Source organism: Salmo salar, chromosome 01 (assembly GCF_965601325.2).
Source record: "Salmo salar chromosome 01, fSalSal1, whole genome shotgun sequence".
In the NCBI taxonomy this organism is placed as follows: Eukaryota; Metazoa; Chordata; class Actinopteri; order Salmoniformes; family Salmonidae; genus Salmo; species Salmo salar.
Genome location: NC_138291.1, coordinates 69,628,547 through 69,913,522, shown reverse-complemented (window position 1 = coordinate 69,913,522; position 284,976 = coordinate 69,628,547). Strand labels below are relative to the sequence as shown.

The 284,976-nt window shown below is 41.3% G+C and overlaps 4 protein-coding genes across 6 annotated transcripts; 2 read left to right on the top strand and 2 right to left on the bottom strand.

The window, feature by feature from the left end:
* Window positions 1–85,458: 85,458 nt before the first annotated feature.
* On the bottom strand, window positions 85,459–89,398 carry bicc1 (BicC family RNA binding protein 1). The gene is given in 2 exon segments (NM_001141226.1): window positions 85,459–86,003; window positions 89,047–89,398. Coding segments are annotated over 2 exon segments (306 nt in total). The 5' UTR covers window positions 89,240–89,398; the 3' UTR covers window positions 85,459–85,890.
* A 13,591-nt stretch (window positions 89,399–102,989) lies between these two features.
* On the bottom strand, window positions 102,990–105,877 carry LOC106607701 (ubiquitin-conjugating enzyme E2 D4). Of its 2 annotated transcripts, none has more exons than XM_014204955.3 (7): window positions 105,677–105,877; window positions 104,946–105,009; window positions 104,709–104,740; window positions 104,276–104,353; window positions 104,056–104,161; window positions 103,756–103,807; window positions 102,990–103,413 (listed from the first exon to the last, which is right to left on the bottom strand). In XM_014204955.3, the coding sequence occupies exons 1-7, from the start codon at window positions 105,848–105,850 to the stop codon at window positions 103,368–103,370; spliced, it is 552 nt and encodes a 183-aa protein (XP_014060430.1). In that variant the 5' UTR covers window positions 105,851–105,877; the 3' UTR covers window positions 102,990–103,367. The 2 variants fall into 2 exon arrangements, with proteins under 2 accessions (XP_014060430.1, XP_014060422.1); XM_014204947.3 differs by having other exon boundaries at window positions 103,756–103,849; window positions 105,677–105,874.
* A 7,996-nt stretch (window positions 105,878–113,873) lies between these two features.
* Window positions 113,874–240,190, top strand: rgs7a (regulator of G protein signaling 7a). Its single transcript, XM_014204935.3, has 18 exons — window positions 113,874–114,072; window positions 114,962–115,077; window positions 187,230–187,326; window positions 210,618–210,668; window positions 213,911–214,017; window positions 214,453–214,504; window positions 215,686–215,750; window positions 218,475–218,551; window positions 218,750–218,831; window positions 220,007–220,081; window positions 220,189–220,287; window positions 220,464–220,525; window positions 220,921–221,031; window positions 221,266–221,391; window positions 222,902–223,088; window positions 223,279–223,368; window positions 239,029–239,065; window positions 239,510–240,190. Exons 2-17 carry the CDS (start codon window positions 115,000–115,002, stop codon window positions 239,047–239,049), a joined length of 1,380 nt encoding a protein of 459 aa, XP_014060410.1. The 5' UTR covers window positions 113,874–114,072; window positions 114,962–114,999; the 3' UTR covers window positions 239,050–239,065; window positions 239,510–240,190.
* A 679-nt stretch (window positions 240,191–240,869) lies between these two features.
* On the top strand, window positions 240,870–248,521 carry LOC106607693 (gremlin-2). Of its 2 annotated transcripts, none has more exons than XM_045721365.2 (2): window positions 240,870–241,687; window positions 247,223–248,521. In XM_045721365.2, the coding sequence occupies exon 2, from the start codon at window positions 247,224–247,226 to the stop codon at window positions 247,776–247,778; it is 555 nt and encodes a 184-aa protein (XP_045577321.1). In that variant the 5' UTR covers window positions 240,870–241,687; window position 247,223; the 3' UTR covers window positions 247,779–248,521. The 2 variants fall into 2 exon arrangements, with proteins under 2 accessions (XP_045577321.1, XP_014060396.1); XM_014204921.3 differs by having other exon boundaries at window positions 241,176–241,755.
* Window positions 248,522–284,976: the final 36,455 nt, after the last annotated feature.

Here is a 284,976-nt window from a genome sequence, read left to right as displayed (position 1 = left end):
GGGAAAAACTAGCTCCGACTAGGATTTTTTTTTTGTACGGTTATCCAACTCGTGATTTCAAGCCACGAACTCAAGCCTCTTTCTAGAGCTCCGACTTTCCGACCTTAAGATCACAGACGTCATGATTTGACCCCGCTGTTTTTCAGAGATCCCAGTTGTTTTGAAATTACATTACAGTTTACCAACACAGTTCATCTCACAGTTCAACTTTTACGCTGCTGCTACTCTTTGTTTATCATATATGCATAGTCACTTTAACTATACATTCATGTACATACTACCTCAATTGGGCCGGCCAACCAGTGCTCCCGCATATTGGCTAACCGGGCTATCTGCATTGTGTCCCGCCACCCACCACCCGCCAACCCCTCTTTTACACTACTGCTACTCTCTGTTCATCATATATGCATAGTCACTTTAACCATATCTACATGTACATACTACCTCAATCAGCCTGACTAACCGGTGTCTGTATGTAGCCTCGCTACTTTTATAGCCCCGCTACTGTATATAGCCTGTCTTTTTACTGTTGTTTTATTTCTTTACTTACCTATTGTTCACCTAATACCTTTTTTGCACTATTGGTAAGTAAGCATTTCACTGTAAGACTACACCTGTTGTATTCGGCGCACGTGACAAATACACTTTGATTTGAATTGGTAATGTGTTTGAGTGTGTGCATGTCTCAGTGAGTGAAATGGAGCTTGCCTTTGATTTGCATTGAACTCGGTCTTTGCTGTTGTTAGATTAATGGCCATGCACAAAGTGAGAGTTACCAGAGCCTGCTCACCAAGACTTGTTCGTTCCATCCAAGTGATGAGTGGAAATCTAATAATTATAATAGATAAATAAGCATAAAAAGACAGTTGCAAGGAAGATTCCATGCTGTTATCACTTAAGTGCTTTGATCACATGAGTGTACAGTATGAGTCATTCACTACCTTGGTGGATGTAATCATGTTCAAGTTCAAGTTTGTTTATTCATCATATACACGATATACAGGAAACTGCCAAAATAAAGGAAACACTTGAGTAAATGAGGGATACAAAGTATATTGAAAGCAGGTGCTTCCCAACAGGTGTGGTTCCTGACTTAATTAAGCAATTAACATCCCATTACACTGCAAAGAAAATCTAGTGGATTCGTCTAATCGTTATTTTGTAACTGATTTCACAGCCTTTTTGTGTTAACTCAACTTTTCAGTCAAAGTTTTACCTGAACGTAACAATTTTAGTTCGCCCAAACTCCAACTTGAGAAAACAATTTGGTTAGGAACACCCACACAAAGTGCTTTTAACAATGTTTTAAACATACATATTTGATACACATTGACATTGTGCATGTATACAGTAATTATTATTCAACTAACTGGGATTTGAACAACCTCTTCGTTCACGGCATTCCGATCTCCCTGCTATGGCACCATGTCTGTGTAAATTATGAGTTAATCTGACTATTCTCTCATCATTCATTTAATTTACTTATTTACTTGTTTTGGGTATTTCCGTTTTAATGTTACTCCTTAAGCACTATGATACATAATAGTTTTTCTTGAGTGCACTGTTAACTGTGCTGTGGTAAACTGTGAAGTGCTAAGTATAGGAATACAGGTGAAATCAGACATGGGATACACTCTGAAAAACAGCGGGGTCAAATCATGACGTCTGTGATCTTAAGGTCGGAAAGTCGGAGCTCTAGAAAGAGCATCTGATCCCGTTAGCGGGATCAAAATCCAGCGAAAAATCATATCGCCAATTAGCATTAAAAAATTAGCATAATTTTTTACAAAAATAAAAAATATATATATTTTTTTTTTTTATAGATACACACAATGCAAATAGTCCGGGTAGCCATTTGATTACCTGTTCAGGAGTCTTATGGCTTGGGGGTAAAAACTGTTGAGAAGCCTTTTTGTCCTAGACTTGGCACTCTGGTACCGCTTGCCATGCGGTAGTAGAGAGAACAGTCTATGACTGGGGTGGCTGGAGTCTTTGACAATTGTTAGAGCCTTCCTCTGACACCGCCTGGTGTAGAGGTCCTGGATGGCAGGCAGCTTAGCCCCAGTGATGTACTGGGCTGTACGCACTACCCTCTGTAGTGCCTTGCGGTCAGAGACCGAGCAATTGCCGTACCAGGCAGTGATGTAACCAGTCAGGATGATCTCGATGTTGCAGCTGTAGAACCTTTTGAGGATCTCAGGACCCATGCCAAATCTTTTAGTTTCCTGAGGGGGAATAGGCTTTGTCGTGCCCTCTTCATGACTGTCTTGGTGTGTTTGGACCATTCTAGTTTGTTGTTGATGTGGACACCAAGGAACTTGAAGCTCTCAACCTGCTCCACTACAGCCACGTCGATGAGAATGGGGGCATGCTCGGTCCTCCTTTTCCTGTAGTCCACAATCATCTCCTTAGTCTTGGTTACTTTGAGGGATAGGTTGTTATTCTGGTACCACTTGGCCAGGTCTCTGACCTCCTCCCTATAGGCTGTCTCGTCGTTGTCGGTGATCAGGCCTACCACTGTTGTGTCGTCTGCAAACTTAATGATGGTGTTGGAGTCGTGCCTGGCCATGCAGTCGTGGGTGAACAGGGAGTACAGGAGGGGACTGAGCACGCACCCCTGTGGAGCTCCAGTGTTGAGGATCAGCGTGGCAGATGTGTTGCTACCTACCCTCACCACCTGGGGGCAGCCCGTCAGGAAGTCCAGGATCCAGTTGCAGAGGGAGGTGTTTAGTTCCAGGATCCTTAGCTTAGTGATGAGCTTTGAGGGTACTATGGTGTTGAACGCTGAGTTGTAGTCAATGAATATCATGACGTGCAGGTACGCGTAATGATGGTGACAGGTGTGCGCCATAACGAGCAGCCTGGTGACCTAGAGGCCGAAGAGGGAGCACATGTGACAGCTGCTAACGATTCAAAATGTAACGAGTACTTTTGGGTGTCAGGGAAAATGTATGGAGTAAGAAGTACATTATTTTTGTTAGGAATGTAGGGAAGTAAAAGTAGTAAAGTAAAGTACAGATACTCAAAGAAATTACTTAAGTAGTAATTTAAAGTACTTCAACGTATGGGTTGGGATTATGGTTAATTGTTTAGCTACATGTCTAAACAAATGACTCAATTTCGCCAGATGATTACATGACCTATCAAGTTAGCCAGGTGTGTCTGGGGGTGATTACGGCCATCTATTGTATTTCATGAACATGTGTACATGTCTAGACAACAGTGACCCATCCACTTAGCTAGATGTGGCTGGGGGTGGTTATAGCATTTCTTTCACATGACCCATCAATTGTGACACATGTGTCTGGCTTAGCGTCATCTAATTATTATAAAATACAAAACATGTTTTTATTAAGAAATTCGTATTTACATTGACGGCCTATCCCGGCCAAACCTGGAAAACGCTGGGCCAATTGTGCGCCGCCCTATGGGACTCCCAATCACAGGCGGATGTGATACAGCCTGGATTCAAACAAGGGACTGTAATGATGCCTCTTGCACTGAGATGTAGTGCCACTCGGCGCTCTCGGGAGCCAAGAACACTGGGTGTCCTTTGGGTGGTGGACCATTCTTGGTACACACGGCAAACTGTTGCGCGTGAAAAACCCAGTAGTGTTGCAGTTCTTGACACAAACCTATGTGCCTGGCACCTACTACCATACCCCGTTCAAAGGCACTTCAATCTTTTGTCTTGCCCATTCACCCTCTGAATGGCACACATACACTTAAAAATCCACCCGTTCATCTACACTGATTTAAGTGGATTTAACAAGTGACATCCATAAGGGATCAAAGCTTTCACCTGCATTCTCCAGGTCAGTCTATATCATGGAAAGAGCAGGTGTTCATAATGTTTTGTTCACTCAGTGTATACAATATTTTTAGTGTAATTACCTGCACCAAAGTCATACCAGGATATGGGCCAAGGACTAGATAAAGTATATTTTGACATTTAGTTTTGCCTTACTGCAGGTTACTACTTTCCCCACTTTTAGTCTTGAAAGTGTTGTTTTTTTACTACACTATCTTACTCACTCTGTTTAGCACATGACCTCACATGTAAATCCTTAAAGAGATGGATGGGGCTAAGGCTTGAGAGGGTGTGAATGATGCTGAATAGGTGTAGAATAAAAAAAAACATGAAAATGTATGGACTCAGTACTGTAAGTTGCACTGGATAAGTGCATCTGTCAAGTGACTAAAATGTAAATGTAGACAAAGAAGAGCTCTCCAGTAGGTGTACCAAAACATTGAAGGTCCTTTTTCTGAAAAGTGGGTTTACAAGTTTATCAACTTTAAAAGCAGAATTACTTTCCCAACTGCAGTGTATGATGTACCATTTTATAGCTCTGAGTCTCTACTTTTATTCAATGTAAAAAACACAATTTCAAATTTTGCAAAATAAGTCTGAATCGAGGTGGTCGGTCACAATTGAACACTTACAGTTAAAGTCGGAAGTTTACATACACTTAGGTTAGAGTCACTAAAACTAGTTTTTCAACCACTCCACAAATTTCTTGTTAATTAACAAACTATAGTTTTGGCAAGTCGGTTAGGACATCTAATTTGTGCATGACACAAGTCATTTTCCAACAATTGTTTACAGACAGATTATTTAACTTAATCACAATTCCAGTGGGTCAGAAGTGTACATACACTAAGTTGACTGTGCCTTTAAACAGATTGGAAAATTCCAGAAAATGATGTCATGGCTTTCGAATCTTCTGATAGGCTAATTGACATGATTTGAGTCAATTGGAGGTGTACCTGTGGATGTATTTCAAGGCCTACCTTCAAACTCAGTGCCTCTTTGCTTGACATCATGGGAAAATCTAAAGAAATCAGCCAAGACCTCAGGAAAAACATTGTAGACGTCCAAAAGTCTGGTTCATCCTTGGGAGCAATTTCCAAATGCCTGAAGCTACCACATTCATCTGTACAAACAATAGTACGCAAGTATAAACACCATGGGACCACGCAGCCGTCATACCACTCAGGAAGGAGACGCGTTCTGTCTCCTAGAGATGAACGTACCTTGGTGCGAAAAGTGCAAATCAATCCCAGAACAACAGCAAAGGACCTTGTGAAGATGCTGGAGGAAACGGGTACAAAAGTATCTATATCCACAGTAAAACAAGTTCTATATCGACATAACCTGATAGGCCGCTCAGCAAGGAAGAAGCCACTGCTTCAAAACCGTCATAAAGAAGCCAGACTACGGTTTGCAACTACACATGAGGACAAAGATCATACTTTTTGGAGAAATGTCCTCTGGTCTGATGAAACAAAAATATAACTGTTTGGCCATAATGACCATCGTTATGTTTGGAGGAAAAAGGGGGAGGAGGCTTGCAAGTCGAAGAACACCATCCCAACCGTGAAGCACGGGGGTGGCAGCATCATGTTGTGGGGGTGCTGCAGGAGGGACTGAATCTGGAAGGAGAGTTTACAGTCTAGCCAGACACCTAGGTATTTGAAGTTGTCCACATATTCTAAGTCAGAACCGTCCAGAGTAGTGATGCTAGGCGGGCGGGCGAGTGTGGGCAGCGAATGGTTGAAGAGCATACATTTAGTTTTACTAGCATTTAAGAGCAGTTGGAGGTCACGGAAGGAGTGTTGTATGGCATTGAAGCTCGTTTGGAGGTTTGTTAACACAGTGTCCAAAGAAGGGCCAGATGTATACAGAATGGTGTCGTCTGCGTAGAGGTGGATCAAGGAATCACCCGCAGCAAGAGTGAAATTGTTGATATATACAGAGAAAAGAGTCGGCCCGAGAATTGAACCCTGTGGTACCCCCATAGAGACTGCCAGAGGTCCGGACAACATGCCCTCCAATTTGACACACTGAACTCGATCTGAGTTGGTGAACCAGGCGAGGCACTCATTTGAGAAACCAAGGCTGTTGAGTCTGCCGATAAGAATACGGTGATTGATAGAGTCGAAAGCCTTGGCCAGGTCGATTAAGATGGCTGCACAGTACTGTCTTTTATCAATGGAGGTTATGATATCGTTTAGTACCTTGAGTGTGGCTGACGTGCACCCGTGACCAGCTCGGAAACCGGATTGCACAGCGGAGAAGGTACGGTGGGATTCGAAATGGTCAGTGATCTGTTTGTTAACTTTGCTTTCAAAGACTTTAGAAAGGCAGGGCAGCATGGATATAGATCTGTAACAGTTTGGGTCTAGAGTGTCACCCCCTTTGAAGAGGGGGATGACCGCGGCAGCTTTCCAATCTTTAGTAATCTCGGACGATACGAAAGAGAGGTTGAACAGACTAGTAATAGAGGTTGCAACAATGGTGGCGGATAATTTTTGAAATAGTGGGTCCAGATTGTCTAGCCCAGCTGATTTGTAGGGGTCCAGATTTTGCCGCTCTTTCAGAACATCAACTATCTGGATTTGGGTGAAGGAGAAGCTGGGGAGGCTTGGGCAAGTAGCTGCGGGGGGTGTGGAGCTGTTGGCCGGGGTGGGGGTAGCCAGGAGGAAAGCATGGCCAGCCGTAGAGAAATGCCTTTTGAAATGTTTGTTTATCGTGGATTTATCTGTGGTGACAGTGTTTCCTAGCCTCAGTGCAGTGGGCAGCTGGGAGGAGGTGCTCTTATTCTCCATGGACTTTACAGTGTCCCAAAACCTTTTGGAGTTAGAGCTACAGGATGCAAATTTATGTTTGAAAAATCTAGCCTTTGCTTTCCTAACTGACTGTGTGTATTGGTTCCTGACTTCCCTGAAAAGTTGCATATCGCGGGGACTATTCGATGCTAGTGCAATACGCCACAGGATGTTTTTGTGCTGGTCGAGGGCAGTCAGGTCTGGAGTGAACCAAGGGCTGTATCTGTTCTACATTTTTTGAAAGGGACATGCTTAAGATGGTGAGGAAATTACTTTAAAGAACAACCAGGCATCCTCTACTGACGGGATGAGGTCAGTATCCTTCTAGGATACCCGGGCCAGGTCGATTAGAAAGGCCTGCTCGCAGAAGTCTTTTAGGGAGCGTTTGACAGTGGTGAGTGGTGGTCGTTTGACCACGGACCCATAATGGATGTAGGCAATGAGGCAGTGATCGCTGAGATCCTTATTGAAAACAGCAGAGGTGTATTTGGAGGGCAAGTTGGTCAGGATAATATCTATGAGGGTGCCCATGTTTACGGATTTAGGGTTGTAGGGTGGGTTCCTTGATAATTTGTGTGAGATTGAGGGCATCTAGCTTAGATTGTAGGACCACCGGGTGTTAAGCATATCCCAGTTTTGGTCACCTAACAGAACAAACTCTGAAGGTAGATGGGGGCAATCAATTCACATATGGTGTCCAGGGTACAGCTGGGAGCTGAGGGGGGTCTATAACAGGCAGCAACAGTGAGAGACATTTCTGGAGAGATTAATTTTTAAAATTAGATTCTCAAACTGTTTGGGCATAGACCTGGAAAGTATGACATAACTTTGCATGCTATCTCTGCAGTAGATTGCAACTCCTCCCCCTTTGGCAGTTCTATCTTGACGAAAAATGTTGAAGTTGGGGATGGAAATTTCAGAATTTTTGGTGGCCTTTCTAAGCCACCAAAAATGGATTCATGGATTTATTTTCCCTGGTTGACACAGACATGCTCAGGAAAGTGATATCATAACTTACGCCTTCTACCTTCCTTCTGGATCCTATCCCCACCACCTTCTTCAAAACAGTTTTTAGAAGAAGTGCAAGCTATTGTTAATCAATGCCTGTTCACAGGCACTTTCCCCACTGCAGAAAAGTCTTCAAGATTCTTCAGGTCCATTTTTGTATTTTTGAAAAATGCTTTTCTTTTTAAATTTCAATCTGGTTTTCGTAACCACCACAGCACAAAGACAGCCTTAGTTAAAGTGGTAAATGATCTTAGAGCCAGCACAGATGCCAAACAGCTCTCTGTCCTTGTACTCTTGGATTTAAGTGCTGCATTTGACACTGTTGACCATGACGTCCTTCTGGATAGACTGGAGAGGTGGGTTGGCCTCCAGTCCAGTTCTAAATTGGTTTAGAACCTATTAACTGGTCAAGAGTTTTTGTCACCCTTGGTGATCATAACTCAGAGAAAATACATATCACATGTGGTGTTCCACAAGGTTAGATTGTTCAGTTTATATATGTTACCCCTTGGCAGTGTTATCAGAAAGCACAACATTGATTTTCACTGATACGCTGACGATATACAACTTTACATTTCTGTGGCAGCAGGTAGCCAGCCTAGCAGCTAAGAGCATTGGGCCAGTAACCAGAAAGCAGCTGGTTCAAATCCCAGAGCCAACAAGGTGAAAATCTGCCGATGTGCCCTAAAGCAAGGAACTTAACCCTCATTGCTCTGGATAAGAGTGTAAATGTGTCATCAAAGGATTTTTAGCTCCACAGATAAATGATTATGCTGTATTAGTGATTTAAATACTTGGATGGCTCAAAACTTCCTCCAGCTAAATAAATCAAGACAAGACTGTGGTACTTATTATTGGAGCCAAAGCACCGAGAGAGAACCCAGCCACACATTTTCAAATCAAACATTAGGAATGTGACCAAAATAGCTTTTTATCACCGTTTCTCTCTCAGGCTGGTACAGAAAGACTCATCCATGCTTTTATTACAAGCAGGGTTGACTACTGTAATGCTCTCCTGTCTGAACTACCCAAGAAAGCCATTGGTTAACTGCAAAACATGCAGAATGCTGCAGCACGGGTACTGACCAAGACCAGAAACTGTGGACATATTTAAAATAGATCTTACACCTTTTTAGCTTTGCTTTTCCTTAGGGTGTTTTTTAGTTCTTCAGTTTGTGTTATTATTTTGTTTTACGTTTGTTGCATAGTAAATATTTCAAGTTTTATTTGTTGTTTATTAGATTTTTCATGTGAACTACATTGCATGTCTGAAATATGCTGTATAAATAAAGCTTGATTTGATTTCAATAGACTTCCAGACACTTTGAAGCTGCTTTGGCAGCTCCTGGTGGCCGAACACCCTATTAAGACACTTTGGCAGTTACCTGTACATGGGGTACACAGCGCAATGAAATGCTTACTTGCAGGATGTCATGTGGGAGTAAACTGAAATGAAAGTATTTCCGATTCACTTAGGCCCAAACATGACTCTGAATCACAAGGACGGTCTTGATTAAACTAAACTAAATGTAGACTAAATAACTGTGACCTTAGACACTGACAGGTTGACTTTGTGAGCCAGAGCTGATGAGGATAGAATCAAAGAAAACACAGTTGCGTAACATACAGTGATTTCACAGTGTTCAGACCTCTGTGAAGTCAAGTGTGTTTGTAATGTTCTGACTAAACATTATCATTGCCAAATCTGATTATCTGCTCTAAGAATTTGGGGAATTATGTAAAAAAATAAATAATAATAATAATAATAATAATAATAATGTTACATTAAAATCCACTGTATAGCCTGCTATACAGACTAGTGTGTATATGATACTTCAAATTAACACCACACAAATGACCATATCCTTTGTCATCCACACCTTCCAGCGATGTTTGCCTGACAGAGTACTGGTCTGTTGTGGGTTTACTGCTGGGGGGGGGGGGGGGGGGGGTCATTGAACTCATGGTTAGTTTGTAATTAAATACCTTTTAGTCTCCATGGTTTATTCTGTGACGCTATTGTAGTACTAGCTGTAGCAGCCTCTCACTTTGGAACAGCACTTAAATTATACATTTTCACACAAATAACATCTGCTGCTCCATTACATTATACTCTATGATTTAATTTTAGATGTACAGTTGAAGTTAGAAGTTTACATACACTTAGGTTGGAGTCATTAAAACTCGTTTTTCAACCACTCAACAAATTTCTTGTTAAAAACTATAGCTTTGGCAAGTCGGTTAGGACATCTACTTTGTGCATGACACAAGTCATTTTTCCAACAATTATTTACAGACAGATTATTTCACTTGTCATTCACTGTATCACAATTCCAGTGGGTCAGAAGTTTATATACACTAAGTTGACTGTGCCTTTAAACAGCTTGGAAAATTCCTGAAAATGATGTCATGGCTTTAGAATCTTCTGATAAGCTAATTGACATAATTTGAGTCAATTGGAGGTGTACCTGTGGATGTATTTCAAGGCCTACCTTCAAACTTTTTTTATTTTTATTTCACCTTTATTTAACCAGGTAGGCTAGTTGAGAACAAGTTCTCATTTACAACTGCGACCTGGCCAAGATAAAGCAAAGCAGTGTGACACAGACAACAACACAGAGTTACACATGGAGTAAACAATAAACAAGCCAATAACACAATAAACAAGTCAATGACACAGTAGGAAAAAAAGAAAGTCTATATACAGTGTGTGCAAAAGGCATGAGGAGGTAGGCAATAAATAGGCCATAGGAACGAATAATTACAATTTAGCAGCTTAACACTGGAGTGATAAATGAGCATATGATGATGTGCAAGTAGAAATACTGCTGTGCAAAAGAGCAGAAAAGTAAAGAAAATAAAAACAGTATGGGGATGAGGTAGGTAGATTGGGTGGGCAATTTACAGATGGACTATGAACAGCTGCAGCGATCGGTTAGCAGCTCAGGTAGCTGATGTTTAAAGTTGGTGAGGGAAATAAGAGTCTCCAACGTCAGCGATTTTTGCAATTCGTTCCAGTCACTGGCAGCAGAGAACTGGAAGGAAAGGCGGCGAAATGAGGTGTTGGCTTTGGGGATGATCAGTGAGATATACCTGCTGGAACGTGTGCTACAGGTGGGTGTTGTTATCGTGACCAGTGAACTGAGATAAGACGGAGCTTTACCTAGCATAGACTTCTAGATGAACTATAAACTCAGTGCCTCTTTGCTTGACATCATGGGAAAATCAAAATAAATCAGCCAAGACCTCAGAAAAAATATTGTAGACCTCCACAAGTCTGGTTCATCCTTGGGAGCAATTTCCAAATGCCTGAAGGTACCACATTCATCTGTACAAACAATAGTACGCAAGTATAAACACCATGGGACCACACAGCCGTCATACCACTCAGGAAGGAGACGCGTTCTGTCTCCTAGAGATGAACGTACTTTGGTGCGAAAAGTGCAAATCAATCCCAGAACAACAGCAAAGGACCTTGTGAAGATGCTGGAGGAAACAGGTACAAAAATATCTATATCCACAGTAAAACGAGTCCTATATCGACATAACCTGATAGGCCACTCAGCAAGGAAGAAGCCACGGCTCCAAAACCACCATAAAAAAGCCAGACTACAGTTTATAACTGTACATGTGGACAAAGATCATACTTTCTGGAGAAATGTCCTCTGGTCTGATGAAACAAAAATATAACTGTTTGGCCATAATGACGATCGTTATGTTTGGAGGAAAAAGGGGGAGGCTTGCAAGCCGAAGAACACCATCCCAACCGTGAAGCACGGGGGTGGCAGCATCATGTTGTGGGGGTGCTTTGCTGCAGGAGGGACTGGTGCACTTCACAAAATAGATGGCATCATGAGGAATGGAAATTATGTGGATATATTGAAGCAACATCTCAAGGCATCAGTCAGGAAGTTAAAGCTTGGTCGCAAATGGGTCTTCCAAATGGACAATGACCTCAAGCATACTTCCAAAGTTGTGGCAAAATGTTTTAAAGGACAACAATGTCAAGGTATTGGAGTGGCCATCACAAAGCCCTGACCTCAATCCTATAGAAAAGTTGTGGGCAGGACTGAAAAGCGTGTGCGAGCAAGGAGGCCTATAAATCTGACTCAGTTACACCAGCACTGTGAGGAGGAATGGGCCAAAATTCACCCAACTTTTAGTGGGAAGCTTGTAGAAGGCTTCCCGAAACATTTTACCCAAGTTAAACAATTTAAAGGTAATGCTACCAAATACTAATTGAGTGTATGTAAACTTCTGACCCACTGGGAAAGTGATGAAAGAAATGAAAGCTGAAATTAATCATTCTCTACTATTATTATTCTGACATTTCACATTCTTAAAATAAAGTAGTGATCCTAACTGACCTAAGACAGGGAATTTTTACTCAGATTAAATGTCAGGAATTGTGAAAAACTGTAAACTTTCGACTTCAACTGTACATTTCATTCATGTGGCAGCTGCCCAAAAGAACAGGCATATGTGTTCTAAAAATGAAACCTCTCAAAAGCAATATACAGTAGAGACCAGGGTCGAAGTCAATTCCAATGCATTTTTTATTTTTTTATTTAACCTTTAGTTAACTAGGCAAGTCAAGAAGTTGAATAGAAAGTACAGAGTACTTCTACAAAATCATACATTAAAACAGTGAAGCTACTAAGGTGACAAGAGGTCAGGTGATGACACTGTCTGGAAAGCCTTTCCTTTCCTGAGGAGAAAATATTTTTGGATGCCATATTTTTAACTGTTATTTTTAGATATCATCACACCGTCTTCGTTGATGTCAAAAGGGCAGCACTGTTTACAGGACAGATCAAACATTTCAAACAGAGTAACAATTCCAGGAGGTATTTCTTCTTCCCACCACATCCATTGGACATGAACTATAGATTCACATAAATGCAGTGTTATGTTGTGTAACATAAACACATTCAGATTTCTCTCCCCAGCATGGCTCCTATTCAGATAATGATGCTCTATGAGATAATGAGGGGAATTATAGTCTACACACTATGCTTTAGAAAACAGTTAAATGAAGTCACCTGTTTCTAGGGTGAAAGGAGAAGATCCATTTGCAATGGATGAAAGATTTCTACATCAGAGACCATAAATCTGCTGTGGGAAAGAGGGCGGCAATGGGCCTCAAATTTCGCAACCTCATAAAATGAACATAATTAAATCATTCTGTAAGCTAAATAAGATATACTATAAATAGGCCTACATGAAACATAGTCCTACATACAAGAATTTGAAATGTTAACACCAGTAAAAAGGATTAACTATTATTTCCTCTTAAAAGCTATTTTCTGTAAAAGACTAATAAATAATTAAAGGAGCATGTTCTGATATTAACCACTAAGGCTGAATTATTACATAAATGCTTTTTTTGTAATTTAGCTCAATATACTGGTAGGCCTAGTGGAGTGTTTTTGTTACTGTACTACCCCCTGGAGGAGATAAACAAACATTCAGTCAATGATGGATTGGATTTACATAGTGTTTTTTCCACCAGGTGCTGATAGGGCTTTACATCGCATGCAGCAGAAACTCCCCACATCCACCACCAATGTGTAGCACCCACCTGGGTAATGCCATGGACGCCATTTTACGCCGGAGAGCTCATCACACATCAGTTGGAGCGAGAGAGAGAAATACAATAGATTGTCAAAGTGAAAAAGGGAATAGCTGTGACCTGAGTGGAAGGATGATGCATTCAGCAGAACACGTCGCTGCCCTCAGTGCACCGCTGACCCTTGTGTCACTATTACACAGGACTGGATTACATCTGCCAGCTGGTGCCTCTCTCCCTCCCTCCTCTCTACAGGTCATCTGAGGGAAGAGAGGGAAATAGAGAGGAGGGGCAGATACAGTGGAAAGATAACAGTACAGCACCCTTGTTCAGTACTGTGTCAATGCAGGCAGGATGGTTGGTATGGGTTAGTGTGGTTCCTCTATGGAGTGGATGGTATGGGTTAGTGTTAATGTGGTTCCTCTATGGAGTGGATGGTATGGGTTAGTGTTAGTGTGGTTCCTCTATGGAGTGGATGGTATGGGTTAGTGTTAGTGTGGTTCATCTATGGAGTGGATGGTATAGGTTAGTGTGGTTCCTCTATGGAGTGGATGGTATGGGTTAATGTGGTTCCTCTATGGAGTGGATGGTATGGGTTAGTGTGGTTCCTCTATGGAGTGGATGGTATGGGTTAATGTTAGTGTGGTTCCTCTATGGAGTGGATGGTATGGGTTAATGTTAGTGTGGTTCCTCTATGGAGTGGATCAATTATCTGTGATTAGATCAAGTAGTGGAAAGCTCTGGAACCAATCGGACATCAAGAACTGATTATCGGAACGTGTGGGTCTCACACACAGGCTTACCTCAGCTATGGTTACCAGAGTTTTCTTTCAATTTCACTCTTCACACTTTTGCACTGAATATTATTCCTCACTGTAATAGTCAAATGTATGTGCTATGAACAAAAACAAAAGGAAACATCTTACTGCATACATTTATTACCTTTGTAATAACACTTCAATGTTTTGAACAAACTTTTTTGCTCATTTGATAACTCTTCAAACACATCTGTACTATATTTACAGATATAACAACATAGCTAAAACAATGTCCTTCTCAACAATCGTATCAACAAGAGCTATAAGCAAAGTTCCTCAATTCTTCTGTCGAACCTTTTTTGAAACAGTACCTTTCTCTCACACAAAACTGGAGATAAATTGCTAACAAGAATGGCTGCACGGGATACAAAAGAGATGCAAAACATACATAAATTCCTTAGTGGTTTACATTCATTATAAATGTTGTACCATTTCATGTAACTCAGTATAAAGTAGACCCTTCAAATGTATCCCTTTGGGAATAACAAGAACTAAACATAAACATTTAAGACATAATACGTGTAGGGACAGGAGGCTGGTGGTAAACTTTGATTGCAAATGACTCATTAAACCAGATAAAAAAGCATCAATAATTCTCACTAACAACATTCACTTGACAGACAACATCTCTATTACCCTCCAAGCACACAAATGACCGCAGGCTTAACTTTACAGAAGAAAAAAAACAAAAAAACAACATTGTCTGGTTTGCAGGGTAGCTACCATGGCTCAACATAACTGCACTGACATAATCAATGCTGAACAACTTCAATATAGTACCATGATAAACGGTTGAACACAACCCATATTTTTGGGTGGAACAAATCCCTTTTAATATCCTGTCTTTTTAAGATTTCAAAGAAAATGACACACTACTGGTCAGAAATGACAACCAAGTCAGGATATCTTATTGATACGATAGTGACATTGGCTCAAATCAGTTAGGAGAAGTGGTATGGCGTAAACACAGGATACAATAGATCTTCACGAGAAAAAGAATGCAAAAAGAGAAACAAGTGACTTCTTTCTCTCTGTGCGTGATTACAGAATGGTTGATGCTAAGACTGTCAGTGATGTTGCTGTTGAGTGGAAACAATGTTTTGGCATGCAAGTTGCTTTGAAATGTTCTCTCTAGATCTGCTTCAGCATTCTGTACCTACTGTCATTTAGCTTCAAGATGTTGTTTTTCCACTTTGGGCTCTACATACAGTTCACTGCATTGTCTGTCAAATACCGTACCATCTACCAACAAACATTCTGCAAATGAAGATGAGTACTTCAAACTAACAGTCTATATGATAGAATGCACAAAGACTAATCAACTTCCAGGCTTAATATGGGGGTTCAATCTAAAACAGTTACAGCAAAAACATTCCAGAGTCAGACAGCATTAACTAAAAGGGTATGAGAATACTGTTTTACATGAACATAATACAGAGATCAGAGTTACTCCATCCTTTGATGATAAGCAGCACCACTGCACACCTAATCCTGTTACTTCATCAAATATAGCTTTACAAGAATCCCAGATATCTGATTGCACAACTGATACCAAAAATGGTATATTTCCACTATTCTTAATTTAAGCTAGAATACATGTTATGAGGACACAATCTTGGTAAATGTAGAAATGTGTCTAGGCTAGGGGCTGTCATGTGAAATAAAGTTGAGTTTACACCTATGGTGTGAGTTCCCTCCTAGGTGAGAGGTAGTGTCAGTCCAAATAGCTACATTCTAATAGAAACAATTCCCTGCTGAGCAGCTTAGAGAGAGAAGTAAAGGCATTCTACACCGTAGTAGTGTGGAGGCATTCTACACCGTAGTAGTGTGGAGGCATTCTACACCGTAGTAGTGTGGAGGCATTCTACACCGTAGTAGTGTGGAGGCATTCTACACCGTAGTAGTGTGGAGGCATTCTACACCGTAGTAGTGTGGAGGCATTCTACACCGTAGTAGTGTGGAGGCATTCTACACCGTAGTAGTGTGGAGGCATTCTACACTGTAGTAGGTTGCTTCTCTGTCCGCAGCGGTTAAAGTGTAAGGAAAGATAAAAGCACACAGTCTTGGAATAATGACATGTCTCCTGAATAGATAGAGGAACAAAGTGGGATTCAACACAGAAAATAGACCACAGAAAGACTAACTGACAAAGACCATTGACATGACTACAGGAGACATAATGACAATGACTAAGAAAACCACAGGAGGCCAACAAACAGAATCAGAGAGAGGGGCCCGCTGTTTTGACAGACTGCTCTCTTTCTCTGCTGCATTCTCATGACACAGCCTGGCGGCACCAAAGATTATGGGGTAAACGTAATTATCAAAGTGACTAATAATGAACTAATTAGAAACCACAGGAACTCATTCGTGAATGTATAAAGTAATGAAAACATAAAAAAATACATGAAACTGATTATTACCCCAGAAAGATAAAAAATAATAATGTGAATACAAAATAATATTTTTCTAAATACATATGACATACAGACTGCAGCCCAACTACAGCAGCTGCTGGTGGATACAACACTGACCTTTGTGGGATGTCAATCAATCAAAACACTGAGGGGTCCAAGGTCAATCCACTAGGTTCTGCGTTTAGTTGTTGATGTCACTTTATTGACTTAATTTCCCCATTTCACTAAGTGCTTACATTTGGCTTGGTACAAATACATCTGTGCTTTGAGTTAATACAAAATGCATAGGTATTCCAATATGAGGAATCAGGCTTTCACAGGCAAAATTGTTAAAGTGCATGTCATTGATAAAACAGCATACTACGAATGCAGTATCAATGTAATTATTTTGTACTAATCATTTGGCCTGTTCCCTTTATCAAAAATGGACAACTACTGGGCAGTTCCTGTCCTTCATAATTAGTAAAATACCCTTCATGCATAGATACTCCACAGAAACATCTAACCACTATGTGGAGTGAACACTGGACTTTCTATACCACAGATGGCTCTTCTCTTTTTTGGCACTTCTGGTTAAACTATGGCTTCTTGTTATGGCCTTAAAAAAAGAAAAAAAAAAGAATTGAATAGTCATTGTTCAGCATAAGCTGGAGGGTGGACCACTGAGACCCAGATAGGCTGGAGACGGGCCTACAGAAGCCCAAAGAGAGGCACTGAAGGCTGGTTCTCTGTCGTGTTAGGTCCTGGCGGAGTGGAGCTCTACCACCGACCGCTGACACTAGCCATGTCAGCGTGGAACTGACGAGACAGACGACCGCTGGCTCCCCCTTCCAGGAAGGAGGATCTGATAGGAGCCTCAAACAGCTTCCTTCGGTTCTTGTTCAGTTCTGGAAAAGATAAAAGAACACAATATTGCATATCAACTGCAATTCTTACAGATATAAATGTTCAATAACATACTATGTTTTTCCAATAAGAAACACAAGTCCGACAAGTCAATTCAAACTGTAATCCATATGAAGGGAAATTCCAGTTTATTGGTGTTCCGATGCAGTCAAGACTTAAATCAACAATGACAGGAAAATGCGCTTCAAATAGCCAATGAAAAATGAGAACAGCTCACACCAACAAGGCCCCTCTTTGTGACCCATGAGTTTGCCGGGCAGATCACCAAACTAATTGGACACAATTCTTTCAAAATGCGTCAATAAAATAGTCCAGCATCCTTTGAATTATTCATTTTATGGCTGAATCATCACCCTCTGTCAGCAAAAACCTGACATATGATAATTGAGACTGGTAGCTTCAAAATTGCTCTTTTTACTGGCAGAAATACAGGAAGTGGACCTTAATGAGTTGGGGTTGCCTTTTGGAAAGAAAGAAGGGGGAACGGGATTGTATTTCTGTTTTGGAGCCCTTAGAGTCCTTCAACAGAGATTAGAGCTGATCTGAGCTTTGCAACGGAGCGCATCAGTGGAACTAACTCACACCTAGAGCCCTCCCTCTCCCAACCTCAATGTGACCCCCTACTGCACCAATAACAGCAAACTGACTTGGATATGATCCCTTCTAGATGTCATCCCTTCACTCTAACAATACCACAAAAGCATGAAATCATAATACATGAGATGAAGGACAAAACATGTTATAAATGTAACATCCCAAAAACTAAAGGAATACATATACACTGAGTGTACAAAACATTAAGAACACTTCCTAATATTGAGTTGCAGACCCTTTTGCTCTCGGAACATTCTCAATTTGGCAGGGCATGGACTCCACAAGGTGTCGAAAGCGTTCCACCGGGATGCGGGCCCATTTTGACTCCAATGCTTCCCACAGTTATGTCAAGTTGGCTGGATGTCCTTTGGGTGGTGGACCATTCTTGATACACACAGGAAACTGTTGAGCTGAAAAACCCAGCAGCGTTGCAGTTCATAACACCAACCGGTGCACCTGGCACCTATTACCATTCCCCGTTCAAAGGTACTTAAATCCTTTGTTTTGCCCATTCACCCTCTGAATGTCATACATACTGTAATTGCTGCAAAAGGTGGCTCTACAAAGTATTGACTTTGGGGGGGTAAATAGTTATGCACGCTCAAGTTCTGTTTTTTGTGTGTCTTATTTCTTGTTTGTTTCGCAATAAAAGGTATTTTGCATTTTCAAAGTGGTAGGCATGTTGTGTAAATCAAATGATACAAACCCCCCAAAAATAAATTTTAATTCCAGGTTGTAAGGCAACAAAATAGGACAAATGCCAAGGGGGTGAATACTTTCGCAAGCCACTGTATGTCATGGAAAGAGCAGGTGATCCTAATGTTTAGTACACTCAGTATATATTCAATCAAAATGCCACCCTTCTGAATCATGTTCACTCCTGGCAGACAAAAGGTATTACTCCTGTAGTCATGCATTTATAAACAAGGATTCGTTCATGGAACAACAAAGATGTCGGGCATTCATTGCCTTGGAACAGTATGAGAGGATCCGAGCTCCTCTCTGTCAGCCAAAAAGAGGAACATGACTTGCACCACAGCCTACTGAAACCAATGGATGGCAGTGAAGATTGTAATTAATGTTCAGCTATGGGTCAGTGGAAGTACGTGGCTATACTCAGGCATGTGGCCAGAAATTAGAAATTTAATGAAAAGCATTGAAGTCCATTTCACACCGTCTCCATCAGGAGAGGTTCTGGCACGCCCAACACACCCCTCAAAACTTCTGACAGACTTCTGACAGGAGCTATTATCAGCACATACAGACCAGCAGGATCAGCCTGATCTCCCACATGTCATTGGAACTGGGTTCACTCAAACACACAAGTACACACAATGTTTGGACATTACCATAGTCATTCACACCAGAGATGGCAAGCAGCATTTTCCTGCGTGCTCCAAATGTGGTGATGCCCAGCTCTTTCAGGTCCTGGTCTGTTAGAGTGAGGAAGGTCTGGAGATCGATCTGAAAAAGTGTGCATGTGCACAGTCAGTATGTTTATTATGTCACTGCACACAATACCATTTTTGGGATAACAAAATAAATTCCCCCTTTGCAACATAAAATAGCTGGGGCCTCATTTATAAACCGTGCGTACGTACAGAATATAGCCCAAAATGTTTGCGCGCCAGTACACACAAAAGTTGTCATTTATAAAAATGTAACTTGATGTGAGAAAGTTCTCACCTCCCTGCAAACTTTAGACCATGTGTACACACATCGGTTAGTAGTTGAACTATTATATTGCAAGCTGGGGTGATATGATGACAAGCTTATTCATAAAAAAACTCAAAACAGGGAAACATTAACAAGAATGCAGAGAGAGAGCAAAAAATCTGTGTTTTATTTTTAGAATCTAAAATAATTAAACATAGGAATCTTTTTCCTTTTTATTTTCTTTTCATAACCATTGCAGATTTAATTCCTCAACTTTTCTGTTCATGATTGGTTCATATTCCTGAAGTAGCCATACAACAAATTACAATGCGCATCTCTCATTTCATAGGACTTAGTAGCCAAGTAAATAGATAGGCTATATGTATTTTAAGTTTTGCAATCCCATAGGCAGCACAGTTTATAATATGCAGTCGAATATAAAAGGTGAACAGTTGATATTTTACATTGAAGTAGGCCTATTTATGCTACTGTTAGTACTGTAATTGCATTTTGGGACATTCGTGTAATCTTTTCTTTTTTTTTCCCTTTAAGAAATCGCTGGCATTCCATCATATTTAGGTTGGGGGAAACGTTGATGCAAAACATTGTTGAATTCAAATGTTCCCTTTCAGAAACGGACACAGTCCTTTTCGGACACCAGATACAGCATAAATTACTGCTAAAGATAAAAAACTATATTTTGAGATTATTATGGATAAAAACTATATTATTTGTATTTGTCAACCAGCAGCCAAGCATCAAATCATCATGTCACCAGAATAAGACCCTCGCTATTTATTTGAAAGGAGCATCAAGCTCATCACTGTGCACTTTCACCACCCTGTGAAGTTCATCATCATTTATTTAATCTGTAGCCTAATAAACTGGCTGCTTTCCCGAGTTGTAGTGGGAGGACCACACAACATATCACGTGACTCCAAGTTTACATCGATATGATGGTTATTCTATTAATATTTGCGCATAAAGGAGTTTCCACTGCATTTCTCGCATAATTACATTTTACAGACACACAAAAAATCCCACCATGTCTAACGAACAAATTCTCTGTCGGCATTTATAAAATTATACCGGGATTTCATGTTTCCATCAGTTCGGTCGTGACGTTTTTCATGCGTCAGTTAATTCATCTGCATGAAATGGTTGGATGGAAACGTGGTTATTGTCACCTTAAAAGGTGAATGGCGAGCATTTCCCAGGAAGAGTTTTAATGCTCGTTCACACTCACACAGTTTTACGACAGGTCTGATTTATAATGGGAAACATGCATATGCATGGCGTGCACCAAGTTTATACATTTTAATATTTTTGTAGGTGCGCAGACTTTTCAGAAATGGAGCACATAGAAATTTAGTGTGAAATTTACAACGGTTATAAATGAGGCCCCTGAAGCCTATCCATTATCAAGTATTTGCAATATGTGTGCTCTGATTTCAATAATAGTAGTTGGATATAAATAGTCTAGTCACTGGACCATGAGGACCACTCCAAAATATGTTGCAAAAAAAGCTTAGTCTAGGTCAAGCGATGGGCAGCTAAAATGGAACTCAAAGCTCCCAGCAAAATGTTTAAATCCATTTATTTCCTGACAATTTCTACCCAAAAAGTTTAATATCAGCATGAAAATCTTAGCCTAAGCACTGATCTATCCATCCGTAAATTCTAGCCTCTCTCTGATATAGTCAGCCAAGCAGGGATGGATGGAGGTGTCTGCTCCCATGTTAATGTGGCTATCCCATGCTACGACAGCTATAGACCAGTACCTCCTGCTGTTGGAACACGTCGGTGTATTTCCCCAGGCCCAGCTTGCTGAACAGCTCCGGCAGGTCCGACCCTTTCAGAGAGGACTGGAGACTGCACCCGTTGCTCCCGGTGATCGAAGAGATACAGTCCATGTAGTTACTGCTGCTCAGATAGTGCTCTGCAGCTGCCAATCAAAATATGTCACAGGAAGACAAGACAAGCAGAAAGTCATCATTAAAGACTTTCATAGAAAGTTATCATTGTAAAAAAGAATGTATGCAACATAAAATAAACCCTGACGTATGTTGCTGCCAAAACATTGTAACTAAATATTTGTATCCAATTAGAGCAAGAGAATGCTTTTTGATTGTTTTTAATATGTGCAATGTAAGCCGACATACTGTGGATAAAATGTGCTTCTCCACAGCATTATAGGTAGTGATCGTCTTTGATAAATAATTGGATACAAGGGTAAAAACAGGTGTCGGAAATGAACAGAAGTATCTGGTCTCTAGTGCAGGCGTGTTGGAGGAATGAACCCATCTCCTCCCACACCCTCTACTGTTTTAATTAATGAGGCAATCTTTACACAGCATCTGCTGTTCAAGGTTAGATGTTTTGAATTATTTATCATCAAAACTTTTAAGAGAGTTTACTTTAATTACATGGGAGTGTGATGATCTAGCATCCTTGCCTTTCAGTCAAAGTTCAGATGGGTATCTGCTGAGTAGCTCACCGGATTTGTTCTGCTTCCTCTTGGGACTGCAAACAGACACTGGGAATTCGGCGTGGCTGGGAAGACCGTTCCCACCCCCATTCCTGTCTCTCCAGTTGTCAGAGTCACTGCCGTTGCCCACCCCCTCTCTGCTGCCGGAGCGGGAAAGGGACAGGGGGGAGCCCTGGGGTCACAGAAAGGGGACATCAGATCATACTGGGCTGTAGTTTTAACTTCTCATTAATGGTTTAGTTCTGTGAATCAGAGTATCAATTTAGTTTAGTTTTCAATTATTTACTTTTTTGCTTTATATATTTACATGTTGGCTTTCATTTTTTAATGCAATCCATGATGATGCTTCATATTACAGTCTTTGCATAAGCTTCATATCAGGAATGTTACTATAAACACGTTCTCTTCAACAGCAGAAAAAACGTGGTCCATTGGTGTTTACCTCATAGTCGGAGTTTACCTCGTAGGTGGTACTCATGGTGGGTTTGTAGGGCACGTGGTTGGCCCTGCGGAGCTCCTTGATGGTCTCTGCTGGCATAGACTTGGAGAAACCCAGACCACTCCACGTGTTAGTGGGGGTCCGCACCTCAGTCACAACAGGCTTCTTCAACATGGCTGGACACACAGACACAGATAAACACCTCTTACCAACTGGTGCGAAAGGTCAGAAGAACGGACACAGTATCCCTTTATTTCTTTAGCCCTTTTCCTCCCCAATTTCATGATATCCAATTGGTAGTTACAGTCTTGTCCCATCGCTGCAACTCCCGTACGGACTCGGGAGAGGCGAAGGTCGAGAGCCGTGCGTCCTCCGAAACACAGCCCAGCCAAGCTGCACTGCTTCTTGACACACTGCTCGCTTAACCCGGAAACCAGCCTCACCAATGTGTCGAAGGAAACATCGTACACCTGGTGACTGTGTCAGCGTGCACTGCACCCGGCCCCGCCACAGGAGTCGCTAGAGCGCCACAGGAGTCGCTAGAGCGCGATGGGACAAGGACATCCCGGCCGGCCCAACCTTCCCCTAACACGGATGACACTGGGCCAATTGTGTGCTCCCTCATGGGTCTCATGGTCACGCCCGGCTGCGGCGCAGCCTGGGATCGAACCCGGATCTGTAGTGATGCCTCTAGTGATGCAGTGCCTTAGACCACTGCGCCACTCGGGAGGAACACAGTATCCCTTGAGACTAGACGGTAATCGCCTGAAAGATTGACACTTACCCTTGGTTGCTAACAGCTTTTTCTGTTCATATTCAAGCGCCTGAAACAGAAATGGAGAGGAAGGTCAATGTCAGTTTTAATACTTGTCAAATTCCCATTAGTCATTTATTGATACGTGAGTGCGTGTATGTGAGAGAGAGAAGTGGAGTTGGAATACCTCTAGTTGGCCCTGCATGTTGGCAAAGGAAGAATGTGGTGCCAAGCGGATCCTGTCCCTCTCGTTCTGCTGTGCCGCCCTCTCTGCCGCCCGCTCACTGCCCGGTGCCCTCTTATCTGTCACTGGGCTGTCTGAAGCACTCGACTCTGGGTCTGACAGTAGGCAGTCTGAGCTGTGGGAAGGGCACAAAAGAGAGGAACAACTATATTAAAAAGACAACAAGGTACAAACCCCATCACAACAGAGTAGCCTATAGCACAGAAAAGACATACAGCACAGCTCAACAGGGTATGGCATATTAAGATAAAGCATGACAGAATGCAGTACAACAGCGCAATCCCCTGCTTTGTCTCCAAATAGCACCCCCTCCCCCTCAAACCCATTTCCCCACTGACGTTCCTCTTGGAAAACTAAAGTCCTTTTTACGTCAGCCCTTTTTACATCAGCAGTTGTCACAAAGTGCTACTATTTTCTATTCTATGAATGTATGGGAGTCATACCCACTGAACTAGAATGAGTTCTAGTCCTATGTTCATATCCTTTAGGCATGGGAATGGAAGAGTGAGGACATCTCTGAGATGTAGGTAGTATCTTACTGTAGCTCTGGACAGACATACTGGAGATGGGAGTTCTTGGTCCCCTGGAGGAGCTCCACCGCCTGCCGTTTCCCTGATGTCTTACAGGAAGCCAGCATCTGTTTCAGCTCGTTTCCATTTGCTGAGTGAGATGGGCTTCTGGGCATGCCCACTTCCACAAAGGTGTCAGAGCCTGGTGGAGAGAACGTAAAAGAGCATTTGTGAAGAAACGGTAACGTGGAATATTATATTTCCATCTTCATGATTTAATAATGGCGATCAGTAGGCTATATATCTGGCTGAATGTACTATTATATCCTTTACATGTGACAAATGAGATACAAAAAATTGCTAGATTCTTATAGAATCCCTATGTTTGACAACCAAGTTTTTGTACTTCCATAGCAACCTCTTCTTTAGAGTGCATTATTGCTTAGCTTTCCATTGCCTGTCATGCATATATTACAGTACATTCTTTGCACCTGTAAGTCACTCTGCATGATGGCATGAGCATGACTAAATGTAGCTGCTAAACCTCACAGTTGGCACCTGTGTTAATAAAAAACAGAAGCGGTCTATAATGAAGGGGCTTTTTTCTTCTTCTCCCCCTCTTCCAGGCAGTAACCCAGCCTGCATAACATGATCTGTGTGTGTGTGTATGTGTGTATCTAGGCCTTGACAGCGTAAAATAATAAGATGTCAGTCATCTTAATTAACGTCTCCAAGCTATTATGTTTAGTTGATTCACCCTGGGCTCGATGGTAACGGGGAGCAGAGCCAGTTGGGACAGGTTGGAGAACACAGGAGGTGGTCAGGGAGAGGAAACAGTTACTACTGTCACCAGCCAAGCTGGGGCTGGGGAGTCCACGGAGCTCCAGCTCCAACAACATGGGAACGTGAGGAGTGTGAGAGCAAGGCTACACTCAAACCACACACGCTAGAGATGCAGGAAACTCGGGACCTCAACCACTGGAATACCAGCCATTAAATGTCACCCTGTTGCAACCTAATGAAAGTGGTTTAAGAATGGGGACTTGACCGCATAAAACAAATATATTGTGGTATAAATTAATTTAGCAGTTTACAAGGCCAAATACCTAGGTTTCCTTGTGGGTTCTATAAACCTCTTTAAAGTATATCTACAAGGGCTATACATGTCCATGTTGTCTGTAGGTGCGGTGTGTGTGTGTGGTACCTTCATCTTGGTTGGACTTGCTGGAGCGGGGTTCTGACGGGTTGTGTCCGCTGGCCTCCTGGACCGAGTCACACTGGTTGGGGTTCAGAACCGTGTCTGCCAGTGACGCACTGGACATCCTGCCATAGACAGAGCCAGGATGCTGCATACAAACACAAATGTAGCTCTATACATTATACACACTATAGGCAAGGTAAATATTCAAATTAACAGCTAGTGAGTATATGTCTATGAAAGTCATTCACCGTGACATGTCCATTGATGGTACAGGGGCCTTTGGAGCAGTCTGGGACCCCGTTGGTCTGCTTGTCGATTGGGGCAAGCCCGGGGGGAGGGGAGGGGGTGTTTTGGGTGTACCCCTGGACCCCAGAGAGCAGGATACTGCTCAGAGTGGCCTGGGCTACAGGGTGCATCACCAACTGTGACGAGAAGCCTGGATACACGAGGGACAAAATCCTACACCTTTATCATAACATTTTCATCATATAATCATTTATTACATTATACAGAACAATCTCAAAGTGCATAACTATTTTTTTTAATGGACACAACTAGACAGGGCAACTGACAAAAAAAGCACAGCTGATGCTACAAAGGACACAGCTATTAACAGAAAGCCTTCCTAAAGAGAAAGGTACTTAGGGCCGTTTTAAAGAGCCTAGAGTCTGTGGTGCCTTCAGGTAGTCCGGGAGGGCATTCCAGAGGCTGGGTATCAATCCCTTATAGCTATTTGTGAACAAGGTGCGAAACCTGAAGGTGTGAGACAGAAAGAGATTGTGCACTAGCCGTCTGTACTCACCTTGGGTGCTGGTGAGAGAGCTGGGCCACAGTGAGGAGGAGGGAGACGGGGTGCTGGGGCTGGGGTTCTGCATAGGGCTCATGGAAGAGTTCAGACTGTTGAGAACAGAGTTTGGAGCTGGGGAGCTACTGAGAGAATGGGTCACTGATGTACCTAGAAAGCCTGGAGGAGAGAAAAACACAGTTAAGGCTGTATCTCAATACAGTATCACTCTAAAAAAAAAATCTTCCCACACCAGTGATAGATATTATTGCATACTACCACATCACTCATCAAGTCCTTTCATATCAGTGGTCAGAAAATAAAGAGAGAGACATTTGAGAGAACTGGGTCTTTGACAAAAAATAACTCAACAGTCAATAATTCCATGTTAAACTGCTACTCTATGTTTCAACCAAATGTATCAAAGCAGACTGAAACAGGTTTGTGGGTTTTACAAACAGATCATTTAACTCCAGAAATAAGGCTCGGATTTCCTTGGCAGGCTGAGCTGTAATCTGATGGAGAGGGATGTAGTAATTAACTATAGGCTGAGATGTGGAGGCCCATATCTTACCCATGGGCCTTTGGGTTCATACTGTACACTCCAGGAAGGGACTGTCAATGTGGTCAGTTTCCAGACATAAACCTCCTAACAGTTTATCCCATGATACATAACTCATGATTCATTCCGTTGTAAAGGAGTTTGTCTCATGCTATTTTCAATTGTATTTCTTATTTATTTTCGCAAGATAACAATACAGTTGGATTAAATACAGTATGACACAAGCCTCTTTCTCCAATCACTGGTCTATAAACGTGTGGGAAAAGGCCTAGGGATGACATTTGTAGAAAGACAATAGATTTCCTTTGAGCATTCTCATAATGGTGTAAGAGGTGGATGCAAAGAGAACTCCATTACCCAGACTGCTCAGCCCCAGGCCAGCTGAGGCCAGGATATCCAGGCCGACAGGACAGATGAGGGTGGGGCCGTTGGTGGAGGGGGACATGGCTGATGACACCCCATTGCTCTCCAGACCCAACAGAAACTTCCGGGCCTCGTACATGTTCACTGCATTCCGCTCCACACTCTTTACTATCACAGACTGAGGAAGGGAGAGTGGGAGAAAGAGAGAGATGGAGAGACAGACAAGTGGAACAGAGAAAACATCATGGCAGGTTTTTGTCAGTATGAAAAATGAACATGCACACAAATGTCGTCTTTGGACCTACATTTTCCAAAGAGGGCCCTGCCAAATTGAGTCCAGTCACCATCTTTCTTTCTCCACACCCTTCTTAATGGAGTAGCCGAATAGCCAGAAGCAGAGCAGTGTTTGGAAGGCCATTTGGATTAGTGCTGTGATCTCGTTAAAGTATAGGTCTGGGTAGGGCTGAGTTTACACTGGCACCACACCACTGTTCCCCACTGGCCTGTCTGGGATTTGGCATCATGCCGGGGCACAAGGAGGGAAGGGCACCTGGCTAAAATGTTTAGGTTGGGGCCAAGTAGGTTTGATGTGCCTAATATATTGTTTGGATTTGGCTTATGATGTGCAGTGCTTTACAGTTAAGGCCAGGAGATTTTCCTGACCGTTTGACCTGACCAGGAAACACCTTGGGCCCTAGCTGTACCATTACTCTAGTAAAGTAGCTCTGTATTTGACCACTATGTCTACCATAAGCCATCTCCAAAGTCGTTTTAGAGAATTTGACAGTACGTCCAACTGGCCTCACAACGGCAGACCATGTGTAACCACGCCAGCCCAGGACCTCCACATATAGCTTCTTAACCTGAGGGATCGCCTGAGACCAGCCACCAGGATAGCCGATGAAACTGAGGAGTATTTCTGTCTGTAGTAAAGCCCTGTTGTGGGGAAAAACTAATTCTGATTGGCTGGGACTGGCTATCCCCAGTGGGTGGGCCTGGCGCCCAAGTGGGTGGGCCTATACCCTCCCAGGTCCACCCATGGCTGCGCCCCGCCCAGTCATGTGAAATCCATACATTAGGGCCTAATTCATTCATTTCCTTATATGAACTGTAAATGTGAACTGTAACCTGTAAAATCATTGAAATTGCCGCATGTTGCGATTATATTTTTGTTCAGTATATGCCAATTTATCTTACAATTTCTGCCGATCTGCGTGCCAGTTACGGTTTTCATATGCACATTTTCGTGTAACGGTTTCATTTAAATTTATAATAACGTCTTCGTATCTCAAATTAATTGTTATGTGTTTAATCAAAATTCGATTTAAATCTAAATGAAAATGATACAAACCTAAAAAGTAACTTCTATTGCCATCTCGTACAATGCTGTGTACTAATCCCTTCACAGAACAGATCAAACTGGCTCTATCCAGAATAGAAATAGGAGTGGAAGGCCCCGGTGCACAACTGAGCAAGGGGACAAGTACATTAGAGTGTCTAGTTTGAGAAACAGACGCCTCACTAGTCCTCAACTGGCAGCTTCATTAAATAGTACCCGCAAAACACCAGTCTCAACGTCAACAGTGAAGAGGCAACTCCGGGATGCTGGCCTTTTAGACAGAGTTCCTCTGTCCAATGTCTGTGTTCCTTTGCACATCTTAATCTTTTATTTTTATTGGCCAATCTGAGATATGGCTTTTTCTTTGCAACTCTGCCTAGAAGGCCAGCATGCTGGAGTTGCCTCTTCACTGTTGGTAGGGGGGGAATACAGAAGCCCTATTTGGTAAAAGACCAAGTCCATATTATGGCAAGAACAGCTCAAAGAAGCAAAGAGAAATGACAGTCCATCATTACTTTAAGACATGAAGGTCAGTCAATCTGGAAAATGTCAAGAACATTGAAAGATTCTTCTAGTGCAGTCGCAAAAACCATCAAGCGCTATGATGAAACTGGCTCTCATGAGGACCGCCACAGGAAAGGAAGACCCAGAGTTAGCTCTGCTGCAGAGGAGTTACCAGCCTTAGCAGTTGCAGTGGAAATTGGTGGAAATCTGTCCTTTGGTCTGATGAGTCCAAATTTGAGATTTTTGGTTCCAACCGCCATGTCTTTGTGAGATGCTGAGCAGGTGAATGGATGATCTACACATGTGTATTTCCCACCGTGAAGCATGGAGGAGGTGTTATGGTGTGGAGATGCTTTGCTGGTGACACTGTCTGTGATTTATTTAGAAATTAAGGCACACTTAACCAGTACGGCTACCTCGGCATTATGTAGAGATACGCCATCCTATCTGGTTTGCGCTTCGTGGGACTATCATTTGTTTTTCAACAGAACAATGACCCAACACACCTCCAGGCTGTGTAAGGGCTATTTGACCAAGATGGAGAGTGATGGAGTGCTGCATCAGATGACCTGGCCTCCACATTCACCCGACCTCAACCCAATTGAGATGGCTTGGGATGAGTTGGACCGGAGAGTGAAGGAAAAGCAGGCAACAACTGCTCAGCATATGTGTGAACTCCTTCAAGACTGTTGGAAAAGCCTTCCAGGAGAAGCTGGTTGAGAGAATGCCAAGAGTGTGCAAAGCTGTCATCAAGGCAAAGGGTGGCTACTTTGAACAATCTCAAATATATTCTGATTTGTTAAATACCTTTTTGGTTACTACATGATTCCATATGTGTTATTTCATAGTTCAGATTATTCTACAATGTAGAAAGTAGTAAAAAAAATAAGAAAAACCTAATTGGGGTCAGCCCTAACTAGATGTTCATGTTTAGTGTGGTACCTTGCTGGGCTGCTTTGGTTTGGGCTTGATGCTGATGAAGACATCCAGCTGCTCCATCAGAGCGGTGATACAGTGGGGCTCCACCTCGATGTCCTCTTTAATGTCAAACATCAGCACCAGGGGCAGGCAGCCCTGTGGAACACACATCATCACATCCTATGAAACAGACCCTTGTTATAGAACTCTCACCATGGGGCAGAGTTTTTCCTGACCAGACATTTAAAATTACATGACATTTAAAAGTATCCCCACAACCCGAATAGGTGTTGAAAATAGAAGATTTGGTCACTGATAAGCGCCTAAAGTGGAACGCAGTGGCTGTACAGTTATTAAGATGCTATACATGTTGTCAGAGCTCAGGGTCTCCACTTCACAGCGCTGTATGGGATTCAACTGACTGACGCTAAGAGTGAGCACCAAGCACAACAAGAAGATGCCCCCATAGCAACATTTTTTGTTGTTGTCTGAGAAGGAGGACTATGTTTTCTGAAAGATGAGAAATTGAGGATTATAATAAATACCCCTTTGATGTCATACAAGCAAACCACACACCCTTGAGTCCAAATCTGCGCATCATATTTCCAAATGATAAAGCTCACGTCATTTACAGCATCATCATTTGTGATGGCTATGTTTGATGTACAGCTGCAAGGATGACATGGAGTCATACCCTGGGTTGTTCTGAACAGAATGAGCTTATGTTTGTTGTATTGTGAAAATTAGCTGCGGAACATGCACCTGAATGCACTCCATAATATGCGCATCAATTACAAACCGTTTCCCTAAAGTGCTTCTGAAAGCCTAACACTGTAAGATTGTATTGTATAACTTAGCTAGTCATGTTGGCAATAGAATCAGCTTTCAAATGATGCCCACCTGACCCAGACTGCGATTTATAATGGAATGTTTTTCGATTGCATAAACAACAGTAATTGTGTGATGGTGGGGATGCAGGGCTGTGCTGCAAACAAATTGTGCACACTTTGGAGAGGTTTGTGGCCTCTTGGAGATACCAGCCCTTGACATTTGTTTGTCTTATGTTGCACCTACCACACAATTTCCACTAATATTTTTTATTTTGTTACTAAACGTATCCAGAGTATTTTCTGATTTTGTTATCGAGAAATGCCTACAAAAAGCACAGTAAATGTAAAATGCACAAAAAAATCCAGTGTAATGTTTGGAATCAGTCTTGTGTCAGGTGAACTGTTGTATCCTCTCATTTGGTCTAATCATTTCCCCATAATCTCCAGTGTTCTCCTTTCAATTGCTACCATTGTTATGCATATGCTTCTCATATTTACTCTGTTTGAAACATTTTAATGTGGCCCTATCCATCCATATAGGCCAATTCTCACAAGTGTAAAGGGTTGAGAGAAGGCTCAGTTGAAAAACATTGAAAAACAACACTACTTGGGAAATTCCAAAACAATTGACCAAAACAGCCTGTTTTGCATGATCCCACCACGAACTCCTTCCTACTTTATATTCAGCTGGGCGATAGAGGACTTCCCATCGTGTGTAATTAAATCAGTTTGGGCCAAGCTGGTGGTGACAGGCAGGGTCCGGAGCTGTAATTTACAGTCTGAGAGATGGTCTAAAGATGGCTCTCTGTGGGGGAGGCTCATCTCCTTGTCAAATGCCCAAAGGGGCCTCTTCTTGTGTGTCCCACTTCCAGACAGAGAAAAGTTAAGTTTACAAAAAAACTTCTACATTTTTATACTTTGGTTAAGACTGACGCCACAGACAAAGAACGGCAACACTGGCTAGCATAGCTGCTCTATATTATGGTTAACATTTAAGTAGGATGCCAATAAGTTTTTTTTTATCCAAAAGACAATTAAATGACCAACATTTTACTCATTTGCAACCCACATAGCTGATAAAGTGCCTTGGTCAGAGACAAAACAAAACTGTGGTTTAAATCAACAAAAATCCATATGCAGGGTAATTTTCCAACAGAAACAAGGCAATTATTCTAATCTATACAAACCATGCATGGACACATACCATGAGGTACTGGCGCGCCAGGCAGACAGACTCGATGGTGCCCTGGATGTAGACAGTAGATTTCTTCTGGGGGCTGTTAGGGTCGGGGAAGTGGATCTGGGCTCCTGTTCTCTGGGTGATGTGTTTGATGTTGCTGCCGTTACGGCCCATCATGAAGAGGTGGTGCTGAGGGGCGATGTCCAGGTGGGTACTGACTGAGATGGCACTGGCAAGGCTTCCCGCCAGGTGCTCCAGCAGCAAGGCAGTGCCCCTCTGGGATGAGAAGAAAATCACAAATCTATCAATTCAATCAGTAAATCTGCAGCATATAGTAATATTTTGACTAGGATAAAAAAAGAATCTTACAGTGTGTGGACAAATGCTCGAAGGTGAGTGAGTGAGTGTGTGGATAGCACTTCTACTAAAGTTACCCTCTGGGGCAAGGAAAAAACACAGCTAAAATTAGATTAATTTTGCACATCCAAATGTGGCAGAGGAGCAGGAAGAAAAACCAATGAAAACTGTTTGCTTCTTCCAAGAGCAATATTTATTCGAGCTAGTGAAACAACATTTCAACCATAGTTTCCACCAAAGTAAACCAATGTTTTTCCATTTCACCAGGCAGCCGACCGAATTGTCGGATTCCCTGCCTCCTCTGCCTCTGCAACAACAAAAAAATCACTGGAGGAATTGAAAGGACTTCCAATGGAACTCCAGCCTTCAGCCACTGAGGTCAGCAAAGCAATCCACAGTGGTTTTGGCAGACCCCTTTTACAGAGCAAGATCTCCAACCACATAGCATACATACTCCCACAAAACCCCAGCCACGATCTGGCCAGCATCCCAAGTCAAAATGAACCCTCTACCCATCCACTAACTCAACTCCCCCTAGGCTGGGTTGTACTGAAGGCCATAGTAAGGGTGGGTCAGTGGTAGGTGGGTGGGGGGTCTAGGAATCTTGGATTGAAAGGCTCTAGGCACCAGCCACAGCTCTACGGCCCAGGGTGGAGGGTGTGGGAAGGGGAGAGGAAGAAGGCGCTGCAGACGACTTATATTAGACATTTACTCAGGAGGGAGATTTACTTGCTCATGGGTTAGAGAACAGTGCTTTGCTTTAAAATCAACAGTACTGTAATTCCCACTAGGGAGCTGACCAAGCAACCCTCTGGTCACAGCAGTCCACTTTTCTAACCACAAAGCCCCAACCCCTGATATTCTGTAAGTAGTGTGGTGTGTTGGTGGGTAGATGTGTGGGGTGTGGCCAGGCCTCACCTTGACGGTACTAGAGTTGTTCTGGGAGCCGCGGACCACTCCGGTGGTCCCGTAGAGACGTGTGGGGGGCTTGAAGGATACGGTGAGGTTGTAGGTCTGGGAGATGTGCTGCACTGTGGGGGAGCCTGGGTCAGGCTGCACGATGGCTGGCAACTCAAACGACAAAACTAGAGGGAGCAGCTCCTGAGAGAGATAGATGAATAGACAAAGATAAAGATTGTGAGATAGAGTTACAAAGAGGGAGGTAGAGAGAGAGAGAGAGAGCGCGAGACATGCATACAGTTACTACCATCTTGCCATTACCATCATCATACTATTCTTTTGCGAACTTTACACAAATGCCCTGTAGTAAGTAACAGGGTCCATTTGAATAGTGAAACAGTAAAGACATAAGAGTGAAAACACATGTTGAGAGAGATCTCTTAACATAGGGTAGGCATGTTCACATCTACACAGACATAACGTCCCACTTCAGCTGGGTTGTGGCCAAACACGGCATAGACATGTTTTAACTCAATAAAACCCCTTGGTGTCTATCCCAACGGGTTCAACTGTGCCAATACTCAGTAGGGACCTAACGCGTTACGCCCTTCATCAGGCACATGTTACAGCACACTTCCATTAGGAGCCGATTAAACATACAGTACAATGCTGTAGTAGCAGATCATGTCTGCTCCTAGACGCTCTGTTGATATTCAGACTGTAAATGTTAAGGTGAAGTCTCTAATTCATACATCAAGTCACGCCATCAAAGAGAAGAGACCTGACTAAAAGTGGACCCCATCACTCAAATCACAGCAGTCATTCAAACAGCCTGGAGAGGCCAGATTTTGCTGAAAAGTTCATACATACACTTAAGTCTACTCGTGTATGCGCACGCACACACTTATCCAAACACTCCGTCTTGGGCAGTGCGCCATAGCTTAGGCTGCCAGAGAAGGGCAAACAGCATGAATTACACTGACCAAAGAAATGATCCCATGATTAATCCCATATGTTTCTGGGCCTAGTTTTATATCACATTTCAGGGGTTCCACTGTTAAGGCAGAGATATTTAGGTCAGTGAGAAGGGAAACACAGAGAGGACAAACAGTACGGCCCCGACCAGGCTATGAATGAAGAATGGCTCAGACAGAGCTGACATAAGCTTTTTAAAACAGGTCTTCCTGGCAACTTTAAGCTTCATATTTATTCAATCTGAAGGTGTGCGTGAGTTCTGCAGACAAGGGCAGAAAGGCAAATATTGTATAAAGACTGTATAACGACTACATAAATCACGGACAAAGCTACAGACTAAAACTTTCATCATACACCATCACGTCTTCAAGGGCTGCAGTACAACTCAACTTCAGCCTTCCCTTCAAAACAGCTCTAACAAAGACCTGGCACAAACAAACTATAGCGAAGGTAAAAACCCATCCAATCACTGTTTTGGTCACAGGCAGAGAGGGATGAGGCCACCCAGGACCATTTACTTTTAACCTAAACAGTACAGAGGCAGATCCGGAGCAAACAAACTATGAAAGGTTTATATCGAAGTGGCAACTGACAGCGATTTGTTCCTTTCATTAATTTCTTATGGCCGACATGGATATCAGTGCGAAGCAAAGTAGGGCTTGTATTTGGGTGAAGGGTTGCTGGTGGTTTGGGATGAGGGTCGCTGGGCAGGTGTTAATACTGTATGTGGGGTGGCTGTACAGATGTCATATGGTTGGTGAGTAGTTGTACTAAGTGGTATGAGTAAGAACAGTGTACAGGTTTGGGTAGTGGGCAGTAGCTGGGCTGCTGTTTGAAAAAAGAGGGGTGCTGAGTGATTGGGTGGACTGGTGGAGTATGGCTGCTAGTGTTTGGCTTTGGGAGGAGAGGATTCAAGTCGCTATTACAGCTTATTTTCTAAACCCCTTCCTACAACAATGGTACGCTCAAACATTACTTCTAAATTAAATTGGTTAACTTTTTTTGAATCAAGGAAGTGCATGAACTCGGTTGCTCCCTGTTACCTGTGAAAACACAATCACGTGTGCTCGCACTCTTGCGCTCTACTTTCTTCTCCCTCCTTCTTTCCTCTCTCATTGAGCTTATTTGTCTTGGTCCACTTGGAAAGAAAGCACATGCGTGTGAAGAATTGTGATGGTGGCGAAACACAAGGAAGGTCTGGACAGCAGAGGCTCACACGAGCAGAATGGCCCACCGCCCTCTGAGCTGGAGCTGAATCTGAGGCGAGCCGAGCACACTCTACAAGGCCAGACTGTGTGCTGGGTTTGAACTGTTTCCTATGTGCACTCTGCCACATGGGCTATAGCCAGAGCATTACCTCGGAGTTCACAGGCTCCACAGCTATCACATGCAGTTATAGGACAACGAACGGATGACTGTAGTGACACAGGCTTACAATAACAGCCTGTTCCGAGGTCTATAGTTCAGACTTCAGAGACCTCCATAGAAATGACATCCAACTTACCCTGATTTTGGCGCGAGCTGCCTCTACCCCTCCTGGCTGACCTGCAATGGACACCTGTTCAAATGGAGCGACAGAAGTCATTGTTATAGTTTAGCTATTATGGTTACATCAAAACTGGAATCTAAAACTGGAATCAAAACTGGGGAAAAAATGAAAAAAGCTTAGAGCCAAAGCTCTTCTCTCGTATTTCCATTTGGTCTGGTCATTCTAATTTCCATAGCTTATGTTATGTTTTTATCAAAACCCAATCAGAATAACATCATAAAGAGAAAAATGGTTTGTAGGCTTTTAGCATATTTAAAAACCCCAACCTGTAATTTAAAAAATTGCCTTTCAACACTTCACATCCTGAATGCGTGCCTGCAATTAAAATAATTGCGACAGAAATCTAAAAAGGAGATAAATGCCTTCATTAGATATCCTGCCAGCGGAGCAGTAATCTCTCTCCTCCTCTCTTCCTTTTCAAGCCTTTCATTTGTAAGTCACCATAATGGAATAAGGCAAGCGCTGACCCAAAGAACCATAACTTCTGCCAACTTTAATCAGCACTTCTGAACAAATTAAGCCTCAGTATTTGAGACCAGCTGGTACCATCTAGTTTGGGTCAGCACTGCCTCCTCACACAAACGCATGCACACACACTGGGTTTGAGGTACAAGGTGTTTAAGGTAAGGGATAGCTTGCAAAGTTTGGTGTGTGATTGCATGACACATGCGAAGAGATTGGCAGCTTGCCTCCTCCAGAGGTGTATGTAAATGAAATTACAGCCGCTTCCAACTGCTTGTCTATCCAATCCAGCCCAAACACACTGGCTTCCTACGGCACAGCCAATTACAGCAGCTCTCTGCAACATGGTCATTTCAAGCCACTCTAGCAACTAACAAATTGGACACACTCAAATGAGGACAAACCAGTTTAATATGTGGTTAAAATAGTAAATACAGGTGAATAAAGCCTGTGCAAACCAAGAACCATTGACAGTCCCACACAAATGTGGTTAATGATGGCACAGCACATTAATTCGTATTCAGTCTATCAGATCCTGTGTACATTGTTAATTGTACATATACTGTGATGTATCTCTCCGTACCTGGTTGCTCTTCTCCGCCTGATTGTTGCGGTTGGAGTCGGGGAAGTGGATGTGGCAACCCGTGTCCTCCATCACCTTCTTGATGTTGTTGCCTCCCTTGCCGATGACGTGGGAGTGCTCTGTGTGGGACACGTCCATCTTAAGGGTTACCCTGTTAGTCTGCTGGAGGAGAGGAAGGAGGGGGAGACACTCTTCTTAAGCATGGCCTGCCATTCAATGTACTTAATAATACTTTGTGAATGATATGATAGAAATCTTACATGCATAAATATTAAATTCTATACCACATATATGATTGTAAACCATGGCAATATTGTGAATATTGATACAGCTTGAATCCCCCTCGGCTAATAAGCCGAAGACAAATAGGATGCATCTCTTCCACCAAGACCCTGGCTCTGGTCAGACACCACTGCCAGGCAGATGGGTCCACCATGAGAAGCATGAGGAATATAACCAATCATATCAAACATAAACCCTTTCAGATGGCTAATTACCCAGAGAGCTAAAGCAGATGAGCCAGAAAGTATGTTAAATATTTCAAAAAAGGTTAATTCGACAAACCATTGCTATAAAATGCCGACTAATCATGGTTGTTTCATGTTGAACTCATTGGGGTGCAATATGTGAATACATTCAGTTGGACAACTGACTAGGTATCCCCTTTATGTAGGCAATCATGTGTTGACCGTGTGCAGAGAAAATACTTGTTTAGAGTGTTAGGATAAAACCTGCCCACAGGTGGTGCTATGGTGTGCCCATTTTGGGATGTGGATGTTTGTTGCCATAGAGACAGGACATGCACCATGCCGAGCCAATACACACTCAGGAAATTAAGTACTGGCCATCGTGGTGGCAATTCATATCACACGTCTGAGAAAGCCGCCTGTCATTTGAACTCTGTTGGAGATGGAGTGAGTGAGCCAAATAAGGTGTGAGAGAGAGGGAAAATGGACTGGGAAAGATGTGGAAGGGAGTTATTTTCTAAAATGGTGGACACCTGCCACCTTGGTGAGATCCACAGGGCCCCTTACTCTCCATCCATCTCGCTTTGCCTCCATCACTCCATTTCTCAGTGTGTTACCAAGCCACTCGAATTGAAACGGAACCAATTAGGAAGTAAACCAAGGTTTCCTAGAGCATGAAATGACAGCCAGAGACACTCACGGGATACATCTGTGACTACCATCCCCTAGTTGATAAATTACCGATGTCAGTGTTGGTGTTGCCATGAGAACAAAACAAACACCTTTCCATCATTCATACGCACCTTTGTGTCGAGGACTGACATGATTCGGTCTTTGGCTTCCCTCACGTTGTCTCTCTTTCCACAAACCTTAATGTGCGGATCTGAAGGGAGAGACGTGATGGATAGGTTGAGATACGGAGAGAACAAAAGGAGACAGAAAGAGGTTATGAAGAGATTAGTTTATCACCTTTTCCCAAGACTATACATCAGGTGAATGCATTGATGGCATTCATGATTATGACATCAGACAAAACACCATTGAGGTAAATGCTCATTTCAGATGTGCCAACTCCCATTATGGCCTGTTACACAGCAATGTTGGATCAAATGTGTGATTTCCCCCCGACATTTAGAAAGTTTGCATAGAAAATAGACAACAATTGCCTGCTAGGGTGCGTTTCCATTTAACTATCTTGTGTCGATAAAAACAGCTGGACGTATGCTCAATGCTCATGACTGTAGAGTCCATTTCGCCGTGCGGCGAGCCAGGTCCTAGGAGCCCCCTGTGTTGACTGTATGGAGGGGCAGGAAGTCAGTTAAGCTCCTTCCAGGAATCCCCCTCCCCCACACACCACAAATAGCTCAGATTTACTGTACTCCTACATTAGAAAATATTTAGAGTTTACTTACGGACACTTTTTAACCTATTGATATTTGTTGGGTTTAGAGATTTTAGAGCTGTTGAGCAGTAAAATGTATATAAAAGCCTATACTGTTAAACAGAATAGTACATGGAAATGTAGGTAATCACTGAAAGAAACAGAACAGTGTGTTATACTGCGCTGTATAGGCCTAACACCACAACTCCAATTACACAAACCAAACAGAAACTCTCCATGGAGTTTGGGGCGGCAGGTAGCCTAGTGGTTAGAGCGTTGGACTAGTAACCGAAAGGTTGCAAGATCGAATCCCCGAGCTGACCAGGTAAAAATCTGTTGTTCTGCCCTTGAACAAGGGCAGAACGTTCCTAGGCCATCATTGAAAATAAGAATTTGCTCTTAACTGACTTGCCTAGTTAAATAAAGGTAAACATTTTTTTTTAAAGAGTCACAAAACAAAAAGTGAGAGGAAAGCACATGAACTGGCCCTGATCCTCACTGAGGAGAGATCTGGGTTGGCTTGGCTCTGGAATGCTGCTGCAGGGAAGCGTTTAGGAGCCTCTGTGCTCCACGTTTTACGGGCCTATGGGGGGATTGTGGGAGCAGTGGAAGGCTGTGTGGATCTCGTCAGTGTGACATGGGACCTTCGTGGCCTCAACTCTGAGGTGAGATCACAGAAGGGTGAAAAAAACAGCTGTGAGGCGATATTTTGTTCCTCACAAAAACAACCCAAAAGCCTCTCAAATCCACAATGGGTTACATCATGATAGGAGTGGGTGCCGTCTGAGACAGAAAAACAAAGTAAAAACACAGCAGTATTAGAAGAGACCCTCACAGCTTTGGTATCAGGAAACGTTCCAAACACACAGCTGTGACTAGAGACCAGCAGAGGGTGTTGGCCTTCCGCTCCCCTACCCATCTGGCACTCATTACGTTAGGGGGCTAAATTAGTGTTGCTATGTGTGATGTTAAACACCCCCACATTTTTTAAGTATGACACGTGTACTCTTATGATTGATTGTGGAATAGAAAATGAACACCTTAAGTCTTAATTTGGCACACAAAACACTCAGAAATACATACAATATGACAGCTGAGAAAAAAGGTCTTGGAAGTTGACACTTGACACAAAAGAAACCATTTGACCCCTCTCTGCTTACCATCAACGATAATGACTTTTGCCAGAATGGGCTTACATTATTTAAAGCCAGGCACCACAGGCTAAAATATAATTTTTGCATCTACTTCTCCATTTAGATTTTTTTTGTTGCTATTTTGGTCCATTAATAGGAGTATTTTCAAGAAGAAAAAATAAGTGTCAAAAAGTTAAATATAAATTTATATTTTCATTCGTTTATACTACCGTCATCAAACTTTCATGAATTGTAACCACTTTTAAATGGACATGCATCCATAATTTCATAGAATGTAACAAACTGGACTACATACATTAGTAACTTATTTTGAAGAGATGGTGACTGATTGAGTCTAATAGGTATTTCGCGTTTGGTAGTGTAAATCCATTGTACTTGTCTTTAAAGCAGCAATCACTGCAGCTGAAACAATAAAATATTTTCCCTCACCCTGCTTCGGTGAAAAGCTCTCTTTTGTTGCTGATCATTACCCTGCAGTGCAGGAAATGCAAACTTGTAGTGTATTAGAGGTTTAATAAGGCTTCTACAGTTTGTAATTTCCACTTAAAAATGTCAGACTTGATTTGCCCTGACGAAAAATGTATCAACCCCTACAAAAAAAATGCCCATTAATTATAATCAACATAATAATCCATATTTCCTTACGCTGCAGGATTATTTACCTGCTGTAGCAAACTGGCTCAAATTAAGATCCTACATCTGTAGACAGAGCTATGGATACAAGGACTGGATATACATGATATCAAAATGATAGTTTTTACCATGTTTTAGGTCTATATAGTGTTTGTTTACATTTACTTTGTTTACAAACATTGAAGTAAAACAAGCTTATACTTTGGGCTGTATTGGGGTACGACAGTTGAACTAAGTTCATTAGCCATTTATAGTTTATATTCTTCAAGAATCAATGGGTACATATTGTTCATTTATATGCCCAAAAATGGATGTAGCAACTGCAGATTGCCCCTTTAACTGCCATTTCCCAAAAGTCAGACTCTTCCCACACGCCAAAATATTTTTCTCACCCTCAGAAGCATCTGCATTCACCAAATTCTAAGTGATTATTCTTAGACATATTCTCCAGACTTAAACAAAGGGAATTGTTGATATGCTGTCAAAACACTTTAAGCGATTACATTTTCTTTTTAAAAACGTACCTTTATTATTTTACAGATAGAAAAATGAAAAAAGTATTCATCCACAATCTGCTATGTATAAATTCAGTCCTGGAGTGTCTTAACAAAATAAAACCAAAATATTTAGGCTGAATTCATCTAGTGTCCAGAAAAATGTATTTGGCTCTCCCCTCTAGCTGTTAAGCAGAAAGGGTCACAAATGCATGTCTTTTTTCCTCCAAATGCACAAAAATGCAGTGCATGCACCCATGAGATAACTGGAAGAGATTAGTGGACATGGTTCATACCCCTCCTTTTGGTTTATATAATACTAAAATGCTGATAGCCAACAAATCATAGGGCTGAATATAAATGGACAAACTGTTCTTCCAATTTAAGTTAGTTTTGTGAATGAGATTAAGAGGTCGACTAGGAGTAGAAGAGCTGTTAAAAAGATTTAGGACTGTCCCCGACTCAAAAAAATCTTAGTCAAGCGAGAGTTGTCTGTTCTTTCGACCAATCAATTGGTCAACATTTTAAAAACGTGTATTTTTCAATATATAGATGTAACAGTTTTGCTTCCGCCCCTACCTGGGCTCGAACCAGGGACCCTCTGCAAACAACAACTGCCTCCCACGAAGCATCGTTACCTATCGCTCCACAAAAGCCGTGGCCCTTGCAGAGCAAGGGAAACAACTACTTCAAGGTCTCGAGCAAGTGACTTCACCAATTGAAACGCTATTAGTGCGCACCCCACTAACTAGCTGGCCATTTCACACTGGTTACACTGTGTTTCAATAAAATCAACTATTTGTAGGCTGAGCTTGTCTAATGCTTCAAGTACTGCGATTAAAAATTAAGTCACACATATTACTAAAGAGGGAGGGAGCCGAGATCAATATAGCCTAACCAGAAGAACAAAAACCTGTACCCGACCCTCCTCGTTATGCAATCTTTTCCATTTGGAGTGCCAAGTAATCGTACCATTTCTACATGCCAGTTATGATTTTCATATGCACATTTTCGTGGGACAGTTAACTTTATTAAATGAAATGTTTCATATCTCAAAATCAATGTCATGCGGTTAATAAAAATTAAATCTAAATGAAAACGATACAAATCTAAAATAAACTTCTATTGCCAACATGTAAAAATAGCCTACATAAAGCCAACAAATAAAAACATTGTAGCCAGCAGGTTGAAAATATCCTGATAAGAATAAATACCCATTAAATCACTGTGGCGTTCTGCATTAGCGTCGAACAGCCCTCGTGATATGCAACTTTTCAGGGAAGTTAGAAACCAATATACACAGGAAGTTAGAAACCAATATACACAGGCAGTTAGAAAAGCCAAGGCTAGCTTTTTCAAACAGAAATTTGCTTCCTGCAACACAAACTAAAAAAAGTTCTGGGACACTAAAGTCCATGGAGAATAAGAGCACCTCCTCCCAGCTGCCCACTGCACTGAGGATAGGAAACTCTGTCACCACTGATAAATCCACTATAATTGAGAATTTCAATAAGCATTTTTCTACGGCTGGCCATGCTTTCCACCTGGCTACCCCCACCCCGGCCAACAGTACTGCACCCCCCACAGCTACTCGCCCAAGCCTTCCCCATTTCTCCTTCTCCCAAATCCAGTCAGCTGATGTTCTGAAAGAGCTGCAAAATCTGGACCCCTACAAAATCAGCTGGGCTAGACAATCTGGACCCTCTCTTTCTAAAATTATCTGCCGAAATTGTTGCAACCCCTATTACTAGCCTGTTCAACCTCTCTTTCGTGTCGTCTGAGATTCCCAAAGATTGGAAAGAAGCTGCGGTCATCACCCTCTTCAAACGGGGGGACACTCTTGACCCAAACTGCTACAGACCTATATCTATCCTACCCTGTCTTTCTAAGCTCTTCGAAAGCCAAGTTAACAAACAGATTACCGACCATTTCGAATCCCACCGCACCTTCTCCGCAATGCAATCCGGTTTCAGAGCTGGTCATGGGTGGACCTCAGCCACGCTCAAGGTCCTAAACGATATCTCAACCGGCATCGATAAGAAACAATACTGTGCAGCCATATTCATTGACCTGGCCAAGGCTTTCGACTGTCAATCGCCACATCCTCATCGGCAGACTCAACAGCCTCGGTTTCTCAATTGATTGCCTCGCCTGGTTCACCAACTACTTCTCTGATAGAGTTCAGTGTGTCAAATCGGAGGGCCTGTTGTCTGGGCCTCTGGTAGTCTCTATGGGGGTGCCACAGGATTTAATTCTTGGGCCGACTCTTTTCTCTGTATACATCAATGATGTCGCTCTTGCTGCTGGTGAGTCTCTGATCCACCTCTACGCAGACGACACCATTCTGTATACTTCTGGCCCTTCTTTGGACACTGTGTTAACAACCCTCCAGACGCGCTTCAATGCCATACAACTCTCCTTCCATTGCCTCCAACTGCTCTTAAATGCAAGTAAAACTAAATGCATGCTCTTCAACTGATCGCTGCCTGCACCTGCCCGCATCACTACTCTGGACGGTTCTGACTTAGAATATGTGGACAACTACAAATACCTAGGTGTCTGGTTAGACAGTAAACTCTCCTTCCAGACATCAAAAATCTCCAATCCAAAGTTAAATCTAGAATTGGCTTCCTATTTCGCAATAAAGGATCTTTCACTCATGCTGCCAAACATACCATCGTAAATCTGACCATCCTACTGATCCTCGACTTCGGCGATGTCATTTACAAAATAGCCTCCAATACCCTACTCAATAAATTGGATACAGTCTATCACAGTGCCATCCGTTTTGTCACCAAAGCCCCATATACAACCCACCACTGCGACCTGTACGCTCTCGTTGGCTGGCCCTCGCTTCATACTCGTCGCCAAACCCACTGGCTCCAGGTCATCAACAAGACCCTGCTAGGTAAAGTTCCCCCTTATCTCACTGGTCACCATAGCAGCACCCACCTGTAGCACGCGCTGCAGCAGGTATATCTCTCTGGTCACCCCCAAAGCCAATTCCTCCTTCGGCCGCCTCTCCTTCCAGTTCTCTGCTGCCAATGAATGGAACGAACTACAAAAATCTCTAAAACTGGAAACACTTATCTCCCTCACTAGCTTTAACCTGTTGAGGACAGACGTTCCGCTAGCGGGACCCCTAGCCAACAGCCAATGGGATAGCAGGGCACGAAATACAAAACATCAAAAATCTAATAATTCAAATTTCTCAAACATACGACTATTTTACACCATTTTAAAGATTCACTTCTCCTTAATGCAACCACATTGTCCGATTTCAAAAAGGCTTTACAGCAAAAGCAAAACATTAGATTATGTTAGGACACCACCTAAACACGAAAAGCCACACAGCCATTTTCCTAGCAAGGAGAGGCGTCACAAAAACCAGAAATACAGCTAAAATTAAGCACTAACCTTTCACGATCTTCATCAGATGACACTCATAGGACATCATGCTACACAATACATGTATGCTTTGTTCGATCAAGTTCATATTTATATCCAAAAACAGCATTTTACATTGGCCCGTGATGTTCAGAAAATGTTTGCCTCCCAAAACTTCCGATGAATGTGCACATTAATTTACAGAAATACTCATCATAAACGTTGACAAAATATACAACAATTATTTAAAGAATTATAGATACACTACTTCTTAATGCAACCGCTGTGTAAGATTTCAAAATAGCTTTACGGAGAAAGCACATTGTTCAATATTCTGAGTAGAGAGCTCAGCCATCAATGCAAGCTATACAGCTACCCGCCAAGTCATGGCATCAACAAAACTCTGAATTAGTGTCATAAATCTTTCCTTACCTTTGCTGATCTTCGGCGGAATGCACTCGCAGGACTCCCACAAGAAATGTTCATTTGTTCGATAAAGTCCATAATTTATGTCCAAATACCTCCGTTTTGTTGCCGCGTCCAGAACACTATTCCAAAGGCACGATGCGGGAGCGCAAATCAATAGACGAAAAGCTCAAAAGTTCCATTACCGTTTGTAGAAACATGTCAAACGATGTTTACAATCAATCCTTAGGGTGTTTTTAACATAAATAATCGATAATATTCCAACCGGACAATAGCGTATTCATTACAGAAGAAAAATAAAATGCTAGCCATGCGTGAATGCGCATGAAGTAACTACATGACCTCAGACAGTCCACTGCTTGAACCGGCTGTTATTCCCTCAAAATTCACCATAGAAGCCTCAACCAACTTTCTAAAGACTGTTGACATCTAGTGGAAGCCTTAGGAAGTGCAAAATGACCCCACAGACACTGTAGTTTCAATAGGCAAAGGTTTGAAAGACTACAAGTGTCAGATTTCCCACTTCCTGGTTGGATTTTTATCAGGTTTTTGCCTGCCATATGAGTTCTGTTATACTCACAGACATCATTCAAACAGTTTTAGAAACTTCAGAGTCTTTTCTATCCAAATCTACTACTAAAATGTATATGCATATACTAGTTTCTGGGCCGAGTAGTAGGCAGTTTAATTTGGGTACGTTTTTCATCCGGCCGTGAAAATACTGCCCCCTATACCTTAACAGGTGCACCAGCTGTCAGAGCAGCTCACAGATTACTGCACCTGTACATAGCCCATCTATAATTTAGCCCAAACAACTACCCCTTCCCCTACTGTATTTATTTAGCTCCTTTGCACCCCATTATGTCTATCTTCCACTGCAAATCTACCATTCCAGTGTTTTACTTGCTATATTGTATTTACTTCGCCACCATGGCCTTTTTTGCCTTTACCTCCTTTATCTCACCTCATTTGCTCACTTTGTATATAGACTTATTTTTCTACTATATTATTGACTGTATGTTTGTTTTACTCCATGTGTAACGATGTGTTGTTGTATGTGTCAAACTGCTTTGCTTTATCTTGGCCAGGTCGTAATTGTAAATGAGAACTTGTTCTCAACTTGCCTACCTGGTTAAATAAAGGTGAAATAAATAAAATTAAAATTGGCTAAGCATGGCCTGTCTGCAAGGAACTTGAAACATTGTATCAACAATTGTATTAATTGGTGCAGCCCAAAGCTCATGCTAGCAAACTTGCAGCATTGTATAAAATATGCTGTGCCCTCAGAGTTTCCCTGCCAGTGAGCTCGACAGAGACACAGCTGTAGGCTATTTGCGCAAGGGATAAGAAGTAATCAGGTAGGACTATTTTATGATCTTTCCACCAGATCAGAGCATGAAAACTTTTCAAATAGGCTACATTGTGGAACTTTTGTCATTATCAATGGATATAAAAACAGACTTTGTTGACTTGCTGTTTGAGGCAAAGAAAAAAATACTTTGAAAAGCTCCACAGTGATGGTGAGTTAAGACAAATCAGAAATAGTAACAGATCCCCAAATGGGCACATTTATAGGCCTACATTTGTGAGCAGGCCAGGTAGCCTAGGCCTAGTTATATGTGTAATCAGGTGCGTGTCCTTACTCCAGATGGACAGGAGCGCTCCAAACAAAAAGACAATGAACACAATGACAACTTGTAAATGGAATGAAATAAACCAAAACTTGTAGCCTAGGTTGTGCGCTCTGCAAACAACGTGCCCACTCCTACAGTACAATGACAACGGTAAGACGGTAATGCATTAACAGAAATTACAGTAACCAAACAAACATTGTAGATGAGAAATGATGGGAATGAACGGTAAATGTACTACTGGTGATACTGGTGTGCCATCCCTGCGGCCTTCACAATGGATTAGTCCACAGACAGGCGTGAATTAAAACAGGTGTCTCATGTGCCATCATTTAAACACACACACACAGACACACACACACACACACACACACACACACACACACACTCTCGACTAAAGAAAAATCTTGGTCGGCCAACAGCCTATTGACCAATTAATCGACCAGTCTACTAAATGGGGTCAGCCCTAAAAAGATTCCAGTGTAAACTCATCAACTTCTGGGTCAAGTTCAGGAAGTTGTTTTGGGATTTCACATCTGGCATGAAGATGCACACTGGCATTCCATTGGGGTCAACAAAGGGGGCATGTCGAAACCAACCCCCCTCCCCAAACAAGCTTTAAATAGCAGTAGTATTTTATTGGCAGTGCACTGGAACTTCTCAGACATTACATGCAGATAACTCCTAACTCAACATTCCTCGTACAAACTCACAAATTGGTGCAAATTCTGATCAGAATGGCAAACTCTGAAATGACTGACCAAACAGAAAAGTAGAAGCTTTTATCTTTAAACATAAATATGTTTTTAAAGTGGTGAAACGATGAATGCTGCTGCGACCTTGATATACATATCCCCTCTATAATTACTTCCAGTGGTGTAAAGTACTTAAAAAGTAGTACTCTTAAGTATTTTTACTTAAATAGTATCTGTACTTTACTATTTTTGACAACTTTTACTCCACTACATTCCTAAAGAAAATATGTACTTTTTACTCCCATAAAGTACATTATGCCTGACACCCAAACATACTCATTACATTTCAAATGCTCAGGCAGGACAGTAATATGGTACAATTCATGCACCTATAACTGTTTCATCCCTACTGCCTCTGATCTGGCAGACTCACTAAACACAAATACTGCCTTTGTAAATTATGTCCAAGTGTTGGAGTGTGCCCGTCTGTCCATAAATAAAATTTAAAAAAACAAGACATTTGGTGTATAACTTTTACTCAAGTATGACAATTGAGTACTTTTTCTACCAGTGTACTTAAGTACATTTAAAACCAGATACTTTTACTCAAGTAGTATTTTACTGGGCGACTTTCACTTGAGTCATTTTCTATTAAGGCATCTTTACCTTTACTCAAGTATGACAAAGGAGTACTTTTCCCACCACTGATTACTTCACTAAGCACATTCTTTCAGTTAAAAATAAAACACTGATTCTTCTCGATTATAAAAATGACTTAGGGGGGGTCATTCAGGGCTAAAACTAACAAACCTATGTTGTCATTGCAAATGAACTGATTTATAGTCTTCATGTATAGACATCAGCAAATATCTTCCAAAAACAAAACTAAAGACTTACATCCGGTAATGAAAAAGCAACAGTCAAATGTAGAGCAGTTAACAAGAAGGATGTTCTGTTACTTTTGATATAACCCCAGCTGAGCTGTTGTTGTAGAATCAAAACAGACAACATTCACCTTTTTTGGACTTGGCTCCGATCTTCAATTTGGAAGGCCACGCTATCTGTGTTTTGGTTTCATCCATGACCTGAAACAGATATTGGTCATATTCAATAAAAGGAAAAAGAAAGTGTCATTACATATCTATGTTTAATATACTGAACAAAAATGGAGATCAGGAAAACAATAACACCATAATGCTTCTTCTTGAGACTGCCTATACTGTAGTCCGTTTAAATGACCAATTCTACATGACAGATAACTGCATGGTACACATTGATATATACAAATCTTAACACGTGTCATTTTAAACATAACAGAAATCCAGCCTCACTTCAAATAAACAGTATAAATGAGGACCACGTTCTAGTAAGCACTAGCCAGAAAAATTCACACGTCTGCTGTGTTTATGGCTGATTGAATGTGGCTCGAGGCTTGTCTAAACTTTGGACAATGCCTCATTGCCTCTACTGCCCTACACCTCCTCCACCCTCTTGCCATGCTGACTTTGGAGAGCACCTATGAAGAGAGGCCTACGATCTCCACATTTTGGGGGGTAATCAACCAGAACGGTTGAGAAATGATATGATCCAGCGAAAACATGGCTTTTGATATAAGCTTACTGAAACAAATGTACTCTGTGACAAAAAAAGCCAACATCTCCATATTTTCTGAAAGTGGACTGGGTGTTGTTGGCTTAGGAACACGTGAAAAGTGTCAGCTGCAATCTATGTGAGAGCCCTTTGACAAGCCTACCCATCGTAACCAGGAGCATATGCATGAATGTGAAACAAAAAAATAAAGAGCAAAAGTGCAAGTCCAAGAGGAAAGAGTGTGTTACTCTGAGGTACTACAGGCCTCATCCACACGCTCATGAGGCCGCTCACCGTCACATAACTTCCTGAACATAGACTGGGGATCAAACAGTTCAGCCATGAGAAACATGAACCATCTGCATCGCCTAATGGAGACCTGCTGACTGGTGGTTTACATTAGAAACTAAAATCTCAGAAAACCATCCATCTCCAAAACACAGAGATCTGTCCTTGTCCTTCAATTTCCTTGTTTTCACAAAGGTCCTGTCGTGATTATTTGTTTTAACGCGTACCAGGGGCTCGTGTTTTTAGGTGGAGAAGGAATGAACTCAGACTGGCTTGAACACGTGAGCACCCTATGAATGTTCCCTCATACAGTATGAAGCTGCTCCATGTTCTTCATGGACTCCAGTGGTTATGCAAGGACCTCCAAACCTCACATGGGAACCCATGCAGAGAGAGACAATATGCATAGAGCAGATGTCCATGTCGATAAAAAGTTTGGATGGAAACCTGGTTATGTGAATAAAGTCTAATAAAAAAAATGTCATAACAGACCTGATGGAAACTTAGATTCACGCAATGATATGTTGTGTGGTCCTCTCACTACGACTCAGGAAAGCATGCAGTTTATTAGGCTCAAGATGAAATAAGTTACGATGAACTTCACATGGTGGTAAAAGTATGTTTGGTTTTTGGCATAATGGGGCCCATGTCGTCCAAAGTTTTCCAAAAAGCACCTGGATGATCATCAATGCTTTTGGAAGAATATTCTATGGACAGATGATTCAAAAGTATAACTTGTTGGATAACGTGGGTCCCATTATGCCTGGCGAAAACCAAACTGCATTCCACTGTAAGAACCTCATACCAACAGTCAAGCATGGTGGTTGTAGTGTGATGGTTTGGGGATGCGTTGCTGCCTCAGAACCTGGACGACTTGCCTTAATAGAAGGAACCATGAATTCTACAACGTATCAGAGAATTCTACAGGAGAATGTCAGGTCATCCGTCTGTGAGCTGAAGCGCAGCTGGGTCACGCAGCAAGACAATGATCCAAAACACACAATCAAGTCTACATTAAAATGGCTAAAATGAACACATTTGAAGTTTTGGAATGGCCTAGTCAAAGTCCAGACCTAATCCCAAATGAGACGTTTATGGCAGGACTTGAAACGAGGAGTAACGCTTAAAAACCCACAAATGTCGCTGAGTTACAGCAGTTCTGCATGGAAGAGTGGGAAAAAAATCCTCCACAGCGACGTGAGAGACTGATCAACAACAACAGGAAGCGTTTGGTTTTAGTCATTGCAGCTAAAAGGTGGCACAACCAGTTATTGAGTGTAAGGGGGCAATTACCTTTTCACACAGGGACATTGGGTGTTGCATAATTTTGTTTATGAAATAAGTATGTAATTGTTGTGTTATTTGTTCACTCAGTTTCCCTTTGTCTAATACTAGGTTTTGGTTGAAGATCTGATAACTTTCAGTATCAAAAATATGAGTGGGTAAAATTAGAAAAGGGACAAATACTTTTTCACTTGACTGTATGTGATCGTATACAAATGTAAGTAAGGTTTGAAATGACTATTTTAGTCATATTATATCAGTTTGGGCTTTTTGCCGTCAATTTGCAGTCTACAAATTATTCGTAATAATGTTCCGGCCCCCTGATCAACCGCTCAAGAAAAAGATTGTGGCTGAATCCTAGTTAATGAGCCCAGATTTATGAACAGCAATGCATTTCTATGAAAAATACAAAAAGAAAAGCAACTATTTCAATAAAAAACACAGCCTTCATTCTGCAATTTTCTATCTTAAGCCAGTACATTATTCATAGAGAAAATTCTTCCATATGTTTGGGAAGTGTACACCTGCTTGGCATCCTCCAAACTGACTGACAGATTTTCCAGAGCCAGTCTGAAACACCAGTTGGGCAGTGCTAGTCGAACGTGTGCATTTTCACTCCAGTATGACACTCTTAAAGACCACTGATGGTTGAGTGGATGGCCCTTCAAGCATCACTGAGTTTCTCAAACATACTATAATCAAACACAAATATGGAAAGTGAAGTGGAGCATAAAGAATACTTCACAATCTTACTTTGTCCAACAATATGAAGATTGCAAAATTATTTATCCTAGTTAGAGGGCCCCATGTAAACATGAATAATGATTATATATATTTATAAGCACATTTGACTGCTCTGGTCAATTCAAATTACAAAGATAAGATTTACTGAACCTTTGAAAATGCAGCCTATACAACATAACTCAAATTTCTGGTCAGAGTTAGGCTAAATTATTAATCCCTGTTGTTTACACACCACAGATGGGCTTATGAACTGCCATGTAAGCACATAATTATGCTATGTAGTATCACTGATTGTGGGGCCTATCCACAAACACTCAAACGTAGGTTTTGGGAGAAAAAAAAAAAGACTTATTTTTTATAAAAAAGACTCAATTTAATCCATTTGCTATGTCTCTGCATTCTTCATTGAAACCAATAAAAGAAATCCACTACAGTATTGGCAGCCAAAAAATGCTTCCACGATATAAAACCCATTCCTACAGTATAACAAATGTGTTTAGTTGAGTTGCATTTTTCATTCTCTCACTAAAGACCTTGGCTCATGTTACTGGTCTTGGGTATTATCTTTGTCTAATGGCAAGAAAAGCCCTGCCAAGCTGGAGTTCTCATGAAAGCCCTTGGCTGTGGCACTTCTAACCATTTCACAAGATAATACAAATAAAATAGAGAACCAAGAAGGTCGTGTTTTGGGTGAAGGGAAAAAAATTAATAAAAAAAATAAAAATCGACATATTTTTGGATGGACTTCCTTTCTAACGAACAGAAAAGAGCAGTTTGTTTTCTGAATCGAACAGATACTGATGTACAGGTTTCTAAACTGCTAGGACTTCATGTGGGGGGCGGCAGGTAGCCTAGTGGTTAGAGCGTTGGACTAGTAACCGAAAGGTTGCAAGATCGAATCCCCGAGCTGACAAGGTAAAAATCTGTTGTTCTGCCCCTGAACAAGGCAGTTAACCCACTGTTCCTAGGCCGTCATTGAAAATAAGAATTTGTCCTTAACTGACTTGCCTAGTTAAATAAAAGGTAAAAAAATTAAATGTGGAAACGGTTTTGCTTCCAACTATGAGGACAACATGGTATACAGTTGACCTCCAATAATCTAGGACTCTGTAAATACCATTTTACACTGGGAAATCTAGCCCCAGGGATATCCAAATTCAACATGTATGATAAGTCCCATCTTTACCAATGTTCCACACCAGCACTGCATCAGAGAGACTGTCTTTTTAGCACATTCTCTCCATCATGATACACGTGAGCATATTATCATACATTTATATGAACCACCCCGTAGACTTTCACTCTATAAACAAAACTATGTGCTCTCACTCAACAGCATGACAAACACATCTCTGGAACATTTTGTTCATCATTTCCATCAGGAATTTCGATCTGCGCTCCTCCCCCCTTTGGCTCTTTCCCTCCCCAATTTTATCAGTCTCATGGGCCAATAATGGGGTTTCTGCTTAATTCCACAAAATTATTTTGTCCCGGTGAAGAAACCCAACTCGCCTTTTTATTCTCTATGGTGCTTTGAAATTCTTCAGGTACACCAGAGCAACTACAGTATGCAGATTTATGCATTTCTTCCAAAATATAGACATTTCCAAAACTAGACACATTCCAGGAAAGGCCAGGGAATGGACTATGATATCACATGATACAATGGATACAGGGATTGTATACTGTAGCATAGCAACATGCAATGCAACACAACAGTTATGAGATGACCACTGCCCTTTGTTGCATCCAATCTGGAAATGTATGCCTCAGTAAAGGCCAGGCATGTTTGGAAAGCCAGTTAATACAAATCAGATCAAAACCCTATTAAAGGGATGTCAAATAATTGTGATGAAACTGACAACCGAATGTTTATTGAGATATATGCAATTATATAGATTCCCTAAGTCCAAACTTTACAGCCAATTACATTTTTTTGCCGCCCTCCATTTCTTCTCTATAGGGTCTTGTTCAGGAACTTGCTTCCTCTCCATAGTTGCGGTTCTTGGCAAGGCCATACAGATGGGAGTGATTTCTGACAGACCACACACCATTTTAAGGGTGGATAGCGTTTATTTTTATGAAGGGCCCAGCAAATACCTCTCAAATGGGTCAGCTATTTGCACAAATTAGGTTAACTATACATTTAACGTTCCACTCTTCAGTCTTTCTGCTACTGTACCCTTTTCAAGTAATGCATACATTTAGCATTGTGATCAGTTTCATTACATATTACGCTGATTGGATTTTGCAGGAGGGTCAGATACATACGTAGTGCTATAACCCAAATCGAACAGGATGTCATTTTGAGAATGTCATCAAAAACAGTCACATGTGCTATGTGCACATGAGAGTATACAATGCCTGTAGAAAGTCTACACTCCCCTTGGATTTCTTCACATTTTATTGTGTTACAAAGTGGGATTCAAATTGATTTAGTAATTTTTTGTCAACGATCTACACAAAATACTTGAATGTCAAAGTGGAAGAAAAATTCTCACATTTTTAAAAGATTAAGGAAAAATAAAACCCTAATACGCCTTGATTTGGCAAGTCTTCACCCCCCTTAGTCAATACATGTTAGAATCACCGTTGGCAGCGAATACAGCTGTGATTCTTCTTGGGTAAGTCTCATAAGAGCTTTACACACCTGCATTGTGCAATATGTGTGGAAGCCAGAAGATGATAAATGTATTTATGTTAATTAATGGTCGATTACCGTGAGACCGACAGCTATTTGCTAGACAATCACCGACTGATAACATTTTGTGACCGCCACAGCCCTACTCATACCATGACGCAGCCACCACCATGCTTGAAAATAAGAAGGCAGTTACTCTGTGATGTGTTGTGTTGGATTTGACTCAAACATAGCACTTTGCATTTAGGCCAAAAACGTGTGTTTTTTTTGCTATTTTATTTTAGTGCCTTGTTGCATACATATGCATGTTTTGGAATATTTCTATTCTTCTTTTCACTCTGTCACGTAGGTCATTAAGGTAAAGTCACTACAATGTTGATCCATCCTCAGTTCTCCCATCACAGCCATTGAACTCTGCCATAGCTGTTTAAAAAAATGGCCTCAGGTGACATCCTAAGCAGTTTTGTTCCTGTCCTGCAACTCAATTCAGAAGGACAACTGCATATTTGATGTGCCTGGGTGGTTTAATACATCATCCACAGCATAATTATTAATTTGACCATGCTTGAAGAGATATTTAATGTCTGATTTGTTATTGTTACCCATCACTGCCCTTCTTTGTGAGGCTTTTAAAAATCTCCCTGATCTTTGTAGTTGAAATTCAATACTTGACTGAGGTACCTTACAGATGTTGTATGTACTGTATGGGGCACAGAGGAAGGGGTAGTCATTCAAAATCATGTCAAACACTAGTATTTCACACAGAGAGTCCATATAACTTATTTGTATGTATTATGGATCTTCTGAACTAATTTAGGCTTGCCTAAACAAATGGGGTGAATACTTATGCAATGACTATATTTGAGTTATTTTCTTCTCACTTTGACATCATGGAGTATTTTGTGTAGATCAATGAGAAAAAAATGACAATGAAATCTATTTCAATCCCACTCTGTAATGCAACAAAAAGGTTCAAGGGGGTGTAGACTTTCTGTTGAGTTTTCTATGCGTGTGTGAGGCACGATGGCAATCAACATGGATGGAGTGGACTTACTTCCTGTATCACTGTTGCCGCTGTTGATTCAGCTGTGTGTGTGTGTGTGTGTGTGTGTGTGTGTGTGTGTGTGTGTGTGTGTGTGTGTGTGTGTGTGTGTGTGTGTGTGTGTGTGTGTGTGTGTGTGTGTGTGTGTGTGTGTGTGGTGTGTGTGTGTGTGTGTGTGTGAGAGAGATTGACAGAGGGTTTAGGGGTTAAAGGGATGGGGGTGGGTGTTCTCCTGTTTCAGCTGAGAGTCTTAGTTAGTGATCCATCCACTGTTTTCTTCCCATGGGACTGATCGCATGAATTTAACATGTGCCAACAATCCATGTGCTAACTCTCACGAGCTCCATTATGTTTGGGGAGAAGACCTTTACCTTAAGGTGTTCAACTAATATGTGCATAGTTCAAAAGATGATCCTAAATTAGGAGCAACTGCACAATATCTGCTACTTTTTAAAACATAAGTTTTCAAGTACTTACAGAGGAACCAACCAATTTAGAGGGCTATTGGTTTGCTGTAAAGTCAGCAACTTCACTTAAATAATCATACAATTAATTCCTTCATTGCGATGTGATGATTCATTTTCACCCTTTCTTCCTCTACCTATCCCTCTAGTCTCTACCAAAATAATCAAAAGATTTTCCTTTCTCACCCACTTAGCAGCACAAAACTACAGGGCGGTGTTGTGCTTCTAAAATAATGAAGTAGAATCCTTCTGGCCTCAGATCAGAGTGCATCAGTGCTCGTATATCAAGCTGGCGTTGTTTACAGAACCGCAGCCGAGGGATGACGGAGGGAGGGACTGGCTCAGCACTCAAATAAATTTGACTGAAGCCTCCACTAATGTTCTGTGGTCCATAGTCTACCAGTCCAACTCTTCACAGTCCAATAGCCCACCAATCCAACACGCCAAAAGGTTTAATGGTGTACGATCTACCAGTCAAACTATTCACCGTCCAAACATCGGATGGTCCAACAGCCTGTCGAACTGTTCAATGGTCCATGGTCTTTGAGTTAAATTGTCAAGTAATTTCCACAATACATAATAGTCTACACAAAGTATGTTGTCCAACAGTCAAATACACCAAAAGGTCCATATCACAATACATAACAAATGGTTTAATACACTGATCTGAGTGGGAAACAATGCTTGGACCCAGCATGAGAAGGAGAGACCAAATGGGGATGGATGTGGTTGGGTCTGAGAGCTGGCCTGAACGGAAGACAAACAGACAATGAGTAAGAGAGTGATCTACCACAGGGAAATGCCTGCAAGAGGGTTTTGTTTTTCTCTTACTGACCTCACAAAAACTTGCAGCTCATTTCCAAGGAACTGCTGGGACGCCAACCCTCACTATAAAACTGTATGTGCAGGTGTGTGTGTGTGTGTGTGTGTGTGTGGGGAGGGGGAAATCATTGTGTGCATTTTGTGTGATATATGAGGGACTGCATACGTGTGTTTGGTACATGGGTGTGTTTGAGGGAAGGAAATGGTGTAAGTAAGACTTCCCATTTTCATCGACTTCAACATAGTCCAGACACCCCATACATTTTATTTAGAATAAACCGTTCCAGATGTCTACGATGTTTATTTTTCTGACATTAATTGGGTCTGTGTGGTGGTCATGCTATCGCAGGGAAATTCCAGACCCATTTGAACAGAAATTCTTCAATAAAAACTTCAGTCTGTGTTATTGGCCTTTTCCTATCGCCAAACATAACTACGATTAATGTACAATTTTTGACCTTTTAACTTCTGACCAGCATAGTTTGGAATGGAACATTGGCATAGTAACGATTGCATGTGAAGACAAGGAAGTGGCTTTGGAAAAGCATAATTGGTAAGCCAAGGCACCACCTACAATTATGTCAGATAAGTTTAATTGAATAAGCTACATACAGTGCATTCGGAAAGTATTCAGATCCCTTGACTTTTTCCACATTTTGTTACCTTACAGCCTTATTCTAAAATTGATTAAATACTTTTTTTCTCCTCATCAATCTACACACAATACCCCATAATGAAAAATAAAAACAGGTTTGTAGAAATGTTTGCAAATGTATAATAAAAAAAAAGAACTTAAATAATCACATTTACATAAGTATTCAGACCCAGGTTGGACGGGAAGCGTTGCTGCACAGCTATTGTCAGGCTTCTCCAGAGATGTTTGATCGGGTTCAAGTCCGGGCTCTGGCTGGGCCACTCAAGGACATTCAGAGACTTGTCCCGAAGCCACTCCTGCATTGTCTTGGCTGTGTGCTTAGGGTCATTGTCCTGTTGGAAGGTGAACCTTCGCCTCAGTCTGAGGTCCTGAGAGCTCTGGAGCAGGTTTTCATCAAGGATCCCTCTGTACTTTGCTCTGCTCATCTTTGCCTCTATCCTGACTAGTCTCCCAGTCCCTGGCTCTGAAAAACATCCCCACAGCATGATTCTGCCACTCCCATGCTTCACCGTAGGGATGGTGCCATGTTTCCTCCAGATGTGACACTTGGCATTCAGGCCAAATAGTTCAATCTTGGTTTCATCAGACCAGAATATCTTGTTTCTCATGGTCTGAGAGTTGTTTAGGTGCCTTTTGGCAAACTCCAAGCGGGCTGTCATGTGCCTTTTACTGAAGAGTGGCTTCTGTCTGGCCACTCTACCATAAAGGCCTGATTGGTGGAGTGCTGCAGAGATGGTTGTCCTTCTCCCATATCCACAGAAACACTCTGGAGCTCTGTCAGAGTGACCAAGTTCTTGGTCACCTTACTGACCAAGGCCCTCCTCCCCTGATTGCTCAGTTCGGCCAGCACTAGGAAGAGTTGATGGTTCCAAATGTCTTCCATTTAAGAATGATGAGGCCACTGTGTTCTTTGGGACATTCAATGCTGCAGAAATGTTTTGGTACCCTTCCCCAGATCTGTGCCTTGTCAAAATCCAGTCTCGGAGCTCTACGCACAATTCCTCCAACCTCATGGCTTGGTTTTTGCTCTGACATGCACTGTCAACTGTGGGACCGGTGTGTACCTTTCCAAATCATGTCAAATCAATTGAATTTACCACAGGTGGACTCCAATCAAGTTGTAGAAACATCTCAAAGATGATCAATGGAAACAGGATGCACCTGAGCTCAATTTCCAGTTTCATAGCAAAGCGTCTGAATATTTGTAATACATTTGCTAACATTTCAAAAAACCTGTTTTTGCTTTGTCATTATGGGTTATTGTGTTTAGATTGCTGAGGATTTGTACTTATTTAATCCATTTTAGAATAAGGCTGTAACATAACAAAATGTGGAAAAATTCAAGGGGTCTGAACACTTTCAGAAGGCACTGTATTTCGAGACAAAACACATGTCTAGAATTTATGGTTAAAAAAATAATGGGATGGCGCCCGGTTTGCATTTCTTAGACATGAAATGGCTGTAGGGACAGTTAAATTAAATGACACAGCAGTAAGCATTTTAACTTCCCTCAAAACCAGAGATGGAAAATAAACAAATAAGAATGCTAAAATAAACCAAATGTCCATCACTTAGTTCATTAAAAAGTATATTAACATACTATGGAGGGAGTTCAAACACTTCAGGAAACAGCAATTTAAACAGGAGCAGTGTCTTCAAACACTTTTCCATTTTCTTTCGGGCAATTACTTGGATTCCTATGCAATAACGTAGAGCAGACTAGTACAAACTCAAATGAGTCTTAGAATCTAAAAAAAATATTTGATGGTAACAAAGTATGACAACAAAGCGGAATCATGTGTGTATGAATGTGTTGTATCCATCTCTGTCTGTACATGCTCTATGTCTGGAGAGTGGTCCAACATTGGCCTATCAAATGTGCAGCCTCAACCTGTCAAGCACAAGCCTGACTTGTGCAAGGCCCATGATAGTTTCAGGCGCATTTGTTTCAAGTCAAAATTATACTAACGTATCTGCAATCAGGACCCTATTAAACGAACACAGGACACTTTCATCACCTGAATGCAAGTGCTCTCCTCTGGACTTGAACACAATCCAAACATGATCCAATAATACAGATTAGAGATTTACCTTCTGAAAGAAATCCTCGCCACCATTGACTCGTCCCCCAGCGGCTGCTGTAGAGGAGAGGAAAAAGAAACAATTCATGAAACCATTAACTGTTAAATATACAATACTGTATAACATTCACAGAGCCAAATCACGCTTCGGTTATCCAATGTCCTGGAAATGTGAGGATACCATGACTAAATCCAAAAATATACTTTTCAGTGGATCTCCATTCCTTGGGTATTGTAATTGGCACATCAGTATATCACATTTTGGGATTTAGATAGACGTCAAACTCATTATTGATAATCCTTATAATTAGATACAGCTTCCTTTTAACAAATTGCTGAACTTTGTATAAAAGATCTCAGTGCTATATTACCATTATGGGTGATCCATCTTTTTTGGATATTCACACTTTTGGACAGACAATGTCTCCTCTTGTATTAGTATGGTGCCATAAGACTAGCATGAGGAATGTTAGCTACCAGAGAACTGACTGACAGATACCTGGCAGAGCACACAATTTTGAAAAGATATCTATGAGTATAAGAAATATTATTTGAAAGACTTGCCATGAAAATATACTAAAGACCTCTGCTTCTGGTACTATATAATATGGGCAAGGAACAGTCTCCCAACCACAGTGAATATACAATAATTTGTTTCTGATACAGATCATTCTGAAAGTCCTTTTGTCTGGCCTGTGGCTTTTCTGTTGATGTAAAATACATAGTTGTTCGCTGCAGAGCATTTATACGTCATTTGAGGTGGTTTCTGTATTCACTTGATGGATTTACCACATTTTCTGCGGAATTGGGTCAGGAGCACCACAGAACTGGTGTACAGTGATAAATAATGGCCTTGATGTAATGACAATAATTAAATGTTATGATCAACTTAACCCAATGTTCTGCTTAGTATCACCTCTGGATAGCAATGCATTTTCTTTAGAAAAATTACAGAAAATATCAACATTCTAAATTATTAACTGGCTATAATTGGTCCATGGAAACACACAGTATGTACCTTGGCAAAATACTGTAGGACAACGTCATATGTAGGGTTGCAAAAAAACATAAAAAATCCATCCACTACCCCACAATTTCCAGGTTTTACAGAAATCCCAGTTGGAAGATTCACAGAATAAGCAAAATAACCAAAATACTCCAACCAGGATTTCTTTAAAACTGCATTTTTCTGAAAGTTTCCAAAATTGTGCAACCCTAGTCATATGTCACCATGATTTTCTATTGAAATGCAGTACTTTTGCTTTCCTGATCTCAACATGTAAATAATGGTGTGGAGGGTTTGACAACTTCCCCACTCTGAAACCTGGCCAGTTTCATTAGATTAAAACTTAATATGCAGACATGTGCAAAGGTACCTTCTTAATTATCCAGTCATGATCACCATGTGATCCATAAGGAGTGGTGAAATGCAATACTAGTGGCTTGACATGATTTGAAAGAAAACAAATATTTCACCGTTCATTCTCAATATAACATTTCCTCGGTAAGAAAAAATGTAGGAATAAGATAAATGACCCCAACTGGTGTTTTTTTAGTGTCCTGACAAACTGGCCCTTGGTGATGGAGTAAAGCCTTCATAAAGTACATTGCACACATGCTTCTACTTACTCCCCCGCAAAAACACCTCTGCAGCTATTTCACACGAGGGCCTGCTTCATTCAGAACAATGTGGCCCATAAATTTCACATGAAATACTACTTTTACACTCACAGTCCCTGATTAGTCTGAAAGTGGCAGCTTTCTTACAGGGAACATTTCTTTTAAAAAGAAAGTACCAACAGTTATGAGGGTTTGATATTTTAACAGAAGTAAAGAGCGACTGCCTATCAAAAGCAACAAAACGGCCTATGTGGCATCGATTCCAGTCAGAAACAGTTATTCTAGTATCAAAAATGACTACAAAAGTGTCAATTGGATAATTTGTCATAAAATCAGTGTCGTCTAAAACGGAGTTTGGAACATCCGTGCGTCTCAAAGGGTAAATGAAGGTTGGGTTTTGATTTGACGATGTCCATTTGCCCACTAACATGGGTGAACAGCTGCAGTGATTGCATTCTATCCAATAGTATATACAGCGAGACAGACATGCCCAGCAGCTCCAACTTTGTTTACATAAGACATGTCATACATTTTTTTTTACTTGAGAAATACTGCGCCAATCACCTTAGATGTAAAATTGCGCAACTAAAACATCCTCGGCAAAAACTTCAAAATTAAATACAGATTTATTGAGTCATCCTAGATTCATTCTGGGGATTTTGAGGAAGTGAAATAGGCTTCTGCGTCTACAGTATCTCATGGGGGACATACATCATTAAACAAAAACGCGGAATCGGTCAGAAACACACCTCCAAGACTGGAATCTCGTTTTCCTCATGTCCAACAAACACATGCCAAATCGGTATGTTCAGTGGCTCTAAGGAAATGCTGTTTTAAAAAAGTGTCTAACTGCAGGGAGCCTGGCTAATATACCAGTAAGACACGTCGGCGCTGCCAGTATGCTGTGCATGAATAATAGGCTAAAATCCTCAAATTGGAATTGGAAAAAAGAAGCGCAGGTTGGGGTCAGCATGCCCTGTGGGAGTTGTTGGTCATTGTAGATGAGTGTGGTGAATCACACAGTTGAGAGGAGGTGGGAGTATTACTATTGGAGGTCCAAGGGACTATTGGAGGTCCAAGGGATGAGGTAGATGGCACAGCCTATTAGGGCCACACTAGGAGATGGGATGATACTGGCCTAGCATGTCTGACTTTGGGAAAGATTAAGCCTCTGGTAGTGGGTGGGCCAACATTATTGGAAACATACAGTATCAAATTATAGAATAACACCAACAGAAAGGAACTGTTCAGTAAAAACAATACACACTGATTCATCAAAATACTAACATTGTCTTAGTTCTGTAGGTTATGAGACAATGGAGACATAGCAGCAGGTGTACTGTAGCTTAGCATTTTCAGGTTTTGCCAACAGTTCTTAAAAGACACACAGAAAACTAGACAGAAATAAACCACACAGAACTCCGCTCTGTAAGGCTCTCAAGCAGAAAATGTGTTGATCAAATCTCAATGTCCACAACATAACATTTTTATTAAAGTGGTAGAATGAGAATTTAAACAACAGGGGTCAAAAACCAGGCCCTGGAAGGAAAGCCACTAAATCTCAGTGACTGTAAATTATTTATGGTAATTTCCATGTAAAAGGACCCATGAGCACCAACATGAAGTTCATAGGAGAATGTCAAATTGGGTGTCAAATGAAAGCCTTTTTTTTTTGTAGTGCTGAGCGATTAACTGAGAATCCTGTTATTTTTCGTTTTTTAAACATCTAATTGACCAAAGCCGGTACAATTATTTGAATTCCATTTTGTTCGTTTTTTTCTGAGAGCTCAATGCGCACATTGCAGTTTCTCCAGAAATAAATCAGATCCAGCCTGAACTGCGCAATGTAGTAGGGAGTTTCTAACAGGCCAATATTCTACATCTCTAAGCACATAAAACGTGGTAATTAACTACAGTGACGATAATCCATTGCGCATCTACTTGTCCGGTCTGTGTTTCTTTTAAGCCTGCTACAGAAAAGACAGAAGAATGCTCGATAATGAGGTGATATAGAAAGCAGCTGTTGCTTCGGTAAGTATCTCTACCTGAAAATTCATGACCTAAGTGATTGATAGTTGGTATTCAGCAGTCATAAAAGTATGCCTTATTTACGTTGAAGAACTACAAAAGTGATTGTCAGACAGCAGCTCTATTATTTAATTTCAAGTCATCTATCTATAAAGTCAGAAAAATAAAACAAATGTAATGTACACAACTGAAATATTTAATAAGAGTAAAGTAATGTGAATAAATTATAGTTAAGTGTAAGCAGTAATGGGCAGACACTACCATCAAGGGAGTTTTATTCTGTGTAGTTACAGTATTTAACCCACATAATTCATAGTACATTTAATGTTGAAAAAAATTATTGAACCCAAAAACCATAATTATTTTTTTCATAATCGAACTGAAACAACCTCAAACCAGTAATCGCTCAGCACTATTTTTGATCAATTCAACCATTTTCCATCCTAAAAATGTGGAATAAGCAAAGGCTTTGATTACTTGTCAAACAGATGGAAAGGGGGTCTTAGAAAACATCTACCAATAAAAGTTAAGGTATTACAAATACACCAAAAAACAATAATGTTGAAGTAAAGAACCCTGCCAACTAATATCTAATACACTTATATTTAGTTTAGTCGAATTTGTTCTGCTTTCTGTAAGTTGAAGAATCATTGCCTTGTGTCTTGAAATTCCATTACCAAAAACACACATTCCTTTTAAATATTTTCAAATGTATGTACCTCATGAGGAGAATAATTAAAGTGCACAGAAGTAACAAGGTAGACCTATCAATTAGGTATAGTATTTTTTACAGATACATTTTGTTTATGAATTATTAAGTGGTTAAAACTCAGAATTCTGTTACGAAATCAATAACAAATTTTCAGACAAATTGGTAATGCAATTTCTGCAATCAAATTGGATACAAAGGGAATTCATAGTAGTCACAAACCACAGTTGGGTCACCTGCTACGATCCTCCCTTCCAATGGCATACTGTTATGTTCAGCTGATAACTGTTGTTTTTATTTCCTCTTTCTGTCTTCTGGTCCTTTGTAGCTCAGTTGGTAGAGCATGGCGCTTGTAATGCCAGCGTAGTGGATTTGATTCCCAGGACCACCCCTACGTAAAATGTATGCAAGCATGACTAAAGCCATCAGCATACTTTAGTTCCTCTGGCGCCTAGCCGAACAAGTGTACTCACATACTCTCTCGAAAGACCTGTGGTTGAAAAACGAGAATAAAATAGGCAATAGTACTGTTTGTCCATTATGAGATGCCATAGCCAGTATACACTTCCTCAAAATAGAATGAACCTAAGATAATGTCAAAATAAATGTCAGATTTCTTGAGTTTTTGCGGAGACCATAGTCGCGCAATTTTACAATCTAACTAAGATGTTTGGTGCAGTATTTCTCAATGAGTAAATTTGCATGAAAACAAGTCATCTCTCGTTGAATGACAGACTTTATTGAAGAATTACTACTGTTGACCAATCACAGATGAAGGGGTGTAGACTACAGCTCCGAAACTTCAGCTTGCCTCAAGAAAACACTTAATGTGCCCATACAGTTGAAAAACCTCTTACCGAAAAGTGTGCAAAGCTGTCCGCCACTCTTTGCCTTGATATCTGAAGAATCTCAAATATATTTTGATTTGTTTAACACTTTTTTGGTTACTACATGATTCCATAGTTTTGATGTCTTCACTATTATTCTACAAAAATAGTAAAAATAAAGAAAAACCCTTTAATGAGGTGTTCTACTCATTCAAGGGTTTTGACCAGTAGTGTACATTAACTGTACTGAACTCTACTTTGATGTCCATACTTGTAAAACATAGAAGTCTACGACTCGTTTTTGATTTTGTCCGGTCCACACCAACCATAATAGCCATTATGTAGAATAATACCCCCAAATGCAAACGAGGATATTGCATACTTTTAGCTTTGTGTACCTACTTAAGATATGTCACGACGAAGAGAATGGCATTCATCCATAATTATGCATTTCTGTACAGATCAGGGACCCATTCTTTTGTATTTTAGCCACTTTTTTTCTCCCAATTTTCGATCTTGTCTCATCGCTGCGACTCCCCAAAGGGCTGGGGAGGCAATGGTCGAGTCATGATTCCGTCGAAACATGACCCACCAAACCACTCTTCTTAACACTGGCCCGCTTAACCCGGAAGCCAGCAGCACCAATGTGTCGGAGGACACACTGTTCACCTGACGACCAAGGTCAGCCTGCAGGCGCCCGGCCCGCCACAAAGAGACGCTAGAGTGAGATGAGCCAAGTATAGCCCCCCCCCGGCCAAACCGACCCCTAACCCAGATGACGCTGGGCCAATTGTGCACCGCCCTATGGGACTCCCGATCACGGCCGGTTATGATACAGCCTGGAATCGAACCCGGGTCTTCAGTGACGCCTCTAGCGATGCAGTGCCTAAGACTGCTGCGCCACTCTGGAGGCCGACATATTTTAATCTTAATTCGAAGCAGATATTTAAGAGTTTTTGGAAAACATGGTCACATAAAAAAAACTGAGGAAGATATTGCCAAAATTCTGTTACCAAACTTTGCATCTGAACAGTTCTTCTAGTAAAAACGTTTTTGTAAAATGTTCAGAGTAAATTGTTAAAAGTAGTCCTTGTGCATAGTTGTTAGGTATGTTAAACTTTTAAATAAATGGTTTCTGAAAAATCTGAGTCAGCGCAATTCTGTTACCGTGGAATTGCCCTTAAACAAAAGCACATTCATCTAAGAATGTTCATCCTCCGGCAGACCCCAATTAAAAACAGTCTGAAATAAAACGTGAACTAGATCGAATGATTAAAGTACTAATGACAAACATCCGTAATGCACAAGAAGGACCATCAGACCAAAATACTCCTAATCCAACTATAAATGCCTTTGAATCCCCTACACCGTAAATCCACTAGATCAACAGGCCTGTCACCATGTTTGAAGTTATTGGCCATTGAAATGTACTCCATCCTTCTATTATGAAAAACTGGGAGAAATAAAAAAACATTCTCTGGCATATGATGCAAGACTGTCGTAAAACAGTGTGCAACAACAGTGTTTTCTAAAGATGCTGGCAGGCAAATATAAACAGATTATGATGCTTTGAGATAAAACGCTTACTAATCACACAAGTGGGTATGTGTTGCACTTCATCAACTTAGCCTCAGTGGAGGAATACAAATACAAAGTGTTTTCTAAAATTCCTTATTCCGTAGTCTTTTACACTCATACCCGTATACGGGTTGAAAATGGCAGATTTGGGTAGGCTTGGGCAGTGTACAATATATACCACCGACCGGGGTATTTGGAAATAGCGACAGGATGGTTTTTCAATACTGTCAATATCGTTTAAACTATTTATTTTAAGTTTTTCAATACATTTTCATATTTGTAGCAATTTAAAAAAAGTAAATACCTGCAGTCAACATTTTCAATACATTAGGAGATAAAGCAGATCACGTTCTTTATGTCAGCCGCCACATTATTTTACATTATGAAGCTTACATAGTTCTCCAGAACAGTTGAGCTAGTCATGTATCTGTTTGTAAATAGCACAACGGGAGAAAATGGGAGCAGGTGAGTCCAGCTGTGTATTGACAGGGATCGCATTTTATATTGAAAGTCAGTATTGTTATGCTTCAATAGAGTGACCAGGGACAAGCAACTATAGTTTTTATTCACAGAAAATACATTAGTGCAAGACATTCGGCAGAAAATAGCTTAATTTATCAGATGACAACATAAGCCTTCCCTGTGGCTCAGTTGGTAGAGCATGGTGTTTGCAACGCCAGCATGGTGTGTGCAACGCCAGGGTTGTGGGTTCGATTGCCACGGGGGACCAGTACAAAAAAAAAAAAAAAAAAAAACAATGCATGAAATGAAATGAATGTATTCACTACTGTAAGTCGCTCTGGATAAGAGCGTCTGCTAAATGACTAAAATGTAAAATGTAAAAATAAGTGCTGTGCTATTTCGCTGGCAGCCACACAAGTAAATGAGCTTACAATGAAAAAGCAAGGTGTTTTTTGCAAAAACGATGCATGGTCATCATATTTCAACGTTTAGGCCTATCATAATGTCTCTTGTTCACATTCACTTGTAAATGTCCAAACTCACCAAAAATGACATTCGGTTGCTCCAACCTATATACACACTGTATGTATAATTTGATGAGCTTGATTGCCTGTCTTTGCAAATAGTTTATTTTCATTTCTGCTGGTTAGCATATTTCACATGTGCTAATTGTGTTAGCATTCTGGTAATAGATGCTCAGATGGCTTTTTTTGCGTTTTGTTTTGCGCCACCTTGTGTACAAAGCCGGTAATAACGTAAATCCCGGTGTGAGATAAGGTATGAGAATATGAAAGTCTGGATACCGCCCAACCCTACTAATAAGTGCCTAATTTGGAATGCATTGGCTACTGCAACATGCTACAAATGAAGCTGTTCTGAACTTGAGCACCGCACTCAACAAGAAATTGTACCCATCCTTGCCGCTAAATTGGGCAATTTTTGCAATGTTTTGGTTGTCGGAGTGAGAGAAGTGTTGTAAATTAAGAGGACTCAATGTATGTTCAAAGAATACAGTTGAAGTCGGAAGTTTACACACATCTTAGCCAAATACATTTAAACTCAGTTTTTCACAATTCCTGACATTTAATCCTAGTAGAAATTCCATTTTAGGTCAGTTAGGATCAACACTTTATTTTAAGAATGTGAAATGTCAGAATAATAGTAGAGAGAATGATTTATTTCAGCTTTTATTTCTTTCATCACATTCCCAGTGGGTTTGAAGTTAACATACACTCAATTAGTATTTGGTAGCATTGCCTTTAAATTGTTTAACATGGGTCAAACGTTTCCGGTAGCCTTCCACAAGCTTCCCACAATAAGTTGGGTGAATCTTGGCCCATTCCTCCTGACAGAGCTGGTGTAACTGAGTCAGGTTTATAGGCCTCCTTGCTCGCACATGCTTTTTCAGTTCTGCCCACAAAATGTTCTATATTTTTTTAGATTTTCAAGCAGAGGCACTGAGTTTGAAGGTAGGCGTGGGAATACATCCACAGGTACACCTCCAATTGACTCAAATGATGTCAATTAGCCTATCAGAAGCTTCTAAAACCATGACATAATTTTCTGGAATTTTCCAAGCTGTTTAAAAGGCACTGCCAACTTAGTGTATGTAAACTTCTGACCCACTGGAATTGTGATACAATGAATGATAAGTGAAATAATCTGTTTGTAAACAATTGTTGGAAAAATTACCTTTGTCATGCACAAAGTAGATGTCCTAACCGACTTGCCAAAACTGTAGTTTGTTAACAAGAAATGTATGGAGTGTTTGAAAAACGAGTTTTAATGACTCCAACCTAAGTGTATGTAAACTTCCGACTTCAACTGTAGATGTTGAGGACTATAATGAATATCGCTTTGTCATACAAGCAAGCCAAACAAGTCCAAATGTGCGCTTCACATTTCCATATCATAAAACTCATGTCATAGAGAGTCAACATTTAAGATCACTATGTTTGATCTACAATTACAAGTTGACATGGCATCATACCCTGGGTTGTTCCGAACAGAATGAGACTGTTTTGTCTATTGTGAAGAAAATTTGCTGCAGGACACGCACCTGACTCCTTTCTATGCGCACCAAAATTACGATCGGTTTTCTCTGAATTGCCCTGTGAAATCCAAAAACTGTAAGATCATATTTTATAACTTAGCTAGACATGGAAATAGGACAAGCTTTCAAATGATGGCGGGGATGCAGGGTAAACAACAGTAATTGTGTGATGGCGGGGATGCAGGGTTGTGTTCCAAACAAAACTAAGTGTGCTTGATAAGTTCCTCAACGACACAGCTAGGAGAGCTAAAAAAAAAAAGGCACCTTATAGAAGCTTCCCTGTGGCTCAGTTGGTAGAGCATGGTGTTTGCAACGCCAGGGTTGTGGGTTCGATTCCCACAGGGGGCCAGTACGGAGAAAAAATAAATGATAATAAATGCATGAAATGAAATGTATGCATTCACTACTGTAAGTCGCTCTGGATAAGAGCGTCTGCTAAATGACAAAAAAATAATAATAATAATAAAAAATAAAAAAATATATAAAAAAAAATATAAAAAAAAAAGTCTCTTCCGAGTCATAGAAGTGCATGAACGGGCACACTTTGGAGAGGTGTGTGGCCACTTGAAGACACCAGTTAGTCATCGCACTCAAACCCCTTGCCATTTTTTGTGTTATGTTGCACCTACCCATATTTTTAAGGAATATTGTCATGTTACTGAATGTATCCAAAGTATTTTCTGATTTCGTTATCAGCAAATGCGGTGAAAAGTACAGTAAATGTAAAATGCACAAAATCAACAGTGTAATGTTTGGATTCAGTCTTGTGTCAGGTGAATTGTTGTGTACTCAACTTTGGTCTAATCATTTTCCCATAATCTCCAAACTGTTCCCTTTCGCTTGCTACTATGCATATGCATTCCATATTTCTTCCGTAAGAAACATTTCAATGTAGCCCTATCCATATAGGCCAATTCCCACGAGTGTAAAGGATTAATAACACATGTACTGTATAGGGAACGCAACACAGCATTTCCAGCCAGAGGAGCTGGTGGAGTATGACTGGAGACAGTAGTGTAGTACAGGACATAAGGCTATGCGAGGAGTGAAAAACATCCTGACAGCAGATGCATGGCGTGCAACTGTTTGCAAGCAGGCAAGTGTATCAGAGTGCCTTCTCTATAAAAAACAAAAATGCGTGACTGGGTTAAATGAAGATTAGGTTAAACGAGGACAAGCCATGGACTCATGCTTCCAGTTTCTTAGAGGAATCTATGGGTTTCACCATTCAACATTGAAATGTCTGGGGTGTATGTGAAATATGAATTAAATGTATGATTAGTAATCTCCTATGTCACCATTAAAAAAAAAAAAATCAAAATGATCAAATGAATCATACCCACACACCCATTAGTTTAACATGTGGATATTCTACATTCCAGCTAAACCAAAGCATCATTTCTGTCACTATAAAATAGCTCAAGGGAGCAGTATGACGGATGCACCACGAGCCTGGACAGATTAATTAAGTCTGGTATCCATTATGAGTACAGGGAGTGATATTCTCACTTGTTTTGGAGGGTTGAGGGGTAAGAGGAATGTAACAGTGTTTGAGCTGTAGAATTATGCCATCATTCCACATACAAACTAGGCTTGGGTGGTATACCGTATAGCGGGGTATTTGGAAATAGCCACGGGATGGTTTTTCAATACTGTCAACACCGTTGAAACTATTTTCTTTAATACAGTTGAAGTCGGAAGTTTACATACACTTAGGTTGGAGTCATTAAAACTCATTTTTCATCCACTCCACAAATTTCTTGTTAACAAACTATAGTTTTGGCAAGTCGGTTAGGACATCTACTGTGTGTATGACACATAATTCTTTCAACAATTGATTACAGACAGATTATTTCACTTATAATTCACTGTAATCACAATAGCAGTGGGTCAGAAGTCTACACACACAAAGTTGACTGTGCCTTTAAACAGCTTGGAAATTTACAGAAAATGATGTCATGGCTTTAGAAGCTTCTGATAGGCTAATTGACATGATTTGAGTCAATTGGAGGTGTACCTGTGGATGTATTTCAAGGCCTACCTTCAAACTTAGTGCCTCTTTGCTTGACATCATAGGAAAATCAAAAGAAATCACCCAAGACCTCAGGAAAATAATTGGAGACCTCCACAAGTCTGGTTCATCCTTGGGAGCAATTTCCAAACGCCTGAAGGTACCACGTTCATCTGTACAAACAATAAAGTATAAACACCATGGAACCACACAGCCGTCATACCACTCAGGAAGGAGACGCGTTCTGTCTTCTAGAGATCGTACTTCGCTGCGAGAAGTGCAAATCAATCCCAGAACAACAGCAAAGGACCTTGTGAAGATGCTGGAGGAAACAGGTACAAAAGTATCTATATCCACAGTAAAACGGAGTCCTATATTGACGTAACCTGAAAGGCCGCTCAGCAAGGAAGAAGCCACTGCTCCAAACCGCCATAAAAAAGGCAGACTACGGTTTGCAACTGCACATGGGGACAAAGATCAAACTTTTTGTAGAAATGTCCTTTGGTCTCATGAAACATCAAATCAAAATGTATTTGTCACGTGTGCCGAATAGAACAGGTGTAGACCTTACAGTGAAATGCTTACTTACAGGCTCTAACCAATAGTGCAAAAAAGGTGTTAGGTGAACAATAGGTACGTCAAGACATAAAACAACAGTAAAAAGACAGGCTATATACAGTAGCGAGGCTACATACAGACACCGGTTAGTCAGGCTGATTGAGGTAGTATGTACATGTAGATATGGTTAAAGTGACTATGCATATATGATGAACAGAGTAGCAGTGGCGTAAAAGAGGGGTTGGCGAGTGGTGGGTGGCGGGACACAATGCAGATAGCTCGGTTAGCTAATGTGCAGGAGCACTGGTTGGTCGGCCCAATTGAGGTAGTATGTACATGAATGTATAGTTAACCTGTTGGGGCTAGGGGGCAGTATTTGCAAGGCTGGATAAAAAAATGTACCCGATTTAATCTGGTTACTAATCCTACCCAGTAACTAGAATATGCATATACTTATTATATATGGATAGAAAACACCCTAAAGTTTCTAAAACTGTTTGAATGGTGTCTGTGAGTATAACAGAACTCATTTGGCAGGCAAAACCCTGAGACATTTTCTGACAGGAAGTGGATACCTGATGTGTTGTATTACCTTTAAACCTATGCCATTGAAAAACACAGGGGCTGAGGAATATTTTGGCACTTCCTATTGCTTCCACTAGATGTCACCAGCCTTTACAAAGTGTTTTGAGTCTTCTGGAGGGAGATCTGACCGAACAAGAGCCATGGAACGATGATGGCCCATTAGACACCTGGCGCGCGAGTTCATGTTGGGTACCCTCGTTCCAATACGTTATAAAAGAGAATGCATTCGTCCACCTTGAATATTATTCATGTTCTGGTTAAAAAAGGCCCTAATGATTTATGCTATACAACGTTTGACATGTTTGAACGAACGTAAATATATTTTTTCCCCTCGTTCATGAAGTGAAGTCCGGCGGGCTTAGATCATGTGCTAACAAGACGGAGATTTTTGGACATAAATGATGAGCTTTTTTGAACAAAACTACATTCGTTATGGACCTGTGATACCTGGAAGTGACATCTGATGAAGAGAATCAAAGGTAATGGATTATTTACATAGTATTTTCGATTTTAGATCTCCCCAACATGGCGGCTAGTCTGTATCGCAACGTGTATTTTTCTGGGCGCAGTGCTCAGATTATTGCAAAGTGTGATTTCCCAGTAAGGTTATTTTTAAATCTGGCAAGTTGATTGCGTTCAAGAGATGTAAATCTATAATTCTTTAAATGACAATATAATATTTTACCAATGTTTTCTAATTTTAATTATTTAATTTGTGGTGCTGACTTGAATGCCGGTTATTGGAGGGAAACGATTTCCTGAACATCAACGCCACAGTAAAACGCTGTTTTTGGATATAAATATGAACTTGATAGAACTAAAAATGCATGCATTGTCTAACACAATGTCCTAGGAGTGTCATCTGTTGGAGATTGTAAAAGGTTAGTGAATAATTTTAGCTGATTTATGGTTTTGGTGACGCCTGTCTTTGAATTGGCACAACATTACACACAACTCTTGTAAATGTACTGTCCTAACATACTCTAAATGTATGCTTTCGCCGTAAAACCTTTTTGAAATCGTAAAACGTGGTTAGATTAAGGAGATGTTTATCTTTCAAAGGGTGTAAAATAGTTGTATGTTTGAAAAATTTGAATTTTGACATTTATTTGGATTCAAATTTGCCGCTCTTGAAATGCACCTGCTGTTGATGGAGTGCACCACGGGTGGGACGCTTGCGTCCCACCTAGCCCATAGAGGTTAAAGTGACTATGCATATATGATAAACAGAGAGTAGCAGCAGCGTAGAAAGAGGGGTTGGGGGGGGGGGCACACAATGCAAATAGTCCGAGTAGCCGTTTGATTACCTGTTCAGGAGTCTTATGGCTTGGGGGTAAAAACTGTTGAGAAGCCTTTTTGTCCTAGACTTGGCACTCCAGTACCGCTTGCCATGTGGTAGTAAAGAGAACAGTCTATGGCTGGGGTGGCTGGGGTCTTTGACAATTTTTAGGGCCTTCCTGACACAGCCTGGTGTAGAGGTCCTGGATGGCAGGCAGCTTAGCCCCAGTGGTATACTGGGCCTTATGCACTACCCTCTGTAGTGCCTGGCGGTCAGAGGCCGAGCAATTGCCGTACCAGTCAGTGATGCAACCAGTCAGGATGATCTCGATGTTGCAACTGTAGAACCTTTTGAGGATCTCAGGACCCATGCCAAATCATTTTAGTTTCCTGAGGGGGAATAGGCTTTGTCGTGCCCTCTTCACGACTGTCTTGGCGTGTTTGGACAATTCTAGTTTGTTGTTGATGTGGACACCAAGGAACTTGAAGCTCTCAACCTGCTCCACTACAGCACCGTCGATGAGAATGGGGGAATGCTCGGTCCTCCTTTTCCTGTAGTCCACAATCATCTCCTTAGTCTTGGTTACATTGAGGGATAGGTTGTTATTCTGGCACCACACAGCCAAGTCTCTGACGACCTCCCTATAGGCTGTCTCGTCATTGTCGGTGATCAGGCCTACCACTGTTGTGTCATCTGCAAACTTAATGATAGTGTTGGAGTCGTGCCTGGCCATGCAGTCGTGGGTGAACAGGGAGTACAGGAGGGGACTGAGCACGCACCCCTGTGGAGCTCCAGTGTTGAGGATCAGCGTGGCAGATGTGTTGCTACCTGCCCTCACCACCTGGGGGCGGCCCGTCAGGAAGTCCAGGATCCAGTTGCAGAGGGAGGTGTTTAGTCCCAGGATCCTTAGCTTAGTGATGAGCTTTGAGGGTACTATGGTGTTGAACGCTGAGTTGTAGTCAATGAATAGCATTCTCACATAATTGTTCCTTTTATCCAGGTGGGAAAGGGAAGTGTGGAGTGCAATAGAGATTGCATCATCTGTGTATCTGTTTGGGCGGTATGCAAATTGGAGTGGGTCTAGGGTTTCTGGGATAATGGTATTGATGTGAGCCATGACCAACCTTTCAAAGCACTTCATGGCTATGGATGTGAGTGCTACGGGTCTGTAGTCATTTAGGCAGGTTGCCTTTGTGTTCTTGGGCACAGGGACTATGGTAAACTGTTTGGCCATAATGACCATCGTTATGTTTGGAGGAAAAAGGGGGAGGCTTGCAAGCCGAAGAACACCATTCCAACCGTGAAGCACGGAGGTGGCAGCATCATGTTGTGGGGGTGCTTTGCTACAGGAGGGACTGGTGCACTTCACAAAATAGATGGCAACATGACGGAGGAAAATTATGTGGATATATTGAAGCAACATCAAGACATCAGTCAAGAAGTTAAAGCTTGGTTGCAAATAGGTCTTCCAAATGGACCCCAAGCATACTTCTAAAGTTGTGGCAAAATGGCTTAAGGACAACAAAGTCAAGGTATTGGAGTGGCCATCACAAAGCCCTGACCTCAATCCTATAGAAAATTCGTGGGCAGAACTGAAAAAGCATGTGCGAGCAAGGAGGCCTATAAACCTGACTCAGTTACAACAGCTTTGTCAGGAGGAATGGGCCAAAATTCACCCAACTTATTGTGGGAAGCTTGTGGAAGGCTACCCAAAATGTTTGACCCAAGTTAAACAATTTAAAGGCAATCATACCAAATACTAATTGAGTGTATGTAAACTTCTGACCCACTGGGAATGTGATGAAAGAAATGAAAGCTGAAGGAAAATCATTCTCTCTACTATTATTCTGACATTTCACATTCTTAAAATAAAGTGGTGATCCGAACTGACCTAAAACAGGGAATTTTTACTAGGATAAAATTTCAGGAAATGTGAAACTGAGTTTAAATGTATTTGGCTAAGGTGTATGTAAACTTCCGACTTCAACTGTACATTTCAATATTTGTACCTACGTTTTAAGTAAATATCTGCTGTCAACTTGTGCAATACGTTAGGAGATAAAGATCCTGTTCTTCATTTCACCTGTCACAATTTTTCGTTAAGAAGTTTACCGGTAGTCCCCAGTCACGTGGATTATGAGCTGGGATCTTATCAATAAATAAAAAGCAGAACATTGCTGAGGGTTCACAAGGAGGGCATGTGTTAAGCTGTATTATGTTGCATCACCTTCTGGTATAAAAACCATGGAAAATAAAAACAAAAAACTAAGTGAGAATAGGCATAGGCTTGACATGTCAAAGTGGACAGGGATGAAAAATAAGTGCCATACAGTCACATAAGGCCTTAGCAGTGGAATTATTCAGTTTGGAGCTTTTTGTAGCATGAAAAGTAAGGCACCAGCTAAAACTCTAAATCACGAGGCCTGGTGCGACAAATCCTGATGGGGCAGCAGTAACAGAGTGACTTAAGCACAGATGACATTGGGGTATAGACTAGAAGAGCAAGGCTTTGGTAGCCTACTTAGTGTGTTTATGGACATTAGAACTAAAGCGAAACACATAAAACTATCCTTGCTCTGACACAAATAGTAAAAGAATTCTAAATGACCAGTAATCACTGGCTTAAAAAGAGAAGGACCGTTAATACAAGGTAAATTAATACTTATGGTGGCTTAATTACCAACAGCTAATATATCACAGATACAAGGAAATCAATGTCAGCATATTAAGACTGAGTTGGATCTGCCAAATGCTGGAGCAAACAAATTCTAGTTCTGAACCTCTGAAATTTCAGATTTCCAAAATTTCTGTCCAAACTCTTGTATGTACTTGTGAGCTGTCTGTATGTCCTTAGGCCAAGTCTGAACAAACTACTACCACTCACAGATAGAATGGAGTGGAATATAGAAAGAGCAGGATGTTCTCACCATGATTCTCCACCAACCAGAGGCTCTCAAGCTGAACACTATGAACTTAAGTACCTATCAGCTGATTCAACTTGGACCCGACAAAGTGTGCATAGGGGAGTATTTTTGAAAACACACCTGCATACATGCCTAATTGCGCACTCCCCCACACGCACACACACACTCCGGTTATTGCTTAAGACAAAAATAATTCACCAGTCATTAACGTGCTGCATGCAATACTACGCCGTTTGAATCTTGCCATCCCCATCCATCTCTCTGAGAAATGATATGACAGAGGTTTAAGATGTATCTACATGTAAAGTGATAATAAAGGACCACTGGAATGTTTAGGCAGGACGATAAACAGAAGGATGTGTCACTGACAAGCCTGTTCAAATAAATCTACTCTAAATGAGCAGGATCAAAGACCTGATGTTTTCATCCAGTATACAAGTATCACCTTATAACAGACAGGTTGCTGGCAGCACTTGACTGGGAAAGCAAAATGAAAACAGATACAGAGTACTATTTAGTCTCTTCTGTGGTCCTTAGACAAACCATCACACAGGTTTGCATCCATTCACTAAACTTCAGTTCCCAAGTAGCTCTCAATTCCCACACTATGAACAGAAGTAAGGACAGTAAAGACAGAAGAACCAGGGAAGTAGTAGCAGTGTTTCCCCTATATTTATTTAGCAGCAGCGCACCGCTGCAAGACGCACTTTTAAGATCAGAGTGACAAGTTACAACATCGAATTGCCCGAGAAACCTCCTGTAATCCTGGAAGTGTAGCCAACCCTTTAAATAGATGTACAGTGCATTCAGAAAGTATTCAGACCCCTTGACTTTTTCCACATTTTGTTACATTACAGCCTTATTTTAAAATGTATTAAATAGTTTTTTTCCCCTCATCAATCTACAAACAATACCCCATAATGAAAAAAAAACAGGTTTTTGGAATTTTTTCTCTCTCAAATTTATTACAAATTAAAAATCACATGTACATAAGAATTCATACCCTTTACTCAGTACTTTGTTGAAGCACTTTTGGCAGCGATTACAGCCTCGAGTCTTCTTGGGTATGACGCTACAAGCTGGGCACACCTGTATTTGGGGAGTTTCTCCCATTCTTCTCTGCAGATCTTCTCAAGCTCTGTCAGGATCGTTACAGGTATTTTCAGGTCTTTCCAGAAATGTTCCATCGGGTTCAAGTCCGGGCTCTGGCTGGGCCACTCAAGGACGTTCTTCCATTTAAGAATTATGGAGGCCATTGTGTTCTTGGGGACCTTCAATGCTGCAGACATTTTTTCGTACCCTTCCCCAGATCTGTGCCTCGACACAATCCTGTCTTAGAGCTCTATGGACAATTCCTTCGACCTCATGGCTTGGTTTTTGCTCTCCAAATCATGTCCAATCAATTTAATTTACCACAGGTGGACTACAATCAAGAGACATCAAGGATGAGCTCAATTTTAAGTCTCATAACAAAGGGTCTGAATAGTTGTGTAAATAAGGTATCTGATTTTTATTTTAAAGAAATTAGCAAACATTTCTAAAAACCTGTTTTCTCTTTGTCATTATGGGTATTGTGTGTAGATTGATGAGGGAACATGTTTATTTAATCCATTTTAGAAATAAGGTTGTAACGTAACATTTGGAAAAAGTAAAGGGATCTGAATTCTTTCCGAATGCACTGTATGCCCCAGGAAGACCCAAGCCCTTATTATGTTCCTGTCCAGAACGCAGACTGCTGTCATCTCCAAATGGCTCCTTTCACAGGGAAAAAAAGTATGTGCAGTTGCCAGGCAACTGTGAAATAATAAATACATAAATAAACAAACTCCCAGATGTGTAATGTTGCAGTGGAGTTGACATACTGCCAGTACTGGACTCAGTTACCAAGGTCATCAGGTTGAGAAAATAATATGATGCAGAGGTTACACAACTCAACATCCATAAACACTAGACAGTTTAAGACATCCCACATAAACAGTTAAAAATAAAACACACTGCTAACAAAATTGTTCCTTTTTCCAACTATATATACACAAGTCAAATAAGGGCAATTCCACAGTGACGGAATTACTGACACTGACTTTTCACTTTAAAAAAGGTATGCCAAAAAAAAAAAGATGATTTCAAAAAGTTTAACAAACTATACAACTCTATGCACAATGACAACTTTGAACAATTTACAAAGTAAAAAACAAAAAAAATTACTGTAAAAAATTTGCAGATACGTTTTTCAAACAGAATTACAGTAAAATCTCCCTCAGTTTTATGCACAGTTCTTCCTGTAAATGTGTTTTTGTAAAATCTTCTGTGGAACTTGTTAAAAGCACTCCTTGTCCATAGAGTTGTATGGTTTGTTAAACTTTGAAAATCAATGGTTTTTGTTTGGTATACATTTTAAAGTGAAAATCTGAGTTTCAGCATAATTCCATTACCATGGAATTGCCCATAACAAAAAAATAGGAGACACAAACAATAAACATATCTACAACCACTGACTCAGTCTGTTGGTTTAATTGCTAAGTAAAGGCACGATAATCAGGTGCAGGAATGATGCGTTATCACATCCTGGGTATTTTCCCATTTCACCCCCATGTGTGAATTGTGAGTGAGTTGTTGCAAACTTTCCAGAAACATTCCCCTAGTATCAGGTATGTAGTGTGAGATCTGGCTCCATCAGAGGGGCTGGAGGAGTGTGTCTCACCCCAAACTTCTTGTTTTGCATTTTATAGCAGCCGTAAACCAGACAGAATGTAAATCTGCACTTTGAAGGTGCAGAAGAAAAAGGGCTTTGAGTGAAGTAAAAAAACAAGTATTCATTTCACCTCATTTACAGTTCCAGAAGCAGAGAAATGGGTCAGAGAGCTTGAGTCAGGTTTTATTTTCATGAGTAAAGAAACAGGTTTTTCCACAAGACCAAAGCTAAATTATATTAGAGGATCTTGAAAGCTTCATTATGCTTTGGAGAAAGGAATTCACTGTATAAGAAAAGTTTAATATAATTGTATCACCATTTTTCAGAAAAGGTTGGAAGAGAGGGGAACTACAGTATACAAAGGCACAGATCCAGATAAAATAACAACAGTATGATTAGAAAATAAATTAAATCATTTTCAACCACATACCGTTTTGGCATAATGTATGCTTCCCACGATGTTGAGAAGAACTGCACAGCGTGCTGTTAAAGCTCCAATTATTTTATTCTACTATGGTATATTTAGGTTTACACAACTTTCTTTGAGCTCCCTCATGATCCGTTACAGTAATGTCCACAGTAAACACCACTTAAAACAGCCCATTAATTTAATAGTATATGACATTGGACCCTTTCAATGTCTGACAGTATGTGGTTTTGGAGGTTAAAACAACAGGCCTGTGTTCTCCTGCAGTAGAGAGAGAGCCTGTAGCACATTCCCCACACGACACTCACTTCCTGTCAAAAGCTCTTACTCAGCACCAAGGAGGAAGACAAGAATGGGGGCCTGTATACACACGCACACTCCACACTGTTTCAAAACAGAATGTGGACATGTGCAGCAGAGAGGAGACATACCCTTTTTTGGCATTTTGACCCAGTTTGTGAGTCTGCCTTTTTCCATACAGAATCAGTTTTACATACGAGCTCATCATCAATGTACTCTGTTCCATTTCTATTGGGCGAGAGTGGGTAATGTTGCAGGGCATGGACTACTTGGTGTCACTGTACGGTTAGTTATTGTTACAGGCTTTGTTTTTTCCATTTATGTTTTGAGGTTGGACTTTAGCACGTATAGCTCATTGGCCCGTAGGGCGCACCGATTGGTGTCACCTCGTTGGTCAGTGTGTGTTACACCTGTGCTGGTTGCCATCTCATTGGTGGGAGGGTGTTTCACCTGTGCTGGCCTAGGTGCTGTTTAAGAGTGGCTGGCCCAGTGCTCCAGTTGTCTTGAGAGATGTGGAGGGTCAACATCTTTATTTGGATCTCCCTATTTTGATTTGTAGACAAGCAATCCTTTATCCAAATCCCCTGGTTTCATTTTGCGCCACTTTTTTGTTTTGCTTCCTGTCTTTAACTTTGGTGTGGATTTTTCTTTTGTTTGCCTCTTCTCGGGCAAATTTAGTGGGTGCTCAGTGGACACCCCCAAGAGTGTCTTTCAGAACCCCTCCTGTTTCGTTTTGGTTAGGTGACTCTGTTCCCCTTTCTGTTTGAGCAACATTTTTGGTTCTTGCTGAGGAACATAACAATAATGACATTTGGTTAGCATGAAATTAACAATAAAATGTAAGTCTCCAAATACACATCTGTTTACCTTGCTTGTAACTATGGAAACTACTCATACATGGACATATTCACATTTGTTTTTAGAAATTGAGAGGCAATGCTTTAGGGATTTCACATGACTGGGAAGACAGATATGCATCTGTTGGTCAAAGATACCTTTAAAAAAAGGTATGGGTGTGGATCAGAAAACCAGTCAGTATCTGGTGTGACCACCATTTGCCTCATGCAGCGCTACACATCTCCTTTGCATTGAGGTGATCAGGCTGTTGATTGTGGCCTGTGGAATGTTGTCCCACTCTCAATGGCTGTGCGAAGTTGCTGGATATTGGAAGGAAATGGAACACGCTATCATACACTCGATCCAGAGCATCCTAAACATGCTCAATCTGTGACATGTCTGGTGAGTTTGCAGAACATGGAAGAACTGGGACATTTTCAGCTTGCAGGAATTGTGTACTGATCCTTGCGACATCATCATGCTGAAACATGAGGTGATGGCGGCGGATGAATGGCACGACAATGGGCCTCAGGATCTCATCACGGTATCTCTGTGCATTCAAATTGCCATCGATAAAATGCAATTGTGTTCATTGTCCATAGGTTATGCGTGCCCATACCATAACCCCACCGGCATGGGGGTACTCTTTTTACAAGGTTGACGTCAGCAAACCGCTCGCCCACACGATGCCTTAAATGTGGTCTGCGGTTGTGAGGCCGGTTGGAAGTACTGCCAAATTCTCTAAAACAATGTTGGAGAGACAGCTTATGGTAGAGAAATTAATATTAAATTCTCTGGCAACAGCTTCGGTGAATTCTCTCGTGACATCTGTGGCATTGTGTTGTGTGACAAAACTGCACATTTTAGAGTGGCCTTTTATTGTCCCCAGCACAAGGTGCACCTGTGTAATGACCATGCTGTTTAATCAGCTTCTTGATATGCCACACCTGTCAGGTGGATGGATTATCATGGCAAAAATGCTCACTAATAGGGATGCAAACAAATTTGTGCACAAAATTTGAGACAAAGCTTTTTGTGCTGGAACATTTCTGGGATCTTTTATTTCAGCTCATGAAACATGGGACCAACACTTGTTGTGACCAGTTTGTGACCATAAAAAAAAGAACCTCTACACCACATTCAAGTGTTCTTCCTGCACCAAAGTACTTGAGGTAAGGTGACCAGATTTTGGAAATGAAATACAAAAAAATGAAATAAAAAAATATATATATTATTTGGAACAATATTAAGCTATCCATTTTCACTTTTATTAATTATAGGACAGACATTTACTACCCCTCCACAGTTTTCGTTATCTTATCCTTTCTAGTAATTATAGAATCACCCATGTTTTGTAGCCAATGCTGGGCATGTTGTTCATGTGGTGGTTAAAATGTAGCCCATCACTGAGCAAACATTCTCAGAAGTAGAGGTCGACCGACTATGATTTTTCAACGCCGATACCGATTATTGGAGGACCAAAAAAAGCCGATACCGATTAAATCGGCCAATTTTTATTTATTTATTTGTAATAATGACAATTACAACAATACTGAATGAACACTTATTTTATCTTAATATAATACATCAATAAAATCTATTTAGCCTCAAATAAATAATGAAACGTTCAATTTGGTTTAAATAATGCAAAAACAAAGTGTTGGAGAAGAAAGTAAAAGTGCAATATGTGCCATGTAAGAAAGCTAACGCTTAAGTGCCTTGCTCAGAACATGGGAACATATGAAAGCTGGTGGTTCTTTTAACATGAGTCTTCAATATTCCCAGGTAAGAAGTTTTAGGTTGTAGTTATTATAGGAATTATCGGACTCTCTCTCTCTCTATATGATTTGTATTTCATATACCTTTGACTATTGGATGTTCTTATAGGCACTTTAGTATTGCCAGTGTAACAGTATAGTTTCCGTCCCTCTCCTCGCTCCTACCTGGGCTCGAACCAGGAACACGTCGACAACAGCCACCCTCGAAGCAGCGTTACCCATGTTGAGCAAGGGGAACAACTACTCCAAGTCTCAGAGCGAGTGACGTTTGAAACGCTATTAGCGCGCACCCGCTAACTAGCTAGCCATTTCACATCGGTTACACCAGCCTAATCTTGGAAGTTGACAGGCTTGAAGTCATAAACAGCGCAATGCATTGCAAAGAGCTGCTGGCAAAACGCACAAAAGTGCTGTTTGAATGAATGCCTATGAGCCTGCTGGTGCCTACCACCGCTCAGTCAGACTGCTCTATCAAATCATAGACTTAATTATAATAAACACACAGAAATACGAGCCTTAGGTCATTAATATGTTAGAATCCGGAAACTATCATCTTGAAAACAAAACGTTTTTTTTTTCTTCCTTTCAGTGAAATACGGAACCGGTCCGTATTTTATTTAACGGGTGGCATCCCTAAGTCTAAATATTCCTGTTACATTGCACAACCTTCAATGGTATGTCATAATTACGTAAAATTCTGGCAAATTAGTTCGCAATGAGCCAGGCAATGAACGCAAGAGCAGTGACACAATTTCATGTTAGCAGGCAATATTAACTAAATATACAGGTTTAAAAATATAGACTTGTGTATTGATTTTAAAGAAAGGCATTGATGTTTATGGTTAGGTACATTGGTGCAACGACAGTGCTTTTTTTGCAGTAGGCTGTGATTCGATGAGAAATTAACAGGCACCGCATCGATTATATGCAACGCAGGACACGTTAGATAAACTAGTAATATCATCAACCATGTGTAGTTAACTAGTGATTATGTTAAGAGTGATAGTTTTTTTATAAGATAAGTTTAATGCTAGCTAGCAACTTACCTTTGCTTCTTGCTGCCCTCGCGTAACAGGTAGTCAGCCTTCCATGCAGGCTCCTCGTGGAGTGCAATGTAAGGCAGGTGGTTAGAGCGTTGGACTAATAACCAGAAGGTTGCAAAAACGAATCCCCGAATCCCCCCTGAACAAGGCAGTTAACCCCCGTTCCTAGGCCGTCATTGAAAATAAGAACGTGTTCTTAATCTGACTTGCCTAGTTAAATAAAGGTGTAAAAAAGATGTATATTAATAAATAATTCGGCAAATCGGTGGCCAAAAATACCGATTACCGATTGTTATTAAAACTTGAAATCGGCCCTAATTAAATCGGCCAATTCCAATTAATCGGTCGACCTCTACTCAGAAGGTCTCATAAGGTCTGAGCAAACAAGTTTTGCATGCAAATCTGATTGGACACAGCGTTTGATTATTTAAATATCAGCCTCAATTTAACTTCCAGAGTTGCTTTTTTTCATTCTGAGGGCTAATCACTGACATTTCCGGGGACAGCTCTTACTCGGGACAGGCCACCAAAATCGGGGACTTACCCCGGAAATCAGGTCATCCTAACTTGAGGGCTGCAGACAGTTTGACACCATACAATCATTAACGGATTTAAAACGGGTAATGCCTTGACAGGCAATATGAGGCATTACAATATGACCATGTCATTTTATTTAGAAGTAGGGCACCAAAACAAATTGTAATAATCTGTAACGGAGGTTCTCCACGGTCGGGGGACTTATTACTATTCAGCTCATTATTTCCCCTAATTCTTCGGAAAAAGGATCTGTTCCAAACTGGTAGGAAAAATATGCCACATACCCACTAACGCTGTTTAGGCCTATTTCCTTCTAATGTGGTGATGTACAGTGTAGTCATCATGATGTTTCTGGGTAACTGTTTCTCTCCGACAACAACCCCTACTCTCCTCCAACTTAATCTTACACACTCCCCTCAGCTCAAAAACTCTGATACAGATAGCAGGGGAAACAGACAAAACAGAGGACACTATAAAAACATGTATATCCTCAGCCCCACTTACAGTATACATGTATCAATTCAGTTAGAAGTAATATGCCTCTCATAGTAAAAACAGTCTTGACATACAGTAGATCCATGTGTGTGAACGTGTTGGAGAATATATGCATTTCAACACCTCATGACTATCTGGAAGAACAGATACTGGCTTAATGGATTTTATAGGGAGGATTGGAAATAAGTCACACTGCAATGCAAGCCAAGAGAGGCCTATGTATGGCTATTCAGATAAGATGTCTCACTACTTCACAAAATAAAAACCCACACACATTCCTAAACAGGTGTTTTTTTTACTACTCTAAATGAAGACTTCCAAAACTTCTCAAGACTGGAGGTTGAGATGGGAGGAAATGTTGTTAAGCACCTTTAAAACATTAGCAAGGCTTTATACAGATCCTTCTCCTTTTGCATAGTGCAGGTTACACAAGTTTCAAAGCAAGGGAGTCCAGAGATACGGTCACAGACAATAAAACCTAGAGTAAACATATACTGGAAGTTCCCACACAATGATTTCATTATGGGTCAAACTCTGGGCTGTGTCCACTTCAGGACAGAGTCCCACATCAACAAAGCCCTCTCCTCTAATGAAAACAGAGCCAGATGTTACAATGCTGAAGATAACATGTAAGGACCAATCAGAGCATCTTAAATAGGCTTGGAGGTACATATACAGTGCATTCGAAAAGTATTCAGACCCCTTCCCTTTTCACATTTTGTTACATTACAGCCTTATTCTAAAATGTATTAAATTGTTCCCCCCACCCCCTCAATCTAAACACAATACCCGATAATAACAAAGTGAAAACAGGTTTTTAGAATTTTTGCAAAATTACAAATTTTACACAAATATTCAGACCCTTTGCTATGAGAGTCGAAATTGAGTTCAGGTTTCCATTGATTCTCCTTGAGATGTTTCTACAACTTGATTGGAGCCATGAGGTCTAAGGAATTATCCATAGAGCTCCAAGACAGGATTGTCAAGGTACAGATCTGGGGAAGGCTTGGTCACCTCAGGGAGGTGACCAAGAACCCGATGGTCACTCTGACAGAACTCCAGTTCCTCTGTGGAGGAAGGACAACAATCTCCGCAGCACTCCACCAATCAGGCCTCTATGGTAGAGTGACCAGCGGAAGCCACTCCTCAGTAAAAAGGCACATGACAGCCCACTTGGAGTTTGCCAAAAGGCACCTAAAGGACTCTCAGATTCTCTACTCTGATGAAGCTGAGATTGAACTCTTTGGCCTGAATGTCAAGCGTCACATCTGGAGGAAACCTGGCACCATCCCTACGGTGAAGCATGGGGGTGACAGCGTCATGCTGTGGGAACTGGGAGACTAGTCAGGATTGAGGGTAAGATGAACAGAGCAAAGTACAGAGAGATCCTTGATGAAAACCTGCTCCAGAGCGCTCAAGACCTCAGACTGTGGTGAAGGTTCAACTTCCAACATGACCCTAAGCACACAGCCAAGACAACGCAGGAGTGGCTTCGGGACAAGTCTCTAAATGTCCTTGAGTAGCCCAGCCAGATTCCGGACTTGAACCCGATCTAACTTCTCTGGAAAGACCTGACAATAGCTGTGCCGCGACGCTCCCCATCTAACCTGACAGAGCTTGAGAGAATCTTCCAAGAAGAATGGGAGAAACTCTCCAAATACAGATGTGCCCAGCTTGTAGCATCATACCCAAGACGACTTGAGGCTGTAATCGCTGCCAAAGGTGCTTCAACAAAGTACTGAGTAAAAGGGTCTGATTACTTATGTAAATGTAATATTTCAGTTTTTTATTTAAAAAAAGGTTTTTGCTTTGTCATTATGGGGTATTGTGTGTCGACGAGGGGGGGGGGGAAATGATTTAATCAATTTTAGAATAAGGCAGAAGCATAACAAAATGTGGAAAAAGTCACGGGGTCTGAATACTTCCAAATGCACTGGTTAATTGTGCATTTAAAAAAACACAAGGATACTCTTACTAATGTTGAAGAATGAATGTCTTTAAAAAAAATACAAGCCCCATGGGATCGAGTACATCCTGGAACTCCACCAGATTAGAGGTAGTAGATAAAGGCTATTGCTGTTTCACGGTTGAGATTGTATGACCACTCACCCTGAACCACTTAGAGATTCTCAATTGGATTGCCTTAATTCCTTGCATCCTTTCCTCCCCTCCCTTTTGAAAAAGGTGAAAGGTAAGAGAGGAGGAAACAAATACACTTGTATAAAATGAAAACTATCCTTTTCCACTTGGGCAAATTATGTTTACAGAGGTGGAATCCCCAAATACATGTGTAATGTGGTAAAAAAAGAAATGTAGCTAGTTGTTCTAGACATTTTATTGATAAAACAACAAGTAATGTAAATGTATGCATGCTTTTCTCCTGAGAGTACAACAGCTGTTTCAAGGGGGTGTGGCGGATTTCAAAATTATTCCACCAGAGGCACTTGAGGAGAGGAGCAAACTCCTCCGTTTACCTATTAACGAATTGACACGCTCATACATATGGCGACCATCCCCCAAGAAGGGATGAGTTGAGGAGAATTGACTTCTCCCAATTGAGAAAAGGCCAATGACTGACCAGAGATGGAAACAAAGAGTAATATTCACTTCATGCCATGAGCTAAATGTTAACATGGGGAATTCCTGCCATGGTCATAGAAGCCACTAGAAAACAACATGTTAAAGAGATTGCCTCTGTGCACGCACACACACGCACAACGTTGCATACAGTATGTCCGGCAGACTTGGGTTTAGGGACGGCCTCTTGTTAAGTTGTTTTCCTGGAAAAGGCAGGGATGACATGGAGCTTTAAGGAATGCAGAGCAGCGTAGCAGCAACGGGGCCACAACCAGGTGGAGCTGAGCTGGAAGTGTGTGTGTGTGTGTGTGTGTGTGTGTGTGTGGTGTGTGTGTGTGTGTGTGTGTGTGAGAGAGAGACAGAGAAATGAGGGTTACTTTAAAACCAGCTGCCATAATTCCTGTATACAAAAGACAAACTGCATATTTTCTTTTAACCAAAAAAAGAAATCAAAGCCATTAAATTCAATTAACAAAGAGTGCATCCTCAAAATCCTCAGGCTCTCCTAATTAACCTAAAACTGTTTTTATTTCATCTTCAAAACAGAATTTAAGAGCAGGTTTGATAACTGTGCTCCAATTAAACAATGATTTTTACTATAACGTCCACCCAAACAGATCTGGATTATATTGGGCACACTCATTCACTGAGGAGAGGCTTAGAGCATGAAACAACATTCATCAGAGATTAACTCGTTATAATCAAAAGAGTACTGTAATGAAAAAGAAAATAATCAAGGGAGAGTAGAGCAAACAGAATTCCACTGACTAGATATCTTCATATCCAACAGGATAAGAAAGAACAGTCAAGACAGACTAAGACATGGGTTGTCTTGTGTCAAGCTGAATATGAAACCCCTTGTTTTGTATGATATTATTTGAGCTTTCATGGGTTGTTTTCTTTGGGTTGATTATCTCATATCTTGTTAATGTTCCCCGTACGGTCTCCTTTGGCTGTTTCTCCAGCTGATGGCGACTCACTATCTTCATGTGGGATTGATAAAGAATCTTCTTCAGTTACATAACGCTGGAATCTTCCTCTACAAGATTGTGTGTTGCAATAACGGATGACGATGATCTCATCCTTTACACAGTCCTAGGGATGTCTCAGAGACTGACCAAACAAAACCTGACATCAGTCATTTAACTGTTCACTGACATGACAGTGACAGAGATTGATGATTAGATAGGAGAGTGAAAAATAACAACCACCGCCTGGAAAACGATAACATTGGATGCAGGTCCGCTTTGTATCTCAGCCAGATCTATGATTACAGGTTTGTACAGTACAGCAAATATAGACTATAAACTAAAATGGTCTTCATAGACACTTTTAATGAGGTTTAATAAGCATTTTTTTTTAATTAGGCTTTTACAATGGTGATGCTACCAATGACCAGGAAATATTTTTAGGATAGTTTGATCTCATTAAGGGGTCTTACTGAGAGAAGTGTTTTCGCCAACTATTGAGGAAGGTAAAACTTGAGTCATGACCATAACACACACTTGCTCATAGCGACTCCTATTGGTTGAGTTGTGTGCATGCTCCTTAACTGCTGACCACAGCACAAACATTATTGATGCATGTGTGCTGACCATAGCCGTGGGAAGTAGTTTGGGTGCGGGGTTGCTGCAATCGTTTTGCTGAGGGGGTGGGGTGGGGTAGAGACGTAGAAACATTACTGAAGACGTCTATATCGGTCTGCTAATACAGGACTAGTAAAGGCCAAGTGCACTACTTTTTGGAAAAAAATTTAAACTAAATGTATTCTGAACAAAAATATAAACGCAACATGTAAAGTGTTCCATACACACGAAAAGCTTATTTCTCTAAAATGTTGTGCACTCACAAGTAACCCGGACAACGCTGGGCCAATTGTACGCCGCCCAATGAGTCTCCCAGTTGCGGCCGGCTGCGACAGAGCCTGGACTCGAACCCAGAATCTCTAGTGGCACAGCTAGCACTGCGATGCAGTGCTATAGAATACTGCGACACTCGGGAGGCCCCAGCATTTGTAACTTGGGTCTGATAATTATCTGTACAAAACAGTTAATCTGATAATACTTGTGGAATATACAAATACTTGCTTGATGTTTTCCAGGTTCTTGAAATAATTTGCAAATGCAACTTACTTCTATGTGAAAACTGAAGTGGTCTACTCTTCCTTTTCCATTTTAGTAGATGCTCTTATCCAGAGCAACTTACAGTAGAGTGCATACATTTTCATACTGGTCCCCCATGGTAATCAAACCCACAATCCTAGCATTTCAAGCGCCATGCTCTACCAAATGAGCCACATCATCGTCACAAACCACTTGATGTCTCAATGTATTCAAATATTGTATTGTGCATTGTTATTCTTCATGGTGATGGAAAGTCTATGGGTACAAACCTACATGACCATACAGTAATGTACATTTGCATTAAGTGGTTTGTAAGGATGGTAAATTAATACTGCACGAAAAGTGTTTGTTTGATCAAGAAAAAATATTTAATTTAATGTGGATGTTGTGTCTTTGCCCATAACTTTGCACCTTTTGATGTAAATGTTTGAGGAATTAGTTGTATTCTATCTGAATACCATTAGAATGACAATCGCAGAGAAAGGGACAGGGCAACAACTCTTACAATTCCACCTATTGAATACTGCAAGATATATGCTGAATTATTTTTTGGTCCTGCTACAGACTTCTATATTAGTCTGCTAATACTAATAAAGGCCCAGTGCAATAGTTTTATGAAGAAAAATAATTATATATATATATAAAAATGAACAGGGGGTGTTGCAGCACCCCTACTTCCCGCTGCTTTAGTGGTGACCGTGACCACACGTAACAATGCTAAACTTCAGTCAGAATTAAATAACTAGTATTGCATAAACTACTGTACCGTGTCTATAAAGTTTGTTTTAATGCATGCAATATTGATTGAGGCAACGTTCTATATTAGACTATATGCCCATCCTAGGAAGAAAAAAACTACGATATGACATTGATTATATCTCAATACCATCCCAGCAGAAGCCACAATGTCAAATTGCTTTCTGTGGTCAAAAGAAAGTACAAAGAAATGTTTCAAATGCTGACCCCCCAAAAAATCTGCTGGACAGTCTAACGGCAGGATACGCTACAAAGTAATACATAGGCCTACAAATTACTGGACACGAAAATAAGCAACTGAATGTGAAGGAAAAAACTACAAATACCATATGAAGGGTAAAACATAGTTTTTGGAAGCATACAGTTGGCATCGTTCCCATTCGCAAAACAAAGGAATGTTTTATAATTTTGCAAAACATGTCAAAAATATTTCTGTATTTCTTTCTTTACCTAATAACATGACTTCCAGTTTCTTGCGGTCCACTCGAAATCTTTCCTCCGTCCACTCCGGGTCTGGTAAGGCATGGGGTCCGCTCAAGTCATCCTCGGAGCCGGGGACCGGGGAGTCAGTACTACGCTCGCTATTTGAGCCCTGGTCCGACTGTTGCAAGTATCCGCTCAGAGAGTCGCACTGGGCAGCCATTGCGCTGCACAGCAACGTTTCCAATGGCCACTGCGTTTCGAAAAAAAAATGTACTACCACGTTGTGGATTGTAAAACCTACTTTCCCTTATTTATCTATCACTTTGAGATTTTGTCCAGACTCATTGTTGCGCATTGACTTCTTCCTCGACCGTTTCCTCGATCCCCTCTGTTCTCCCCATTGAGTGGCGGTTCTACTGAGTCTAGAACACAAGTAAAGTTTCAGGTGTCAGACACAACTCGAAGATGTGGGACTCCTCCCAAATGTAGTTTCTTTAGCATGTACTATTCCTTCCTGTCATTTGTCCCAATAAACAGGTTTATTTTCCATTGACCCAGGTTTATCCGACGTTGTTTTTTTGAAAATGTGTAATGAAAACGGAAGACAGGTATAGGAGGAATGTTCTATAGATCGACAACATTTGTATTCGTTCGAGAGGGGTTGATTTTCTTTTGTCTGTAACTTTTTTCATTGCGACAAATTATGATGTAAACGGTGTTTTCGAATAAATTAGGATTGCCGAATAATTTTGAAGGTACGCAGGTCACATGATGTCAACAAGTATACTACCCTAACTATAAAGCTCCTCTCCACATTCCTCCCAATTCTAAGGGATGGCTTGAAATTTACAGAATGGTTACCTGGAGGAAAATGGGGGCGGGTCATGCTTTTTCAATTTCAATCAAGGGGAAGATTTAGTATTTTTTTCAATCTAGTTAAGGGGAGGGTCGTGTAGTTTGTCATTTATTCTCAGTGTTTTAGAATCAGTTGCTAATTAGGCTATAAATTGATGTGTGCTCGATGTTGCCCCTCATCTGTGATTCTCAGCTGGTTCTTCAATATCAAGTGAGCCTATAGGCTATTTTGTGTGTTCTCAATCAAATGATTCATTGCCTATATGCTATAGGCTACGAAGTGCATGCTCAGGAAAAGCACAGAGCAAAATTATATTTCTATTATAGCTGCTGGGATGGTGTAAATGACAAGTCAACTAATATTCCAACTCTAAGCCCTGCTCTGCTCTTGCTGATCAAAAACGATGTGGTGTGCTGCCTAACCAATGGCTGTGCTGTGTAGGACTATGGTGGGAGTTCAGGAGAGTCAAAGGCTTCTTCTGAAAAACATTTTTGATTAAGGGCTAGTACAAAAAATTCACTATCTTGCGTGCGGACTAGCCTATTGCCTAATGTTCTGTTCAGTTTGAGAAGGAGGACCGAAGGTCAACTTTGATAGCTTGTTCCTACTAAAATTTATTTTATTAAAATCAATAGGTTTCTTGCCCATGATGTATTTATCAGCGTTATTGACCTCACAATAAGCCAGATTCGAGTAACTTACATTCTGGTGCTGAAACATGAAGCAGCAGCAGCAGCTGTGCCACAATCAATCTGCCTGTTTGACATTTTCAATTAGGTTATAGGCTGCTATATCCATAGATTTGTCGGTCAATTCCGCCACCCACCATGCACTCTTTAAATACCTGACCTCCATGTCAGTGAAGGGCTGTTAAGTTAAAACCAAGACTCAAATTGATGGGGTAAGAGAGGGTATGTCATAGGCCTACCTTTTATTAAAGAAAATGGCAAAAAGCACACGCCTTTCCCTTGTTAGCTTAAGATTTTGAAGAAAATAAAACGGATCCGATTATACAAAGTGATCTATAACAGTTATTTAGGGTGGCAGGTAGCCTAGTGGTTAGAGTGTTGAGCCAGTAACCGAAAGGTTGCTGGATTGAATCCCTGAGCTGACTAGGTAAAACTCTGTCATTCTGCCCCTGAGCAAGGCAGTTAACAACCCACTGTTCACCGGAATTAAGGCAGCCCCTTGTACTTCTCTGATTCAGAGGGGTTGGGATAAATGTGGAAGTAACATTTCAGTTGAAGGCATTCAGTTGTACAACTGATTAGGTATCCCTTTATTTGGTCCGCGATGCTTTATGCTAGAAACATGTCTATCCATGCTGGCTTTTGCGGGCAACCTGAGACATGAAACAGATAGGTGGAAGGGCATACAGGCTGTAGCCTATTTATTATTGAGCAATTTACCTAAATGGGTAAAGGAACCTTTAACAACTACTTCATTTTTATTCAACAGTGAACATGTTTCCATCCACAGTTTTTATGTGAGGAAAATCATACTGTATAAAAAAAATCATGACAGCTGTGATGGAAACAGGAAGTTTCAGTACAATTTTATAAATGCCGACAAATAATTTGTTAATTCGACATGGTAGGAACTTTTTGTATCGGTAAAATTAACTATACGAGAAATGGTGGTGGAAACACCTTTATGCGCAAATATTGATATAACAACCATCATATCAAAGTAAATTTGGAGTCATGCGATGATATGGTGGTGTGGTCCTCCCACTACGACTCGGGAAACCATACAGTTTATTAGGCTACAGATTAAATAAATGAGGATGAATTTCACAGGGTGGTGAAAGTGCACAGTGATCTTGATGCTCCTTTCAAATAAATATCAACAGGTTTATTCTGGTGACAGGATGATCAATGCTTGACTGCTGTTTGACAAATACAATTATTTTTGGTCTTATCCATAATAATCTCATCATGCAGACTCATCATGCCAACCCGCAGAGCCTACCCGCACTGTATCTGCAAACTGTTTGCTAGAGTGCACGTGCCAAGACCAGAGTAGGCACAATTTGCTATTTAACACAACAGTTTTTGTGACAAATCTATTGGTAGAGAGCGAACAGTCTTGCGACATGCAGGAGACCTGGTTCAAACCCAGTTAGTCACAAGAGCAAGATTAAATAGGGAGGGGAAAGGCTTTCCTTAGGAGGCCTATGACAGGGCTTGTCAAAAAGTATTCAACCCCTTTGTTATGACAAGCCTAAATAAGTTTGGGACTAAAAATGTGCTTAACAAATCGCATAATAAGTTGCATGGACTCATTCCATGTTCAGTAATTGTGGTTAACATGATTTTTGAATGACTACCCCATCTCTGTACCCCACACATACAATTATCTGTAAGGTCCCTTAATTGAGTAGTACATTTCAAGCTTGGATTCAACCACCAAGACCAGGGAGGCTGTTCAATGGCTTGCAAAGAAGGGCACCGATTGGTAGATGTTTTAAAAATAAAAAATCAGACACTGAATATCCCTTTGAGCACAGTGAAGTTTTTAATTACACTTTGTCATTACAAAGATACAGGCATCCTTCCTAACTCAGTTCCCGGAGAGGAAGGAAACTGCTCAAGGATTTTCACCATGAGGCCAATGGTGATTTTAAAACAGTTACATGGTTTAATGGATGAGATATCAGAAAACTGAGGATGGATAAACAACTCCACAGTATTAACATAAATGACAGTAAAAAGAATGAAGCCGGTACAGAATAAAAAATATAAAAAATTGCATCCTGTTTGCAACAAGGCACTTAAGGAAAACTGTAAAAAATGTTGCAAAGAAATTCACTTTTTGCCCTGAATACAAAGCATTATGTTTAGGGAAAATCCAACACATCACTCAGTACCACTCTACATATTTTCTATGGGATTATAATGATGACAGAATTACATGAGTTTTTATTTAGAAATTTGTGGTTGCACATTGAGATTCGTGGTTGCAAGGCATGCCAGTGATTTGCTTATCATGTGAAATATAATGGTACATTTCAGACAAACTCCAGGTCCAGCCATTGCATTGACAGCGACTATTACGTTAGCTAGCTGGCCTCTGACATTTCTCCTAGCTTTACTATCAACTGGCTAGCTTCATCAGGCAGCTTTAGATGCAAGGTGAAAGCAAATATATTTGCTAGTTAGTTACCCATCTGATTGAGGAAGTTGATTATAAATGCCATCAGCTAGCTATATAGCTAAATTTAAACTGCTGGGGGAAAGCTGGCTAGCTATCTAACTCCCGCCATCATCACTGCAGTGTAGCTAATGTTAGCTAGGTTTCTAGAAAATAAAATACAAATATTTGAAGCTATATTTTAAAGACTTACTAACTTTTGAACACTTGTCAAACTACTTCATTCCACTGCCTGTTTATTGATTAATTGGTGACTGAAAAAGTTGTTAAGAAAAATGCCCCTCACAATTTCATTTCAAATAGACTATTAGGTATCATTTTTTTTACATTTTCATTTGAGTCATTTTTATCCAGAGCGACTTACAGTAGTGAATGCATACATTTCATTTCATGCATTTTATTATTATTATTATTTTTTGTACTGGCCCCCCGTGGGAATCGAACCCACAACCCTGGCGTTGCAAACACCATGCTCTACCAGCTGAGCCACAGGGAAGACTGGTAGATGTGCATATTTACATGAGTGTTTAATTAGCCTAGTTAGCCAAGTTACTGACTGACGAGGATTATTGTTATGAATGTTTTTCGTTATTGCATTTCAGGTGGAGATGGAGTAAGATCACTAGAAAGTAGCATGCTGCCAGACCACCAAAGGACCCTAGAGGTATTACAGTAAAATGCTTATGAACTGGATATTGTATTTGAATTGCCCATTTATATTAATGACACTAACAAAATCGTTGGATTGTTCAGCAATGTGCAGTAAATGCTAACGGCTTTGGTGATGAAACATACATAATGTATTTATTGTCATCTCCCTATCAGGCCACTGCATGCTGTGACAAGGGTCTGGATGGTGACACACATCTACGTCAAGCTGCCTGCATACTGGGGCCTTCAGTGGTACTTTCCCTTTGGGCTTGGATGGTAACACACTTCTTCTTACTGTCTTTTGAACACTTGTCAAATTACATTCCACTGACTGCTTATTGATTCATTGGTGACTGAAACAGTTGGCAAGAAAAATGCCCCTCTCAATTTCACTGCAAATAGATTAGCTAGCTAATAGTAAACTGGTGACAACTTGGTCAAACTTATGAATATGTAAAACCTTTTACGAAATGATGGCACATTAAAGGTAGTAAGGGTTCCAGCAGTGAAATTTGAGCAGTGAGGTTAATTTCTTCCCCCTCTCTGCTCTTTTCCTCAGGTTGAAGCACATCCCTAACACCCAGATAGATCTAAAGAACTTGGGAACCTCCCAGCCACCAGAAAAATAATCTTGTTCTTGGAGTTTATTCACAAGGTTAGATAGAAATAGATCCACACATGTTATTCTCTATCATGAAGAATTGTCGCTAAACTTGGGAAGCTCATTCAATAATACAGAAGTGGATGATTTCTGTCACAAGGGACTGAACTTTGTACATTTAAAAAAAATGTAAACTACAATTAGTTGAATGAGGTATTAGTGAAGTGCAGGAACAAAATCCTGTACACTCCTGTATAAAGAACCTATGGCTGTCAGGACTTCAATTTACTAAATACAGTTACCATTTTCTTTTGTTAATCTTTGCAGGTTTGTCATATGATTTCCAGGAGCCTAGTGGAGATGGATACAACCATAATCCAAGGCAGGACATTTCCCTGCATCCAGGTTGAGGCCTGCTACCAGCACGAACATGGAGCACTCCATGTAAGTCATGTCTACTGTATTTTGTATAAATACAGTATAGCTAATACTCCACTCATATGAGTGTGGAGAAGCCCTATGCACCATAAAGCTGTCTACTCCTGGAGTAACTCCTGGTCAGAGAGACTGATTAGAGAGTTTTGCCGAGGCCCTGGCCAATAGGAGGTCAGGGGTGAGGGCTTTTGGGTCAGAGGGAGTGAGAGCAAAGTTACAGACATGAAGATACAACTTGAACCACAGAGTAAAGCTACCTTCAAACCAAAATGCACGAAGCACATGTCCAACACAGTTGTTTGGTGGGGAAAAACACTGTTTTATGTTTTTAAATGATTGGATAGTCTTTGCAACTTTTATCACAACACAAGCCTCCCCCCAACACACTCCTCCTATTGAAAGCCATTGAGTTGCTGCGTCTTTTACTCATCCATTTGACTGATTGGAAGGCAGTCCTCAATCATCAATAATGTAAATGTGAACTCTCTTGCTCGATCTCTGTCAAGCGCATTCAGTACCTCTACCCATTTCGCTACAGGTGCTAGAGACAGAATATTCTCCAGAGCCTTCAGACCAACTACCTGCGATCTCTCCAGAGCACAGAGAAGTAATCTCTGCTGTTGGTAATATACTTTATGTAAACCTCCTTCAATATGGTTGTCTGTGTGATGACATACAGTGAGGGAAAAAAGTATTTGATCCCCTGCTGATTTTGTACGTTTGCCCACTGACAAAGAAATGATCAGTCTATAAGTGTAATGGTAGATTTATTTGAACAGTGAGAGACAGAATAACAACAAAAAAATCCAGAAAAACGCATGTCAAAAATGTTATAAATTGATTTGCATTTTAATGAGGGAAATAAGTATTTGACCCCCTCTCAATCAGAAAGATTTCTGGCTCCCAGGTGTCTTTTATACAGGTAACGAGCTGAGATTAGGAGCACACTCTTAAAGGGAGTGCTCCTAATCTCAGCTTGTTTCCTGTATAAAAGACACATGTCCACAGAAGCAATCAATCAGATTCCAAACTCTCCACCATGGCCAAGACCAAAGAGCTCTCCAAGGATGTCAGGGACAAGATTGTAGACCTACACAAGGCTGGAATGGGCTACAAGACCATCGCCAAGCAGCTTGGTGAGAAGGTGACAACATTTGGTGCGATTATTCGCAGATGGAAGAAACACAAAAGAACTGTAAATATCCCTTGGCCTGGGGCTCCATGCAAGATCTCACCTCGTGGAGTTGCAATGATCATGAGAACGGTGAGGAATCAGCCCAGAACTACACGGTAGGATCTTGTCAATGATCTCAAGGCAGCTGGGACCATAGTCACCAAGAAAACAATTGGTAACACACTACGCTGTGAAGGACTGAAATCCTGCAGCGCCCGCAAGCTCCCCCTGCTCAAGAAAGCACATATACATGCCCGTCTGAAGTTTGCCAATGAACATCTGAATGATTCAGAGGACAACTGGGTGAAAGTGTTGTGGTCAGATGAGACCAAAATGGAGCTCTTTGGCATCAACTCAACTCGCCGTGTTTGGAGGAGGAGGAATGCTGCCTATGACCCCAAGAACACCATCCCCACCGTCAAACATGGAGGTGGAAACATTATGCTTTGGGGGTGTTTTTCTGCTAAGGGGACAGGACAACTTCACCGCATCAAAGGGACGATGGACGGGGCCATGTATCGTCAAATCTTGGGTGAGAACCTCCTTCCCTCAGCCAGGGCATTGAAAATGGGTCGTGGATGGGTATTTCAGCATGACAATGACCCAAAACACACGGCCAAGGCAACAAAGGAGTGGCTCAAGAAGAAGCACATTAAGGTTCTGGAGTGGCCTAGCCAGTCTCCAGACCTTAATCCCATCGAAAATCTTTGGAGGGAGCTGAAGGTTCGAGTTGCCAAACGTCAGCCTCGAAACCTTAATGACTTGGAGAAGATCTGCAAAGAGGAGTGGGACAAAATCCCTCCTGAGATGTGTGCAAACCTGGTGGCCAACTACAAGAAACGTCTGACCTCTGTGATTGCCAACAGGGGTTTTGCCACCAAGTACTAAGTCATGTTTTGCAGAGGGGTCAAATACTTATTTCGCTCATTAAAATGCAAATCAATTTATAACATTTTTGACATGCGTTTTTCTGGATTTTTGTTGTTGTTATTCTGTCTCTCACTGTTCAAATAAACCTACCATTAAAATTATAGACTGATCATTTCTTTGTCAGTGGGCAAACGTACAAAATCAGCAGGGGATCAAATACTTTTTTCCCTCACTGTATTATCCAGGGCCATATTTGCATATTATCCAGGGCCACTGGTTGGATTGGATTTACTGTACTCATTCAAACTCATGTGCTCTCCTCCCACTAAAAGTCTCCCAGACTTCTATAAAAATGAATGTGTCCATCCCTCTATTCCCAGGTGGGTCTGCTGGGCCATGGAACTCTAGATCAGAATATTAAAAAACCTGTCACAATGTTGTCTGCTATCGACAGTTCCTTGAGGAAGGATGCAACTATCAAGGCTTTAAATAGTCAAATTTGGGGGATGAACATCAAATGCAATGAAGTTTTGTATAAGCTACTAGTACATTATTTTAATAGGTTACAAAACAATAACTGTTTCTTAGCCTCTTCTCATTTTTACTATCTACTATGGTAACTTAAACATCTGACAACATGCAGACTTTATCCATCAAGACAACACTTAGAGCTTATGATTCAAAAAAATCTAAAATCAATGCAAGTCTCATATCCAGGGTCAATACATTTTTATTCATGTATAAACACAGGTGTGCCAACTAAATATATAGATGAGACTGAAGAATCCCAGATGAGACTGAAGAATAGGACAAATAGGCTGCGTTTAGTTGGCCATCCAAAGTCTGATATTTTTTTCACAAATTGTTCTTTTGACCAATCAGATCAATCAAAGAGCTGATGTGAAAAGATCTGATGTAATTAGTAGAGAATATATCAGAATTGGGCTGACTGTCTAAAAGCAGCCAGGGACAAGTGAATATAAGTCAGTTTCTATGAATTTGAGTGGTTACATACACTACATGTTAAATTGCTACGAGACAGAGATAAGGAGACTCTTGCTATAATCAAAGGAAAGGTACCACTGAAGGCCCCAGTATGCAGGCAGCTTGACGTAGATGTGTGTCACGATCCAGACCCTTGTCACAGCATGCAGTGGCCTGATAGGGAGATGACAATAAATACATTATGTACGTTTCATCACCAAAGCCGTTAGCATTTACTGCACATTGCTGAACAATCCAATGATTTTGTTAGTGTCATTAATATAAATGGGCAATTCAAATACAATATCCGGTTCATAAGCATTGACTGTAATACCTTTATGGTCCTTTGGTGGTCTGGCAGCATGCTGCTTTCTAGTGATCTTACTCCATCTCCACCTGAAATGCAATAATGAAAACAAATAAATAACAATAATCCTAGTCAGTCAGTAACTTGGCTAACTAGGCTAATTAAAGAACATCAGCCAAATGCTACCCAACCAGCCTAAAAGTCTATTTAAAGTGAAATAGGGAGGGGCATTTTTCTTCCCAACTTTTTTAGTCACTAATTAATCAATAAACAAGCAGTGGAAAGAAGCAGTTTGACAAGTGTTCAAAAGTCAGTAACAAGTCTTTAAAATAAAGCTTCAAATATATATTCTCTACAAATATATTCTCTACAAACCTAGTTAACATTAACTACACTGCAGTGATGATGGCGGGAGTTAGCTAGCTAGCTAGATTTCCCCCAGCAGTTTCAATTTAGCTATCTAGCTAGCTAATGGCATTTATAATCTACTTCAACAATCAGATGGTTAACTAACTAGCAAATATATTTGTTTTCCCCTGGTCTGGAGTTTGTCTGAAATGCACCATTATATTCACATGATCAGCAAACTGCTGTCATGCCTTTTCACACACCAAGAAAAAGATGAACACAGATAAGAGACTATTACATTCAAGTAGATTGTTTTCATTTAATTACCCTCATCCTCTATTGCTCATGTGGGGAGCTACTTCCTGAGATTTGATTGATGGAACAATCCAGCCAATGTTTAGGCGGTTGTAGTTTTGGTAGAGGGAACTGATTGTCAGGAGTAAAAGGTCCTGCACCCAGAGCGCATATCACATTTTCACTTCCAAATATCTTTCTACAATTATACTAAACGTTTTACAAGCTTACGAATCTCTTGGTAATGTGACAACAGTCACAGAACTCAGAGCGTGCACAGATTCAAAATCTGCAAGTGTATTTTTTATTCACAGCTGAATATTCATACTCATAAAATATCTTATACTTGCTAATCTTATTGAATGTATGTATTCAAATGTCAAGTTACAAGTTTAGCAAGTTCCTTGGTGTCCACATCAACAACAAACTAGAATGGTCCAAACACACAAAGCCTATTCCCTCTCAGGAAATGAAAAAGATTTGGCATGGGTCCTGAGATCCTCAGAAGGTTCTACAGCTGCAACATCAAGAGCATCCTGACTGGTTGCATCACTGCCTGGTATGACAATTGCTCGCACTCTGACTGCAAGGCACTACAGAGGATAGCGCGTACGGCCCAGTACATCACTGGGGCTAAGCTGCCTGCCATCCAGGACCTCTACACCAGGCAGTGTCAGGAAGGCCCTAAAAATTGTCAAAGACCCCAGCCACCCCAGTCATAGACTGTTCTCTCTACTACCGCATGGCAAGTGGTACCGGAGTGCCAAGTCTAGGATAAAAAGGCTTCTCAACAGTTTTTACCCCCCAAGCCATAAGACTCCTGAACAGGTAATCAAATAATGGCTACTCGGACTATTTGCATTGTGTGCCCCCCCAACCCCTCTTTTTATGCTGCTGCTACTCTCTGTTTATCATATATGCATAGTCACTTTAACTATACATTCATGTACATACTACCTCAATTGGGCCGACCAACCAGTGCTCCCGCACATCGGCTAACCGGGCTATCTGCATTGTGTTCCACCCACCACCCGCCAACCCCTTTTTTACGCTACTGCTACTCTCTGTTCATCATATATGCATAGTCACTTTAACCATATCTACATGTACATACTACCTCAATCAGCCTGACTAACCGTTGTCTTTTATGTAGCCTCACTACTTTTATAACCTCGCTACTGTATATAGCCTGTCTTTTTTACTGTTGTTTTATTTCTTTACCTACCTATTGTTCACCTGATACATTTTTTGCACTATTGGTTAGAGCCTGTAAGTAAGCATTTCACTGTAAGGTCTACACCTGTTGTATTCAGAGCACGTGACAAATCAACTTTGATTTGAGCAACAGTTGTGAAATCTTTCACACGTCATGATACAAGCTTGCAAAATTAAATTACACATTAGCTAAACGTACTTGCAACCACATCTTAATGTGCGATCACAAAATTCTAAATACAAACTCACCTAGTTCTGTCATCATTATAATCCCATAATTTTCAAGCATGGTGGTGGCTGCATCATGCTGTGGGTGTGCTTGTCATCAGCAAGGACTGGGGAGTTTTTTAGGATAGAAGAAACTGAATACAGCTATAAGCACAGGAAAAATCCTAGAGGAAAACCTGCTTCAGTCTACTTTCCAACAAACACTGGGAGACAAATTCACCTTTCAGCAGGACAATAACCTTAAACACAAGGCCAAATCTACACTGGAGTTGCTTACCAATATGACATTGAATGTTCCTGAGTGGCCTAGTTAGTTTTGACTTAAATCGCCTTGAAAATCTATGACAAGTCTTGAAAATGGCTGTCTAGCAATGATCAAAAAACAACTTGACATAGCTTGAAGAATTGTAAAAAGAATAATGGCCAAATATTGTACAATCCAGGTGTACAAAGCTCTTACCCCAAAAGACTCTCAGCTGTAATCTCCACCAAAGGTTATTCTACAAAGTATTGACTCAGTGGTGTGAATTGATTAAATTGAGATGTAAATTAGATATTTCTGCATTTCATTTTCAATAAATTAGCAAACATTTCTAAAACATGTAATTATGGAGTATTGTGTGTAGATGGGTGAGGAAAAATATGTAATCCATTTTGAATTAAGTCTGTAACACAACAAAATGAGGAATAAGGGGTATGAATACTTTTTGAAGGCACATAAACTGCATAGGATGACATTGGAAGGAATTAGAGGGAAATAAGAGTAGGAAAGGAAAGAAAGGACAATGGGAGAATCTCAATTGCATGGTCCTCGCGTAGTCTCTCCTCACCTCCTTCTCAGAACCATTGGAGAAGAAGCTCAGAGTGGTGGGACCTCTGTCTATCTGATTCAATGGGTTTTGAGGAGGCGGCAAGAAAAGAGAACTCAAGGAGTAGGCCTATGCAATTGGGATTCTCTCAATTACATGTAAGAAAGGGAGGATAGAAAAGAGGCTACATTTATGAAAGTGGACAGCATTTGGGGGGTAATAGAGGTGTTTCAGTATCAATTAAAAGCTGTGCAGACTCCTTTAATTAGATTTTCACCAAGAGCTTGGAATGTCCTCAAATCAATTTGACAAGGACATTGAGAGGGTCTAGTGAAAGGTTGTCATTTTTAAACAGACAGTGTTATCTAATCCTCTACAAAGTCTTATTGACGATTTCACAAGTGCCAGGTAGAGTGGGACACAAATGTATTTCTAATGACAAAAGTGTCCGCTTCATGTACTTAAGTGTGCCACTAACACTGAAAGACACGCTTCAGCAAAAGTAGGGTTATGATGTTTTAGGGGTTGTAGTGTCCACTGAATAATGTCTTGTTTCATTAAAAAAAAAATGTAGATTTTACCTTAATTGAACTAATCACTTGATTTGTGGTAGAGTGATTTATCTACCAAAAAGTGTCCCACCAATGCAGACTTCAGCTTATGTCTTCTATTCATGAAACATTTAGGAAGCAATTCACATTCTAAAGCATCCTGAGGCAGTGGGCCCAAATTACATTCAGCCAAGGCCCCTTTTTTTCTTGAGTGGTATGTCGGGAGGCCAGAACATAAATAATATATATACACTGCAAAATAACCGCAAGAAGCCCAAACAGATATAGTACTTGAAAACAATCATTTCAAACCTTGATTACATTGGGATATGAGCACATATGCCTCTATTTATCCATGGGAATACTTAGGAACAGATTTCCTAAATAAATTAAAATCACAGCCGATTTCCTGGTGATTTTATAGTCCTTTGGCCAACAATGAATATATATTTTTTTTTGCTCAGAAAACTTTGGGGGCCAAATAAAAATCACCCGCAGCCACCTATTGGAACCCTGCAATACAGGAACAAGAGCCTTAATCTTTCAACTGCTTCTGTACAAGTTGATACCGTGAGATAACATGTTCAATACCAGTAAAGATAGTTGAATTACCTCAGAAATTGAATCATTTATGGGCAATTTCATTTAGGCCTACATTTTACAGCTCTATTCCACAGCAATTCATGTAGTGCATAGGCTACATCAAGGGGACTGAACAAACAGTATGCATATTTTATTATAATTCAATGTTTAAGTTCACAATGTCAACGTTTAACCTCACATAGGCCTAGAGAGCCTCTGTAAAGTCAGAATTCCCTGTCAAATAATTAAACCTGAAAGTTGCTGAAGTAAGCAAATGTACCATGCCATTAACTGTGGAGGTATTGATTAGGAAAAACAAGCTAACTGCAATTGAGTGGTGTTATTTGCCATTAAACTGAGCATAGCAGGTAAATGCTGTCATCTAGTGGTGAAGTAAAAAAAAATGGCATGGGGACAATTTCTGGAATCTGCTGCCGACCAGAAAAAGCCTTAGATCTGAAAGAAAAGGACAGGTGTAAAAAGCAATGTGCTAGAAGCCCCAATTTCCCCTCTGATACGCTAAGAGGGTGCTTTTTGATATTGCCATAATGTAGCTTCCTTTTCAATCACTTCAGTTAAAGGGTTGATGCACAATGGGAAAGAAATACTGCACTTCTCTAAACACTAAGGCCCAGAACTGGAAATCACAATACAACTCATCTCTAGTATTACATTTTAGTCATTTAGCAGACGCTCTTATCCAGAGTGACTTACAGTAGTGAATGAATATATTTCATAAATTGTTTTCTCTGTACTGGTCCCCCGCGGGAATCGAACCCACAACCCTGGCGTTGCATTTACATTTACGTAATTTAGCAGACGCTCTTATCCAGAGCGACTTACAAACACCATGCTCTACCAACTGAGCCACAATACAACTCATCTCTAGTATCACAATAAAGACAAGATCCATTCGTTTTACTTTTTAATGCAAAATAATAAAAATAGATTAAGTATAGCTTGATACTATACAATAAAAATATCTAAAAGAAAGAAAAAAAAATATCTATAAGATGAGGGATGGGGACTGGATTCATACATATATATATTTTTAAATCTTTATGGCCATCTCAGCAATAACTGAACAATAATTTATATAACATTGGGAATGTCAAAGAAAATAATGAGTTCAAAGCATAAAAACAGTTAATTTGGGCACAGAAAGTGCTTCCCATATAAAACACTTTCTTGAACCAGTGTGGATGAGGGGTGGCAACAGTACTTTGTTTTCAGAAGTGTCCAGGAAATGAATTTGCTTAATCTTTTTCCGTTGTCTCAAACTTCAGTCCTTTACATTGCATACTTTTGAGTCCAATCTCTTGCTAATCTGTTGTACCTGTAAAAACAAAAGAAAATGAAAACCAGGTTTAACAAAGATTGCGCAATCTACAGCCAAAATGTACATTCAGCCAGTCTTGTTGTTTCAGCAGCTATATCATTATACAGTAGATATCCTGGTACGAGTGTCTACTTTCAGAATATATGTTTATTCTATAATTGACTAGAAGCTGTAAACATGAAAGAAATGCAGTTAACCCACTGTTCCTAGGCCGTCATTGAAAATAAGAATTTGTTCTTAACTGACTTGCCTAGTTAAATAAAAGGTAAAATAAAAAAATATACACACATTTTCCTGCTAAAAGAGGGATGGGGTTTGTATGTGTGAGAGTTAACTTACTTTTCTTTGTCCTGCTTGTAGATGTGTGCTATGTCTGGGACTAGGGGGTCATCTGGGTTTGGGTCACATAGCAAAGAACATATGGACAATAAAACTGGAAGAACAAAAAGGTGAGGATAACCAGGATGAGTTTATTCTGCAATTACACCATCACAATATTGTCAAGGGCAACAGTTGAACAAATTAGGAAAACATTTGAGATGCATTTTGCTTTAATTATTTTATATTGTGCAATTAGGGTAGAAACAAGACAAAAGAAAGTTGGTTTACAAACTGTGAATGTAAGCCAGTTTGTCTTACCTTTCGAAACTGTAAGTGCTGGGGACCACTGTGACCTCAGAATGTCCAGACAGATGCTACCATTACTGTTTATGTTTGGGTGATAGATTTTCGTTGTGAAGGCTACCTATGGAAAGACGATACATGCAGAGAAAAAATGTCAGGCCTAAATATGTGGTTGAGGGTGCTATACACCCAGGGGAATATTGAGTAATAACAGGAGCTGTGAGGTGTTTCTAACCTTTGGTGGTTTGAAGGGATAGTCTGTGGGGAAGTGAATGGTGAGGAAGAACACTCCTCCCTGATATGGGCTGTCAGTCTAAAAGAGGGGTGAAAGGTGAATTGTTAAACCAGTGATGTGAACCATAAAGTAACATCCAATACTCCATATAATGTTAAAGCCCACAGTCAACCTCACTTTATGTGTCATTGTTTACAGCAACAAGAATGTGATGGGGGTTTACTGGAGACGATACACATCCAAGCATATCATGTAAGTAACTCGGTTACAGAAGGCTATACAGTAAGACAAGGAGACACTTGTTCCTTTGGTGGTGCAAAAAGGTTGAGCTTGTAACAAATGGGATCAATGCAGAATAAAGAGCTTCTACCAGCAATCAACATAATGTTGACAATTATACTAGAAAAAAATGTGAATTTAGAAAAGGGCTTACAGGTCCCATGATGGTGGCTTGCCAATGAAACACTAAAATAAAGATGAGACAGAATAAATCATAATTATTGACAATAATACAACGCAAATAGTAATCTAAAAGGAATGAGTTGACCAAGTAAACTCCCCTTCATGTCCTATCAACTGAGTCACATACAAAGTCCGTATTCATCCAATTTTATTTCTGCATTAATATTTGTTTATTTGGGGTGGCCACAACAACTCTACTGGAACTTACAGTCCTCTCCAACTGGTCCGGCTGAGCATTGAGCAGGAGGGTCCCTTTGCAAGTCATGCAACTCCTGTTAAAAAAAAGCAACAAAACAAAGCATGGTTGCACAATGAATTCTGTATAGGGGGGAAATTCCATACATGTACATTGACTACTTAACAATGTTGTTACTTTGAGAAGCCAGTCTTGTGGTCTATGACTTTATACAGATTCAAGGAGGCCTTGCTATAGCTAGCTTATATCTGCAGATTGGAAATGATCCCCATATCAATAACTTACTGCAAAATTTAATGAATGACATAATTTAAGGCGCATTGATGATATGTTATGTTGAAATATACACTGAAAGTTAACCAAGCAGATATACAATAGGCCACTCGTGATGATCGCGGTTCCAGAAGCGTTTTTATTAAGGCCCACATTGCCTACCATAGACAGGAATAACCAGAACAGCGACATAACTACCGAAAGTTAGCTAATTTATCTAGCTAACTAAAGTTACACCGAAAGCTAGTTAATTTAGCCAGTTACTGATTGATCATTAATTAGTTACTGATTGACTGATGCTGGTAGTTAACGTAACTAGCTAGCTAACGTTAACTAGGCTAGCTAGTTGAAGAACAGAGCATACAGACCAATAGCCACTAGCTAACGTTATGCTATCGTTGGATTTTGTCAGGACATCGACCAACCGTTTATTAGCATGACGACGTAAAAACATTTATGGACACACTTACCTTCTGTATTCTTTTCAAAGCCATGTCAGCCCCCTGCTTTAGATGTATGGTGCAACGACTGGACACTGTCAGTTGTATGCCCGTTTCTCGGTTCAGCTCACAAAAATTAGTTTTGAGATATGTATGATTTCTTTTGTTTCCGCTTTTTGTTCGAGGAAGCAAACCGTTGTGCATTCTGGGGATTGGAGTTTTAACTTCTAACATCAGCCTGTTAAAGTGACAGTACACTCTGGACAGCTGCAAGTAACATATTGGGCGCGTCCTCAGCCCAGGCGTTGCTGACGGATGCCAGATATTACAAGGCCTGGGTAGGTATTTGAAGAATCAGCAAACCATGTAATAGTGTACCCAAGAATGCAATGGTAACTGAACTAAATGACTATCGCCCCGTTGCACTCACTTCTCTCCTCATGAAGTGCTTTGAGAGACTAGTCAAGGATCATATCAGCTCCACCTTACCTGTCACCCTAGAGACTCGCTTCAATTTGCTTACTGCCCCAATAGGTCCACAGACGATGCAATCTCCATCACACTGCACACTGCCCTATCCCATCTGGACAAGAGGAATACCTATGTAAGAATGTGGCCCTAGGTCTGAAACCCTCCCTGTGAAACTGTATTCTTTTCTACTGTGTTTTAGTCAATTCCTCTCCGACATTGCTCGTCTGAATATTTATAGTTCTTCATTCCTTTATTTTACTTTTCGATTTGTGTGTATTGTTGTGATTTGTTAGATATTACCCTCACTGTAGGAGCTTGGAATACAAGCATTTCACTGCACCCGCAATAACATCTGCTAAATATGTGTATGTGAAAATTCAATGGAGCGAGACGCGTACAAGGCAAACAGGGTTGAGCTCCGCAAATCCATTAAGGACGGAAAAAGACAATACAAATCCAAACATTAATCGATGTTCGACAACTCAGACTAGCGACGGATGGTTATCACGGAATACAAAGACAAATCCAGCTGTGTTGTGCCCACAAAAGCCTCCCTCCCAGAGGAGCTTAACACATTCTATGCTTGCTTTGAGGCAGACGAGCCTGAGCCATCCAGGAAAGCTCTCGCTGCTCTGGATTACCAGGTGCTTTTTCTCTCCAAGGCTGACATGAGGAAAACTCTGAAAAGAGTGAATATTCACAAAGCCGCACTGACTCTTTACACACTGCTAGCTTAAGCCGGAAGCCAGCCGGACCAATGTGTGTGAGGAAACACTGTACAGCTGGTGAACAAAATCAGCGTGCATGCGCCTGGCCCACCACAAGGAGTCACTAGAGCACGATGAGACAAGGACAGCCCGGCCGGCCAAACCCTCCCCTAACATGGATGACACTGGGCCAATTGTGTGCCACCTCATGGGTCTCCCGGTCGCAGCCGGCTGCGACACAGCCTAGGATCGAACCCGCTTCTGTAGTGACGCCTCTAGCACTACGATACAGTGCCTTAGACCGCTGCACCACTCGGGAGGCCCAGATCATGCTTTTCTACACAGTTAGAAAAACGTTTCTCTCATTGATCTTTCCTGACTGAGCGGACCTACTACATACAGTTGAAGTCGGAAGTTTACATACACCTTAGCCAAATACATTTAAACTCAGTTTTTCACAATTCCTGACATTTAATTCTAATTAAAATTCCCTGTCTTAGGTCAGTTACGATCAACACTTTATTTTAAGAATGTGAAATGTCAGAATAGTAGAGAGTGATTGATTTCAGCTTATATTTCTTTCATCACGTTCCCAGAGGGTCAGAAGTTTACATACACTCAATTAGTATTTGGTAGCATTGCCTTTAAATTGTTTAACTTGGGTCAAACATTTCGGGTAGCCTTCCACAAGCTTCCCACAATAAGTTGGGTGAATTTGGGCCCATTCCTCCTGACAGAGCTGGTGTAACTGAGTCAGGTTTGTAGGCCTCCTTGCTCGCATATGATTTTTCAGTTCTGCCCACAAATTTTCTATGGGATTGAGGGCAGGGCTCTGTGATGGCCCCTCCAATACCTTGACTTTGTTGTCCTTAAGCCATTTTGCCACAACTTTGGAAGTATGCTTGGGGTCATTGTCCATTTGGAAGACCCATTTGTGACCAATCTTTAACTTCCTGACTGATGTCTTGAGATGTTCAATATAGCCACATAATTTTCCTCCGTCATGATGCCATCTATTTTGTGAAGTGCACCAGTCCCTCCTGCAGCAAAGCACCCCCACAACATGATGTTGCTACCCCCGTGCTTCACGGTTGGGATGGTGTTCTTCGGCTTGCAAGCCTCCCCCTTTTTCCTCCAAACATAACGATGGTCATTTACGTCCAAACAGTTCTATTTTTGTTTCATCAGACCAGAGGACATTTCTCCAAAAAGTACAATCTTTGTCCCCATGTGCAGTTGCAAACCGTAGTCTGGCTTTTGTATGGTGGTTTTGGAGCAGTGGCTTCTTCCTTGATGAGTGACCCCATTTCAGGTTATGTCGATATAGGACTCGTTTTACTGTGGATATAGATACTTTTGTACCTGTTTCTTCCAGCATCTTTACAAGGTCCTTTGCTGTTGTTCGGGGATTGATTTGCACTTTTCACACCAATGTACGTTCATCTCTAAGAGACAGAACACGTCTCCTTCCTGAGCGGTATGACGGCTGCATGTTCCCATGGTGTTTATACTTGCATACTACTGTTTGTACAGATGAACGTGGTACCTTCAGGCGTTTGGAAATTTCTCCCAAGGATGAACCAGACTTGTGAAGGTCTACAATTTTTTTTCTGAGGTCTTGGCTGATGTCTTTTGATTTTCCCATGATGTCAAGCAAAGAGGCACTGAGTTTGAAGGTAGGCATGGGAATACATCCACAGGTACACCTCCAATTGACTCAAATGATGTCAATTAGCCTATAAGAAGCTTCTAAAGCCATTACATAATATTCTGGAATTTTCCAAGCTGTTTAAAGGCACAGTCAACTTAGTGTTTTTTATTTTATTTTTCATTTCACTTTTATTTAACCAGGTAGGCTATTTGAGAACAAGTTCTCATTTGCAACTGCGACCTGGCCAAGATAAAGCAAAGCAGTTCGACACATACAACAACACAGAGTTACACATGGATTAAACAAACATACAATCAAAAATACAGTAAAATCTATATGCAGCATGTGCAAATGAGGTAGGATAAGAGAGGTGAGGCAATAAATAGGCCGTGGTGGCGAAGTAATTACAATATAGCAATTAAACACTGGAATGGTAGGATGTGCAGAAGATTTATGTGCAAGTAGAGATACTGGGGTGCAAAGGAGCTAGATAAATAAATAAATACAGTATGGGGATGAGGTAGATTGGATGGGCTAATTACAGATGAGCTATGTACAGGTGCAGTGATCTGTGAGCTGCTCTGACAGCTGGTGCTTAAAGCTAGTGAGGGAGAAATGAGTCTCCAGCTTCAGAGATTTTTGCAGTTCGTTCCAGTCATTGGCTGCAGGGAACTGGAAGGACTGGAAGTGTATGTAAACTTCTGACCCACTGGAATTGTGATACAGTGAATTATAAGTGAAACAATCTGTCTGTAATCAATTGTTGGAAAAATTACTTGTGTCATGCACAAAGTAGATGAACTAACCGACTTGCCAAAACTATAGTTTGTTAACAAGAAATTTGTGGAGTGGTTGAAAAATTAGTTTTAATGACTCCAACCTAAGTGTATGTAAACTTCCGATTTCAACTGTAGATCTAATTGTGTAAAGATAAGTCAAATAAGGCACGTCTGGCATTTTCTAAAACTATGTCTGGCTAGCAGTAATCACTATTCTATTATCATTGCACTTGTTTGGGAAGTGTTCTGTCTTGAACCACCAGATGGCTCTAATGTTCTTTACTGTGTGAATTCCCTGAACTGTGTATGATCCTGTGAAAAAACACAGACATCTGAAATAAAAGAACATAAGCTTAAAGTACATCCTCCATTGTTTGATCAAATATAGAGGAAAAATGTATTGCATTTGTTTTTCTATTGAAAAATGAATAAAAAATAAAACGAAAACAGGGCTTTTTTATAATGAGCAAAGACTTTGTTTTCATCTTGGTCATACGATAAATATTTGCATACATTTTGCAGCGAACAGTGATAGCATCTACCTCCAGAGCTCCATATGGTCCCCCTAGGACTGCTGCACTCAGTTGTAGCTGACTTTTGTGGATAGATCAGTCTTGGCAAGTGGGTAAGAAGGATGCAGGGAATGTGACATATGTTAAACCCACAGGGTTCTCTCACAGGATGGGCTACAATTCTCAGAAGGTACCCAGGTGGCCCAGTTGACCAGGCATGACTCTGTAGTTAATTATACGGAGGTGTTCAATATAGGGAGATCCCTCAGTAACATGCAGTCAATACTGCATAGAGGCAGTGCTTGACTTGGGTAGGAGCTCACCGGAACTGAGTACGGCACCTCGAATAGATATGGAATGATGGGAGAGGGAGAAAGGGTTTTAAAAGACTGTTCTGCTTGATGAAGTGAGAGGCTCCTAGATATGATTGTAGACAAACTGTTGGTGATAGATTTCCAGTTCTAGGCATCCTGGGTTAACTGCATGCACCCTAAACATAATGTCTATGGAAATACAAAGTATCAGTGGATTTATACATGCCAACAAATGTATGATACTGTGCAAGTTGTACTGACAGTCTTCAAGGACCATCTTATTGGATAATTCTGATCCTTTGAAAACATTTTTTAATTACATGACGTTTAGGGGAAATATGAAAGTGAGATGGAGGAACAGGGTGTGGGTTGGGATGAGACACATGAGTCTTGAAGCTCATTTCTGTGAAAATCCTTTGCACTCTGACAGTGGTGTGCCTCCCAGTCAAAGATGCTGCAGCTAAAGAGGTTGTTCATTATTTCTGGATATTCAGGACTGAGAACAATGCATTTATTTGACCGTAGCAGCAAACAGGACTGAAGACAGAAAAAAAGTTAGTACACAGTGTCAGCTAAACCCGAAAACTATACATACTGTGCATGCATAATGAAGTAAATGGAGATGTATTGTAGGCAACCAAGTTCTGGGACACTGAAAAGTCCATGGAGAATATGAGCACCTCCTCCCAGCTGCCCACTGCACTGAGGCTAGGAAACAATGTCACCACCGATAAATCTACGATAATCGAGAATTTCAATAAGCATTTCTCTATGGCTGGTCATGCTTTCCACCTTGCTACCCCTACCCCGGTCAACAGCTCTGGACCCCCCACAGCAACTTGCCCAAGCCTCCCCCATTTCTCCTTCACCCAAATCCAGATAGTTGATGTTCTGAAAGAGCAGAGGATCCCTACAAATCATGCTGGCCTAGACAATCTGGACCCTCTCTTTCTAAAATTATCTGCCGCAATTGTTGCAACCCTATTACTAGCTTGTTCAACCTCTCTTTCGTATCGTCTGAGATCCCTAAAGATTGGAAAGCTGCCGTGGTCATCCCCCTCTTCAAAGGGGAGACACTCTTGAACCAAACTGTTACAGACCTATATCTATCCTACCCTGCCTTTCAAAGGCTTCAAAAGCCAAGTTAACAAACAGACCATTTTGAATCCCACCGTACCTTCTCTGCTATGCAATCTAGTTTCCGAGCTGGTCATGGGTGCACCTCAGCCACACTCAAGGTCCTAAACGATATCATAACCGCCATCGATAAAATAAAATACTGTGGAGCTGTCTTCATCGACCTGGCCAAGGCTTTCGACTCTGTTAATCACGGCATTCTTATTGGCAGACTCAACGGCTTTGGTTTCTCAAATGACTGCCTCGCCTGGTTCACCAACTACTTCTCTGATAGAGTTCAGTGTGTCAAATCGGAGGGCCTGTTGTCCGGACCTCTGGCAGTCTCTTTGGGGGTGCCACAGGGTTTAATTCTCAGGCCGACTCTTTTCTGTGTATAAATCAATGATGTCGCTCTTGCTGCTGGTGACTCTCTGATCCACCTCTATGCAGACGACACCATTCTGTATACCGTAATTTCCAGACTATAAGCCACAACTTTTTTCCCACGCTTTGAACCTCGCGGCTTAAACAATGACGCGGCTAATATATGGATTTTTCCCGCTTTCAATTTTTTTCTCCAAAAAACAAACACATTGTGATGTGCTCAGTTTTTTGGCGGCATGAAGCTTTCATTAGACCAATGAAATTGCCGAACGGGTTAAGGTCAAACAACTTTTTTGTTTACTGTTTAGATTAAATCGAGCGCTCTCAAACTTCCCATCATTCGGATTATGGTAGTCATTTTGTCACCCTGATTCCTGGGGGCACAACAAAATATTTGCAGCCACTCGACATCAGTGTAAATCGTGCATTTAAGGTGGCGCTCCGTGTTCAGTGGGATGCTTGGATGACAAGTGGGGAGAAATCCTTCACTAACATGGGCCGCATGCGAAGAGCAACTTATGGTCAAGTCTGCCAGTGGGTCCTGACAGCATGGAGCATTGTCAAAAAATCCAATATCATCAACGGGTTTCGAAAGGCTGGACTGCTGCGTGTTGAAGAAGGCTCAGCGGGGGATTTGCCTCCGGATGAAAGTGACGAGAGCGACAATGAAAACGATCCAATATCGGATGAAGCAATTCTGAGGCTATTCAACTCCGACACCGAAGGAGATGACTTCAGTGGTTTCAGTGCACAGGAGGAGGAAGATAGTGACCAATGACTTTCTTGGTAGGCTACGGTTTACTGCTAATTTTTTATTTTTTGTTACAAGCCGTGTTTCGTTAAAGCCTATTTATTTTTGTTACTTGCCGTGTTTTGAGCCTATTTATTTTTGTTACAAGCCGTGTTTCGTTAAAGCCTGTGTAAAGTTAATTTGTTTCAATGTACCGGTAGGCACCTGCGGCTCATGTGTGGCTTATTTATGTTCAAAATATATATATTTTTTAAATTCAGTGGGTGCGGCTTATAATCACGTGCGCTTAATAGTCCGGAAATTACGGTACTTCTGGCCCTTCTTTGGACACTGTGTTAACAAACCTCCAGACGAGCTTCAATGCCATACAACACTCCTTCCGTGGCCTCCAACTGTTCTTAAATGATAGTAAAACTAAATGCATGCTCTTCAACCAATCGCTGCCCGCACCCGCCCGCCCGCCTAGCATCACTACTCTGGACAGTTCTAACTTAGAATATGTGGACAACTACAAATACCTAGGTGTCTGGTTAGACTGTAATCTCTCCTTCTAGACTCACATTAAGCATCTCCATTCCAAAATTAAATCTAGAATCGGCTTCCTATTTTGCAACAAAGCCTCCTTCACTCTTGCTACCAAACATACCCTCGTAAAACTGACTATCCTACCGATCCTTGACTTCGGCGATGTCAATTACAAAATAGCCTCCAACACTCTACTCAGCAAATTGGATGCAGTCTATCACAGTGCCATCCGTTTTGTCACCAAAGCCCCATATATAGCTTACCGATCATTGCACCTGTACACAGCCTGTCTGAAAATAGCCCACCCAACTACCTCATCCCCATATTGTTATTTATTTTTTTGCTCCTTTGCACCCCAGTATCTCTACTTGCACATTCATCTTCTGTGCATCGATCACTCCAGTGTTTAATTGCTAAGTTGTAAATATTTCACCACTATGGCCTATTTATTGCCTTACCTCCCTAATCTTAATACATTTGCACACACTGTATATAGATTTTTCTATAGTGTTATTGACTGTATGTTTGTTGATCCCATGTGTAACTCTGTGTTGTTTGTGTCGCACTGCTTTGCTTTATCTTGGCCAGCTCGCAGTTGTAAATGAGAACTTGTTCTCAACTGGCCTACCTGGTTAAATAAAGGTGAAAAAAATGAAAAGAAAAGAGATTTAATGACCTAAATGCTAATCAGATATCTCTAGGCTATGTCAATATGATTAACATTCTAGAAATGTATGCTTAGAAAAGACAAATTAAAATGGCTCTTGAATATGCGAAATGTAACAGTGTGTACAGAAATATAAGCAATACATAAAGTCTACAGGGATACATTTATTTATTGGTTTTGGTCGGGACTCATTACAATAATATATGCAATTTACTAAATGTGTATTCCCAATCATCATCGTTACTGTTTTATAACAACAACATAGCGCTATCCTACTTCAAACTGACGGTCCCCTGTAAATTTACCAGATAGGGGAGTGGATTTCTTGGATCGATGCACGTTCACGTTATTCTGCGCGTCCATGCTTCAGCATCATTGTGGAGAGGAGGGAAGCGGTAAAAGTAACAACCAAGTCTGCATCGTTTGCCTGCCTTTTCCCATTGCCAATGAATTGTCCTCGCATTCCTATGTCTTCCAGTTGACATACTGCACGCACGGCACACCAGTTCTGCAAAGAAACAGGATATTCGCAGGCTGTGCGTTTTTCAGGTAAATCATCAAAGAACGATTTCTTATGTACTTATTTTCATTTTATTCGCCATAGATTAACGGTCGATAAAGGGAGCGGGCATTTTTGCAGTATCTGTCCATGCTCCTGATATCATAGGGGTCTTGTCTTGAAGGAGACATTTCATTGACTATTAGCTATGCGATGATGAGAGCTTTGTCTTTATCGGAAGAATCCTTGAAAGGATGTTGTGGGTATCTTTGGGGGTGACGATAAAGATGCTGAACCTCGAATGCACACAGAATACCCTCGAACATTTCTCACCGTCTGTAATTAAACGGTCTTTTGTATCCTTTATACTTACGTTTTATCTTACAATGACACTAAATGAAATATTTGTGTAACAACTCGGGCCTATTTTCGATTTAGAGCTTGGGTGCACGTTATCTTGCCACGGTGTGTGCTGCCTTCTCGGATCCCCGGCTATTGAATTCTCCAATGTCAATAAGCACTATCCTATAGCAGTCATCTTAGGCTACATATGATAAAGAATACAGAAATCAATAATGTCTTTGTATCAGCTTTCATTTAAGCTAGACATTATGCATTTGTTTAATAAGGTGGAATACTGAAGGAATTAATAATGACAGAAGACAAAAATAATAATGATGACGATCACATCACTGTAATTACTACTAGTTGTACTAAAATGAACCAGCCATAACATGTCGTTAATACATCAATTAGTTGATCACCATTAACATTTCTACCATGTTAGCCTATGATTAAAAACAGACTCACAACTGATAGGTTATTTAAATGTGCATAGCTATGCAAAGGAGAGAGTTGCATTGGGCATTTTGTTTTTTGTGGATTCTTCTATAATGTATCCATGTTATAATGTTCTCCACTGTCCAATCTCTACTTCAGCACCTGATCATTGCTGACACTGTTCACCCTTCTGGATCATGGCACAGACCAACAGCGTGGGGCAGGGGAGCAATGGAGTAGCCGATGAATCGCCGAACATGATTGTATACAGAAAGGTAAGATGTGCAGAACAGTGCTTAACCCTTTACACTCGTGGGAATTGGCCTATATGGATAGGGCAGAACTGAAATGTTTCTTACAGAAGAAGTATGAAATGCATAACCATGGTAGCAGTTGAAAATGAGCAGTTTGTATATTATGGAAAAATTATTAGACCAAAGGTGAGAACACAACAGTTGACATGACCAAGACTGAATCCAAACATTGCACTGTTGATGTTGTGTGCATTTTACATTTATTGTACTTTGTGTTGAATTTGTTGATATCTGAAAATATTCTGGATACATTCAGTAACATGATAAGAATATTCCTGGAAAATAAGGGGTAGGTGCAACAAGACAAAACAATTAAAAGGGTTTGAGTGAGAGGACTAACTGGTGTCTCCAAGTGTGCACCGTTCCTAAGTCATTTCAATGCACTTTTATGACTCAAAGAAGAGTCTTCAACTATAAGGTGCTTTTTTGAGCTATCCTAAAAGTGCTGTTTAGGAACTAGAGGAAGCACACTTGAAGTTGTTTTGTTTGGAACACAACACTGGATCCCCACCATCAAACAATTACTGTTGTTGTTTACGAAGTCCAAAAACAGTCAATTATAAATTGTAATCTGGGTCAGGTGGGCATCATTTGAAAGCTTGTTCTATTGCTAACATGACTAGCTAAATTATACAATTCAATATTGCAGTGTTAGGCTTTCACAATGCAATTCAGGGAAACAAATCATAATTTCTTTGTGCATAGAAAGGAGTCGTTAGTCCAAATTTCTTCACAATAGACAAACATAGGATCATTCTGTTCAGAACAACCCAGTGTATGACGCCATGTCATCTTGTAACTGTATATCAAACATAGTGATAATAAACGTTGACACTCTATATGACATGCATTTTATGCTATGGAAATGTGAAGTGCACATTTGGACTCAAAGGTGTTTGTCTTGCTTGTATGACATCAAAGCTGTATTTATTATAATCCTCAACGTCTCTTCTTCGAAAATACATAGTCCTCTTAATTTACAGTATTTCCCTCACTCAGACAACAAAACATTTGCAAAAGTTGCCTGATTAGGAGAAGGGATAGGGGCAACTTCTTGTTGCACAAGGTGCTCAAGTTCAGAACGGCTGTCAGTCAAAACCCACACAGCGCTGTGAAGCGCAGAGACAGGGCTCTGACATCATGTATAGCTCGTTACTGTACAGCTACTGCATTCCAATATAGGCATGTATCAGTGCCCAAATCAGCCATTTTCAACCTGTATACGGGTACGAGTGTAAAGAGTTAAATTGGGTGAAAACCCATTCAACCTCAGTGCACTTTGGTGTGCTGTACTTTAGTAGTGACACCTTCCCTGTGGCTCAGTTGGTAGAGCATGGTGTTTGCAACGCCAGCATGGTGTGTGCAACGCCAGGGTTGTGGGTTCGATTCCCACGGGGTGCCAGTACAATTATATATATTTTTTAAATGCATGAAATGTATGCATTCACTACTGTAAGTCGCTCTGGATAAGAGCGTCTGCTAAATGACTAAAATGTAAAATGTAAAATGTTATAGGCTGATACAAATTCAATGCTAAAGGCTACACATGTAGAACTAAAAGGCTTTGACTGTACTGGAATTATGTCCATGATTTGGTGTTGTAGCGTGAGCTAGCTATGTGTGCTTCAAATGAGCATGTGACAGGGGTGTCACCGGGTGCACAGTTGCAAATGACTGTCACTGGGTGCACAGTTGCAAACATGCATAGACAGACACTTGTGCTTGCGTGCTGACACACTCAGGTCACATGCTCTGGTTTGCTCTGGTTCTATATGTATGACATTCAGCCATTTTGAACCAATTGAGTTACATATTTTGGAGCAAAAGAAAGGAAATGGCAATAGAATGTCTAGTATGTTGTCAATGCAGTATTTCTTTAGATTCAGCTGTGGAATCTAGTCCATCAATGCAACTCCCCCCTGAGAAAGATACATGTATTGATGTTCTGTCATGATATATTCTTACTGGAATATATTCTTAATTCAAGCTTCAAAATAGCTTGAAAAACATTATGAAAAGTAACGAGCCCTTTCCCAACAATGCAAAGTAAAACATTTAGAAAAATGTGCAAAAAAAATTACAAAAACAAACAGTAACACAATAAAATAACAATAACGAGACTATATACATGGAGTATGTGCAGGGGTACGAGGTAGTTGAGGTAATTGAGGTACTATGTACATGTAGGTAGGGATAAAAGTGACTAGGCAATCAGGATAGATAATAAACAGAGTAGCAGCAGTGTATGTGAAGAGTATGAAAGAGTGTGAAAGTGTGTCTATTTGTGAGTGTGTGTGTGTGGCGTCAATATGCATTTGTGTGTGTGTTTTGTGTGTGTGAGCGTATGTAGTGTGTGGAAGTGTCAGTGTTGTATGTGTGAGTGTGTGGGTAAAGTCTAGTGAGTGTGCATAGAGCCGGTGCAAAGAGTCAATGCAAATAAAAAGGGGGTCAATGCAAATAGTCAGGGTAGCCATTTGAGTAAATGTTGAGCCGTCTTATGGCTTGGGGTAGAAGCTGTTCAAGAGTCTTTTGGTCCCAGACTTGGCACTCTGGTACCGCATGCTGTGGGTAGCAGAGGGAACAGTCTATGACTTGTGTTTAGGGCTGACCCCAATTTGTCAACTGGTCGATTGTTTGGTTGTTAGGCTGTTGGTTGACCGAGATTGTTTTAGTCGAGCAGTAACAAATATACAGTTGAAGTTGGAAGTTTACATACACCTAAGCCAAATACATTTAAACTCAGTTTTTCACAATTCCTGACATTTAATCCTAATAAAAATTCCCTGTCTTAGGTCAGTTGGGATCACCACATTATTTTAAGAATGTGAAATGTCAGAATAATAGTACAGAGAATTATTTATTTCAGCTTTTATTTCTTTCATCACATTCCCAGTGGGTCAGAAGTTTACATACACTCAATTAGTATTTGGTAGCATTGCCTTTAAATTGTTTGACTTGGATCAAACGTTTTGGGTAGACTTCCACAAGCTTCCCACAATAAGTTGGGTGAATTTTGGCCCATTCCTCCTGACAGAGCTGGTGTAACTGAGTTAGGTTCGTAGGCCTCCTTGCTTGCACACACTTTTTCAGTTCTGCCCACAAATTGTCTATGGGATGGAGGTCAGGGCTTTGTGATGGCCACTCCAATAGCTTGACTTTGTTGTCCCTAAGCCATTTTGCCACAACTTTGGAAGCATGATTTGTGTCATTGTCCATTTGGAAGACCCGTTTGTGACCAAGTTTTAACTTCCTGACTGATGTCTTGAGATGTTGCTTCAATATAGCCACATAATTTTCCTCCTCATGATGCCATCTATTTTGTGAAGTGCACCAGTCCCCCCTGCAGCAAAGCACCCCCACAACATGATGCTGCCACCCCCGTGCTTCACTGTTTAGATGGTGTTCTTCAGCTTGCAAGCCTCCCCCTTTTTCCTCCAAACATAACGATGGTCATTATGGCCACATTTCTGTTTGGCCACATTTCTCCAAAAAGTACGATCTTTGTCCTCATGTGTAGTTGCAAACCGTAGTCTGGCTTTTTTATGGCAGTTTTGGAGCAGTGGCTTCTTCCTTGCTGAGTGGCCTTTCAGGTTATGTCGATATAGGACTCGTTTTACTGTGGATAGATACTTTTGTACCTGTTTCTTCCAGCATCTTCACAAGGTCCTTTGCTGTTGTTCTGGGATTGATTTGCACTTTTCGCACCAATGTACGTTCATCTCTAGGAGACAGAACGCGTCTCCTTCCTGAGCGCTATGACGGCTGAGTGGTCCCATTTCAGGTTATATCGATATAGGACTCGTTTTACTGTGGATATAGATACTTTTGTACCCGTTTTCTCCAGCATCTTCACAAGGTCCTTTGCTGTTGTTCTGGGATTGATTTGTACTTTTCGCACCAAAGTACGTTCATCTCTAGGAGACAGAATGCGTCTCCTTCCTGAGCGGTATGACGGTTGTGTGGTACCATTGTGTTTATACTTGCGTACTATTGTTTGTACAGATGAAGGTGGTACCTTCAGGCGTTTGGAAATTGCTCCCAAGGATGAACCAGACTTGTGGAGGTCCGCAATATTTTTTCAGAGATCTTGGCTGATTTCTTTTGATTTTCCCATGATGTCAAGCAAAGAGGTACTGAGTTTGAAGGTAGGCCTTGAAATACATCCACAGGTACACCTCCAATTGACTCAAATGATGTCAATTAGCCTATCAGAAGCTTCTAAAGCCATGACATCATTTTCTGGAATTTTCCAAACTGTTTAAAGGCACAGTCAACTTAGTGTATGTAAACTTCTGACCCACTGGAATTGTAATACATTGAATTATAAGTGAAATAATCTTCTCAGTGAACTAATCCATTGCGGAGGCCTAGACTAATAGCCAAAATGTGGTCAGAGGCTCAATATGGAGGGAGTGATGCAATTGCAGAGCCTCCAGAGGCATGCAGTGGCCAAATCGAGCTCCATACCGCATCATCATGTGCCTCCCAAATGTTTAACAATGCAGAGGGCTCTGTATATCTCCGCATTGACATGATTGGTTGACGGTAGGTGGGGACGGTACATCCTGTAGAAAACACAAAAGTACTTCCTTGACAACAGCTCTGTACTGCTCCTCGAAGTGCAAGAAGTATGAATGCCCTGATTCCTGCTGAGGCCGTATCATCGTAAATGCTGCATGGCCAGTGCAGACATCGGATTGACCATGCGCCCAGATGCACAATGCAGTTCTTTCCAGAATGCCCTCTCTCTCGCCAATTTGTGTACATTCATTGTTTCATAACTTCATTGTATGAATTGTTTGTGTTTGATTGTTGGTGTATGTCAATTCCCCATTACAGTATCAGTAGTACATTTACCGTTAATTCCTATAATTTATAATCTACAATGTTTGTTACTTTGGTTATGTTAATTTCAGTTAATGCATTCAATATTATTGTAGTCTTCCCGTTATCATTGTTGAGTGGACATTGTTTGTAGAGTTCACAACCTATGCTACGCTTGTAAGAAACAAGTTTCAGTTTAAGTCCATTCCATTTTGGAGTTTTGTCAATTTAGTCATTGTCTTTTGTTTGGAGCACTCCTGTCAATGTTTAGGAAGGACATGCACACATAGAAGTAGGCCTATAGGCTCCATGGCCTGCTCGCAAATATAGGCATATCATTGTGCCCATTTGGGGATCTAATAGTATTTCTGATTGGCTTAACACACCACCACTAATGACCTGTGGAGCTTCTCAAAGTAAAATGATTTCTTAACCTCAAACAGCAAGCAAACAAAGTCTGTTTTTACTTCCATTAAGAATTTCAATAGTTCCTCAATGTATTTGAAAAACCTTTCCAGGTCTCTCCCTTTCGATAACCACTCAGCGTGAAAGGGAAAAATGTCAGGCTCTGATCCAGTGGAAACGTCATAAAATAGGCCTACCTGATTACTTCTTATCTTTGCTTGACTTGGACTGAAATATAGAGCATTCGGAAAGTATTCAGACCCCTTGATATTTTCCACATTTTGTTACGTTACAGCCCTTTTCTAAAATTAATGAAATTACTTTTTTTCCTCATCAATCTACACACAATACCCCATAATGACAAAGCGAAAATAGGTTTTTAGAAATTTTTGAAAATGTAATACAAATTTAAAAAAAAGATCTATCTTATTTACATAAGTATTCAAACCATTTGCTATGACACTCGAAATTGAGCTAAAGTGCATTCTGTTTCCATTGATCATCCTTGAGATGTTTCTACAACTTGATTGGCATCAACTTGTGTGTAACGATCATCTGAAGGAGTAGACCAAGGCGCAGCGTGGGTTGAGTTCATCATCCTTTAATTTTGAACGGTGAACCAGTAAAGACCAAAACAAGAAATAACACAACGAACAAACTGTTTCGCAGGCTACACACAGCAATGCAAAAACAACTTCCCACAAAAGACAGGTGGAAAAAGGGCTACCTAAGTATGGCTCCCAATCAGCGACAACGAAGTACAGCTGTCCCTGATTGAGAGCCATACCAGGCCAAAACACAGAAATCCAAAACAAGGATAGGGAACATAGAATAAACATAGAAATATAAAATATAGAACATACATCAAAACTCCAAAACACACAAAACAAACACCCCTTGCCACGCCCTGACCAAACTACTATAACAAATAACCCCTTTTACAGGACGTGACATTGTGGTAAATTCAATTGATTGGACATGATTTGGGAAGGCACACACCTGTCTATATAAGGTCCATAGTTGACAGTGCATGTCAGAGCAAAAACCAAGCCATGAGGTCGAAGGAATTGTCCGTAGAGCTCCGAGACAGGATTGTGTTGAGGCACAGATCTGGGGTAGGGTACCAAAAAATGTCTACAGCATTGAAGGTCCCCAAGAAAACAGATGCTTCCATCCAAACTGAGCCATATGGGGAGAATAGCCTTGGTCAGGGAGGTGACCAAGAACCTGATGGTCACTCACACAGAGCTCCAGAGTTCCTCTGCAGCACTCCACCAATCAGGCCTTTATGGTACAGTGGCAAGATGGAAGTCACTCCTCAGTAAAAGGCATATGACAGCTCCCTTGGAGTTTGCCAAAAGGCACCTAAAGGACTCTCAGAACATGAGAAACAAGATTCTCTGGTCTGATTAAATCAATATTGAACTCTTTGGCCTGAATGTCAAGCGTCACGTCTGGAGGACACATGGCACCATCCCTACGGTGAAGCATGGTGGTGGCCGCATCATGCTGTGGGGATGTTTTTCAGCAGCAGGGACTGGGAGACTAGTCAAGATCGAGGGACAGATGAATGGAGCAAAGTACAGAGAGGTCCTTAATGAAAACCTGCTCCAGAGCACTCAGGACCTCAGACTGGGGCGAAGGTTCATCTTCCAACAGGACAATGACCCTAAGCACACAGCCAAGACAATACAGGAGTGCCTTCGGGACAAGTCTCTAAATGTCCTTGAGTGGCCCAGCCAGTGCCTGGATTTGAACCCCATCGAACATCTCTGGAGAGACCTGAAAATAGCTGTGCAGCAACTCTCTCCATCCAACCTGACAGAGCTTGAGAGGATCTGCAGCGAAGAATGGGAGAAACCCCCCAAATACTGGTGTGCCAAGCTTGAAGCGTCATACCCAAGAAGACTTCAGGCAGTCAAAGGTGCTTCAACAAAGTATTGAGTAAAGGGTCTGAATACTTACATGTAAATGTGATATTTCAGTTGTTTATTTTTATTTATTTTTATTTGCAAAAATGTCTAAAAAACGGTTTTTGCTTGGGGTATTGTGTTTAGATTGATGAGGTGAAAAAAACTATTTAATCAATTTTAGAATAAGGCTGTAACATAACAAAATGTGGAAAAAGTCAAGGGGTCGTAATACTTTCCGAATGCACTGTACATACATATAAATATATTTACATTTACACAAACATATACATACATACAAACACACACACACACATACACACATACATATATATATTTAAAAAAAGATATATATTTTCCTTGATTATTTTCCACTAACCCCACCACTCCTCCCCTAATTGGAGTAAACTAATGAACAACACTTAGGCTTCTACTTCCAGCTTATACACACTATATACATTTTGCGGAGACAATCTATTTTACAATAGTTATATTTTGTTTGTTTTTAGTCCTGTCCTTCCTCTACCTCTACTTATGGGTATTATTTTATTCTATCTTTCCATAGAAACACTTCACTTTTAAAAACTCTCACTTCTGTGAGCTATCAATACAGAGGACTCAATGTGGTGTCGGTGAACCTTTATCATTAATAAACCTGTTCTGAACACATCTAAATTGTGGTGGCTGAACCTTATCCGCTGGCACCTATAGTTCTCTAGTGCCTGTTCTGCATGGTCCTCCTGGATCAGCTGTTTAGTATTTTTCAAAGTGTCTCCTTTCATGCTGTAGCTAGTGAAAAACAATGGTACAGTACTTTATATCCTCCTCCTACAGCAGCCTCCCACTCCACTGGAAGAGAATGGCATTCAACGTTTGACTGTTTGAAAAGTAGGGAAAACATTAAGGGTTGGAGGGGTGGGTGGGTATATTTGAACAGATTTGTTATTCTACATTTGTTTTAGCCGGAGTGTGGGAGGGACATTTTGTTACTTATTTGATTAAACAAAGGAAGCAGTTTGGAGAAACAGTATCAAAGATTCCCAGGCAGAAAACCATAGCATCCTCTAAGAGCATTCCTATTGATTTGTGGTCTTTTTGGCTACTCAATTACACATATGATGTCTCTTCCTTCCTCCGACTATTGATCTCAAACCCTTTTTAATCACTTAATGATTGGTCATGGGATATAATAATGTAAAAATGCAATTCTACAAAATATTTCATCCTGTGCAGTTCTGGCCAATTGTTTAAGTGCAAATCTCTGGTCTCCTTTTTGTCCTTCTATATCAACATTTAGCCCCCACACCTCAGGCTTCCACACATCTCATCCTCACGACTATGAAATTGAACCTTCATTTTTGTCAGGGTAGAAAATTGGTATGGTAATGTATATAAATGAGTAGCGTCTGTAAAATAAATGTCTAAGCAACCTCCTTTCACATGGCTTCGATATCAATGTATTATCAGATCTATTTATGTTCTATGACTGTGATCTTTCCTGATCTCATATACTTTTCCATTCGGTCACTTCTTGACCACATGTGGCCACTGCACAGTCACGAAATACTGGATGAGCCACATCTGAAGACATTTCTAAGAGAGCTAACTCAAATTAAAAAAGTACTGTGGAGTGTGTTTGGGTGAACTGATGACCCAAGTGCTTTCACATGGACATGTATTGGTAGTCTGGCCCTCAATAGGAAGGAATATTTTCAAGTGGCTAAGATGCACTTACTTTCATGTGCAATGACTTTTATGAGTAAGCTTGGTAAGCTCTCCAATGTTGTCAGAGATCCTCAAAGTTCAGAAAACCCAACTAGTCACTATTCTCATAATTCCTTACGTAATCCATTCCTTGCACAATATTTGCACAATCATGCCATTTCTCAGTTCTTTGAATTCCCTTTTTCAAAATGTATTGTAGGTCATCGTCAAATTCCTTTCCTGCAAAGAGTTTCATGAGATATTGGTCTCTGCTCACTAGGCATCAAATAAAGATACACTTTCTGATAGTGAATGGAGGTTTTACAGGGACTCCATTGGGGGTAACACTCCATATCCTCTCTCAGCTCTAGTTGTTTACCTCTAATGAAAATGGATGGAAAAGGGGTAGAGGTGCTGACCTGATTACAGGGGAGCTGTGTGCAGATTTTCCTTCACACACATATGAATAGCATGCAGTGTGATTACCTGATTTATTGACAATACTCTTGGGTGACACTGATGTTAATTGCATAGAATATCCCACATGAAAACAATACTACAGTTTACTATAGAATACTATAGTGCTTACTACAGAATTCTGTAGTAAACTGCAGTATACTTATGGAAAAGGCCCATGGAGTTGGTGGAATCGCCCTTTAATTCATGGCCACTTACGCAGCTGGGCCAGAGCACTTTAATTAAGTCAGGTGGGAATGTCCGACAGATCTCAACTCATTAAAAGGAGGAAAACGCCACCGCCCGACCTTACTGCTTTCTCTCCCTTAACTCCGTCTAATCCAGACATTGTGTGTATCCATGAATCAACTAAATATACCACTTTGTGGTTAAATTAATTTCTGCCTCAGTCTCCTCCATTCCTCTCAGTCACCTGACCCGTGACCATCTGTTCACCTTCACTACTGTCAGTCATCTTACCTGTCTGGCTACACACACACAGATCCCAATAATCGTTCAATACTGTATAATACTATACTACACACTGTATCCCTTGATCATGTCTACTACTTGCTATGGAATTGTGTAGTATATTGTAGAATACACTAAATACTACATTATAAACTGGGTGGTTCGAGCCCTGAATGCTGATTGGGTGACAGCCGTGGTATATCAGACCATGGGTATTACAAAACATGTATTTTTACTGCTCTAATTACGTTGGTAACTAGTTTATAATTGCAATAAGGCACCTCTGGGTTTGTGGTATATGGCCAATATACCACGGCTAAGGGCTGTATCCAAGCACTGCGTTGCGTCGTGCATAAGAACAGCCCTTAACCGCAGTATATTGGCTCCATATACCACACCCCTTCGGGCCTGATTGCTTAAGTATACTACAGACCGCTAAAACACTACAGTAAATACTACAGTAATGTCCACAAAAACACTACAGTCCACAAAAACACTACAGTAATTGTTGCAGTTTATTATACTACAGTATTTCATTTGCATATACCCTGACCATTATCCTCCCCCATATCTCAATTTGTGCCACCCATAAGTGAAAAACCTACAGTCGTGGCCAAAAGTTGAGAGAATGACACAAATATTAATTTTCACAAAGTCTGCTGCCTCAGTTTATATGATGGCAATTTGCATATACTCCAGAATTTATGAAGAGTGATCAGATGAATTGCAATTAATTGCAGAGTCCCTCTTTGCCATGCAAATGAACTGAATCCCCCAAAAACATTTCCATTGCATTTCAGCCCTGCCACAAAAGGACCAGCTGACATCATGAATTTCTTGTTAACACAGGTTTGAGTGTTGATGAGGACAAGGCTGGAGATCACGCTGTCATGCTGATTGAGTTCAAATAACAGACTGGAAGCTTCAAAAGGAGGGTGGTGCTTGGAATCATTGTTCTTCCTCTGTCAACCATGGTTACCTGCAAGGAAACACGTGCCATCATCATTGCTTTGCACAAAAAGGGCTTCACAGGCAAGGATATTGCTGCCAGTAAGATTGCACCTAAATCAACCATTTATCGGATCATCAAGAACATCAAGGAGAGCGGTTCATTTGTTGTGAAGAAGGTACAGGTGTTCTTAGGCAAAATTGTGAGTGAGCCCACTCCCTTGGCTGAGAAGCAACCCCACACATGAATGGTCTCAGGATGCCCAAGAAAGTCCAGCAAGCACCAGGACCGTCTCCTAAAGTTGATTCAGCTGCGGGATTGGGGCACCACCAGTACAGAGCTGGCTCAGGAATGGCAGCAGGCAGGTGTGAGTGCATCTGCACGCACAGTGAGGCGAAGACTTTTGGAGGATTCATCTGAGAAATTATGAATTAAAGTTAAATATGAGCACTTCACACGCCGCGCCTTGATCCCCTTTGTACGACCCACGTTACACTGTCAATCATCACATTAGATACAGAATTGAAATCTCCACCTAAGATAATTTTGATATCCTGAAATACATCTATAACTCTATTAATCTATTCTTGAAATAATATCCTGTTTTGTTTGTTGGATGCAAAAATATTCCTTAATAAAAACATTTCACTGTTGAAATGTACTGTTAAAATTAACCAATGTGGTCTTACTACTGATGTCCTTCCCTTTAAATGCACCTCTTAACTGCTACACCTGCAGAGTGGTTGTTGCCATATGATAACCAGATATCGTTACCCCATTGATTTTTTCCAAAAAGATAGATCGGAAGAACAAGCATGAGTCTCTTGTAAAAAGTAAGTCTGCATTAAACCGTTTGCAATACAGGAAAATAGCCTTACGCTTGAGTAAATTACAAACACCCCTGACATTAATTGAACAAAGAGATAAAGACAAACTTCAACCAACAACCTTGTTATGCTAATATAAGCTTTTCCTAAGGATATGTAACTCAAAAGGATTTCCATACCATTATTAACCTCTCAAAAAAAAAAAAAAAAATCATAAAGCTACCAAAGTATTCTTACTCCCACAAGGGGGAGACATTGTGTAGACTTTACAATAAGCAGTTATTCACCTGTAGTTAGTGTTTAGTTTACCAGTTTTCAGGTAAGCCTTTTCTCATTAAGTGTTTGTGTAAATTTTTTATAATAAAAGGCTGCTTTTCACCTGGCAATCAGTTTTTTGGCCTGACAGTTCTGTCCGAGTTAGACTCTGGCTCTCTCTCAAATGTTTTGATTTGCCATCGATGATCACTCTTGCACCAATTAACCCCCCCCCCCCCCACCCCCCCCCCAAAAATGCAGTTTTCCCTGCCTTTCGAGCTGCAGCCAGCATCGGCCACAGTTTCTCTCTTGTCACTTTGTCTGCTGAGGTCAGATCCTCCGTGAACCTCAATTTTTGCTTGATGAGGAATTCACAATTCTTCGCTCGCCTCCAGAGAAGATCCCGTGTAGATCTGTTGGTGAACCGGATGATGGTTGTCCTCGGTCTCGTCTTGATCCTTGAGTCTTCCCAAACGATGGACGATGTCTACATTTTCCTGAAGTTTGGCTTTTGATTCAGGAATGACAGCTCCACAGATGTCAACAACTCTGCATTTGATGTCCTCACCCACCTGCTCTGGAATTCCATGGAGCCTCAGGTTCCATCTGCGCTGGTATCTCTCCTCCTCATTCACCTTTTGCTCGAGTTCAGCCATCTTCTTTTCATTTTCCTGGCAGATAACTTCCACTTTCTTCATGTCACTTTTGAGGGTTTTCACTTCTCCAAAGATAAAGTCAGATTTTTTAATGGCCTCAATTTTCATTGTATTCTCCCTAACCATGACCTCCAAGCCATTTGCCCTTTCATCTATCTTTGCTGTCAAAAGCATTACAATATTGTTTTGCATCTCCAGAAGTGACATACCCTCTTGGCCTCTCATCTTTTTCCCCTGGGGCTTGACTGGAGTGTCAGGGTCGTAAGGTAATGGCCTGAGTTGGGGACTGGAGGGGCGCAAGTTGTGAGCATTGTTATCCGTGCTCACCACATTTTCATCACCCATTGCAGTATTTCCGCCCACAGTTACATTCTGAAGAGGAGTACCCAAAATCATACCATCTTTTGTGGTTAATTGTCCATCTGACGATCTCTCCATTTCCTTCCTTTTGGTTCTGGTCGTGTAAGTTTCCATGTATGTTCGACAAGCTAGTTTTTGAGCTAGCTAGCTTATCTGGCTATCTAGTGTTGTCGCAAACTTAGTTTTAGAGGTGAATAACTTGCAGAAAGTAATCAATTACTTTGGTAAATAAACTAAACCATATTCATACGGGGTTTTATGACCGTTGAAATTATCCAGTGGTCATAATTGGGTAAGGAAATCCAATAATTCCTTCAGCTACCAAAACAAATGATCTGCACTGACCGCCATCTTGCGCGCCTCCTCCATGCTAGCCAGGCTCCCTGGTTCACGTCTCGCCCAAGCAGCCCAGCTTGGCACAATTCTCTCAGCCATATTAACACTTAAGTTCAAGAACTATCTAGCATACAGGCATGAGCTCAGATAGGCTACAATTGTTCATTTTGTTGCATCAAAACAACCTCTCCATCTTATCTAGCTAGCTAGTTACATTAGCTAATCAAACCAATGCTCAAATTATATACAATAGCATAATGCTGCAACAGTTTCAACAAACAGAAGTAGAATGTTATAACTATGTCTATTCTTACCTTGATCGTCGTTATTTGCTACAATTTGGCCATATCTTCGATCTTACTTGGAGTCTTATCACAAAATCATATACGTGTCCAGGCAATGTTGTTCTGCACTAAGATGGCTGTTGAATGATGTTGCAGTATCTTAACCTGATTTATCCTCTTTTTCTGACAATTGTGTAATTAATAAACAACTTAGCTATTGACATGTAACATCAGGTGATAAGACCAGTTACAGAAAGTAGTACAATACCAAAACATAAAAAACAGTCATAAGTCAACCTTACCAACATGATTGTAATATAGTCATCAGTACTATTTAAATTAACCTACTCCTTAGCACAAACAAACAAGAATATGAACCAAAGATTATTCACTTTACTTTAATGTAATGGTGAATGAATCACACATTGTTAAATGTGGTAGCTGCAAGATGTCTGTGTTTGTCACATTGGCATAAATGGTCGGGAGATAGGCGCAGGAATGCGTAATAGAGGTTTTTATTTTACCCAAATTACGGCGTGCCGTGTAAAGGCACGGGGACGAAGACCAAACAAACACTATACAAAACACAGGGTTGAAACCCAAACAAAAGAGCGAGGAGTACCTCAAATAAATTACACAAGCGCACAATGATTAACACACGAGACGAGACCCGTAATCATCTGCGCAATCCACAATGGCACGAAAGCCAAAACACACATAGAACAGGTACTCACACGAACCAACGGCCATTGTAACAATAATCGACAGGACACTGGTAAACCATGGGCACACTTATACAAGTACTAATCAGTGGGAATAGGGGACAGGTGCGCGTAATGAAAGTTCTGGAGGGATCCGTGACAGTGTATGAATCTCTCAGTCCAATTGCCAAAGATGGCTTTAGTAGAGGGAGAGAGGTTACGAGAGAAAAGGGTGGGGGGACTAGGTGGAGGTTCAGATGTCCTGAAGAGTTACTCTCCTGTAGCTTATCAATCAGCTAGTTATTAGAATCAGATTAGGGATAGAAAAAACCTACAAGACAGTAACTCTCCAGGAATTATGTATCAGATCATGCTGGATCTTGAGTCAAGTCTGTTGATTCCATCTCGATCTGGTTATCCTCATTGGTGTCATACTTTTCCCCCAGCCCCAGCTGACACACCTGATTAAACTAATTGATTTTCCGAGGACGAGAGTTGCCCCTCTCTATGATAGACTGTCGCCATGATCACCTGAAAAACATAAATAGTGTCACAGTTAATTTGTTTTGAAACTGTAGCAACACTGAAACTTTTTAAAAACCAATCAATGCTCTCATATCCAACCTACGTGCATGTGGTCGGCAAAGAAAGGAAACAGTTACACGTTGCAACATTCATTGAAGTATAGTCAATGTGTTCAGTGTTGAATATTGTCTACATAAAATAGCGTGGGAGGTGAGGAGGGGAATGTGATTCGTCTAGATAGAACAGCATTTCTTAATCCTTGTCCTGGGGACCCAAAAGGGTGCACATTTTTGTTTTTGAACTAGCACTACAGAGTCAATTCAAATGACCAACTTATCATCAAGTTGATGATTTCAATCAGGTGTGTACTGCTAATGCACTACACACCTGGGCTCGAACCAGTGATCTTCTACTCGCAAACACTTGTGACTGTCCTCCTTGACAATGTAGCAACGGTTTTCAGCCACCCAAAAGGTCCCAATTGGAGGGCTTCATCCGCACCATTTCAAGTTAGCTGTGGAGTGAGCTTACGGAACTTTCTTAACTCTGTTACACATTTGTATTTGATTATGTGTTAGTGTATGTCTGGGATTCCTCTTGTGACCCACCTGCGCTCGGCACTACTCGGCACTACTCACTACCTCTCTTAGACCATTTTACTATACTTGTACTCCTCAGTATTGCCTTCATCGTTCTTCAGTGAGACGAGGTGGTGGTATTGGGGGGTTGCTGTTGGTCTCATTCATCAGAGGTAGGCCTCCCCGATAGGAACACAGGGGGGAGAGAGGGTTAGATGGGAAGGAGAGTAAATGTACATGGGCTTATCAATAAGGCATACCGGTATAAATACAGGTATTCTGGTTGGAAATGGGGTACTTGTCGAGGCAAATAATGGATTACTAAACCTTCTAAAAAGACATTGAGGAGCCATTGAGGAGTTGAGGGGAGGATACTCACATGTACATGTAGAGCCATAGGAGGAGTTGACTCTGTACATCTCCTAGTTGAACATCTCACTGGCATCCCAGCCATTAGACTAACAGAGAGAGCTTGAAGGGAACAGTGGTTATTGTGTGTCACAGTGTGAGTCTCACTGTGTCTGTCACCAGAGTGTTATACTACGAAGCAAGCTAGATCTACTCAGGGGCTGTGTTTGAATACTAATACTAACCGCACTAGCCATACTATTTGTGACGTAAATTGAGTATATAGTATGCTTATTGGTCGTAGTATGGATATAGTTAGTATGTCAAAAGTTCCCGGATGCTGTACTACATTCACTAAAATACAAATTATACAAGCAGTGGACACTATTTCCGTGCTTTTAGGGCCCATAATGAAGTTCTTCAGAAAATGGGCGTGGCTTCACAATGTTTTCAGATTTGAAGAAAATGGTGGAAAATATGCAGCTGAAGTCCAACAAGAGTGGATACAAATTCATTGCTTTAACTAATTATGACAAATATTAAGAAAATGTTGAGCAATGTAATAAAGTAATGACTTTTCAAATAATTTAGCTAACACATTATGTTGGCTGATGATTTGTTGTCTACGCTGTCCTTACGAACCACATAGCATATCATTACAGTAGTATGTACCAGTGTGTTAGCTAGCTACCTAACGTTAGTTGGCCACTAATACTGTACATTGAACTTGCTAGTATATTAACTATGTGCTATCTAACTAACTACCAACGTGGGTGTTAACCTCTATGGGCTAGGTGGGACGCTAGCGTGCCACCCGTGGTGCACTCCATCAACAGCAGGTGCATTTCAAGAGCGGCAAATTTGAATCCAAATAAATGTCAAAATTCAAATTTTTCAAACATACAACTATTTTACACCCTTTGAAAGATAAACATCTCCTTAATCTAACCACGTTTTACGATTTCAAAAAGGTTTTACGGCGAAAGCATAAATTTAGAGTATGTTAGGACAGTACATTTACAAGAGTTGTGTGTAATGTTTTGTCAATTCAAAGACAGGGTCACCAAAACCATAAAACCAGCTAAAATGATGCACTAACCTTTTACAATCTCCATCAGATGACACTCCTAGGACATTATGTTAGACAATGCATGCATTTTTAGTTCTATCAAGTTCATATTTATATCCAAAAACAGCGTTTTACTATGGCATTGATGTTGAGGAAATCGTTTCCCTCCAATAACCGGCAGTCAAGTCAGCACCACTAATTAAATAATTAAAATTAGAAAACATTGGTAAAATATTATATTGTCATTTAAAGAATTATAGATTTACATCTCTTGAACGCAATCAACTTGCCAGATTTAAAAATAACCTTACTGGGAAATCACACTTTGCAATAATCTGAGCACTGCGCCCAGAAAAATACGCGTTGCGATACAGACTAGACGTCATGTTGGGGAGATCTAAAATCGAAAATACTATGTAAATAATCCATTACCTTTGATTCTCTTCATCAGATGTCACTTCCAGGTATCACAGGTCCATAACGAATGTAGTTTTGTTCAAAAAAGCTCATCATTTATGTCCAAAAATCTCCGTCTTGTTAGCACATGATCTAAGGCAGCCGGACTTCTCGTCATGAACGAGGGGAAAAAATATATTTACGTTCGTTCAAACATGTCAAACGTTGTATAGCATAAATCATTAGGGCCTTTTTTAACCAGAACATGAATAATATTCAAGGTGGACGAATGCATACTCTTTTATAACGTATTGGAACGAGGGTACCCAACATGAACTCGCGCGCCAGGTGTCTAATGGGCCATCATCGTTCCATGGCTCTTGTTCGGTCAGATCTCCCTCCAGAAGACTCAAAACACTTTGTAAAGGCTGGTGACATCTAGTGGAAGCAATAGGAAGTGCCAAAATATTCCTCAGCCCCTGTGTTTTTCAATGGGATAGGTTTAAAGGTAATACAACACATCAGGTATCCACTTCCTGTCAGAAAATGTCTCAGGGTTTTGCCTGCCAAATGAGTTCTGTTATACTCACAGACACCATTCAAACAGTTTTAGAAACTTTAGAGTGTTTTCTATCCATATATAATAAGTATATGCATATTCTAGTTACTGTGTAGGATTAGTAACCAGATTAAATCGGGTACATTTTTTTTATCCAGCCGTGCAAATACTGCCCCCTAGCCCTAACAGGTTAACCTTGGAGTGACCCTGGACAACACCCTGTCGTTCTCTACTAACATCAAGGTGGTGACCCGATTCTGTAGGTTCATGCTCTACAACATTCGCAGAGTACGACCCTGCCTCACACAGGAAGCGGCGCAGGTCCTAATCCAGGCACTTGTCATCTCCCGTCTGCATTACTGCAACTCGCTGTTGGCTGGGCTCCCTGCCTGTGCCATTAAACCCCTACAACTCATCCAGAACGCCGCAGCCCGTCTGGTGTTCAACCTTCCCAAGTTCTCTCACGTCACCCTGCTCCTCCGCTCTCTCCACTGGCTTCCTGTTGAAGCTCGCATCCGCTACAAGACCATGGTGCTTGCCTACGGAGCTGTGAAGGGAACGGCACCTCCGTACCTTCAGGCTCTGATCAGGCCCTACACCCAAACAAGGGCACTGCGTTCATCCACCTCTGGCCTGCTCGCCTCCCTACCTCTGAGGAAGCACAGTTCCCGCTCAGCCCAGTCAAAACTGTTCGCTGCTCTGGCACCCCAATGGTGGAACAAGCTCCCTCACGACGCCAGGACAGCGGAGTCAATCACCACCTTCCGGAGACACCTGAAACCCCACCTCTTTAAGGAATACCTAGGATAGGATAAAGTAATCCTTCTAACCCCCCCCTAAAGATTTAGATGCACTATTGTAAAGTGGTTGTTCCACTGGATATCATAAGGTGAATCCACCAATTTGTAAGTCGCTCTGGTAAGAGCGTCTGCTAAATGACTTAAATGTAAATGTACATGTGTTTCAGGGGAAGGGGGTGAATCTGATCTCAATCACCTAGGACTTGACAATGATTCATCAAATCTCCCCATTTTTGCCCATTTTTGCTCAATTTTGCATGCCTTTTCATACAGCTGCAACTGTATATGAATTCGTATTGGGCTCTGGGATGGAACAGCTGTTGAGCATCTGAGTTCATGATTGTTTGTGGGGGACGCGGTTGAGTGTGTATGTCTGTGTGTGTGTGTGTGTGTGTGTGTGTGTGTGTGAGTGTGTGTGTGTGTGTGTGTGTGTGTGTGTGTGTGTGTGTGTGTGTGTGTGTGTGTGTGTGTGTGTGTGTGTGTGTGTGTGTGTGTGTGTGTGTGTATCCCACAACTGTTGCTAGGGAGTAAAGATGTTAGGGACAATATAGGATGAATCACAATAATTGTTTGCTAAAATAATAATTGCTTGCCAAAATGTAATTTTTGTAACGGCAATCCTGGTAAGAGGTAACAATCATTTGCATGAACTACCTACATTATTACAAATATGAATTGTTAATTATGGAAATTAAGAAAAGCAGGATTTTTTATTTATACATATTTTTTTATAGCTAAATATAATACAAATCGAGGTGAGGGCGATGGAAATGCTTTTGCCGGCTGATCTGCTTCTGTTCTGTGGGAGGCACCGTGCGCTCTTTTCGAAGGATGTGTCCCGGTCTCTTGGGGGCCCTGGGATCCGGGGGGACGAGGGTGGTCTGCCGGTCACTGGGAGGACAACCCAACTCGGGATGGGGAGGGGTTTTAGCGTGTGGAATAGTGGGGACAAATTGGAGGTTTACTTAGTAGCAATGCAAATATCATGGTATATCATGGACACTCAATCACTATAGTACTTTTAATGGTGAGTTTACAAACATATATTATGATATATAGATTTGAAATTTGTATTTCATTATGGTAAATGGTGAAATAACTATAGCCAGTTATAATTGTAATGGCTTAGCAGATAATAAGAAAAGACGGTCAGTATTTACCTAGCTAAAAGAGAAGGAATATAATATATATTGTTTACAGGAAACTCATTCAACAATTTTAGATGAAGTGGGATATTATAATATGGTTTAAATACCTCTACAGACCATAAAGGAAATCACACTACAAACTATCACCATCATGCACTTAAGGAAATCATGAATGTCATGGATATATTGGAATTAGCGGATATATGGAGGCTTAAATACCCTGACTTAGTGAGAAATACATCTTGATTACTTTCTTAAGTCATTCTCTCTGGCACCAAAAGTTTGAAAAAGGTTTTGATAGGGGACAGAATGCAGTCGGACCATCACATAATGGCATCGGAGAAGAAGGCAGACGTTTTACGGGCCCCTAACCGATTGGGTTTTTTGTTTGTTTATTAGCGTTGTTATTTTTTTACTTATTTTGTACATAATGTTGCTGCTACCGTCTCTTATGAACGAAAATAACTTCTGGACATCAGGACTGTGATACTCACCATGGACTGGCAGAATCCTTTTTTTCCTTTAACAAGTCTGACGAGCCCGACGTGAACGATATACTGCTTTCTCGGGAACAGGCCCAGATCCCCGTGATTTGTGTGAAGAGGTGGAGAAAAAGGGTCCGGAGGGCGGACTGCCTTCTGAGAATTTATAGGCGATCAAATAAATCCCCACTTCCTTCCATTCTGCTAGCAAACATACAATCTTTAGACAAAAAAATATATGACCTACGCGGAAAATTAAACTACCAACGGGACATTCAAAACTGTAATATCTTATGCTTCACGGAGTCATAGCTGAACGACAACACAATCAACATACAGCTGGCTGGTTATATGCTGCACCAGCAGGATAGATCAGCGGCGTCTGGTAAGACAAGGGGTGGCGGACTATGTATTTTTGTAAATAACAGCTGGTGCACGATATCTAAGGAAGTCTCGAGCTATTGCTCGCCTGAGGTAGAGTATCTCATGATAAGCTGTAGACCCCACTATCTACCGAGAGAGTGTTCATCTGTATTTTTCATAGCTGTTTACATACCACCACAGTCAGAGGCTGGCACTAAGACAGCATTGAATGAGCTGTATTCCGCAATAAGCAAACAAGAAAACGCTCACCCAGAGGCGGCGCTCCTAGTAGCCGGGGACTTTAATGCAGGGAAACTTAACTCTTTCACAAGTACCATCACAAGTCCCTGAAGCGTACGATCACACCCGTGTGATTAGAACGCTTATTTAGAACGACCGGTTTCGAATGACGCAACAATCAGCATTTGTGCTGGCCACACTTTTTTCAGAAACTATTTATACAAACACAGTCCTTACAAAGTTATGTCCAGAATGTGAGCAGTTTATTTTTGGATGCAATGTTCAGATATTCACATAAGTATCTATAGCATAACACAATCATCCAAACCGGAAAAATGTAGGCTAACTGAGGAAAGATTGACGCAACACAAGCGGTCATATTTTATAACTCTCGGCTGACATAAACTACAATATGAATTAGCTAATAAAAAATACTATTTATAATTAATCACATCCACGGGTGAGCTCACCATTGTCGAAATAATTGAGTAAAACACTTTCAAGAAATCAAAAGTAATCCGACGCTGATTAGTTTCAGCGTGCCGTCATGCTTTTTTCCCTCACAGAAACCAAAGAGAATAAGAGAAGACTAGATGAGTTTGGTCTGTTTATAGTATGCATGTTGAAGGGGTGTGTCATCTACCATCGCTCACATCCCACCATTCACTTCCTGAAGTTCTCAAAAAATGAGTGAACCCTTACTCATCTCATTTTATTTTGTTATAGCATCTTTGGTCTGACAGACAATTACGTGAAACCCAGAATGCATTTTATGTCAACAAACATGGCTCCATACATCATACTCATCATAATCAGTACAACCTTTAAAAAAGTATTTTACACACATAATATATGCCATTACAATCTATGCAAGAATCGGAATGCATGATTTATAACCGGTACTTGAAAAACGTGAATAAAACAGTAAATATATCAATAATTACCACATAAAATATTCTCTGATAGTGATTTATTGATACAAATGGCGCGTGCAGGCAGTCAATCACGTAACCTCTCACTCCCTCTCACTGAGCCATTTAGTGTTGTTGTTTATGTATGTAGCTAGTGAGCTAAGCTGTAGCATTAGCAATGTCTTTCATAAGGAGACAACTCACAAATGCGGAAATTCTGGAGATTTAAAAAAATTCTGACAATGAGTCTGAAAGTCAGGAATCAGATTCTGACAGTGACAGTGAGGAGCTTCCCCCCAGCCATTGAGAACCCTGAGTCTGAGGACCCCTTGTCCACTGACAAAGTCCCAGTTCCCTTTGAAGATGCTGGTGGTGATGGAGGCAGACCGACAGCGGATGAAGTCCAGGAGTTTTGTGGTAGCTGGAAGGCTGCCAGCCATTTCACCCCTTCTGACCCTGCTGTTTGCTTTGATGAGTCCCAGTCTGGAGTGCCATTCCCCTTGCCATTTCCATCTGAGGCAGAGTGCTTCAAGTTGTTTCTGACAGAGGAGCTGGTGGGAGACATAGTGGAGACCAATCGTTATGCCTTGGAGCTACAGGAGAAAAGAGAGCCAGGAGTCCCGGGGACAACCACAATTAGTGAAATGTATACCTTCCTGGTGACAGTCCTTCTAATGGGGATAGTAAAGAAGAAGTCCCTAAGAGAATACTGGAGCACAGATCCTATGTTTGCAACTCCCTTCTTTGCCACCATCATTTCCCAAGACTGCTTCCTAGTTCTGCTGCGATGACTGCATTTCATCAACAATGCTACTGCCATCCTAACTGACCCGTTATACAAAATAAGAAATGTTAACAGCTGGCAGGAAAGTGGCATGATAAATGAGACATCCATGTCCTCTCCACTGTCCATACAGCAACCATGTCGGCCACAGGGAAGGTGGACCACCTGACGGGAGAGAGAAAAATCAAACCAGACTGTGTGCTTGACTGTAACCTCAAAATGGGGACAGTGGATAAGGCAGACATGATAAACAGCTTTGTGGATTTGATTTGAACCTGGGTGTCTGTAGTGGCGCCTCTAGCACTGAGACGCTGTGCCTTAGACAGCTGCGCCACTTGCGAGTCATAAGACCAGGGTAGCTTTAAAGTACAACACATGATAATACTTCTCTGACGCAATTAGCATTGTTTTCCAGAGCTAATAGAAGAATATAGCTAGCTAGCTACCTAAGCATTGAGTATAACACTATAAAGGTTATGAAATTAGTAACGTTACTTCACGTGTCCGCTGTTATAAGGAATATACACAAAAATATTATGCTACAGTAGAAACGTCATAACACGACATGCAGAAACTATTATAACATAATAAGGCACTTACTTTGATAGAAACGCACACATTTCCAAAGTTATTATTTGTAACGAAAACAACTACGACTGTGATGCAGGCAACAGACGGAAAATGTGAACATGTGTGTGCAGGACGAGAGATGAGCAAATTTCTGCAGACTTGAACTGCACAAACAATTGGGAAGTGTTTGGGGATTTTTGTCAGGGTCAGAAATGTCCCAAAAAATAATTGTTCCGCAAAAGTTAAAATTACTACTTTTATGTGAACACACCTCAATTCAAACTGTTCTTAGAAGAAAAAAAACTTGTTCGAAAATTATTTGAAATTGACAAGTTGAAAATAGCCTATAAATAAAAACAGTCTGTGTGCCTTGGGCAGCGCGGATTAAACGTACTGTTGCATACCAATCACATTCTGGAATGGAGAGAACGTTCTAACATCACATGCATAAAAAAACTCACGCTGGGACGACCGTTAGAGATATTTGGAACTCACGCATGAAAGGGTTACATCCGTTTTACCAAATTTCTATCAGCATGTTAAATGTGCAACCAGAGGGAAAAAACTCTGGACCACCTTTACTCCACACACAGAGACGCATATAAAGCTCTCCCTCGCCCTCCATTTGGCAAATCTGACCATAATTCTATCCTCCTGATTCCTGCTTACAAGCAAAAATTAAAGCAGCAAGCACCAGTGACTAGATCAATGAAAAAGTGGTCAGATGAAGCAGATGCTAAGCTACAGGACTGTTTTGAAAGCACAGACTGGAATATGTGCCGAGATTACTCCAATGGCATTAAGAAGTACACCACATCAGTCATTGGCTTCATCAATAAGTACATCAATGACGCCGTCCCCACTGTGACCGTACGTCCATACCCCAACAAGAAGCCATGGATTACAGGCAACATCCACACTGACCTAAAGGGTAGAGCTGCCACTTTCAAGGAAGCTTATAAGAAATCCCGCTATGCCCTCCGACGAACCATCAAACAGACAAAGCGTCAATGCAGGACTAAGATCGAATCATACTACACCAGCTCTGACGCTTGTCGGATGTGGCAGGGCTTGCCAAACATTACAGACTACAAAGGGAAGCACAGCCAAGAGCTGCCCAGTGACATGAGCCTACCAGATGAGCTAAACTACTTCTATGCTCACTTTGAGGCAAATAACACTGAAACATGCATGAGAGCACCAGCTGTTCCCGGAAGACTGTGTGATCACGCTCTCCACAGCCAATGTGATTAAGACCTTTAAACAGGTCAACATTCACAAGGCCGCAGGGCCAGATGGATTACCAGGACGAGCATGCGAGCATGCGCTGACCAACTGTCAAGTGTCTTCACTGACATTTTCAACCTCTCCTTGTCTGAGTCTGTAATACCAACATGTTTTAAGCAGACCACCATAGTGCCTGTGCCCAGGAACACTAAGGTAACCTGCCTAAATGACTACAGACCCGTTGCACTCATGTCTGTAGCCATGAAGTGCTTTGAAAGGCTGTCATGGCTCACATCAACACCATTATCCCATAAATCCTAGGCCCACTCAAATTTGCATACCGCCCCAACAGATCCACAGATGATGCAATCTCTATTGCACTCCACACTGCCCTTTCCCACCTGGACAAAAGGAACACCTATGTGAGAATGCTATTCATTGACTACAGCTCATCGTTCAACACCATAGTGCCCTCAAAGCTCATCAATAAGCTAAGGACCCTGGACTTCCTGACGGGCTGCCCCCAGGTGGTAAGGGTAGGTAACAACACATCCGCCACGCTGATCCTCAACACAGGGGCCCCTCAGGGGTGCGTGCTCAGTCCCCTCCTGTACTCCCTGTTCACTCATTACTGCATGGCCAGGCACGACTCCAACATCATCATTACGTTTGCAGATGACACAACAGTGGTAGGCCTGACTACTGACAGCGACGAGACAGCCTATAGGGAGGAGGTCAGAGACCTGGCCGTGTGGTGCCAGGACAACAACCTCTCCCCTAACGTGATCAAGACAAAGGAGATGATTGTGGACTACAGGAAAAAGAAGACCGTGCACGCCCCCATTCTCATCGACGGGGCTGCAGTGGAGCAGGTTGAGAGCTTCAAGTTCCTTGGTGTCCACATCATCAACAAACTAACATGGTCCAAGCACACCAAGACAGTCGGGAAGAGGGCACGACAAAACCTATTCCCACTACGGAGATTGAAAAGATTTGGCATGGGTCTTCAGATCCTCAAAAGGTTTTACAGCTGCACCATCGATAGCATCCTGACTGGTTGCAACACTGCCCGGTATGACAACTGCTCGGCCTCTGACCACAAGGCACTACAGAGGGTAGTGCGTAAGGCTGAGTACATCACTGGGGCCAAGATTCCTACAATCCAGGACCTCTAAACCAGGCGGTGTCAGAGGAAGGCCCTAAATATTGTCAAAGACTCCAGCCACTCTAGTCATAGACTGTTCTCTCTGCTACCGCACGGCAAGCGGTACCGGAGCGCCAAGTCTAGGTCCAAGAGGCTTGTAAACAGCTTCTACCCCCAAGCCATAAGACTCCTGAACACCTAATCAAATTGCTACCCAGACTATTTGCATTGCCCCCCCCTCTCTCCCCCTCTTTTACACCGCTGCTACTCTCTGTTGTTATCATCTATGCATAGTCACTTTAATAACTCACCTTCATGTACATATTACCCCCCGCACATTGACTCTGTACCAGTACCCCCCTGTATATAGTCTTGCTATTGTTATTTTACTGCTGCTCTTTAATTACTTGTTACTTTTATTTCTTATTCTTATCCGTATTTTTTTAAACTGCATTGTTGGTTAGGGGCTCGTATGTAAGCATTTCACTGTAAGGTCTACACCTATTGATTTTGGCGCATGTGACTAATACCATATGATTTGACTTGATTTTGATCATTGGCATACATATATTACTTTTACAGAATTTCCACTTGGGCGAGGATATTGGAAATTTAATCAAAGTCTATTTGATGATAACTTGTTTTTAACGAGGACAGAAGAATTTATAACAGTTTTTTTCCAACATAACATAGGTACAGCAGATCCCCTTATTGTATGGGATGCTTTTAAATGAGCCTTTAGAGGCCATGCAATTCAGTACTCATCTATAAAACAAAAGCAATTTAGGTCAAATGAGTCCATATTAACAAAGGAAATGGAAGGACTAACAGTACAGATATATAGCAGTAAAAACTGTACCATAGAGGCTCAGAATAAGTTAGAAGAAAAACAAAAGAAAAGGGGGGGAACTTATTCAAGAAAGATCCATTATAATATTTAAGAAAAATAAAGCAAACTGGATAGAATATGGGGAAAAATGCACCAAAAATCGTTTTAATATTCAACATAGAAATGCTACCAAATATAATTTACTGAATCTTGTTACAAATGATGGAGTCACCCATGATTCACCAAACAATATTTTGAAAGAGGAAGTAAAGTACTTTAAGCAAATATTTTCGTTTCAGTCTTCTCCATCTCCACTAACCGAAGCTAATTGTATGGATTTTTTTCCTATTAATAACGTAAAATTAACATCTGTACAGAAAGACTCATGTAAAGGCCAAAATACAGAGGAGAAACTTCTTGATGCAATTAAAGCCTTTAAGGCTGGGAAACCTCCAGGGCTGGATGGTATACCAGTGGAGGTATACCAATCTTTTTTTTGATATTCTCAGAAGACCGTTATTAGCATGTTTTAACCACTCCTATATAAATGGTAGATTATCGGACACTAAACAAGAAGGTCTGATTTCATTATTACTGAAACAGGATCCAAGTGGTAAATATAAAGATCCAGTCCATGAAAAAAATTGCCTCTTACTCTTCAGTGTTGTGATGCAAAAATTCTAGCTAAATGCTTAGTGGATTGAATTAAAAAAGTATTGTCGGATATTATGCATCCTAATCAGACAGGTTTTTTACATGGACGATACATTGGAGATAATATAAGACAAGTACTCGAAACAATAGAACACTATGAAATATTTGGGAAACCAGGCCTGGTATTCATAACGGACTTTGAAAAGGCCTTTGATAAAGTACGACTGGAGTTTAAATGCCTGGAATATTTACATTTTGGAGAATCTCTTATAAAATGGGTTAAAGTTATGTATAGTAACCCTAGGTGTAAAATAGTAAATAATGGCTACATCTCAGAAAGTTATAAACTGTCAAGAGGAGTAAAACAAGGTTGTCAACTATCGGCATACCTATTTATTATTGCCATCGATATGTTAGCTGTTAAAATCAGATCCAACAATAATATTAAGGGATTAGAAATCCAGGGCTTAAAAACAAAGGTGTTCTTGTATGCTGATGATTCATGTTTTCTTTTAAATCTACAATTAGAATCCCTCCACAGCCTCATAGAGGATCTATATACATTATCTCACCTCTCTGGATTAAGGCAAATGATGATGTGTGTATATTACGTATTGGATCACTAAAAAAATACAACTTTTACATTACCATGTAGTTTACCAATAAAATGGTCTGATGGGGATGTGGACATACTCGGTATACATATCCCGAAAGAAAGAAATTATCTCACTCCAATCCATTTTAGCAAAAATAGATGAGATCTTGCTACCATGGAAAGGAAAATACCTGTCTATTTGTGGAAAAATCACCCTGATTAACTCTTTAGTCATATCACAGTTTACCTATTTGATTATGGTTTTGCCTGCACCTAGCGAACAGTTTTTTAAATAATATGAGTAAAAAATATTACATTTTATTTGGAATGGCAAGCGAGACTAAATTAAGAGGACCTATTTATATAATGAATATGAATTTGGAGGGCAGAAATGATTAAATATTAAAGCATTAGACCTCTCACTAAAAGCGTCAGTCATACAAAAGTTATACTGAAATCCGAACTGGTTCTCTAGCAAATTAGTAAGAATGTCTCACCCCATGTTCAAGAATGGCCTTTTTCCCTTTATTCAGATTACAACCGCTCACTTTCGGTTATTTGAAAACGAAATAATCTCCAAAATATCGTTATTTTTTAAACAAGCCGTAGAAAGTTGGTTGCAAATTCAAGTTTAATCCACCAGAATAGACAGAACAAATAATACAACAAATACAGTTGAAGTCAGAAGTTTACATACACTTAGGTTGGAGTCATTTAAACTCGTTTTTCAACCACTCCACACATTTCTTGTTAACAAACTATAGTTTTGGCAAGTCGGTTAGGAAATCTACTTGGTGCATGACGGAAGTAATTTTTCCAACAATTGTTTACAGACAGATTATTTCACTTATAATTCACTGTATTACAATTCCAGTGGGTTAGAAGTTTACATACACTAAGTTGACTGTGCCTTTAAACAGCTTGGAAAATTCCAGAAAAGGATGTCATGGCTTTAGAAGCTTCTGATAGGCTAATTGACATAATTTGAGTCAATTGGAGGTGTACCTGTGGATGTAATTCAAGGTCTACCTTCAAACTCAGTGCCCCTATGCTTGACATCAAGGGACAATCAAAAGAAATCAGCCAAGACCTCAGAAAAATAATTGTAGACCTCCACAAGTCTGGTTCATCCTTGGGAGCAATTTCCAAACGCCTGAAGGTACCATGTTCGTCTGTACAAACAATAGTACGCAAGTATAAACACAATGGTACCACGCAACCGTCATACCGCTCAGGAAGGAGACGCGTTCTGTCTCCTAGAGATGAACGTACTTTGGTGCGAAAAGTACAAATCAATCCCAGAACAACAGCAAAGGACCTTGTGAAGATCCTGGAGGAAACAGGTACAAAATAATCTTTATCCACAGTAAAACGAGTCCTATATCGACATAACCTGAAATGCCGCTCAGCAAGGAAGAAGCCACTGCTCCAAAACCGCCTTAAAAAAGCCAGACTACGGTTTGCAACTGCACATGGGGACAAAGATCGTACTTTTTGGAGAAATGTCCTCTGGTCTGATGAAACAAAAATAGGACTGTTTGGCCATAATGACAATTGTTATGTTTTGAATAAAAAGGGGGAGTGTTGTAAGCTGAAGATCACCATCCCAACCGTGAAGGACGGGGGTGGCAGCATCATGTTGTGGGGGTGCTTTGCTGCAGGAGGGACTGGTGCACTTCACAAAATAGATGGCATCATGAGAGGAAAATTACGTGGATATATTGAAGCAGCAACATCTCAAGACAGTCAGGAAGTTATGGCTTGGTCGCAAATAGGTCTTCCAAATGGACAATGACCCCAAGCATACTTCCAAAGTTGTGGCAAAATGGCTTAAGGACAACAAAGTCAAGGTATTGGAGTGGCCTTCACAAAGCCCTGACCTCAATCCCATAAAAAATGTGTGGGCAGAACTGAAAAAGCAGGTGCAAGCAAGGAGCTGACTCAGTAACATCAACTGTGTCAGGAAGAATGGGCCAAAATTCACCCAATTTATTGTGGGAAGCTTGTGGAAGGCTACTGGAAACGTTTGACCCAAGTTAAACAATTTAAAGGCAATGCTACCAAATACTAATTGAGTGTATGTAAACTTCTGACCCACTGGGAATGTGATGAAAGCGGAAATAAATCATTTTCTCTACTATTCTGACATTTCACATTCTTAAAATAGAGTGGTGATCCTAACTGACCTAAGACAGGGAATTTTTACTAGGATTAAATGTCAGGAATTGTGAAAAACTGAGTTTAAATGTATTTGGCTAAGGTGTATGTAAACATCCGACTTCAACTGTATTGTGGTTAAACTCAAATGTATTTTTCGATAACATAAAAAAAAGGTTTTATCTTTGTAAGTTATATCCTAAATAGAACTGGTGAAGTTATGTCACACATGCAGCTAACACAAATATATGGAAATGTCTGCTCTACCCAAAATTACAACCAACAAATTTCAGCATTACCGTAAAAATAGAAGAGACAAGTGGAAGGGGGAAAAAGTAAGGAACTTGTCTGTCTGCCCTTCATTAAAGACCAAAATTGGTTAAAGAAAATTGTGATAAATAAAAATATATATATCAGTTTCATTTAAGGACCATAATATGTACAGCTGTACCATATAGATTGCAAAATAGTTGGGAAGAGATTTTCGATGTGCTGATTCCATGGCACATGGTTTATGATTGGACACGCAAAACAATGCTGGATTCAAAACGTAGAATTTTTCTATTTAAATTATGATACCAAATTCTTGCAACTAATAGAATGTTAGATATATATATATATATATGCAGATTTTGCTGCGAGAAGGCAGTGTCAAAATATTTTTTTTAGTTGGTACTGTTCATATGTAGCTCGTTTTTGGTCACAGGTCAAGGAATGGCTGAAGAATTGCAACATTTACCTGGAGCTAACGCTAAAGATAGCAATACTGGGTGATTTGAAAAGTCATAGTCTATCGATCAATAATATAATAATACTTTTAGCAAAAATGTTTATCTTTAATTTACAATCTATAGAAACTATGAGAATTGAAAGGTTCAAAACTTTTGTGAAACATCACAGCACAGTGTGAAAAATATATGGCAAATAGAAATCCAATACGGATGGTGTTAAGAGTTAGATGGGAGGGGTTGAATGAAGCTCAAGGGTGGGACTAATAACAACAAGATAACAAATGTAAAGTTTACTGTCTGTTGTCACGTCCTGACCATAGTAAGATGTGATTTTCTATGGTAGAGTAGGTCAGGGCGTGACAGGGGGTGTTTTGTGTTTTTCTATGTTTTCTATTTCTATTTTTAAGTTCTAGTTTTTCTATTTCTATGTTGTTGTTTTTTGGTTGATCTCCAATTGGAGGCAGCTGGTCCTCGTTACCTCTGGAGATCATATTTAAGTAGGGGTTTTTCTTCCTGGGTTTTGTGGGTGATTATATTTTGAGTAGTGTTTGTTTCTCTCTGCGTCACAGTTTGTTGTTTTGTAAAGTTTCACGGATTTAATAAAATGTGGAACTACAACCACGCTGCACTTTGGTCCGATCCTTTCGACAGCCGTGACAGAATCACCCACCACAAAAGGACCAAGCAGTGTACCCAGGAGCAACAGAAATGGACCTGGGAGGAAATTCTGGACGGTAAAGGACCCTGGAGGCAGGCTGGGGAGTATCGCCGTCCGAGGGAGGGGATTGAGGCAGCTAAAGCGGAGCGGCGTCATTATGAGGCGCTGTACCAACAACGAGGCAAGGGCGAGAGACACGGGGAGATTGGCAGAGTCAGGTTGGATACCTGAGCCAACTCCCCGTACTTACTGTGGGGGGGTGAGTGATCGAGCAAGCACCATGTTATGCTGAGATACGCACTGTGTTGCCAGTGCGCAGCTATAGCCCGGTGCGCTCGGTGCAAGCTCCTCACAGGTGCCGTGCTAGAGTTGGCATTGAGCCAGGAAGGAGTATGCCTGCTCAGCATTCCTGGTGTCCGGTGCGTCTTCTCGGTCCAGGTTATCCTGCGCCAGCTCTACGCACGGTAACCCCAGTTCGCCAACACAAACCTGTGCGACCTGTCACAACGCCAGGACGGGTTGTGCCAGCCATAAGCTCCAGACCTCCAGTGTGCCTCCACGGCCCAGTATACCCTGTGCCTGCTCCACGCACCAGGCCTCCAGTGACGTTCCCTAGTCCAGAACTCTGTGACGTTCTCTAGTGCCTCCAGTGATGATCCATGGCCCGGAGCCTGTAGATATGATCCATGGCACGAAGCCTCCAGTGATAATCCATGGCCCGGAGCCTCCAGTGATGATCCATGGCCCGGAGCCTCCAGTGATGATCCATGGCGCGGAACCTGTAGTGATGATCCATGGCACGGAGCCTGCAGCGACAGTCCCAAGTCCGGAGCCTGCAGCGACGGTCCCCAATCCGGAGACTGCAGCGACGCTCCCCAGTCCAGAGCCTGCAGCGACGCTCCCCAGTCCGGAGCCTCCAGTGACGCTCCCCAGTCCGAAACCTCCAGGGACGGCCTGCAGCCCAGAGTCTTCAGCGATGGCCTGCATCCCAGAGCCTCCAGCGACGGCCTGCAGCCCAGAGCCTCCAGCGGCGGCCTGCAGCCCAGAACCTCCAGCGGTGGCCTGCAGCCCAGAGCCTCCAGTGGTGGCCTGCAGCCCAGAACCTCCAGCGGCGGCCTGCAGCCCAGAACCTCCAGCAATGATCTACAGTCCGGTTCTTTCGACGATGATCCACGGTCAGGTGGTAATAAAGCAGAAGGATCAGCGGGTGGAGCGGGGAGTACGCCCCGAACCGGAGCCGCCTCCTCTGCTGGAGGTTAAGGTTATGTGGACTGCATTTGAGCCGCCATAGACAATTGTCACCCTCCCTACCCTCCCTTTTGTTTTGTGGTTTCTTTTGTTTTAGGTGCATTTGGAGTCTGCACCTTTTTTTGGGGGGGGGTACTGTCACGTCCTGACCATAGTAAGATGTGATTTTTCTATGGTAGAGTAGGTCAGGGCGTGACAGGGGGTATTTTGTGTTTTTCTATGTTTTCTATTTCTATGTGTTTTTTTGGGGGGTTGATCTCCAATCGGAGGCAGCTGGTCCTCGTTACCTCTGATTGGAGATCATATTTAAGTAGGGGTTTTTCTTCCTGGGTTTTGTGGGTGATTATATTTTGAGTAGTGTTTGTTTCTCTGCGTCACGGTTTGTTGTTTTCTAAATTCAGTTATTTATGTTTTGCAAAGTTTCACGGATTTAATAAAATGTGGAACTACAACCACGCTGCACTTTGGTCCGATCCTTTCGACAGCCGTGACAGTCTGTAAAATGTACACTACCATAAAGAATTTGGGGTCACTTACAAATGTTTTTGAATGAAAAGCACATTTTTTTGTCCATTAAATTGATCAGAAATACAGTGTAGACATTGTTCATGTTGTAAATGACTATTGTAGCTGGAAACGGCTGATTTTTAATGGAATATTTACGTAGGCGTACAGAGGCCGATTATCAGCAACCATCACTCCTGTGTTCCAATGGCACGTTGTGTTAGCTAATCCAAGTTTATCATTGTAAAAGGCTAATTGATCATTAGAAAACCCTTTTGCAAATATGTTAGCACAGCTGAAAACTGTTGTGCTGTTTAAGGAGCAATAAGACTGGCCTTCTTTAGACTAGTTGAGTATCTGGAGCATCAGCATTTGTGGGCTCGATTACAGGCTCAAAATGGCTAGAAACAATTAACTTTATTCTGAGACTCGTCAGTCTGTTCTTGTTCTGAGAAATGAAGGCTATTCCATGCAAGAAATTGCCAAGAAACTGAAGATATCGTACAACGCTGTGTACTACTCCTTTCTCAAAACAGAGCAAACTGGCTCTAACCAGAATAGAAAGAGGAGTGGGAGCCCCCGGTGCACAACTGAGCAAGAGGACAAGTGCATTAGATTGTCTAGTTTGAGAAAAAGATGCCTCACAAGTCCTCAGCTGGCAGCTTCATTAAATAGTACCCGCAAAACACCAGTCTCAACGTCAACAGTGAAGAGGCGACTCCAAGATGCTGGCCTTCTAGGCAGAGTTGCAAAGAAAACGCCATATCTCAGACTGGCCAATAAAAATACAAGATTAAGATGGGCAAAATAACACAGACACTGGACATAGGAACTCTGCCTAGAAGGCCAGCATCCCGGAGTCGCCTCTTCACTGTTAAATTAGCTAAAGCTATTTACTTTAACTTTGGAAATTTGTGTCTTTTTCAGCTTCAGACAAAAGCTAATATTTGACTTAAAACTATTTTTGTATTAATTAGACCATATATAAAACCCTGTAGGTTATAGAAAAGAGCAAATATTTTCTACCTACAGGTTATGGAACATTTTTTGAATATTTTGTCCAGTAGGTTTCAGGAAGGAGAACGCTACAGTAGCCTATACAACATCTCCTTTATGATGCTTGGCAGATGCACATACAGATAGATGTAGGACCTTCATTTGATCACCCTGTTGCAGGAGAAATTTGAGGTTTAAAAAGGCTTCTGATGTTTGTAATTTCTACTTTGAAATTTCACAATTGATTTTGTATGGAACCCTACAAAAATGTCCATTCATTATAATCCCCATAATAATTTACATTTCCTATTGTTGCAAGATTATTTTCCTGATGTAACAAACTGCTCAAATTAAGATCGGTACTACATTGGTACTTCAATTTGTGGTGTTTCCAGTCACAGTCCAGTCATTGTCTACTCCCTCTGATGTGTTCTTCCAAATCATATATAAAACATATGGCTATATCATATATCAGGGTTGTGAGTGTGGTTCTCTAAGCTTGATCGTTGTATGCTATGATGAATAATGCTCTGCTGTGTTCTGTATCTAGGCCGAATGATGCAGAGAGAGTATTGAATTTTTCATGTGGGCCAAAAACAGCACTGGCTAGGCACTCAGTACAGAGTCACACGGAGGAGAGAACAACATCCTCCTCCAGTAGCCAGAGCCAGGCCACCGCCGTGTGTGTGTGTGTGTGTGTGTGTGTGTGTGTGTGTGTGTGTGTGTGTGTGTGTGTGTGTGTGTGTGTGTGTGTGTGTGTGTGTGTGTGTGTGTGTGTGTGTGTGTGTGTGTGTGTGTGTGTGTGTGTGTGTGTGTGGTGTGTGTGTGTGCGCACGCGCATGCACACAAATCCAAAATAATAAATGCTTTGCAAAATCGAATGCTTCTAACCGAAAGAGTCAACTTACCTTGATACTTAAAACATATATCGATACTGTCATTAACGTGGTTCTTCAATAATTATGCATGATACTTGTTGGATGCGCATTTGATGTTCAGCTGATTAGTTACGCCGTGATATTTTCACACATCTTCAACTGATCCAGGAAGGAATTTTCTAAATGACAGTCAAGTGACGAACAGCTGTTGTGATAACGCATGTGATGCAATAACAGCCCAATTGCTGGAAAAACGGTATTCGCAAGGAATGTCCAGAATATTGTGGGGTCTCATTCATTACGCCGGTGAAGACAGTTGTGCCTGGATCCACGTTGAATAAAATATCCCTAGCGAATTGATGTTGATCATCTGTTGTTGTCTGCTTGATTTGCAGCAGGGCCTCATTAGATTTAACAGAGATGGGCTTTACTTGGCTCATTGCGCTCATTGCACTCTAATGACTACTTGTGGCGGGCCGGGCGCCTGCAGGCTGACTTCGGTAGTCAGTTGAATGGTGTTTCCTCCGACACATTAGTACAGCTGGCTTCCAGGTTAAAAGAGTGGGTGTTAAGAAGCGGGGTTTGACGGGCCATGACTCAACCTTCGCCTCTCCCGAGCCCGTTGGGGAGTTGGAGCGATGAGACAAGATTGTAATTGGATCGCAATTGAATATCTCAAAACTGGGGAGAAAAAGGGGGTATAAAATGATAATGATTTTACTACACAGATCATACACATAACATTAGCTAGTGAGCTAACAGTACGCTTTAACTTGCAATGAAAACAACTTTCTGCCAAAATTAGAAACGTATAATATCTGAAAATGTAGCTAGACTCTTACCCGTATACATGGATGAACGCTTGGTTGCCCTTAATTTGAAGATGTAATCTGGAGAAGGTGTTTTATACAACAGCCTTCTGTGTTCTCTTTTGGACTCTCCACATTTGGTAATCATCTCTGCTTCCAACGTGCAGTCTATTGACTTCAAAACTCGGTAAACTTCTTCCGTGACAACGACACCGTTTCTTCCCCACTACTGTCATCAGAAGACTCTACAATATTTGTTTCAATGAAAATGTTTTTACCTAAATCAGGGATTTCCTCATTGTCTGATTCATTTTTAGAATTAGAGAGTGTCATCATGGGCGATTGTACTCCAGAAAGTAGCCCAGCAAACTTTTTCAGTGACGGTAAAAAGAATTGTCCATACATACAGAGCAGCTCATATTATAGACAGGAGCATGCTACATGGCAGACCAATCCGAACTCATCTCTCGGCATATCCAGCCTGTCCATTATCTCAGCCAATCATGGCTATCGAGAAGGTTCCTGTATTTTTCCGTGGTTAAACCAACTAGGCTCATAATTTAACAATGTAATTTGTATTTACAGATGGCATATACATTTGTTATGAAGGCACATGAAAGTTCACATGTTCCAGAAGGCATTTCTGCCAAAAAACGCGTTTGGATAAACCAACAAAAAAAAATACTTCCAATACCTCTCCTATGAAGTAATGAAATGCTTAGAAGTAGAGAAATAGCATAATTTGTAGATAAATACGTTTTTCAACTGTAGCTATACTGACTCAAGCAAATCCCTTATCTGTTTTGCGGTTTTGCATATTATCCCTAGACTTTATACAATACTTGTAAGTAATGAAACGCCTAGCTTTTTGGAACGGGTCACAATTATGCAATTGTATAACAATGATGTCCTTGAAAATCATGGTCCTACTTTAAATTGTGTGCAGCTTATAAAGCCTTCATAAAGCCTTCATAAAGCCTTCATAAAGCCTCAAACATAAATCAGATTAAATTGAGGCTTCACAAAGCATTTTTAACCTTGTCATGCATCCTGGTAGAGCATTGCAATGCCAGGATAGTGGGTTAGATTGCCGGGACCACCCATACATACAAATGTAAGCAGGCATGACTGTAACATGCTGACCAAACCGGACGTGCGCCCCATCGAGTGCCCCATCGCGTGCATGTTGATTTTGTACCCCCACACCAGACAAGATCAGGATACACAGGTTGAAATATCAAAACAAACTCTGAACCAATTATATTAATTTGGGGACAGGTGAAAAAGCATTAAACATTTATGGCGATTTAGCTAGCTAGCTTGCTGTTGCTAGCTAATTTGTCCTGGGATATAAACATTGGGTTGTACCTGAAATGCACAAGGTCCTCTACTCCGACAATTAATCCACAGATAAAACGGTAAACCGAATTCCTTTCTCATCTCTCGTCCTTCCTCAGACTTCTTTTTTACTTCTTTGGACTTTATATGGTGGTTGGCAACCAACTTTACGGTGCATTACTACAACCGACTGGATTGTGGACGTCATTTCATCTATTAATCACCCACGTGGGTATATGCTCCTAAACACCAATGAGGAGATGGCACGTGGGTATATGCTCAAATTCAAGTCCCTGACAGTCCTTGAATTTGACTTGCCAATGTCTGTATGAACCCTGTCTATACATCCTGAAGGATGTATAGTCCTAGGCTTATGTTGTTGTATAGCTGGAGTTATGGGTCAATTTGCATATATTTATACTTCTATTCCTGTAAGTACACATGTGAAACTGCATGAAAATCCTTTTGTTTAAAACCATTTTGAAATGTTATTCCCAATGTCAGACATTTGCCCCATTATTTATAGAAAGACCCATGTGTTAATTAATTGTACACTATGTTATTGATTTGTTGATTGATGAGGGCATAGTGTGTATGCAGGTCATTATGTAGGAACAAGCATAGGTTTGTCTTTGTCACACTAATACAGCTGTGGAAAATGTATCTTGTCTACAGATACTAGAGTGAATCATCAGCTGGTTATCAGGTCTATTCAGGCCCTTGCAGTTGTACATCCTATGAAACCGAGTGAAGAGCTGTGAAGTGCCAAGCTCCCCAAGCAGCAATCAGTGAGAGGCTCATTAATTGGAAGATCAGAGGAACCTTTGTGTGAAGCCCTTTGTGTGTTATGTAGGCCAGCGGAAATGACTACCAACTGGGCACACCATGTCATTTCAGCGTGGGTAATTGGGTAATATTTGGTTGAGACATCGATTGATGAGATTACAACCTGTATTCACCCACTCAAAAAGGCAGCCAAAAATGTGTTCAATTTCCAATGTGTTATCACTAAGCTTTCAACCATCTAAAAGCACAGCCAAATTCCAATGGAAAAACAATGCCTCATTTTTGGTTTAGTTGTCACTCAAATGTCTATCCCTGTGCTTTGAACCATTTTAAAGCACAGCAAAGTTCAAATGGGAATATAATGTCAGATATTTAGTTTATTTATACGACAGATTAAAGTGTTATCTCTGTGCTTAATCTAATAGCAGAACCAAATGACCTGGATTGCAGTTGAGATTACATTAAATGTACATGGTACAAGTGAAAAATGCTGTTCAACACTCCACAGATTATTCAGCAATTTTAAAGACCTCCACAGGCCTGCAACAACCTATGTATTTTATCTTGAACATGCACACTTTATATGATTACATAAGAAGACATTTATAGTTACGGTAACTTCAAGTTGTGGCCATGGACGTGTTACTCATTTTAAGGTTGAATGTTACATTAGTTTGTAAAATAGCCTTAACTTTAGGCTATTTACTCTATTACAAAATAAATATTGAATTGATTGATTGATAATGCAACCAAATATTAAAAGGAGATGTATCGACTGCTTGGATAGTTTCATCATCATTATAAATAATAAAAGAAAACAGGTATGGAGAGCCTTTACACAGGAAATGAACTCAGCAAAAAAAGAAACGTTCCTATTTCAGGACCCTGTCTTTCAAAGATAATTCGTAAAAATCCAAATAACTTCACAGATCTTCATTGTAAAGGGTTTAAACACTTTTTCCCATGCTTGTTCAATGAACCATAAACAATTAATGAACATGCACGTGTGGATCGGTCGTTAAGACACTAACAGCTTACAGACGATAGGCAATTAAGGTCACAGTTATGAAAACTTAAGACACTAAAGAGGCCTTTCTACTGACTCTGAAAAACACCAAAAGAATGATGCCCAGGGTCCCTGCTCATCTGTGTGAACGTGCCTTAGGCATGCTGCAGGGAGGCATGAGGACTGCAGATGTGGCCAGGGCAATAAATTGCAATGTCCGTACTACGAGACACCTAAGACAGCGCTACAGGGACAGCTGATCGTCCTCACAGTGGCAGATCACGTGTGCACAAACACCTGCACAGGATCGGTACAGCCAAACATCACACCTGCGGGACAGGTACAGGATGGCAACAACAACTGCCCGAGTTACACCAGGAATGCACAATCCCTCCATCAGTGCTCAGACTGTCCACAATAAGTTGAGAGAGGCTGGACTGAGTGCTTGTAGGCCTGTTGTAAGGCAGGTCCTCACCAGACATCACCGGCAACAACGTTGCCTATGGGCACAAACCCACCGTCGCTGGACCAGACAGGACTGGCAAAAAGTGCTCTTCACTGACGATTCGCGGTTTTGTCTCACCAGGGGTGTTGGTCGGATTCGCATTTATCCTCGAAGGAATGAGCGTTACACTGAGGCCTGTACTCTGGAGCGGGATCGATTTGGAGGTGGAGGGTCCGTCATGGTCTTGGGCAGTGTGTCACAGCATCATCGGACTGAGCTTGTTGTCATTGCAGGCAATCTCAACGCTGTGTGTTACAGGGAAGACATCCTCCTCCCTCATGTGGTACCCTTCCTGCAGGCTCATCCTGACATGACCCTGCAGCATGACAATGCCACCAGCCACCAGCTCGTTCTGTGCGGGATTTCCTGCAAGACAGGTATGTCAGTGTTCTGCCATGGCCAGCGAAATGCCCGGATCTCGATCCCATTGAGCACGTCTTGGACCTGTTGGATCGGCGGTTGAGGGCTAAGGCCATTCCCCCCAGAAATGTCCGGGAACTTGCAGGTGCCTTGGTGGAAGAGTGGGGTAACATCTTACAGCAAGAACTGGCAAATTTGGTGCAGTCCATGAGGAGGAGATGTACAGCAGTACTTAATGCAGCTGGTGGCCACACCAGAGACTGACTGTTAATTTTGATTTTGACCCCCCTTTGTTCAGGGACACATTATTCAATTTCTGTTAGTCACATGTCTGTGGAACGTGTTCTGTTTATGCCTCAGTTGTTGAATCTTGTTATGTTCATACAAATATTTACACAAATAAATGCAGTTGACAGTGAGAGGACGTTGCTTGTTTTGCTGAGTTTACGTTGACATACCCTGACCAGGTGAAAGCTGTGATCCCTTATTGATGTCACTTGTTAAATCCACTTCCATCAGTGTAGATGAAGGGGAGGAGACAGGTTAAAGGAGGATTTTTAAGCCTTGAGATAATTGAGCCATGGATTGTGTATGTGTGCCATTCAGATGATGAATGGGCAAGACAAAAGATTTAAGTGCATTTGAATGGGGTATGTGTCAAGAACTGCAATGCTGCTTTGTTTTTCAGTTCAACAGTTTCCTGTGTGGGGGGCGGGGAACTGTGATGACAAAGGTCCATTCATAGTGACCATGTGCTAGGCTAGGCAGGTTTAAACATCTACAAATGGTCTGCATTCCATAATCATTAAAATAGGCTACATGTCCCAAATGATTGCACAACTTGTAATACGTTAGCCTAATATGATCTATTGCTAGCTGCCCTCAGGAATAACCACACGAACGTGACAGAGGAAAGAATGGAATGATGCAACATTTAAGGAAACAAAAACTAAAGTGACAGTTATAAATGTATGTGGGTATAGCTGACGGTGGCTACCGATAGTGGCTAATATTTAACACCATACAAATGATAAAATAATACCCTGAAAAGTCTGGCCATATAATTAAAACATTCAACTTGGTAGGTTGTTGCTACACTGTCATTTGCGCTTGGCCTATAGCGTAGGTCTACAAATTTCATGCCATCCCTAGCCGCGTCCTCAGAGCATGCGCAGACCAGCTGGCTGAAGTGTTTATGGACATATTCAATCTATATCCCAGTCTGTTGTCCCCACATGCTTCAAGATCTCCACCATTGTTCCTTTTCCCAAGAAAGCAAAGGTAACTGAACTAAATGACTATCGCCCCGTGGCACTCACTTCTGTCGTCATGAAGTGCTTTGAGAGACTAGTCAAGGATCATCTCACCTCTACCTTACCTGAAACCCTAGACCAACTTCAATTTGCTTACCGCCCCAACAGATTCACAGATGATGCAATCTCCATCTCACTGCACACTGCTCTATCCCATCTGGACAAGAGGAATACATATGTAAGAATGCTGTTCATTGACCATAACTCAGCATTCAACACCATAGTACCCTCCATGCTCATCATTAACCTGTTGGGTCTAGGGGGCAGCATTTGCACGTCTGGATAAAAAAAATGTACCCGATTTAATCTGGTTACTAATCCTACCCAGTAACTAGAATATGCATATACTTATTATATATGGATAGAAAACACTCTAAAGTTTCTAAAACTGGTTGAATGGTGTCTGTGAGTATAACAGAACTCATTTGGCAGGCAAAACCCTGAGACATTTTCTGACAGGAAGTGGATACCTGATGTGTTGTATTGACTTTAAACCTATCCCATTGAAAAACACAGGGGTTTAGGAATATTTTGGCACTTCGTATTGCTTCCACTAGATGTCACCAGCCTTTACAAAGTGTTTTGAGTCTTCTGGAGGGAGATCTGACCGAACAAGAGCCATGGAACGATGATGTCCCATTAGACACCTGGCGCGCGAGTTCATGTTGGGTACCCTCGTTCCAATACGTTATAAAAGAGTATGCATTCGTCCACCTTGAATATTATTCATGTTCTGGTTAAAAAAGGCCCTAATGATTTATGCTATACAACGTTTGACATGTTTGAACGAACGGAAATATATTTTTTCCCCTCGTTCATGACGAGAAGTCCGGCTGGCTTACATCATGTGCTAACGAGACGGAGATTTTTGGACATAAATGATGAGCTTTTTTGAACAAAACTACATTCGTTATGGACCTGTGATACCTGGAAGTGACATCTGATGAAGAGAATCAAAGGTAATGGATTATTTACATAGTATTTTCGATTTTAGATCTCCCCAACATGACGTCTAGTCTGTATCGCAACGCGTATTTTTCTGGGCGCAGTGCTCAGATTATTGCAAAGTGTGATTTCCCAGTAAGGTTATTTTTAAATCTGGCAAGTTGATTGAGTTCAAGAGATGTAAATCTATAATTCTTTAAATGACAATATAATATTTTACCAATGTTTTCTAATTTTAATTATTTAATTTGTGACGCTGACTTGACTGCCGGTTATTGGAGGGAAACGATTTCCTCAACATCAATGCCATAGTAAAACGCTGTTTTTGGATATAAATATGAACTTGATAGAACTAAAAATGCATGCATTGTCTAACATAATGTCCTAGGAGTGTCATCTGATGGAGATTGTAAAAGGTTAGTGCATCATTTTAGCTGGTTTTATGGTTTTGGTGACCCTGTCTTTGACTTGACAAAACATTACACACAACTCTTGTAAATGTACTGTCCTAACATACTCTAAATTTATGCTTTCGCCGTAAAACCTTTTTGAAATCGTAAAACGTGGTTAGATTAAGGAGATGTTTATCTTTCAAATGGTGTAAAATAGTTGTATTTTTGAAAAATTTGAATTTTGACATTTATTTGGATTCAAATTTGCCGCTCTTGAAATGCACCTGCTGTTGATGGAGTGCACCACGGGTGGCACGCTAGCGTCCCACCTAGCCCCAAGAGGTTAAGCTCGAGGCCCTGGGTCTGAACCCCGCCCTGTGCAACTGGGTCCTGGACTTCCTGACGGGCCGCCCCCGGGTGGTGAAGGTGGGAAACAACCTCCATTTCGCTGATCCTCAACACTGGGGCCCCACAAGGATGCGTGCTCAGCCCCCTCCTGTACTCCCTGTTCACCCATGACTGTGTGGCCACGCAGGCGTCCAACTCAATCATCAAGTTTGCAGATGACACAACAGTTGTAGGCCTGATTACAAAAAATTACGAGACAGCCTACAGGGAGAAGGTGAGGGCCCTGGGAGTATGGTGCCAGGAAAATAACCTCTTACCCAACGTCAACAAAACAAAGGAGCTGATCGTGGACTTCAGGAAAGAGCAGAGGGAACACCCCCCTGTCCAAATCAACGGGACCGCAGTGGAGAAGGTGGAAAGCTTCAAGTTCCTCGGCATACATATCACTGACAAACTGAAATGGTCCACCCACACAGACAGTGTGGTGTAGAAGGCGCAACAGCGCCTCTTCAACCTCAGGAGGCTGAAGAAATTTGGCTTGGCACCTAACACACTCACAAACCTTTACAGATGCACAATTGAGAGCATCCTGTCGGGCTGTATCACCGCCTGGTACGGCAACTGCACCGCCCGCAGCTGCAGGGCTCTCCAGAGGGTGGTGCGGTCTGCCCAATGCATCGTCGGTGGCAAACTACCTGCCCTCCAGGACACCTACACCACCCGATGTCACAGGAAGGCCAATAAGATCATCAAGGACAACAACCACCCGAGCCACTGCCTGTTCACCCCACTATCATCCAGAAGGCAAGGTCAGTACAGGTTCATCAAAGTTGGGACCGAGAGACTGAAAAGCAGCTTCTATCTCAAGGCCATCAGACTGTTAAATAGCCATCACTTGCACATTATAAGCTGCTGCCCTATATTCATAGACTTGAAATCACTGGCCACTAATACTTGGGACATTAGTCCCTTTAATAATGTTTACATATTTTGCATTTCTCACCTCATATGTATATACTGTATTCTGTCCTATTCTACTGTATCTTAGTCTATGCCGCTCTGACATTGCTGGTTGAAATATTTATATGTTCTTAATTCCAATGGAAATACTTACTTTACTTTAGATTGTGTGTATTGTTAGATATTTCTTGTTAGATATTACTGCACCTTTGGAGCTAGAAACACCAGCATTTCACTACACCCACAATAACATCTGCTAAACACGTATATGTGGCAAATAAAATTTGATTTGATTTGAAGTTGAATGTTCATATGCTTCAGTTTACTGCCATATGACAGTTTTCGCTAGCTCTTATCAATATCTCTTATCAATTTGTAAGTAAGAGTGCTTGGAGAATCATGTTATTTCTATCTGGAAAAAAATCAAGTAGATGTTGTTCCACCTGGAACTGACAGGTTGCTCGACCTTATTCATCGCTTCCTCGCGCAAAAACTAGGTGGGATTATGAGGGAATTAAGTCAAGGTCAGAATATGGAGTGTCTGTAGACACACCACTGCTACACTTCCATTTCTGTGATCTCCACCCCAAATAATACTTGGCTGGCACATGTGCTTCCCCATGCTTAAAGAACAACTGAATGTAATAAGCAACTTCTCCTTCTGACCATGGTTCATATGAGTCAGAAGCATTTATTATAGTGTCAAAATTGACTACAAAGTATAAATAGGATTCGATATACAATGATGGCAAAAAACAACATTTGAGAGTGCGCTGACCCTGGTGCTAGATGGGGTACGCAGCTGGTGGTTGAATGTTTGAAGGGGTATGAGACTATAAAATATTTGGGAACCACTGGTGTAGACCAATTAGAGTTTCCAATCTCTCCAAAAGAATGTGGTGATTCATGGTGTCAAAAGCAGCACTATGGTCTTGGAGTATGAGGACAGATGCAGAGCCTTTGTCTGATGCAATTAAAGGTAATTTACCACCAAAACGAGTGCAGTCTCAGTGCTATGATGGGGTATAAAACCAGACTGAACCAGACTGAAGTATTTCGTATACATGATATGCCAACAGCTTTTCCCCAAAAATTTCAGAGGAATGGGAGATTCGAAATAGGACGATAATTTTATAGATTTTCTGGGTCAAGGTTTGGCTTTTTCAAGAGAGGCTTTACTTCTGCCACTTTTAGTGAGTTTGGTACACATCCAGGGGATAGGGAGCCGTTTACTATGTTCAACATAGGAGGGCCAAGCACAGGAAGCAGCTCTTTTAGTTGTTTAGTTGGAATAGGGTCCAGTATGCAGCTTGAAGGTTTAGAGGCCATGACTATTTTCATGAATGTGTCAAGAGAAATATGATAAAAAACTTGAGTGTCTCCATTGATCCTAGGTCCTGGCAGTGTTGTGCAGACTCAGGACAACTGAGCTTTGGAGAAATACGTGTGGCTCAGTTGGTAGAGCATGGTGTTTGCAACGCCAGGGTTGTGGGTTTGATTCCCACGGGGGACCAGTATGAAAATGTATGCATTCACTACTGTAAGTCGCTCTGGATAAGAGCGTCTGCTAAATGACTAAAATGTAAATACGCAGATTCAAAGAGTCTGTAATTTGCTTTCATTTTTTTCAGGAAGTTACTGAATTCATCACTGTTTTTTCACAATGTTTGTACATCATTTTTCAACTACTGTCTCTTATGACCGAAAAGAGCTTCTGGACATCAGGACAGCAATTACTCACCTTGAACTGGATGAAGAATTTGTCTTTAATGAGTCGGACGAGAGGGATTTATTCCAGACACCCAACAAGGCCCTCCTCCCTGTAATTCGCAGGAGAAAGAGACCGAAATATCACGGAAGAAGATCGGGGTGCCTGGTAAGGAGCCAGCGACAAGTGGCTAATCTGCCTTTGCCATCAGTTATATTGGCCAACGTACAATCACTGGATAATAAAGTGGACGAACTACAATATATCCTACAAACGGGACATTAAAAACGGTAATATCTTATGTTTCACGAGTCGTGGCTGAACGACGACATGAATAACATTTAGCTGCCGGGTTATACATTGTATCAGCAGGATAGAACAACAGCCTCTGGTAAGACAACAGCTGGTGCATGATATCTAAGGAAGTCTCAAGGTTTTGCTCGCCTGAGGTAGAGTATCTCATGATAATCAATCAATTGTATTTATAAACCCCTTTTTACATCAGCCGATGTCACAAAGTGCTATACAGAAACCCAGCCTAAAGCCCAAAACAGCAAGAAATGCAGATGTAAAAGCACGGTGGCAAGAAAAATCTCCCTAGAAAGGCAGGAACCTAGGAAGAAACCTAGAGAGGAACCATAAGCTGTAGATCTACCAAGAGAGTTTTCATCTATATTCTTCATAGCTGTCTATTTACCACCACAAACTGATGTTGGCACTAAGGCCACACTCAATAAGCTGTGTACGGCCATAAGCAAACAGGAAAACACTCATCTAGAGGTGGCTCTCCTAGTGGTCGGGGACTTTAATGCAGGGAAACTTAAATCCGTTTTACCTCATTTCAACCAGCATGTTAAATGTGCAACCAGAGGGAAAAAAACTCTAGACCACCTTTACTTCACACACAGAGACGCGAACAAAGCTCTCCCTTGCCCTCCATTTAGCAAATCTGACCATAATTCTATCCTGATTCCTGCTTACAAGCAAAAACTAAAGCAGGAAGCACTAGTGACTCGGTCAATAAAAAAGGGGTCAGATGAAGCAGATGCTAAGCTACAGGGCTGTTTTTCAAGCACAGACTGGAATATGTTCCCGGGATTCTTCCGATGGCATTGAGGAGTACGCCAAATCAGTCACTGGCTTCATCAATAAGTGCATCAATGACGTCGTCCCCTCAGTGACTGTATGTACATACCCCAACCATAAGCATAAGATTACAGTCAACGTCCGCACTGAGCTAAAGGGTAGAGCTGCCGCTTTCAAGGAGCGGGACTCTAACCCAGAAGCTTATAAGAAATCCTGCTATGCCCTCAGATGAACCATCGAACAGGCAAAGCATCAATACAGGACTAAGATCGAATCGTACTACACAGACTCCGACATTCGTCGGACGTGGCAGGGCTTGCAAACTATTACAGACTACAAAGGGAAGCACAGCTGCGAGCTGCCCAGTGACAAGAGCCTACCAGACAAGCTAAATTATTTCTATGTTCGCTTCGAGGCAAGTAATACTGAAACATGCATGAGAGCATCAGCTGTTCCGGACGACTGTGTGAGTAAGACCTTTAAACAGGTCAGCATTCACAAGGCCTTAGGGCCAGACGGATTACCAGGACATGTACTCCCAGCATGTGCTGACCAACTGGCAAGTGTCTTCACTGACATTTTCAACCTCTACCTGTCTGAGTATGTAATATCAATATGTTTCAAGCAGACAACCATAGTTCCTGTGCCCAAGAACACTAAGGTAACCTGACTAAATGACTACCGACCCGTAACACTCACGTGAGGAATAACAATATCCCTATACTCTCTACACCCGCCAGTTTTAGCCTTAGCCAGCATCCTCTTCAGATTAGCCTTTATTTTGGTAGCCCTGCCCTTTGGTAAACAGTGTATGATCGCTGGATGATTATTTTTAAGTCTAATACTGCGGGTAATGGAGTCACCAATGACTAGGGGTTTTCAATTTGTCAGAGCTAATGGTCGGAGGCTTCGTTGGCTCAGACCCTGTAATGGGTGGAGGAGAGACCAGAGAAGGCTTTGCCTCTGACTCATTGCTTAATGGGGAGAACTGGTTGAAAGTTTCTGTCGGCTGAATGAGCGACACCGGTTGAGCATGCCGACAGCATTTCCTTCCAGAAGCCTTAAGAAAATTGTCTGGCTGTGGAGACTGTGAGGGGATTTATACTGCTATCTATACTTACTGGCGGCACAGACGCTGTTTCATCCTTTCCTACACTTAAATTACCATTGCTTAACGATTGCATCTGAAGCTGGGCTTGTAGCATGGCTATCCTCACCATAAGGTGATAGTCTTTCTGTATATTATGAGTACAGCGACTGCAATTAGATGGCATAGTGTTAATGTTACTACTTAGCTTTGGCTGGTGGAGGTCCTGTAGAACCATGTCCAGATTAAGCGTCCCGGGTGAAAAAGTTGAATGAAAAAAGTAGAGCGAGGAAAAAACTTTACGTTGGTAAATGTGTAAAATGTGTAAAACGGTTATAAAAAGTAAAAACCATAAAGTTGGCAGGTAGCCAAGTATCAACAAAGTAGCAACAAACAGCACAGCAGCACGGAGAAGTGAAATAAAAAAGTGAATGCAGCGATCAGGTTGGTTCCACCATGCTAATCATAGCCACCATTGATAATGTAATGAGTACTCTGTGTGTGTGTTTGTGTGTGACCGACCAGTATCTTTGATGAGGGCACAGAAGATGATCTACGCTGCCATGCCCATCAATGGGGTGCTGGCAAAGACCTTACCACCAGCCTCACCTCTTGCCTACTCACCAACGGTCGTCGATGGGGAGACCAGAATTAGGTAGGTTTAGTCTGACCTGTTCAAACATCAATATAGTATATGCTCGTTTGTCAGATATCACCTATCCTAATTGCCATTAGTATTACAACATTGACTGTATATGTGTTCACAGATGCGTCAATGGAGCCAGCACTTGGATACTTGCAAGATGATGTGATGGAGTCCTGACTGACAGACAGGCTTGATGCTGATGTCTCTGAATGGAGAAAGGCCTTGCACTCAACACATCCACAATGTGGGACTGAAGGTGATTACTAATAATACAGTACATCAGAAATGTCCAGTATTTGCAACACCTTTTCCATTCCTTGTGTCACTGATGAACTCTGCCTCAACTCTGCCTATTTTTACAGATGGATAGGGCTGTAGATGCTTTTGCCAGACGCCATCCTCGGTTGTTTGTTGGGGAGACTCATAATTGGATAGGTTTTATCTGACCTGTTCAAACTTCAACATAGTACCTGTTTGTGTGTCAGATATGACCTATACTAACTGCCATTGGTAATAGAACAGTGACTATATGTGTATGTGTTCACAGAAACATGTATGGAACCAGCACATAGAGACTTGATGATGTGATGAAGTCCAGACTGACAGACGGGCTTGATACTGATGTCTGTAAATTGAAAGAGACCTTGCACTTGGCATTAAAATTTTACTAGACACAACTTTTACTTGTATTGTCTTTTTTAAATGATTGAATTGAATGGTATCAGTCAATATGGGGAGGGAGAACCCTGTGCATTCTACACCAGAATCAGGGAACTCCTGTTGTATACAAATGAAATCAAATGGTATTTGTCACATGATTTGTAAACAACAGGTGTAGACTAACAGTGAAATGCTTACTTACAGGCCCTTCCCAACAATGCAGAGAGAAGAAAATAGAAATAACAGAAAAATAGACAAATTATAATAGAATAAATACACAATGAGTAACGATAACTTGGCTATACTAGTACTGAGTGGATGTGCAGGGGTATGAGGTAATTGAGGTAGATATGTACATATAGGTAGGGATAAAGTGACTAGGCTACATAATAGTAACAGTAACAACAGCAAATGTGATGAGTCAAAAGAGTTAGTGCAAAAAGTGTCAATGCAGATAGTTAAATAGTTAACCAATAGCCAATAGCAACCCAGTTTAACTATTTAGCAGTTTTATTTGTTTTATTTATTTAACCAGGAAAAGCCCATTGAGACCCAGAGTCTCTTTTTCAAGGGAGACCTGGCTAAGAAGGCAGCAACAATCAATACATTACATAATTAAAACATACAACAATACAATACAACAACATGATCCAGCCTAAAAAAAAGCATTTACGCTCCTCTGTAACAGAGTCTCCCATCAATATTTTAAATTAATTCAGTGGCACTATCATATCCAGATGAAGCATGTATTGTAGACTATTCCATGCGTCTGGTGCACAAGAAAAGAAGGCAGTCTTGCCTAATACTGTGAATGTCCTGGGGACTTTAAGTAGCAACCACCTAGCAGACCAGGTATGCTAACTGCTGGTGGTGAAGGAGACCAAACTACAGAGGTAAAGAGGGAGTTTACCCAAAAGGGCTTTGTAGATGAACACATACAAATGTATCTTTCTGCGCATATAAAGTGAGGTCCAACCTGTCATTTGGTACAATGTGCAATGGTGGGGGAGTGACTTGGCATTTGTAATGTAGTGCAAGGATGCATGATAAACAGAGTCCAGTCTCTTTAAGACGGAGGAGGTTGCATGCATATACAACAAGTCACCATAATCAATTAGAGAGAAAAGTGGTCTGAACAAGCTTCTTTCTAGCCATAAGCGGGAAGCAAGCCTTATTACGAAAATAAAAACACAATTTCAATATAAGCTTTGTCACAAGATTATCCACATGAACTTTAAAGGACAACTTGCCATCCAACCAAATACCTAGGTATTTGTAGGATGACACTTTTTCAATGGATAAGCCACCAGATGTGACAATGCTAACGTTCTCTGACAGAGTTCTAGCTCTGGTAAAGGTCATGATTTTAGTTTTTTGTACATTGAAGACCATTTTGAGTCCATAAAGGGAGGCCAGCAGTGACTGAAAAACAGTCTGGAGCTCTTCAACAGCCTGAACCAGAGAAGGAGCACATGAAAATATGACTTATAGCTTGGGGATAGAATCGGTTCAGGGTCCTGTTGGTTCTAGATTTAGTGCATTGGTACTGCTTGCCGTGTGGTAGCAGAGAGAACAGTCTATAACTTAGGTGGCTGGAGTCTTTGAACATTTGTAGGGCCTTCCTCTGGACATCTCTTGGTATAGAGGTCCTGGATGGCAGGGAGCTCGGCTCTTCTCCTGAGGGGAAGAAATGTTGTCATGCCCTCTTCTAGACTGTGTTGGTGTGTGTAGATTATGATAATTCCTTAGTGATGTGGACACTCTCGACTTGCTCCACTACAGCCCCGCTGATGTGGGTGGGGGCGTGATCGGCCCGTTTCCTATAGTCCACGATCAGCTCCTTTGCCTTGCTGACGTTGAGGGAGAGGTTGTTTTCCTGGCACCACACTGCCAGGTCTCCAACCTTCTCCCGGTAGGCTGTCTCATCGTCGGTGGTGATCAGGCATACCACCGTCGTGTTGTGGGCAAACTTAATGATGGAGTTGGCATCGTGCCGGCCATGCAGTCATGGGTGAACAGGGAGTACAGGAAGGGACTAAGCATACACCCCTGAGGGGCCCTGTGTTGAGGGTCAGCGTGGCAGATGTGTTGTTGCCTACCCTCACCACCAGGGGTAGCCCGTCAGGAAGTCCAGGATCCAGTTGCAGAGGGAGGTGTTTAATCCCAGGGTCCTTAGCTTAGTGATGAGCTTGGAGGGCACTATGGTGTTGAATGCTGAGCTGTAGTCAATGAACATACTTCTCACGTAGGTGTTCCTTTTGTCTAGGTAGGAAATGGCAGTGTGGAGTGCAATAGAGATTGTTCCATCTGTGGATCTGTTGTGGCGGTATGCGAGTTGGAGTGGGTCCAGGGTGTCTGGGATGATGGTGTTGATGTGAGCCATTGACAGCCTTTCAAAGCATTTCATGGCTACAGATGTGAGTGCTATGGGGCGATAGTCATTTTGACAGGTTACCTTGGCATTCTTGGGCACAGGGTCTATGCTGATCTGCTTAAACATTTTTGGTATTACAGACTGGGTCAAGGGAGGTTGAAAATGTCAGTGAAGACACTTGCCAGCTGGTCAGTGCATGCTCTGAGTATGCGTCCTGGTAATTTATCTGGGGATGCGGCCTTGTGAATGTTTAAAAATATATATATATTTTTATTTCACCTTTATTTAACCAAGTAGGCCAGTTGAGAACAAGTTCTTACCCACATCAGCAATGGAGAGCGTGATCACACAGTTGTCCGGACAGCTGGTGCTCTCATGCATTGTTCAGTGTTGCTAGCCTCGAAGTGAGAATAGAAGGTATTTAGCGGGACACCACACAGGAAGGTATGACCACTCTGAAGATATGACCACAAGGTAGCACCATTAGCAATAGACAAAATGCAGATAGGCACATTATCTGTATCGGCTGGGAATGACAATGAAAGGTGAAAGGTGCATATTGTCATATTAGTAGAAACTGTTTCTATGTTATTATGTAAAGGTTTGTTTATTCTATATGAACTTGTTACTACATTTGAAAGTTATCAAAACACTTGGTTTAGAATACATACATTCAGTAATTCAGTAATCTTATGACTCTGTAGGCTACTGACCTATTCAAAGCTTCCTCCGGCATCTCACTGTACATCTGCCTGTAGTTATTGAACACAACCTGCAGGAGGTTTGTTTGTTGTGATTGAGTGGAAACAGCTGTGGTGGTGTGTGTGTTGGTGGTGGCAAGGACACACCCAAGAAACACCCACATCAAACCACACCCCCGAGCCAACTCACATTTGGCTTCTGTCATGGCCGCCAGCATTTCTCGGGGAGCAAGCCAAAAAAAAGTCAAATCAGCAGGTGCAGTTCCTTTTAAATGGTGAAACTGCCATGTCTGTTTGCAATATTACTACAACAAAGAAGTTACTGCAAACCACAAACATTTTTTTTTTTTACATGAGACAGCATTGCAAGTGCGATGGAACAACAGAATATGTACAGCTTTTTTCTTACAGTGCTCCCCATCTCCGCTCTGCCTCTGCTTTGTCAACAAAACAATAACAATGCCATGAGGCAGACAGTGGCACTGCTTCCCCAACTGCGGATTCCATCTTTAATGAGCTTGTAGATGGTCAGCTCTTAACAACTGCACAGAGTGCGAAAAGCTGACGGATTGGCTTAAAGGGATAGTTCACTGAAATTACAAAATTACACATTGGTTTCCTTACCCTGTAAGCAGTCTATGGACAACGTATGACTGGCACTGTTTTTAAATGCTAACATTTTAGCATTTGTAGCACAAATCCTATTCGAGTCATGGTACCAACATAAGCATTTTTTGTGCATCATGTCCAAATCATCCAAAAGTATCTAAAATTGATTTGTGAATAACATAGTCACTTATAGATGTGGTTTGAACATGATGCATGACAAATGCTAATATCGGTACCATGACTTGATTTTCTTTCTCTCCATCTCTTTCCTTTTATTTCTTTCACTTTCACTCATGCTCCTCTTTCTGGTACCACCTCTCCCCCCCCCCCCCCTCTCTCTCTCTCTCTCTCTCTCTCTCTCTCTCCTTTCTTTCTTTCTTTCATTCTTTCTACCCCCTCTCGCTCTTTTACCCCAGTGTTAAGTCCAGAGAAAGAGAGAGATTGTATTTAGGTGTTGCGTAGCACAATTATTTTCCACCCTATATGAAATGTTGATTCGCTCATGAGTAACAGCTTATTTGGTAGGAACACTAAACTACCTTGTTTGTTGCAGTTTCATCAAAACTGTTATTCCAGAGTCTTACTTCTGTTCTATGATGTATTTTTTGTAACATGTCAGTCCTCCAACCAAAGGGAATAACTAAAATTCAAATTTGAATTAAATACTGTATTGCATCATGCCTATGACAATTATATTACACTGAACAAAAATATAAATGCAACATGTAAAGTGTTGGTCCCATGGATCATGAGCTGAAATTAAAGATCCCAGAAATTTTCCCAAAATATTATTTCTCACAAATGTTGTGCACAAATTTGTTTACATCCATGTTAGTGAGCATTTCTCCTTTGCCAAGATAATCCATCCACCTGACAGGTGTGGCATATCAAGAAGCTGATTAAACAGCATGATCCTTACACAGGTGCACCTTGTGCTGGGGACATTACAATGCCATAGCTGTCTCAAGTTTTGAGGGAGCATGCAATTGGCATGCAGACTGCAGGAATGTCCAGCAGAGCTGATGTGAGAGAATTGAATCTTCATTTCTCTACCAAAAAGCTGCCTCCAAAGTTGTTTTAGAGAATATACATTTACATTTGACCTTTTAGTCATTTAGCAGACGCTCTTATCCAGAGCGACTTACAGTAGTGAATGCATACATTTGCTAAAAAAAAATTTTCTTCTCCGTACTGGTTCCCCGTGGGAATCAAACCCACAACCCTGGCATTGCAAACACCACGCTCTACCAACTGAGCCACACGGGACGATTTGGCAGTACACCCAACCGGTCTCACAACCGCAGACCTTCGTGTATGGCGTCCTGTGTTCGAGCGGTTTGCTGATGTCAACGTTGTAAACAGAGTGCCCCATGGTGGCAGTGGGGTTATGATAAGGGCAGGCATAAGCTACGGACAACAAACACAAATGCATTTTATTGATGCCAATTTTAATGCACAGAAATACCGTGACGAGATCCTGAGACCCATTGTGAGGCCTATTTTTTTTATGGTATCTGTGACCAACAGATGCATATCGGTATTCCCAGTCATGTGACTGATTTCCTGATTGACCGATGAACCATAACTCAGTAAAATCTTTGAAATTGTTGCATGTTGAGTTTGTTTTTGTTCAGTATACTTATTCACCATACAAATTCCAGTGCAGTGTTGAATGCTGGAAAATATTTGAGACCTCAATATGGAAAGTCACATTATTCATGAGCCAGCGGTCACAGCATTTGCAACCCAGCTCACAGATTCATGCCATTAGTTCAGTTTGGCAGCCCTAGCTCACCTCATCTAGCCATTCTCCATCCAAGCTCTCTGCTTTGTCTCTGTTCACCCATAGAATGTCTTCCTGTAATATTATGTGTGTGTTTCGTGTCCGTATATATACCATGGTTTTGATATTGATAATGATGACAATATTATTACTACAAAAGCAAACTACTTTGATAAACTTTCATTTATGTAGGGATTTTCAGTCTCCAGTCTACAGTATATACTCAAATCATGCAAGTCAATTCCTGAATAAATTTGAAGATGCAATCATACTTGCAATGTGATGAAATTAATGTACAACTCTGTTAAAAATGAACCATTATAATTGGAATCAAAATAATTTGTATTTTCATTCAGTTAACATGGTGCAATTAATTACAGCCTCCCTAGTTAAAGTAGATGGTAGTGTGCAACTCTGTATTAATCCCTGGAAATTCTCCTGAAGCTAATGACAGGGGCTCCATTCAGGATGGTTAAACAGTTGTAGAAATGCTCTAGGAAGTTTTCAAGATTTCACAAAATGGAACCACCATAGGAAAATGCAAGTCATTCTTCCATGTGACATACATGCCTTGTCATTATTTGTCTCACAGAGTGTTTCAGTCTCCTTGTCTTGGTTATCTACTAATTGGAAAGTGACATTCCCGTGGACAATACCAGTGTCTGGGAAGTTGTGCTTTTTCACTCTGCTCCACGCTCCACTGGGGTTACTGATGGATAGCGTTCCCATGACTACCAGCACTCAGTCAAACGCTACTATCTCCAACACTTAAACAGGATGTCCAACAGATCCTTGGCTAACTGAGGGAGTGAGGAATGTGTCGGGGTTTGTGTGTGTGAGTGTGTGTGTGTGTTCATTTTGAACTTATTTTCTTTGCATTATTCGAGGTCTGACAACACTGCATCTTTTTTGTTATTTTGACAAGTTGTCATTATCTGCAAATAAATGCTCTAAATGACAATATTTTTATTTGGAGTTTTGGGAGAAATGTTGTCAGTAGTTTAAAGAATAAAAAAAATGTTCATTTTTCCCAAACACATACCTATAAATAGTAAAACCAGAGAAACTGATAATTTTGCGGTGTTCTCTACATTTTTTACAGAGCTGTAAATATGTGTATACGTACACTACATGACCAATAGTATGTGAACACCTGCTCGTCGAACATCTCATTCCACAATCATGGGCATTTTGATTGAAATTGATTTGATTTATTAGGATTCCCATTACCCGACGCCAATGGCGACAGCTAACTGGGGTCCATCGGCATTAATATGGAGTTGGTCCCCCCTTTGCTGCTATAACAGCCTCCACTCCTCTGGGAAGGCTTTCTACTAGATGTTGGAACATTGCTGCGGGGACTTGCTTCCATTCTGCCACAAGAGCATTAGTGAGGTCGGGCGATTAGGCCTGGCTCGTAGACGGTGTTCCAATTCATTCCAAAGATGTTTGATGGTGTTGAGGTCAGGGCTCTGTGCAGGCCAGTCAAGTTCTTCCACACCAATCTCGACAAACCATTTCTGTATGGACCTCAGATTGTGCATGGGGGCATTGTCATGCTGAAACAGGAAACGGCCTTCCCCAAACTGTTGCCACAAAGTCGGAAGCACAGAATCGTCTAGAATGTCATTGTATGCTGTAGCATTAATATTTCCCTTCACTGGAACAAAGGGGCCTAGCCCGAACCATGAAAACAGCCCCAGACCATTATTCCTCCTCCACCAAACTTTATTGGGGCAGGTAGCGTTCTCCTGGTATCTGCCAAACTCAGATTCATCCGTCGGACTGCCAGATGGTGAAGCGTGATTCCTACAGTTTGATTGAAGTGGATTTAACAAGTGACATCAATAAGGGATCACAGCTTTCAACTGGATTCACCTGGTTAGTCTATGTCATGGAATGAGCAGGTGTTCTTAATGTTTTGTATCCTCATTGTAGATGTATCAATAGTATGTATCAAAAAGCTTATGATCTCTATACAGTTGCTTCACAGTTTATGCATTATTTTGCCTGTCAGTATAACGTTAGTGGCTGTGTGTCTGTCCAATCTGACTCTCAGTCCCGTCTCTCTCTCCAGAGACAGGGATGTGGCCTGGAATGCCAATCGGGATCCAGCTGCTTCCAACTCATTGGTATTCGGGAGACAGCGCATTCCCGAGCGTCTGTTGCACGTGTTAAGGAGGTGCTTGGCTGGGCTAGAGATGCTCTTCTCTCTCTTTCTCATGTTATTAGGATCTAAAAATAGAAGCCATCCCCCCTCTCCCTCCAATCCCAATGCATCTCTGTTTTCCTCTACTACTTCCCTCCTTCTCCTTCTCCTTCCTTGTCTGTTTTGTCTCAGTAAACATGGCTGGTGTTCGTTCACAGATAAGACTCTTCACATCTATACCCAGACTATTTAGACTGTAGTTACGCACTTGCCCCAATTTGGGTGAAGCCATGCTCAGCTAGCACAGTGGATCTGGGCTGATTTCGGCTGAGAGTCGGGACACTCGGCTGAGAGTCAGACTCGGCCGACGTCATGTGGCCTGAGTCTGGGCCGTCTTTGGCAGTATTACTTATGACCCAAATGTATTACTTGGGGTTCGAGCCAATTTCGGTGAGATTATCTGGCCCAAATGTATTACTTGGGGCTCGGGCCGATTGGGGCTACTCTCTGGCAGATGATTAAGATTATTTATTTATTGTTTCTGTGATAAAAAAATACAATCAACATTTAAATAAAATTCTTTAAGAGTCCTGTCTAGTATTTTAGTATTTTGATACTTTGTGCAAGGCAATTGATAAGCATTAAAAACTTTGTGGCTAAAACCTAAGGCGCAGCGGTCTAAGGAGCAGTGGTCTAAGACACTGCAGTGCAAACTGCGTTGCAATAGATGCTGGTTTGAGACCCATGCCGGCCGCGACCAGGAGACCCACGAGGCGACCCACAATTGGCCCAGCGTCGTCCAAGTTAGGGGAGGGTTTGGCCGGTCGGGATGTCCTTGTGCCATCGTGCTGTAGCGACTCCTGTGGCGGGCTAGGTGCATGCACGCTGACATGGTCACCAGGTGTATGGAGTTTCCTCCGACACAAAATGTATTTTTGTGGATGGGTATAATTTGTATTTATAAAATGTATAATAGTAATATTTAAAATTACTAAATCGGCTAATTTTGTACACATTTATTTAAATTTGCATCGGGCCGCTTCTGGGGGGATTCTGGTAAGATGCCGGTAAAGTCGGCTGAATTCCGGTAGATGGAAACGGCCCGATGTACTTGGGCTGATTCTGGGCAGTCATTCATTTTGATTCTAGGCTGAGTTCGACACCCGATTCCGGGCCGATTCAATCAGTTCTTGCCCTCCCAGAAGAGGGCCGCTTCTGGGCCGATTCCTCATTGCTAGCTGGGTATTCATTAAAACCCAGTGCTGTGTTACATTTCCTTGTTTCAAATTATCAGCAACTGTTAAAATGCACCATCTCTGAATCTTTAAACTGGGTTTGATGACCCCCCCCCCCAAAAAAACTACCAGTAATTTACCAAAGTTAATATAATTTTCTGTAATTTTGATAATAAACAGGTAATCTAGGTCAATCTATGGTCATTTTAGTAATTTATACTTGAATAACTTAAACAAATGTATTCATATATAGTTTTCATTTTTTATATCTGTGTCCATATTGTCCATGAGTTTCCATTGGATAGACCATATGGTTCAAGAGAAAATAGGCTTATTAATGAAAAAGGCATCTAATCAACAATCACATTCTTTTCAATTAACGCTTTAACTCTTCCAACTATTGACCTTTCTTCACTACTGCCACCAGTTTGGTGCCAAAACATTTACAACAAAGACATATTGACATAGGAAAATAAATAAAAGTATGTAAACAAATATACAAAGGATAATCCATGCTGAAACCCTCATATTAAACACCAATGGTATTCACTAAATTGATGGTTTATATTTAGGATAATGTTTTACAGCTTTGTCATTCATTTTTTTAAATAAATTATATTTGATGATTTTTTTTCCTTTCCAGGTGATAAGGCCACACAGAGGGCCATATATAATTACAGACTCCTGGCACTGGAGGGTAGGGCTGCCGTCTTATCGTCTCTCAACCAATCATGCTATTTTGTTAGTTTTTTCGCGTTGTTCATAACTTGTTTTGTACATAATGTTGCTGCTACCGTCTCTTATGACCGAAAAGAGTTTCTGGACATCAGAACTGGGATTACTCACCTGAAATTGGATGAGGAGTTCTTCTTCAATGAGTCGGACGCCAGGGATATATTGCAGACACCCGACCATGTCCCGATCCCCGTGATTCGCTGGAGATAAAATACCATGAAATCCTTGAAAGTTACCAAAATGCTGGTAGTTTACAGGTATGAAAAGTCAAGGGGTCTGAATACTATCTGAATGCACTGTACATAGCTAATGCCCCATGCTGCTACATCATTAGAAAACTGCTTTTGATGAATTGATTGTGTGCTCATAGAATACATTATAGATGAACACGTACAGTAGCAGCAATAATATAAAATACATTTACAGGACAGGCCAGGGTTTATATTTGTTTTATAAATACCCTTATAAATATGGTCACGGTATGTATTTTCCTTTTCTTGTATTTCTTAATCATCATTATCTCCTGTGGCTGTTTCTTCAACAGTGCAAATCAGCCAGCTTAATTAGTCACTGCAGAAAATGTTGCCTGGATCCCCAAAATATGCAGCTTTTATTTTTACTTTATTTTTAAATTTTCAGCAGGCTGTTTGAGTGATGAAACCACAGTAGGTGGGCAGCGATATATGCTCTCAGTAGAATTTGTTCCAGCACACGACCAACTTTGGCTTAGTAATTTCGCCCACCGTCCGCCCACTAAGAACCACAGCGAGAGAGATAGGCCTTGCCCCAGGATCTCTATCCCACCATCAACCAGGGAGATAGCCATCCAAACAGTAGAAACAACAACAGAGAGCAGAGACCCAGCCAGAGGCATTATACAGACAGCAAGCCAAACAATAGAAAACAACAACACTGAACCTAGACGCAATAATGTACGACAGCGTATAAAGAACAACAGAAAACAATAGAGACAGCATTGGAGGTATAAACAGTGGTTGTAAAGGCAGACTTGGCTATAGAAGCAATTACTATGGTTACAAAAAACAGCATTAGAATCAGCAAAATTGAGTATTGGGACCGTAACTGAAATAGTAGTGTCAGGAAGAGAAACCGCAGAGCCATGATATACCACTGCCAAGTCTGTGGTAACTGCAGAGAGATATCAGTGATAGAATCAGAGATAGCAGCATATTGTTGTTGTCAGACAATTTTTGTTTTGTTTTGGTAAAAAAATATGGCATTTTCTGAAAAATGTACGATAGATAATGTGTTTTTATCCAACAGCGATGATATATATGACTGCAATCTGAGTGAGCCTCCATCTAGGGATGTGTATGAGAATGGTAGGTAGAAAAAAAACCAGCAAAGAGATGAGAAAGCGGCCTGGCATTAAACTCCTGCCAGGCATACAGTGCCTTCAGAACGTATTCACACCCCTTGACTTTTTCCACATTTTGTTGTGTTACAGCCTGAATGTAAAATGTATTGAATAAAAAAAATCATCACTGGCCTACACACAATATCCCATAATGTCAAAGTGGAATAATGTTTTTCGAAATTTTAACTAATTAATTAAAAAAGAAAATCTGAAATATCTTGAGTCGCAGCCCAATCCAGATCCAGAAATCTGGCAGTGGCTTCTGATTAAATTCAATTTTCACAGAACCGCTTGTTACAATTTCGATGAGGCTCTCTTGTTCAGATATCGGTAAGTGGACTGAAGGCAAGGCATGAAAGGGATAACGAATACAGTTGTTTGTGTCATCCGTTTCGGGAATGTACCTGTGTAATTGTGCACCCAGCTCACTCAGGTGCTTGACTATATCACATTTGACGTTGTCCGTAAACTTGAGTTCATTTGCACACAAAGAAATCTTACAATGATGGAAAGACCTGTGTGTTGTCCTGAGAAGAGCTCCAACTTCTTAATCATAGCCTCAATTTTGTCCCACACATTGAAAATAGTTGCGGAGAGTCCCTGTAATCCTAGATTCAGATGATTCAGGCGAGAAAAAACATCACCCAGATAGGCCAGTCGTGTGAGAAACTCGTCATCATGCAAGCAGGTCAGACAAGTGAAAATTATGGTCAGTAAAGAAATGTTTAAGCTCGTCTCTCAATTTAAAAAAATGTGTCAATACTGTATGTTGTAAAAGCATTACATGGTCACTGTCCATATCATTGCATAGTGCAGAAAATACACGACAGTTCAGGGGCCTTGCTTTGACAAAGTTAACCATTTTAACTGTAGTGTCCAAAACGTCTTTGAAACTGTCAGGCAGCAAGAGCCTCTCGGTGGATGCTGCAGTGTACACAAGTGGCGTCGGGAGCAACTGCTTGATGCGCGTTACCACTCCACTATGTCTCCCTGTCATGGCTTTTGTGCCAACAGTATAGATACCAACACACCCTGACCACCAAAGTCCATTTGATGTCACAAAGCTGTCCAATACATAAAAATATAATTTCCTGTTGTCCTGGTTTCCAGTGGTTTGCAGAAGAGGATGTCTTCCTTAATTGACCCCCCATAAACGTAACGGACATATACCAGGAGCTGTGCAAGGCTCGCCACGTCTGTTGACTCATCCAGCTGTAACGCATATAATTCACTGGCTTGTATGCGATGCAGTAATTGTTTCCAAACATCTCCTTCCATGTCACTGATGCGTCGTGAAACAGTGTTGTTTGATGAAGTCATTGTCTGTATAGTTTTTTGGGCCTTTTCCCCCAGCATTGTCCCAGCCATATCCACGACAGCAGGAAGAATTAAGTCCTCTGAAATAGTATGGGGTTTGCCTGTCCTAGCCACTCACCATATAAGGTGCTTCTAGCCACTTCTTATTAATGGTGTCTGTTGCTTTTATACATGTCTTACTACTCGAAAGTCGTCTTAATTCTCGCTCAGAAAACTTGGATGTTTTGTTTCTACATGTCTGCGCAAGAGTGAAGGTTTCATTGAGTTGTGAGATAGTACTTTTGCACATATAACACACTGTGGCTAGGGTAAGGCGCTGCTCCCAATATAAATGAACCCCAAATCAATGTAGTTCTCATCATATTTGGCCTCTTTGATGGTCCAACGTCCCTGTCTGTTGTTCAGTGTTTTCCCGGGTAAGGGGGTAGTAGCTTTTTGGCTGCATCAGATTCACAACTGTCAGTGTACATGCTAGCTGGGCTAACAAATGTAGAATTACTGATGCTAGCATTGGATGTGCTCGTGGAAGCAGAACAACTTGTGTCTTTGACAGGTGCAGGTGTAGTACTGCTGGTAGTAGCAGTACTACCAGTAGAGCTGGTATGTGTCTCTATGGACGCGGGCCTTACTTTTTTTTTAACCATTTATCAATTTTCGAGCAAACGGAATGAGCTACATTTGGCTACATACGGACCGTTAGTGGAGAGTAACGGTTAATATGATTGGATGTTAATTATTTGACTAGGCTACCTGTATTTGACATTGTGTTCTTATTTCGCTAAACACTAGATGGTTTCATTTTATATTTGGCAGTGAAACAAGGGTACTCAAGTGAGAAAAAAACCTCGTGCAAATGTATAGCCCCGTTGGGAAAATATAAATGGACTGTTTGAAAATGTGGAGAACGATTTAAAAAAAAATGTGTGGCATAACCCCGACGGCATTGCGCATACTTTTGGCAATACCTGCTGTAGAGGATGACAATATTCCAAATCCTGCATCCTGTTTGCTATAAGGCACTAAAGTAATACAGCGAAAATGTGGCAAAGCAATTAACTTTTTTTGTCTTGAATACAAAGTGTTATGTTTGGGGAAAAGCCAAAACAAAATCAACAACACATTGCTTAGTACCACTCTTCATATTTTCAAGCATAGTGGTGACTGCATCATGTTATGGGTATGCTTGTAATCGTTAAAGACTGGGGAGTTTTTCAGGATAAAAAATAAATGGAATGGAGCTAAGCACAGGCAAAATCCTAGAAGAAAACCTGGTTCAGTCTGCTTTCCACCAGACACTGGGAGATGAATTCACTTTTCGGCAGGACAATAACCTAAAACACAAGGCCAAATCTACACTGGAGTTGCTTACCAAGAAGACAGTAAATGTTCCTGAGTGGCCGAATAACAGTTTTGACTTAAATCTGGTTGAAAATCTATGGTTGTCTAGCAAGTTTCAAGAATTTTGAAAATAATAATGGGCAAATATTGTACAATCCAGGTATGCAAAGCTCTTTGATACTTACTCAGAAAGACTCACAGCTATAATCGCTGCCAAAGGGGATTCTAACATGTATTAACTCAGGGGTGTTAATACTTATGTAAATTACATTTTCTGTATTTCATTTTCAATAAATTTGCCCAAAAATGTTAAAACTTGTTTTCACTTTGTCATTATGGGGCATTGTGTGTAGATGGGTGATAAAAAAAGTATTTAATACATTTTGAATTCAGGCTGTAACACAACAGAATGTGGAATAAGTCAAGGGGTATGAATACTTTCTGAAGGCAGTGTGTCTCGCCTGTGAACTGTGTTTTTCCAGGCAGCAGGCCTCTCGTCCATGCTCCACAGCTCAGCTTCCAATACAGGAATACCCTGGGGAGGGGTAAGAGAGAATTCAACATTTCCCTGTAGGTATCCAGACATTTGGCTTATTCCCTCTGGACTCCGGGTTAGATCAACTACATCTTGTGAGTTTGTTAGTAGCCCCAGGGAGTTCTCTCTCTCTCTCTCTCTGATGAAAATACAATGGTTTGACAATTCAAAGAGATGGGTGATTGGCTGAGGTGGAGGGTGAACAATCTCTAACAACTTACATCTATCTAAACCTCTACTCACATAAAAAAATAACCCAGCATGGCTAAATACACTGTGTTTGATTAGATCAGTTAAAGTTGCCAACAGATCATCTGTGATACTTCTGGGAAAGCTTCAAAGCCAAATAGGAACGTTGGTCTGTCGTCAACCATCTGGAGCACAAGCTAAATGGAATACAGAAAGTGAGAATGCCATCTGTCAAAACCCTCGTAGAAATCACAACAATATATTATTAACTGTGAACTGGGGTAGAACTTTCAAATCAAAATCAAAGGTTATTGTTTATTGTGGCAGGTGCAGCAAAATGTTTCTAGCTCTCTCACCCTGTTGAACATTTTAGGCCAACTTTTCAGGGTGTTGCGTGAGTTCATGTTGTCAGTTAAAATGTAATTATTTCTCAGCCAGAGGGGAAATGTTGTGTCCAATGAGGGAGAGTTACAAAAAGAGACAAAAAAAGAAAGGAATGAAAGATTATTTTGCAAGGGGAGACTTTCAATGAATGGATGCTCCACTGAATTGCTTTGCCTTATGGGTTGGAAGGTACTACACTACAATACCAAAACTATGTGGACACCTGCTCAAACATCTCATTCCAAAATTATGGACATTAATATGTAGTTTGTCCCCCCTTTGCTACTATAACAGTCTCCACTCTTCTGAGAAGGCTTTCCACTAAATCTTGGAACATTGCTGCTTGGAGTTGCTTCCATTCAGCCATGAGCATTTGTGAGGTCGGCACTGATGTTAGGTCTGGCTTGCAGTCGGCGTTCCAATTCATCCCTCAACCGAATCATGAAAAACAGCCCCATACTATTATTCCTATTCCAACAAAATTTACAGTTGGCATGCATTGGAGCAGGTAGCATTCTCCTGGCATCCGCCAAACCCAGATTCGTCCGTCGGACTCCCAGATGGTGAAGCGTGATTCATCACTCCAGAGTATGCGTTTCCACTGATCCAGAGTCCAATGGCGGCGAGCTTTACACCTTTCCAGCTGATGATTGGCATTGTGTATGGTGATCTTAGGCTTGTTTGGAACTGGGTAGTGAGTGGTGCAACTGAGGACAGATGATTTTTATACGCTTACGCGCATCAGCACTCGGTGGTCCCGTTCTGTGAGCTTGTCTGGCTTACCACTTCGTAGCTGAGCGAAGTGTGGCTGAGCGAAACGGGTATGGCTGAAATAGCCAAATCCACTAATTTGAAGGTGTGTCCACATACTTTTGTATGGTAGTGTATATGTTCATTTAACACTGGACCATTGTTACTCTAACTTCCGGGATGCATACAAGGCCCTCCCTCGTCCTCCTTTCGGCAAATCTGACCACGACTCCATTTTGCTCCCCCCTTCCTATAGGCAGAAACTCAAACAGGAAGCACACGTGTAAAGGACTATTCAATGCTGGTCTGACCAATCAGAACCCACACTTCAAAATTTGATTTATTCACGCAGACTGGGATATGTTCTGGGTAGCTTCTGAGAATAATATGGACGTGTACACCGAGATGGTCACTGAGTTTATCAAGAAGTGTATAGGAGTTCCTCTGTCCAGTGTCTGTGCGCTTCTGCCCTTCTTAATCTATTCTTTTTATTGGCCAGTCTGAGATATAGCTTTTTCTTTGCAACTCTGCCTAGAAGGCCAGCATCCCGGAGTTGCCTCTTCACTGTTGACGTTGAGACTGGTGTTTTGCGGGTACTTTTTAATGAAGCAGCCGGTTGAGGACTTGTAAGTCGTCTGTTTCTCAAACTAGACACTCTAATGTACTTGTCCTCTTGCTCAGTTGTGCACCGGGGTCTCCCACTCCTCATTCTATTCTGATTAGAGCCAGTTTGTGCTGTTCTGTGAAGTGAGTAGTACACAGCGTTGTACCAGATCTTCAGTTTCTTGGCAATTTCTCGCATGGAATAGCCTTTATTTCTCAGAACAAGAATAGACTGACGAGTTTCAAAAGAAAGTTATTTGTTTCTGGCCATTTTGAGCCTGTAATCAATTCCGCAAATGCTGATGCTCTAGATACTCAACTAGTCTAAAGAAGGCCAGTTTCATTGCTTCTTTAACAACAGTTTTCAGCTGTGCTAACATAATTGCAAAAGGGTTTTCTAATGATTAATTAGCCTTTTACAATGATAAACTTGGATTAGCTAACACAATGTGTCATTGGAACACAGGAGTGATGGTTGCCGATAATGGGCCTCTGTACGCCTATGTAGATATTCCATAAAAAATCAGCCAATTCCAGCTGCAATAGTAATTTACAACATTAGCAATGTCTGCACTGTATTTCTGATCAATTTGATGTCATTTTATTGGACAAAAAATGTGCTTTTCTTTCAAATACAAGGACATTTCTAAGTGACCACAAACTTTTGAACGGTAGTGTATATACTGTATTCTATACTATCTATTGCATCTTAGCCTATGTCGCTCTGATGTTGCTCATCCATATATTTAGATATTCTTATACCAATGCTTAGATTACTTAGATTTGTGTGTATTAGGTATTTGTTGTGGAATTGTTAGACATTACTCGTTAGATATTGCTGCATTGTCGAAACTAGAAGCACAAGCATTTCACTGCACTCGCAATAACATCTGCTAACCATGTGTATGTGACCAATACAAATTTGATTTGATTATGACAATATTATTCTTTTATTTAAATATAAACTCAGCAAAAAAAGAAACGTCCTCTCACTGTCAACTGCGTGTATTTTCAGCAAACTTAACATGTGTAAATATTTGTATGAACATAACAAAATTCAACAACTGAGACATAAACTGAACAAGTTCCACAGACATGTGACTAACAGAAATTGAATAATTTGTCCCTGAACAAAGGGGGGGTCAAAATCAAAAGTAACGTTCAGTATCTGGTGTGGCCACCAGCTGCATTAAGTACTACAGTGCATCTCCTCCTCATGGACTGCACCGGATTTTCCAGTTCTTGCTGTGAGATGTTACCCCACTCTTCCACCAAGGCACCTGCAAGTTCCCGGACATTTCTGGGGGGAATGGCCCTAGCCCTCAACCTCCGATCGAACAGGTCCCAGACGTGCTCAATGGGATTTAGATCCGGGCTCTTTGCTGGCCATGGCAGAACACTGACATTCCTGTCTTGCAGGAAATCATGCACAGAATGAGCAGTGTGGCTGGTGGCATTGTCATGCTGCAGGGTCATGTCAGGATGAGCCTGCAGGAAGAGTACCACCTGAGGGAGGAGGATGTCTTCTCTGTAACACACAGCGTTGAGATTGCCTGCAATGACAACAAACTCAGTCCGATGATGCTGTGACACAACCCCCCAGACCATGACGGACCCTCAACCTCCAAATCGATCCCGCTCCAGAGTACAGGCCTCAGTGTAATGCTCATTCCTTCGACAATAAACACAAATCCAACCATCACCCCTGGTGAGACAAAACTGCGACTCGTCAGAGAAGTGCACTTTTTGCCAGTCCTGTCTGGTCCAGCGACGGTGGGTTTGTGCCCATAGGCGACATTGTTGCCGGTGATGTCTGGTGAGGACCTGCCTTACAACAGGCCTAAAGCCCTCAGTCCAGCCTCTCAGCCTATTGCAGACAGTCTGAGCACTGATGGAGGGATTGTGAGTTCCTGGTGTAACTCGGGCAGTTGTTGTTGCCATCCTGTATCTGTCCCGCAGGTGTAATGTTCGGATGTACCGATCCTGTGCAGGTGTTGTTACACGTGGTCTGCCACTGCGAGGACGATCAGCTGTCCGTCCTGTCTCCCTGTAGCACTGTCTTAGGCATCTCACAGTACGGACATTGCAATTTATTGTCCTGGCCACATCTGCAGCCCTCATGCCTCCTTGCAGCATGCCTAAGGCACGTTCACACAGATGACCAGGGACCCTGGGCAACTTTCTTTTGGTGTTTTTTAGAGTCAGTAGAAAGGCCTCTTTAGTGTCCTAAGATTTCATAACTGTGACCTTAATTGCTTATCGTCTGTAAGCTGTTAGTGTCTTAACGACCGATCCACAGGTGCATGTTCATTAATTGTTTATAGTTCATTGAACAAGCATGGGAAACAGTGTTTAAACTCTTTACAATGAAGATCTGTGAAGTTATTGTGATTTTTACAAATTATCTTTGAAAGACTGGGTCCTGAAAAAGGGACTATTCTTTTTTTGCTGAGTTTATAGAATTCATAATTTGGGGTTTAAAATGATGTCTCTCCCCAAAACAGTGAGCTCATACCACTGTCTGACTGTTCTCTCAGAGAAGTACAGCTTCAAGCCTGATATGTTTGAAGGTGAATTATCCTGTTAAAATGAGGAGAAAATGGATGCTTGGTTAAAATGTGGTGGACAGATTCACTTAAACTTTGATGAATTGAAAGATATTTTATGAAAACCAAACAGGCTAATATTGCATGCTTATCATGAAGACTGTTTTAATACTTTAAGCACATCTCTATAACACTGGCTAGTAAATTAATAATTTATTTCTCCATATAATTTACACTATATGAGCTTGAAATGTTATTTTAAAGGGCGCAGTCTTGGATGGATTTAGCTGATATAGCCACCAAATCAGATATTTGATCTATTCATATTTAACTCTATTCTTTAGATCTTTTCATATGGCATGTACATTTGAATGAGGATCACAAACAAGCCTATGTTCTGTTTTGCCAGTGAAGATGTGACTTTCTCATATGCCGTAAGGCAGGGTCCCCCAACTGGCATTCCGTGGGCCCCCCAGATTTTCTGAGCAAAAAAAAATACTTGTTTTATTTGTTTCTTATATTTTTGGGACATTAAAGACTGTAAAAACACCAGAAAATCATCTCCAAGTGATTTTAATTTTGAAAGTATGTTCCAAAGTATTCCCCACGCATAATAGAGAGAGATATGTGACCGTATACAAATGTCAGCAAGGTTTGAAATTATTATGTTTTAGTCAAATAATATATCTGTTTGGGCTTCTTGCGGACAATTTGCAGTCTACAAATTATTTGTAATCCTGTTCCGGCCCCCTGACCATCCGCTCAAGAAGAAAATCGGCCCACGGCTGAAACTAGATGATGATCCCTGCCCTAAGGTGTGGTGAGAATTGTTTTTGGAATGAGTCAATACGCAAATGCATCACACTGTTTAACATTGTGTTTACTATTGCTTGTCAACATACTGTAACTGTGTTCTAAATCAGAACATCACAAATTTGGCCAAAGTATTATGAACAATCCTCTGTTTCTGAATGCAGTGGATGATTTAAAAATGTTACGGGAAGGAGAAGTGTACATGACCAACTCCCACTCAAATCTGCATTAAATCTTCCTGTATGCTCCATAATGTGTGGTGTACTGTGTGGTACTCCAAAATGTTTCTTTTGTATAGTGGTTAAGAAGTCGGTCTCTGTGTGGAGTGTTTGTGGGGTCTCTAGCTGTGTGAAATTCTATACCCCTGTGTACTCAGATAACAGCAGCTGGATAATTCCATTCACCCACCTTTGTTTCAGCATTGCAGTTGGACAATCATCTATCACAGAGTAGGAGAATAATGGAGGAGCTTTTCATTTCATTACAGTGGGCCTGCTGCTAGGGCGTTATTCTCTGTGTAAACCACAAACAGACTTGAACTGCTTATTAGACATTCATAATGGAATTGGATCAATATTTCTTAGAATGTATTATTCTTTCCTTTCTCTGTCTTTTTCCTGGTAGAAAGCAGTTCAAGTGAGTAGATAGATATATGAAGCACTTAGATGACTGAAGCAGAGTAAGAAGTCTAGTAGTCCATTAAAAAGTGAATGTTTGTTCTTTTCTCTCAAATGCTCATTGGGGCTCCCTGAAAATTCTGAGACACATTACGAAGTAGTTGGAATAGCACCATGGAAGCCTTTGTTATATTTGGAGCTTTTGTTGGTCATGCCATATTTGCAGACTTGTGTTTAGTCATGTTTGTAATGAACATGAAGGGAGACAGAGCTGGTTTCAAGCGCAGGGCGCAGTAGGTGTTTATTGAAAAGGACCACAGGAGGAGGCAGGTAGCTGGGTCCAGGGGTAGGCAGAAGGTCATACACAGGGGGGTCCAAATGGGCAACAGTACAGGCAGGGAAAAGGCTAGTCCGGGAGATCAGGCAATAGGTAGATAACAGGAAATCCGATAAAGTACAGGCAGAGAATAGGCAAAAGGCGCCGTTAGTGAGGCAGGCAAAAACTATCATACACGGGAGGAGTAAATCACGGGGAAAGCAGCACTCTGAAAGACGTGTGTCACAAAACCTCACAGTGATGGGGTGCAAAGAACTGAACTAAATAGTGTGTGATAATGAGAAACAGGGGTGTGAACAGGTGATTAGAATTCAGATGATTGGGATCTGGAGAGTGAGCTGCGTTCAAGGGATCTATGTGTTTGAGGGTGTGAGTTGGAAGCAGACGTTACAATATTTAATAAATCACTGTTCAGAAAACAGACCCTTTGATGTAGAAAGGCAGCAGGATGTTGTTATAGTCAGTCTGTATAAGATACAAAAACACTTCTTCTTCATGACATGTACATGGCATGAATATCTTAAATCCAAAATATTCAGGCTGATGGCATTTTACACTGAGTGGGAGAGAGAGACAGTGTGAAGTATCGATCATCACTCTGTTATCCTGCTGGTTAGCTCAGTGAATTACGTAACTAAGTTCTTAAAAGTGTCAGCCTATGTGATGTCAATCTGCCAGCTGTCATTTAGCTATGGCTGATCTATTGGCAATGTGAATACTGGAAGTGGCTGTCTTTGACCCAAGGATATCTGTTTGTCATAGTGACAGTGCTTTGTTAGACTGCTCAAAATGATCTGATGAGAGCTGTCCAGCACGGCCCTCAATCCTCTGTCTGGCACCAATTTCACCTGTTAAGTGGGGAGGACATACATATTTATAAATCTGATCTCATGTTAGATAGGCATCTCTGTAACCCCATACTCTGCCTACAGCTCTTTATGTTCTATGTCTGTGTTCTATCAGTCCATTACAAACCAATTACTCAATAGGTTTTGGCTTCAGTGTACTTGAAATAGGGCAAACACTTTTTGTAAGATGCTGGTCCCATTTTCTAAAAATATTTAATAGATTTTTAGGCCTTGTATGTTTACTTATCTATAGTTGATCATTATTGATTACAGTGGAGTCTGCTCTCCACTGTTCCATATTCAATCTATTTCAGTTGATACATTGGTACATCCTAAATTGCTATGGTACTGTATCTAGCATTTGCAATTCTGTTCTCTTCAGCAAATTCTTAGGACATCAAAATAGTCCATTAGAACTAAAAATAATTTTGCAGTAATTACCTCTATTTTAGACTCTATGGTACAAAGATCCAGGGCTTAGGTAATGGTAACTGAGACTTACATGGCAACTTCAGGTACTCAGGCTAAGAGTACAGCCACAGCATTTTTGCAAATTACCATAGAAAACAGTTTTATAGTTATGTTGCCTACACAATCCCTTCCAGAGCACAGCTGCCATAAGAAAATCTTTACAGAGTGTAGTTGTCAAGATACTGTACAGACTTAGGGGGAAAGTTGATGAGGCACAGGGAAGCCAGTCAAATTAGCAAAATGCATTCTACGAGGATAGAAAATGAGCTTTTGTAACCAACACTAACCAATAAACCTTAATGGTTCCCAATTACTATCCAATATGATACAGTATATGGGCAGTGCATTGTAGTCTATGGAGCAGAAATAGAGCAGCAGGCCTTGCATTGTGTGTGTGTGTGTGTCACATTGTTAGTCTGTATTTATTCATGCCAGAGGGCTGGTTTGGGATATCTCTTGGCATCCATCCGTGAAGGCTGACAAATTCGGGCCACGCTCTGCTCCACTCCGTCCTGTCTGTTCCTGGAAATAGGGCCATCTGCCAGGGCAGCTGAGCCATGGTGCAGAGCAGTGCTCCTGTCCTGGAGAGTTGTAATGCAGATCTGTCTTTCTGTGGCATGTCTGTTTTGAGCCAGGTTGTCATGTCCAAACACACCAACACAGTCGTGAAGAGGGCACGACAAAGCCTATTCCCCCTCAGGAAACTAAAAAGATTTGGCATGGGTCCTCAGATCCTCAAAAGGTTCTACAGATGCATCATCGAGAGCATCCTGACTGGTTGTATCACTGCCTGGTACGGCAACTGCTCGGCCTCCGACCGCAAGGCACTACAGAGGGTAGTGCGTACGGCCCAGTACATCACTGGGGCTAAGCTGCCTGCCATCCAGGACCTCTACACCAGGCGGTGTCAGAGGAAGGCCATAAAATTGTCAAAGACCCCAGCCACACCCAGTCATAGACTGTTCTCTCTTTTACCGCATGGCAAGCGGTACCGGAGTGCCAAGTCTAGGACCAAAAGCCTTCTCGACAGTTTTTACCCCCAAGCCATAAGACTCCTAAACAGGTAATCAAATGGCTACCCAGACGATTTGCATTGTGTGCCCCCCCCAACCCCTCTTTTACGCTGCTGCTACTCTCTGTTTATAATATATGCATAGTCACTTTAACTATACATTCATGTACATACTACCTCAATTAGCCCGACCAACCGGTGCACCCGCACATTGGCTACCCGGACTATCTGCATTGTGTCCCGCCACCCACCACCCACCCGCCAACCCCTCTTTTACGCTACTGCTACTCTCTGTTTATCATATATGCATAGTCACATTAACCATACCTACATGTACATACTACCTCAATCAGCCCGACTAACCGGTGCTGTATTTAGCCTCGCTACTGTTATAGCCTCGCTACTGTTATTTTTCACTGTCTTTTTTAACTGTTGTTTTTATTTCTTTACTTATCTAATACCTTTTTTTTACTTACAAATTGCATTGTTGGTTTGAGCCTGTAAGTAAGCATTTCACTGTAAGGTAGGCAGGCAGCCTTTCTTTTAGGTTTTAGCTCAAAGGTGTTATTTTATTCATCACAGTGTCCTTTTAAATGTATCTGAGATGTATTTTTTTGTGACATTTTGTTCTGTCCTGTTTGTTTTAAGACACGTAGGATGGGGAAACATTAGGCAGAAACTTTGCTGTAAGAGTTGATAAACTCAATTAGCACTAATCCAATAACATAGACTGACATTGATATGAGAAGTGTCTCTGCTGCAAATATCCAACCCAGATCTGTGTCACAGAGGCCATTCAGAACTCAGTAAGACACCACTCCCTCATTTCAGCCTCTTTCCTCAGTCTCTCCTCCAGACAATAATAATCCTATGTTATCTTAAATAATGTCTTCTCTCATTTCTTCCAGATGGAGGACGTAATAGCACGCATGCAGGATGAGAAGAATGGAATTCCTATCCGCACTGTGAAAAGTTTTTTATCCAAGATTCCAAGTGTTTTTTCAGGTAAAAGTCTTGATTTAACTAAAGCTTTTGTGCTAATACACGGAGTATACCAGACATTAGGAACACCTTGAGTTGCATGGTGGACCATTCTTGATACACACGGGAAGCTGTTGAGGTTGAAAAATCCAGCAGCGCTGCAGTTCTTGACACAAACCGGTGCACATGGCACCTATTACCATACCCTGTTCAAGGGCACTTTGATTGTCTTATCTCATTCACCCTCTGAATGGCACACATACACATCCATGTCTCACTTGTCTCAAGGCTTAAAAGTCCTTTAACCTGTCTCCTCCCCGTCATCTACACTGATTGAAGTGGCTTTAACAAGTTACATCAATAAGGGATCATAGCTTTTACCTGGACTCACCTAGTCAGTCGATGTCATAGAAAGAGAAGGTGTTCTTAATGTTTTGTTTACTCAGTGTATATTGAAATGGTAATGACAGGTAATAAGGACTTTTAGATTCTGACTGACTTGGAGAGCCATCGGTGGTTCTGAAAACTAATTCACGCAAACCAGAGAGTAGACAGAATAATGTTGCAGGGAACTGTCCAGAGTTCTGAAAAGAGAACCTAAGGTTGAGCAACAAAAACTCAAAACTGAAAACAATGCTTATGGAAATTTGAAAGGCTAGATAGCATTATAAATATGGCTTGTTCTCTATAACACCTTATACAAAAGTGGTATGCTTATTCCCTTTGCAGGACTGCAAACAACAGATCTAGAATCGGCCAGGGTGTCTCTTAGTTGTCATTATTCATTATACAACGGGTGGGTCTAATCCTGAATGCTGATTGGTTGGAAGCGCATTCCAGCCAGTGTCTATTTCACAAGTTACCACCGGCTAAATCTATGACGTTAAAATGCCTGTTTACTTTGTTCCATCTGACTGCGCAATCCACTGTTTCATCAGCCCAGGCAGGGAAGTTATAAACTTTATCTCCACTATAAAAAGCATCTAGACATTATCTCACATTTCTTTCAGAATAACATTTACTTTTCAACAGCGGAGATTTGTATAAACTTTGTTGTCTGGCTCTCCGATATTTGTAACATTGTTTCAATATTCAAATTCAATCTCCAAGTGTCCCATAGTAATGCACGTGTAGGGGTCGGGAGTCGGGATGAGAGAGAGAAGCAGGCAGTGTTTCTCAGCCAGTCAAAATCATGAATTAGCTGGCATCATTTTTATGGGTATATACAAAGAAATGTCAATTGAAAAAATGTCAAACAAAACATGTGCAGCTAGTTTGCAGTCTTTCCAGCTTCAGTTTGAAGATGGTGTGTTAGCTGTGTTGTTGGCTAGCTCCTCTGAACAACACTGTCCTAATGAGAGAGCACATTTTCTATGCCAGGCGAAATCGTGCCTCATTAGCTCATTGTTATGGATGTATCCAAATAAATGTCACTATAAAACAGCTTAAACAAATGCAGCTACTGTTGTTATTCTGTCTGCACTGTTTGACGTGACTGTAAGTTAGCCGTAGTTGGCTAGCTAGCAAGCAAAGGATAAGACCGTTGCCAGCCAGAATGGCAATGGAACATTTAGAATGAACAACTGAGTCGCGTCCATAGATACAGAACTAAAAAGACTGAACGACTGGGTCGCGTCTCTGACAACCGAACCAATAGAACGAACAACCAGCCGGCTTGGGTAGCAACCCTAGATTTGTTTCGGGACTATATCTTGTGGAAGGATGAAATAGTATGAATAAATTCATCAAAATAGTGTTTTTAATGAAAATCTGTCAATCATTATTTGAATATGTTGGTAACCCGTTGTAACAAGGTGATAATGCCCTTAAAGCCAGCGTTTGGAGGATATATTGGCACGGTTTGGCGGCCCTCGACTTCATCTCAGGCCTAACAACACCGTGCCAATATATCCTCCAAACACCGGCTTCTCGTGCATTATCACCTAAGTACTTTACTAGTGACATTCCCCAGAGTATACAAACAGAACAGTTGATGTAATGCTAGTAGGGTTCCTGGAACAGTAAAGTATTCCGGGGCCAAGATGACTAAATGAATAGCACAGCCACAGGATGAATGGATGAGCTGTTCTGTTCATTCTTATTCAGTGTTGCTCAGCATTCGGTTAAAATGAAATGCCCTCTCTTTAGTAATAGCTGCAGATCAATAGTGTGTTAATTGAGACACACATAAACTCCCCTCCAGATGTATTTGGACAGTGAAGCTACATATTTTAAACATGGCTCTATACTCCAGCATTTTGGATTTAAGTACAGAATGTCACCTTTTATTTGAGGGTATTTTCATACATACGGGTAACTGCCAAAATAAAGGAAATACTTGTGTAAATGAGGGATACAAAGTATGTTGAAAGCAGCTGCTTCCACACAGGTGTGGCTCCTTAGTTAATTAACAATTAACATCCCATCTTGCTTATTGTCATGTATAAAACATCTCAGTTGGCCATTATTTTGGCTACCATGGCCAGAAGAGATATCAGTGACTTTGAAAGAGGGGTCTCAAAGGAGCAAATCAAATCAAATGTTATTTGTCACATGCTTTGTAAACTAACACTGAAATGCTTACTTACAGGTAATTTTCCAACAATACTTACTTACTTACTGACTTTATTGTCCCCATGGGGAAATTTAGTTGCAGTGTCATGTTAAAGTGGCGATTAAATACAAAACAAAATTGATAATACAACTTTCATAACAGTTACATACCAATAAAACATTTATTTTTTTAAAGACTAGCCTGCTGGCCTTACTGAGTCGATAGGAACATTAGCCCGAGCTATTTAGGAGGGATTTCACACCTGGCACAAATTATTGTCTAGTTCTGTTTTTCCTGCTGAGGGGTGCCCTATACCTGCGCCCAGAGGGGTGTAGTTCAAAGTCCGGGTACAGGGGGTGGCTTGGGTCTAATGCAGAGTTCAATATAAAAAACAACAACATTGAAATAGTGACACAAGGAATAAATACAAAATGAATAAAGAGTAACAATAACGAGTCAAAATAACATAGCTACAGTATATACAGGGAGTACCAGTACCAAGTCGATGTACAGGGGTATGAGGTAATTGAGGACGCTATGTATCAATCAAAAGTTTGGACACACCTACTTATTCCAAGGTTTTTCTTTATTTTTACTATTTTCTACATTGTAGAATAATAGACACCAAAACTATTAAATAAAACACATGGTATCATGTAGTAACCAAAAAAGTGTTAAACAAATCGAAATATATTTGATATTTCAGATTCTTTAAAGTATCCACCCTTTGCCTTGATGACGGCTTTGCACACTCTTGGCATTCTGTCAACCAGCTTCATGAGGCAGTCACCTGGAATGCATTTCAATTAACGAGTATGTTAATTATGGCAAAAACAGCTCAAATATGCAAAGAAAAAAGACTTTAAGACATGAAGGTCAGTCAATCAGGAAAATGTCAAGAACTTTGAGCTTCTTTAAGTGCAGTCGCAAAAACCATCAATTGCTATGATGAAACTGGCTCTCATGAGGACCGCCACAGGATAGGAAGACCCAGAGTTACCTTTGCTGCAGAGGATAAGTTCATTAGAGTTAACTGCACCTCAGATAAATGATTTTGGTTCCAGACACAGAGCAGGTGAACAGATTTTCGCCACATGTGTGGTTCCCACCGTGAAGCATCGAGGAGGAGGTGTGATGTTGCTTTGCTGGTGACTGTCGTGATTTATTTAGAATTCAAGGCACACTTAACCAGCATAGCTACCACAGCATTCTGCAGCGATACGCCATCCCATCCGGTTTGCGCTTAGTGGAACAATGACCCAAAACACACCTCCAGGTAAGGGGTATTTGACCAAGAGTGATGGAGTGCTGCATCAGATGACCTAGCCTCCACAATCACCTGACCTAAACCCAATTGAGATGGTTTGGGATGAGTTGGACGGCAGAGTGAAGGAAAAGCAGGCAACAAGTGCTCAGCATATGTGGGAAGTCCTTCAATACTGTTGGAAAACATTCCCCATGAAGCTGGTTGAGAGAATGCCAAGAGTGTGCAAAGCTGTCATCAAGGCAAATGGTGGCTACATTGAAGAATCTAAAGTATAAAATATATTTTGATTTGTATAACACTTTGAACAAGGCATTTAACCCATTGTTCCCCAGTAGGCTGTCATTGTAAATAAGAATTTGTTCTTAATTGACTTGCCGAGTTAAATAAAGGTTACTTCAAAAATCTATGTGGTCTTCTGCAGCCTTTCTCTTTTGCCCTTGCACAGCACTTTCCTTCTTCCTCTTCTCCTGGTCCAGGTGTGCTCTGTATTTTGACCTTGCTGATCCAGCAGATGTCAGCAGCTCCTTGGTGAGAGGGACCTTGACACCCCCCAATGACATAATCACACACCAGTCTCTGGGCGATGACTGGGCCTTCCTGCATGTTACAGGTTTCCACCTCCTTGTTGATGGAGAAGCCTCTCTCGACGGTTGCCTGCCCATGGGAAGCCATGTAGGAACACATCCAGCCTCGTCTCTGTGGGCCGGAAAGAGCTCACTTTTGGCCTCGGGATAAGAAGTTCCCAAACTGTTGGGTAATCACATCACCTGAAACAAAACAGATGAAAGGAAATAAGTGAAAATTTGTCATTATATTACATCAGATAGGCTTCTTTCACTTTCACTTATATAATTGTGTATACATTTGTTAATAATCGGGAACAAAACCTTTTCCAGAATCTTCTGCACAAGACTGCTCATCCTTCCCTGGCTCCAGTCTGGGTCAGAATACATGACAATGGGGTCCAAACCCGCAATCTGTCTTCTGGTGGGGTATTTCAGGGGGCTCTTGTCCTGCACCTTCTTTAGGATGTTTGACATACCCTTCATGCAGTCCCTCCTAAACTCTAGGACCGTAGGCTCTCCTACATTGGCTTTTCTCTGCAGTTCCTGACAGAGGGATAATGGGTCATAAATAGTGCTAAATAACTTAATACAATAGTGAGGATGCAGGCAGCAGATAGTTATCTATCATTTAGGAATGCTTTTCCAACTGTCTTGAAGGAGTTCCCACATATGCTGAGCATTTGTTGACTGCTTTTTCTTCACTCTGCGGTCCAACTCATCCCAAACTATCTCAATTGGGTTGAGGTCGGTCGATTGGGTTGACCAGGCCCATTCTTGGTCAAATAGCCCTTACATAGCCTGGAGATGTTTTGGGTCATTGGCCTGTTGAAAAACAAATGATAGTCCCACTAAGCCCAAACCAGATGGGATGGCGTATCACTGTAGAATGCTGTGGTAGCCATGCTGGTTAAGTGTGCCTTGAATTCTAAATAAATCAGTGTCACCAGCAAAGCACCCCCACACCTTCACACCACCTTCTAAATACTTCACGGTGGGAACCATACATGCGGACATCATCCGTTCACCTATTCTGCATCTCACAAAGACACGGCGGTTGGAACCAAAAATCTCAAATTTGAACTCATCAGACCAAAGGACAGATTTCCCCCGGTTTAATGTCCATTGTGCGTGTTTCTTGGTCCAAGCAAGTCTCTTCTTATTTTTGGTGTCCTTTAGTAGTTGTAAATCTGCATGAAGGCATGATTCACGCAGTCTCCTCTGAACAGTTGATTTTGAGATGTGTCTGTTACTTGAACTCTGTGAAGCATTTATTTGGGCTGCAATCTGAATGAACTTATCTCGAATGAACTTATCCTCTGCAGCAGACGTAACTCTGGGTCTTCCTTTACGGTGGCGGTCGTCATGAGAGCCTGTTTCATCATAACGCTTGATGGATTTTGCGGCTGCACTTGAAGAAACTTTCAAATTACTTAATGTCCCAGATTGACTGACCTTCATATCTTAATGGACTGTAATTTCTCTTTGCTTTTTTGAGCTGTTCTTGCCATAATATGGACTTGGTATTTTACCAAATAGGGCTATCTTCTGTATACCACCCTTACCTTGTCACAACACAACTGATTGGCTCAAACGCGTTAAGGAAAGAAATTCCACAAATGAACTTTTAACAAGGCACACCTGTTAATTGAAATGCATTCCAGGTGACTACCTCATGAAGCTGGTTGAGAGAATGCCAAGAGTGTGCACAGCTGTCAAGGCAAATGGTGGCTACTTGGAAGAATCTCAAATATATTTTGATTTATTTAACACTTTTTTGGTTACTACACGATTCCATAGTTTTGATGTCTTCGCTATTATTCTACAATGTAGAAAATAGTAAAAGTAAAGAAAAACCCTGGAATTAGTAGGTGTGTCCAAACTTTTGACTGGTACTGTTTAATAGTGATGCACCGATATTACATTTTTGGCTGATGCCAATGTCTGATATTTTCCTTGCCAAAAAAGAAAACGATTGTAACAAGTGCGCTGAGAGTCGGGAAGAAAGTACAGGGAGTGAGTGTTTTAATAAATGAACAAAACAATAAACATGAAACACAAACAATGCACCGACATGAAACAGAGTCAATAACACCTGAGGAAAGAACCAAGGGGAGTGACAGATATAGGGAAGATAATCAAGGAGGTTATGGAGTCCAGGTGAGAGTCATGAGGCACTGGTGCGCTTGACAATGGTGACAGGTGTGCGGGATAAGCAGCAGCCTGATGACCTAGAGGTCGGTGGGGGGGTCTACGTGACAGTACCCCCTCCCCAACACACGGCTTCTGCTGCAGGATGCCAACAAAGGGGACGAACCTGGGGATCAGGAGCGGAGTGGACCGGTCACCCCTGCGGAGGTGCGGGAACCTGTCACGTCGGCTGAGGCGCGGGAACCTGTCACGTCGGCTGAGGCGCGGGAACCTGTCACGTCGGCTGAAGCGCGGGAACCTGTCACGTCGGCTGAGGCGCGGGAACCTGTCACGTCGGCTGAGGCGCGGGAACCTGTCACGTCGGCTGAGGCGCGGGAACCTGTCACGTCGGCTGAAGCAGGGGAGCCTGGTGATCCGGCTGAGGCATGAGAGCCTGACGAGCCGGTGGAAGCAGGGGAGCTTGGCGATCCGGCGGAGGCATGAAAGCCCGACAATCTGGCTGAGGAAGTGGAGCCTGACAATCTGGCTGAGGCATGAAAGCCTAACGATCTGGCTGAGGCATGAGAGCCTGTTGCGGCTCCCGGACCCGACGTCATTCACACTGACACAAAAAAACACTTCCTTATGCTTCCCTTAGGTGAGGTGTTATTCTATAACGAGTGCGCTGAGAGTCGGGAAGCAAGGACAGGGAGTGAGTGTTTAAATAAATAAACAAAACAATAAACACGAAACACAAACAACGCACCAACATGAAACTGAGTCAATAACACCTAAGGAAAGAACCAAGGGGAGTGACAGATAATCAAGATAATCAAGGAGGTGATGGAGTCCAGGTGAGTGTCATGAGGCACTGGTGCCCTTGATGATGGTGACAGGTTTGCGGGATAATCAGCAGCCTGATAACCTAATCAAATCAAATCAAATTTATTTTTATATAGCCCTTCGTACATCAGCTGATATTCTCAAAGTGCTGTACAGAAACCCAGCCTAAAACCCCAAACAGCAAGCAAAGCATGTGAAAGAAGCACGGTGGCTAGGAAAAACTCCCTAGGAAAAACTCCCTAGAAAGGCCAAAAACCTAGGAAGAAACCTAGAGAGGAACCAGGCTATGAGGGGTGGCCAGTCCTCTTCTGGCTGTGCAGGGTGGATATTATAACAGAACATACTCAAGATGTTAAAATGTTAAAATGTTCATAAATGACCAGCATGGTCAAATAATAATAATCATAGTAGTTGTCGAGGGTGCAACACGCACGTCCGGTGAACAGGTCAGGGTTCCATAGCCGCAGGCAGAACAGTTGAAACTGGAGCAGCAGCACGGCCAGGTGGACTGGGGACAGCAAGGAGTCATCATACCAGGTAGTCCTGAGGCATGGTCCTAGGGCTCAGGTCCTCCGAGAGAAAGACAGAAAGAGAGAAAGAGAGAATTAGAGAGAGCATATTTAAATACACACAGGACACCGGATAAGACAAGAGAAATACTCCAGATGTAACAGACTGACCCTAGCCCCCCGACACATAAACTACTGCAGCATAAATACTGGAGGCTGAGACAGGAGGGATCAGAAGACACTGTGGCCCCATCCGATGATACCCCCGGACAGGGCCAAACAGGCAGGATATAACCCCACCCACTTTGCCAAAGCACAGCCCCCACACCACTAGAGGGATGTCTCCAACCACCAACTTACCGTCCTAAGACAAGGCCGAGTATAGCCCACAACGATCTCTGCCATGGCACAACCCAAGGGGGGGCGCCAACCCAGACAGGAAGACCACGTCAGTGACTCAACCCACTCAAGTGACGCACCCCTCCCATGGACGGCATGGAAGAACACCAGTAGGCCAGTGACTCAGCCCCTGTAAAAGGGTTAGAGGCAGAGAATCCCAGTGGAAAGAGGGGAACCGGCAAGGCAGAGACAGCAAGGGCGGTTCGTTGCTCCAGCCTTTCCGTTCACCTTCACACTCCTGAGCCAGACTATACTTAATCATAGGACCTACTGAAGAGATAAGTCTTCAGTAAAGACTTAAAGGTTGAGACTGAGTCTGCGTCTCTCACATTGGTAGGCAGACCATTCCATAAAAATGGAGCTCTATAGGAGAAAGCCCTACCTCCAGCCATTTGCTTAGAAATTCTAGGGACAATTAGGAGGCCTGCGTCTTGTGACCGTAGCGTACGTGTAGGTATGTAGGGCAGGACCAAATCGGAAAGATAAGTAGGAGCAAGCCCATGTAATGCTTTGTAGGTTAGCAGTAAAACCTTGAAATCAGCCCTTGCCTTAACAGGAAGCCAGTGTAGGGAGGCTAGCACTGGAGTAATATGATCAAATTTTTTGGTTCTAGTCAGGATTCTAGCAGCCGTATTTAGCACTAACTGAAGTTTATTTAGTGCTTTATCCGGGTAGCCGGAAAGTAGAGCATTGCAGTAGTCCAGCCTAGAAGTAACAAAAGCATGGATTAATTTTTCTGCGTCATTTTTGGACAGAAAATTTCTGATTTTTGCAATGTTACGTAGATGGAAAAAAGCTGTCCTTGAAACAGTCTTGATATGTTCTTCAAAAGAGAGATCAGGGTCCAGAGTAACGCCGAGGTCCTTCACAGTTTTATTTGAGACGACTGTACAACCATCCAGATTAATTGTCAGATTCAACAGAAGATCTCTTTGTTTCTTGGGACCTAGAACAAGCATCTCTGTTTTGTCCGAGTTTAAAAGTAGAAAGTTTGCAGCCATCCACTTCTTTATGTCTGAAACACAGGCTTCTAGCGAGGGCAATTTTGGGGCTTCACCATGTTTCATTGAAATGTACAGCTGTGTGTCGTCCGCATAGCAGTGAAATTTAACATTATGTTTTCGAATGACATCCCCAAGAGGTAAAATATATAGTGAAAACAATAGTGGTCCTAAAACGGAACCTTGAGGAACACCGAAATTTACAATTGATTTGTCAGAAGACAAACCATTCACAGAGACAAACTGATATCTTTCCGACAGATAAGATCTAAACCAGGCCAGAACTTGTCCATGTAGACCAATTTGGGTTTCCAATCTCTCCAAAAGAATGTGGTGATCGATGGTATCAAAAGCGGCACTAAGATCTAGGAGCACGAGGACAGATGCAGAGCCTCGGTCTGACGTCATTAAAAGGTCATTTAGCACCTTCACAAGTGCAGTCTCAGTGCTATGATGGGGTCTAAAACCAGACTGAAGCGTTTCGTATACATTGTTTGTCTTCAGGAAGGCAGTGAGTTGCTGTGCAACAGCTTTTTCTAAAATTTTTGAGAGGAATGGAAGATTCGATATAGGCCGATAGTTTTTTATAATTTCTGGATCAAGATTCGGCTTTTTCAAGAGAGGCTTTATTACTGCCACTTTTAGTGAGCTTGATACACATCCGGTGGATAGAGAGCCGTTTATTATGTTCAACATAGGAGGGCCAAGCACAGGAAGCAGCTCTTTCAGTAGTTTAGTTGGAATAGGGTCCAGTATGCAGCTTGAGGTTTTGGAGGCCATGATTATTTTCATCATTGCGTCAAGAGATATAGTACTAAAACACTTTAGTATCTCCCTTGATCCTAGGTCCTGGCAGAGTTGTGTAGACTCAGGACAATGGAGCTTTGGAGGAATACCCAGATTTAAAGAGGAGTCTGTAATTTGCTTTCTAATGATCATGATCTTTTCCTCAAAGAAGTTCATAAATGTATTACTGCTGAAGTGAAAGCCATCCTCCATTTGCGAAAGCTGCTTTTTAGTTAGCTTTGCGACAGTATCAAAAAGAAATTTCGGATTGTTCTTATTTTCCTCAATTAAGTTGGAAAAATAGGATGATCGAGCAGCAGTAAGGGCTCTTCGATACTGCACGGTACTGTCCTTCCAAGCTAGTCGGAAGACCTCCAGTTTGGTGCGGCGCCATTTCCGTTCCAATTTTCTGGAAGCTTGCTTCAGAGCTCGTGTATTTTCTGTATACCAGGGAGCTAGTTTCTTATGACAGATGTTTTTAGTTTTTAGGGGTGCAACTGCATCTAGGGTATTGCGCAAGGTTAAATTGAGTTCCTCGGTTAGGTGGTTAACTGATTTTTGTCCTCTGACGTCCTTGGGTAGGCAGAGGCAGTCTGGAAGGGCATCAAGGAATCTTTGGGTTGTCTGAGAATTTATAGCACGACTTTTAATGCTCCTTGGTTGGGGTCTGAGCAGATTATTTGTTGCAATTGCAAACGTAATAAAATGGTGGTCCGATAGTCCAGGATTATGAGGAAAAACATTTAGATCCACAACATTTATTCCATGGGACAAAACTAGGTCCAGAGTATGACTGTGGCAGTGAGTAGGTCCAGAGACATGTTGGACAAAACCCACTGAGTCGATGATGGCTCCGAAAGCCTTTTGGAGTGGGTCTGTGGACTTTTCCATGTAAATGTTAAAGTCACCAAAAATTAGAATATTATCTGCTATGACTACAAGATCCGATAAGAATTCAGGGAACTCAGTGAGGAACACTGCATATGGCCCAGGAGGCCTGTAAACAGTAGCTATAAAAAGTGAGTGAGTAGAGGCCGGAGAGGGAGTATACGTGACAACGATACCGATAACCGATATTTAACATTTTTGCGGCCTTTTAAGCATTCTAGTACAGTTAAATAGTTAACACAAACACATGAACACAGTGGTCTAAGGCACTGCCTCTCAGTGCAAGAGGCTTCACTACGGTCCCTGGTTCGAATCCAGGCCTTATCACATCCGGGCGGTGATTGGGAGTCCCATACGGCGGCGCACAATTGGCCCAGAGTCGTCAGGGTTTGGCTGGGATCGGCCGTCATTGTAAATAAGAATTTGTTCTTAACTGACTTGCCTAGTTAAATAAAGGTTACACACACACACACACACACACACACACACACACACACACACACACACACACACATTTACGTAAGTCCCCATTACCAGTAAAACATAATAAAACTCTGTTTCTTGTCTGCATCGAAGTAGCGGTCCTTGTACATAGCATCGAGTGTGGTGGCAAAACAGTAAAGAGAGAATGCCACCGAATCACTTATTCACAGCCTGTGTCGGCAGTTTTGTTGAGCAAGCATTTCAATGCCATGACAGAGGGTATCACGTCTGCTGCAGGCGCAGTTGATGAGCTTATTTCTCGAGTCAGTTGTTTGAATGGAGCTAGCTAGTGTGTTCATGTTTCCAAGTTCATGTTTCCAAATTTTCAGACATGTTCTCAAATGCCATGCACATTCAACCAGCACATTCATGAGCATGCAATACGACTTTTCTCAGTACAAAATCCTTGACGACCCACTGTGCTGTCAGACTCAGCATGCTCATGGGGCTGATATCGCTGGTCCAAATGTTAGTTGTGAAGCTAATAGCAGTGACGCTATTACTGTGTAAGTCAGTAGGGCAACATCTGAAAAATAGCGCACTTGGTAGTGTGTACCGGAGCTCGACCAGTCAGCGAAAGCCAACATCACCCATAACAGAGAACGGTTGATTGTCAAGGGCAATGAATTCCATTATCTTGGCGTTAATGGATTTCGCCTTTGAGTTGTCTCGCTGAAATGTTCTTACTCTTTCAAATGACTGCTTGAGTTGTTGACTGCTTGATCCACACAGCAGACATTGTGGGCTAGGTTAGGAATGCTATGTTGCACGGGTAGCACAACATTTTATGTGGCATCATTACGTCATATACCTACGTTATATAGGTATGCATGTCAGCTTTGACATCGGTTTTGTACATCGGCGTTAAACTAGACATAGGGCCGATGTCGATGTTGGCATTTTTAGCTAATATCGGCCGCTTCCGATATGTTCACCGATATATCGTGCATCCCTACTGTATAACATTTCAAGTAGCCAAGTCTACTGACCAAAACGAGGCAACAAAAGATATGGAATAGCCTAATGCTATTAAATGGCATCTTCGGTAGATTTCCCTATGCTACTGTTGAATAGATCCTGATAAATTTCCATAATTAGCTAATGAGCAAACAATGTGAACGCAACTGTGACAATTAACTAACATTTGCTAATAAATAATATAAATAACATTAACAATAATTAAATCAATTGATTGATTATTTACTTTGAAATGTAGTAAATCCCGAGCTGTTGCATGCCCCATGAACTGTGACCCCAGGTACCTTGACTGAATGCAATCTCCCTCCCAATAGCATACATGCAGGTCCAGTTTTGAACTTTTTGTCCTTTGGTTGAGGCTTTTGTTGGGGAACATCACCTGAAAGACCTCTCCAAATTCCTCATTGGCAATATAGGACTGACGCCTCGCCACGGAGTTTAGACTCCCATAGCACCTCTGCTTTTAGTGTGGGCATAGAGCCAAATGTTGTTCGGGAGATCGCGTGATGCTGCTGTTCCCTGCAACAAGGTTGTTTGAGTGCTAACATGTCTGGCTGTAATTGGGACTGTCGTCTGTGGTACTGTGGTGGAGACGACTGAACAGAACTGAGAAATTCCGGGCGTTTGTTGCCGGCTTTTCACAGTGGTTTGTTGTTTTTCACACTGCATATGGGATTCTACAGCTTTAGTTCCCATAGTGCCAAGTGATTTCAACCACAAAGTAAAGTTGCTGTTCTCCAACCAATTCTTGTTGAATTTGCACTTCCCGATGGTAGCTGCAGACTAACATTAACTGTCTAGCGTAGTTTAGAGTCTACCTTCGTTACCACTTCACCACAGCCAATATTTGCTAGCTAACAGACGAACACACCAGCAGCGTGAGAGAAAAGCAGCCAACAGTCAGGAGTGTCTCGCTGACTTCTGACAGCTGCGGGAAAGTTACTAAGTGTGGTTCCGCTCTGTGCGTGACTCAAGCTTAAATGCGTTCCTTCTATTGAAGTAAATCGGAACGTAATAAAAAGTAGTCTATCTCCCAGTCTACTTTTTTTAAGACCTTTGAAAAATGTGTTGTGGAAAATTTAAGATTTTTATTAAGGCCTTTAATTTAGATAAAGTCATTTAAGACCTTTTAAGGATCCGCAGACACCCTGTATATAACGCAACAGTTTGTGACGAAACCATCAGTAGAGTTGAATATGTGATTTAACTATTTTAAAATGTTTCCGGTAGATGGGAATTTAACTGCAAACGTTATTTGTATGTGCAAAACGTCATCACGCACATCCTTTTATCCGCAAAAAGTCTGTATGCTGGAAACGCACATATTATTATATGCAGATTTTATAACATTTGCATTAAAATCTGTCGCAAATTGGATGGAAACCTAGCTTATGTCTTGGAGTGTGCAGTTATGCGTAAGTATGCTGTTCCTTTCATTCAAGGTTTACAAAATGCCATCTTATTTCCCCATCAATCTCCCAATGCCTATCCACTATTTAAACTTACAGGCTGCAAGTCAGTGAAGGACTGTCTGGTCTAATTGAAGCTATTTAGGAATATCTTCCTGACTATTTTGTAGACTGGTGTTGGGAGGACCACTGGCAGAAGTCTTAAAGCAATGTCACCTTGTGTATCTGGAGAGAAGAATGTTTAGTGAATCACTTAATTGTTTCAGGCTATAAATAAATGAGCATCTGAGACCCCACCAGCAGGGTCATTTCAAACTATACCTGCATTTCAGAGAGAAGATCTTGGGCCTGCTTCTCTCTGGGCTGGCGAAGCAAAGTTTTGTCTTTGAAGACCGCGATCCAGTTAAAATGGGTTTCAAATGTAGAAGTCCTGAGCAATCTGTAGTAAAGCAGAGCATTTTATCCTGAACAAAAATAGAAACGCAACAATTTCAAGGATTTTTCTGAGTTACAGTTCATATACGTTAATCAGTCAATTTAACTAAAATCATTAGGCCCTAATCTGTGGATTTCACATGACTGGGCAGGTGGCGTAGATATAGGGCCAGCTACTGGGGAGCCAGGCCCAGCCAATCAGAATGATTTTTTTCCCCCTGAAAAAGGGCTTTATTACAGACAGAAATACACCTCAGTTTCATCAGCTGTCCAGGTGGCTGATCTCAGATGATCCCGCAAGTGAAGAAGCAGGATGTGTAGGTCCGGTGTTGGCGTGGTTACACGTGGTCTGTGGTTGTGAGGCTGGTTGTACGTACTGACAAATTCTCTGAAACAATGTTGGAAATGATCATAAAAATGTATGGCAACAACTCTGGTGGACATTCCTAAGGTTAGCGTGTCAATTGCACGCTCCTTCAAAACTTGCGACATCTGTGGCATTTTGTTGTGTGACAAAACTGCACAGAGTTTCCTTTTACTGTCCCCAGCACAAGGTACACCAGTTTAATGATCATACTGTTTAATCAGCTTCTTGAAATGCCACACCTGTCAGGTGGATGGATTATCTTGGCAAAGGAGAAATGCTCCCTAACAATGATGTAAACAAATTAGTTCACAACATTTGAGAGAAATAATATTTCTGTGCGTATGGAACATTTCTGGGATCTTTTATTTCACCTCATGAAACGTTGGACCAACACTTTACATGTTGCGTTTATATTTTTGTTCAGTATACTTTTTATGTAATATAGTTTTAGTTTTCTGACAAACAAAAACATACATTGACAAAAACAATAGACAACTTAACATTTACATACATATCCACAAACATTAATGACATCACACTTGCTCAGATTCACATGTTCCCACCGTATCCGCACCCAATGCCTCACCCCTTATGACTTAATATTTTGTTTTGTTGTTCCACTCGTCAGTCACTCAGTTGCACTAGAAATAGAAATAGAATACTTCCAAGTATTCTGGTAGACTTCACGCGCTGGTGGCGGGATAATTAACCCACTGGATGGGTCAAATATCCATAGACCAACCTTAATAACCCAGCACCAATAACCCAACCTTGCTGTATTTACAGAAAACAACCCAACTATTGACCCAATGCCTGCAACCCAGCAATTGGGTCATCCAAACAACCCAACAGTTTTTTTATTCTAATTTACATCTCAAAGCCATGCATGCAAGACGACTTGACCTGTCTGGTGCTCACATATTTCTCTGTCCTTAATTTGATTGAAGGCCTCAAATCTGTATTTTTGCCTTGTAACTGACTCATTCTAGAAAGAGATAAGGAACAACACTTGATCAAGATGAGCTAGCTACTAGTTTAAAGCCATGAAGTATCTAATTTGTTTCAAAGAATGAATGTATGGGCTACATTTATGAGAATAATACATGCATTTGCTTACCTTATCAACCTTGAAGATTGTTGTGACTTTACTTTCATTAATCTGATGACTGTTATTTATCGAATCAACTAACTATGTTTAATTGTTACCTGATTAAATGAATAATGCAACAATTAACTCATTAGGAATTTGGGGCACCACAAAAGTGGTTGTTTAAAGAGTTACCATCTCCTGAATTAAACTCTACAGGACTTTACCTATCACATCCATAAAACTGTCAACGTATTAAATCATAACCTCTTATCATATTATCATTGTGAACAGTCACAACCTCATGCATCTGCTAAAACCCCAGCCTTACTCATGATTCAGTACTATACACGTTTGTTTAATTATTTATTTACTTGCTAACTAAATAATAACACAGAATAAACATACACTTAATACATGAGAAAAAGGCCTCTAACGGACTGACAACATATGTTGTTCACTCTGGAAGATAGCTAGCCAGCCGTGTCGATGGTTCCCATTGGTGATGAGCGTAGTAAGCTACAGTGATTTGAGAAGAGCAGTACAGTAGGATGATTTGAAGAGTAGTAGGATGGTCCCACTTAGATTCACATTTCTAGATATTTGACTTAGAACAGCTGGTCAGTCGTCCCAGTGATTGTCGCCGAGAGGGGAGTTTTCTCCTCTCTCCACCTTGTGTCGATAGTCAGAGTTTGAACCACTTTAAACGCGCAGCTGCAGCCTGGTGATGTTCTGGTCTAGTCTGGGAGGTTAGTTTATCTTCTTCACCTCATGTTGAGATTCAAAGTTCCAACCATTTCAAATGTGTAGCTACCACCTCACGTCTTTCTGGTCTAATGTTAATCTCTTCTACCAAGCCTTTTATGCACTCTGGCCGAAGGGGACGGTTCCATCAGTCTGACACGCTCTCTGACCTCACTCGGGTGCGTGGCTACTTACTGTGCACAGTTTATAGAAGATAGATTCTGTCATGGCTCCTAAAATCACATTCCTTTCTTAACAAAAATACTTTTATCATTTTTCATATTTCAAAATATAATGTTAAGGATGGAAACTTGACAGAAAAAGGGGATATACTTTCCAAGTTACAGTATTTCCTTTATAACCGTTTTAATGACATCACAAAATAAAAACCAATGTGACATTAGTTTTCTATAGATCATCTCCAACCATTCCCCACATTCTTAGGTTAGAAATATTGTTCCAGAATTCACTTGAACATATTAGAGTTTCATCAGGAAGAATCTTTGTAGACAAAGGAACATTCCTTGGTTAATACTGGAGAAGGAGACCCTAGATTCCGTTTCCTTTAATTTACAACAGGGTGTGAGTTGTCAAACCGGCCCAGTTCCCTCCTCCTCTCTTCTGTGGGTGAGAGCGGTCTGGTTATTGTCATCCATTGACCCATTCAGATCCTCACAGGACAGTCAGGACAATATGTTACACTCATTTATCACTCTAAAAATGTTTTATGAGTGAGTGCAACACAAACATATTTCCAGGGTGTTGATGCATCCTCCTCCCAATACAGCCTCTTCCAACATCAAGGGTAGGGGAAGGGTATCCATCTGCAAAAGTAAAGTTTTCCTTTGATTTCAAATCAACTCATATTGTTGCTAGCTAGCTAGCTACCATAGCTGTTGAACAAGCTAACATGCTACTGAACTGTGACACTAGCATATTGACTTGCATCTTGGTATTAAAAGACGGCAATGTATTTGCATACAAATATAAGTGTTTGGTCAAATCATTAGTTAGTATGCTACCTATGACCTGAATTGTGCAAAAATATGATAGCTAACGTTAGCTAGCTAAGTGCTAGCCAGTCAGTCAGTGGCACTGACAGATTGAAACTGTTATCAACTAAATGTGAAATTACATTGTGTGTCTGTCTTTATTGATTTGTCGAAGGCATTTGACACCGTGGACCATGCTGTGTTGGTGCAAAGGTTAAAATGTTGTGGAATGACTGGTCATGCTCTAGATTGGTTTAACAATTATCTATTAAATCATACACAATGTGTATTAGAGTTGTACTCAGGTGTTCCCCAAGGTTCTATTTTTGGCCCAATATATCAACATCATGTGGGATTATATTGAAACAGCGGATGTTCATTTTTATGCAGATGATACTGTTCTTTATTCAAGTGGTGGTAGTTTGGGTAAAACAAAATTAATGTTATTTTCAAATGCCAGGCATGTTACTAATCATGTCATTGCTACATTGGATGGACATACATAGAGCAAGTACAAATATTTGTGACTGTGGGTGGATGACAAGCTGAGCTTGACTGTTCATGTGGAGAACTTGATAAGGAAGCTTGCAGCAACAAATTCATTTTTGTAAGGGACTGGCTCAAATTAAGATCCTACATCTGTAACATTTTGGAGAATTAACGTATGGTTAGGGGAAGTGCTATCTATAATACTACAGTTGTTCCTGACGGTAGTGTTATACACCCACCCATACTCCTTGACCAACCTCCCTACTTTCGTTTCGGTCTTAAAGATGCACTATGCAGAAAGTGCTCTGTCATTTCCTCGTTGCAAAATTTCTAATAGTTCACCTAATTTCAGTGTATGTGACAAAACAAGCAAGTATAGTGTAGAGTATCATTGTACCATCTAAACCGCTGTGAAATATCTTTAACATATCAAATATTATTATATTTTCAGCTGTTTGAAGCTGGTGTACAAAACCAAAAGAAGCAAAAACGAAACTTAAGAACAGGATGCATAGAAATAGCAGACATAGAACAGATCTAATACTTCTTAGACTTAGGTTTTCAATGAGAATGACAGATCTATAACCCACATGTGAATTTGGTCGGGTCACCCAAAAAGTTACATATTGCAACTTTAAGTAACCAGACCATTATTCCATTCGTAACGTAACATGTACTAAATGGAGGTACACAAATTTAAGTAACATATCCTACGTCTGGCTAATGTGGTCAGGATGAAAATAGTGTAGTTTTCAGGTATCAAGGTAAGACCCAGATGCAAACCGTGTCGAAGTAACAATGTTTATTACAGGAACAGGGGCAAAGGTACAGGACGGCAGGCAGGCTCAGGTCAGGCAGAGGTCAGTAATCCAGAGGTGGGGCAACGGTACAGGATGGCAGGCAGGCTCAGGGGCAGGCAGAGTGGTCAGGCGGGTGGGTACAGGGTCAGGACTGGCAAGGGTCAAATACCACCAGGAGGCAGAGAAAAGAGAGACTCGAGAAAAGCAGGATCTGACACAAAAATGCTGGTTGGCTTGACAAACAAGACGAACTAGCAAAAGACAAACAGAGAACCCAGGTATAAATACACAGGGGATAAATGCGAAGATGGGCGACACCTGGAGGGGTGTGGAGACAATCACAAAGACAGGTGAAACAGATCAGGGTGACAGTAGAAGCGATTGTTAACTAACTGTAAACAATTTTATCTGGCATCTTGGATAACTGTGAGGTGAAATAATTCACAAATTTACCATTAATTAGTTAGCGCTAGTCTCCAAAATGGCAAGGTGCCTCCAGCAATGTTTACTTTTTGACTTCCTTTTACATTTCCGCTTTCCAAGCGTATTCTATTCTGTCCAGTTGTTTTAGCCTATCTTAACTTACATATATTGCCCTGTTGTTCTGCAACACTGATGTACTGCAGATAAGATGTCTCATTGAGTGTAGGCGACTCTTCAGCATTACACTATGCACTGAGTATACAAAACATTAAGAACACCTGCTCATTCCATAACCATAGACTGACCAGGTGAAAGCTATGATCCCTTATTGATGTCACTTGTATGTGACAAAATACTTCAATCACTGTAGATGAAGGAGAGGAGACAGGTTAAAGAAGGATTTTTAAGACTTGAGACAATTGAGATATGTATTGTGTATGTGTGCCATTCAGAGGGTGAATGGGCAACACAAAATATTTAAGTGCCTTTGAACAGGGTATTGTAGTAGGTGCCAGGCGCATCGGTTTGTGTCAAGAACTGCAACGCTGCTGGGTTTTTCGAGCTCAACAGTTTCCCGTGCGTATCAAGAATGGTCCACCACCCAAAGGACATCCAGCCAACTTGACACAACTGTGGGAAACATTGGAGTCAACATGGGCCAGCATCCCTCTGGAACGCTTTAGACACCTTGTAGAATCCATCCCCCGACGAATTGAGGTTGTTCTGAGGGCACCCAATATTTGGTATAATCAGTGTATATGTATTAAGGTGTCCTCCTTAGCGTTAGTTAGACAGGTTATGCCATGACTGTTCCAGCCACTCTTATCAGGGGTGTAATTTGTATTAATGGGAACAGAGTTAGGTGGTTTCTAATGAGAAAGCTTGGGACTAAGGTTCTATCTGCAAAAAGCTGATTCTGAGATAATTGGCTTTAACCTCACTAGGGTAGGGGGCAGCATTCGGAATTTTGGATGAAAAGCGTGTCCAAAGTAAACTGCCTGCTACTCAGGTCCAGAAGCTAGGATATGCATATAATGGTAGATGGTAGAATGGTAGATTTGGATAGAAAACACTCTACAGTTTACAAAACTGTTCAAATAATGTCAGTGAGTATAACAGAACTGATATGGCAGGCGAAAACCTGAGGAAAATCCTCCAAGAAGTGCCTTTATTTTGAAATGCCTGTTTTTCCATTGAAAGCCTATCCACCATACAAAGACTAATGACGCAGTTCACGATCTCTATGCCTTCTACAACATGTGGCCAGTCTTTTGGCATTGTTTCAGGCTTTTACTCTGAAAAATTAGGAAGAAACAGCACATTCAATGAGTGGACAGTGGAAATTTCCAGACATGAAGCCAGCGCGCGACCATGAGCGTGCCTTTTGTTGAAATATTATAGATTATTTATGACAAAAACAACTCGAGGACTGATTATAAACATCGTTTGACATGTTTCTACGAACCTTTATGGTACTTTTTGGATTTTTCGTCTGTCTTTTGTGACCGCGCTTTGTTCCAATGGAATACTGAACAAAACGCACCAACAAAACAGAGGTTTTTGGACATAAAGAGGGACATTATCGAACAAAACAAACATTTATTGTGTAACATGGAATCTTCGGAGTGCAACCATATGAAAAAGGTAAGTGATACATTTTAACGCTATTTCTGACTTTTGTTACTTGTCTACTTGGCTGCTGTTTGTAATGATTTGTCTGCTGGGCGCTGTTCTCAGATAATCACATGGTTTGCTTTTGCCGTAAAGCCTTTTTGAAATCTGACACAGTGGTTGGATTAACAATAAGTTTATCTTTAAGCTGGTGTATAACATTTGTATCTTTTATGTATGTTTATTATGAGAATTTCTGTTTTGTTGAGTTTCACGCTCTGCAATTTCACCGGCTGTTGTTTGAGACAGTGTTTTACTGAACAAAACGCGCTAACAAAACAGAGGTTTTTTTTATATAAAGAGGGACTTGATTGAACAAAACAAACATTTATTTGGTAACTGGGAGTTTTGTGAGTGTAACCATATGAAGATAATCAAAGGTAAGTGATTAATTTTATCGCTATTTCTGACTTTGGTTACTCGTCTACTTGGCTTACTGGTGGTAATGATTTGTCTGCTGGGCGCTGTTCTCAGATAATCGCATGGTTTGCTTTCGCCGTAAAGTATTTTTGAAATCTGACACCGTGGTTGGATTAACCTCTTACATCTAGACGTTCCGCTAGCGGAACTCCTGCTCCAATATTCAATGATAGGCGTGGCGCGAATTACAAATTCCTCAAAAATACAAAAACTTCAATTTTTCAAACATATGACTATTTTACAGCATTTTAAAGACAAGACTCTCCTTTATCTAACCACACTGTCCGATTTCAAAAAGGCTTTACAGCGAAAGCAAAACATTAGATTATGTCAGCAGAGTACCCAGCCAGAAATAATCAGACACCCATTTTTCAAGCTAGCATATAATGTCACAAAAAACAAAACCACAGCTAAATGCAGCACTAACCTTTGATGATCTTCATCAGATGACAACCCTAGGACATTATGTTATACAATACATGCATGTTTTGTTCAATGAAGTTCATATTTATATCAAAAACCAGCTTTTTACATTAGCATGTGACGTTCAGAACTAGCATACCCCCCGCAAACCTCCGGTGAATTTACTAAATTACTCACGATAAACGTTCACAAAAAACATAACAATTATTTAAAGAATTATAGATACAGAACTCCTTTGTGCAATCGAGGTGTCCGATTTTAAAATAGCTTTTCGGTGAAAGCACATTTTGCAATATTCTGAGTAGATAGCCCAGCCATCACGGCTAGCTATTTAGACACCCACCAAGTTTAGCCCTGACCAAACTCTGATTTACTATTAGAAAAGTTTGATTACCTTTGGTGTTCTTCGTCAGAATGCACTCCCAGGACTGCTACTTCAATAACAAATGTTGGTTTGGTTCAAAATAATCCATTGTTATATCCAAATAGCGGCGTTTTGTTCGTGCGTTCAAGACACTATCCGAAGTGTAAATAAGGGTCACGAGCACGGCGCATTTCGTGTCAAAAAAAATTCTAAATATTCCATTACCGTACTTCGAAGCATGTCAACCGCTGTTTAAAATCAATTTTTATGCCATTTTTCTCGTGAAAAAGTGATAATATTCCGACCGGGAAAGCGTGTATTCGTACAAAGAGAGAGAAAATAAAAGCATGGGATCCCCTCGTGCACGAGCCTGAGTTTCACAGTACTGTTACCAGCCACTATCCAAACGCGCTACTTTTTTTCAGCCAGAGCCTGCAAAGCCACGATTCAGCTTTTTGCCGCCTTCTGAGAGCCCATGGGAGCCGTAGGAAGTGTCACGTAACAGCAGAGATCCCCTGTATTGGATAGAGATAATCAACAAGGGCAAGAAATGGTCAGACAGGGCACTTCCTGTAAGGAATCTTCTCAGGTTTTGGCCTGCCAAATGAGTTCTGTTATACTCACAGACACCATTCAAACAGTTTTAGAAACTTTGGAGTGTTTTCTATCCGAAGCTAATAATTACATGCATATTCTAGTTTCTGGGCAGGAGTAATAATCAGATTAAAACGGGTACGTTTTTTATCCGGCCGTGAAAATACTGCCCCCTAGCCATAACAGGTTAACAAGAAGTGTATCTTTAAACCCATGTATAACACTTGTATGTTTCATGAATCTTTATAATGAGTATTTCTGTTTTTGAATTTGGCTCTCTGGAATTTCACTGGATGTTGGCCATGTGGGACAGTAGCGTCCCACAGACCCTAGAGAAGTTAACGTTCTGATTTAAATGGTGTCAGCAATTTTTATCTAGTATTCTTTTGAATTTAACAACATGCATTGGGATATTTAGAGTACTATATAGGTAGAGAACATTGGACAGGACAAGGCTATGTCAATAACTACATTTGGACAAAAATGCAGATAAAACCTTATAGTCCCAAGCTCTCGAATTGCTCTAATAAAAGCGTATTTTTTTGGATTGACAATTACCCACTCACAATTGTTCTACCTGAGAGGAATTTGCATGTAATAAAGAGGCCGACTCCATTCTATAATTTACATCACTGTGCTAAAAGGTGCTGTACAGTATGCTTTGGGTGTATTTATGTATATTGTTTTCCATTCCAGGTTCAGACATTGTACAGTGGATGATCAAAAACCTGAACATTGAAGATCAAGGTAATATATGCTCATTAGTGTCCTCTTATGTCTTTACTTATGTGACACTAGACATGTGAAAGAGTGAGTTATTTACAGTTATGTTACATACAACACCCTTATTCTTGAGAAGTTCCTTCCATGTTTAACATGTCAATGGCTAATTAGAATCATTGTAACATTAGTTGAAAAGTAGCCTAAAGTCAGACTTTGTTTCTCTAAAACCTCAATGCATTCGGTAGCAGTACTTTTTTTAAAGCAATTGATTTGATTATATAACCTAGTAGGTGCCATCATGTTAGGTCACGCCACTCGAAGGGAATACCATGTTTCAAAAGGTTGGTCATTATCTCTTTGCCATGGAGTGAGAGGAAGGGGGATGCTTTTCAATGGCGGACAGGCATAACCCCTGTCACTGATTTAGAGGAGAGGGGAAGCCTTTGAGTGCTGGACAGAAAAGAATCGGCCTGTCTTCTCTCCCTCAGGCTCCATACCAGCAAAAGTCTGTTGAGACTCTATTGTATTTCCTCGTCTACCTACCTGTTTTCAAAGCACTCAGTTAACAGCTCCACACAAGGCCTGTTCAATAAGACAAGCACAAAGACCCCTTGCTGTGTGTGTGTGTTTTCCTATGTGTGTACATTCTGGTGCATGCGTTAGTATGGAAGGGTCGATTCACCCGCATTAGTGATTTTATTTTCACTTTTTAAAACAAAGCTGACTCAACAGCACTCCACAAAGTGCGCATGGACCGTGGAGGACTGGAGAACTCTCAAAAGCACTGCAGTCAGGCTGAAATACCTGTGCCTATGCTTCAGCAGAAAACAGGTTCAGACTGAATCTCTGATTCCTTTACTTCAAGAGGAATGATTGAGGAATCTCATTGCACTGTGTCGTCACTCACAAGGTCTGACAAGAGCAGGAAATTGCACAGAAACACATTTAAGCTCGAGAGAATCTTGTTTGAGGTCCCAATGGTCCTGTGATAAAAATTTGATTACAAATGTTATAGAACACAAAAGTCCCAATACGCTCATTAGAACATTCTAGTACAGAAATTACCTCAAATGAATTATAATCTGCAGGCCAGGGTATTCACGAATGACAGTACAGTACATTTTAATGGCTGAGTCATTGTAAAGACGATTACAGGGCATACGAGTGGAGTCGGGGGTCAAAAAGTCAGATAGCTTTACATTAGCTAGGGAATAACAATTTGAGGACACTCCCCAAGCCAGACAACCATTTCTATTTCAGTTTAAGAAAGGATGTTTTTTATTCTCCTGTTCCATCCTTTTTTCCCTCTGGAGTTAAGGATATGAATCCGTTTAGCTTACAAAGCAGCTATGTACCTCTTGGTTCTAGACACTTTTAACCACAGTTGGTGGATATAAATGCATGCTTTAGGACTTAGGGCTATGTGCTAACAATCCATAAAGTTGTTAGAAGTTATTTTGGGGGGTGACTGGATTCGTCTTTAAGCCTGTTTGATATCCACTGTGTCGGAAGCTCTAACCAGACAGTAATATAGATGAATGTGCAAATCCTCTTTCAGAATTCCTGAATATACAGTATGCAATCTGTGTAGCTTCCCAACAGAAGAGAATATCTGTCTCTTTCTTTCTGTAATTGCTTTATCTATAACAATGTTGCTGTTTTGGTTCAAAACACTGTATCCAAATTGCAGACTAAGAATCTCACACAAGCATACAACGCATAACACCTATCACACACATCCACACACAAATACACTGAAAGGGCACTCACATTTATGAGTAAGCTGAACATACACTACATGACCAAAAGTATGTGGACACTTGCTCGTTGAACATGTCATTCCAAAATCATGGGTATTAATATGGAGTTGGTCCTCCCTTTGCTGCTATAATCACTCTTCTGGGAAGGCTTTCCACTATATGTTGGAACATTGCTGCCGGGGACTTGCTTCAATCCAGCCACAAGAGCATTAGTGAGGTCGGGCACCGATGTTGGGCGATTAGGCCTGTCTTGCAGTCGGCATTCCAATTCATCCCAAAGGTGTTCGATGGGGTTGAGGTCAGTGCTCTGTGCAGGCCAGTCAAGTTCTTTCACACGGATCTCAACAAACCATTTCTGTATGGACCGCGCTTTGTGCACGGGGGCATTGTCATGCTGAAACAGGAAAGAGCCTTCCCCAAACCTTTGCCACAAAGTCGGAAGCACAGAATTGTCTAGAATGTCATTGTATGCTGTAGTGTTTAGATTTCCCTTCACTGGAACTAAGGGGCCTAGCCCGAACCATGACAAAAAGCCCCAGACCATTATTCCTCCTCCACCACACTTTACTGTTGGCACTATGCATTGGGGCAGGTAGTGTTTTCCTGGCATCCGCCAAACCCAGATTTGTCCGTCTGACTGCCAGATGGTGAAGCGTGATTCATCGCTCCAGAGTATGCATTTCCACTGCTCCAGAGTCCAGTGGCGGCGAGCTTCACACCATTCCAGCTGACGCTTGGCATTGCACATGGTGATCTTAGGCTTGTGTGCGGCTGCACACTCCCGTGTGCGGCTGCACGCTCCCGCCGAGCAGTTCTTGTGCCGACGTTGCTTCCAGAGGCAGTTTGGAACTCGGTAGTCAGTGTTGCAACCGAGGACAGACTATTTTTACGCACTACACGCTTCAGCACTCTGTGGTCCCGTTCTGTGATCTTGTCTGGCTTACCATTTCGTGACTGAGCCGTTGCTGCTTCTAGACGTTTCCACTTCACAATAACAGCCCTTACAGTTGACCGGGGCAGCTCTAGCAGGGCAGACATTTTATGAACTGACGGTGCCACATTGAAAGTCACTGAGCTCTTCAGTAAGGCCAATTTACTGCCAATGTTTGTCTATGGAGATTGCATGGCTGTGTACTCAGCAACAGCTGTGGCTGAAATAGCAGAATCCACTAATTTGAAAGGGTGTCCATTTTGTATATATAGTGTATCTTTAAACATTAATGAGTGATCATTTATTAATGCATAGCCGAGTCGTACACATTCTAGATAAAGAGAGACAAGGTGGAAATAGTGATAAAAATATAATGTGTTTCATTTTACATTAGGCAGGGTAACGGATATGGTATATGAGGTCAGAATTACCTTTGAGGCCGTCCCTAAAGTTACTATGCTGACCTCATATGCCATACCCCGGTGGAGGAGGGAAGTGGGATGTTTCAAAGGGGACAATGGGAATATTAGGGGTGTTGTTGTGGAAAATTATATGATGTTGTTTGTGTTGTCCAGTGGAGGCCCTTCACCTAGGGACCCTGATGGCTGCCCATGGCTACTTCTTCCCTATCTCAGACCACGTACTCACACTCAAAGACGACGGCACTTTCTACAGGTTTCAGGTACAGTGAATTCATAGGCTGTATGGCTCTTATATGTACTGTAATGTACTCCTTCTTTATCTCATCCAATCCATATCAGACCACACAGGGAGGACTCAATCCATATGTCTTTGTTGAGTGCTATATCTTTTACACTTAATCCATTTATATTGCTAGATGTTTTACCGAGGCAACTAAAGTGCCTCGCTCAAGGGCCTAATGGGAATTTTAGCCAGGCATCTCAGTTCTTAGATCAAGGCGTCTCAATTCTTAGATCAGTTCTTAGATAAAGGTGTCTCAGTTCTTAGATCAGTTCTTAGATAAAGGTGGCTCAGTTCTTAGATCAGTTCTTAAATCAAGGTGTCTCAATTCTTAGATCAGTTCTTAGATCAAGGTGACTCAGTTCTTTAGCTGCCTTGTCCCTCACTCTTTTCTTCTTATAATTGCTCTTCTCAGACCCCCTACTTCTGGCCATCAAACTGCTGGGAGCCAGAAAATACAGACTATGGTAAGAGCCTTAGCAGAAGTGAATAGTATTACACAATGGAAGGCTGTATAGTGCATTGAATGTAACCATATATAGATAAAATAGATTTTGGGCAACTTTCAATCCGTAGCACGGAAGATCCGCCTTAAAGCGTGATTGGAATTAAAATAGTATTTTCGATTGAGCCGTCATATGCAGTGTTTAACATCAATGTACTCAGTCCCCGCAAACACAGGAACATTGCTTTTAAATTTCAATTGCACTATAGCACGGATCTTCAACGCTTTGGATTGAATCGAGGCACACATTTGTATAGCATCTGACATGCTGTACATTGTAGCCCAATGCTCCGGCTTAGCAGAAGAAAACAGAACCATAAATGGTGGTTTAATGGAAAAGATAAGGTTATGTTAATTTGAGTCTTATTTTGTATGTGAGTTGCAAGAACCACACCAGCCATATAGATATCCATTTGCATCCCCAGTGCAGCTCTTTGATTCATCCCTATTGTGTTGTTGAAGTGCTGACTACATGGAGGGAAATGGAGATGGGGGGAAGGGGTTGATCAGGCGAGGGAGATGTTTGATTATGTAAACCGATAAAAGAGGAAATAAAGGTGAGTTTATTAAACACCTGTAGCGCATAGCTAACACCAAGCACATTAATTTCCTCTCCTTTTGTGTTGGGGTAGGAAGGCTAATGAATGAAATGGGAATAGCCGTAGCATTAGGGAACCTCTAATTACTTTGTAGTAGACAACAGACTGGCATGACTGACACTTTCTAATGAATACACATACAGGGGTAATGGAATAATGGAATCTCTACAGATGGTCAGTGTAGAGAGGGATAGAGGGTTGGAGTAATAGTGATGGAATGGGAGGCAAGGTGTTTCCATCCAAGTCCCTGTTCAATTTCACAGACGTGCTATGGTTATTGACCTGTGTAATTTACAGGCTAGTTTAGATTGCCATTGAGTGGTTTCGGTAAACAGGTTAGGACCAGTTAAGGATTTTGTTAAGGCGCATTAACAAGCCACATTGTACTCTGGTCATAGGGAATTACTTTCCCACAGGCATCTCAATGTTGTGGCCTAGTCTGCAGCTGTTGCAGGAAGGGTTTGGCAAGTAACACTTGATCAACAGCCAGCATTGGTCAACAGTAGTTTTCTCTGTTTTCTGATACGTTTGTTCTGTCTCTCAGCTGTTTACCTGTGCAAAAGAACAATGCAAAACAAAGCTCGTCTGGAGCTAGCAGATTATGAGGCGGTAAGAGGTCTTCTCTGTTCATATCGTAATTCTCTCTTTATTATGTTAGCAGTAGAGTAATTAATATTGATATCAGCCTGATTTGTATCCTCACAGCGAATGCCTTTTGTTCTGTTGGTATTATTGTGTTATTGTATTACAGTGCCTTGCAAAAGTATTCATCCCCCTTGGCTTTTTTCCTATTTTGTTGCATCACAACCTGAATTTTAAATAGATTTTTATTTGGATTTCATGTAATGGACATACACAAAATAGTCCAAATTGGTGAAGTGAAATGGAAAAAATAACTTGTTTCAAAAAATTCAAAACAATAAAAAACGGAAAAGTGGTTCGTGCAATGTATTCACCCCCTTTGCTATGAAGCCCCTAAATAAGATCTGCTGCAACTACCTTCAGAATTCACATAATTACTTAGATTGCACACAGGTGGACTTTATTTAAGTGTCACATGATCTGTCTCATGATCTCAGTATGTATAAACATGTTCTGTATGGCCCGAGTGTCTGCAACACCACTAAGCAAGGGGCACCACCAAGCAAGCAGCACCACGATGACCAAGGATCTCTCCAAACAGGTCAAGGACAGTTGTGGAGAAGTACATTATCAGGGTTGGGTTATAAAAAAATATCAGAAACTTTGAACATCTGTCATGGAAAATTGCAAGATTATGTTATAATGCTTGTATTGTATTATAATGGTTGTAATATTTGACAGAATAGAGTATTCTGTTAACTATTGTGTGTGTGTTCTACTGAGGATGGGCCTCTATGAGATAGCACTGACAGAGGAGATTTACGATGTCTTTGGGTAATAAAGCCTAAAAGAGCATTCCAGAGGACATGAGCTAATGGTTCTGTTCTCTACCGTACCAGGGAGAGACGGTTCCAGTTTGGACTAGGAGGACCAGACACTGGTCTATAAAATGAAAACTGTTGACATAGCAGTTGCTGTCTGCTATGTTTTATAGATATATTTCATACAAATCTTAACCTTGTGACCATTTGTCACGATTCCCACCGACGGTGGCGCCCCCTCCTGCTCGGGTGGCGCTCGGCGGTCGTCGTCACCGGCCTATTAGCTACCACTGATTCCCTTTTTTGGTTTTCCCTTCTTTTTGGTTTTGTGCACCTGTGTTAGTTTGGTTAATTAGCGGGGCTATTTATGTTAGCTGGTCCGCTTCCGTGTTGTGCGGGATTATTTCGATAGTGACGGCTCATGTTCGTGTCGGCGCTATTTTACGCCGTGTGTATTTTCTCCCCTGTGTTTGGGAGTATTTGTTTTATGTGTGAGTGTAAATTAAATACGCCATTACCCTGTGCTCGCTGCTTCCTGTGCCTCATTCCTTCACCACGACTGCCAACCCGTTACACCATTCTATGTATCTGTGGTTCGTCATGTACGTTGAGAGGGGTGTATCTTGGCTATAAAAGATCATTGTACTTTTGTGTAGACACTTTTCAATGGTTCATTAGAGATAGCGTATCATTGAAAGTCAAAGTGCTTTTGCAAAAGCTCTTAATTATTAAAGAAATAGTTTAAGTATAACTCTGACTGGTGTGTGAAGTTTGTAACTCTCCTCATTTGGTAATGCAGAAATTAGCCACCACACATCCCACAGAGCACCATTAAATCCATTATTAAAAAAATGGAAAGAATATGGCACCCCAATAAACCTGCCACGAGAGGGCCTCCCACTAAAACTCACGGACCAGGCAAGAAGGGCATTAATCAGAGAGGCAACAAAGAGACCAAAATAACCCTGAAGGAGATTGGAGTATCTGTCCATAGGACCACTTTAAGCCGTACACTCCACAGAGCTGGGCTTTACGGAAGAGTGGCCAGAAATAAGCCATTGTTTAAAGAAAAAATCAAGCAAGCACGTTTGGTGTTCACCAAAAGGCATATGGGAGACTCCCCAAACATATGGAAGAAGATACTCTGGTCAGATGAGACTAAAATTGAGCTTTTTGGCCATCAAGGAAAACGCTATGTCTGGTGCAAACCCTACACCTCTCATCAACCCGAGAATACCATATTTTTCATCGGCAGGGAGTGGGAAACTGGTCAGAATTGAAGGAATGATGGATGGTGCTAAATACAGGGAAATTCTTGAGGGAAACCTGTTTCAGTCTTCCAGAGATTTGAGACTGGGACGGAGGTTCACCTTTCACCTTCCAGCAGGACAATGACCGTTAGCATACTGCTAAAGCAACACTCAAGTGGTTTAAGGGGAAACATTTAAATGTCTTGGAATGGCCTAGTCAAAGCCCCGACCTCAATCCAATTGAGAATCTGTGTACACCAGCGGGACCCATCCAACTTGAAGGAGCTGCAGCAGTTTTGCCTTGAAGAATGGGCAAAAATCCCAGTGGCTAGATGTGCCAAGCTTATAGAGACATACCGCAAGAGACTTGCAGCTGTAATTGCTGCAAAAGGTGGCTCTGCAAAGTATTGACAATGGGGGGGGGGGGTGAATAGTTATGCGCGCACAGGTTTTCAGTTTTTTGATCTTATTTCTTGTTTGTTTCACAATAAATAATATTTTGCATTTTCAAAGTGGTAGGCATGTTGTGTAAATAAAATGATACAAACCCCCCAAAAAATCAATTTTAATTCCAAGTTGTAAGGCAACAAAATAGAAAAAATGCCAAGGGGGTGAATACTTTCGCAAGCTGTATGTCATGGGATAACTGTCTGGATTTTTTATGCTTATTGTTGATTCAGGAGAGCTTAGCGAGGCTACAGAGAGCATTTGCCAGAAAATGGGAGTTCATATTTATGCAAGCAGAAGCACAAGCAAAGTAAGTTTCCAAATGAAACAAATGTAGTACTGTATGCGTTGATATGCCCTCATCTCTAACTACCACTTCTCATCAGTTTCCTAATAACACCACATTTTAGGCCAGGGGAAGTGGCAAAGAAAAAACAGTAATAATTACACAAAATATGTTTATGTAAAATACCAAAAAAGTAATTGCCTGTACTGTGTATCTCCTCAGAGTTGACAAGAAAAGGGATAAGATTGAGAGGAAAATTCTCGATAGTCAAGAAAGAGCATTTTGGGATGTGCACAGACCTGTGGTGAGTTTATTGTGCTTTTAAAATCTCATGCTACAAGAGTCACTTTATATCCATAACATAACATCTAGCTACAGTATTTGGGCAAATTTTCCACTGCAATTTTCAGTTAACTGGAGGCTAAGTGCTCAAATTAAATCCATATCGCTGAAGTTCAGCTTTGTAGCATAATTCAAATTTTAATTTAATTTCCGATTGAGCCGACATATGCAGCGTTTCCTGTGAATGCAGTCTCTGCGAACATGGGAACATTGCCTTTAAATTTAAATCGTGCTATAGCGCTGAACTTCCACGATAGGTATTGAATCGAGTAAACTTAGTATTCCTTTGTGCAATATTGTTGTCGTTTGTCATGCATACATGTTTACAAATATTAATTGTCAAAAACCTAAGTTGTTCTTATCTTAGAAATTGTATTAATTGGCATGGATTTTTTAATTAGATGTTTTTTAGAAAATGACAAAGAACGTAACCTGTGCTTTTTTCAGTCTACAAAGTAATTTCCTTCACCGTTCAGTGTGAATAATGTAATGGATTTGGATAATAGTCACATTTTCAGAGCTTGGTAAAGGCAGAGATTTTTTCTTTCTTCTTTGTCTGCCGTAATATCTAAATGTTATTACTGTACTGTCAATTCCCCCCCCCCCCCCCCCCCCCCCCAAAAAAAAAAAAATGAACGTAGAGCTCTCCAGTGGTCTGTATGACCTCATCATCCATTCAGACACATATCCTTCTTAGCATTAGCTTCCACTCGGGAATGGAGCTGCTTCTCCAGCCATGAGCTTAATTGGAAAATAACAGGATTAATTTATGCATTCTCGGAGCATTATAATCAGGTTCCTTTCTGATTTCACAGCAGCCTCATCAAACCACTTAACCTCCGTGATCCTGGAGGATGCCTTGATTGTACCCTTTGTTTAACCATGCAGGACGTACCGTACCAATCAGTGATACATCGATTGTTTCAAATTTTTGTTAGAATTTTTACATTAATATTTCACAAGACCATGTTTGACTGCGCATGTAGCAAATTGCTATAGAAAAATGTGGCTATGGTTTGCTGGGTTCACTAAACAGTCCTACCTGAGCTGCTAGTGAATCAATAAGAAGAAGCAGAGAATGCTCTCTGAAGGTATTTATTTTATTAATTTATACTGCAAATTTTTGTTGTTCTCCAGCCCGGATGTGTAAACACAACAGAAGTTGACATAAAGAAGTCCTCCAGAATGAAAAACCCCCACAAGACAAGAAAGGTTAGAATGTCTGATAAATCCATTACCTCTGAATAACAGGTCAGCTGAAAACACTGTTGTTCGAGTTTGACTTTGGTGGGTTCTGTTTGATTGTTTCTCTGCCTCAGTCTGTATATGGGCCTCAGAATGATGTGCGCACCCACAGCCCCACCCACACCCCTGCCCCAGAGGCCAAGCCGGCCACAGAGGAGGAGCTACAGGACCAGGTAATGTAGGGAGTGCTGGACTGCCTGGTTGGTTGTCTCTTGCATTGCAAGAATGTATGTTTGGAAGGAAAATGTTCTTTCCAAACATACACTTATGATGGCAAGACTGTTACTGTCTTGTCAGTTTGACCTGTTCCCAGAAATTCACAAAATATTATTTCCCCTTGTTGTTCCAGATCACTTATTGGGGAGGGCAATTAGACAGACATCGACTGAAAATGTCCAAAGTGGCCGAGAGGTGAGCTAAGTTCTCCTTCTCTTCACCCCCCCATTGATCCATTGTTGAACTCTTTAATGTTTATTGTAGCCAGTAATTAAGAGCTTAGACAACCTTGAAAAGGGTTTAGTCCAAACAATAGCCGGATGTGTATCATCAGCACTAAGACTATTTGTCATTTTCTGTGCCGTAACACTGAACAGAGTGTAGATTCCCATCCTTAGTTGCCTGGGTTACTCACTATTGTGTTAGACTAAATATGCTAGATTACTTCACTTCCTGCTATCTTCGAAGGTCAAATACTGTATAGCACTGCTCTTAGTCATATCCTGAGTTCCCCAGGCGGCATGATACATTGTTACCTTTTCTGTCCACTTTACCTGACTGAACTGAATAGTTTGTTTTCTTTCTCCCAGTTTGTTGGCCTATACAGAGCAATATGTGGAATATGACCCCTTCATCACGCCGACCGACCCCTCCAACCCCTGGATCTCAGACGACACCACTGTGTGGGAGCTGGAGGCCAGGTGTGTTTTCTTGGACTGTCTTTTTGACTTTTTAAATTTTTTATCTGTGTTGTTTTACACTGGTACAAGTATAGTGTGTGGTACCAGTAAATGCTTTGTAAGTTGCACTGCTGAAAACCATCTCCTGAGGGATGTCAGGTAATAATATAATGATTTGTATCTGTGTAGTGTGTACTGTTCACTGAGGTTTCCCTCTATACACTGTGATGTCTGACTGCGTGTGTTTCTCCCCAGTAAGGAGCCAGGTCAGCAGAGGGTGAAAAGGTGGGCGTTCGGAATCAATGAGGTTCTCAAGGATCAGGTGGGGAGGGAGCAGTTCCTCAAGTTCCTGGAGTCTGAGTTTAGCTCAGAGAACCTGAGGTAGGGGATGCAGTACATACACATACACATAACACACATGTACGCACGTACGCCCCCACATGCATACACTCACTTTCTTTCTTCCACACAATCATAACGTATCCTAACATAAACATTCACGTTTCCTGTACTCCCTCTGCTGGTACTTCTCTGAACTGTTTTGCCCAGGGGTAATCTTTAGGTCAATCTGGTAATGTAACTAAGTGAGAGTCGATATTATCTAACTGAGGGAGAGTCAGAGGTGAAATTTTACATCTAATCCGTCACATTAATTACCCTATAATTAGATAAATGTGTTATCACCAGCAAAGGACATAACTGAGTACTGAAAATGAATTCAAATATAGTTGAAGTCGGAAGTTTACATACACTTAGGTTGGAGTCATTAAAACTCGTTTTTCATCCACTCCACAAATTTCTTGTACACAAACTATAGTTTTGGCAAGTCAGTTAGAACATCTACTTTGTGCATGACACAAGTCATTTTTCCAACAATTGCTTACAAACAGATTATTTCACTTATAATTCACTGTATCACAATTCCAGCTTCTAAAGCCATGACATCATTTTCTGGAATTTTCGAAGCTGTTTAAAGGCACAATCAACTTAGTGTATGTAAACTTCTGACTCACTGGAATTGTGATACAGTGAATTATAAGTGAAATAATCTGTCTGTAATCAATTTTTGGAAAAATGACTTGTGTCATGCACAAAGTAGATGTCCTAACCGCCTTGGCAAAACTATAGTTTGTTAACAAGAAATGTGTGGAGTGGTTGAAAAACAAATTTTAATGACTCCAACCTAAGTGTATATATGTTTCCGACTTCAACTGTATGTCTGTTACTTGAACTCTGTGAAGCATTTATTTGGCTGCAATTTCTGAGGCTGGTAACTCTAATTAACTTATCCTCTGCAGCAGAGGTAACTCTGGGTCGTCCTTTCCTGTGGCGGTCCTCATGAGCGCCAGTTTCATCATAACGCTTGATGGTTTTTGCAACTGTACTTGAAGAAACTTTCAAAGTTCTTGAAATTTTCCAGATTGACTGACCTTCATGTCTTAAAGTAATGATGTGCTGTCGTTCCTCTTTGCTTATTTGAGCTGTTCTTGCCATAATATGGACTTGGTCTTTTATCAAATAGGGTTATCTTCTGTACACCACTCCTACCTTGTCACAAAACAACTGATTGGCTCAAACGCATTAACAAGGAAAGAAATTCCACAAATGTACTTTTAATGAGACATACCTGTTAATTGAAATGCATTCCAGGTGACTACCTCATGATGCTGGTTGAGAGAATACCAAGAGTGTGCAAAGCTGTCATCAAGGCATACTACATGATTTCATATGTGTTATTTCATAGTGTTTATGTCTTCACTATTATTCTACAATGTAGAAAATAGTAAAAATAAAGAAAAACCCTTGAATGAGTGTCCAAACTTTTGACTGGTACTGTATATAAATTATATATATGTTTTTTACACTCTCACCCGTGTGTTGTGTCTTGCAGGTTCTGGCTAGCGGTCCAGGAGGTGAAGAAGAGGCCAATCCGGGAGGTCCCGACCCGGGTTCAGGAGATCTGGCAGGAGTTCCTGGCCTCTGGAGCTCCCAGTGCCATCAACGTTGATTCTAAGAGCTACGACAAGACCACCCAGAATGTCAAGGACCCTGGACGCTATGCCTTTGAAGACGCACAGGTAACGCTATAATAATATGTCAGTGAACTTTAGGGTAAACATAGGCAAGTTACTGGCGTATGTATCAGCTGGATAAGCTACTGTACTGTTCAGTCCATTCATCAGAACAGAAAGTATTCTGGAACGTTGAATCGTATCAAGGGTTCTTACTACGTGACCTGTGGTTGAACCATTTCCTTGTGGTTGACAGGATCACATCTTCAAGCTGATGAAGAGTGACTCCTATAGCCGCTTCATCCGTTCCAGTGCCTATCAGGAGCTGTTACAGGCCAAGAAGAAGGTAAGGTCTTCAAAGCCTTAACCTGCCAGGCTGTCTGCCCTGCTCTTCTCTGCCTGGGGCCTGGAATAATGACATTGGTGCCTCCAGCAGTGAAGGAATTACTAGCAGCATTTGCACATGCCAAGATAATGCCTCATAAGCCGTTGACCTGTAAGGTTGGTTGTGATGATGGGGAAATTAAAATTATAGTTCCTTCATGATTTTCTATGATTTGCAAAATGTGGCTTATCAACATGGTCTCAGAGCCAAGCATATTATATGTAATAAAAAATCTGTGCCGATCCATGTAGTATGATATGTTACTTTACTTTAGGTTACATAACATTGGCCTACCAATGTAATAGCGGTCATACAATATAATACGAATTGTAGGAAGTATAGCATCCTATGTCTTGACCTGTTTAGTATGATATATTACGTTTGACTGCTTTAGTATGATATATTATGTTAGACTGCTTTAGTATGAAATATTCATTTCGACTGCTTTAGTATTTTATATTACGTTCGACTGCTTTAATATGATATATTACATTTGACTGCCTTAGTATGATGTGCTACGTTAGGTTAGGGGTTAAGGTTCGGGTTAAGAGTTAAGTTAAAGGGTGAGGGTTAGTGGAAGGGTTAGCTAACATGCTAAGTCATTTTAAATAACAAAAAAGTACTAAGTAGTTGCAAAGTTGCTAAAATGCTAAAGTTGTCCGTGATGAGATTTGAACACACAACCTTTAGGTTGCTAGTCGTTTGCATTATATGCCTACCCATCCACCCTGACCAACCACCCTCCTTTTGTTTTTCCTTAAGTAATCTACTGTCAACCCAAAAGTAACAGATCATACCAATTTGAATATCCCAGATTAAGGTAGGCCAATGTAATGTTACCTAACATAACGTAATGTATCATTATAAAATGGAGTGGCACGGATTTCTGTAAAATATTTTGCTCTGAGACCAGTCTGGGCTTATGGTTTGTGTTATGTTAAGTATCATTGTATAATTCTCATCGTAAATACATCAGCATATCCTTATATTTGCTATTATTTTTCAAAGGGACTCTCCTCACAGATTATTTTGTTTCCTTCACTTTTCAGTTTCAGCTCTGTCTTTCTTTTCTGTCTTTCCCTTTATTTTTGTTTCTTTTCTCATAATGTTTTGGTTAAGTAGGGTGGCATTCAGGACCGCAGAACTTCATTTGAGAAATTCACTCAAAATGTGGTAAGAGGACATGAACAGGTCAACCAACGGGCCTGTTCAGATAAAGCTCCCTCCTTCCCTCCTTCACCTCTGGGCCCTGTCATGGACACTGACATGTTGACGTTTCATGACCATCTTTTTCAGGACCTTGTCAATATTTACCTCTCCTTTCCATCCCTTTGTACTTTTATGTTGCAATTATATTGCCAAGTATTTTTTTCTAAGGCCTAGATTCAATCAGGTCCAGCGTTAACCGGCGATAGCCGACACCCGCTTATCTGATGGTTTGGCAAATCGGTGAGCAGCTGCTCTTGATCATTGGCACGAGCCACACACGTTTCACTCACGTTAGAAGTTCATAGTGAGAAAGTGTAAGCTATTTAGAAATAATGATGCTCGGGTCACGTGATGCAGCGAAGCTAGGAAGAAGCGTGACCAAGGGCTCCCGAAAAATCTTTAACAGACTAATCCTAAAACTTGATAACTTCACCCATACTGATTACCACATTGTTGCCATGAGTAGTGATATACCTACGAGACAAAAAAAGGCAACGGAAGAACTGAAACAGACCAAGAAATGATGGAGAAAGAACCTCTGACCATGGCCTTCTCGGAAACCCAAGATGGCACCATGACACCTCAGGAAGAAGCTAGGCTAGCTCACATCCTCAAAGTGATCAAAGAAGGCAATGACTTCCTTACAACACAATATAACTTGAATACGACTGAGTTCAGTTGCTCCATCTCAGCACAGTTGGCTGAAATAAAAAACTCCATCTCAGGTTTGGCAATGACTATCAGCACGCTAGGATCACGAATGGAAGAAGCTGAAGAGTGCATCAGCAATGCTGAGGACAGGCTAGACGGAATGGGGACAGAACTACAGAAACTGCGCAAAAACAACGAATACCTGATGAATAAGGTTGACCATTTGGAAAACTACAGTAGGCGAAGCAACATTAGAATTATCGGCCTCCTTGAGGGCAATGAGGGGACAGACGCCATTGATTTCTCCGCTGCCATTATCCCCACCCTACTGGGCAAAGAACAATTTGCTGATCCCTGGTTGTCGAATGGGCACACAGGTCACTCGCCCATCACCTAATCAGAACCCACGACCCCGCAGACAAACACTTCAAGGAGAAAGGAGTGATGCTGCACAACAAGGAGGCAATTCAATTCTTTCCAGACATGAGTCCCATGATGGTCAAACACAGGAAGGAATTTGACCAGGTGAAAAAATAACTTACCTCCAAGAACATTCCCTTTGCGCTGCTTCAACATGCAACAATGAGAATCATCCATGGCGGGCAGAGAAGATTCTTCAAAACGCCCAAAGAAGTCGCAACATTTCTCTGCGGACTGCAGGCGACCGGCTCAGGACATTGTTGATTGGTTAGCGGACTGGGTTAATTTCACTTCTAGCTGGGCTGTGTCCCACTAGCCTGCCTTATTACTTGCATAACCGGTAGGACTGCTTACTGACAGATCAATGAGCTAAGATCCCAATATCCATGGAAACAAACTATTTGTTTTTACCAGAGTGACATTGTTTTTAAGTTGTTATTTGGGACAGGCATGGTCCTCAGAGGCATCAAAATGATATGTAGACTATTTTATATGGCTAAGCCATGATGTCTTATATATGTATTTTGCATTCTGTCATAGTAGGTGTGTTGCGATCAGAACTCCCGTTATTGGTTTGGTTTTTGACTTGCATCATATAAGGATGGGTGAAGAATTCGCAATTTTTGTTAATTTACTGGGCTCGAGCTCCAGGTTCAAGTTCACGTTTGTCTTCATGTTAGAAATTGAATTTAGGAATAGTGACGCTGGGAGCGTAGCTCCATTACAGTTGGGATTTGGGCAGGGTGTATTCAAGAACAGCACTGGGGGGAGGATGGAAATTGTTTTGTACTGTTTTGTGAGAGACCATCGCTTTATAATATGTGTTTGACTACAGGCCCACCAAAAATAGGCAATAGAATATTTTACACTTACTCCTGACATTTGCATTTTTTTTTGAGTGAACAATATGGTTAAGATAGTAAATCATACATCATTAAATGTTAATGGAATGAACAGACCTGTTAAACGAAAACGAGTCCTTATGTAGTTGAAAAAGCTAAAGACTGATGTTGCATTTCTACAAGAAACACAGCAGGGGGCAGAACATAAAAAGTTAGCTTCATAAAACACAAAGACACGGGGAGTAGCTGTGTTGATTAATAAGAATTTACCCTTCTGTGTAATGAAAACAATTATTGATCCCTGGGACGTTATGTAGCAGACCACCGTAGTCCCTGTGCCCAAGGAAGCGAAGGTAACCTGCCTAAATGATTACCGTCCCGTAGCACTCATGTTGGTAGACATGAAGTGCTTTGAAAGGCTGGTCATGGCTCACATCAACAGCATCCTCCCTGATACCCTAGACCCACTCCAATTCGCATACCACCCCAACAGATCCACAGATGACGCAATCTCAATCACACTCCACACTGCCCTTTCCCACCTGGACAAAAGGAACACCTATCTAACAACGCTGTTCATTGACTACAGCTCAGCGTTCAACACCATAGTGCCCACGAAGCTCATCACTAAGCTAAGGACCCTGGGACTAAACACCTCCCTCTGCAACTGGATCCTGGACTTCCTGACGGGCCGCCCCCAGGTGGTAAGGGTAGGCAACAACATGTCTGCCACGCTGATCCTCAACACTGGGACCCTGAGGGGTGTGTACTTAGTTCACTCCTGTACTCCCTGTTCACTCACGACTGCGTGGCCAAACACGACTCCAACACTATCATTAAGTTTGCTGATGACACAACAGTAGTAGGCCTGATCACCGACAATGATAAGACAGCCTATAAGGAGGAGGTCAGAGAACTGGCAGTTGTGGTGCCAGGACAACAACCTCTCCCTCAATGTGAGCAAGACAATGGAGCTGATCGTGGACTACAGGAAATTGTAGGGCCGAACGGGCCCCATAAACATCAACGGGGCTGTAGTGGAGCGGTTGGGAGATTCAAGTTCCTTTGTGTCCACATCACCAACAAACTATCATGGTCCAAACATACCAAGACAGTCGTGAAGAGGGCACGACAAAACCTTTCCCCCCTCAGGAGACTGAAAATATTTGGCATGGGTCCCCAATTCCTCAAAGTTCTTCAGCTGCTCCATTGAGAGCATCCTGACCGGTTGCATCACCACCTGGTATGGCAACTGCTCGGTATCTGATCGTAAGGCGCTACAGAGGGTAGTACATACAGCCCAGTACATCACTGGGGCCAAGCTTCCTGCCATCCAGGACCTATATAATAGGTGGTGTCAGAGAAAAGCCCATACTATTGTCAGAGTCTCCAGTCACCCAAGTCGTAGACTGTTTTCTCTGCTATCGCACGGCAAGCAGTACCGGAGCACCAAGTCAAGGACTAAAAGGCTCCTTAACAGCTTCTATCCCCAAGCCATAAGACTCAAATGGCCACCAGACTATTACATTGACCCCCCCCCCCCCCCCCATTTATTTTGTACTGTACACTGCTGCTACTCGCTACTCGCTACTGCATAGTCACTTCACCCCTACCTAAATGTACAAATTACCTCAATTAACCTGTGCCCCGGCACACTGACTCGGTACCGGTACCCCTGTATATAGCCTCGTTATTGCTATGTTATTGTGTTACTTTTTATAAATGTTTTATTACATTTTTTACTTTAGTTAATTTGGTAAATATTTTCTTAACTCTTCTTGAACTGTTTGTTAACCTGTTAGGGCTAGGGGGCAGCATTTGCACGTCTGGATAAAAAAAATGTACCCGATTTAATCTGGTTACTAATCCTACCCAGTAACTAGAATATGCATATACTTATTATATATGGATAGAAAACACTCTAAAGTTTCTAAAACTGTTTGAATGGTGTCTGTGAGTATAACAGAACTCATTTGGCAGGCAAAACCCTGAGACATTTTCTGACAGGAAGTGGAAACCTGATGTGTTGTATTGACTTTAAACCTATCCCATTGAAAAACACAGGGGCTGAGGAATATTTTGGCACTTCCTATTGCTTCCACTAGATGTCACCAGCCTTTACAAAGTGTTTTGAGTCTTCTGGAGGGAGATCTGACCGAACAAGAGCCATGGAACGATGATGTCCCATTAGACACCTGGCGCGCGAGTTCATGTTGGGTACCCTCGTTCCAATACGTTATAAAAGAGTATGCATTCGTCCACCTTGAATATTATTCATGTTCTGGTTAAAAAAGGCCCTAATGATTTATGCTATACAACGTTTGACATGTTTGAACGAACGGAAATATATTTTTTCCCCTCGTTCATGACGAGAAGTCCGGCTGGCTTAGATCATGTGCTAACAAGACGGAGATTTTTGGACATAAATGATGAGCTTTTTTGAACAAAACTACATTCGTTATGGACCTGTGATACCTGGAAGTGACATCTGATGAAGAGAATCAAAGGTAATGGATTATTTACATAGTATTTTCGATTTTAGATCTCCCCAACATGACGTCTAGTCTGTATCGCAACGCGTATTTTTCTGGGCGCAGTGCTCAGATTATTGCAAAGTGTGATTTCCCAGTAAGGTTATTTTTAAATCTGGCAAGTTGATTGCGTTCAAGAGATGTAAATCTATAATTCTTTAAATGACAATATAATATTTTACCAATGTTTTCTAATTTTAATTATTTAATTTGTGACGCTGACTTGACTGCCGGTTATTGGAGGGAAACGATTTCCTCAACATCAATGCCATAGTAAAACGCTGTTTTTGGATATAAATATGAACTTGATAGAACTAAAAATGCATGCATTGTCTAACATAATGTCCTAGGAGTGTCATCTGATGGAGATTGTAAAAGGTTAGTGCATCATTTTAGCTGGTTTTATGGTTTTGGTGACCCTGTCTTTGACTTGACAAAACATTACACACAACTCTTGTAAATGTACTGTCCTAACATACTCTAAATTTATGCTTTCGCCGTAAAACCTTTTTGAAATCGTAAAACGTGGTTAGATTAAGGAGATGTTTATCTTTCAAAGGGTGTAAAATAGTTGTATGTTTGAAAAATTTGAATTTTGACATTTATTTGGATTCAAATTTGCCGCTCTTGAAATGCACCTGCTGTTGATGGAGTGCACCACGGGTGGCACGCTAGCGTCCCACTTAGCCCATAGAGGTTAAGTGTTCACTTTATTTAGTAAATAAAGAAGATGATCACTATACCCGCTGCGTTTTGGTCTCCTCAATACGACCGTTATGACAGTATATCTAGATGCTGAAAAGGCCTTCGATAGGCTGGAGTGGCCATACCTATTATGGCCATAGCTATTCAAGGTCCTTGGTAAATTTAACTTTGGTCCTTCGTTTGTTAACTGGGTTAGGACTTTATACCATAAACCGCAAGCTAAGATCACCACTAATGGCATGATGTCAGCCACATTCCCACTCTTTAGAGGTAGTAGACAGGGGTGTTCACTTTCCCCACTCCTTTTTGTGCTAGCCATAGAACCCCTGGCAGAGGCCATAAGAACGGATCCTGGCATAAAGGGCTTTCAGGTAGGCCAGATAACACACAAGATCTCATTGTTCTTAACCCCTGGTCGGGCGTCCCGTATGCGGGACGGACATCCAGCGAAAAATCCTATCGCCATTAACATAACAAAATTGAATATATTTTGCTTTACAGCAAAAGCAAAACATTAGGTTATGTTAGAGGAGTATATCGTAAAAGTAGCCACATAGCCATTTTCCGACCAACCACATGCATCACAAATAACCAAAAAACAGCTAAATGCAGCACTAACCTTTGACAATCTTCATCAGATGACACTCCTAGGACATCATGTTACACAATGCATGCATTCTTTTGTTCGATAAAGTTCATATATATATATAAAAACAGCATTTTATATCGGCGCGTAACGTTGACTAACTATTTTCCCTCAAATGTGTCCGTTGAAACAGCACTACAATTTACTAAATTACTATTCGAAAACATTTTTAAAATGTAATATTGTCATTCTAAGATTTATAGATTAGCATCTCTTGAAAGCACCTGCAATGCCAGATTTAAAAATAACTTTACTGGGTAATCACACTTTGCGATAAAAGGGGATGCGATACTCAGAAAAATAGGCTACCGTTACAGGTCAGCGCCATCTTGGAACAATCGCATATCAAATCTACTCCTGAATACTATTGTCAATAATCCCTTACCTTTGATTATCTCCATCAGAAAGCACTTCCAGGAATCCCAGGTCCACAACAAATGTATTTTCGTTCGAAAAAGTTAATCCTTTACGTCCCAATAGCTTGTTCTTGTTAGCGCGTTCTGAAGGCTGCACCAAAAGTTACGTCGGCCGCGGGCCTTCTCTTTCAATAAAATGCATTTTTTTTTTTTTTTAGGTTCGTTCAAACATATCAAACGTTGTATAACATAAATCTTTAGGGCCTTTTTCAACCAGAGCTCTAATAAGATTCAAGGGGGACGATTGCATTGTCTTTCAAAACGTTTCGAAATGGGAGGGTAGCCAGGGGCGCCGGCGTCATAATGGTGATGGCCCTCCTCATGTGACCACTTTCCACAGCGTCTCATTCAGTCAGTTTTCACAGTAGGAGACTCAAACCACTTTGTAAAGACTGGGGACATCTAGTGGAAGCAATAGGAAGTGCTCAATGAACCATTGCTCATGGTGTGAGTTATAGGCAAAGTGATGAAGTTGAGTCCGCAATTCAGAATTCCACATCCTGTTACGATCTGTCTCGGGGTTTTGACTGCCATATGAGTTCTGTTATACTCACAGACACCATTCAAACAGTTTTAGAAACTTTAGGGTGTTTTCTATCCACAAGTATTAATTATATGCATATCCTAGCTTCTGAGTTTGAGTAGGAGGCCGTTTAAAATGGGCACGAATTTTTTTCAAAAATCGCTGTAGCGCCCCCTATCCTAGGCGACCGTCAAGAGGTTAAACAACATTATTTTGTTCCTCTCTGACCTGACCGGATCCCTCTCAAAACTACAAACGCTTTTGTGTACATACAGCTCTATGTCAGGTTACAAAGTCAACATGGACAAAAGTGAAATACTTCCACTGACTCGCTTTGACTATAGCATCTGTGAGCGAACAGGTCCCTTCAGGTGGTCGCCCCAGTGGTTCAAATATCTAGGAATCACAGTTGATAATTACTTAAGAAATTTGTACAAGCTTAACTATTGTCTTGGGTCAGAAGGTGGTGGATGACTTGAATAGATGGATAGATCTGCCTCTTACATTATTTGGGAGAATTAGTTGAATTAAGATGAACGTTCTGCCTAAGATGAGAAATAACTTCAACATCAAATGTACAGAAATCGCCCTGTCACTGCAAGAAAATATGTTGCATTGACATGGAAATCAGATTCCCCTCTCCCAATTACAAGATGGCTCTCTGAAATGAATAAGAGTATTCCTATGGAGATTACCTATGCTTTAAGAAATAAATTCAACAACTTCCTGAAAATATGACAACCCTTCCTGGACTATATGGAAACACTTCCATTGGGGTTGGTGGATGTGAGCTTGTAGATCAATGTAGCTATTGTCTCTCTGTAATTTACTGTTTGTATTGCTTTGTGTATATGTTGGAATCTCTTGTCATTTGTAATTTTTAGTCATTATTAGTATTATTACTATTCTAATTTAATCTTGTAATTTGTCGCTGGGGGGTGGGGAGAGTTGAATTAGCTTTTGTTGTAGTACTTACTCTTGCTGTATTGATCTGTTGTTTAATAATTGAAGAAAAAAATTCCCCCCCAAAATAATAATAATAATGACGCTCAAATTGAAAATCATTAAACTAAATCATGAGGAATTCTATCAGCCTAATCAAGGTGTAAATTATACCTCACATTCCAGTGTATAATGGCAGGAGCTGCTTGTGGATTTGACAGCTCTAAAGCAGTTCGACCTCCAGCACCATCTAAACATCAGCTATGCGGATGTCGGCTAAAGTGGATCAAATTGAATCCGGCCCTAAGAGATTTGTTCCTTTCAACAGAATTATTGTGTTTCATTTGAGAAAAGTGCCCATATATTTCCTGATTGATAAGACATGTAATAATTTTGCAACAATGTGGTAGTTAGACATTCACCATTACATTTCAAGAGCTAGATGCAATATGAGCACAAGTACACTACCGTTCAAAAGTTTGGGGTCACTTAGAAATGTCCTTGTTTTTGAAAGAAAAGCAAATTTTTTGTCCAATAACATAACATCAAATTGATCAGAAATACAGTTTAGACATGGTTAATGTTGTAAATGACTATTGTAGCTGGATTTTTTTAATGGAATATCTACGTAGACGTACAGAGGCCCATTATCAGCAACCATCACTCCTGTGTTCCAATTCTGGTTAGAGACAGTTTGTGCTGTTCTCTGAAGGGAGTAGTACACAGCGTTGTACGAGATCTTCAGTTTCTTGGCAATTTCTCGCATGAAATAGCCTTCATTTCTCAGAACAAGAATAGATTGACAAACTTCAGAAGAAAGGTCTTTGTTTCTGACCGTTTTGAGCCTATAATCGATGCTCCAGATACTCCACTAGTCTAAAGAAGGACAGTTTCATTGCTTCTTTAATCAGAACAACAGTTTTCAGCTGTGCTAACATATTTGCAAAAGGGTTTTCTAATGATCAATTAGCCTTTTAAAATGATAAACTTGGATTAGCTAACACAACGTGCCATTGGAACACAGGAGTGATGGTTGCCGATAATGGGCCTCTGTACACCTATGTAAATATTCCATAAAAAATCAGCCATTTCCAGCTACAATAGTCATTTACAACATTAACAATGTGTCATGACGTTGGCCTCTTTTGGTACAGGGAGGACAGTTGACCCCCTCCCTTTTGCACCACCACCCAACCTACCTCCCCCACAACCCAGGCCCTGTGTGTAAAGGGTTGTAAAAACTCTAAAATTCCAGGAGAGTCTCTGGCCACATGGCCCATAGAGAGACAAAGGAAATTCTTCCAACTCATAGACTTGGAGAACCGAGCGACATTTTGTGTTCTGGAGAAGGTATGGAAGATTGGTGAAGAATCCAGCTACGAACTGATCCGCTTGGTACAATTTTGTGATACTCAGAAGAGACAATATAGCCATATTACCATAAAACTGTTTATATGATAGACTCAGCTTGAGAATTGCATCATAATGGGTGTATGGAATGTATTAATAAGGATAAAGCTTTTATAATACATTGAGATGCGATGTACTGATGTAATGTGATAGAATTGTATTTCTGTAACCAAATCTAACTCAGTCATAGGCACGCCCCCAGGGACCCATACAGGACCAGGCGTCATTTGACAAGCCTGTTCTATGGGCACCATAAAACACCCCCTGATTTACATTTCTTCAGACCAGGCCTCCACTCGATGGCTAATAGGTTTTACCATCCAATTACTCTACTGAAAGTGAACCATACCACGTGGTTAACTTTTAGACTATTGATACCGACAGAATAAGAACAAGTCTTTGATATTAATTATTAGTCTGCAGCTAAGTAAATTATATCATTGAATGCGAAGACCAACGAAACAACCATTCGATGACGACATTAATGGATGTCGCTTTGAAAGATCCATTCTAACCGAGAGAGAGACTCTCCATCAGAACTACTCTCCAACAAGAATCAGAACGACACACTGAGCGTAAATATATATTGATTGCAATTGTTCCCGAATGAGTGAGCCTTCAATTGTCAATTGTTAACCTGTTATGGCTAGGGGGCAGTATTTTCACGGCTGGATAAAAAACATACCCGATTTAATCTGGTTACCACTCCTACCCAGTAACTAGAATATGCATATACTTATTACATATGGATAGAAAACACCCTAAAATTTCTAAAACTGTTTGAATGGTGTCTGTGAGTATAACAGAACTCAAATGGCAGGTCAAAACCTGAGAGATTCCTTTACAGGAAGTGGCCTGTCTGACCATTTCTTGAACTTCTTTTCCATCTCTATCTTTTACTAAGGATCTCTGCTCTAACGTGACACATATTGGAGCAGGTGTTCCGCTAGCGGAACGTCTAGATGTAAGAGGTTAACCTCTTACATCTAGACGTTCCGCTAGCGGAACACCTGCTCCAATATCCAATGATAGGCGTGGCGCGAATTACAAATTCCTCAAAAATACAAAAACTTCAATTTTTCAAACATATGACTATTTCACAGCATTTTAAAGACAAGACTCTCCTTTATCTAACCACACTGTCCGATTTCAAAAAGGCTTTACAGCGAAAGCAAAACATTAGATTATGTCAGCAGAGTACCAAGCCAGAAATAATCAGACACCCATTTTTCAAGCTAGCATATAATGTCACAAAAAACAAAACCACAGCTAAATGCAGCACTAACCTTTGATGATCTTCATCAGATGACAACCCTAGGACATTATGTTATACAATGCATGCATGTTTTGTTCAATCAAGTTCATATTTATATCAAAAACCAGCTTTTTACATTAGCATGTGACGTTCAGAACTAGCATACCCCCCGCAAACATCCGGTGAATTTACTAAATTACTCACGATAAACGTTCACAAAAAACATAACAATTATTTTAAGAATTATAGATACAGAACTTCTCTATGCACTCGATATGTCCGATTTTAAAATAGCTTTTCGGTGAAAGCACATTTTGCAATATTCTCAGTAGATAGCCCAGCCATCACGGCTAGCCATTTAGACACCGACCAAGTTTAGCCCTGATCAAACTCCGATTTACTATTACAAAAGTTTCATTACCTTTGTTGTCTTCGTCAGAATGCACTCCCAGGACTGCTACTTCAATAACAAATGTTGGTTTGGTCCAAAATAATCCATCGTTATATCCGAATAGCGGCGTTTTGTTCGTGCGTTCCAGACACTATCCGAAATGGTAAAGAAGGGTCGTGCGCATGGCGCAATTCGTGACAAAAAAATTCTAAATATTCCATTACCGTACTTCGAAGCATGTCAACCGCTGTTTAAAATCAATTTTTATGCCATTTTTCTCGTAGAAAAGCGATAATATTCTGACCGGGAATCTCCTTTTCGGCAAACAGAGGAAAAAATTACAAAGACGGGTGCGGCCAGGTCACGCGCCTAAGCCCAGAGTCCCTTGATCGGCCACTTGAGAAAGGCGATAATGTGTTTCAGCCTGGGGCTGGGATGACGACATTCAGGTTTTTCCCGGGCTCTGAGCGCCTATGGACGACGTAGGAAGTGTCACGTTAGAGCAGAGATCCTTAGTAAAAGATAGAGATGGCAAAGAAGTTCCAGAAATGGTCAGACAGGCCACTTCCTGTAAAGGAATCTCTCAGGTTTTGACCTGCCATTTGAGTTCTGTTATACTCACAGACACCATTCAAACAGTTTTAGAAACTTTAGGGTGTTTTCTATCCATATATAATAAGTATATGCATATTCTAGTTACTGGGTAGGATTAGTAACCAGATTAAATCGGGTACGTTTTTTATCCAGCCGTGAAAATACTGCCCCCTAGCCATAAGAGGTTAATATTAATGAACTCTGTAGGTGTGCATTCTCAGCTGACCGTTTATGACCCATTGTTCAACAGGCCGACCTGCCTGTTTAGCCCACAAGGGCACATTCCTCTACCAATCCTTTGTGACGATAATTACTGTTTGTATGTTTTCTGTTAATTACTTAGTGTAGTAAATAAATGATTTTAAGACAATCGATGTATGGATGATTTTAGTAAAGACTGGGTTCGTGCAGATACAACAATTTCCGACGTTTGGAATGAGACTGGACTAAAGGTAAAATACACCATTTAAACCAGAAGATAATCGGCCTATACTATAATAGAATATAATATTATAGTACAGGAAAGTTATATTAGGAAAATTATAGCTTTGTAATCTGAATATTCTCCTTGGTGCCCCGATCTCCTAGTTAATTACAATTAAACGATTAATCAGTTTAATCGCGTGATAATAATTACAGGGAGCTAATTGATAAACATATCTTCAGTTTAATGGTACCCCCAAAGACACGACAAATGTCTACACTGTATTTCTGATCAATTTGATGTTATTTTAATGGACAAGAAATTTGCTTTTCTTTCAAAAACAAGGACATTTCTAAGTGACCCCAAACTTTTGAACGGTAATGTACAGTGCTGTGAAAGTGTATTTGCCCCCGTCCTTATTTCTTATTTCTTTGCACATTTGTCACACTTAAGTGATTGAGATCATCAAACAAATTTAAATATTACACAAAGATAACCCAAGTAAACACAAAATGCAGTTTTTAAGTGATGATTTTATTTATTAAGGGAAAAAGCTATCCAAACCTTCATGGCCCTATGCGAAAAAGTAATTGCCCCCTAAACTTAATGACTGGTTGTGCCACCCTCAGCAGCAACAACTTCAATCAAGCATTTGTGGTAACTGGCAATGAGACTTTCACAATGCTGTGGAGGAATTTTGGCCCACTCTTCTTTGCAGAATTGTTTTAATTCAGCCACATTGGAGGGTTTCCGAGCATGAACCACCTTTTTAAGGTCACGCCACAGCATCTCAATCGGATTCAAGTCCGGACTTTGTCTAGGCCACTCCAAAACCTTCATTGTTTTTAAGCCATTCAGAGGTGGACTTGCTGGTGTGTTTTGGATCATTGTCCTGCTGCAGAACCCAAGTGCGCTTCAGCTTGAGGTCACGAACCGATAGCCGGACGTTCTCCTTAAGGATTTTTTAGTAGAGAGCAGAATTCATGGTTCCATCAATCACAGCAAGTCGTCCAGGTCCTGAAGCAGCAAAGCAGCCCCAGACCATCACACTACCACCACCATATTTGACTGTTGGTATGATGTTCTTTTTCTGGAATGCTGTGTTACTTTTACGCCGGATGTAACGGGAACGCACAATTTCCAAAAAGTTCAACTTTTGACTCGTCAGTCCACAGAATATTTTCCCAAAAGTCTTGGGGATCATCAAGATGTTTTTTTTGCCAAAAGTGAGACGAGCCTTTATGTTCTTTTTGGTCAGCAGTGGTTTTCGCCTTGGAACTCTGCCATGGATGCCATTTTTCCCCAGTCTCTTTCTTATGGTTGAGTCATGAACACTGACCTTAACTGAGGCAAGTGAGGCCTGCAGTTCTTTAGATGTTGTTTTGGGTTCTTTTGTGACCTCTTGGATGAGTCGTTGCTGCGCTCTTGGGGTCATTTTGGTAGGCTGGCCACTCCTGGGAAGGTTCACCACTGTTCCAAATTTTCTCCATTTGTGGATAATGTCTCTCACCATGGTTCGCTGGAGTCCCAAAGCTTTAGAAATGGCTTTGTAACCCTTTCCAGACTGATAGATGTCAATTACTTTGTTTCTCATCTGTTCCTGAATTTCTTTGGATCGCGGCATGATGTCTTGCTTTTTGAGATCTTTTGGCCTACTTCACTTTGTCAGACAGGTTCTATTTAAGTGATTTCTTGATTCATCAGGTCTGGCAGTAATCAGGCCTGGGTGTGGCTAGTGAAATTGAACTCAGCTTTCCAAAAAATTTGATTAACCACAGTAAATGCATGATTTAACAAGGGGGGGCAATTACTTTGTCACATAGGGAAATGAAGGTTCGATAGCTTTTTTCCCTTAATAAATAACATTATCACTTAACTGCATTTTGTGTTTACTTGGGTTATCTTTGTGTGATATTAAAATTTGCTTGATGATCTGAAGCATTTATGTGTGACAAATGTGCAAAAAAATAAGAAATCAGGAAGGGGGCAGATACTTTTTCACAGCATTGTATATTTGGACATGACCTATAAATATAGTTTTTTTATAGACGGGTTGGCTGACAAAGTCACGAAAATGATGCACGCGCATCGCTGTGGCCGGAAGGCGTGCATTGATATGATTCTGAACCGTCAGATAGCTCGAAGAAATTACAAGAAGCTGCCATGTGGGGTATCATAGGTAGCTCGTTTCAGCTCGTATCTTGTTATTGATATCATGTCCTGTTTTAAGGTGTTTTGACTGATGTCATGTCTATGCTAATATGGCAAAAATTCAGAAGCTAACTAACCAACAACTGTAACGATGTATTTGAGAGACAAAAAGTGCTCATTGTGCAAACAAGTGCTCATTTGGAGATTAAACATAGTTTACCTGTTGTCAACAGTCTAAACCAACCCCGTCTGTTTTGCCCTATAGTTGCGCAAATGTCGGTTTTGTGGTGAACAACCAACCCATCTATTCTTGTGAAATCACGTTTTATTAATGTAGTTTGCTACAGAATGCTGCATTTGATGAGTTAACTCTTCTGAGAGTTAGATGAGTCAGTTGAGCTGTTTCAGGACAGAGGCATGTGACCTCTCCTGCATCTCTCACATTTTGGCCTCTGAAACCAACCTGCCAAAATGTCCTCCCTCATTCTGTGTTCTCTCCTTGTCCCCACAGAAAAGTAAGAACTTGTTTTGAAGGATTTTGCTTCCAGGTAATAATGCCAAAGCTCAGTGCCGAGTGTTACAGTAAATTGCATGTGGTTGCTCACCTCACTTACTGTCATCCTGTGTTTTCCCTCACATTAGTGCATTAATAAAGCTCTTGATAGCTCTCGATGTAAACTGTATTAATTGAATGAACTTTACTCAGATTCAGGATCCTACAGCATGTCTGACATCACATAATACAGTATGATGCAATATGAAGTTGTACACTTGATGCCCATAGGATGTCAGTATAACCCAGACATTACCTCACACACACTTCCATATTCCATACTGGTAGAACTCTCACACCCTCTGCTGACATACAGTATGACTTTTCCACACGCTAGATTACAGGATGGTGTCAGGATGGATCTATGATTACATTTTCTACTGTATCTTATCCTCTCTCATTCTCTTTCTCAATCCCTATTCTCCTCTTCTTCTGACAGGGGAAATCCCTCACATCAAAGAGGCTGACCAGTCTTGTGCCATCATGCTAAAACATAGCCACTCTGGGATATAGAGGAGGACCATATCATTTCTATGTCATCGCCGTTTGCTTTCCACTCAGACGATGAGCTGGACAGTACATCAGATGTTGCATGTCCAAGGAGAAGACTTGTTATTTATTTTACCTGATCTATGTCTACTATTGGAAAGGAGAGGCATTTGGAGACTTTTACAAATATTTCGGGGCTGGATAATGCCTTTACAGAAAGTCAGTGTCCAGTTACTTACACCATATCTGATGGACACGTATGTCCCTCTCCAGCTGAGCTAATAATGTCAGAAATAAAAAATGAAGGAAACGTTCACTTAACAGTAAAATCTATTCAAAATATCATCACTATACAGTACTCGATCTGTAATCACAGATACTTTGGTCACACTAAGGGAAGTGTTGTGCGGTATGCATAAATGTAAATTATTATGTTCATTTTGCATTGATTTTATTGCACTACAATAATTAGCACAGTTTTCATTACACTTGTAAAGTCACATTTGAGCTGTAAGAAAATGTGTTTTCTGTCTTATGTAAAACGTAATTCTTTGTTACTCTCTCCTGCATTTATTTTTATACCATATTTAAAGACACTTAAAAATGTATTAAAGTTGTCCCTTTATCTGTTTTTACTGTCCTGGTAATGAATCAATACATTTTGTACTGGCCAGCAAAGAGTAGATGGACATACTGATCTGGGGTCATTGTAATAGATCATTATTAATTTCTCTCTGCTCTGTCATCTGCAGTTTTAGTTGTTACAGCTAGATGGTGGTAGATTTAACAGAGCAGTAGCTCATTTTCTATTATTTTACTATAACCTAATGGAATACGTTTTATGTTTACAGCAAATAATGCTTTGCTTGATTTTGTTCAAATGTGTTATTTGTCAGAAATGTAGACATTTCCTATACTGTACAAAAAGTAAGGCTTAATTCTAATACCATATTCAGAGTTTCATGAATCATAACCTTTAGGCCACTGAGTATATTTTAGGCCACTCAGTATATTTAAGCAATGAGAAACCATGACTAAAGACATTAGTCAAAGTATGGACAAAGACTGAGGCCTGAATTCTGCTGCTGCAGTGTCGTGCCATTCTCTACTGGTATGATGAAATAGTTATTGTTTGACGAGCCTGACGTTTTTTTTTTGTAGACGTTTCAGATCTTTGATGGTGAATGACAGACAGTGTTTTTTGTCTTAGTTCCAGTGGTCAGAAATCAGAACCACACACATAATTGTCTTACTTCTGTATGCCTAAACCAAAGGAATGGGAATGGCAATTTCAAAGGGTCCTGTCGACGTATGAGTAGGCAGGAGTAAGAATGATTTATGGATTATGTGATTTCACACACCCAAAGAGAGCTCTGTATTGAAGGATTTCCAGTGGCACTGGAACACCCCTAATCATTGAACCCACCTCATGTTCAGGTGAGAAGAAAGGTGGATAGATGGAAAGAGAGAGAGCGAGAGAGAGAGATGAGTATGAAAGTGAGGTAGAGACGAAGGGTAAGCCAGAGAGGAAATTGCGTGAAGGGGCGATGGTGGGAGAGCAAGAGGGATTTGGGGTATCAGACTAAGAGAGGGAGTAATAGAGGGAAGAAGGGAACCGGGAGGGAGAGAGCAAAAGACTGACAGGGGATTTCAAGACTGGAGAGTCAGCAGTGAGAATGTTTGTGGAAAGAGGAGGGGGGATAAGTATTGAGAAAAAGAGGTAGGGAAGGGAGAGAGGTGAGGCTTGGTTTGATTCATGTTGTGATCAGAGCCAATAGAAAGCCCCCGTCTATGTCTAGGAGGAAGCAGAAGTGAGAGTCCAAACCCAGCAGGAGACATACAGAGACGCACAGACCTACAGACACAGAACTAGGATACACAGACATAGAAACCCATTGGCATGGAAAGAAAGATTACAGAGAAAGGAGAAAGAGATAATTACATATATTATTAGATAATATATATTTGAGATGGATATGAGATAGACATGGATTATTAATAAACTCAAAAATACAGACTCTGGAGAGAAACAGGACCACAGACCTTGGGATACTCAACTGACAATCCCACCTCAGCAACCACTGCTGTTCCCATGGAAACCAACACCAGGATTCACTCTCCAGGACTGGTAAGGGTGGACAGCTACCCCTAACGGAGACAGGATCACCCCACTGTCCCGGGACACTGTGGCAAGAGGTACAGACACTGACTTTCTCCTTCAGGACATGCAGTGGTCCTTGGTGGCTGGTCAGTTATTCAGGCTGGAGAGAGACAAGTATAGAGGGTGGGATTCAGTCATAAAGCATTTGCCTGAATGTTAAGAGAGCTGTCAGTGAGTTAATGGGTGTGTGGGTGATTGCTTATTTGGCTAATGATTTGATGTGGGTAGGTGTGAGAGGTGTGGTAGCATTAAGGTGAGAATGTAACTTTGTGTCAAAGTGTAAATCCATCAGTGTGCATGTGCCTATTAGACAGAGTGTGAATATGTGAGAGACATTAATTATGTGTGTGACATGAGTGAATGTTGTGTGAGTAGCGAGCATGGCTTCTGATCTGACTCACCGCTCTGGTTATTGCTACACCTTGCATCAAAGACTCTGATTCCCATGTGGCTCAGTTGGTAGAGCATGGTGCTTGCAACACTAGGGTTGTGGGTTTGACTCCCATGGGGGACCAGTGTGAAAATGTATCCACTCACTACTGTAAGTCGTTCTGGATAAGAGCATCTGCTAAATGGCTGAAATGTCAATTCCAAGGAGGATGTTTAGGCAAGACACACATCTTTGTCCTGATATAAACCCTTCCCACACTCTTATTATATCCAATTTAATCCAACAAGCTCTTTGTTAATTAAGCAATAAGGCACAACAGGCAGTGCTGTATCATGAATATAGTCACAGGTAAATGGCGTTTGGCCCGACGCAGTATTCATGATACAGCACAAGCCTTATTGCTTAATTCATTCATGATGCAGCACTGCCTCTCGTGCCTTATTGCTTTTATAAAACTGTTACCAACATATACAAATAACAATGAATTACATATTTTCATTAAAATGTCATTTTGATAAGTAAATTCATATAATTTCATTCTTCCACGAGAAGATATAGTCCAGACAAAAATCTGGTTGTTAGTTATTTTGGTCATGTTGCTACAAATTATTTTTGCATAGTTGCTATGCAAAAGGCCTGGTCATCAGCTCTAAACAAAATGTTTGCTGTGCAGGCTGGATAACGTTATTGTCATGTTTTAGCTAGCAAGCCAACTTCACCTAACTCATTCACGTCAAACATTGAACCTGGAGTCATGAATATAGAGATGATACAAGAGATGATACAAGAGATGATTCAGACAGCAACCTGAACATGATATTCTTATAGAGACGTACACTGACGTTAGCTGTATATTTTGCTTGTTTGAGCTTTTTTTCTATTGGAATTTACTTGGATATATCCATTATAATGACATTGATGCATGATTTCACCTGGTTCATAAGAAGTTGTCTTGTTTAGTCTGGGCACTGTTTACTCTATGTATTGTAGCTACAGAGATAGGAATTCTAAAGAGAAACATTGTTTTCGAGGTTGGATAGGCAGACAGCAAGACTTATATTAACCCCGCTCTACCAAACTAGTGATAAATACAAGAGATGATTCAGACAGCAACCTGAACATGATATTCTTATAGAGATGCAGTGATCATTTTCAGATGGAACTGTTAGCAGCCATAGTGTGACTGTAACTTCCAATACACCATGGTTTGGGAACGCTGCTTGTCCAATCAGTATCCAGGATCCAAACAACCAGATTTAAAATGCATATTAAATATACATTTCCAAACATACTCTCTGTTTGTAATATTTAAACAATGCCTTGCCTTGTTGGAGTAGAGCAATTGATTCTCACTGAATCTCCCAAGTTTAATTTATTCAAATACCACCCTCTCTAGACTAGTAATCAGTATATTTTTTAACACTGTTTTTCTCACTTGCAGTGGAGGCTGCTTAGGGGAGGATGGCTCATAATAATGACTGGAACGGAGCAAATGGAATGGCATCAAAACATGTTTGAGATGTATTTGATTCTATTCCACCTATTCCGCTCCAGCCATTACCACGAACCCATCCTCCTCAATTAAGGTGCCACCAACCTCCTGTGCTCACTTGACAGATTTAAGTTATCCAAACAGACACTGGTAGGGACTGTACAGGCCTGTCATTATGTGTTCAGCTCCAATTTAGGGTTGGTTATGTTATGCCGTGATTAATTCCCTCTAGGTGGGGAACACCCTTTCAATGATATTGTAGCGATCCTCGCTATATGAGCCACATTACAATTCCCACAATGTGGGTTAAGGCCTATTGGTGCAATGCCTCGGGTGGTTTGTCTTTCGCGCCACGCCAGCGACCCGGGTTCACTTCTCTGCCCTGCTGTTCGCTACAATATGTTGTTCTCATTCTGTGTGTTGTGTGTGTGTGTACTGTCCAGAGCAGGGTAAATATCTCCACCAATACTGAGGGTGATGGAGTCCAAAGTGCCTCTCCTAACTGTAATTGACCAGTATAGCATCTCTCAGCTGGTAGAAATTATGAAGATGGATTGTGGTGACAAATGGCTGTCCAAACAGCTCAGGGCCCCCTCATGGCATGTTGGCATTCGACACATTCACCCAAAGTTCTCAAAATGAACGTTTTCACTTTTAATGAGCCGGAAGAGGCCAGTTTTGGGAAATACAAGCCACAAATTAAGATAATGACATGCTTGCCCCTAATGTAATTGCTTTCATGTAAAAACACAGAGTTTTGTTTTCTGTGTGTGAGCTTTGGCCTGTTGAATTGAATACAATAATTGACGTGCGTTATCTGTCTATGAAACTTCCTGGCGCACCTAGCTATAATTATAGTCTGGCTCAGGCTTTGTTTTGGCCTGTCTTTTTAGGCCGGTTCTTGTCATTGGTAGCACTTTATTTCAGGGCCCATGTGTAAGGTACTGCTTTGAACTTATTGACGGAATAATTAGCGGATTGGATTATTGAAGGACCCTTGACCTGACATGGTTGATCTGCTCCAATAAAGGAACTGGGTACTGTGGTGCAGACGGAATGTCCATCCAAGTGTTGCTGCCCACTGGAGTCAGTAAAGCTCAAGTTGCCATTGGCAATTCTTACTCTGGGAGATGGCTATCCCAGTTTTGTTTTTGGAGTCCAGTATTTGTAGACCTGAGGACAGAGACTGTTCATTCAAGCATATAGACCCTAGTATTTGTAATTGTGCAATAATAGCGTGGTCCAGTTTAGCTCTGTCTCACTGATAAAACAAAAGCAATAGTCTCCCTCCGGCTCAGTCTCCATGATGATTAGTAAGAGAGAGAGAGAGTCAGGGGGGTGGATGAGGGAGGCCTCAAGTACTAAAGTCAGGGCTAAAGAGTTTGTTTTGTTTTCCAACAGTCTCTCTGTACACTATCATTAACCCCCCTACTTCCACCCCAACTTCCAAACCACAATTTGTCTAGCTGGGAGAATGATGACGATAGCTGGCAGGGTCGGCTGTATCATACATAGGCAAAGTTTGGAAGTGGGAGAGGGACTGAAGCAGCGACTGTATAACATATGTCATCTGCTGTGTACACAGTCGGGATATCCCTCCAACCCCCAGGGCCTTGTAACTCACCAGACCTGGGATAGTTTTAACTAATGAAGGGGACATAGAGTGACAACACCTTCCAGGACTGAGTTCATACATTATGATCATATTCACTCAACATTTTAGGGCAAATTGCATTTGTTTAACTGGTGAATAAATTACAGAATTATGGATGGGGGTCAAGACAATGAGATGCAGTGGGGACAGAAGGAAAAGTCATGATTAGGTTTGACACTGTGTGGTCGAGTGTGTATGTGTATGTAAGAGGTTTGTCTTCATGCTAGAGTTGAGCCAGACTCAGTCGTGCGTAAATATCTTACTGACATCAACGCATAAATTACGTTAAAAAAAGCATTCTTCTCTGGATGACACTGAAGAGGTGAGGTTCGACTTCCCTTGTCCTTCTCATGACCACCGTTATCCACAATACACCTTTCATTCAGTCTTCTCTAAACCTGCCACTACCATCCTGGTTCCTGGGTATACTGTACCTAGCCCTCCACCAGCCTCATGGTTCCTGGGTATACTGTACCTAGCACTCCACCAGCCTCATGGTTCCTGGGTATACTGTACCTAGCCCTCCACCAGCCTCATGGTTCCTGGGTATACTGTACCTAGCCCTCCTCCAGCCTCATGGTTCCTGGGTATACTGTACCTAGCACTCCACCAGCCTCATGGTTCCTGGGTATACTGTACCTAGCCCTCCACCAGCCTCATGGTTCCTGGTTATACTGTACCTAGCACTCCACCAGCCTCATGGTTCCTGGGTATACTGTACCTAGCCTTCCTCCAGCCTCATGGTTCCTGGGTATACTGTTCCATACTTAATTACTCTCTGGTCAAAGCCCCAGTAGACCCAGCTGCTCAATAGATTACTGTGAACATTAGAACAGTTTCATTGAGACTGAGAGAGCTTAACAGGGTAGAGCGCCATGACCCAGGGTCAAGAGCAGAAACTAAACAGAGACAGAAACCCAAAGTGGATTATGATAAAGTCATTGTCCCCATTCAAAATGTGTGCAAGTCCAGGAAATTGAGAAGGGAAGTAAAAGTCTTATAGGGAATAGGAACGGCCAATGACCTTGGGGCGTTTTGGTCCACATTCAGAATTGTTACTTTATACTATATATGCAATTCAAGAACAACATCTGTTGCAAAGATTCTTGAGTGATTGACAAATTGTACTGGCATTAACACTGACAGTTATGTACAGATACGTACATACCAGTAATCTTCTGAGTCCCAACAAAGATATTCAACTTAAAGCATACTTTTCTCAACACAAATCAGAAAGTCAAATTCTAAAGAACTTTTCAGATGACATTGTGAATTGTGTGTGTGGTTGTGTATGTATGTTTTTTTGTGTGTGTATATGTATGTCTGTGTGTGTGTGTTTACGGAGGGTTTCATCTCAGTCTCACATCTGTCAGTCGGCAGTGTGGAGAGAGACAAGAGACTTGCTAGGTCACTCTCAGTTCATTGTGCTCTATAGGGCTTGGTCATAGAGTGGGGATCTGGACCCACAGGGTACTGTTTCACTCCCCTAATAGCATTAAGATTGGCCTGCTAATGCATGTTTACATATCTGACGCATAGTTTATAACTAGAGTAAGCATCGCCTAATTATTTTATTAATAACGCCTAATTATTTTATCCAGTGTTTATTTTTGGATAAAGTTCTGTAGCTGAGAAGAATGCACATAAAAGTAATGACAAAGAGACATTGACAAATGGAGTTGCAGATGATAGATTGATTTCCTCAATGATGCCTGAAAGGCTAGACTGAAAAGGGCACGTTCACACACATACATAGGCTAAACACCAAAACATACACACACTGACGGAGTGCTATTACACTGGAATAGCTTAAGGATTGATAGATACCTAGTAGACCTAACCTCGCTACATTCTTAAACCAATAGATACTACTCACGGTACATTCACTGCTTATACTGTAAAGGTACAAGGCTCAATCTTGGTTTAGTAGCATTGTTACTAACCTTTCTGTCTTCTCTTTCCCAGAATGTTTTGGAGAATCACTCTTCCAGTCCTACTGGCTGGGGTACTCTGCGTAGCCACAGAAACAAGGAAGCCCCGCCCCCAAGGCTCCATCCCCTCACCTTTCAAGACCAAAGGCAACCTGTCAGATCGTCAGCGCCTGTTGCCGCGGAAACCCGAAGTCCTTTCGTCAAGTCGGGAGGCCCTGGTGGTCACCGAGCGCCGGTACCTCCGACGTGACTGGTGCAAGACGCAACCCCTCCGCCAGACGGTGAGCGAGGAGGGCTGCCGAAGTCGTACGGTGGTCAACCGCTTCTGCTACGGCCAGTGTAACTCCTTCTACATCCCCCACCTCATGGGCCCCAGCTCAAATCGAGGGCCAGGGTCCAGCCGGAAAAACCACAACAAGGTCCAGGAGCCCTTCCAGTCCTGTTCCTTCTGCAGGCCGCACCGCTTTACCCAGCTTACTGTTCAGCTGGACTGTCCGGGCCTGCAACCTACCTTTCGCCATCGCAAGGTACAACGTGTCAAACAGTGTCGCTGTATGTCGGTGGACATGACTGGTAACGGGAAACTGTGAGGAGTTCTTTGGAACCATACCATGACAGTCACCATGGATACTAATGTGACAGTGAAAGTGAACATTAACATGAACATGAATAGCGTAGATATGACAGGGGACAAGGTAGTACTTCTCCCTTATATTGGATTATTCTGCATAATCACATTGATTGGTCACACAAAATGAACCTGACAAGTACTGATAGTACAGAGTGGCCCAGCTATAAGACCGTTGACTATATGGACAGCTATGGTGAAAACTACAATGTGCAGACATAAATGGATGGATGCATAGCACAACACCAACTGAAGCACAGACATGCTTCAGTTCAACACAGTCAATCATATGAAACAACTGGGTCCTTCGACTCTCTATAAGCTCATACAGGTTGTGATATTACCTTACCTAGGGCCATGGACTGATGGCCCCTTTCATCTGGCTGTTGGCTCTAGAAGGAACATACATATACAACCACAAACACAGCACCAAGTTCTAGACTGAAAGGGGAGCTCTTAAGCTGGCTGTGTCATTTTTTACTGGGTTTACCTGGGGGAACTCTCCAGCCAATAATGCTACGGACTGAGAGAAAGCCCCCTAGCCTGTCTAAGTATCTGCCTTTGGATTCAAGAGCCGCCTGTGAAATAATTCAGACAAACATCAAGCTAACCAGTAAAGAAATGATATTATTATATTATGTATAACTGTGGTACTATATAAGTGTATGTCAAAAGATAAGACACTATAAATATATATACAATCTATTTCATGTGAAACATCTGTGTGGTCTGAATGCAAACAATGTGGTGGCATTTAAGGATCTGGTTGACTAATGATGGTTGATAAGAATAGGCTCAACAACTTTACATTTTATTTTTTATTTTCATTTATTTAACTAGGCAAGTCAGTTAAGAACAAATTCTTATTTACCAGAAGGCAAAAGGCCTCCTTTTGCGGGGGCTGGGATAAAAAATAAAATAAAAATATAGGACAAAACACACATCACGACAAGAGAGACACCACAACACTACATGAAGAGAGACCTAAGACAACAACATAGCATGGCAGCAACACATGAAAACAAGATGACAACAACATGGTAGCAACACAACAATTACGTCTTCGTAATCTAGCATGGGTAGGATGGTCATCTGATTCAGGGTTAGTTTGGCAGCTGGGGTGAAAGAGGAGCGATTACGATAGAGGAAACCAAGTCTAGATTTAACCTTAGCCTGCAGCTTTGATATGTGCTGAGAGAAGGACAGTGTATCGTCGAGCCATACTCCCAAGTACTTGTATGAGGTGACTACCTCAAGCTCTAAACCCTCAGAGGTAGTAATCACAATGGTGGGAAGAGGGGCATTCTTCTTACCAAACCACATGACTTTTTTTTGGAGGTCTTCAGAATAAGATTAAGGGCAGAGAAAGCTTGCTGGACGCTGAGAAAGCTTTGTTGCAGAGCGTTTAACACAAAATCCGTGGAGGGGCCAGCTGAGTATAAGACTGTATCATCTCCATATAAATGGATGAGAGAGCTTCCTACTGCTTGAGCTATGTTGCTATGTTGTATTCAGATGAAGACTTTCAAACTGATTTATATTAAATGAATAGTATTTTATCAGGAACCAAGGAGATGTTGGACATGGGGACACAGTCACCAACAGCTCTACAAGGCTCAAACAGAACATAGATCAGGAGAGCAATTCAAACATACAAATCAAACAGGATATGTCACATACAGATTGCATATAATTTTACATGTAACGTAGATACAAAAATTGCTCAATTATTTTACATCAGTATTACTCACTATATAATATTATTTCAATATTTACAGTGCCTTCAGAAAGCCTTTACACCACCTGACTTTTTCCAGATTTTGTTGTGTTACAGCCTTAATTTAAAATGTATTAAACAGAGATTTTTTTCACTGGCCTACACACAACGCTGCATAATGTCAAAGTGGAATTATGTTTTTACAAAATAATTAAAAATGAAAAGCTGAAATGTATTGAGTCAATAAGTAAACAACCCCTTTGTTATGGTAAGCCTAAATAAGTTCAGGAGTAAAAATGTGCTTAACAAGTTCAATAATAAGTAGCATGGATTCACCCTGTGTGCAATAATAGTATTTAACATGATTTTTGAATGATTACCTCTTCTCTGTGCCACACACATACAATTATCTGTAAGGTCCCTCAGTCGAGCAGTGAATTTGAAACAAAGATTCAACCAGAAAGACCAGGGAGGTTTTCCAATGCCTAGCAAAGAAGGGCACTTATTGCTAGATGCCGCAGTGGAGGCAGCTGAGGGGAGAACGGCTCATAATAATGTCTTGAGCGGAGCAAATGGAATGGCATCAAACACCTGGAAACCATGTGTTGGATGAATTTCATACCATTCCACTGATTCCGCTCCAGTCATTACCACGAGCCCGTCCTCCCAAATTAAGGTGCCACCAACCGCCTGTGTTAGATTGGTAAAAAAAAGACATTCAATATCCCTTTGAGCATGGTGAAGTTATTAATGACACTTTGGATGGTGTTTCAATACACACAGTCACTACAAAGATACAGGCGTCCTTCCTAACTCAGTTGCCAGAGAGGAAGAAAAACGCTCAGGGATTTCACCATGAGGCCAATGGTGACTTTAAAACAGTTACAGTTTAATGGCTGTGATAGGAGAAAACTGAGGATGGATCAACAACATTGTAGTTACTACATAATACTAACCTAATTGACAGTGAAAAGAAGGCCTGTACAGAATAAAAGTATTCCAAAACATGCACCCTGTTTGCAACACGGCACTAAAGTAAAACTGCAAAATATGTGGCAAAGCAATTCACTTTTTGTCCTGAATACAAAGTGTTTTATTTGTCCCCAACATAACACATTACTAAGTACCACTCTCTATATTTTCAATCATAGTGGTGGCTGCATCATGTTATGGGTATGCTTGTAATCGTTAAGGACTGGGGTGTTTTTTTAGGATGAAAAAGAAACGGAATGTAGCTAAGCACATGCAAAATTCTAGAGGAAAACCTGGTTCAGTCTGCTTTCCACCAGACACTGGGAGATGAATTCACCTTTCAGCAGGACAATAACCTAAAACACAAGGACAAATCTACACTGGAGTTGCTTACCAAGAAGACAGTGACTCTTCCTGAGTGGCCGAGTTTCAGTATTGACTTAAATCTGCTTGATAATCTATGTCAAGATCTGAAAATGGTTGTCTAGCAATAATCAACAACCAATTTGACAGAGCTTGAAGAATTAAACAAATTATAATGGGCAAATGTTGTACAATCCAGGTGAGGAAAACTCTTAGAAACGTACCCAAAAAGACTCACAGCTGTAATCACTGCCAAAGGTCTATTGACTCAGGGGGGTGAATACTTACCTAATAAAGATATGTGTTTTATTTTTCATTCATATTTTTCAAATGTTCAAAACAAAAAGCCACTTTGACATTACAGAGTATTTTGTGTAGATCATTGACAAAAACATGGCAGTTAAATCCATTTTAATCCCATTCTGTAACACAACTAAATGTAGAAAAAGTGAAGGCGCTGTAGCTAATAAAAAAATAGAGGATGATGAGAAGTCCTGATGACACTAAATACCTTAGCAGCTAAGCTCAAGTCACGGTTCATTTTATGATTTATTTCATAAACCACAACTGTACATCACGTATCATTCTTGAACTATGGTGTATGTTAAACTGATGATTGTCACAATGCAGGTTTTCACTAAGCAGGACTGGTTTCCATACAGTCCATTGGCTCAAATATTCTGACCCAGTTTGGCTTTCTGTGGAACACAAAACAGATGAAAGTGAGTTACAGACATTACAATGGTGCACGTAAATTAATTCATCCGTGCATTTTCAAACAGAAATAATGCGTGTGAGAATCCTATGCACTCAAAGTGGTGACGGGTGGGGGGAAATTTATACAGAGATTTTCAAAATGAGTGAGAACGGGAGAAATATACAAGGAATAAGAAGACAAAAGAAAGACAGAAAGCGGTTAGGACAAAGGCAAAAGAGACAAAAAGAGAACTCACTATTGCAGAAGACTGTTTTGGTTTGATGCTGTACGAGGCCTTCTCTCTGGCTTGATTGAAGACCTCTGCCATTTTCAGTCTGAAAAGACACCAATAGTTTCAGCCATTTAAAATGTATCTTCTCTTAGAAATGGAGATAGGGTATGTTTGCAGTAGTAAAAGGTCAGGCAATTCAGCAATGAGGTTCTCCAGGCAAGATTTGGGTCTGTGCTGTTTACACACAAGAAAGATTTGGGTGACCAGTTTCACTGTTTTAAGAAACCCCTTTCTGATCTACTGTAACGATAGTGCAAGCTCTAAACCATTCAGTGGCACAACATTCCACACTGCACGAGGTAAAAGATACATTCTAGACCAGTGATGGGCAACTTTGATGGGGGTGGGGGCTATAAAAAAATCTAAACTCATCATGGGGGGGGGGTCAGAGTTACTCGCAGTTCTGCGTACCCACATCCTTACCCACACATACAGCCGGCCCTAGCATTTTCGGGGCCCTAAGCGAAATTTAGTTTGTCCGCCCCCATCCATTCTACACATTTTGCCATGGGGCGGAGAGAAGATTTTGCAATTTTATAACTAATTTCCTGCAATTCTACCCATTTTGCCATGGGGCGGAGAGAACTGTTTTTAATATGATATCTGACTGAAAGTGATTAACAAAATCAATGGGGGCCCCCCAGTCGGTAAATCGACCATGATTACCACAAGTTTAGATAGGTGGCTGCTAGACTAACATACAATGTTTGCTGACGTGCTAATTAAGTGACCGTTGGTGACTGACAACAAGAGAAAAACTTCTGATGCACAACCAAATTTTGAAATGACACTCTCAATATACTTTTTTTTGTCTTCAGAAATGTATCCACGGGCCTATAAAAAGGGGGGCCTTGGGCCGCCAGTTGCCCATCCCAATTCTAGACCAGTAAATTCAAATATGTGTGCGTGTTTGTCCAAATTTGGTATGCCTTTGTAGTAAGTCGGGGGGGGGATCATTTTAAAGCTCTTAATTTTAGAGACAGTGGTACACTGTAGGCCAAATAGTTAATGATTACAAATTTGGTTTCATTACTTATCCAGTAAATGAGCAAATACATATCACAATCTAATCTACATCCAGCAGAACAAAACAATTTGCATTTCAAATGCTATCTCTAAACCCATCAAACCACTGGAAGCTAACAGAATCACTCGTGTTCTTTTTATTAGTGGGGTTAAGAAACCGATCTGGGTCATTTCAACCCTTCTCTCTCTCATCTTATCTATGAATTTGAATGACTCTGATAGGATCTAATAGTGAACATGTGATGCATGCTATTGGAAACTCATGTTTTGGGATCATTCCAACACTGAAGATTCAACACTCATCTATGACAACTCCTGACTTTCTGCTTGATATTGACCTAACAGGGTGGGTTTAACTTTTCAGCAATATGAAGCTGGAATCCTTAATTGTGAAACTGCCATATCCGTTGGAGATATTACAACAAATAAGTTACTGCAAACAACAAACACTGTTTTGTTGCTGTACACCTCCACTTCGTCAACAAAATAAAACCATAACAATGGCGGTGGGGTGGACAGTGGCGCTGTTTCCCCTACTGCAGATTCCATCTTTAACTTCTATAGGAAGCAAAATGTTAGTTTATCTTATGCTTCTCCCTGCTACGAAATGATTACATTAAACATCTACTGCATACTGGGATTAATGGTGTTCGGTTGCTACAGCATCCGTGGTTGTTACAACACACACCTTTCACTATTGTTTCAAAGGGAGTTGAAGAGCTCAATGTGTACTACATTTGACCTCAGTCAAGGTGCTTTAATCTACACATTAAGCTGACAGATGACTTCACTTGGCTTGTCAAGGTAATGTGCTTGAAGGTGAATGTGAAACAGTATGTTCATTGTGTTCAAGCGCAGGGGGATATAGTAGTGCAGTAGACATGTCATTTTGACATGTACAGTCATTCTGTGGTAGGTCTCTAGAAGGTCAGAACATACATTGTATAACAATCCCCAAAGAAAGAGTGGCTTTCATTGAATAGGATAGACTCAACACACATGAAAGGACTGCAAAACATATTTTACACCAATCTTTACCGTTCCTGTAACATCAGTTTGTTTTCCTTCTTCCAAAGGTCTTTGAAATCAGTGGAGAACTCATGCCACACCGAGAACAGCGTGTTGGGAGACACTTCCTTCTCACCTGCCTTAGCCTTGACTGAAAAGAACACACTCAACTCCAAGAAACTGAGGATAGACAGAACAAAAACATGAAATCAAACCTAAAATACCAAAATTACAACAGTAGATTACAGAAAGATTAAGTCATTGTGAAACCTGTAGGCTTATAATAAATATGTGCAATGTGAAAGTTAATCTTAAGACCATTTCTTGCATTAAACTTGATATGGAAGTATACTAAATAGAGGCGACTGGCCATTTTGTAATAAAACACCAAAAATATTAGAATGTATTAGCTGCCACAATGGCATAAATCGATAACATAAATATTTTCCCTCCACAGATACAATTCTAGGCGTACAGGTTATAAACCCTTAAAAGGAAATTAATCTTGCTGTGCTCAAGTCTCAAGAGGGACAAACACATAAAGAAAGGGAGAGAGAGAGAGAGAGAGAGAGAGGCAGAAAGGAGAGAAAGATAAATAGAGGAAGAGAGAGCACACGTGAAAGTGACAAATGCCCTGGTGTTGTGCTTGATCAATACTCTGGACAGGTTGGGGACCCTTTGTTTGGAGTTTGGAGGGAACACATTCCTGGCTAGTGTTAACAGAAGCCTGGAGCCAACGCTGTCTACTCTGGCTTTGCTTAGATAAACAACACAGACACTGGAGGCCTTCAGTCTATCATAGGACCCGCATTCAAGGCCATCTAGAGGTAGAGGTTCCATGTAGCCTCGGGATCTAAACATCGACACAGGACCGGTACGTACTGGCATGCAGTAGTAGAGAATAGAAGTGAGTGAACTCAGCTCACCGTATTGAAAATTGTTCTGACACAACATTATCCTTTGAGCCAATGTTATCATACTGTAGCTCGAACATCTTTAAAAAAATCCATATCAGGTTTATTGTTACATCTTATGAGTGTTCTCTAGTTGTGTTTCTTGTGCCTCCAGATCAGTTTTTGCTATAAGAGAAAACATAGTCAGAATATAGGCATACTGTAGATAACAATCCACTCAACAGGACAACATCAGAAAGTTAAGTAGAAGGCTATGTAAAGACAAGTACAGCAGTAATGGATCATTATAGAAACATGTGGCACTCCAACCCATGAGCTAGTTACTAGTTAAGTCATTATGGAAAACATAAAGCTACATTGCGGTGAGGATAACAATGTGGTTACACATAAGGCATAGAACAAGGTTTTATTATCAGTCCTGAATAGATTAAATAATTTCTAATAAAGGCATAATTATTGGTTTTGCATATACATTAATAACACTTGCTGTCATTTTCAGGGTTATTTCATGTAATTGAGTGTTGAAATGATTGTGGTCGCACCACTGATAAGTGAACACCATGGTTTTCTGGGCAAGTATTCTTTGTGTACATTTAGTATTATTGAGTTCAGTAAATTATTGTGAAATGTCCTCAAACTCATCAAAAAAATAACTTGATATGAGAGAGCAGCATCACATTATGCAAAGCCTCAAACAGGCAGAGGAATTCCAGAGAATATCCTTAGCCTTAGGAGGGATTTTTTCATAATTCTCTCTCCTTCCAGCTAACTTCATAGAGATATCGAGGAAGTCTGTGTTACTGTAGCCAAGGTGGTCCGGTGAACCAATTTTGTTTGAGACCTGACTTGCATTAGCTCCCAGAGATAACCTCTTACATCTAGACGTTCCGCTAGCGGAACACCTGCTCCAATATCCAATGATAGGCGTGGCGCGAATTACAAATTCCTCAAAAATACAAAAACTTCAATTTTTCAAACATATGACTATTTTACAGCATTTTAAAGACAAGACTCTCCTTTATCTAACCACACTGTCCGATTTCAAAAAGGCTTTACAGCGAAAGCAAAACATTAGATTATGTCAGCAGAGTACCCAGCCAGAAATAATCAGACACCCATTTTTCAAGCTAGCATATAATGTCACAAAAAACAAAACCACAGCTAAATGCAGCACTAACCTTTGATGATCTTCATCAGATGACACCTAGGACATTATGTTATACAATACATGCATGTTTTGTTCAATGAAGTTCATATTTATATCAAAAACCAGCTTTTTACATTAGCATGTGACGTTCAGAACTAGCATACCCCCCGCAAACCTCCGGTGAATTTACTAAATTACTCACGATAAACGTTCACAAAAAAACACAACAATTATTTTAAGAATTATAGATACAGAACTCCTTTGTGCAATCGGACACGCTTTTCGGTGAAAGCACATTTTGCAATATTCTGAGTAGATAGCCCAGCCATCACGGCTAGCTATTTAGACACCCACCAAGTTTAGCCCTGACCAAACTCCGATTTACTATTAGAAAAGTTTGATTACCTTTGGTGTTCTTCGTCAGAATGCACTCCCAGGACTGCTACTTCAATAACAAATGTTGGTTTGGTTCAAAATAATCCATTGTTATATCCAAATAGCGGCGTTTTGTTCGTGCGTTCAAGACACTATCCGAAGTGTAAATAAGGGTCACGAGCATGGCGCATTTCGTGACATAAGATTTCTAAATATTCCATTACCGTACTTCGAAGCATGTCAACTGCTGTTTAAAATCAATTTTTATGCCATTTTTCTCGTAAAAAAAGCGATAATATTCCGACCGGGAATCTGCGTTTAGGTAAAAAGACGAAAGAAAATAAAGCATGGGGTCGACTCGGGCACGAGCCTGAGTCTCACAGTACTGTGACCAGCCACTATCCAAACGCGCTACTTTTTTTCAGCCAGAGCCTGCAAAGCCACGATTCAGCTTTTTGCCACCTTCTGAGAGCCCATGGGAGCCGTAGGAAGTGTCACGTAACAGCAGAGATCCCCTGTATTGGATAGAGATAATCAAGAAGGGCAAGAAATTGTCAGACAGGGCACTTCCTGCATGGAATCTTCTCAGGTTTTGGCCTGCCAAATGAGTTCTGTTATACTCACAGACACCATTCAAACAGTTTTAGAAACTTTGGAGTGTTTTCTATCCAAAGCTAATAATTATATGCATATTCTAGTTTCTGGGCAGGAGTAATAATCAGATTAAATCGGGTACGTTTTTTATCCGGCCGTGAAAATACTGCCCCCTAGCCATAACAGGATAATGCCTATAGACCAAGGTTTTAGTTTAGCTGGCTAACACAGTCTTGTAGTGTGCAGATGAGCAGAGGAACATTTTAAAGCTAAGGTGAAGTGTAAGAGAGTTGGTTCAGTGAACCACAATGGCGCTTGGGCTAACAAACCAGTATTTTGGTGTGCAGACGACCCGGGTTCAAACCCAGCCTATCGCATGTGCGTGTCTCTCCAGTTATATTGGTTTTGCTTTCACACACAAATCTAAGAAATGTCTTAGCAGCTTTCAAGAGCATATTCCAAATCCATAGCAGCCTAAAAGCATTTATTGGTCTGAAATTACCCATAACCTCTTCATAGACTTCCAAGACATCCACTAAAGCAGACGGTCAGGAATCTTTCCTGGCATGGATCTCTGGCCTGCCTTTATTCAGGGAATATCAAATCGCTGTCTGTAATTGAAGCCAGAGCCACATCTAAGGAACCCTGACATGTCCAATGGGACGATCACTTTTGTCCACGGCTCCCCATACTAAATCATCCTATAACTGATCCCCATTTTTACATCTGCTTTCTATTGCTCATCAATAACCAATCAGAAATCAGAACAGGATGGATGTCATCAGATCAATGCAACAACAGTCAGCAAAGGAGTATGGAATCCATGATGACCACAGAATTTCATACAACATGTACTGTATGCAGTGAATCAATACCGGCCTGATATAGTGACCCATTTGAGTTTTACAGTACTAGTCTAGAGGTTTCAAAATACATTTTGGACAACAATGAATAGTTCTTATCTGACATGATGTTACGTGTAGATTAGGCCTACTCCTGGAGACAACTCTACTAGCCAAGGCAGTAGTCAGTCCCCTGAAGAGAGCATGCAGCCAGTATAACTAATCATTATTTACATCAGAAACAGATTATCACATGGCCAATGTTCTGTTCAGAGGCATAGAGGCTCCATCAAAGGCATCGCACGCATGAGAATCTGTGAAACGAGTGGGGAAAATCGAGCTAGACCAAACAGTGCCGTTCCTACGAGTCCGCTTCCACTGTTATTCTGTGGTTAGTTTCATGGTCAGAAAATAAACAAGAGTGGTCGAAACTGTGGAGCCAGAAACTGTTTAACCCCGGGGTCTGAAATTATAGAAATAACACAAATAAGACATTGCTGTTGTTGCTTTTCTTTTCTGCAGTGGAGGCACCCAGTGAATTTCGTCTGGAGCCTTCCAAGTCACATGTCAGTGTTACATCGAACATTCCTCTCTCTGTGGACAACCTCGTCATTTGCCTCAAGGGAAAACCCAATATTTCTTTCAGAGAGACACTTTTATCCAGGCTTCCTTTAAACTTGGACTCAAGGACAGAGAGCGACATAGCGGAAGAACATGTGTTACAAATTACCAACTCTCATTTGAATACAAAAGCACTTGAGAAGGGGTCAGTGAGCTCAGTCTTACAACAAGAATGGGAACAGTTAGCTAGAAATAGCCTGCCACAAAGCCTATGTAAAACTGCCTAGAAAGACATCCCACATGTTTTAATAGACATGAAAACCAAACCTTACACCTAACTGTTGTGAAACATTCATCAATAAACATTTTAATCTTGACTTTACACAATACTTTGTCTGTTATGATGAGAATAGTTCCATTATTTTAACAGAGTTTTGGAGGCTTTACTTGTTAGTTAAAGGGTCTGATATGCAGGGGCGAAAGGTACCCTTTCACGTGAGGTTGTTGAAAAGGTCTTCATGGGAAGGTGATAACAAACACACTGTGGTCAAATGAAAACAAACATGGCCGATCGCAGAGGGAAGGTGGATTCATCATCAACCCTCGTTCCACTGCTAATTCATCATCCCTGTTTTAACTGCTCCCAGGGTAAACAGCTACCTCCAAGTGTTTATTTGATTTCCTGATATGATAGAGGGAGGAATGGAGATAAACAGAGAGTAAAGAAGTGACGGTGAGAGAGGGGCTTCTTCAGAAGGTAGATAGAGACAGATATTGCTGAGGAAGGAGGATAAAAAAAGAGGTGAAACTGGGGTAGAGGTCAAGGACCGGATAGGGAATAGTAAGAGCAGAGGGAGTGAAAGAGGTGAAGAATGAACAGGAGGAGGAAAACAAAGACAAACCAGGTTGCCATTATGGTTACACTATCTACCTTGAAAAATTAAAGGAGAGCCGCACACTCTAGGAGCTCAGATGCAATAATTGAATAACCTAATATCCAACATTTCGACAGACAAGCTGTCTTCATCAGGGTATAAGAGAGGGCTACAAAAATTGTCAGATTAATACTGCCACTGAGAAAATTCAAAGGAAACCGAGACATTATCTTTTTCAAGGACAGTCTCACAAAAATAAGCATTCTTATGTTCTAACTACTCGCTATTCAAAGTGCTCTGAACAAATTAAGGGAATCGTTCACAAACATTGGCACATTCTAAGATCCAATGACAATGTGTTTTCGGACCTTTCCTTGGTCATATTCTCGCGGGGCAGAAATCTCAGAGATCAATTGGTAAACTCTGATATACCACCACCAAGATATCCCTGCACAACGTCTATTTACACCCCTACTGGATAGAAACTACGAGTGTAATGTCTGTGCTCAATAAAATGGCACTTATAAATGTAGATCCTTCAAACACCCCAAAACAGGGAAACAGATCCCAATTAAAGGTGTTATCACATTCTCCACTAAGGCAGTTATTTATCTTATAACTTGTCCTTGTGATAAAAATGATGTGGGTAAAACAAATTTAAAGTATGAATCATTAGTTGCAAAAACTCAACTTATCCAGGTGCGGCCTACTCGATTTCGTACCTAAGTTATATCGGCATCGAACATGTCACCCTCCCTAGGAGAGGGGGTGACCTCGACAATTTACAAGTTAAAATGAGAGGCTGCCTGGATCTTTAATTTAAAGACCCTTGCTCACTTCGGTCTCAATGCAGACTTTGATCTGATGCCATTCTTCTGATTATTGTGATTTCGCTATTGTAAATGTCTGTAGGCCTATGTAGCCAAATTGTATCTATGATCGTATGCTATCCATTCATGGTATGTTATTTTTTTATATATCGGAGAATTAACCAATGATATCAGGCCAACCCGGCCATGATTACAGACACCTTTGTGTATCCTTTGACACTATATATTGTAAACTAGTCACCCTACAGTGTTTGTCATTATACCCTGATGAAGACAGCTTGTCTGTTGAAACGTTGGATATTAGGATATTACATTATTGCATCTGAGCTCCTAGAGTGTGCGGCTCTCCTTTAATTTTTCAAGTGTTCTACTCTGCAAGCTAGCACCTCGCCTAAATAGGTGTTCGTATCTTTCGCCTCTAGATTACACTATCTACCTTGTCAGGGTCCAATTCTGCCTACAGCCCTCATTATGTGTTCATATGTGGGCTGGATGTACATCATCTATAGTTTGGAAGGATATCAGCTCCTACAAGAGAAGAAAGTATCTGTTTTTTATTCAATAAGTAGCTGTTGGTATTGTCTTGCTAGGGCAATTGAATTTAAGTGCTGTCTCTACCTAGTAGCCTACTTAATCATTGCTGTTTGAAATGTCTGATTGCTCATTATTTGTGACAGTTCCTGTGGACTTAGTTTCAGGCCTATTTGAGTAATCGTCTTGTGTTGTATGGGGTGTTTTCTGTGTTTTCTTCAACTCTACCAGGCAATCAGCAATTAGTGCTGGGAGCTGCATCTTTCACCTCTGCTGGGCAATAAGCGATTAGTGTTAGTGCTTCAGTCTCCAGTGTTTTTTTCAGTGGCAGCTGGTGGTCTTGTCAAGCGGTGGTGTTGTCGCTGAAACAAATACTTTCTGCCAAGCGGTTCGAGGAAGGAAAGAGGAGAAAGGCTCCACATCACTCTCTCACTTGAGTATCTTACCTAGTTATCTTCTGATGATCTCATTTTTCTCTTTTGCAGCTTTGTCAAGTATTTGTGTGTTTCCTATCCCTGTTCGCTTCTCTCCCTGTAGGTTTTACAGACGCTCCCCACCCCTTGGCTACATCCCCTTTTAATTTAGTTTACCCTGCGCGCACAATCCATGCGGAATTCATCTCAGCCTATGTTGCCCTTCAGTCGCTACACTTTTTGGCCCAGACGGAGACATGGATTACCCCAGAGAACACTGCTACTCTAGCTGCTCTCTGGTCATCTGACTATGTGTTCTCTCATAGTCGGAGAGCATCTGGTCATCGCGGTGGTGGCACAAGGCGACTTATTTCTCCTAAGTGGATGTCTAACCACATTTGAATTTGATAGTTTTACTGTCACTTGTCCACTTAAGCTTAACATTGTTGTCATATATCGTCCACCGGGTGCTCTTGGAGAGTTCAATGAGCTCGACACCTTGATAAGCTACTTCATTTATTTCCACTCCTTTCCTCTTTTGACCTCACTCTTGCCCAGTCCCTTCCCACTCACAAGGCGGGCAATATGCTTGACCTAATCTTTACTAGAAGCTGTTCGCCTACCACCTCCTACCCCTTGCTCATCCCTTTGCAGATGACTTTGTCAACCAATTTGAAAAAAAGGTTGACGACATCTGTTCCTCGTTCACTTAGCCTACTGACTCCACTCAACAGAACTACCCTAGACCTTGACCTCTTTCTCCCCTCTCGCTCCAGATAAAATCCTGCAACTAGTGATGTCTGGCAGCCCGACAACCTACCAACTTATCCCCATCCCCTCTTCCCTTCTCTAGACCATCTCTGAAGACCTACCATTCCTCACTTCCCTCATCAACTCATCCCTGACCACTTGCTGCATCCTCTGACTTCAAGATGGCCAGAGTCGCTCCCATCCTCAAGAAACCAACACTTGACCCCTCCAAAGTCAAAAACTACCCCTTCTGTGTTTTAGTTCCAAAACACTTGAGCATGCTGTCTATGACCTACTCTCTCGTTATCGCTCCCAGAACGATCTTCTTAACCCTAACCAGTCAGGCTTCAAGGTGGCTCACTCAAATGAGACCGCTCTCCTCTTATCACGGAGGCTCTCCGCACTGCCAAATCTGACTCTCTCTCCTCTGTTTTCATCCTCCGAGAACTATCTGCTGCCTTCAACACTATGAATCATTAGATCCTCCGCTCCACCCTCTCAAGGTTGTTCATCTCAGGCTCGGCACACTCCTGCCTTGTGTCCTACCTGGCAGGTCGCTCCTACCAGCAGGCGTGGAGAGGATCTTTGTTTGCTCCAACTGCTTCTCACAACTGGGGTCCTTCAGTCCTCGGTTATTTACACCAAGTCACTCGGCTCCATCATATCCTCACATGATCTCTCCTATCATTGCTATATGGATGACACTGAACTACTCCCCCCTTCTGACACCCAGCTGGCGACGCACATCTCTTATTGCCTGACAGACATCTCAGCTTGGATGTCGGCCCACCACCCCAAGCTTAACCTCGACAAGATGTAGCTGCTCTTCCTCCCGGGGAAGGCCTGCCAGCTCCAAGACCTCTCAATCATGGCTGACAACTCCATGTTGTCCCCTTCCCAGAGTGCAAAGAACCTTGGCGTGACCCTGGATAACACGTCATTCTCTGCAAACATCAAAGCATTGACATCCGTAAAGTACGACCTTTCCTCACACATGAAGCGCCGCAGGTACTAATCCATGCACTTGTCATCTCCCGTCTAGACTACTGCAACTCTGTTGGCTGGGCTTCCCGCTTGTGCCATCAAACCCCTGCAACTTATCCAGTACGCCACAGCACGCCTGGTGTTCAACCTTCCCAAGTTCTCCCATGCTACCCTGCTCCTCCGCACACTACACTGGCTTCCAGTCAAAGCTCGCATAATCTTCAATACCTTGGTGTTTGCCTACGGAGCAACAATGTGAAATGCCCCTCCAAAACTTTAGGCTATGGTCAAACCCTATACCCCAACCTGAGCACTCCGTTCTGCCACCTCTGTTCTTTTGCACCACCCACCCCTATGGGATGGCAGCTCCCGCTCAGCCCAGTCAAAGCTCTTTTATTTCCTGGCACCAAATGGTGGAACAAGCTTCCCCTAATGTCAGAACAGCGAAGTCCCTGCCCATCTTCAGAAAATGTTTGAGTCCCTAGATCTTTAAAGAGTATCTTAAATAACCCCCCCACAAAAAAACTACTAACATTCACTTGTCTTTTCCTACTAACACTGACTTTGCAGATAACTACTTTGTTGAGGGAAAATGTACTTGCTAGGATTGTGATACGTTGTTGTCTAATGATGAATTCACTAATGTAAGTCACTCTCGATAAGAACGTCTGCTAAATGACTAAAATGTAGTTCTGCTCTTGAAATATCTTTCAGACAGAGGTCAAAGGCTCAACTACCAAGTGCTGCTGCAACCCATCATAACAGATGGAAAAAGTTGAAACAATAGCCTTGAGTTATTCAATACAGTCTGGGATAAGCAGAGGTCCCCATGGAAACTGCATTGAATGATGGTCTGTACACATCTTCCTTCCAAACACTGTACATTAACCAGGAGAGCAACTGAGACATCAGTCTTGGCAGGACAGATGCAGTGCAGTCTAACCAAGGGTTAGCATGATGATCAACGGCCCATCTCTACGTTCTATTCTATATACAGAGCCAAGATGGCTTCCTCATTTCAGGTATTCTGACACCGAACATAATCCAGGGAGATATCTGAGGCATTAGTCATTGGCCTTCGTCTTTGGGGCAGCTATAGTTTAGCTAACCAAGGATAAGGGGGATCAATGATCCGTCTTGAAGCTTGACTCTCAGTTGAAAAATCAAAATGGCTTCCCTTGTCATTGATCAATGGTCCATTTCCCTCACCCACAACCCAAAATGGCCTCAGTGATTGAGTCATTTGTAAAGTAACCACAACTGGGACACCTTCACTCAGAAATTCCTCCATCTTCTCCTTAAAGGGTTGCAAGTGCTCTTCAGAAGAGATCTGGTTGACCATATCTGTCTCGGCCGAGCATACTGGAGTAGAGGAGGAAGAAAGAAAAACATGCTTTAATGAGTTTTTCTGTCCAAAAAAGAATGAGCTTGTAAATCATAAGACCATTTTTGACATTGCAGTATTACATTCTACCTGTTTATGTAATTAGGGATAATAACCAAACATAATGGAATGGGCTAAGCTAACCAGTCATGATGCATTCCCATTCACCCTACTACTTTTCTCCAAACAATGAGTGATGCCCTTGGAACCTGCAGACCCCTTAATCATCCCTTGGAGCACTCCAGAGTCATGGTCCATCAGCGCCCATGATGAATCCAAAAAGTGCATGTTAGAGTTCCCGAAGCTAATTATTCGACCACATGGCCCCCTCTGTGGAGGTAGCTAGCTAGCTGTTGTCCTGAGGGCCATCCAAGCCCACTGCTATGATACGCCTACTCAACCTAACCCCCAGGCAACTGTCATTGAAGCCCACATCTGTTACAGCACTCAGCTGGTCCCTGTAAAGTGAACCCTATACAGTTTGTGATGAAGCATTTATGTGCACCATCATGGTACTCTGCCATGCATGTTAGTGTATTTCGTCATGAATCTTGTTCTGGAGGCAGCTCTGCAGAGTGGTCACTAGCTGGCACAGGCGCAAAGTCATACAATTTGATTTTAAACCTAACTTTAACCCTAACCACACTGCTAACCCTAATGCCTAACCTTAAATGAAGGTATTTCTTGGCAGCTTGCCTATCTAAGGAGAAATCACTCAGTTCTGCCTCCAGGACAAGATTCATGACAATAAATGTCAACCTGCCTCTGCTATTGGGAATGAGTAAGCAAGTCAGTATCCCAATGGACCTGGTCAACTCGATCTTCACGCACTGCAAATAATGAGAAGCTTCACAAGATTGATTGCAGTGCAGTAAAAAACATAGTTGGCAAAATACAAGCCTTGATTGGTTTAATGGTAAGATACGTGATAGAGAACAGAGGAGATTTGGGTGATTATTCTTGATCGACACATACAAAAAAGTTGTACTCCGTTAGCGTTGTTTCCCCACCTGAACCCTATAATGTGTTAATGAGTTAGAACTGAGTAATGAATGTACGTGTTTCCCCATTCAGTCATTCAATCGGTCTCATAGGGAATTTGTTTAACCATGAGCTTGGCTTTAAATGTTTAATCTGATTTCCACAATTCATCAAGGATTTTTGTTGTTCCCTAATTCCTACTGTTTGACTCATGTTACACTGGGAAAAAAGTTGAAAGACTTTCAGCCTAACCCTAGTCTGATCGAGGTAATTCCCTGTAAACCTCTAACATGTTTATAAATGCTACCTGGACTCATATTATATGGGAAGTGACCTAGTATTTAGTTTGAAGTATTATGAAAAGGATACACAGACTTAAAAATATTCTTAAAAATATTCTGTTCTTGTTCAACTAGATGGCAGTCAAACATTATTGCTACCCATACAGTACACTGATGGTTTTTATTATGGGACCTTCAGATCTTATGGTTTGTAATGTACGTATGCGGGTGCTGCATAAATAAGGCAGCCTCTCCAGGCCCTTGACTCACTCTGAGGGACATGAGCTGGAGCACAGGTAGAAGAAGCACCCTGAACCTTGATTTTTTTTGGAGCTCTGTGTTGTGAGGACAGTAAAAGGGCGCGGAGCAGATTCTAGAGGAGCCTGCTCCTGACTCTCCATCTGGTTCTAGTTTGGGGGTTTGTATGACAAACAGATGCTATCTGTTGACCCTGTTTTGTGATCAAAACATCACTATGTCTCGGCAAACTTTGAAGAATTTTCCGTTATAGAGATACAGGAATGCATTTAAAATAAGTAATACTTTCATAAATCCAACACAACGGTATCATAAACATGATGTGACACCTGTCATAATCAACGTTGATTCAGGTTTACTACCTACTGTTCAACATATATAGCTCAAGGTTTATAAATAGAGCTACAGATGGACCAGAATATATGTGTGGGAGCCAGTCTCACCATTAAGATCTTTCCTTAGCTTGCGTAGGTCTCTCTGAAAGTCGTCAAACTTCATTTGAGAGGCCTGGAAGAGGTCCTGGGGTTCAGGGAGAGGGTAGACACAGGTCTCTCTGCCGGCATCCTGAGCACACACACACACAGTCAAAGGCAATCATCATCAAAGACCAGAGCAGCCCTCTCCAGCATAAATCTCAGGTAAGATTGGGATGGATGTCGCTGCCATTCTTATCAGTAGTCCAAACATTTCCAGTAAGATAATGTTGCATGGTGGTAATGGCCATCAGCTAGAGTGGAGCCATTGTAATCAAAGCATACGTTCGTCATGTCCATCAGTATTACTAGGGAGCCATTAGGAGCCCAGAACCACGTTGTGTATGTTGATTTTGGCAACATACTTTTGGCTGAGTTCATCTCATCTGGCTAACCTAATTATTTACAATAGGCCTCCATTGGATCCTGTGGAAGCTAATGTACTACAGGTCCAGGCGAACTGGGAAAGAGACATTCATTTGTTTTGTAAATGAGGAAAAGGAAAATAAATAATTTGATAAGAAAAGCCACGCTATCCTCGGGCGAGAGAGAAGATGAAAAGGTGGTTGGATAGATATCTAAGTAAATCAGAAAGGGATTCAAATAAACAGGAACCAAAACATACCTCATCAAAGTTCCTTAGATAGTAAGCAACGATGTATGACAAAAGACTCTGAGAGTTATCCTGAAAGAGAGAGGGGGAAAAAAGATCCAAATAAGTAAACCATAAATCCTTTTTGTCATTAATCTAATAATTTCAGAGCAGAATGTTTTGATTGGTATGTAGAACATATCTAAAGAGGACTTAAAAGTTCAGCACCTCAAAGCAATGGATCAAACACAAGTGAAATCTCTCTTGGGGAGAATGTCATAACTTAGAGCCAGTAACTTGTCTTATGTTCTTTATGGGCATCTCTCTAGGATTCCCATACCGTAAACACAGCACACTATGTTCTTACATGACAGCACTGGTCATACACTAAAATCTAATAAACAGTCAGTCACTCACTCATTTGGGGGCAAAAAATTGCCTAAGCACCATAATAGGGCAGTTATGGTCAGAGCTCAACACACACTCACACTGCTCTTGACGTCCTTGAGTTTTGGCAGGATGTCCAGAGTGAAGCCGTCAGCCTGCCCACGCGATCGGTTCCCTCCGTCCATGAAGTTCCCAAAAGCTAAGATGAGGCCTAGCACCTGCAACACACACTGATCACTCTGCAGAGTCTGATACACAGTATGGGGAAAGACATGGAGGTAGAGGAAGGGGAGGGAGAGAGGGAAGAGAAGGAAAAAGGAATGGAGAAAGATGTAGAGAAACGAGGGACAGAATATATAAGAGAGGGGTAGAGAAGACTGAGCGAAAAAATAAGAAGAATAAAAAAGAGAAGAGGAAAGAGAAAGAGGAGACAGCGGTGTAAACAGACAAACAGAAGAAGAGAGAGATAGTTCAGTTCAGTGCCTCTCGTATCAATGAGGCATACTGTATATTTGCCATCTGCAGAGAAAATGGCTCTCATTCCTTATGTACTCAATACTCTCGATGCATGGCTGTACATTACATTGTCCACGACATGCTGTTCTCAGAAATATGTAGAGGAGAGGAGACTTACCGTACACACTCTCTGAAGGATTTCTACTTTCCGGAGGATGGAGGAGATACATTCAACAAAGGTTGATTGAAAGAGGATGCAAAACACCCTTCCTGAGAAATTGGGGATTTGGGACAACTGGAAGAGAAACCTTAGAAAATAGGAAAGAAAAATAACAAAATTATAGTGTTAAAATACTTAAACAGGGCCTATTTAGAAATTGCCATTTTGCTGACCTTTCCTATCACCAACAATTGAGCGAGAAACAAAAACTGGACAGACTTGGCACAGAGGAAAGATTTGCTCTTACAAGTTCAGGCTTGGCCAATGGCTTTGCGTCGTTCTTGCCTTTGGATGATTTGATGTGCTTCTCAATCTTCTCCATCTCATCTTGCTGTGCTCTCTGAAATAAGTAAGGAGTGTGATATTGGGTAAACAGTAAGTGGCACTCAAAATATACCTTGTACTTGAGATATACCATACACGCACACAAACCCTGTTCTTTCACTTTCAGGGGAACTGAATGTTGGCAAATATAGCCATTGTAGATACTTTATAAACACTATAGGGTGAAACCTACAGTATTGTTTCGATTTCCAACATGTTTTCCACTTTCCATACACAAAACCACAGTTTTATACAAAATTAACCAGGCCAGAGATGCCCTCTCATTTCACAAAGACAAAGACAATGACAATAGAGGTTGACAGGCCTGGCGCAGACTGGCAAAACCACAAAACGTCCGACAAAGAGAAATGTAAACTCTGTATGTCTCTCATGAGTTCCGGCTCATCTGAGAAGCAGGTTAGGGGAGCCGACGTTGACTCCAGGGTCTGGCCCAGGAATAACTCAGCAGCAGCACATCAAATATGGGCATCAAACACGGGGCAAATTAGTATTCAACACACTCAGCCTTGGGTCCGCGAGGGCAGGCTCTGGTTCTGGTTTACGCCATGTTTCAATACATCTAACACAAAACATATCCTTTTTCAACGTGTGGGTGTACCAATGTGAGGAGTAATTTAGCAACAAAAAGATATGATGGTGAGATCTGTGAATTGGTGCATTTGTCTTTGGCTATGACAGCATGAAAGAAAGTTGCATGTGGCATTTCAAATACAGAGGAAGGTTCACTGTTGGAAAATGACTTGGACCAAATGTCACCGCAATCCCAACATTTCTGGTCAACTCAGTTTTTTTCTAAACTTCCCATGTATGGCATTAAACTTCAAGTCAATGTTGTTTTCTGATTAATGAGTTTTATGAGAACGTAGCCTGAGTTGCTATTATTGTACCACTGAAATACAGTACCAGTCAAAAGTTTGGACACACCTACTCATTCAATAGTTTTTCTTAATTTTTTGCTCTTTTCTACATTGTAGAATAATAGTGAAGACATCAAAACTATGAAATAACACATATGGAATCATATAGTAACCCAAAAAATATATATTTTTGATTCTTCAAAGTAGCCACCATTAGCCTTGATGACAGCTTTGCACACTCTTGGCATTCTCTTAACCATCTTCATGAGGAATGTTTTTCCAACAGTCTTGAAGGAGTTCCCACATATTGTATATGCTGCGCACTTGTTGGCTGCTTTTCCTTCACTCCAACTCATCCCAAACCATCTCAATTGGGTTGAGTTTGGGTGATTGTGGAGGCCAGGTCATCTGATGCAGCACTCCATCACTCTCCTTGGTCAAATAACTCTTACACAGCCTGGAGGTGTGTTTTGGGTCATTGTCCTGTTGAAAACAAATGATAGTCACACTAAGCGCAAACCAGATGGGATGGCTTATTTCTGCAGAATGCTGTGGGAGCCATGCTGGTTAAGTGTGCCTTGAATTCTAAATAAATCACAGACAGTGTCACCAGGATAGCACCCCCTCACCATCACACCTCCTCCTCTATGCTTCACGGTGGGAACCACACATGTGGAGATCATCCGTTCACCTACTCTGCGTCTCACAAAGACACGGCGGTTGAAAGCAAAAATCGCAAATTTGGACTCATCAGACCAAAGGTCAGATTTCCACCAGTCCAAGCAAGTCTCTTCTTATTATTTGTGTCCTTTAGTAGTGGTTTCTTTGCAGCAATTCGACCATGAAGGCCTGATTCACGCAGTCTCCTCTGAACAGTTGATGTTGAGATGTGTCTGTTACTTGAACTCTGTGAATTATTTATTTGGGCTGCAATTTCTGAGGCTGGTAACTCTAATGAACTTATCCTCTGCAACAGAGGTAACTCTGGGTCTTCCTTTCCTGTGGCGGTCCTCGTGAGAGCCAGTTTCATTATAGTGCTTGATGGTTTTTGCGACTGCACTTAAAGAAACGTTCAAATTTCTTGAAATTTTCCAGATTGAATGACCTTCATGTCTTAAAGTAATGATGTGCTGTCATTTCTCTTTGCTTATTGGAGCTGTTCTTCCCATAATATGGACTTGGTCTTTACAAAATGGGGCTATCTTCTGTATACCACCCCTACCTTGTCTGTCACAACGTCCACGGAAGGTGGCTCCTCTCCCCGGTCGGGCAGTGCTCGGCGGTCGTCATTGCCTGCCTACTAGCTGCCACCGATCTATGTTTCTGTGTCTGTTGGTTTTGTCTGATTAGGTCTGCACCTGTTTTGTGTTAGTCAATTAGTGGGGGTATTTAGTTTGTTTCGTTTGGGATTTGTGCGGGATTGTTCTTTGTCATGTTGTTTGATAGTCGGGAATGTTTGTATGTTTTCCCAGTGATGCTGCTTGTTTAGGCATTAGGGTTGCCGGGCTGCGCCCCGTCCTTGTGGATCTTTGGAGCTGTCCTCCTTCCTATTTGTTTTGCAACCTGCCTTGTTGCGGCATTTTTTCTGTTTTGATTATTAAAACGCACATTTAAACGGATCTCAGTCTCCTGCGCCTGACTTCACCCCTCCTGCTATCAAAGGGATCCGTGACATTGTCACAACACAACTGATTGGCTTAAACACATTAAGAAGCAAATAAAATCGACAAATACATTTTTAACAAGGCACACCTGTTAATTGTAATGCATTCCAGGTGACTACCTCATGAAGCTGGTTGAGCGAATGCCAAGAGTGTGCAAAGCCGTCATCAAGGCAAAGGGTGGCTACTTTGAAGAATCTCAAATATAAAATATATTTTGATTTGTTCAACACTTTTTTTGGTTACTACATGATTCCATATGTGTTATTTCAAAGTTATGATGTATTCACTATTATACTACAATGTAGAAAATAGTAAAATAAAGAAAAACCCTTGAATGAGTAGCTGTGTCCAATCTTTTGACTAGTGCTGTATGTCACTGTCATCAATTCTGTGTTTATCCATACAAAGTGACAGTGTTGTTATAATGTCCCTCAGCCTCTGCAGTCACAGCCTTTGAGTATATTTCATGAGTGTAACTGTTGTGGTTTGTCATGTTGTTGCTTATCATGTGCAAAGTAATCTGGTGTTGGGAGTGGTTCCCTGAACTTCTAAGAGTCGTGTCAGAAGGTTACGACTCCTGATATTTGCGGGGACGGGTACCTCACAGTGACCCCTTCCTGCCTGTGGGTTTGTGTTGTGAGAGCAGAAGTGGTTTTATTGTAAGAGCCCACAGACAGGGTGACTCCATTTCTTACTGTGAAGTGAGGAGTGAACTTCTCCATGGCTCTGTGTTTGTGTGTGTGTTCTAGAACTGTGAGGGTGTAACCATTAGAACCCATCATTCCTAAGTCAGGGTGGCTACGCTGCCAACTGTGGTTAGGGTTTAGAGACCGGGAGACAGGATGGAGTCTCACAATACAAAATAGAAACAATTTGGCTCCACAACTCAATAACATAGCCTCAGGCAGGAGAGAGAAGGGCGCGGGGAGCGGGGTGTGAGAGATGAGGGTGGGTTAAGCAGCTAAAAGACTCTTTTGATCCTCCGTTGTGACACATTTCCTAAAAAATACACCATGTCTCAAGTCACAGTAATTTTAACATGATCAATATTATTAATGTGGCTCTAGCAGTCAAAGGACGGGCCTCTTGTGTTGTCCAGCCAAAAGCTTCTCAGGAATGTCATAGCGTCTTAAAACTGTATCACGGTTGAAATTGAAAAAACATGCCCCTTTTCATGCTCTTGTCTTTATTGACATAACAATGCATCGGGCTCTGAATGTTCTGCTGAAAGAGACAGGTTTAATGTCATGCAGTGCTATTGATGACAATGCTTGGCTGTAGCTATTGGAACCGTCACAACCAGCAGGGTGTACTAGGGAGTCTTATTCTAAAGCGTTTAAATAATAACAAACTTTATGACATTATCCCATTATCTCATTGTACTTTACTAAAAGTGCCCATTATAACAGTGGAGAGGGATACATTAAAATCTGATAGAGATAATACGTCTCTACTCCCCTTGTATGAGGATGCATGTCTTATAAGAGCGGAGACACCTTTCAACCCATAAACTGGGTGGTTCGAGCCCTGAATTTTGATTGGCTGACAGTTGTGATATAAAGGTTAAAGGTTCTTCCTTTAAACTGTATACCACGGGTATGACAAAATGTTTATTTTTATTGCTCTAATTACGTTGGTAACCAGTTTATAATGGCATTAAGGCACCTCGGGGGGTTGTGGTATATGGCCAATATACCATGGCTGATGGATGTATCCAGGCACTCCGCGCTGTGCATGAACAGCCTTTAGCCGTGGTATATTGGCCATATACCACACCCCCTCGTGCCTTATTGCTTAAATAGATTTTAACTAGAGAAATAGTACTGTATATCTCCTTCCAGCAGACATACTGTACAGTTGGGCTGACTCTGTGGCCAAACACCACACATACCAGTAGGGCTTGTGGTTTCCATGTTTGTTTTGGTATTTAATGCACATTTCCTTTAGTTTGCCTTTCAAGTGGACCAGATGGAACATGAACTCCAGATACAGAGTAATGTTCAGAGCAGACGCTGTGGAACTGACAACCAGAACAAATTCATTAAACTGTTAATAACTGAAGATTAAAAGACTGTTTATGAAAAGGCCACCTTCCTACATGTTCCAAGGAAGGACCACTTCATTTATGGGAATTGTGGTTTTTGTTTTGTAGTCCAAATAAATAAAATGAATTACTGACTGATTTTCAACTAGTTGCTAATACTGGGGCTTGACTATTACATATTTCATTATATAAGAAAATAATCGCTTTCTGTAACTACAGTCAGGTCTAAAATTATTGGCTCCCTTGATAAAGATGAGCAGAATTTTTTTCATAAAATAAATCATACAAATACTGAGCTATATTGTACGCTCCCAAAAAATTGAAAATAACTATACTGTACAATTGCTCAGAAAAATATATTTTATTTAACTAGGCAAGTCAGTTAAGAACAAATCCTTACAATGACAGCCTACTGTAGGAACAGTGGCCTACAGTAGGCTGCCTTGTTCAGGGGCAGATTCAATCTAGCAACCTTTTGGTTACTGGCCCAATGCTCTAACCACTAGGCTACCTGCCACCCCATGAGATTGAGAAGTTGAGTTTTTTTCTCAAAAAGATAAATGTCAAAGTGCTTGGCACCCTTCAAGATTCATATAAATAAAACAAAATACAATCTGCATTAACATTCAACTTTTTTTAATGAATCAATTACATAACATTTGATTGGTTGTGTACAAATAATTTGCAGATGATGTTATCGCAGGTGCAGCGAAAGGCTTATGTTTGTCTCCAACAGGGCAGTAATACCGAACAAAACAATACACATAACTCCCAAAAATACTAAGAAAGAAATTAAGAAATATCAGATCGAGCAATGTCAGTGTCCGAAATATGTATATATACACAGTACCAGTCAAAAGTTGACACAACCACTAATTCCAGGGTTTTTCTATATTTGTATTATTTTCTACAATAATAGTGAAGACATCGAAACTATGAAATAACAAAAATTATAAACAAATCAAAATATATTTTATATTTAAGATTCTTCAAAGTAACCACCCTTTGCCTTGATGACCGCTTTGCACACTCTTGGCATTCTCTCAACCAGCTTCATGAGGTAGTCACCTGGAATGCATTTCAATTAACAGGTGTGCCTTGTTAAAAATGTATTTGTGGAATTTCTTTCCTTCTTAATGTGTTTGAGACAATCAGTTGTGTTGTGACAAGGTAGGGGTGGTATACAGAAGATAGCCCTATTTGGTAAAAGACCAAGTCCATATTATCGGAAGAACAGCTCCAATAAGCAAAGAGAAACGACAGTCCATTATTACTTTAAGACATGAAAGGGAAAGGGGGATACCTAGTCAATTGTCCAACTGAATGCATTCATGTCAATTCAATGCGTCTTCCGCATTTAACCTAACCCCTACTGAATCAGAGGTGCGGGGGGCTGCCATAATCAACATCCACCTCTTCGGCGCCCAGGAAACAGTGGGTTAACTGCCTTGCTCAGGGGCAGAACGACAGGTTTTTACATTGTCAGCTCTGGGATTCGAAGGTCATTCAATCCGGAAATATCAACAACTTTGAAAGTTTCTCCAAGTGCAGTTGCAAAAACCATCAAGCGCTGTGATGAAACTGGCTCTCATGAGGACCGCCACAGGAAAGGAAGACCCAGAGTTACCTCTGCAGCAGAGGATAAGTTCATTAGAGGTACCAGCTTCAGAAGTTGCAGCCCAAATAAATGCTTCACAGAGTTCAAGTAACAGACACATCTCAACATCATCTGTTCAGAGGAGACTGCATGAATCAGGCCTTTTTGGTCGAATTGCTGCAAAGAAAACACTACTACAATGAACCAACACACCTCCAGGCTGTGTAAGGGCTATTTGACCAAGAATGAAAGTGATGGAGGGCTGTATCAGATGACCTGGCCTCCACAATCACCTGACCTCAACCCAATTGAGATGTTTTGGAATGAGTTGGACCGCAGAGGGAATGAAAAGCAGCCAGTAAGTGCTCAGCATATTTGGTAACTCCTTCAGTACTTTTGGAAAAGCATTCCAGGTTAAGCTGGTTGAGAGAATGTCAAGAGTGTTCATAAAAAAGTTAAAATATGTCAATCATTATTTGAATATGTTGGTAACCCGTTGTATAAAAGTGATAATGCCCTCGAAGACATCTCGGGCCTAACAACATCCCTGCCAATGTATCCTCTGAACACTGGCTTATCGGGCATTATCACTTCAAGAAGTGATTAACACAGTATGTAATCATTATTAAAGTGACCAGTGTTCAATAACTACATCAAGGATTTGGGGGGGGGGGGGGGGGGGGGCTTAGCTAGCTAGTTTATGTCTTAAGGTTACTCTGCAGCACAGAGAGTGGTAGCTAACTATAGTTAAAGTTATCGTAGCTTTATAAAACGATTTTCAATCCACTTGATGAACTTAGGACTGCTAGAGCATCTAGCTAGCTGACATTTTGGGCTGGTATAGCGTTAGCTTATTAGCTACGATTAGTCACTGTAGCCATGTCAATTTTCAGACAATGAAGAGAACGTCCACGGATATCTCTTCTTTCTTTAAGAAGAAAAATAGTACAGTGAAGACGGAGCCGACAGGGGACGAGCAGCAGAGGATAGGACGTTAGTGAGGATGCAGTCGAAGATGATGTCATTGAGCAAGCCAATGAACAGGCAGAGGCAGTGAGAGAGCATGACAGAACATGACAGCGACGAACAGGCACAGGCAGCATCAGTGACAGAGTACAGTGAAGAACAGACAGCAGCATGGCATGAAAGTGCGGAACAGGCAGCAACAGTCACAGAGGTTGACAACCAAGCGAGGCAGGACTCAGCTAGAGCTATTCAACCTGTTCCTGGACTAGCAGGTGAAGTTATGACGGTGTGACAGTGACCCTGATAATGAAATGGATGGCTAGAGAGTAACATTATCTGGATAAATGTATGGTTACAGTGTGTCTACATTGAGTTATGAGTTATGACATAATCACAAAGCCTTCTATTCATGTTTATTGGTAGTTGAGTTTGAATAGAATTGTCTATAGGCTGATATTACAAATTTAAATCGGTAATTACTATAGAGAGGAGCTAGCTACTCATGTTATTATTATTAATTATTACTTTTATTATTTTTAAATCAAAATAACTGATTTTGCCTCGTTTCATCCTAGATATATCCCAGTCAAGAGCAGAGGGGTCCCCCCTTCAGGGGGATAGAAGACGGGGCTTCATGAAAGAGTGGTACAGTACGCATAAATGGCTGGAATACTCTCAGAGTAAAGACTCTGCCTACTGATATGCCTGCCGGCACTTCATTCTCCCCTCCTCAGGTGATTCAGTGTTTACACCTGAAGAGGGGTTAAAAAATGTGAAAAAAAAACAACTTACAAAGATGGGGGATTTATTAGCCATGCCAAATCAGAATCACATACTAATGCCATCTTAGCATGGGCAGAATATGAAAAGTCGACTGCAAGCAAATGCTCCCTTTCAGCCTCCTTAAATGCAGAATATAATAAATTAGTGAAGGAAAATAGAGAGTACATTAAAACTGTTGGAGAAACGCTGCTTCTCACAGCTACGCAAAACATTGCACAGAAAGCACATGAAGAAACGGAAGATCAGGATAAAGGACATTTCCTTGCTATTATGGAACTGCTAGCCAAGCATGATCACACAGTCTAAAGAAAAGTCAAAGAAATGCAACATACCTTGGGCATAGTACACAAAACAAAATAATTGATTGCCTGGCTGAAATAGTCCGCACCGTAATCATTTGTGAAGTTGCACAAAGTGAGGCTTTCAGCATTATGGTCGACGAGACCAAAGACATTAGCAAGAAAGAACAGATGTCCTTTGTAATTGGATACGAAATTGTACAAATACTGCAGAAGCCTTGACTACAGAAACCACCTAGTAGGGCAAGCATATGATGGTGCATTTGTCATGAGTGGAAAGAACACAGGTGTGCAAGCACACATTAAATCAGAGGCCCAATTAGCTTTTTAGGTTCACTGCAATGCACATTGCTTAAATGTAGTATTAGTTGACAGTGTGAAATGCATCCCTGGAGCCTATTGTTTCTTTTCTCTTTTGCAGAAACTCTGTCTTTGTGTCATGGTCATATGTGCACCAAAGGTGGCTAGAGGTACGAAGGGAGATGTTTCAGCAAGCCCCGAGAGAGCCCCGATAGAGACACGGTGGGCATGTAGGCACAATGCTTGCAAGACAGTGAGGGACAGAGTGCCAGCCATCATACATCTACTGAAATAAATATCTGAAGAGAGAATTGGTGACAGAGCTGTAGAGGCAAGAGGTCTATTAGCCCAAATAGATCTACAGTTTGTTGGCCTCCTTGTAACATTCACCAATGTTTTGGTGAGATAAAACATCTGTCAGATATTTGACAGTCCCCCACAACTCAATTTGAGCACGACTGATACTGTGACCCTTGCCGAGCAATGCAACATCGGTGTTGCACCTCCAGGCCCTCCAGGGCGTCAGGTCACACCAAGCTCTAGGCTTGTAGGGTACTACATTTCTACTCCAGTAGTTCAAAGACAGGTCATCACAGAAAAGGAGTTATTTCGGGCAGGTTCATTCATTCCAATTGTTGATGTGCTTCTCTCTGAGGTGAAGAGAAGATTTTTTGAAGAAAATTATGTCATAATGCAAGGGATACAAGCCTGTAATGTGGTGTTTCCATTTGCCTCACAATACAACTGCAGCACTGAGGATCTAGAATATGAGCTCCCTCAGTTTAAGCAAATTCTTGATAGGAAGCAAACTAGTGGCTTGGAAACACCAACCAGTTTAATAGAGCTCACAGTCTTCCTTGAGCCATATAGGGAGGTGTTCCACGAGATGTTTAAACTTTTCAAAATTTCACTTGCATTACCTGTGAGCACTGTAGCATGTGAGTGCAGTTTCTGTGCTAAAGTTAATCAAGACTGTCTTGAGAAATACAATGAGTGACGAGAGATTGAGCAATTTGGGGGTGTTACGTGTAGAGTCAAGAAGGGCTAGGGCCATAAATGTTGATGACTTTAATGGATGGGTTTGCCAAAAGGTGAATAAAGCTGTATTGAAAAGAATGTAGCCTAATAAAGCAGGGATATGAATAGGTTGTGCGTTGGCTATAGTAAAATGTACAATGATAATGTTTTTTTTCCATTTTGTTTTTCATTTTTGAACATATATAATATTTTAGTTAACAAAAAGACACAGCAACAGCCAAATAAAGCTGTATTGAAAAGAATTGGAAGCCTCTGTGTGGTGTTTTTAAACTTGAGTAGGCTTGATCCCAGTAATTGTTTTGCTCCTTACAATCAATGTACTCCTTCAAATTAAAGCTGTATGTGTCTTTTTAAGGAAAAGGACAACTAGCCTATTTGAAGAACAATGAATCGCCTAACACATGCATATACAGATACATACCACATTAAAACAAGATTGTTGTGGAACTCAAAATGTTAACGGTACCAGTATTAGTCTATGCACATTCAGATAATTAGTAACATTAACTGTAAAATAAGAAACCAAAGTATATCAGTATGTGATTCCTTAACTCTCACATTGACATAGTTTTCAACTAGCCTATATACTACAACAACATAATAGAATTCCTGAAATTCAGTTATGGCTTTTGGTGTGCCACCCCAAGATTTTCACTGGGGTAGAGTACCGGGTGGTAGCCAGCTAGTAACAGTAACTAAGTTCAGGGCAGGGTGCTGGGCAGAGGACAGCTAGTGGTGACTAATTAACTGTCTGACGGCATGGAGGTGGTGAAGGTCTGAAGCGGTTTTTCAGTCCCAGCTTTGATGCACCTGTACTGTCTCCACCTTCTAGATGGTAGCAGGGTGAACAGGCTGTGGCTCGGGTGGCTGAGGTCCTTAATGATCTTCTTGGCCTTCCTGTGATGCTGGGTGCTGTAGATGTCCTGGAGGGCAGGCAGTGTGCTCCCGGTGATGCATTGGGCTGACCGCACCACCCTCTGAAGAGCCCTGCTGTTGCGGATGGTGCAATTGCCTTACCAGGCAGTGAAACAGCCCGACAGGATGCTCTCAATGGTGCATCTGTAGATGTTCATGAGGGTCTTAACGGCCAAGCCAAATTTCTTCAGCCTCCTGAGGTTGAAGAGGCACTGTTGCCCCTTTTTTTTTTAACCACACTGTCTGTGTGGGTGGACCATTTCATGTTGTCAGTGATGTGCACGCCGAGGAACTTGAAGCTTTTCACCCTCTTCACTGAGGTCCTGTTGATGTGAATGGGGGCTTGCTCTCTCTGCTTTCTCCTGAAGTCCACGATCAGCTCCTTCTTTTTTTTGACGTTGAGGTAGAGGTTATTTTCCTGGCACCACTCCGCCAGGACTCCCCCCAACTCCATGTAGGCTTTCTCGACGTTGTTGGTTATCAGGCCTACCACTGATGTGTCGTCTGCAAACTTGGTGATTGAGTTGGAGAAGTTCATGGCCACACAGTCATGGGTTAACAGATGGGGGCTGAGAATGCACCCTTGAGGTGCCCCCGTGTTGAGGATCAGCATAGCGGAGGTGTGTTGCCTACCTTTACCACCTGGGGTCAGCCCTTCAGGAAGTCCAGGATCCAGTTGCACAGGGTGGGGTTGAGCTGAGCTGTAGTCGATGAACAGCATTCTTACATAGGTATTCCACTTGACCAGATGGGATAGGGCAGTGTGCAGTGCAATTGCGATTGCGTCATCCGTGGATCCGTTGGGGCAGTATGCAAATTGTAGTTGGTCTAGGGTGTTGGGTAAGGTGGAGGTGATATGATCCTTAACTAGCCACTCAAAGCACTTCATGATGACAAAAGTGAGTGCTACAGGGTGATAGTAATTTTGTTCAGTTACCTTAGCTTTCTTGGGAACAGGAACAATGTTGGACATCTTGAAGCAAGTGGGGACAGACTGGGATAGGGAAAGATTGGAGTGTTTATTGACATATTCAGCCAACTGGTCTGCACATGCTCTAAGGACGCAGCTTGGGAATTCATCTGGCTGGCAGCCTTGCGAGGGTTAACACGCTTAAATGTCTTACATTGGCAATCTTAACCTGTTAGGGCTAGGGTGCAGTATTGACACGGCTGGATAAAAAACATACCCGATTTAATCTGGTTACCACTCCTACCCAGTAACTAGAATATGCATATACTTATTACATATGGATAGAAAACACCCTACATTTTCTAAAACTGTTTGAATGGTGTCTGTGAGTATAACAGAACTCAAATGGCAGGTCAAAACCTGAGAGATTCCTTTACAGGAAGTGGCCTGTCTGACCATTTCTTGAACTTCTTTTCCATCTCTATCTTTTACTAAGGATCTCTGCTCTAACGTGACACTTCCTACATCGTCCATAGGCGCTCAGAGCCCGGGAAAAAACAGAATGTCGTCATCCCAGCCCCAGGCTGAAACACATTATCGCCTTTCTCAAGTGGCCGATCAAGGGACTCTGGGCTTAGGCGCGTGACCCGACCACCCCCGCCTTTGTGATTTTTTCCTCTGTTTGCCGAAAAGGAGATTCCCTGTCGGAATATTATCGCTTTTCTACGAGAAAAATGGCTTAAAAATTGATTTTAAACAGCGGTTGACATGCTTCGAAGTACGGTAATGGAATATTTAGAATTTTTTTGTCACGAATTGCGCCATGCGCGCGACCCTTCTTTACCATTTCGGATAGTGTCTGGAACGCACGAACAAAACGCCGCTATTCGGATATAACGATGGATTATTTTGGACCAAACCAACATTTGTTATTGAAGTAGCAGTTCTGGGAGTGCATTCTGACGAAGACAACAAAAGGTAATCAAACTTTTATAATAGTAAATATGATTATGGTGAGTGCTAAACTTGCCGGGTGTCTAAATAGCTAGCCCGTGATGCCTGGGCTATGTACTTAGAATATTGCAAAATGTGCTTTCACCAAAAAGCTATTTTAAAATCGGACATACCGAGTGCATAGAGGAGGTCTGTATCTATAATTCTTAAAATAATTGTTATGCTTTTTGTGAACGTTTATCGTGAGCAATTTAGTAAAATGTTAGCGAATTCCCCGGAAGTTTGCGGGGGGTATGCTAGTTCTGAACGTCACATGCTAATGTAAAAAGCTGGTTTTTGATATAAATATGAACTTGATTGAACAAAACATGCATGTATTGTATAACATAATGTCCTAGGGTTGTCATCTGATGAAGATCATCAAAGGTTAGTGCTGCATTTAGCTGTGGTTTTGGTGACATATATGCTTGCTTTGAAAATGGCTGTGTGATTATTTTTGGCAGGGTACTCTGACATAATCTAATGTTTTGTTTTCGTTGTAAAGCCTTTTTGAAATCGGACAATGTGGTTAGATTAACGAGAGTCTTGTCTTTAAAATGGTGTAAAATAGTAATATGTTTGAGAAATTGAATTTATAGCATTTGAGGTATTTGTATTTCGCGCCACGCTCTACCATTGGATATTGGTGAGGCGTTCCGCTAGCGGAACGTCTGTCCCTAACAGGTTTTAAAGAAATGAACACTGAACAAAAGAATGATGAACAACAGTCCTGTAAGGTACATAGACTATACATGGAACAACCACCCACAAACACAAGAGAAAATAAACCTACTTAAATATGGCCTCCAATTAGAAGCAACGACAACCATCTACTTCTAATTGGAGGTCGTTCCCAAAACTAACATAGAAATAGACAAACTAGAAAACCCACATAGAAGTAGAAAACATAGATCAAAAACCCCGAAACACACTTAACAAACACACCCCTGCCACGTCCTGACCAAACTACAATAACAAATAACCCATTTTACTGGTCAGGACGTGGCAGTACCCCCCCAAAGGTGCAGACCCCGGATGCACCTGAAACAAAAACGAACAAAACAATAACCCCAAAATAAAGGGAGGGAAGGGAGGGTGGCCACCGTCACCGACGGTTCCTGTGCTACACCCCTCCTTCCCAAACCTCCCCCCACGGAGGTGGCTCTGGCTCCGGGCTTAATCCCCACTCTAACCTGTCCACCCCTGCTGAAGGCTCTGGGTCGACTCTGGCTGCACCGGACTGGCGGGCCAACTCTGGCTGCGCCGGACTGTGGGAAGTCGCCGGAAGCGCTAGACAGGGCACTGTCGCCGGAAGCTCTAGACGGGGCACTGTCGCCGGAAGCTCTAGACGGGGCACTGTCGCCGGAAGCTCTAGACGGGGCACTGTCGCCGGAAGCTCTAGACGGGGCACTGTCGCCGGAAGCTCTAGACAGGGACAACGCACTGAAGGCCTGACGTGTGGGACTGGCTTTGGAGGCACCAGACTAGTGACACGCACCACAGGGCTAGTGCGAGGAGCAGGAACAGGACGAACTGGACTGGGCAGGCGCACTAAAGGCCTGGTGCGTGGGGCTGGCTTTGGAGGCGCCAGACTAGGGACGCGCACCACAGGGCTAGTGCGAGGAGCAGGAACTGGATACACTGGGCCTTGACTATGCACTGGAGGTCTGGAGCGCACAGCCTGCACAACCCGTCCTGGCTGGATTGTTACTGTAGCCCGGCATGGGCAGAGTGCTGGCACAGGGCGAACTGGACTGTGCTGAGGCAAGATAGCTGCCGTGCATAGAGCAGGCGCAGGGTAGCCTGGGCCCAGGAGACGCACTGGTAGCCAGATGTATTGCGCAGGCATACTTCTCCCTGGCTGGATGCCCACTCTAGCACGGCAGCTGCGGGGGGGCTGGTATCGCTCGCAGCGGACTGTGCGTGCAGATGGGCAAGACCTTCCACATAGAACGGTGCTCTCACTGCCAAACGCTCACCATAATAAGCACGGGGAGTTGGCTCAGGTCTATTGCCTGACCTAGCCAATCTTCCCATGTGCCCCCCCCAACATTTTTTGGGGGCTGCCTCTCAGGCTTCCTTGCCAGCAGTGTTCCCGCATAACATTCCCGGTCCTCTCAAGCCTTCCTCCATGGTCCTTCTCCAGCTAATATCTCCTCCCAGGTCCATGACTCCTTATACTCCTCCTGCTGCTCCTTCCTCCACTGCTTGGTCCTCTTATGGTGGGTGGTTCTGTCATAAGCATCGTAATGATCGGACCAAACTGCAGCGGGGATGTGAATCCTCTTCTTGATTTATTAAAGAAATGAACACTGAACAAAAGCACAACGAACAACAGTCCTGTACGGTACATAGACTATACATGGAACAACCACCCACAAACACAAGAGAAAATAAACCCACTTAAATATGGCCTCCAATTAGAAGCAACGATAACCAGCTGCTTCTAATTGGTGGTCGTTCCCAAAACTAACATAGAAATAGACAAACTAGAAAACCCACATAGAAATAGAAAACATAGAACATAAACCAAAAACCCTGAAACACACTAAACAAATACACCCCTCCCACGTCCTGCCCAAACTACAATAACAAATAACCCCTTTTACTGGTCAGGACGTGACAATTTCTGAACTGATTACAGTCCCATTTCCCTACTAAATACTGATATTAAAATATGTGGAGAAATTGATCCTGGATTTTCTCCATGACAAATATGAGAAACAGACTTTGGCCTGTTGCTGGTAGTACTGAATAATCTACAGTACAAAAACAAATACCCATATCTAAAGTACATTAGGTTTAAGGTTGTTTGTACCAGGGCCATTCTTGCTGACCATCTGATGAGCTGGTGACACCAGTGATAATAAAACGTTAGAAAAAAAAGCTCTTATGAAAAGCCACAATTATTTAAAGAATGGTCAATCTTTTTTGTTATCTAATGTTTTTTCCTCAATGATTCTGGTGTTTTTTATTCTCAAGATCTATTTGCTAAAACTGCATACAAAACCTCAGGACAGGTGTCAGAGTTTGCATGCCTTCATTCCCATCCATTCAAATCGTTGACGCGTGTTACTGACTCCAGTCACTGTTGATGAACAGGGTCAGCATGGGCCTCGCTGCTTTGCCTAGCTTCATTCGTTGCATTGAGCTGATTTCATATTTTGCGCATACGTATTGCCTAAACATGTTGTGTAGGTAAGCCTGGGGTAAGCTCTGCACGTTTGGGCGCGTCTACATCGTTTGGTAATCGCATACCTTGAACTGAATATATCTAGCTAGCTAGAAATAACAACCTGACAAATGGACAATATACTGCACCCCAAATAATTTTCCAGGTTGGATTTTCAAGGCAAACTTGGTATTATTCTGGACGACATGCTGCTTGATGGCCTCTGGATATGATATCTGGCTGTCAAAGGCATCAACCGTCTTCCTGCTGATGGTCTATTGGGAGATTTTCAGGTAAACTGATGCACTCTTTCGTGTTATGCAGAATAAAATAATGGAATGGGGTTCTGCTGTGCACTTACAGTATCAGTGACCTAATAAAGTTGTGGATGCCCAGAGACAAGAGTTTGACACTTTCTATGATCGGTTGGATCACAGAGAGGTTCACCGTGAAGGACGAAGAATGGACTTCATTTACAAGGATAGGTAGGCCTAAATGCATTTAACTTTGCAATTTGCGGGTTCATTGAACATGAGAATAGACAACATCCCTTTGATGCATTTGATTTATCAAGATAGAATTTCGTTTTGATTAGATGCTTTTTTTACGTTTTGATCTGCATTTTCAATCATTTTGATTGTTGATATGGACCTTTCGTTAGAACATTATTTATTATATATGTGCGTGTAATAATATTTCACATAATAATTTATTGTGTGTGTGTGTGTGTGTGTGTGTGTGTGTGTGTGTGTGTGTGTGTGTGTGTGTGGCGTGTGTGTGTGTGTGTGTGTGTGTGTGTGTGTGTGTGTGTGTGTGTGTGTGTGTGTGTGTGCATGTTTGTGCGGTGAATTGGAAGAATTGTAAATCCATTGTGAAAGGCTACGGAGTTTGTGTTGCAAACTATTTGGATGAAATGTTTACATATATTGTTCTTTTAGTGCTTGTAACTGTCGATGCTACATCGGTCTATGACTGAGCTGAGGTGAGCTGAGTTGAGTATGTCATTTTGTTGGATGATATGAAATATGCGGCCATCGGAGGCTATCGTTTGTTTATCTTGGCTACATTGTTATCTACCGCACGTCACTGTCTCACACACTGCTACAGACTACTTTCTCACACAGCAGGTACTATTGGCTCTGAGTCTCCACGTTTTCAGCAATCCCCTTTAACACTGGAAGTCATAAACTAAAATATAAATATGGGTTCTGTCAAGGTACACCTGTAAGTATAATACTTTGAAAGTTTAAAGACGAACAGACCCTGTGAGTCTACCTTGTTTAATCTGAGGTGTTGAGTTATGCACTGGAATTGAGCACAGTGAGACCATGTACGTATATCGGCTTTTCACACT

What these genes read in the sequence shown, in the direction of transcription:
- rgs7a (XM_014204935.3), top strand. Translation starts at nt 115,000, where the DNA reads ATGGCACAGACCAACAGCGTGGGGCAGGGGAGCAATGGAGTAGCCGAT. An exon ending in GATTCCAAGTGTTTTTTCAG is followed by an intron (nt 187,327 to 210,617) that starts GTAAAAGTCTTG and finishes TTTCCATTCCAG; the next exon opens with GTTCAGACATTGTACAGTGG. An exon ending in CAAGCAGAAGCACAAGCAAA is followed by an intron (nt 218,552 to 218,749) that starts GTAAGTTTCCAA and finishes GTATCTCCTCAG; the next exon opens with AGTTGACAAGAAAAGGGATA.
- LOC106607701 (XM_014204947.3), bottom strand. Translation starts at nt 105,850, where the DNA reads ATGCACAACGGTTTGCTTCCTCGAACAAAAAGCGGAAACAAAAGAAAT. An exon ending in CTTTGAAAAGAATACAGAAG is followed by an intron (nt 105,010 to 105,676) that starts GTAAGTGTGTCC and finishes TTTTTTTAACAG; the next exon opens with GAGTTGCATGACTTGCAAAG. An exon ending in TACAAGCAGGACAAAGAAAA is followed by an intron (nt 103,414 to 103,755) that starts GTAAGTTAACTC and finishes TTGTTTTTACAG; the next exon opens with GTACAACAGATTAGCAAGAG.
- LOC106607693 (XM_045721365.2), top strand. Translation starts at nt 247,224, where the DNA reads ATGTTTTGGAGAATCACTCTTCCAGTCCTACTGGCTGGGGTACTCTGC.